A 263,953-nucleotide genomic window follows, 5' to 3' on the forward strand; every position below is an offset into this window, starting at 1 on the left:
TTAAAAGACCATCAGACTGTTGGGGAGAAAAATGTGGGTCACCCTCCATCTCTTTGTTGTTTGGCTGTGGAAGCAGTGTGATAAGCAAAGTAAGTCTTCAGCATTCCGTGAACAAAATGTTTTGAATAATCAGAGCAGTGCTGCAGTAATTGCAAAGGCTGTATTTAGTCACTGAGAACTGCTGGAGTGGCACCTGGTGCCACATGGGTGCAGCACTGGCAGGCACCTGCTAACTCATATATCTGCTTTGAGAAGTCTTATTTTTCAGGCCAGTGTCTGATGCCTTATAAGCAGTTCCGTAGCTCTGAGGTTTTAAGAAAGGACTTCGTTTTTCTGGTTCTGCTCAGCTTTTTGGCTCTTTCCTGTTGGCTGGGTTTGACCAGACAACCTGGGCTACCTTTTCTTAGCTTACCCAGGTGACGTAACTTAGCTGTGCATCCTTTAATTCATTTGCTAATTTCTCTTTTCTTGGAGCTTCAAGCACAACTTCCTAAATTCCGGCACCCACTTGTTCACCAGGACTTCCCCTCCCCAAGAGCATCCCTTCCTGGAGAGCATCCCCTGCCTGAGAGCAATGCCCTCCCCAGCAGCATCCCCTTCCGCTCCGCCTCACTCCCTGCCTGCGGCAGCAGGAATTTCATGCTGATAAGGGTTGTTGAAACTAGATAAGGATGCGAGGAAAGGGAAGTACTTGTAAATAGGCTCCGCATACTTTATCTTTATCTTCGTGTCCTCCTGCACTTCCTGACCTGCCCTGACCCCTGCTCTGTGGCTGGGATGGAGGCAGGAGCTCTGATGGCTGCAGCTGTGGGACCTCATGGGCTGTGTGGGTTTATTCACTCACACACGTGGAAATCACAAATGGGCTATTTCTAGATACTTTTTGAACATTATCTTTTGTAACAAAAACTGTACACTGAGTCTTAATTGGTTCATTCTTTTTTCCTTGCCCAAGCTCTTTAAAGCACAGAAAATCAGAGGAGCCCAGTGCTTGCTCAGTCACCACTTTTGAGGCTTATACTAAGAAATTCATCTGAGGTTTTCATCATTCCCTCTGGCTCACTGCAACAGAACGCAGCATTTAAGGTTGGGCAGTGCTAAGCAGGTGTCCCCTCCAAACTGAGTTCCTTAGAGGCGTTTGCCAAATGTGTTACCTGTGAGGCACCAAAGGAACCTTCTCCTTCTTTCTGAGATAAAGAGTGGAAGAAGAAATAAGAGAAAGTCATTTATCTTCCAGTGACACCACCTATCAGCAGAGGTCACATTGCCTCACAGAGCGCCCTTCTTACGCCTGCAGTCAGAACGAACCTGAGCTGTAAAAGTGGTGTCTATAAACTCTGATGTGGTAATGTTAAAAACAAATAGGAGAGATAGGCAGAGGTTCAGCTCAATGAGTTCATTCCTTCTCCGTCAGTTGCAAATGTATATTTTTCTCCACCATTCTCCAAAATATTGAATAAGACAGGAATTATTACAGAAATGTCCCTGTCATTCTGAATAATACATGAACGAAGTGAATGAAGTGCCTCTTCATTCAGATTGATGCATTTGTTTCATGTCTCCTTGCACGAGGCCATGTGTAACCCATTGCTGAGTGCTGCCGACTGAGCCTTGCAGGATGGGGAAGTAACAGCTGGAACCGATTGGAGCTATGGCTGCCTCGCTTCACAGTTTATTTATTTGTTGCTGTGTGTGCAGGGAGGGAAGCTAATTAAAATTTAGCATGCAAAATATTTACAGGGAAAAGGTCCCTGTGAATGCATTGTGTGCTGCTCCCTGTATGCTGTGACGGCTCCATTAACCCTTTGGGTTGCTCAGCTCCCCATCAGTGTTGGCTGGTCTCTGTATGGTGCCGCCTGCCCTGCTCATCCCAGTGCACGGCACTGCCCAACCAAAGCCCCTTCTTCTCCTATAAACCACCAGCCATGCAGGGCAGCTCTGCACACTGCTCCCTGTGCAGTCAGGGGCAGTTGGGTTCTGAGCTGGAACGCCTCTCCGCCCTGTTGGGGGCTGATCCTCGTGTCCGGGAAAGAACCTCTGTGCTTTGAAAGAAAGGAAGAGATACTTGGCTGCATTAGGGGGTATTCAGGGAAGTAACGCTCACAGAACATCTCTGAACTGCTGTAGGCTGCTTGTTATGTGTGAGTGCTGTAAGTATTAGTGATAAAGCCAGCTCTGAGCTGTGCACACACTCATTTCAGGATGCAGCGGGTTGGTGCGGGGGGTTTCTACCCTACTTTGGTATGTTTTGTTATGTGGCACGGTGCTGCTGGGAACCTGCAGCTCAGATCACTGGAGAGAGATCTGCAAGTTGCAATGAGTAAATGCAGAGCAGGCGGTATAAAATATTGGTGCTTTTTAATATTTATTCACGTATTAAAAAGTCAGCACAGTGACTGAGATGAATGCTAAAAACTTCAATTAAAAGCAAAACAACAGTGCTGTCTTTCAGTTGCCTTAGCAGCAGAGAAAGTGCAGGTAAACATCCTTCTTTCTGAAAAATGGCCTTGTTCCTTGGAAGTCCCACAGCCTCCGTGTCCTGATATGTGTGTATCATTCTGCTGGAGCAAACCACAGAATGACAGTGGTGCAAAGCCCACCGTGGTCTGTTTGAGGCTTTTTGCTGATCTTGATGGACCCCAGACCAGGAGGGGAAGGGGATCTCATTTCACTGGAAGAAAATCCATCATCTCCTGATGGGCAGTGAGTCCCACTTTGCCCTCTAAGTCCCCAGCAGGTGCCTGCTGCCATGGGGAGCTGTGGCTGCCCACACATGAGCCCTAACACCCCTCCTGCAAAGCACAGCCCTGGGAACCATCCTTTGCCTGCAAAGCCAAGGATTTAAAACCCCGCTGTGTTGCAATGGGCCAATGGAATCCAAGTACAGTTAATCCTCCTTACACAAAACACATTTCATCCAATTGTGACTCTATTAATATTAATAACATACTTCCACATGAGGAGCACCATGAAACATCGGGTGCTGCTTTGATCCACGCTGCTGGGGGCTGCTTCCAGCCTGCCAGCTGCTGGTCCCCACATCCTGCTGGGGTGAGGATGTTGGCAGTGAGGACGTGTGGGCCGTGGGCAGCTGTCAGGGGGCAGGGGTGGCACTCACTGCATGTGCTCAATGCCAGGGACACCGGATGCCTCTGGGCGTGAACATCCCCCACTGCTGTGCCCTGGTGCCCATTGTGGAGCAAAATCAGGAGCAGAGGACACAGTCTGTGGGGAAGATGGATGCTACTGCTACTGTGCCCACAGCACAGGCTCAAGGGTGCTTCGTTGGGTGCTCAGCAGACATGAACCTTACGCTGAGTCTCGCTGTTAGAAAGCGTTACTGAGAGTTTTTATGAAAACCTACTCAAGCTTGACTGTTCATAAATAAGCGTGACACTTCCTTCTCTGCCTGCACATGGCATGCATGCTTTTAAGTAGTCCAACTTTATATAAAGACTCACTGTTGCAAAAAATAACTTTCATTGGCTCCTTTCCCAAATACATTAATTGCAACCTCAATAAGAGCGTACGGTGTTTGCATTTCCACTTACAGCTGTGTGTTGCTGAGACTGAGCACTGGATTGGCCACAGCGCTCTGTGTGCTGCATGGACCCCAGTACTGTAATCCTAATTGCACCCAGCAACTGTAATAATGAGGCTTTGAGGTTGGATTAAATATTAGTGGGTAAAATACCAATTTGCTCCTTTTCCCTTCGAGCCACGGAGAAGCGCACGCTCCGTTTGCTTTCTTCCCTTACTTGTCTGCTCTATTCACTAGAGTTTAGGAATGGATTGTGTGGGCAAAAGTTTGCATCCCTTTTATAATAAGCATGACAGCAGCCCTGTTCAGCTCTCTAGCTGTGTGCACAGCAGGTGACCCCACATCAGCCCTCCCAGCCCTATAGGGGTTGCTCTGCAGCCCCACGAAGTCCTGCCTGCTCAGCACAGTGGTTCACAAGTAAGGAAAAGCAGATGGAACAAAAGGCCCCTGCAGTTATCTAAGTGACTGATTGAGGAGTGTGGTAAAGGGTTATTTTGTTGTTGTTATTTGACTATACTGAACAGCTATATTTGCAGAATCTCACATCTCTTGGGGCTTTTCTAACACTGCGGTTTGGATGTGCTGCACTCACGCCTAACTAGCTGTCTGTGCGCCAGGGACATTTTTTTTCCCCTTTATAAATGACAATATTTTGATTTCACACCACAGTTGTATCAATATTCCATTCTCCTGAGGTACCCTTAATGTGATGACAATTGTGATATTAGTTCAGGCTGCTAATCCCAGGGCTCCTATATTTTAGCATCCCTAATCTTATCAGAAACATAGTCTTCCAAGAATATATTGTTGCATTTATCTTCATATGCATCCTGCAAATCAAGCTGATGAGCATCCGAGCCATAGTCAGACTCTCAAACTGCCTTGAAACGTTCTGGGTGTGTCCTGCATCTCTTCCCTCACAGAGGTGCACATGGAGGTGAGAAGCATGTGCCATGGATGTCCTGCTGTGCCAAGGCTGTTAGAGTGCCAACACTGCCTCCTCTCCTCCATTTTTGTGGTTTTAATGGACGTTAAAGGTAAATTCTTGTCATAAATACATGTATTTCCTATAGGAAAATACTGACCCCTGTGACAGTATATGCAGAAGCTCCTCCTCCACAGCAGGCACTAATTCCACTCTGTGAGCAATGCAAGCCCTTGTGAGGGAAACACACCTGTAAGGTGCAGGTGAAAGAAGTCAAGGAGAGATTGTAGTTCTGGAAGATCAGCTGATGGCAACTGAATAACAGACTTGAATAAAAAGGGAAAAGGTGTGGGCAGGGAGAGGGTCCTGAGAAGAGGTTGGGGGCAGGAGTTTGCAAGTGGGGGTGGGTCTGAGGAGCTGCTGAGGGTAGAACTAGAAGGTAAGTTATTTGTGTGCCCAACAGTAGGGAGCTGGGCCCCTAATGTAAGCTGATTCTGTTTGTAGAATGGTGTTAATAAAGTGATTCCTGGTTCTGTATGGTGGGTGAACAGTGGGGTTGTTCTGCTTTGGACTAGGCTGGTTTGGGAACTTCATTTCCAGAGCCTCAGAGCTCTGCAAGCGCGGGTCTCAGCCCCATGCTTGGTGCAGGGCACAGGGCTGAGGGCACTGGGAATGATGGAGCTGAGTGGGCAGTGCATCTCTGCTGTTCCCTTCCTGCTGCACCACTTGGCAAGGCCCCTGCTATGGGAGAGGAGATCTGCAGGAGGGTTCTTGTCGCTGAGTGCTTTCGTTAAAGGTCTCCCACTCCCAGCAGAGCTGTCACATGCTGCCCAGCCCCAACTTCTCTGGCCATGAACTTCAGTTTCTAGGGAATGTGAAAGCTTTCTTCAAAGAGTTTCTCTCATGAAAGAATAGTTTTCAAATCAGTTTCGTTTATTGGCCAACTTATTACTCATCCAGCCATCCCAAGCCCTAACCATGTTATCAAAGTACTGTATTCCCTCAGACTGAGCCGGGCTGGCTGGAAGACAAGAATGTCATTTTCTGGAGAACTTCATGACTTTGAAATTTGCTTTCAGTGTGCATTGGACACAACAGAGTGCTTCAGGGATAGGAGAAAAATAAATGAGAACTGCAACTCATGGATGTGCATGCACATTGTCTAACAGCAGTGGAATCGTGCCTGCAGCATGGGAGTCCAGCACCCTATTGGGTGTGTGGAGGTGCTTTTCCTCTAGGAGGGATGGGTTCCTAGGCTGGGGGCTGCCTCTAGTGCTCTGCTTGTGTGGAGCACTGGTGCTGGAGAAGTTCCATTAGCTGGGGGCTGCATTAGAAGCCATGTTGTGTCTGCAGTGTACACCTTCATGGGACTTGTGGGTACAACACACACCTCAGCATGGCTGTGGTCAGGGTTGGGATTTTCTTGGTGGCTTGCTTTCTCTTTGAAGGACCAGTTCAGCCCATAGAAAATCAGTGACAGTCAGTCCTCCATGTGGGGGCGATTACAGCCCTACCTGTGGGTGCAGTGATTTTGCCTTGGCCCTGGAGCAGCAGCTGCTGCTCTTCCCTCTGTGTGTCACATGGATGCTTTCTCTTTTAAAATCTGATAACATTGGTCACAACAACACAGGGCAAGTTTTTATAATAGACATATATGTGTGTGCATATATATGTGTTTTTGAAAAATCCTGGAAGAGAAAGCAGCTGTTTTACTGTTGGGGGGGGTAGAAATCCTCTTGGAAGGGAGGAGTTCCCTCAGCTGTGCTAAGTCCATTCCTGCTGCTCAGATCATGTTGTTTCCCTGTTCTCGTAAGCAGATGAAGCAGCCAGTGAAACTGCAGGAGCAGCTTTGGTGATGGGGCAGCTGTGATAAGCCATCACTCTGAGCAGTCTCTGGAGCTCTTGATGAGCCTGGGCCAGATGTGTGTGCAATGCTGGTGCCCATAAGCCCAGCACCCTGCCTGGAGTTGCCACCCCATCCCAGCAGCTTGGCATTGCTGCTCAGCTCCGCTGCCCCAGCTTGCTTCTGCTGCTGTTGCTCAATGCCTTTTGCTTCACTGCATTGCAAGAACCAATTGCACAAGTTTGCGACCCGCTGGATTAACTCATTCACTTGCTGCTGGTGCGCTCGAGCTGCTGAAGTGTTCACTTCTGCTGCTTTATTCAGTCCTCAGCTGAGAGCAATAGGAAATGACATGCTGTATGTGAAGAATTTTGGACAATAAACTGTGTTTATTCCCTGATGGCTGGTTATAACTGTTAGAAATGATAGAAAGTTGTTGGCTGGCCTCAGTTTTCTAATGTGGAAAAAAATACACAGCGCTTGTTTTCCTTATTGAGAAAATACAGTTTGTGAGTGGGATCTTCCAAACCTACTCATCAAAAAGTGGATTCTGAGCCTTGTTCTGACAGCAGCTCTCATGTTTGCTGGTTGGGTAGAACTTTTTCCAAATTCTGGAAGAATCTCTTGATTTATTTGCATTTTTTGTCCTCTCCATGAGTTCTGAGCTGAGATTCCATATGGAGACACTGTGGTGCCCTTGGTGCTGGTGGCAGTGCTCTCAGACTCCCAGTCCCTGCCTCACAAAGCGCTCTGTCCTTATTCTGCCCAGCTTTGGCTTATGGGTGTTTTCTCACTGCAAGGCAGCAGTTTAATGTATGACCAAGTAAAATCCATGTGATAAGAACAGCTTGGAGTCCCCTTTGGGCTGTGAGGTTGCTGAGCCCTGGGGCTGCTTGAGGACATCACTGTGTTCCCCTGTCTGAGAGAAACACCCAGTGGAATATTTCTGGATGTTCTTTAAATTAAGAATGGGCTTCCAGAAGAACACAAACATTTCTTTAGGCCCTTCCAACAATAGTGGGTATGGAATTCTGTACCCGCTATTGTTATGCAGCCTCATCCCTCTCAGCTAATTAGTGCGGGCTTTTCTAAATGATGCATTTAGTGCTGAATTATGTATTTTTAAAAGTTCTTATGGTTGTCATAACTGGAACGATGTGCTGCCCTGACTCGTAATTCCCTCCGTAGCCTCCCTGGAGTCAGGCGGTGCATGCAGAAGGATGAAGTCAATAAAACTGTACTGCATGTCACTGGAGAGCTGAAGGATTTTTTGTTGTTTTTTTCTTCTTTTTTTTTTTGTTTTTTTTTTAATGAGTACCAATCCTGGGCAGCCAGAAATAACTCCACCAAATTCAAAGGCCTAATTAGGAAAATCATTTAAGCCCATCCTGAGATTTAAGGAGCCACGGGGCTCTCCCTGCTCTCCCTGTCTGGAGCTGGAAGAGCGGGCAGTGATGTGACAGCCCTCACTGCAGGGTTTGGGTTAAAGCAAAGCTGTGCTGTGTGGAGTTGTGTGAAGGTGAGAGGTGCTGTGCTCTGTGTGTGTGCTGATTCCCAGTGCTGGAGCTGTGTGCAGCGCTGCTCTGCTGGCACTGACACTGTGCCAGTTTGGCAGACTTTTCCACCAGTATGGGAAAATGACCAAAATGGAAATAGCAAATCATTGGAGCCAGGATGAATTAGAGAAATCCATGGGTCAGTTTGCAGTTGTTTCCCATTGTGATGACAGCTTCCTGTTCAAACATTCTAGTGCTCTTGATCATCTCATAGCTACCAGCAACTTTTGCAATGGTTCTGAAGGCTCTTGGGCTGCTGCAAGCCAGCAGCTGGGCTACGGCATTTGGGGCTGAGAGCAGAGGATACTGCAAGAGGAGGTATTGTGGCAAGCTGTTAGTATGCAGGGCTCAGCATCATAGGCAGCCCGTGGTTGCTCTGATAAAGTGATACCCATGTAAATGGGCATGCAGATTATTTTATATATATATAATATACATATAATATATATATAATAATTCTAATCTCTTCCTGGGGGAGGGAGCTGTCTGCAGAGGGCCTTCCTCCCCTCTGTGCCCCCCCATCCCCACTCATTCACTCCATGCTGAATGAGTAAAAGTGTTTTGGACCCTTTACCTCTTGAGGGCTCTCACATCTGAGACTTCATGGAGACAGCCCTGTGGGAGGGATGTTTGGGCTCAAATCCCAGGGTGGTTATTTATGAAGCCAAAAAGCAAACACATCTCTAGAGCAGTGTACATAGCTCAGTTTGCTCTGAGTTTGCCTGCAGCATGGCTGAAGGGCACAGTAGAGCTGGAAATGGGCTTCCATGGAAAGCTGAGGTGGGATATCTTGGGCAGCGTGGTGTGTGAAGTTCTCCCTTAGAGTCCTGCTGGCTTCTTTGTGAGGAGTGTGAGGTATTGCTCAGTATGTCAGCATTAGGACAGCATTGCTGTCTTATACCTCACCTAAAACTAGTCATTTCTGGGTTAATTTGAAGTTATGCATTTTGGTTTCTGTCTAATTGAAACAGTAATGGTGTTATATGAATCCATGATGAATGGTTTATCCCAGCATTGCTCTTGTTTCTTTGGTGATGATCATGTTGATAGAACTGAAGCTTGTTCAATCTCATAAAGCAAATGAATGATTCACGGTCTGCCTGTACACAGCAACTCTATTTATATAGAGAATATTATAAAAATACCATGTCTGGTTAATCATACATCTGTATTCATTTGGATAGGAGGCAATTATTTCTCTCTACTCAGTTCCGTTTGGTGACTTCCTAAAGTGCCAGAGATGAATTATTCCAGAGAAAAGGTTGAAATGCAATTATGGTGTTCAGCAGCTCCATGCTGCCCCTCCAGCACAGCAGGGCTGCCCTCATCTGCACAGCTCCACTCCAGTGTGGGGCACCTCCACCTCCTGGTGCTGCAGTGCCCTGGGGATGTGGCATCCAACCATTTCTTTTGCAATAGAAAGGCTTATGCTTCATTAAAGTATATATATCTTTTTCAGTGTCCTCAAATTAACCGTGATCTAAGGGCAGCCAGGAGCAGTGTCCTCAGCCTAGCCCTCAGGGTTGTGCTTATGATTTCTCTTCGTGGTGTATGGCCATTCCAAATGGAAGTCTGTGATGGAGCCCTGCAGCCCTTGGTGAGCCATGGTGCTGTTGCTGTTACCCCACTGCTCGCTGGGCAAGTCCCTCCTGATTCAGTCCACACCTGGTTAAGTTACCTTTGTTTTGGGCAAGCTGTCATGCAAAATTCCAAATGCAGTTCTCATGCCCAGCTTAACGTGCAGGAGAGATCTCTGAAGTTTATTGGACAGAGTTTGGTCTGGAGAAGCAATGCAGCTCAAGCTGCAGAACGCTTCTCAGCGACGGCACTGCTTTAGTGATGCTCTCAGGTGTTGACACTTTCACCTCTGAAACAACTTCTTAGACGCTGAGAGCTGTCACAACTATGTTTACTCTGCATCACCCAGCAGTTTTACTCCCAGCCGGCAGCATCCCACAGTGCACCCCATGTGCTGCAGGGCTCCTGCCTGTCCTGTTCAGAGCTGCCTCTCAGCACCCGCGCTGGCGTGCGTCTTCCTTCTGTGAAGATGAAAAGAGCAGTTTCTTCAGAAGTTTCTTATGAAATGCAGAGTCTTGTTGAGCAGAAGCATCATTCCTTTACCTGCTTTTGCCTTTCATCTCAGATCTGAACGTGCTTGTTCTACAAATTGCTTTAACTTTTGTAGAACTTCATGAACGCTGCTTTCTCTTGGGTTTTGGCTTTGGGAAGGTGCACTGTGATTTTTCTGCATGAAGCAAACACAAAACCAGGCTTTCAGCCTCCAGCTTGTCTTGTGCTGGCTGTCAGCTAAGGGAAGCAGGCTGTCAGAGCAGAGTGGCACATGAGGGAACACCAGACTGGGCAGGCAGCATCCCAGCTGTGCCTGCAAGCACTGCCCAGTGGCAAAGCTGCACGCAGGAGCTTTCAGCAGGGCAGTAAGCTCTGCTCACCAGCTCACAGTTTGGGGTTATGTTATATATCCATATGGGAATACATCACCGAGGTGAGCAGTAAATCAGAGTGCAGACTGCTGTCAGTTATGGGCTCTGTTCAGTGGAAGTTTGTTCTGTTGTTGTTCCTCCAGCTGTCTGTATTCTAAAACTTTTTAATTGTATCACAATTAAGTATGTGCCATGGAAAGGTGTTTCAGTGGCAGAGCTGTCACCTCTCTTTTATCTCATTGGGTTATTGCTGTGTTCATTTCTCGGGGAAGGGCTTTGCAGGGCAGGAGCACTGTATCTCTCTAAACCCTTAGAACCCATACCAAGTTGTATCAGATATATAAGTACAAGTACATGTGCATACATGCATGTAGTTTCTCTTTGGTTTTGTTCAATCTTTTAGCCATGCAAAAGCCTTGACAAACATCCTGGAACCCCTACATGTTTGGGAGGGGGAAGAAGAGAACTTCTACCCAAGGAAAAATATCTGTTTCTGCAAAAGTATTGTGCTGTGTTGGCTTTATAGCATCACAAAGCACCTTTCTCCAGGAGTTCTGTATGTTCTGTCCCTGAAAGATTTTAGTGCAACAGTGACCTTAGAGGGCTCTTGAAGAGAGCCCTTTCTGCTTGAATTGTATCCTGACGTGTAATGAAGAGGTTGCCATGGCAAGTGTATATTTTTGATGGAATCAGAAAACAAGTGAATAAACCACGTGTGTCCCCCATCCATGAGTTACTACAGCTCAAGGCAGCAGCAGCCACTCTTTATCAGTATGTGATCAATTTTTTTTCATTCCTTTTTTTAAACATCTTAGACGATGAAGTTTAAGGGGTGTCTGAACACCGCTTTGCTTCCTTCATGCCATAGATTGAGAAAAGTTTAATTGCCATGCAGAAAACCCAACCACTGCCACTGAAAGCTCTCCCTGTAACCTCCCCGGGTGCACATGAGCATTAGCACCAGCAGACCCTTCCTATTACAGTGCTTCTATTCATGGGTGGCGTGGGGAAATCTACATTGTATATGGAAACTGCTTGAGAGCACCTTATATTTGGCACTATTATCTGATTATATACACATAAATCTGCTTATACAATTCTACTGGAACAGTGCTGAATTGTTTACCAGTGCTTTACGCTCTCCTGAGACCTTGCAGACCTACTTTAAAGCTGGGTTAACTCTCTGTGCTCAAAGCTGTGTTTAGTTGGGAATGTCTTTGTTTTCGAACAAATAAAGCTTTAGTAGATAAAACTAGACAAGAAAATATACTTTTAGTGCAAATTCTGAAATCTTCCAAAACAGTGAGAGCTCAGCTGGAGGGCAGCCTGCTGTGCTGCCTGTGTGGCACTGACTGCAGAGAGGGGTCTGCTGCCTGCAGGGGAGCAGTGCCCTGCCCTTCTGTGCTGCTGTGTAACCCCAGGTTCTGTAGTTCCATACCAATGGCTGTTGCTCTATCTAACCCCAGTGTCTAACCCCACTGCACCCTTGGCTCTCCTTCCCAAGGTTCGCTGCCCCTGGTTGGAGCTGCAGCTCTGGGGACTGTGGTGGACCCCTGCACCCCTCCCCACAGCCACCTGTGAGCTGCAGGGCCTGCACTGCTGCTCTCCCCATGATTAGTTTACACATTTTCCCAAAGGTCATGGAGGCAATTAGCTTAGTAGTTCCTGGTGTCATTCAGCAACTATTTAAACTCTCCTAAATGAAATGACTGTAGTCCAAGCGTTCCTTCCCCATGACCTCAGCATGCTTCTCTGGGCTAACTCCCCTTGCTGCTCAGTGTGTGTTCCACAAGCAATGCAATGCTGTGCTGCCTGCACCTTGCTGTTTCTTGCTGCCTGGCCCCTGTGTGGGTTCTGGGTGCCTTCTGCAGGGGACCTGCGGGGCTGAGCAGGGAGCTCTTGCCCTCAGCTGCTCTTCCACAGCCTGAGCTGTGCCATCTCTGATCCATTGCTGGGCTGGGAGAAGAGGATTTTCAGTTCTGTTTCCTTTGCTTGATCTCATCTGTGCTGTAAAGGGCCTGGTCCTGCACGGCCACATGCTCAGGCATTCAGGATACCTATAGACAGAGAAAAAGTTCTGGACAGCATAAAGCCAGACCCTACCTTGCTGTTGGCCCTGTGGCTTCTCCATGCTCTGGGTGTCACTGTGCCGTCAGCCCCTGTGTGAGCAGCAGTGTTGCAGGGAGCTGCACCACTGGCAGTGCTGGGCAGCTGGGCTGAGCCTCAGCAATTAGCTGTGTTTGGGATGCTCTGTGCAGTGCAAAGCAGAATAAATAGCAAATGGAAGGAGGACTGGGAAGGAAGGCCATGTGCTGTCATCTGCTCTTGTAAGGCAAGGAGGTTTAATCTAGAAAAGTCGCATCGTATTTGACTTAATATAAAATGTAGTGCTTTAGTTGCTGGAGAAATTTTCAAATAATCTATGATTTTGCTTTGAAAACATTGAGTGCTTGGAGTCTGACAGCAGGGCAGCACCTTGCCTGACAGTGGAAATTGTATTACAGAGACCAGGCTGGGCTGTAGGTGACAAATCCGTGGCTGAGGTTTGCTATGCTGGTTGGTGAGCCAGCACTACTTCCAAAAACCTCTGCTCCAAGAACAGCAGTAACAAATCTGGTATTTACACCTTGAACACGTTGCATGTGTGTAAGGATGGGTTATTATTGCTGTGTCCATGATCTTATTGCAGAAGGAAGCATTGCCTTTACCCTCATACCGCTTAGGGGGAGTGAACCCTTCATGCAGGGCTCGATCCATTGGTGTTTGTTTCCTTACATGAGCAGCTCTGTGAGGCTTCTGATACCCATGGGAGCCATGGAGCGAAGGGTCAGGCATGGGGGTGGAAGGGCAAAGGGAAGCTGCCCCGAGGTCAGCAGAAGGTTGTGAGCCTCATTAAGGAGTTCATTAGGAAGGGAAGGGCGAGTGGTGCAGCTGCTGCACAGATTTACCGTTAGAAGGTGAAGGTGACACAGGCAGCAGAATTATTAAAAGGACTCTTATCTGGTTAGCTAAGATTGTTTCTGGAAACTGAGAACTTACTGTGTAATGAGTTGTGGATTTTCCTGGAATTCTGGATGTTGTACAAAAACAGTTCCTTTCAGACCCAGCAGACAAGCGAAGTAAAATAGGTTTTTCAAGTGGAAAAGTGCCAATTATTCCAGATTGTTGTGATAGTTTGGTGATTCACACAAGGCTTCAGCAGACAGGTAGTGAGAGCCTCTCTTTTCAGTGCACTCTGGGTTACAGAGCACGTTGTGAATTGGAGCTCAGACTGGGAAGGGGCGTCCCACAGCCTCAGGGGCACAGCCTGCCTGGAGAGCCCCAGCCCAGCATGGAGGTGAGCTCTGTTTGACATCCCCGGTGTTTCATGGGGCAGAAGGCAGACGGGCATTGAAGTTTCTGTTCTTTTTTTGCTGCTGAAAGCCCATTGATTTGCAAAGCAGGGCAGGCTGTGGAAGCACTGCACATCCCAGCAATGCATCTGGCCCTCACGGACACCAGCAATGAAAGAAAGCTTCCCCACAGGTGTGTGAGATCAGGAAGGAATCATTTTGGTATAATGGAGGAATTAGGTGGGGCTAAGTCAGTGTGCATCATCATTTGATTGTTTGGTAAGGGGTTGTGCTGACTCCATGAGTCTTTTTGGAGAGCTTAAGGCTGTGGGGTCACCAAGCGATGCTCCTTGCAATGGGACTTCTCTTTGGAGAGCTGCTCTGCCCATTGAGCACTGCTCACCTACCTGAAACACAGCACTGTGCCCTGAAGTGCCTTTCATGAGGTATCTGAAGCAGGACTGTGACGGGAATACAGAAATCTGACGACACAAGGGGATAAAGATGTCCATTGACCTGAGAGTTCAGGCAGTTAGGCGTGATTTATGAATGCAAAACATAAAAGAGCATATTTAATTAGTCTGTGATTACATATTAATTACCTTTCTGTGGCATGTACGCCCAGGAGAAATAAAAGGTCTCAAAGCAGAATGAGTCTATTTCCTTTAAGGAAATGAAACTGCAGAAAGGCAGATGCGTGCCGGGGAAGCTGAGACAGGACTTGCTCTAGTTAGAGCACTCAACTTTTTTCTCTGTCCTTGTGAGCTGAGACTAAAACCAGAGTAGAAAGTTAATCTTGTGATATAACAGCAAGAGAAAGAATGAGAAATATATTCACCTTCCAAGAATTGTCACTAAAGCCAGCTGGTTTTTCAACACTACACTGAAAACTGCTCAGGTTTTTTACCTCAATGCTTATTATTCATGCTCTTTTTTTTTTTCTTCCCAGTCAGGCTTCTTGATATGTAGGTAGTGTCTAACTCGTACCTGGCTGTCTGGGCTTCCTGACAAACAGCAACAAACAAGGCAGGCTTCCGTTAACTGTACATGGCACTGCTGTATGGATGTGCTACCTCTCCAGGTCCCCACGTTCTCACCTCACTGGTGGTCACTGCTGGCTCTGTTGTTGGTTGGTTTTGTAGTGCTTCATGTTCACTCTGTATACATTGCAAATTATCCCTTGAGCATGTGTGCTATTCTGTGGGCTATTTTTGGTGCTTTTATAAACACTCACTCCCATGGACAGCCAGCCCTGCGTTGGGGTGGCAGAGCAGGATCTGCTCTCCCATCTGGCTGCTGGCTGGGGCTGAGCTGGGTTAAGGCCTCCTGCTCAGCGCCTTGTGTGCTGATTGCTTCACCCTTCTGTGTGTGCAGGAGGAAGACAGTGCTAAGAGAACTGTCATCTTGGGGGAATGCTGGAAATCAGGAGGAATGGGTTTATCCCTGCATAAGGTGAGAAACTCAGGGAAATGGGAACTTTGTCCAGTTCTCATTGGCTGAAAGTTCTGTTTAGAAATCACAGTCTAAATTAACTGAAACTCAAAGACAGGAAGTTTAGTGTTTAACAGGATGACCTTTTCTGCATGCTCCCCAGCATCCCTTCTAGATTGGCCTCTCCCTGCAGCACACAGCTGTGAAAGTGGCCAGGGTTAAAAATGACCACCTTCCAGCAGCAGTGCATGGTGTGAGGGGCCATTCCTGCATGGCTGTCCCACAGCTTCCACTTGTAGCAGCAGGCAGCCCCAGAAGGACAGGGCACACTGCAGCCAGGGCTGTATTGGGCACATCAGTTCTGCAACTCATATCTGCTGGGACCAGAGTGAGCAGAAGGACTGCAACAAAACCCCGATGTGCTGGAGAGAGGAGCTCCTGAGCTTAAAACAGAGGTGGTCACGGGGAAAACAAAATGACTATATTCACTTATTTTAACTGTACTTGAACTTCTCACCAAGATAACACTGTCAGATGCAAGTGATAGAACGGACATGTGACATCAATTTTGTCATAAACGCCACAAAAAATCGGTGCAGTGTATAGAAGTCATGACAGATCTTTAAAACAAATGCATTCTTCCCATCTTTTTTTTTTCCCCTGACTTTTCAATGTTGGCAGTGTAAAGAATTTGAAAATTGAATCCATCCATCTGGCATTGGGAAAACAAACAACATATTTGTCTCTGTATTCCCTCTTCACTCCAGTGCTTAAAGAAGCTGAGCGCAACCAAGTACATCCCAAACTGCAGGGAAAGGGAGGGTTAAGTCATTTATATTTCAATTTATTGGCTTGGCCATGTTATATAATCTGCATTATTTAGCAGAATGCAGAAGTTCTCTTGTAGTTTGGAGCATTGGGAAAATCACAGAGTATGGGAAAACACACAGTTGGTGAAATGATGTGCGGTGGTTTGAAAATGCAGGGGGCGATGTCATGTAAGGCTGCATTTCAGGATGTGGGGTCATCATGGCCATGCAGGGCTTACAGACCTTCATGTGTGCGTGTATCTGTGGGCATCATGAGAGGCTTCTTCAGGAGGGGATAAGTAGCAGTCCTGTTCTGGGTTGTTTAACCCACAGTGGGTTCCTGATGTTTGCCATGGACTTCGTAGATGTTCTGTGATTAATGCTTCCGCTCTCTGAACTTCAGCACAGCCCATCGTGGTTCCTCCAGCACCTCATGGGCTCACAAAGATGTCTCCCAAGCACTTCTTCCCTGTTTTGGCCAGCAGACGTGTGATGGTGACCCAGCGCTGTGCCCAGCTTGTCTCTCTGCCAGTTGTGCCTATAGGAAAATGCAACAATCAACAAATTCCTCTTCTTTTACTTGCAGATTGAAATGGTTTCAGAAATTCAATTATCTCTGGGCCCCCATTTTGAAAGCAGGCGCCAGCTGTCAGTTCCCACATTCCCCCAAGGCTTTGTGTGCTCTGCCCTACATGTTTTTGTTGTTTGCATTTGGTTTTTTTCATTTTGATTTTCTGAAGTTACAACATAGTTGCAGCAGGAAAGCTGAGGCTGTGAGCAGGACCTGGTGCCATGCGGGGCTCCATGTTCAGCTCCATGCCAGCAAAATACAGAGATGAACCCTGCCTGTGTCCCTGGCGCGAGTCTTCTTCCCTTCCTTTTGCCTTTCCCATGGCAGTGGGCTGCTTGTCAGGCCAGCTATGCAAGGCACAGCTCCCCGTGTGCCTATTAGAAGCTTTAGCATCCTCTCATCTGATGCTGAAGGACAGCCGTGGCGTTGCTTCCCTCTAGAGAAGGCACTTCATCCTTCCAGAGAAGCAAGACGCATAATTCAATTACTGATTAAATTTTGAAGGAAGTGGTGGGAAATGGAGGCTGTCGATTTTTTTATCTGTGTTTAGAACAACTGGGAATTGATCACTCTTCACCCTGGTAAATGAGGGAAAGCTGTAAGGTGTTAATCTTCACCAGAAAATCCACAAGCACGCTAGCCAAATTATTTTCATTGAACACCCTCCCCGCTGTCTATAACCTTGGTCACATAATCAAGAATGAAAATCGTTATCTGTTTCATTCACATCTGTTACTAATTTTCGAAGCCTCCTTTAAATCTGATTAGAACTCCTCATCCAAACCCAACCGATGTTGAACTCAAGGTTAAAATGTATCAGGTTAGCTTAGTGATTCAGATCATATTTTTATTTTCTCTCCCTAATTGAATTTGTACATTGATGTGTGTTACCGTTCTCCAGACCGGTTATTATTAACTGTTTATAAAATGCCAAGGGGAAACAGTGCACTGCGAAGGCAGCAAACACAGATTGCTTCTCTGGTTACCATAACCCATCAGTGCTGTCCCTGCCCAGGCAGTTTGACCTGAGGACACTCCTTCTCTTCCTTGCCATTCACTTCCATCAAGCTACTTCTTTATGACTAATTGGGAATGTTATCTATAACATGAGCCCTTCCAGGCCATGCTATACAAGTGTCATGAATTTTGAGGGGTCAACCCCTTAACCAGTAGCAGCACACATCAATGATACAGTGCTCTTATACATTTCCTCCATCTTCTCAACAGCATTCCTTTGAGTTTCCATCCCCTAATGGTGGCCAGAGCGGCAACAGCAGATGCATGAGAGCACGTCGGGCTCCAGTCCACGGCACTGCGGTTTCCTGTTTTCTTTTTCAGTTATTTAGAAAGGTCTCAGCAGAAATAGCCACTGGCCCTTATGGGGGAGATGCCTTCTGCAGCCCAGCACCCCACGAGCAGCCCACTCCCTCCATCTGGAGGCTCAGCAGGTCCTCATGCCGTGCAGCCAGGCTTATTGAGGACAGAAATAGCGCTGGGTTTCACTTTCATTCTGAGTGGCTGCAGGAATGCGTGCGCCCAAATAGAGCATCACTGCTCGAATGCCAGGGGAAGCAGGGCAGCAGGAGCAAGCAGTGGGGCAGGACTGTCTGAGGTGTCCATGCTGCAGGGATGGCACTGTGTTGTCAGGCTCTGGTGGCTGTGCCGTGCTCTGCGGAGCAGGTTGTAACGCTGTGCCATTCTCTTCCTGTGCAATATTTTCAAGCCCCGTGCCTCGTTACTGCAGGAATGGAAGAAGTCAAACGTTGACGTCTTGTGCAAGGACAAAAGAACCTTTTGGGGCAATATACTAATCTTTGACAAGTCCTGTAGCTTACAGTCCATAAGCTGCTCCATCTTTTCTCTTTGAAGGTGACTGAAAGTTATTCTAATATTAGTTTTCATTGTTTTATTAATATATTTCTCCATTCCCTACCTTCTGTGGATCATGAAGTGCTTTACAGCCATGACTCCAGTGTGACAGCAGCCCTATGAGGCGGTGCAGAGCTGAGTGCCCAACCTCCCTGCAGCAGCCTGAGCCAACCGATACATTCCTCCAACTCTCCACTCTGTAACAAAGCTGTGAGCTCACCAGGGCCCTTCCTGAGCTGCACACACTGGAAGGGAGAATGGAGGGGCACATTTCTCCCTCTTTCCCCATGCATTTGGGGCCAGCAGCCCAGCCCTTTGGTGCAGGTCATACTGCAGCCTGCAGGGCCTGTCCTGCTGTGTGCATGATGCAGGGCCGCACAGCTGCAGGAAGAGCCGCTGCTCCTCCTACACACACACATGCACCATCTGTAGGCAATAACAGCGTGCTGCGAGGGCCTGCTATGTTTAAGTTGAAGGAAATGGTTCGATAGTTACGCTATACTTTGATCCTTCTGTCCTGCAATTTTCTGGAGGCTCTCATGTGATAAGCGTGTTTGATTGCATCCGTTCTGATTTTGGTTTGGTTTTGTCCTCTCTGCTGTTGCTCACTCTCTGGCTTGTATTCACTTTGCACTCCCACAAGTTGCCCCATCCCAGCCCTGAGCAGAGCTGTTGGCCTTTCCCCTTTCAGACCAGTGTTTGGAGTGCTCTGTGCCTCCAGTGCAGGTGGGGGCTGCCCTCCAAGAACCCACAGAGCACAGAGCACACTGGGCCTATCATTTGAATTTCCTTCTTTTAATCAAAGGTCAGCTTTATTCCTCTGCTTTCATGTCAGAGGAAATGAGCTATCAAGGGGAAATGTGGAGATCCTCTGAAGGGACAAAAAGTGGTTAAAATATAGAAGGGAAAGGCAGGCAGAAATAGCGCATCTTAAAGCCGAAGGAGATGATTCCTGGAGTCCACAGGGGTGTGTGCAGGAGCTGTGCCATTTAAGATATCCACCAAGTGGGAAAATGGAGGAGAGGGCAGGAGATGACATGATAAATTAGCCAAAGCTGCAACAACAAACTCTAACGAAAAAGAGCTGCAGGAGTGTCTCACTGGAACGAGTGACCAGATGGTAAGAATACTAGCCAGTCAAATATAAGAAATAAACAAAAAGAAATGCCAAATGCAGGAAGAAAAGTGTGGATCTGTTCAAGGAGAGACTATGGATTAGGTACTGAGAAAAAAAAAAAGAGATACATAACTGTGGAAGCAGTCTCCCTGCTGGAAACTGGCATGTTAGGAAATGGGGTGGAGGGTATACCTGAGAGCATCCCTGAGCTCCTGCATCTTGTGTGTTGTGTGGGGTTGTGGTTGCCCATCTCAGCAGGGATATGTTAGAACAGAGAGAGGTATAGAAAAGATCAAGAATTATAATTAAAGCAAGAGAACCCTGTTCTGTGGGCTTTGCATTACCGCAGTGTTTGGGTATTCCTTCGGCTTACTGTACTCCTAAACATGGGGCAGTATGATTTTGGAAGCGTGTATTTCTGGTGCTGCAGTTTTGGCACTGATCCCTGTGATGTCAGAGTATGGTCTCACCAAGCAAATAGCTTTGGTAGTTTTGCTGATCTCCCCATTGATATCACAGAAGAAGCCCATTTAAACCTCAGGTCCTTTGAAAGTTACACTTGACCATAACAATAAAACAGGAAATAATGAGTATAAAGACAATCATCTTTTTATGTGAACATCAAGGCCACATATCACAGTCATTCATACTAAATGTTTGTTTCAAGGAATAAAATCATACTTTCCATGTGCATCTCTTACTTTAATTTCCCAGGTTCCCCACACAGTCGTGTGATATTTAAGGAAAGCCATCAGCACCATCTCCATATTCAGCACACACAAACCTTCCCGCTGCCTCCCAGGCTCAGGTCAGGTCCTGCAGTGCTGTCAATGGCAGAAATGGGATTTGTGTTTTCAGTTTAAGGAGGGGTTTTACCTCTTGTGATAAAGGCAGATGTTTGAAAAGGTACCTGATATTCCATAGAACTGTTTTAGCTGTAGCGCTTCACATTTGCTTATACCTTTCCTTACATATTTTAGCCATGAGTCTGAGCTTAAAACTTGTACAGTCTCGAATCCTGAACTCCTTTTCATTTGTAAACCCACTTATCTGTAATTCTGTTTTACTGCTGACAAGCCCTAAGTTTATAGAATTATTTGTAGTTACTTACATGGGAAGGCATGACTGGCTTTAAAACAAGTATAACCCCCTGCGTTCTGTACTTCCTGCAGTGCATCTGCTGTGCCAGAATTACATGGCAGTGCACTGATATTCACTCAGCATTTGGAGTTGTGTGTTAACATACCCCTTCATTGCACCAGCACTACTAAAGTGTTCCAGTCTTTAATAGGAGCAAATAAAAGGAAAATCAAATCCTATTATTTTATCACTTGCACCAGACTAAGTCTGCAATTCATGGACCTTTCACAGCACTGCAGAGCAAGGTCAAGCCTTCCTCCCACTCCCACATCGGCCTCTCTGGGCCATTTCTACCTGCACAAACTGCTATTGAGCCGGGCTGACCCCCCAGTATCCTCTGAGCTCCTACACTGCTTTCTGTGCTGCCCCAGGTGCTGCATGCATTCTGAGCTGCACAGTGTGATCCTGCCCGCCTCACTCTCCCAGGCAGTACCAGGTAACAGTCCTGTCCCTGTGCTCCCTGACCTTGTGCCAGTGGATTTGCTGTGTGGGACTGTGAGCATGCAGGGAGATGTAAACTGGGGTACCCAGACTGCCCCATGCCATGCAGACCTGCAGTCACACCCATTGCACAAAGCAGCTGTGCACCCAGGCCGGGAATCTCAGTCACTCACTGCTGATTTTTACTGGGCATTGTGCTGCAGGAAAAAATATTAGTGGAAATCAAATGTACTTCTTCTCTTGCAGGCATCCTGTAATTAGCTAAAGTTCTCTTTTCCTCATAGAGAGGTCTTGATGCATAAAACAAAAGTTTCCTCTTCCTTGCATGTTGTTGCCAGATGTTTCGGCAAAACTTAAAAACAACAAAGTTATTTGTGTGCACTTACACATGACTTCACCCCTAGTGCCTGTCAGAAAGTGCTCCTCCTCCTCAATTAACCCAATTACTTCTCCCCCCGTTTCCGAGCAGTGTGTTTCCGTTGTCTGCTGGCTGCAGCATTTTAGCAATGCAGCCGTTTGCTGCAGATCCATGGCCCAGCATTCAGAAAGGCACAGCGGGGCCATAACCTTCTCAGATTAATTTCCACTTGCAGTTGAGGTTTCATTTCTACACAAAACAGCTGAAGGAGACCCAGGGATGGGGGGATCCAGAACATGGGTTGTCCTTACAGCTCCCATAACCCCCAAGGCCCAAGCCCTGCTGTCTGGACCAGCATGAGCTGATACCAGCCTGTGCCAGGAATGGATTTATCCCTGCATGGGGCTTTATCAGCTGGATGCAGGCTGCGTAATGCTGAGAGCTCGGAGGTGTGCTTCATTAGGGCTTTTGCCACTAATTTCACTTTGTTGCAGCTACACATGAAGGTTTACTCTGCGCTCTTGTCTCTTTCCAATGGATTTTGCTGTGCTCAGGCTGAGCCTGAGAAAAGCCAACAGGCTTCACTTAGCCTGGCACTTCCCAAACCAAGTGCTGATAACAACTTTGCACTCAGCAGTTCACGTGCAGCCTTTTACTGTTCACTCCTGAATAGCAGGTAACATGCTTCCAGCCTGACCCTCATTGCAGCTCACGTCTGCATGCCCCAGGAAGTGGCCCCAGACCCGTGCCACAGCACAGCCCTTGTGGGAGCTGCAGGTGCTCGGGGCAGAGCACAGATAGGGCCCAGCTAACCTGCTCTGCTGCCCTGGGGAGAAGGCAGGGAGGGTGTCAGGGACCTGGGGAGGCAGAGCTGTATGGCAGAAGGCCTAAAATAGTGGTTTGTAACAGCAGTGAAAGACCCAGTGGGAAATCAAAGTATAAAATATTGCAGTGCACCAAACCAGAATACAGGACAAGCATGGGTAATAAAGAAAGGAAAAAAACATGTTGAAAGTAGAAAAAATACAATGAGTTATTAACTGCAAAGGATGAAGGATGGCACAGCACAGACCCTCTGTGCCTCAGCTTGTGACCTACCTAAATTAATAGCAAATGCATGCTTTGATTGAGTTTGGGCCCAGGAGTCCATTCAGACAAATAAATCTGCAGTCACACAGGTTCTGCTCTCTGCCTCCTCGTCAGGGATTGTGATCCTTTGCATGGGGAAACCGCAGCTGGGAGATGTGGTACCTCCATTCTGCCCCAGGGGGAACTGCTGGCACGCTGAGGCCACCAGCTCAGTGACTTCGATGTACATTCAAGAATTAAAACAAATGACTTGCAAGATGAGAGGACACAAAACCGATCTGCTTATGAGACAACTGAGATCTCAAAGGACTTGCATTTGTGCAGAGCATGGGGAACTGGGCACATCACCGTCCTTCTGCAGAGACAACAGATTGCAAAGGGAGGAAAAGGTCTTCCATCAGAGCTGTGGTTTCTGTGAGTTGTCTGTGACCCACAGATACAGAATGAGCAGTTCATGGGAAGAGGCAATGCCAGCTGTCTTTTTGGTACTTCCGAGCAAGCTGAAGCATTTATTATTTGCTATTTGTGGACTTCACGCAGTATTTATTACAGAAGCACAAGTTCTTTATTTTGAATACTCATCTTCCAATTCCTGCCACCTCTGTGGGTATTTATTCAGTAAGATTTTATGCTGTTAATATGCCTTCCGGTCACTGGTGCTATCAGGCCCCTGGTATCACCAAGTTCTTTCCATTCCCAAGTGCCTGAGGTGCACAGCTCCTCAACAGCTGGTCTTATAAAAAATCAAACCTCTGGCTTATCTTTTTATTGATTGCTTCAGAGATCAAAGACATCATCTGTATCCACTTTGGTACTTTAACTGAAATACTGGCAAATCAGTCACTTTGCATTCAGACTCCTCTGTGCTGCCAATGCAAAACAGATCCAACCAATTGAACCTGATCCATTAATTGCCAGTGCCATTTCAGACACTGCTTTCTTGAAGGTTGCAGAGAAAGTTGCTGCTATTGTATTTCACGAGCACATCACTTCATCTGGAAACACTTCAATCATTTATTTTCTAGCCTGCTTCTGGCACTAAAAAATGATGTAGTGCAGATCCTCAGTGACCTATATGCACTTGCCAGCCAGGACCCACGTGTTAGCTCTGTTCTTATTGGGCTTGTCAGCAGTTTGTAACCAAAGACATTTCCCCGTGTTTTGAACTTGCTCGTGTGTTTTTACGTTGTTTCCTTGGGTTTAGAGTGGGTCAGCCTTTATCCCGTGACTCCAGCCCACATTTTCTCCTACATGCTTTGTGTGGTTCACATTACACGAGCTCACTTTGGTCACACATGACACCATCTGCTTGTCTTGGGGTTCCCTGCCCACCCCAGCTCTCACACAGACGGGCAATGCCTGCAGCTTGCAGCCAACACAGCGCTCTGCAGCACCTCAGGATTTTCTCCCTGGCACTTGGCTTGTGATGCTGCACGCAGACCTGAAGCTCGTTCTCAGTTCCAGTGCATTGCTCCATCTCCTCCACAAGGGTCGTAGCCACACTTTTAGTGATTTAACAGTGTTCCTCAGTTAGATAAGTATTTTAATGTCTATGTTTAATGTTTGTTGAGGTTGAGAGTCCTTACCTTTGCAACATTGCTCTGACAGTTCTACCACCGCTCTCCTCCTGCAGCTCTCCACCAAGCTGGGCATTCCCCAGCCAGAGCCCTTCTTGCTCAAAGTCTCTTTCAACACGATGCACGGATTGACAGCCAACATTTTTACTGTCAACACAACATTCTTCCCCAAATTCAGATTTCTTCCCTCTGTTCTCCATGTATCTTTCTTCTTTACGTAGAATATTATTACTTACAAGCTTAGTAGATGCAGACAAAAAATATATATCTCCTGTATTTGAACTCATGGTTGCTGTATGGCAGATTTTGTATATTTAGAAGCAGAGGAGCAGTGGAACCAACAAGGATGGATTCCATCTACCTCCATCATCACGGAATACATTCTCCAGTTGTTATTTACAGGCTCTCACGTTTCTACTGGAAAATGTTTCTACATTACATTTATTTTTGTAGTGTGGGAGTAGCACAGGGAACTGCTGTGTTTGGAGGAAGGCAGGACGAGGTCGGCCCGGCTGCACACAGGCAGCAGGCTGTAGCTGAGCTGCTCCATCAGTGCTGCTCACAGCTCCACAGGCTGTGCATTAGTTCTCCTCCAGCAGCACTTGTGGCCAGCAGAAGTGAGTTGGTAATGCTCCCTTCCTGACGTGATGGACTAGAGGCAGAAAACATCTGAGGGTTTTCATCTGCTCAGTTCAGTGAATGACGTTTAACAGGGAACAGATCTAAAAGTCAGACCTCTTGAGTGTAGCAGCAACTTGAAGACGATGAGCAAACCCAACTCTGCCTTCAAACATGAGTGCAGCTGTACAGTTTACCACGAGCCTTACCAACCACGGCCTTGTAACCAATGCTGCTGTGCTTAGCAACAAGCCAAAAACGTCCTTTGTGAGAGTCAGAATGTAAATCATTCTACCCTGACCACGTCTCATTTCTGTAACCACAACCCTGTGGTGTCCCTTGCTCCACGCCGTGGGATGCTCTTTGCTCACTGTTTGGTACTGCTGTACGTCACTGCGTGATGCTGGGAGATAAACACAGGAGAGCAACGCAAAATCATGCCCTCTTGGATCAAAGATGATATCAAGATATTAATTAGAGAAGGACTGTCTTTGCAAAACCAGCTTCAACCAAGCATGCGAGTGTGTTTATAAACAGAGGTCTCATCTGAAGATCTTAGAAATAACCAGCTATGGTAAACATGTTCCTGAGACAGCATGGAGTTCAGGCTGGCGCTGGCACAGTGCAGAGCTCCAGCTCTCCTGCATGGGCTGATGTCCTGACACACTCCCCAGGGCTGAGCTGAGCAGGTTGCCATTTGCTTGATCCCAAATGGAAGAGGGTTTCAATGGTGGAATATTCACAGAGCAGTAAATTGGAGTCAGTTTTCTAGGTATAGCCTCAGACACGTGTCAGGATTTCCTGCTATGGGAGACATTCAGGCTTTTGCTTCGTACCAATGTCCCCTGCAGCATTCCTGTACCTGACAGCAAAGATCTTGCAGTGACTGTAGCCTGACTGCTCACCATATGGGAAGCAGTGTTTCCTGCTATCTGTAATTCATGGCACGAGACGACAGTTTTAAATGCCATTTTAAATATCCCTTTCAAATGTCCATGAGATTAAGGCGAGTTGCAGAGGACTATCTCAGTGTTTAGAACCATTTCCCATATGTGCAGCATAGATGAATACAAGGACTAACGCAGTGTGCCTTTATTTTGCATATGTAATCATAAAGCAGCACATTCCAGAAGTCAACACTATGTTAAAACAATAATAACAAACTAATAAGGGTGGGTTTGTTATGCTTTCAAAATGGTGCCTTTCTCGGGCTTTTCTTTCCCTTCCCACTGGAAGAATATCCCAGTCTGAATTTAAACTGCTGGAAAGAAAGAAAACCCATTTAAGTGATGTGATCAGTACCGTGTGATCTATAGGGTACCACAACAGATACTGACTGCTCATCGACAGCTTTAGCGCAGGCACTTCCTGCTCATCATCTCCAACGTCATTAATTGCCCCAAATCAGAACAACTGATCCCTTTGTCGTCTGACAATCACCGCTTCTCTTCCCCCATCACCGACATTTGTCAGCTCCATGGAACGCCCAGGGTCGCTCGCTGTGTCCGGACAGGGCGCCCCGCTCCCTCCACTCCAAGGCAGAGCTTTCTGCTTTGCTGTTCCATTTCATTCTATTTTTCAGTCCTGGACTCCCTCCTGTGATGTCTCCCGTTTTCTCCTTGCCCCGCACTCGGCCGTCGTTACGGGTGATGACCCGCTTCGAGCAGAGCGCACCGCAGCGTCCCATCCCCAGCGGTACCGCGCCCTCCTGAGCCTCTGCAGCTCAACCCGCCCCGGCCCTGCCGAGCTCCCACTGGTCTTCCTTTCGTTCAGAACCACCAAATCACCTCGCAGCTCCGCTAGGCTGGTGCGCACCTCTCAGCGACAACGTGCGCGCTGTCAGTGCTGCAGCCGGACTGTCCCCCCGGCTCCTCTTTCCCCTCTGCTACCCCGAGGGCTTTGCAGTTCCCTCTCACGCCCTTCACCCCACACCCCGCGTTCTGTCACCCACCGCCCGCTGGGACGGACGTGCGCGGAGCGGCAGCGCCCGGAGCCGAGACCCGCGGAGCTCGGCCCGTAACCCCCCCCCCCAGCTCGGCGCTGCCCCCGCCTGAGGAGCGGGACGGGAGCGGAGCGGGGCGGGGCGGCCTCACGGCAGCGGGCCGAGCCCGGGCGGCGGCGGAGGGCCCCTCCGAGTCCGGGCGGAGGCTGCAGTTCGCCGCCGCAGCCAACAGGTCGCACCGTTCCCCCTCGCTTGAGCCCGGCGGGCGCTGCCCCGCGGAGCCGAGCGGAGCCGCGCGGGGCCGGAGCGGAGCGGGCGCTGCAGCCGCCCCTATAAGTGCCGCCGGCTCCACTCCCTCTCCACGTCGGGGAGGCGGGCGGCAGGGAGGGGGCGGGGAGGCGGCCGCCGCCGTCGTCCTCCATTTTGTGGCTGGGGCACGGCACAGCCGAGCGCGGCGCGGCCGAGGGGAGGGTGGCGGGAGGGGGCGGGCGGCGCGGGGCAAAGTCTGCGGAGGCAATTAGCGCTAATTAGCGAGGGGGCGCCGCGGGCAGCGGAGGGAGGGGCGGGGATTCGGTCCGGGGCTCGGGCCGGTGGGAGGAGGAAGGGGGGGGGCGGCGGACGCTCTCCGCTCCAGGAGGGGCGGCTGCTGACTTCCTCCGCCCGCCCCGCTCCGCTCAGCCCGCTGCCCCCTGCCGCTGCCCCCGGCCGCCATGGCGGTGGGCGGCTGAAGGACCCAGCGCCCCCCCCTGGACGAGGTAAGGGCCGCGGGGGGGAGTCCGGGGGGCTGCGGCGCGGGGCCGGGAACTTCCTCGGGAGGGGCGGGGGGGGCCCCGAGGCATGCCCCGAGCGACCCGGGGGGGGGGGGGAGAGTTGCAGGCGACCGAGCGGTCGAGGGGGGCGGCCTCGGGGTTTCGCTGCCTCCCGCAGCACGGGGGGTCTCGGGGAGCAGAGCGCGGGGTAACGCGGCGCCCCGCAGCCGTGGGCCGGTGTTATTTTGCAGAAGTGGGTGTGCCACGAGACGGCTCAACAGGTCCCGACACATTGCGAGGAGCCGCGCCGCGCGGACGGCGATTCGCCGCACGTAACGCTGCTGCTCGCGGCTCTTCGGACCGTCCGACGGTCCGCGCGTGTCGGTCCGTCCGCGTCCGCAGCGCCGGGTGTGTCCGCTGCTGCCGGGGGACGCGCTCGGATGGAGCGGATCGGGCGCCTTCCCCTCGTGTGAGCGCGGCGGAGCCGAAGCGACCGCGGCTGTGCGTGTATCCACGCTCCGATAGCGCAGTTATTGTCGTTCCCTACGGAATCGTCGGGCTGTGTTTTCACGATCCCCGAATTTCGGGCGCCGCGTTTGGGTGCTGGGGCGGCTGTCAGCGTCGCGCGCGAGTTGGAAAACGAGGGCGAGAGATTCTCCGTTTGGCCGCGTTGAGGTTATGTGAGACGATCCCAATTCCGGCCCTGAGCTGAGCTCGTTCCTCGGCCGGGCCACCTCAACGCTGTGCGCTCCGCTGGCTGCGGGCCTCGCTTTGGCACGCGGGGCCGGGAGCTGCGCCGTGCGCTGCGGGGCCGTGGTGAGAGCGGAGCGGTTCGGAGCGCGGAGAGGCGGCGTGGGAAGTTCGGATGAGAATTTGCAGTTTTTCTCCAAATATTTACGCTCTGCGCTGGAAGTAAATGGGGTAAACACAAACAGCTGAAACTGAGATTTATTGTCGGTGCTGGGTGGGTTTGGAGGAGAGCCGCGAGCTTCTGAAGTGTTTGAAGCTAATAAAAATACTACTTTAGTTTTAGTTGAGTTTTATTTGTAAATGCGGGGCTTATTTACAGAATGGCGGTGACTTAATTTTAGGATTCACGCCTTCTGTTTTAGGCTGAACTGATCCGGGCCGTCGAGGTTGTGTGGCTCCCGGGCAGCGACCGCGTTGGGGCTGGCTGGCACCGAGCGGTGCCGGGGAGGTCGCTGTCGGAGGCTGTGAATGAGGCACTTTCACAGCTCGCAGCTCCTCTGCTTGCTGGCGTGGCTATAGCAGAGCTGGGCAGTGCTCACCGAGTGGCTGCCGTTGTGCTGTGGCTCTTTGCTGTGTGCCGGCACACGGAGCGGCTTCAGCAGAGCTTTAAAAAAATGTGTGTATTCTTCTTATCACTAATTTATTAAAATACCTGTATCTGTGGGTTTGGGAAGAACGTGGCGTATGTTGGCTGGTGGCTCGGTTTGCCGTGCTTCCATCCTCAGAGTCACCAAACCAGGCTGATGATTTTGCTTTCGTTTATGCTCTTACTGAGGTGCCCTTGGTGCGCTAACTTTGCTATCTTGTGATCTTTTTTGTAGCTGATGTTAAAATCATGGATTCCAAAGAATTGCTTAAGTCGTCAGATCAAGACGAAAGCAGGAAAAATGCGCTCATGAGTACCAAAGGAGGGATCATGATGGACTTCCATCCGCCTTTCAGGGGTGGAGCCTCTGCTCAAGCCCCTGTATCTGCAGCTCCTCTCCCCGTGTCTTCTCAGTCAGACTCCGCTCAGCAACCCGCTCTGGCTGACTTCTCTAAAGGATTGGTAAACAATGTGCCTCCACCGGACCTGTCCAAGGCAGTGTCGCTCTCCATGGGACTGTATATGGGTGAAACAGATGCGAAAGTGATGGGAAACGACCTTGGATTTTCACAGCAGGGCCAAACTGGCATCTCTTCTGGAGAAACGGACTTCAGGCTCCTGGAGGAAAGCATTGCAAGCTTGAACAAGTCCTCGAGCCTGGCAGAGGACGCGAAGGGAGCAGTGTCATCCGAGGCCCCGCTGGAGCCGGACTTTGCAGGCATGGCTGGTCGCGGGCCCCTGGAGCCAGGGGCTTCGGTCCAAAGCCAGCTCGGCTCCAATGGCGGCAGCCTGAAGCTGTTCTCTGAAGACCAAAGCACCCTGGATATCCTCCAGGATTTAGAATTGCCATCGGTATCGCCTGGCAAAGAGCCGAATGGGAGTCCGTGGCGACTGGACCCGTTGCTTGATGATGGAGGTTTGCTGTCCCCCATCTCTGCTGACGACACGTTCCTCCTGGAGGGAAACCTGGGGGAAGACTGCAAGCCCCCCATTTTGTCTGACACTAAACCTAAAATTAATGATCGTGGTGACCTTTTACCCAGTTCCAAAATGCCAATGCCTCAAGTGAAAACGGAAAAGGAAGACTTCATTGAACTCTGTACTCCTGGCATAAAGCAAGAAAACATGGGCCCAATTTACTGTCAGGCAAACTTCTCCGGGTCTAATCTGCTGGGTACTAAAGTCTCTGCCATTTCTATCCATGGTGTCAGCACCTCTGGGGGACAGATGTATCACTATGATTTAAATACTGCGTCGCTCTCTCAGCAGCAGGATCAGAAACCAATTTTTAATATCATTCCATCTCTTCCTGCCGGTTCAGAAAATTGGAATAGGTGCCAGGGATCAGGGGACGAGGCTTTAGCTCCCTTGGGAACGCTCAACCTTTCTGGCAGACCTGCTTTCTCTAATGGCTATTCAAGGTAATCCCTTTTATATCTCTTTATTAAAATATCACAAGCGTAATCTGTGCAACTGCATGCGTGCCGTGTTTGGTTTCTGCTGCAGGTCAGTTGCTGTTGGTTGGCTGTTGGGCACAGCTGGGTGCTGAGCTGTGCTGCCAAAGGGAAGGAAGGAGCAGGGCTGTAAAGAAAAAAAACAAGTTTAAAATGTATCCCAGAGTGAAATGGAGGCTGTGGCAGAAGGATCCGCGAGCAGGGGGAAGTGTTTGTGTGTCCAAAAGCCACTTCGTTCTCAGGGGTCAGAGGATCAATTACTGCAGCATGAGATTTTGTTGTTTTCCCCGTGGTGTTACTGAAATGTTAGGCACAAAAATAACTTGGTTGCTGGGTAAATTTTGAGAATTGCATTTAAGCTGAAGCGGAGTTGTAGCTTTGCTTGGTGTTGCGCTTGCCTTACATGGACAAGAGGATTCTGAGTAGGAAACACTCAGCAGTTCGTTTAATAGCTGCGTTTGGTGAGATAAGAGTGTTTGCAGAGATTTACCCATACCTGGGTTTAACCCAGAGCACTCTGAGTGTGTGTTCTCAGTGCCTTTGTGAGCAGTCCTGTGGCACAGCGGAAGGCCCTTCCCTCTCTCCCTGCAGCCGGCACAGCAGTGCATTGCTCAGTGGGCGCTGTGTCTGCTGGAGGACAGGTCTGGCTGCAGCGCCGGCTGTGTTTTCCTTGGCTGTGTTGCACAAAGCCCGGCGCAGCCTCACCTGGGAGGAGGTTTTTGGTGCGTGTCAGCAGGGCGTTAGGAAATGGCTCTCTGGGTCCGAATGCGGAGAAGCGGCGACCGTGGGTCAGGTGTGTGTGTGAGCTCTGTTTTATTGCCCCACTGGTGATCGATCCCTCCAGGTGAGCTGTGCGGTGTGAGCTCTGCTTTCCCACAGGTCAGTGGGATGGAGGAGGCTCCGCATCCCTTCAAGGCACAGCTGGAAGCTGCTGCAGCCTCAACTTCAGCGGTAGCTTTCGGTTTTCATAGCGGAGGTGTGTGTTTTTTAGTGACATGTTCAGAGCAAGCTGCAGCGTCAGGAAGCCAGGAAGGGAAATCGGACTGTGAGGAGAAGGTCCTTTTTGACAGATGAATATTGAATCTGCCTTATCGTTTATTTGACAGAGCAGAAATCCTCTGTATGAACCTTTTGCATAATCAGTCCGGCTTCCACGTTGTTCTTCATTTATTTCATAGCTTTTTGTGAGGGGAAAGGTGGTTTTTTTCCCACGTTTTATATATACATATATGACGGTTATAACGAAATCTGTATGCAAGTGAGAACTGTTTCTGGGTCTGGGAGACTGATTTCAGAGCATCTCCCACATAAATAATAACATCACTTTTCAGGCTTTCTGTGAAGTCGATGCATTGTTTTTCTTGTACAGAACTGTTTGGTTGGACCCGAGCGCTCCGGGAGCTGAGTGCTGTACACATCCATCTGTAATGCTTTGGGTGGTCTCATGAACACTATTTCTGTGTGCTTCATTTCTGATAATGTGATGAAAAGCCCTCTCAAGCTCCTCGTGCGTACGGTGCAGATCTGATCCCGCAGGGAAAGGGGCAGCAGAGCCTGGCGCTGCTATCCTGGCTGCAGTGGAGCAGTGCTGGGTTGCTGGTGTGCTGGGCCATGTGCTGCTGATGGGCTGCTGTAGCTCTTCATGTTTTCTTTTGCCTTATTTGAGATAATGGAACTGAACTTAAAATACGTGTTTAAAAAGGAAAATGAGGTAGTGTTTGGTTTTACTTAAAAAAAAAGTTTGATTTCCTGTGCTTACGGAAGCTGTTATTTATTTTTTTAAGTATATTAAAACTACAAGTCCAGCTCTGAGCCCAGCATTGCCTGCTTTGCTTTGGCACTTTTTTTTCCCTTATAGTAGAGACAATGCCATTGTATTTTAAAATGCCTGCGGGGTGCTGATGAATCCCAGGGGCTGCTATAGGAATTAATTCCTCCTCAACTTTGTCAGAGCTGTTTGCAGTGGGCTGCGTCCCTTTCAGAGGATGTTGTGTGGATTTCTTTATGTAGCGCCCAGGAGAGTTAACAAAAATGGCATTCTTAGCATTCGTTCCAGAAACAAAGGAAGGACCATCTCAGGGGGCTCCTATGGGCATTTGGGGCTCTGTTGGTTGCTTTCTTTGAGGTTCCCGTTCTGTGAGATGGAGGCTGGGATTGCCAACCTGCACTTTGCTAAAGGAAATATTTTCTATTGCTGGTGGTCATCTCTCATTATTTGAAGCATGGCTGATGTGCTGAGTGCATGGGAGGAGCAGCCGAGGTTGTGCTCAGGTGTGCATGTGGCGCTGCTTGCATTGTCCAAACAGAGAGCATGCAATGTCTTGTTGACATGCAGCCTTCTTGTGCAATTTTCAACTTCTTTTCTTAAGGATAGCACAGCATGCCATCCCTAATGGGACATGTGATAATCAGGGCTGAGAAAGCTAATCAATTTCCCTCTGAACAGCGGAAGGCGTTCTGAAGTTAATGCAGCTTGCACAGAATGCAAACGTTATGGAATTAGTTACGGTGGGCAAAGCACAGCGGCTGTCTGTGGCTGGGCACACAGCTGGCTGTGCATGGCAGTGGGAGCCCCAGCTGTGGGATGGCCCCATCTGGGTGCTGTGGGGGCTGCGTGCTGACTCTGGGAAGAGTGCAGGGTGTGCTGCAAGGCTTTGCCAAGCGCTGCACTGAGGAATTGGGGCTTTTGGTGGTGTCCGTCCCCAACCTGATACTGCTGGTGATGTTCTGCACCAAGTGAAATGGGTTGAGCTCCACGCCGTAGTGCTGTGTGCTCGCTGTTCTCTGGAGCAGTGGATTTAATGTGTTTTCCACTCAGCTCTCTTGCTGCCCTGACTTCCTGGAGATGTGGCTGGCTGGGGGAGAGGAGGACGGAGGGAAGCGCTGCAGCAGCGCAGAGTTCTCTATTTCTGTTTTTTTTTTTTCTCAGCCTACAGCCAGCATTTACAGAAAGTGGGCCCCCTTGGCAGCCGTACGGCTTCTAGTGTTACATCTGAAATCATTCCTAGCGCTGCAGCTTGCGGGGATAGGGATCAGGAAGGTTTGAGGAAGGGCGAGAGCTGCAAGCGGCGGTGGAGCAGAACCTGAAGGGGAAGTTCTGCTGCGGCCGCAGCCTGAGGCACTGCTCCAGGAACAGCTGCCCTTCACTCAGGTCTGCGTTACTGGGGCTGCCATGGGCTCGGAGGTCGTCCCAGGAGGAAGGGGGAAGTGGTGGGTGGCTGCTGGAGCTGTGCGGGTCAGGGGTCCGCTGGCCGCGCTGCACTGTCCCGGTGTGGCTCTTGGCCAAGGCTGTGGCTTGGCACGGCACAGGGCTGCACCGCCTGACTCAGCAGCGTGTCACGCATGGTGCTCTGTGAGCGTCCAGCGTGGTCGTTTGCTTTTGACTTACAGAGCAGACTTGTGCAGAGCGCTTGCTTGGGGTTTCGGTATTGTTGTGTTGTGACTTGTCTGCTTCCAGTCACCCTGGAGTTCTGGAGACCCACAACGGAAGAGCTGCTCTTTATTTTTGGCAGAAAGGAAAGGATCAGGAATGTCACACAGCATGTACAGAAGGGCGCTGTGAGAGTTAAGGTGGTGAGGAGGGTAGTGGAGCAGTTCAGATGAACTCTACTTATTCCCATTGATGTGTTCCATTCTTCTGGTTGGTAACTGAGCAGGCTTTTTCAAGTCCAACCCAAACTGTGATGACCCTGATACTAAGCCAAGTTCTAGCTTACAAAGAGAAAGCTCAGTTTGTGCTGCTGTTGCATACTTATGTTTTAATCCATCGTAACAGGAGCAAAATCCCACTGTGTGTTTCTGCTGGCAGTAACAGAGGCACAGCAGGGCAGTGGCGGCCGTATCCAACTGCTTTGGATCCCTGGAGATGTTGGGTGCAAACCTTCCAGCCACGCTTCTGTGTGGGCTTCTCCCCATTGCAGCACACAGCTCAGTGAAGGGGTCATCTCTTAATTCCATTAGCCTATTGTGTGCTACTCATAAAAAGAAGCTATTACTTTTTTTTTTTTTTTTAATCTGTGGCTTCTGAGTCTTTTCAGAACGCTTCTTGCAGCTCATCAAAGATCCAGCCGTGGCTCGTCTGCCCAAAATGTGGTTGGCAGCAGTTTCCTCAGGGTTCTTCATTACTCCTCCCTGCAGGGCACCATCTGCCGCCGTGGTTGGTGAGAGCAGGCCAGACCGAGCAAATGAGCCTCCGTTCCCTGGTGGTAACTTTCCTCCCCACAATCCCTCGCTCGTGGAACTTTTGTAGCTAGAGGTATTCATGTGTTGTGCGAAGGGTTCCAGTCTCATCTTTGAGATAAATAATCTATCAATGACATCCTGTCTTCAACCCTGAAGCGCTGTAGAGCGGTAGTTCCAATGACCTCAGAGTTATCCAAGTATCTGTTTGCGTGTCGTCTCTGGCATATAGAAACAAACTCCAAAATGTATTGAAATAATCAGCTTGCATTTGTTTCTGTGTTTCTAAGAACAGTTAGATGTGGAGCAAGGTAGTTGCTAGGAGGAGCACTTAACTCTGCAGTATTTGTGCAGCAGATCCCAAGAGTTTGTTGGCTTAAACTTTCTGATTTCATAGTCTTTGTCTCCCAGTATATGCAAATTTAATCTTACAATTTTCTGAAGTGTTAATGCATTGCATCATTACTTACACAGGCTGCACGTTGTTCCCGTGACGGGTTTTCTGACTGTCTCGCTGCAGTGTGAAATCCATTTAGGACACAGCATTTGTTTGAGTAACCAAGACGATCACAGGAGTTAATGTAGTTCTGAGCTCTGGAACTAAAGGAGGGCAGTGTCAGCTGGGAGCCCCATCCTGCAGGGCAGCAGCAGCATGGCTGCAGACCGGGCACAGTGCCCTGCCTGGGGTGAGGGGCACAGTGTGCAGACAGAGCCCATCAGCCCCAGCTCCTGCAGTTAGCAAGGTGAGTAATTCTTCTTCTGAAGGCAGAATGTTGGGGTGGGAGCACGAGTTAGTGCAGTCACTGTCCCCTGGAGGTTTTCCTTCTTACCTCATCTTTGCCACGAAGAATGAAGGTGTCGTGTTCTAGACATGCTTCCCATGCCCTTAGCTGATGCCGACTCTGCTCTGATGGAGGTCTCCTGCTGGCTGAGCACTGTTAGGTCTGTGCTGTGCTGCCTAACCAACCAGCCAGGCATGGGGCAGCGTCTCAGTCAGGCTGGTTGTGTTTCTTTGCTGCTCTTATGAGAGATAATTGAGTTTGGATTCCAGCACATGGTGTTACTTCTCCAGGATATCATGTAGGGTCTTGTATTAATGGTTCTTAAAATCAATAATCTCTCCAATTGTGTGAGTTTCTGGAGGAAGCGGTGTTCTGCAAATCCATCTTGACATCTTGCAGAGTGTGTTTCTGTACCAGCCAACTGTGTTCTTAATATAGTCTGTATCAATTTGTTATAATTAAAACTCAGAATTCCGCTTGTACCTATAGATCCTCGCTCCATGTTAAGTTCTTCCTAGAAAGTAATAATCCTGAGGCACTTGAAAGATTAATGTCCAACAAGCTGCTGCCATTTTTTGTGCAGATGCAGTGTTGTGTTTGAGTTCTGCTTTTTGCTCAAAGCTGTCAGTTCTCCTGAAATATTAAAGGGAAAACTGCATCTGGAAAAGCGGCTCTGAAGTAGCGTCATCCTCCTTGAATTGAGCTCACTTCTGCTGTAATCCAGTGAAGGAACTGAGTTCTGCAGTGCATTCTTTGTGCAATTGGTGATGATGTGCACCACTGCTGTGTGTGTCAGAAACCAGCTGGGCATGGGGATGGTGTTTGTGCCTCGTGGTCACACAGGGTTTAATATGGAACTTCTTCACAGCAGGGCGCGATTGGCTCTGCTCTGCTATATTCAGATCTCACATTTCTGGTTGCTTTCATTTTCATAACAAGCTTGAATTGAGCACTTCTCAGGACTCTGGGTTTCTGCTAGAAAAGTAAATGGGGTCATAGGGGTCTGCCTGATAAAACACTGCCTGTGAAACCTGGGCAGCCCTGGTGGGAGCTAAGCCATGGCACTGCCACCTGTAGCTTATTCCAGCAAGTAAACAGAGGCGGTGACTGGCCGGCTTCCTGGCCTGCCTTGTTTGTTTGTTCCTGCTTGTTTTTCTCCGGAGGATCTGAGATCTGCTGCTTCACTTATCGTAAGAGAACCGGGAAATTCCTGTGGTTTGCTCTGGTGGCTGCCTCCTGCCCGTGCCAGGGGCTTCACTCTTTTCTTGTAGGAAACTTTGGTTGGGACACTGGGGGTGAAGAGATGTTTTTGTGCTTGTGTCTTCTTCTGGGTATCAGCAGATGTGTTCTTGCTTGCAGGGAGCCTTGCTGGAGGCACTGCTTGCTGACCGTCTGTCTTGCTGAGTGCTGGCTGAGGGTGTGCAGACCAACTGAGGTGCAGCGTGCAGCCATTCCCTGTACCTGCTGTGTTACAGGCTGGCCCAGTGCAGGGGCTGCCTGTTTGCTGCCCCTCCTTGGTGCTTGGGCTGCAGCCCTGCACAGTGCTGGCACACCTTTCAGGTCCCTTAGCTGCTCAGGGCCGTGCCATGGTGTGCCATCACAAGCTGTCTTTGGGAGCACAGGCTTAGCCTGCTGCAGTAGTTCTGCGTGGTCCCACCAGCCTCTGCAGGGGCTCTTCTGCGCAGCTTCTCTTGGCTGTGGGTTTAGTATCTGTGATGGAAAAGAGCAGCTGATGCCATTTATTTTTGTTGTTACTTGAAGAACTCGCCTCACACAGCCCAGTTTGTGTGCGCTAATGCGTGGTGCTATGATAACATGGGCTGGTACTGTTGCGGTACAAATTGCTGCAGCAGAGGAACTGCTGGCAGAATGATGCTGGTGGAGCACGTTAGCAGCACTGATGCCAATTCTTTCATGGTAGAGCATCTCTGTAAAAGTCAGTCCCACTTGTTTGCTGTGGTACGTTCCCTTCCATGCACTGCAGTGCTGCAGCCCTTGGCTCCCATGTTACCAGACCAGCTGTGTGCAGCACTGTTGGGCACCCATAAAATGAATGGGGTGTGGGACATCACTGGTGTAGATGGGTGTTCAGCTTTCTGGTACCTCTCGATGTGTAAATTGTTAACAGTGCTGTATAACATTTCTGCTCCGTGGGTGCATTAAATATCTGCGTACCTGTGTATTTCTTCCCTATTCTTTGTTTTTCATAATAGTTTTCTGAAAAAAATATGTTACTAAAGCCACTGGCTTGATCTGTTTAACAAATCAGAGCTGGGAATCTGTGTGCTGCATGTACCTGTGGATTTGCTGTGGATTTCAGGCTGTACCTCTAATTGCACGCTTCGTGGTTTGCTGCCCTGACTCCAGCTGCACATTGCCTGGCTGTGCACCTTCCTCCTGCAGCATTCCTCAGGTCACAGCTGCATCCAGGTGCTTTCTTTTGCTTTTCCTTCTTGAGTTTCTCCTAATGTTCTGTCAGGTATGAATTGCATCATCCCAGCCTGGAGCTGACTTTTTTTAAGAGATCTCTGCATTTTGGTTCTCTTAAAACATGAAGCAGATGAGAATAAGGGGCAATATAAACTGATTTAAGAAAGCAGTCTTAACTGAGGCATTAAAAATGCTTTTAAACATTGAAGATCCTGAAATTGGTGTCCAGAAGACCTTTTAGATGCTGGAGATAAGTGAAGGAATACGGGATTTCAGGAAGATAAAAAAAAGTTCAGTGAAATAATAGCAAACCACAGATGAAATAATCAATGCTGATTCTTTCTGATTGGTAGAATTCCTTCTAATTTGGTGGTCTTTTTTAAATGCAAGTTGGGGGAACTTTACAATGAAGCCAGCAGGTGAGCATGGAGCTGGGTGGCATCTCTTCTGTTCTGACACATGAATGGAAGGTTGCATAGCAAGGATCTCATAACCTGGGTGCTGCCGCTGGGTCTGCATGCTGTGCTTTGCGGGGGAGGTCTCTATGGCCTTTTCAAGTTGGTGGAATTACATTGCTTACTTCCCTTCGTTTATGAATGCCATCAGTGGGGTTTTGTGGTTTGGTCTTTCTGTCTGGAACAGTGAAGAAATGTGCAGTTACTGGGTGCGCTTGTGCTGGTGAAGGGGGAGGTAAATCTGAAGGGAAAGAACCAAAATCTTCAAGGGAAGATGTGTATAAATGGTACGGTGGGAGAAAAACTTTGGGATCACTGACCCACCCCTCTGAGTTATGCTGTGTTACTGGTAAGTGCAAAGCACAAGAACTTGTCAGGAAGGCTCAGGACTTTGCTACTTGCCTGCTGGAGAATTCTGAAGCTCCACGGTGTTCCTTCCCACAGTGGGAAAACAGATGATCATGCATCTCTGTGGCATTGGTTTCCCCCTTCAGCTGATATTTTCTATCCATCTCATATCCTCCTTCTGGCAGTGAGGTATTCACTGCATTTCAGACTTCCTGCTAAACCAGAAGTGAAGATATTCAGTGATCACACAGTTCTGCAGAAGGAATTATTGTGGTTATAACTGGGAAATCGAACTTGTGATTGCAGAGCGTCACCTGCGCTAACTTTAAATCCGTGTCTTCCTTAGAATTCTTTGCCACAGAGTTGCCTTCTCCTCACCCTCCTGGGCTGTGCTCATGGTGCTGCCCGGTGCCTCCTTTCCTGCTGCCCCCCATCTTTAAGGGCAGTAAAACAATCAGGTTTCTGTTTTTTCTGTTCATGTCTTTTCATGCTCCTGTTGTGGCTCTCAGAGCTGAAGCTTTGGTCAGCAGCAGCAGGAGTTGCTCTGAGCTAATGGCATCTCCACAGCTCTCCAGCCCTTATCCAATCTGTCTGCATCTGTACTGTAGTCGGTGCCAAAACTCTGTAACTGCCTGGAAGAAGAGCAGGATCCTTTACCTCTGTAATGTAACAGGCTTCAGACTCTGCATTTGTCAGTCTTGCTGGAAGTGACTTTCTGAGACCTGTTTGGGTTTTGTTTTTTTTTCTTTTCTTTTTTTTAATATTTTAAAAAATAAATGACATCTTACCTTTCATAATGACCCTTCTGGTTCAGGCAGATGGAGAAGATACTTTCCAAGGGCTCAGGGTTGTGTGCTGCTCTGATCCTGCTGCAGCTGCTCGTTGCCTCCTCCCAGCTCTTGCAGCTCAGTGCAGCAGCGCGGCTGCCTTCCTGCAGCACTGCAGTGGGCAGAGGCCCTCTTAGGGCACTGGGTGGGCTGGACTGAATGTTTCTAATTGGGGTACCACTGTATGATGTAGCAATAAGGCCACTCCAAAGGGACAGGTGGGGACCACCTTTATTGCACTAGTTTCAGTTTTCTGTTTCTTTGATCAGCTCTGGTAGATTTCATACATGAACAGTGATGATGTTGAAGGGTTATACCATTTCTTAGTTATTTGTTTTGATGTCAAAAAGAGCAATCAATCACCTTGTTCTTATTTAGCTCAGATTAGGCCCTGTGTGTGTGTTGAATGACTACATTGAAGGGATACTTGTTATGAAAAGAGCTGTTCTGAGTGGAACGGCACATTAAAGAAGTGGAAGTCTGTATGCTGTACACACATGAAAATAAATGAAGCAATCTTGCTTACCTCCTTGCTCAGGTTTCCAGACGCACGCAGTTTAAAATGCAAATTTGCAAAGCATGGTAATATGCCTTTTTGTTTTTAAAACCAATTTACCTTGTGAATTTTGTAATCCTTTCTTGGGGGTAAGGGAAGACTTACTGCGTTTTGTGTTATTTGCTTTGACTGAGTTGATCAGGAAACTTAAAGCTTGAAAGGAAAGTGAACATGAAGAGCTCCTGTTTCACAGATGCAGGTGGCTGTGGTGCTATTGCAGATGTGAGCAGCTGCACAATGCTGGCACCTCTCACTGTGAGCATCTTCTATCTTAGAGGTCGTTTGGCCCCATGGTCTTTGCTGGGAACTCATTATTTTTTCTTCAGTGTGAGTCCTGCTCTATTGTTAAGTCCTTTGATGTTGATTTCTATCTACTTTAATGAATCCTGTCCTTCCTGAGCATGTATTTCTACAATGTCCTGCACGTCTGCCATTTTCTGAACTGACAAGGAAGCTATTCTGACACTCCAATTTAATAAAACCAATCTAACGAGTTTTGTAATGAATTAGCTTTCCATAGCTCAAGCAGACAAGCCTTCAAACAAAACGGCAGCTTATTTGCACCTTAATTGCATGGTTTAATCAAAAAGAAGTTCAGTGTTACAGCTTTCCTTCTCAGATGCAAACCTCATACAGTCCTTAGTGCCCACGGTTCCTTACTTCCAGTAGCACAGAATGCTTTCCCCCCAAGTGAGCTGTTAATGTTAGGATGCTTGCGAGATTACATTCTTAGTCATGAGAGATATCTAACAACTGCAACGAGAGCAACTGGTTTGTCAAGTGAGCTTGGGCCTATTTTATAAAGATTCTTTTAACATGTTAAAGGCTGGAACATGTGTTATCTTACAAAAGAGCAAGCACAGGGTTGGAATATTGTCGGCAGTGCACTTGTTTGTGTGAGTTATTTTGCTCCAGCTCTCGGAGCAAACTGATATGGTTAAGTTGCACTGTATGCTGCTGGGGAGGGAGGAAGTGACGGATGCTGCTATTTCAGTCTGACCCCCTCTGTAAACTGAGGAAGGGCTATAAAGGAAATGCAGTGCTCAGCTCTTTGAGTCTTTCCAAGGATTCCAAAGTGTTACTGACTGCAACTTCCTGTGTGCACCAGGACCTGGCACTTCTGAAACTGCCATCCAAAGAACAAAATGAAATTCTAAAGCTCCATAGGAATGGATGGCAGGCTGCTCTGCCACCTTCTATCAAAACATTTGTGACAAACATCCTATTTCAACCACCAGAGTGTTGTTTATTTTGCATGCTGTTACCACGATCTGAGGGAGACACATACGCTTTTGTTCTGTTCTTTAAGAACAAACTTGAGTTTCTTTTTTGGATCAGAGTATCTCTTTCTAGGTTCTCTATGAAGGAAGGGAAATAAGTTCAAAGCTTTTGTTCACTTATGTTCTTTGTACTCAAAGCGGGGTGTAATGACTCTGCTTTTAGGAAGGGCACACAGCTCCTTATCTGTGCCTTAGAAGATAAAGTGGCTTTGAAGAACCACCCAAAGCAGTGTTGGTGCTGCCACCGGGATGGGAGCTGTCTCAGTGCTGCCCTGCAGGGTGGGATTAGTGATGTGGGTTCAGTTTTGTTCTGTGTTCAAAAGATCTGTAGAGCTTTAAAACCCCTGAAGGATCCAAATGTGACCGGGCCCATGTGAGTGCTTGTAGCTTTGGCATGTCCCTCCCCTGCTGTGAGCAGTGCAGGATGCTGGAGCGCTGCGGGCATTGGAGCGTAGCAGGAACTGGCTGGATAGATCTCTGGTTGCAGCCATCACAGCAGTGTGATGCTGGGTATAGCTGATGGAGAGTGGACTGAGGCAGGGGTAGAAGAGGGAACTAAGTGTAAACAAGGCAATTGGGTTAAAGAACAACTCCCCTGAAGCCCATAGAAGTGACAGCAGCACACTTCAAACAGCTTGGAGAGCCACCAGCAGCACTGTGTACCAGGATGCACAGCGAGGTGGTACAGTGGTGGCCAAGCAGATCAAAACCACAAAGAAGTCGATGCTTCAGAACAGGCAGAAGCTTGTCCAAATGAAGGTGAGCAAAAGTCCTAGAGAATGCAGAAGGTGAAATATATAGAAAGGAAATGGAGAGGGATTAAGGAGGACAAAAGAGAACTTGAAGAGTGCCTTGCAGGAGGTGCTTAGAGTGGCAGAGACCCACGGTGTGGCTGCAGGCAGAGGAACCAGGGCAGTGAGACAGGCCTGCACCCCATGCTATGGGGGAGGTGATGCTGCTCCTGCAAGGAAAGTGCCTCCTTCTGCAGTGCTGTGGGCTGAGGGTGTCTCAGAGTGTGGGGTGGGGGGAAATCCAGATCTCTCTAATGGGTTTGTGTTTTTTTTTTCTTCCTTTGAAGTATTTAACATGTGTTCTTGCCAAGAGCCATTAAAAGAGAAAGAAAAATGTTGTCATGGAACTGAAAGAGATCAGTCCTTTTATAGGTTTCAGAACTGGTTAAAGAATAGGAAGCAAAAGACCTTTGTGGCTGCTTTAAAGGATGGGAAATGGACTGTCCTGTTCCCTGAGGGTCTGTGAGAGCAGGGATCTGCAGAGGGAGGGGGGTCTGTGCTGAGCTGGTGCTGCGCTGTGCTGGGAAGCTTCCCTACAGCACAGTGAGTGCAGAAAAGCAGGTCGGAGTTTGAGTGAGAAGGAGCAGGGTCAGACATGGAGGGGAAATCACCTGGCTTTGCATGTTGAGAAAAAAGGTCACAATTCAGAGCTGGCAGCTGTGGGTCAGGGATGGGGCTCTGCAGTGTCACCAATGGCTTTGAGCAGTCATCAGCACAGTGTTCAACAGCAGCCAGAGAAGTAAATAAGGTTCTGTGTTATCAGAAAGGATCATGAGAATGCCTTGTGCTGCTCAGTATGGCCTCAGCACAGCACTGCTCTGCCATCCGTCCTCGTGTTGGGGCAAGTTGGGATTTGCTGCTGCAGTACCTCTGTTTGTGACAGATGTTTGCCTTAAAAAGAGCCCCCAAATGTGTACAGCCAAGCAGACAAAATGGAGGAAAAAAATGAAATTCACTCCGTGCCCAGGGGTTTGCTTTGGGAAAACAGTGATTGTTCATGTAATGCCAGTGTAGGGACACAGGTATGAGTTGCACTCACCTTCCCTGTGATATGAGGAACCGTACATCCATCTGGAGTCACCTCAGAGCACACTGAACTCCTTGTCTGAGGAGCTTCCCTCGATCTGATCTGCTGGTGGCAATGCGGTAATGGGATCCAGCTGACAGGAGAGAAACCTGATTTTAAGAGTTACGGTCGTATCTGAATCCTGCAAATGGGGCACGGTGGGGTTGATTCAGTGTCTCACACTGCTGGTCTGTAACTGAGATGATATGAACAAATTAACCGTCACTGATGAGAACATTAATTCTAAAAGGAACAAGCTTTAACAACTAGCACAGCTTAAGAATGAAATTTAAAGATAGCGATAATCATCAGTAGTCATATTTTCAGTCCAAATTAAGTTCACCTGATGTCAAGAGCCCAGCAAGGTGCTGGTCGTACAAGCAGCTGCCATTAGTTCAGCTGCTCTCTGTGTTCTGGATGCAGTGGTGTTCCCAGCATCGTGGAGCAGTCACAACCTGAACCGTTGTTCTGCAGCAGCAGTCCATGCAGAAATACAGAACAGGGTCAAAGGTCTGTGATGTTTAATCTGGGTTGTGATGGCTTGAGCGAGGCCAAGAGCCGGAGATAAGCAGGGCCGCCTTTTCAAGGAGAGAATGATAAGTGTTTCCCTGTATTGTTTATTCTTGCCGTTTTAATCACAAGTCCTGCACCATCTGGCATTCTTCCTTCAGCTCTGCTTAAGGGCTCACAGTTGTGAGAGTCGCTCTTTTATGAGAGAAACCCACTCAGAAGGGAAATGTGCACATTGAGGGGTACAGCTCTGCCTCCACTGCTGTCTGTGCTCATTCTTAGCTCCGTACCTAGATTCCCGCAGCCTCCAATGACATGAAACAAACCCTTCTTGATAATTTGCATTCTTCGGCACCAGTAGATTTTGTCCAGAATAACAGTTTCTGGAGAGTGCTGTAAAGTTGGAAATAATTGAATTCATTCCTTTCTGAAAGACCTTTTGGACTGTTTGGTTTTTGTTGTTGTTTTTTAATAAAGCCAACAGCTGCAAAATGTAATTGTAGGAATATTGTAGGGAATGTCATCTACACAAACAAGGCCTGGAAAAGGCCAGAGGAAGCTTCAGGGAATCTGAACTTGGTCGCTGAGCCAAGACATGGGCTGCATTTGCGTTGGAGTGTCAATGTGGTCCATTGATGAGGGAAAACATTCAAAATATTCCCAAATAATTTCTGCAAAGCCTTCTCTCAGCTTTTACATTTCAGTCCAGAAAAACAGCATTAAAGGAAGGTTTTTACATGTGGGTTTAAAGGAGAGATTCTTCCACACCCTGATGCACACCCTTTCCTTCTCATTTGAGGGAGATGAAGGAGGCTCCTGGAGGCTATCCTCGTGCTTTGGAAAACTGGCTGTTTTCATTTTCCAAACATGCAGAACATTGAATCTCTTCCTTGGACTCAGGGAAGCCTCCCAAGGAGCCGTGCAGGTGTACCCCATCAGATCCTGGAGCAGGCACTGACTGTGAGAGCTCAGCCCCATTCCCCCAGGAAGGAAAACCAAGCACAAGAGTTGCCCTGAGTGCAGCTGCGATTGCAGGACAGCATCACTTGGATGGAGGTGGCCTTTTTAAAACAGATGCACATTATGCAGATCACTAAAGAGATAAAATTAAGTTGGAAACAGAAGTCTATGGAGAAAAAAAACACTAAGTTAACCACAATAACGTCCATGTTGCTGTTTCAACCATATTGCCAAGACTCCGTGTTCTCCTTTTGACCTCAAATTAAAGGCCAAGAATAGAGATTACATCTAAGACCGATGTTTAAAAAACAATTACTGTAAAGTTCCTTGTAAAAGCAGATTTGCTTTAACATCCAAACAGTCTGAATTCCTCAGTGTATGTAAGAAATGAGGTGAAAAGATGCCATCAGAATAACTTGCATGTACGTTTATGCCAGGCTGAAGAATTCAGAAGCTGGATGGATCATGCACACGTTATGTGGTGCCTTTGAGAACTTCTTCCCTGTTCAACGAGCCACAACCGTGGAACTCAGTCCATAAATTGAAGTTTTCCTCGCAGAAGTATTTTGCTTTGGGATATATGAGCATGCTTGGAGTGCAGAGGGAGAGACGTGGGAGAGAAGCAGCAAGTTTCCTGGCAGAGCTCTAGTGTAATTACACAGGGAAAAAGATCAATTATAGCCATTCATTGTTTAATTATTCTTCAACTTACAGTGTAGATGAATTTAACTGATCATTACATAAATACAATCACTTAAATATTGGAAGAAGGCTCACCACACAAAGGTAGACCATCAGGCTGCTCTGACCAGCCCTGTCCCGGCACCTGCAGTGCTTTGTTAAGTCCTTCGAGTGATGTTCCCCTCCTGTGTGCTTTCACACACACTGGTATCACTATTGTGAAGGTGGTTCTTGATGTGGGGCACACTGCCAGCTTCAGAAAGCCCCAAGGCAGCAGCCCCGGTGTGATGCACACCATGTGGTCGAAGTGCTGCAGCACACACTGTGAGCTGCAGGGATGGAACAGAGCTGCAACTGAAACTGCTGCACACTTCCAGAACAGATGAGCTTTGAGATGAGCCTCTGCTCGGCCTCCAGCTGTAGAGCTGTTGCTTGAAGGCTTCTAAGGAGGAGTCAAAAGCTTCCTTCCAAAATACATTAGTCCTAATTTCAGATTAGCTTTGCTGTATTTTCCTAATTTTACTATTTAGGCCAGGAAAGCTATTTAATTGGAGGAAAAGAAGTTGTGTTTTTTATATTTGAAAGGAGAGGAAATGACCATGTCAAAAGGCATTCTTCTGAGTCTGAGTGCAAGTCACAAGTTTCAGGGCAGCAGGAGGCCAGCTGGCGCTGAGCCCACGTACAGTGCGTTGTTTACTTGTTGTCTGAGCAGCCCCAACGCTGAAGAGTTTTGGACATGAAGCCAAAAAAGAACCAGGTTTTCTGCTGGGAGAGGCAGGGCAAAGCAGTCATCCAAATACTCACCAGTAAAAGCTACTGGTGGCATTGCTTCTGTAAATACCAAGTATCCAGTCCTGCCCTCTGCCTGCACTACCACCCAGTCTTATTACATGTGAAGATGTATTCTGAAAGCTCTACGATACTCTTGTTGGTTACAGTAATTGCCTGCTCTAAGCATAGGTGTAACTCAGTATCGAGGGATGGGAACAGGGCTGGATACAGAGCTGGGCTGGGAGGCCAGGTGTGCTTTGAGGCGAGCCTGGGGTCAGTTCATGTGAGCAGGGCACGGCATGGGAAATGCAGCACGCTTCTCCTGCCTTTCTATTTCTGTCTTTCTAACAGAGGATTTTAATTTCATAGATGTCTTTGGAACTATGTCTGCTATTTGAATGAAAGAAGTGGAGGGTAGCTTTCAAGCATGTAAGAACTTCCCTGGGCAGCATGTTGAGTAGCTTGTTCTACTATAATCCCCTTGGTTTATTTGTGATGTCAAGGATAAATTGAAGTGTGACAGTTAACACACGAGGGAGGATATGTAGATGCACACCCACGTGTGCATATGCCAAGGTTAAAGAAGTTGTATGCAGGAAGGCCTCGCTACCACCACCAGGCATCTCCCTAATTCTTCCTGCTGTTATATGTTGTGTTCTCTTTGTTTAGAACCCTATGAATTGTGTACATAGAAGCAAAGAGTTAAGTGCGGAATCAATGTTCAGGCTGTTCCTATTAGCAAACTTTCTTGTTTATCAATTTGACCTTTGTTTAATGTTTCTTGGATGGAACATGCAAGTAAGTGGTACAACAAACGTCCAGCTTGGTCGTTACTTCAAAGGCAATGTAGTCTTAACAGATTTGAGCACAAGCTAGAAATAATGGAAGCCTTTGATGGTACAGTTATTTATTCATCCTTAAGAATAGTTGTGCAGCAGTCACATGTCATCAGGGGCTGCTGAGGATCTGAGTGAAGGAAGAGCAATGTTCAGAGCACTGGGAGGGAGGAGCCAGGCTGGTCCCAGTGCTGGAGCTTTGGGTACGTGCCCATCCCAAAGCAAGCAGAGGTTAACTGCTTTCCTGAATCCCAAAGATGTTTAGACACAGACTTAGTTTGTCTATGAATCCAAGAAACCCTTAGGAAAGGTCAGCAAAGTTTTGTGTGAGAAAAAAGCTTCCGCAGGGTTGAAGTTTATCAGACCATTCGATTGCGGTCTCCTGAAGATGCTGTAGCAACAGGAGCTGCTTTTTTGCCGTATGAGAAATGCTTATGTAAGGTTAGAATTTAGTACTGTAAATGAAAGAAAATGGCTGTTGTGAAATTATTATTTGAAGAAAATAAGGCTTTCTGAATGTCAGTATCTCTGCTTCATTAAACCCCGGGTTGGTGTGTTTAGGTCTCAGTTACAGACTCGGCTTAAACCAAAGCTACACTCAGGCAGCTGATGCTGAGTGGCAGTAAGAGGTGCGGCAGCTGCAGTGGTTCAAGTTTTGAATTGTGATTTTCAGATATAGACACTTTGCTTGAAAGTTGGGTGCTTTCTTTTGGTCTCTTCTCCCATTTGAACTGCAGCTGCAGAGGAGCTTGGTCTTGGCTGTACAGAGTGTGCTCGATCACAGCACAAGGGTCTCAGTTCATCTTCATTAATTGAACGTGGGGAAGGGCACCAGTGTATTCAGCTCTCAGATGAAGGGCTGTGTGTCGGTAGGGCTGTGCATAGTGGGCAGGGTAAGCAGCCCCTAATGAGACTCACAGGTGGAGTTTCAATTGGGAGGAGCTGCAGTGCTGCTCAGGAAGAGAAAATATACAAAGAGGCCGTGATGAACAATGCGGCCAGGAAACGGTGTGAGGTTCACTGGGGAAGGAATATGGCTTCCTTAGGCTGAAGGGGAGGGCTGGAGGAAGAGCAAGTTGGATAAAATAATAGAAGAAAATAATAGAAGAGCATGGATAAGATAATAGGAGAAATCCAGGAGGGAGATTGAAGGCAAGGCATAAAAGTATCCGCAACAAAATAAATTATGAAGAATGCTTATGAAGGAGTGCAAAGGGATGTGGTGAAATGTGGTGAGACGTCTTGATAGCCTGAGTGAGAGATGGGTGCCAAGTGGAAATAGCAGCAGATTACGACCTACTGGGTATGCATCCTATAGCAGAAATTTTATCTGTAATTGCTTAACTGTGTTGACAAAATTAGTTATAGTACTGCCAGATAGTCCAATAAAGTTGACTTAGAAGTGCCATGGAAATGGCACGCTGGAGCTGTGCTCATCTCTCAGGCAGTGCTCACTGCTCTTCCTTCTGAAGTCTTAGGAAACTTTTGGGCACTGACTTTGTCCCAGTAAGCAAATTTAGCACAAACTTTTCTTCCTATTCGTATGCTAAGAAGAGTGCTTTCGGGTATGTTCCATGCATCAAAGGTGTCAGAGGCCCACTGAAATGAAATGGGATTATTTTGTTAAAGTCAGTAAGGCTTTGGAAGATCCCTTTCAGACATGTTTGCTTGCTTTAAAGCTCTTGTATGTGCTCGCAGGTCTGAAGATGATGGGTAAATTAGGCCGAAGCCCAAGCCTGATATATGGAAGAGTACCCAGTATAACATGTATTCATGTAGAGGTTCTCCACCACAGGGTTCAAAACCCGCTGAAAACATACCTGCCACCTGAAACTGGAGTGGAGGAAACCAGTCAGGTGGGGAGACTGATAAGAATTGCGGTACAACTTACAGTATTGAGTGCATTGTGTGGATGTAACACATCTGTTTCTGATCACAACCACATGAAACCCACCAATGTTTTTTCATAGTGGACTCTAATTACTGTTAAAAATACAGTGCTCACTCTGCTTACTGATTTTTGCTTTTAATCCATTTTTCAAAGGAAAATGTTTGCTTCTCCTTCCCATCTGTATATTAATACAAACGGGGCCATATCTCAGTGTATCCACAGTGATTTTGAAGTCAGTGCTGTGCATTACAGATGGCTTTTTATATACCTAAAGGTTTTTGTAATTGTTGGATGAATGGGGGTTTTTAGGCTGTCTCTGCTAAATGCAGAAGTCATTTAAGGACAGCGTGTTTCTTGCTCAAGGATCTTGTTTAAACTGTGCCTTGGCTCCTTTTTTAGTCCTTTTTTTTTTTTTTTTTTCCTTTTTTTTTTTTCTTTCCTTTTTTTCCCCTTGGTTTCACTGGTGGTTTGTGAGCTTCTGGACTCCTGTTCAAAGTTTAAAGAACAATAACTAGTCAAATGTAAAATAATGTCAATTGAACAACCTATGACTCAACAGTCAACCAAGTCATCCTGGCTCCACATCAAATGGACAGAGGCCAAAACCTAAAACTGGCACACATCCCCGTCCCTCTTCTTCATATATTTTCACTGAAGCAGAGCCCAGAATGTAACACATTGGTTAAAACTCCATAATAAAGCAGTCCACATGTAAATGCATTATTTTTGTTGCCAAAAAAGCGTGACAGCCCATGCCAAGAGTACAGACGTGTTGTGCAATGCTTCCTATGGACTGGCAGGGAAATGTATTTTATGCCCTGAAAAATTTACCATCTTGAGGTTCTTTCAGTATTAATTCCACTTCTAAACTGCTTCTTTAAATTCTCTAGAAAGAATTAATGAAGAAAAATTCCTTTCTGCTTCGTTAGCCGTATTTCCTTCTCAGAAAAGTTCAGGGCTTTTTTCTGATCCATTTGTGCCTGTTGTATTTTCTTTCCACAGAGCTGTATGGGATGACTTTCTGATGGGCAGTCTGAATGTAGCTATAGCTTTATGAACCAATTAGATACTATGCAAGTATTGACCTTCACTTTTAAAATATCTGCTCCGTGACTCTTGCATTCAGTCGAGTCTTGTACCGCCTTTCTTGCAGCACAGTAATATTTTTCCATGTACGTTACAGTCAGCTTTCCAGATGTCTTGCCTTTTTTCCTAGCAACATCATTTTGGCAGCTCCTGACCGCAGCCCTGTGATTGACAGAAGAGCTCACATTGGGAGCACTGGAGCAACACATAACAGAGCTCACACTGAGGTCATTAATGGAACCAATCCCACTTCATAATTTCAGTTCAATTCCTCTGCTATGACATTAATAATGATGCTGTACTGAGGAGTGAAATATTTTTTAGCTATATTCTGATTATGTAGGATAAGGTAAGATATGGTATGAGTAAGATATGATGCTCCTTGGCCTGTTCTGTTAACAAAATCTCTCTGTGTGAGAGTTCTGTTTCTGAATTCAGTGTGCAGAGAAGGAAACCATGATGTTGAAGGCTGTCTGTTAAGATAACACTTTTCTGGCAGGTCCATTGGCTTTCAGTTTGCTTGCAAGGCTTGGTGTTTTGATGTTGGAAAACTACCGCTCTGCTTCCATGGGAGCGTGGTGGGAGCTGAGGTCAGAGCGGTGTCTGCTGCGCTCAGAGACCAGTGGGCTGCAGGCAGCGTTGTATTGTGTGTTAAAATAAAACACATCTTTATAAGTAAAATTCTGAGCAGATTTTTGAGCTTTCTTCTATGGAGATTTTAGTCTTGAGATCCTCCCCATGGCAACCCCTCTCTGCCCAGTACTGCACAACTACGTGTAGGTCAAATGCGTGTTTTGGTATGCAATGCAGCGTAAAGGATTGGGATGGCATATTATGAATCAATCCCATAATTTTAGGCAAAGGTTTTCTCAATGTGTACCAAGGTCCTTGCATCTGCCTTCATTCTTTGCTACTTCATTTAAGGCAGTCGTGACAGAGGCAATAAAATAAGAGTTATGAAAACTTCTGAAAACCATATATGAATTGATGGTTGTGAGTCGAGGCCCTCCCTTGGAGGCACGGCTCTTCGGCAGCTCTGCTGGCACACTGTAGTAAATGTAAAAGTTTAGAACATATAATTTAATTATCGTATTCTGGTCATAAATACTTGAAGTCTGTAGTACATTTGAAATCCCGTGAGCTCCAGCTAAGGTTGCAGCTGCAACATCAATTACCATTTATCCATTCCAAGAAAGCTTTGCCTGTGCCCTTGAAACCTTTACATTCTGGAGAGCATCCAAAAAAAAAAAAAAAAAAAAAAAAAAAAAAAAAAAAAAAAAAAATCACGTCACTCCGTTGCGTTAGTGCTTCTTTCTCACTCCTGTGTGAGCTCTAAAATGGTAGCGGACGCCATTTTGGGGCAAGGGGAGGTGATGGTGTTGGGGCTCGTGGCAGCGGGTGGCTGGGCACAGCGCGGTGCTCCCAGGGGACATTGTGCACCTTTGGCTTCGGAGCAGACAGTGCCAGGTGTCAGAGTGGGGATGAGGCAGTGTGGTGCCCATAGGGAGCCTATGTCGTGTTTGTGTTTGCTTTGTTTCCATTGTGCGATATCAGCAGTCCGTGCAAAAGATGGTTCTGTTGGTCCACCAATGGTAATCACCCAGACTTTCTGGGTTGATTTCTATTTACTGGGGAATAATTTATGAGAAATGGAGCTGGGGTGCTTGGAACGCGGCCCCTGCTGCCTCAGTGAGATGCTGTGAAACACAAGCTCCTGAGAAGCCTCCTCTTGGCAATGCACATTTGTCGCTGAGGCTCTACTAAATACAGATAATTAATTTATCTTGTTCCCCAGAGTGATGGATTCCATCAACCGGAGGATGGTGTTGGGGTGTGTGGCACTTCTCAGGTGCTGGCAGGGCAGCGCTGTTGTGTCAGCCCTCAGCCTAAGACAGCAGTTTCTAAAGGAGCACATACATATGCCCATAGAGCAGAAGGGGCCATTGCTGCATTTTCCTTTCTAATAAGTACTTCTTCATGTACTTGCTGCAAACATACCTCAAATTACACCAGGTTCCCTGCAAGGGCTGTGGGGGACAAAGCAGCCGGGGCGGGGTGCTGTAGGGCTGCAGAGTGGTTCTCATTCTCATTGAGCTCCAGTGAAAATGCACTGCTTTGAAAACAAAGTCTTTCCCAGTGGATATACATCAGGTCAGTGTGGGCTGAAGCCATTTTCTTCTTGTTAACCCAATCTGGATACCTCAGTTAATGTCCTTGTTGTGATGTATGAGAGTTGTTGGAAAAGCATGCAAAAACATTGGCAGTATTTGAGGCTATTTTACACACAGCGATGGATCACACAGCCCATTTTAGTTGTATTAAAGGGAACAGTATATATGTAAACATGTTCAGTGCGTGTCCTGTAAATATCTGTCATTCTGTGTATATGGAGTCTGATTATGAGACTTTGCTGCCTTAGGTCTGCCTGTATCTCAGTTTATTTGGGGAGGTTGTACTCTCAGTACTTCCTTGTGAGTCAGCTATGGAATATATCCTAATGTAGGCCCAGTGTGGGGGAGACGTGACGATACCCACCAGTTTGGTTCTGGGAGAGCATCATCCTCTGCAGGGAGCTTGTGCATCCCACCCTGAAGCACAACTGGATGTGGCCTTCCTGCTGACCCAGTCATCTGCTGTCCATGCAGCCGCACTGAGCTGCACCATCACAGCAGAGCCTGGCTTCCTGCTTATCACCTGGCGATAAGGCATTTATCTAAGGGAGCGATAAAGGAAATGGTGTTAATCATCTTGGCTTTCAAAGGGACTATAAAACAGCAATGTTGGATGCTTTTATTCACAGGATTTAGGTAAATACTGTAATCTGTAGCAGACTTTTTCTGTTTATTATGGCACTGTTGGCGATGTGCAGCACTTCTTCCAAAGCAGATGCGTTGCCTTTTTTTGATACAAGACAGGAAAGAAAGCTGAAGGATAGGCAGGTTCTGTGTAAGCGCTTTTGGGAGATTGGCTTTTCGTGTGTACACACTCAGACAGTCCATAGGAATGTTTGAATCAACATCCCAAGATGCCTTTGACTTAGAGGTAAATTGCAATGTACTTAATATCCATGGATGGTATTTGAGCTTTCTGCATACTCAGTGGTTGCCAGATGGAGCAAAGAATGTGTATCTGTGTAGAGTCTGCAGGCAACCGGGAAGGAAATCATTGGTTTCTACCAATTCATACCAATTTTCAGTCTCTAAACTTAAGCGAGGACATTACAGGAGACAGAAGGGACCATTGTGCACCGCACTGCTCTGGAGGGCTGTGATGTGGACTCCGTCTGTGCTTTCCACAGGGACCTTTCCCTGGGCAGGGGAATGGTTGGAGCCAAACCCTTTCATGGGGCTTCTCCAACTAATGATGTAGGGGATGGTAGTGGCAGCTTGTTGTTTTGTGCGGGATCTCTCACTGCTTTCATTGCGATGGGCCAGTAGTGTCAATTGAGTTGTTCAGCATTTTTTATGCCTGCTCTGAAAATGGCTTTCCTGCCTAAGAGAGCATCAAAATTAATTAGCAGTTCTCTGGTTAATAAAGAAATCAGCAACTCAAAAAAATGTGATCTCTTGCTGTACACGGCTGTGTGTTTACACTGTTCTCATTGCTGGAAGATAAGGAGGCCCAGATGGTGGTGACATTGGAAGTGGCTCCTTTCCTGTTACTTTGGTGGTGCTACTTACACGGACGAGTACTTTGCTATTAAGAATGTGTAATTTAAACACTAAGCTGACTTTTTCTGGAGGGCCAAGAGTTATGGTGTGTATCATTTTATGGTCTAGATTTATTGTGCAGTGAATGCAACTCATGTGTGATGTACTGGGCTGGGAGTAAGAGCAAAACGAGCAGTCTCATTTACACTGCTTCAGGCTTAGATACATTTAATCAATCTTGGAGCTGTTTTCTCCCACCCTGACATACATTTCATCCATTCCTTCCCTCCGTTGGTACTTGGACACAAATAAAATGTTTTCAGCACTTCCAGGAGCTGTCTGCAGTGATGTTGCAGTTTGTAATAGTACCAGGGAATAGCTTCGTTGTGTGTATGTCTGAAAATACCTGGGATGAGGTGTTGCCTCTGAAGTTCTCTCCAGGGTTGGGTGTTTGAAAAGGTGCAAACTGCTGAGCTGACAGCTGTCCCACAGCCCTCCCCAGGTGTTCCTCCTGTTGGTACCAGACCCCATTCCCCTTTGGGGCAGTGAGGCTGTTGGCAGTGCTGCTGAGCTCACCCAGTGCAGCCAGAGGTGATGTTATGGCTGATGCACAGTGCAGAAAGGTGATGCATTTTTAAAACAGCAGTATAATGTTAGCATGGTTACCACATGTGGGAGTTTGCATGTTCTGCATTGTTTCAGAAGAAGGCAGAGATGGGAAGAAAGCAAATGTTGTCACTGCTGCCCTCAGCTGCTCTGATGGGATGTGTCCATAGGAGAGCCACAGCTCTGCAACAACTTTATGCCCCGACTTATTGCTAAGGACAGGGCTGCCAGCTTCATGATGGGCTGTATCTGAAAGCCCAGCGCTGACAGCCTGGCTATGGGATGGTTCTTGTTTGCCTTCCTGACTCACACCTCTGCTTTCCCACCTGGTGCTGTGGGCTCTGCTCCTCCAGGCTGGGATAGGGGTGCACAGGGGGACAGATCCCCAGGGAATACAAATGTCAGACACCATAAACTTTACCACACCCATCTTCACTAAAGTTTGAACCTTGAGCTGTGTTTGAAAGTCTCTGGTCAATGATTAACAAAGGAATGGACTTAGATAAACAGCATGGTTTGTACAGGCCTGGTTACGGGAGCTGCATCTTCTTTAAGGCTTCCCATTTCCCTTCCTGTCTCCTCGATGAGAAATTATAAACAAATATCTGTGCAAATAAAACTTGTTTAGGTATGAATAACTTCTGAATGTGTATGGGAGTGGACCTCGGTCCCCTTTCTTCACTAACACATTGCCTCCAAGAATAAAAGATAATTCATCTTATGAACTTGGAACCACTTCATTTCAGAATGCTTTTCCTCTCCCACTTGGACTTGTTTTTGTTTTCTTCCATTTGGGTAAGAGCTATAGTTTGTTAGGGATTTGTTGAGTTCTGAAACACTTCTGCAAATAACCGAAGGATAACAATAATGGTTATGTTATCATGGGGTGTAAATCCTCACTTCTTGAGGAGAGAGACACAACCCCTTGGGAAGCATTTTTGTTGTCTTTTTCTCCTTCTTCCCATGGCTTTGTGTGTAAAAGATTTACACTGAATGCCAGGCGAGGTTGCTGTGGGTACAGGTCTGTCCCATGCACTGGGTGCTCACTTTGGCTGTGGATCAGATCCATGAGGCTCCTGTGGGATCACACTCAGGGACAGGGCAAGCAGGAGGTGAGGAGGGGCTGTCAGCATTCTACCCTTTTCCCCTCCATTAGTAAATATTGGCCTTAACTCATAGAGCCAAGCCTGAAAAGATATGCCAGAAACCCAGATTAGATTATTGGTGACTGCTTTATTAACTGATGTCATCATTTGGTTTTAGTTCTGTTGTTCTATTTAGTTCTATTTAGTATCTCTCTGTTGTCTTTATCGTGTAACAATTTCTGTGATTCTTGTATGGAAGATGAGCCTAATTAAACATTAAAGGTGATTGAAAACTTCCAGTAGAATAGGTTTGGCACTACCACCATTTCAGTGACAGTTTGTGAATGATTCCTTGAAAACGTTTTTGCCGTAAATTCACAAGAGCTCAATTTTTTTGATCTGTATTAGTTGTCTTCAAAACTGCATAGAAAGAGAAGCTTCTCTCTTTTCTCATTTCTGAATGTTTTAATGATCTGCCGCTCTCAAGCAGTGCATGCCTTATTTACATTCCAGGCTCTCCATTCACATTTTAGTGTTTAAACTGAGATTCATAGTGTAGGAAGAGGTGCCACCGGGCCTGAATCTTTAATTACACAACCACAAACTGTTTCGTCCAGCAGTAATCTGCTTTCTAGAGTGTGAGGTGTGAATTGGACCCAACTAATCCGGAGTGAGTATTGTGGTACTGATCACAGTTAATTGTTTGCTGTGAGCCATGCAGGGTCATGCAGCCCCAGGTCGGCTCCCACTCACTGACCTCCCATGAAGGAGCACTCTGGGTTCCAGCTTTGAGTTACGATGCAGGGAGCAGAGCGACCAACAGCTTCTTATGGCCCAGCACTGCTTTGTCCTAATCGTGCGCCATCACATGCAGCTTGGTGATAAGAAGCAGAGATAGAATTGAGTCCTTGACTTCCTTACCCGTGAAGTTGCTTCCCTTGCAAAACTGTCACCACTCATGCAAACCATCTCCTGCAGGGAGATGGGCCCTAGCAAGCAGCAGCCTCTGTTGTTACGTGACACATTCCTGGAACGCTTCAGTGCTGAGGAGGGCAGGCAGGCTTCGTGGAAGTGAGTGTGAGTGTGTAATTAAAGATGTGTGTTTGTAAGGACATCAGATGAACGTAGCCGGGGTGAATTCCATTCTGCCATTACTTGGGTGTTGTGCACTTGATTGTGCAACCTAAATATTTTGTTATGTTTTTCTGCTTCTTGAGAGAAGACAAATTATTTAGAAAACATAGAAAAGCCATCCTGTGGGACATAAACAGGGTTGTAATCTATTGATGAGTGCCGCTTTAGTTGGCAGATTAGCTAGTGATAGTGATGGTAGATGTCATCATCTTTGTAGTGTAATAGAATAGAGAAAGTGTTGCTGCCTTTCAGATATTTTCTGAAAGCAAAGGATGAATGTGATGGAGTTGAGTCCTTTTCTCTCCGCCCCTTGTTCCATTCTTGTTCTTTCTATTTAGATGAATTCCTGCTCACCAGCCTTTGTACCAGATTATTGCTGCTGTCCATCCTTCAGCACTGCTCTGCCCTATGCTCTCACATAGCCCGCCCAGCACTCCCAGGCTGTTTGGCTGTTTCTCAATTCTTCCATGGGGACGCAGTGTGAAGAGCTGACTTGTTCAAAATTTAAGCCCTCAGGGTGCTGAAGTGTTTTCATTTCCTCTGAAATTTATTTCTTTTTGGTGAATGTTTGAGAACTATGATATTTTTTAAGTGTCTGACCAAATCTAGTCAGATTTCCTTGAGGAGAGGAAAAGGAATTTTCTGTCAAAATGTCGGCCCACATTCAAATGTTAAGTCCAGTTTAGGGAATGGCTAATGGAAGTCATTTTTCTGTCCTCAGCTAGAAAGTGGCTGGAGCCCTTCTACGCCAAACTTTAGAATCACTTGAAGTCAGTCATGCAGGATAGAAATCTCATCTAAAAGTTTAAAACTTTTGTGAAAATAAACTTAGCAAAATGTGCTGTGTAAACCACAAGGAGTTCAGGTGTCATGGCAGCCTGAAGCAGACGAGGCAATGGGCTCCGTGCTGAATAATCGGCCTCTGAAGTTTGGCAGAGCTGCTGCTGGTTAAGCCCTTCTGGTTAGGAGCAGCTCAGAGGTGGCTGTGATGGGCTGTGTGCTGTCCCAGCAGTAGTTCTTTGTTTAAGAATTAACCCTTTGTTGGTGGACTGGGTGTTTACACAGGAATACCATGTCCTCAAATTAAGAAATGCTATTACTTTCCTGAAATGCTGGAGTGAAAGCATCATTTATTACTATAAATACCGGTCTTCATTTGCAGTTTCTTCCATAGAAGTGTCCTGGTACAAAGCCTGATGCTGGCAGTAAAAGGGAAGCTCTTGCAGGACTTAATGCAGACTGTGGGGAATGCGACCATAATGAAAGCAGTATGGAATGAGAGCGTGCTGTAGCAGTCGATTTTATAGACTAGGATCACTGCACAGGAAACTTGGCTTCAGAGATGGGTAAGGGAAGTGATCTTGACGCAGTCAAATAGGCAGTAAAGCAGTCCGTATAGCTTTACTTACGTGTTACAGAGATTGTTGTTAACTGTTTCTGAGTCTGGTGAACTGTTTGCACAGAGCTGTGAGTCTCTGAGGATAAAGGCAGCCCATTTCTCACCGTTGTATAATGTTTGTCAATATGCTACAAGTCTTAATTTGTATTTTCATGCCTTTTTTCCCAGCCCTGGACTGAGATCAGATGTAAGCTCTTCTCCATCCACAACCTCAGCGACTGCGGGACCACCTCCCAAGCTCTGCCTTGTGTGCTCTGACGAGGCCTCTGGGTGTCATTATGGTGTTCTTACTTGTGGCAGCTGCAAAGTGTTCTTCAAAAGAGCCGTGGAAGGTAAGACTTGTTTTAAACAATGCATTCATCAAACCTGTAAGATCCAATTCCATACCTGACCAGCCAAAGCCAGGCCACTCTATCCTACTGGAGCCCCAGTTATTGCTCAGATCGTCCTGGGAAACCCCAGCCCTGCTATTGCTGTCCTTTTCGGAGCAAGTAACATTGATAATGGTGTGATTATCTGAAGCATAGATTACCATTACGTTTATAAATGCTCCTGTGCACTCAGGATGAAAGGGTGCATTGTTATCTTTGCTTTTTGTTTCCTTCATTTTCTTTCACTGTTGTTTCTGTTTATTTGTCCTACTTATGTACAGATGCATCTGTGTGCATTGCATTCAAAGTTCGTGATTCTAAGTATTGTTCTCATTGATTTGTGTATGATGATGTATGTGAAGCTGGGTAACTCTTGTGCAAGGTTGGGAGAGTTTTACAGTGTTTCCTGTCAGCAGTGTTGGTTATGTTACATATGTGTAACGTGTTTGGTACATGCGGGGTAATTTACAGACGTGTGGGTTGGGGTTGTTGGGATTTCTCTGTGAGCACAGGAAGAAAACAGTGGTAGAGTATGAAGTGGGAATCCATAGCAGTGCAGCAGAGCGGCCACTCTGTGCTGAGCAGGCTGTGCCTGTGTGCCCAACTCCTCACTGCAATATCAGCATCAGAGACTGAAGGAGCTCAGAGCGCATCACTGTGCACTGAAAGGGCAGCAGCGGTTCTTGTGCTGCTGTTACACAATACAGGAAATCCCTCTCTCAGGGCTTCCCGTCTCGTGCCTGTTTCAGGCCGTGCTTGCTGGGTGTGATGAAGTGAGTCACACTGTCACTTACTGCTAACATTTTTGAAAGCTGCATTTCACTTGAGAAGAGGGAAGGCTGTGTTTCACAAAGATGCATCGTCATTCCATCCCTATATCCGTCCCTAGAAGAAGGACTATACCCATGCTTCCAACTCAACCAAAGCAATAGGAAATGTAGTGACGCAATGGGAAACTGCATGGAAGCGCAGAGCTGCTCTCAGAGGGATCCAAGGATGTTCGCAGGCAGTGGGGAAGGATGTCATGTCATGGCACACTGAATCTGTTTCTGAAGTACCATGAGAACCAGCTCCAGTACAGAGCACTGTCCTTGGCTCTCGCCTTGTCCTGTCTGAGCTGTGCTCCCATCTGCAGCAGGGCTTCTTGTTGGGATGAAGTTTACATGTCCAGCAAACTGCATTTGTCACGGAGCTGTAAGCCTGGAAACGCATCTTCTGCGTTTCATTTGTCTGCAGTTGTATACACTGCAATGGAAATGGTTACAGAAACTGAAAGTGTCAGCATCTAGGAAACCAGTGTGAGGTGTATTTCTTTCAGCAAGCAGTAGAACTAGAGGAAAAGAGGGAGGATGAATGAAGGTGGGTCAGCTGTTCTGTATTTATAGCCATTCTCACGCAAACAAAGGTCCTTTCTTCAGTAATCCAGGATAGCAAAAGCTGTCTCGTTCTAGTTCTTATTTTCACGGTGCCTCAGAGCCCTTCTGGTTGTGTTTCTGCAGCCCCAGCCCCACACCTCCCTCCTGTTACCACCTCTCCTGCCAGCCCACGTCTTCCTCCCTGCTTCCACCTCCTCTTTCATCTTGCTTCAGATCCTCGCACCTCCCCTCTGTGTTAAATCCCTTCCAACACCCCTGCCTCCTGCAGTGCTCCAGATTGTGCTTGTTCTCCAGCCCTTTCCACTCCCAATCTGTTCCAAAGAATCTTTCATTCCTCCAATCATCATAACCCATCAGAGCCCAGGGCCATGCTTGTGCTCAGGTGGTGCAGGGTGGAGCAGCAGCGTTGTCTGGATGCTCTGCAAAGTGCCTCCATCTGCAGTAAATCCTCTTGGAAGCATCTCAGTTCACTCAGTACCAGCTTTCACCAGCATGTTCCTTAAGTACATTTGTTTTTTGAACAGCAGAGGTAACTGAAATGTGTCCATCTGACTGGCATACCTACAGGGCAGCGTTCTGACCATGGGAAGCAGGAGGTGGAAAGAAATAATGTAGTTTCCATCTGGAAATAAATAAATAAAGACAATAATGTCAAAGCAGTAGAACACAAGAAACCCAAATACTTGTATGGAGGTGGAACTCCAGAAGTTTGATGAAGGCCATAGGGGTGGACTCTGCTTACCTGAAGGTTTCACAGTTGATCTCAAACTAATTCCTTGATCATGTCTGCTTCTATAAGAAGACTCCTAGGCTTTTCTGTCAGTAACTGAATATTTGGAAAATACATTTGTTCCTCTCACTGTTATCCATTGGGACACTGAAATACTCAGATACAGCCTGGGCTGCAGCTTTGTCCCACCAACACTTCTGTTTCTTGTTCCCTGTCTGGGAGAAGGACATATCTCTTAGCAATGCCTTTTTCATAAGGAGGCTGTCATTATACAATTGTTCATGTAACTCAAATAATTAGGAACAGATATCATTCTTCTCCACTGTTGCCCTTCTGTTAACAGCAAAGAATTGCACTCATTTTAATAGATGTACTTCAGGTCACCGCATTGCTGGGGCCAAATCTTTGTTGTGAATCTGAGGGTCCATGCAGATGTCAGAGTGCTTGGTTGTCTGCTTCTGCGTGGAACAGAGGCTGCTCAGCTTCTGGAGCAGCGACAGCTATTTCTATATGTTGGGAGAGATGTTGAAATTTATGCTTTCCAAATGTGTTTGTGGACGTTATTTATATCTCATGTGAAATCATTCAGGGGAATTGTAAACATGCCATTGAGGCTTAGAGCTTTCTCCTAGCTTGGAGAACTGGAAGAGAGAAAGAGCTGTAAAAATAGAAGTCGCCTAACCTTAACAAACAGAAAATAGGATTTCTTCTTAAGCGTGTTGGCATCGGTGTGTGTATGCCAGAAGAGTGCTGGATTTGTATTTGCTGGGAATCATCTGGATACTGGTTTTGTTTTGGAATAAAAGGCGTGTGGCAAGTAGGGACAGCCTGCAGTCCCTGCTTCCTTCATGCTACAGAAACAGCGAATGACTTCATGTAATTGTAAGGCTGGTGGTGACTGTGTGTGTTTCTGTGAATGCAGGGCAGCACAACTATCTCTGCGCTGGAAGGAACGATTGCATTATCGACAAGATTCGGCGGAAGAACTGCCCGGCGTGTCGCTATCGGAAATGCCTCCAGGCGGGCATGAACCTCGAAGGTAACCCTGTGTTCCATCCCCCCTTTATTTCTGATGCAGTGAAGGTCCCGCTGTTCAGGAAGCTGAAGCGGGAGCACTTTAATGTGGTGGAAGTGCTGCGATCTGTGGTGCATAGCAGCATTTTAATGAAAGCAAGATTTTTAGTGCTAACATTTCTGCCGTGCTCTCCTATCCCCGCTCAGTTGCTTTATCTCCCTGAATGCACAGCAGAAGTGAGTCATGTGTGTGAAACGAGGTTATTTTTTCTTCCTGTCAGCACATAGATCTTGTTGCTTTTTCGGTGAATCTGAGACAGCAGAACTCCAGCAGAGGTCTTGTAGGGAAGTGCCATGCCTGCCTATTCTTACTTGGGAAAGTGACTTGATGCTGAAAACCACAAATGGGAGGGAATGCCCGGGCGTGTATCTAAAATTGGAGTGGGCCTTGCATCTTCAAGCTGAAGAAAAGGCAATTATTTTTATTCATGCTGCGGATTCTTGTTCTTAAATGTCTGATAGAGTCTCTCTTGAAAAGATAATATACTAAAGAAACATAAATGTGCCGGTGCGTGTTTGTTCTGCGCTCAGTTGTGGGTGGCTAATGAGAAACTGAAGACCCTAGAGATGTAGCAACAGCCCTAAAAAGGCATAAAACTTCTTTACTGCTGTCAGCTACATTTTATCTTCGATATTTTTCCTTGAGCCATGGAGATTAACTCAGTATTTACTGGCATAGTGATCATGGTGATAACTTGTATCATCAAAGCTGACAGATAAAATAAAAATGTCAAAAATGTATATTAATATGAACATTTATTTCGTTTCAGCTAAAATATCCTTCAGTAAAATGTAAGAGGTGGATTGTGTTAGAGATATATATATAGAGATATGTTTATAGTGGGGCCCTCATTGGCACGTCCTTTCCTGCTGTTCTTCTGCCTCTCCCCACCATGAACACCCCGTGTTTCTGCCCTGCTGGTGGCTGCTGCTCATCCTTCCAAGCTAAGGGAGAGGACCTGCAGCTGTGTGCAGGGCAGCAGGGCGTTCAGTGGGCTCTCAGCAGTGTCGGAGGAGTGAAGCTGTGTGGCCAACTGGGCAAGCTGGGAGCCAGCAGAAGTCATGGCACAGCCAAAGGAAGGTTTCCTTCCCTGAGGTTTGGCACAAAGACTTGTGAAGAGGAGTGACTTTCTGGATGATGGTATTGTTATATAGGTTGGGGAAGGCAAAAAGAACGGAGAGAAAATTGCTTTCTTGGCTGAGGGAAGAGAGGCCTGGAAACTGAGCAAAGTGAAAATGTTAGATCCTGAAGTAGTGTGAGAAGGAGAAAAAGAAAGCACTGTGAAAACAGCAGGTTTTTAAATGGGTCAGAACAGACGATGAATTGGTTGTACAAAGGAAGCAGTTGAAGTCTGGGGGGCAGTATGGAGTGTATAACAGCACAGAGGCAAAATGGCTCCTTGTACACCAAACCCGTGCTGCTGAATCATTTTCTGATCTCGTTTGCCTTATCAGTCATACATTTGTCACCTCTTCTCTCCCTTTTCTGGGGTGTTTTTGTGCTACGTGGCTTTTTGAGCTGGGGGTATTGGGAAAATGCACAGCTATCAAGCTTCAGTGATTTCTACAGCAGAATAATGTTATTCTGTCTTACAGGCTTTATTTCATTGAATTGTCATTTCCTACTTCCGTCACTAATTGACCCCAGCCATTACTTGGCACCCTTTTTCTTTCTGATGCATTTGAAAAAGTGATTTGTCGTTAGGTTTTGTGCCCGTAGGAAGTCATCGCAAGATCTTTTTTGGCTTTTCATGCTGCGTTTTATAGTTAAACTCTTGGCAATTTATGGTATTTTCTGTCATCTTCATTTTGAAACAATTTCAAGTTTTTTGAAGGATTTTTTCTAATTTCTAATAATATTAATTGTCCTGCTCTGAAGTGGCTTTTGCCTTTCCAGGTCTTGCTCTCAGCAGCAGGATGCACAGCCCCCTCTGCTTTCACAGCACTTCATCTTCTGTGCAGTAGTAGGAACATTCCATGTAGTGCTGTGAGATGGGGTTTCCATGAAGGTCTCAATATTAACATTCTCTTTATCACTGAACTTTTGCCTCCAGAGCTTTTCTTCTGTTCCCCATGGTGTCACTGGTTCTTGTTGGGGTTGTGCCCTTGGGCTCCTCCTCAGTGTTTGTTAAGGGGCTGTTGAGATGCTGTACAGTTTGATACGTGGCCATCTGCCCAGCCGACATCACACAGCTCAGTTGTGCATCCCTTCCATGGCAGAGCCCTCCTCCTGCATGCAGTGCTGTGTTGTCCCATCCTGGTGCAGAGGTCCCTCCATGAGATGGGGTCCTGTCTGCATGGTGCAGCTGGGACCTTGCAGCCATGTCCAGCTGTCCCAGAGGAGAGGCCCTTCCATTAGGTGGGATGGAGAGGTGGGATGGACCTCATTTGCTGCCTCTGTAACATCCCACGTCAGTCGCCATCTTTTCAGCTGCATTGGAACTTTCAACCCAGTTGTGGGCAGCTTGGGAATCCCTTAACATCGGGCTGCTGAACTGCAGTGTCCAGAGTGGGCACTGCTGGAGAGCAGCACAGGCCCCACAACAGCCACACCATCCTGCACTGCAGCCACTCTGCTTTCTTCCAGCAGAGCTTCTTGGATGCTGGGGCTTATTTCTGTGCCAAGTTTATCTGTAGGGTTTATCTTTTGCATTTTGCCTTAAGGAGCTGGTTTTTAATTTGCGATGTTTTTGTATTTGAAACTATAAACCTTCCTTTTTTGTGAGTTACAATGTCAAGTTTAGTAGTGCAGCTTAATAAAATCCTTGCACAATACTTTATCTTATCAGATATTTCTTTGATGGTAATTTTACCAGACTTTCTGGTCTGGAAGTATTCCATGCTAGGTGTCTGTGTTAACCTGTAGGCATCTGCATGTAAATTTACCTTCATTTAAAAAAGCAGCTCATTTGCTTTTGAGAACAAGGATGATGGAAAGTGTGTGTGTATATAAATACATAGAAGTAATGATAATAGCAACAGAAAGAAGCCCTTTGCTCCAAAGAACTGGTTATTGCCGTTCTGCTGTGGAAATCTCAGCAGATGTGGGCAGTGTTTAAGCCCATAGAGAATTTGTTATCCTTACAGTTAAGATTCTGAAGACTCTCACAGGCAGTGGGAGAAGTGGGGTTGGGAGGGGGATATTGCATTCTGTTCAGCTATAGTTCTGGCCATTAGAGACACTGACTTATCTCAGCAGAAGCTTAATAAACATGAAAGCACTTAATGCAATGTTTTTCTATGCTACTGGTTTATCTCTTCTGGTTTGTCTATCTCTGAAGGTGCAGAACAGAAATACATCAATTAATTGATAGAAAGGGAAAGAATTGAGTTTCATTCTGGTCTCAGCCAAACAGTCCATTGAGTTCAGCCTCCAGGAGGGGCCAGTCAGGAGATCCCTTTATTGACAACTGTTGCTTCAGCTTCTAGTTCAAGGTTAACATCTCTGTGTGACGCTTTATTTATTTGGCATATGGACGTAATGGTTTAATGATACAGCAGTGATTTACATGCAAGGAAACTGGCAAGGGAAAAATCCTGCCCAGCATTTCCAAAAAATGTTTTCCCTGGCTCAAGAGACCGAGTCACTCCTGACCCATTAAGTATATTTCTTCCCTTCCCTCTGTATGGTTTCTGTACTTAATATACCAAGGAAATGACAGCATGCCCACTCCTGCAAGTCTTTTCCAAACGGGTGCTGTTCTGTTGCATGGAGCCATACTGATCTGTGTGTGTGAAAGCCAGGCCTTGTCTGTGTCCTCCTTGCAGACATAAGGAGCTAGGGACATGGGCATTAATGTGACTTTGATTAAAATGTGAAACTTATTTTCCCAGGAAGTTTGGTAAGTATTGAAGTGGAATTATTTACAGTTTTATGGGGGAAAAAAAAAAGAAAAAAATCCTCAAAAAGTTTCAATTATCTGATCTACAGACACAAGAAAAAGAAAGCAGCATTTCCCATGCTGCGGATGTCATGGTGGTGCATGGTTACCTTCCGTCACCTAACAGCCGTGATTCCATCTTTCCTAGCTCGCAAAACGAAGAAGAAGATCAAAGGCATTCAGCAGGCTGCCGCCACAGGCACGAGGGATGGAGCCGAAACTGCTGGAAATAAGAGCGTGGTCCCTGCTTCACTGCCGCAGCTCACACCCACCCTGGTGTCACTGCTGGAGGTGATCGAGCCAGAGGTGCTGTACTCAGGCTATGACAGCACACTGCCCGACTCCAGCTGGCGCATCCTGTCCACTCTCAACATGCTGGGAGGACGGCAAGTGGTAGCTGCGGTCAAGTGGGCAAAGGCAATACCAGGTAGCACACACGTGTTAATTACAACGTGCAGTCATTCTGGGGCCTAAAGGTCTGTCTTCATATTTGATGTCCTTTGTAGCCCTCGCAGATAGGAACTAGCAGTGCTTGAGCTATTCCAGTTCTCGTACGTTTGGAGTGGAGCCTTCACTTTAATAGTCTGATGCTGTCCTGGATCTGCATTCAGGGTGGTTCTGTTTTCTGACCCATCACCACATCTGTAGTTTCTTGTTGACTGGGAATAGGCATTTGAGCGTTCCACTTCCAGACAGGAGCTCAAGATGTTCTTTTTCTCTCAAGCATTGTAGCTACATGATTAAACTGACTGTCACATGGGAAATCTGGAAATATTCTTGCTGTTTTGGCTCCTGCCTGAGCACACTTAGCAGTTGCCTTACAGAAGAAAAGTGGTTCAAAATCACTGCCTCGGCCATAACGTGTAGCATCCCATAGTATGTCTCTGGGAGGGGTCAGGGCCACAGGAGAACTGAAGATGCATTTCTTTCTGACAGAACACAGATGTTTTTCTCCCCTTCTCTTCTAGTCACTGCCATTACCTGCTTTCAAAAACAAATTGGCAACAGCATTTAGTCAGTGCTTTGCATCGTTGTGGGATGGCAGTCTGAAATGAAACTCAGACACCATTGGTGTGGGGCAGTTGTGCATTTGCAGTCTCTTCTGGACGGTTTCCCTAGTGAGATGAATCCTTCATGTTGAAACACACGTTCCTTGTGAACATAACAATCTTCTGCTTAATAATTTTATTAATAGGGACTACTGTTATCATATTTTTACTTTTTTTTTTTTTTTTTTTTAATGACTAAGATGGTTCTTTGTGGGCATATTTGATTTGTATGTACTTCTGGTAAGTGTGCCCCAACACACAGGCTGGCAGTCACCAAGTGCTGCCTGCTGAGACCTTGAGCTGAGGCTGTCAGAGCAGCCTTTTCCTGAGGAGTTTTTGAGCAAAACTTTTGAGATTTGACCCAGTAAGTGACAAATAAATTTGAAATAATTTTCTTGTATTTTAGAAGCAATAAGTAATGGTTACTGCAGTCTCCAAAGCCAGAAGCCTGGCTTTGAAGCTGTTCAGACCTACCGAGTTTTGCTATTTAATAATCTACTGACTGCTATCTATTTAAACGTCTTCAGGAAGCAGCGCTGTAATGAGCTCTTTAGATGCCAAATGCCTAATGAAATTAAATAAAATCAACTTGGATTCAGACTTTAATAATGATTCATGGTGACACAACATTTTCTCGTTAAATGTAGGCTTGATCCAATAGAAACTAGCATTGCAAATGAAAAGCTGCCTACATTTTAAGCCTGTTTAAGGGACCAATTTTCAGATTTTACACATTTCCTCATTATCTTAATTGGCTCTATTCATTCTACATATTCTTACAAGATTAGCTACCATCGTTAACTGTTTCTAATGTGCTGCATATTTTGTAAGTTTAGTGTACAATTCTTGAATAAGAACAAAATTTGAAGTTAAATGATTGTTGGACTGCTCGCAAACATTAAGAAAAACACTGTTAATTACAGAAGACTGCCAAATGGATGGTAGTGGGTATTAGATATTTTTGTCTTGTGATCTGTCTTTGACTGATTACCTTCTCCACATAACCACATGCACGTATTCTGATATTAACTCCCCTTCTGGCATCTGTAGTACCCATCAAAGCGTATCCATCTGGCACTGTCATGGAATCATGGAGTCACCAAGGCTGGAAATGACCTCCAAGGTCATCCAGTCCAACCATCAGCCAGGGCTTCCCTTCTAAACCACATCCCTCGGTACAGCATCTGAATCTTTCTTGTACACTTCCGGGGAAATCTCCATCTGGAAAGCAGCTCACAGCAGTTGCCAGCACTGTCAGTGGGCATGCATTTCTATAGGTGGGGTGCTGAGAACTTGCTCTGTATGTCAGTGTAATTTATAACATAAGGTTTAAGCATTACGTTCTGTTAACCCTTGTGGCCTGTCTCTCCGTTTTACTGTCTGTCAGGCCCTGTGGCCTGTTTCTCCACGTTAAGGCAGTTACCCCACTCTGAGCTGTGCTGGGCGCTCAGTTCAGACCTCTCCCGGTTCAGCTCAGTCCTCCTGCCCAGTAGCTGTAATCTGAGTCCTTCAGCTGATTTCTACATGCGCAAATATTTGAACGTAACCTTGGTAGTTGGAAAATGGTGTTTGCACCCTTTTAAGGTACTTCTATTTCCAACAAGTCTTTCACATTAAAACAAAAAAACCTTCATTTTTGTTCTGTTTTTTTTTTCTCCTACCAATAATGCAGTCTAAAATACAGAAATGCTTGACTGAAATCAACTGACAGCGAGCAGTCTTGTTGTTGCAGGTACTGTCATCACATTTACAGAAATCATTACGAAATTCACTTTAAGAAGTGGTAATCTGCATTGGTGGTACAGAGGTTGTACTGATGAGAAGCACGGTCTTTTTCAGAGTTATTTGTGTTCTGGGTTTGTTTTTGAGGTTTCTTTTGCTACCAATGCAGCCACACCTCACTGCGTTTATTTTTGTGTCGTTAAGGTTTCAGAAACTTACACCTGGATGACCAAATGACCCTTCTGCAGTACTCCTGGATGTTCCTAATGGCTTTTGCTTTAGGATGGAGATCATACAAACAATCAAATGGAAACCTCCTGTGCTTTGCACCAGATCTGATTATTAACGAGTAAGTAAGACTGCATCCTTGTCTAGTTTTTACCATGGAGATGTCAGGCTGCTGCAGCCTATCCGTTTTCTGCACAGGAGAGGGGAGTCACTGGGCAGCAAAGGTGTGAGGATTCCAGGTCCCTTTGTTGTTTGCAGCGTTGTTTTCCTTCCTGCAGATCACTTAGTTTTCACACAGGTTGAGTGAAAGAGAAACCTTTGCAGTACTGAGTGCATTTGTTTCCATGAAGGTTTGTGGGAGGTGCTCATATGAAATGTCCCATTCTGTGACCCTTCCTGCTCCATTCGTTGCAATCATTCATCTCACCAGAGCCAAAGAAGCTGAATCTAGAAGTAACTGTGAGATGGAGGGAGAGGCTTAACAAACTGCACCGTGTGCTGCGTGTTTGGTGTATAAAAGTAATCTTAGCAGTTGTACTGAATTCTGGATCAGTTAAATGTTTATATCTGAGCATGGTTAAAATCTGGCTAAAAAGGCTGCGAGTGGAAAGGCTTATATGCTGTACTTTTGTTTAACTTTGCTATCAGTTTTCAAAAGAAAAATGAATTTGCTTCAGTATCATGACAGCCTTCTTATAATGAGCGTCATCTTCCTTGTGTTTTTTGAAGTGGTGTTGTGTGGTCATCTGTGCCCTGGAGGACTGAAATAGGGAAGTCTGGCAGAGGAGGAGGTGGGCAGTGAGCTTGGCTTGAGCTATGGGGGGTAGAAGTGGTTGGTGCAGATGTGTGCACTGTGCAATGCTTCCCAGCTGCTGCCCTCCGATGTGGCTGCAGGTCGGCCTGGCTGTGCATCTCGTGCTGGGGAGCCCAGGCTGCCTGTAAGGCTCCCCTGCTGGGATGCTCTGTGCTGCCAGCCATGCTCGGCTTCTTTGCCGTGCTTCTCTTGCTTTGAGGCTGCTCAGCTATTACATGCTGCAGCCGCTCCTTGGGCAGGGCTAGCAGAGCTCCAGACTGCTCTGTCACTGCCTCCTCCAGTGTGGTAATGCTAACAGTGCTGCTGTGTGCTGAGATGTGTTGTCTGTGCTTTGGATTAGTTGCTGAGATTGTGTTGTGGGTGTCAATGTTGGAGGTTGCTGGTCAGAGCCATCTGAGATCTAGCTCAGCCACCTGCAGGTTCCAGTCAGCAGGATGTGATCACTGTGGGTTTGCCACTATTATTTTCATCAAATGAAGCAGTCCATGTAGTGCTGTGCAGGGCCGTGGGCACCTACAGACACTGAATTTGTCCAGCTTCGTGATTCCACTAATAAGGATTTGAAGAGCAATGTGAGTAACAGGTTCTGATCCATGGCCCAGTTCCCCCCTACAGGCAGTGCTGTCCCTTGGGCACGTTTTGAGACAGTGCTCACAATGTTTTTGTTCCTATTGCACTTCAGTTCCTGTTCTCCCCAGTCTGTTCTCTGCTTAGAAAACAGTGGTGGTTACATTTGCTATGAGATTGGCCATTTACATTTCATAATACTCTTTTTTGTTCCCATTTGTTTGCTTGAATAGTCTTCCATGTAAATATATATCCAGGCTTTCATAAGCTTTAATGATTTCTTTGTAGTTATTTTATTTTCTTTTGGAGAACAAGGGTAGGGGACAGATGTGTGCCCATCCGTGTACTTCTGCTGATTAAGGTTATTAGAATATGTCTGTGAAATAAAGTAGTTTCCCCATGGTGGAAATTGAAGTAACCGACATCACTAATAAACATGAGAGCATCTCATTTGCTACATGTCAGAGATCTCCTGTGGTTTCATCAGTGGGTCAAAACGGCAGCGCTTTGCAGTGAAGTATGTGCCAGTGCTCTTAAAAAGCAAGAGTAATCCTCTTCTACTCAGTGTGAATTCTCCAACGTGTTCTGGTTCGCAGTTCCAGTGTGTGGACTGTTCATTAAGATGACATTTGTTTTCAATAACTTTTGTTGACTGAGAGAACTGCAGTTCCTTCTGACTCCTCCTCCGGTGTGCTTCAGGTTCCCTATAAATCTCTCTGGTCATAACTTTTTATGTACTACTGAGCAATAAAACACAGCCACCCCTGCGTTAGCCGTGGCGATTCCTGAGTGGTGCATAAAGACACAGTGTGAGCCGCAGAGCACAGTGCTGAAGGGCTGTGCCATTGGGAATGGCTGGAATGGTGGGGAGGGCAGGAGAGTTGTCATGTACATCAAGAGAATGGCATACAGAGCAGGTCAGCTCATGCTCTGCTTGGTACCAGGTTCAAAAGATAGCACTGTGGCACACGATATTCCCCAAAAGGCACTGCTGTTTATTTGGTGCTTTTTCCTGAGATGTTTTGTGTTGATTTTTCACCCAGCCGCTCCTTCACTGCTCCCCAACCTCAGGGTCTTAATTAAGATAACATCTATTACATTATAGTGACTTATCATGTATTTAGTCTGCTTCCTGTGTTATGTACATGTACAGCATACATATATGTAGAACTCTGGTGCAAGCTGTAGAAAAGCTTGGCAGTTCAATGCTGAGGCTTTAAACCATCACCTGGTTGCTGGGGAGCTGTGAGTGCTGCTGGTTCAGTGGTGCTGTGCCACCACAGTGCGGTGCTGAACGCCCTCAGGCCGCTCACAGCCTCTGCTTGTGTCACTTTGGTGATGGAGCTGCAGTGAGGGATGCTCAGTTGTGCTCACTGAGTGCACAGATGGCCTTTGATTGAGGCCTGGCTTTAGAAAGAAGGTTTTGAAAGTTGTGTCTTAGGATTCAGGCTGTGTTTGCATGTACATCATCTGAGCTTTTGCTGTTCTTAGGTTTGAGGTCATCTCCTTTGTCCATACAGAGCTGAGTACCGCAGCTCTGCTTTGGTGCTGCTGGAACTGAAAGCAAGAAACTGTTAGTTACAGCTTTATAAGCAGTGTTTTATCAGTGCTGTTATTCCCAGCGGGTTTTTTTTGACCATGCTCTTGTAACCAGTTCTGTGCAGTCCATATTGTCTGATTTTCAGGAGGCAGCATCTTGTTTACTGGTTTTCCTATGGGCTTGGCAGAGCCCAATGACTCAGCAGTGCTGAACACCATCACATGCTTTTATCAACACAGGTCTCACACGTGTGTGTGCACACTAAGTGTGACTTACACAGGCTGCCATTTGTGTTGCATTTGAGCCTGATGCCTGACTTGCACGTTCCTTTCTGTTTACCAAAGCAAAAGATTAGATATTACAGAACAGAAATGTGTTTTGAATCAGGCTGGTTACACAGTCACTAACGCAGAATTGCTGCCGAGATGATAAACTGCCATTAGTCAGCTGCTTCAATCTCAGCTTCTGTGAAGGGCAGGAGTTGCACAAATGTTGCACTGTTGCACTGTGTGCTGTGTTGCACTGTGTGCTGTGTTGCACTCTGCTTGGCAAGCTGCTCACTCTGCTCCCATCAGCACTTTTCAAGCTCGGGGTACCAGCAGCACTCAGACCTTCCTTTCCCCTGGCTGCACAGGGCTGGTCCCCACTGGGGCTTTGCTTGGAGGCCCTGTAGTTGGTCAGGTTCTGCTCCTCCCTCTGTGCTGGCAGCTGAGCTCGTTTCATTCCCACAGGGCAGTGAGGGCCAGAGCTGGGCCATCTTCCCAGCCCTCCCCCTCACTGCCCCCGGCACAGCACAGCCCTCTATTGACTCAGCCCTGGGCAGACGGGCTGTGCTGCGCGCTCAGCTTTTGGGGACTGCCATTGGTATTAACATAAATGTGCATGGAGGTAGAATGGATTCCCAGACTCGGGGTGATGACTGCATCTGCAGCAGATGGAAACAAATGACGGGCTGACCCATTTCATAACATTTCTTTTAACCTTCTGCCCAGAAATGGTCATACTCTTACATGAGGAAGACTGCTGAGCCCTGTTGTGGAATGTGTTGGAATTACCCAATTGGATGGCTGTTCGATGCCCTTTGACACAACCCAGAGGGCTCAGCAGAAGGTCTTCCAAGTGGCTGAGCAGTGCACACCAACAGCACTGTGTCAGGTGCCCTGAGCAGCAGCCTGCATGCAGCGCCCTGCACAGACCCAGAGCATGCTGGCTGTTTGCACTGTGAGCCCAGCACGGCGCTGGTGTTTGAGTTCGGGGCTGTGCATGCACACATGCAGCTACAGGAGCCCTGACTGCCCAGTGCTGCAGTGAGCAGGCCTGTCGTGCCTCAGAAGGAACGGGTCAGTGTTTGCATTTGGAAATGACTGAGTTTTCTGGATTTGTGCTTTACGTGGTTTTTAGGAGGTCTGAATCACTTGTATTTCTTGCTCTTTCAAAACCATCTGAATTCCTCTTATTCTTAGGGTTTTGCACCTCAAGGAAGGCGAATGTGTTTTGTGTTGGCCAAGGGTTTCCTATGCTGCTTTCCAGCATGCCTCTGAGATTATGTTACATTTCTGTTGCATGCATTGGCTCTTGCAGGATTGAAAATGGAGAACTGAAAAACACCAGCAGCTCCGGAGGAAATGGAGCCATTTCATAACCAAATACTACTCTTACACTGGGATTCAATTTTGTTTCTTTGTTGAGATTTTGATATTGAATAGAAAATGTTTTGGAAAAGGTAACGCTGTGTTTCAATATGCCATATTCTCCTGATGCTGCAGTTCAGGGCCACTGTTTACATGTGGTGACCAAGACACTCACTCTAAGGGAGTTCCCTGGAGAAAAATGAAGGCTCTTTTGCTGTAAGCCAAATCCTGACATCTGCCACCGCACCAGTCCTGAGGGAAGGATGGAGCAACTTAGATTTGGAACCTTAAGACGCCATTTAACTAATTGTTGTCTTTATTTCTCAGGCAGAGAATGAATCTACCCTGTATGTATGAACAATGCAAACATATGCTGATGGTTGCCCGCGAGCTGTCACGACTTCAAGTCTCATATGAAGAGTATCTCTGCATGAAAACATTGCTTCTCCTCTCTACAAGTAGGTGAACACTTTAACACCTGTGTGAACAATGTGAGCTTACCTTGTCAGTGACATGAAATGTGTGCAGTGTGGTACTGTGTGAGGTGCCTGATCACAAATAGCATTTCCTCCCCAGAAACGAGACTAAACTCTCCCAAAAGTTATTGAAAGGTTGTTAAATACAACTGCTGCTTTCTGCATTTGCATCTAGAAAGTACATAGTGGATTTGTGATAGATAAGGTAGATGTATGTACTATGCTGCAGTGGCTTTTCATGACTTTCAATAAGATGAGCTGTGGTTGGAACAAGTCACAACTTAATAGCGTTCTATCCTCTGTATTGCACAGAAGGTCAAAGGATAGCACCAAAATAGTCCTTTTCTGGACTATACAGAATGATGCTGATTTGGAGCACCGTGTAAATGATTCTACAATGTTATTTTCACTCTATATGATTATTCCTTTCTACCTGATGATTTTTTTCCCTCTCTTCACACTCTGTGTTGTTGTAACTCCCTGAAAAACTTTAATTTTAACCCTGGCTCGGTGCAGTGCAGACTGAGAATAGCTGGATAAATATATCTGGGATGTGTGTGTGCACTCGGGGAGGTGTGAGCAGGGGGGCTGTGAGCGATGCCAGCACTTTTGTCGGCCCCTCAGGGATCCCCAGGCTGGCAGCCCTTTGCACAGGGGTGCTACTGAAAAGGAACCATCACCACCACAGCTCCTCACTGCTGCTGTTTGTGAAGGCTGCAAACTTTGCTCAGATGGGAGATTTAAAGTTAAAACCTCTCCTGAAGATTCCTGACGTGTTTTGGATGTAAGGGAGGCCAACTTTCCTACAGGAACTGGAAATTTCCTGATGGGAATTTCCATGTCAGGAGTGGGAAGGAGACCGCCTTAGTAGAATTGAGCCCATTCACAAGCAATGTGTGACAAGCGCTGGCGTGAGCCAGCAGAAGGCTTCTTTGTTGTCCCTGCACTGAAAGACAATACAGCCTCACATTGCTCTTGGAGCCCCGTGTTGTGTAAGTGGTACACTGTGGCACTTCTGAGAATTGAAGTGCTGAAATGTGCATCGTTTTGTTAATCTGTGACTTCACAACTGAAATTTCTGGTTGCTGCATTCCCTGGTGTCTTTTCTAAGAGGAAGAAGAGGGATTCAGTGGAACCCTGGGGGACAGAGCGCACATTGCGTGTGGCTGTCACTCACAGACCCTCCTCCTTACACACATGGACACAGCTGGGGGCAGTGCCATGATGCCATCTCCTGCATGAGCCAGGCAGGCTGTGGCACTGCAGGCCCTCGAAGGGGCTGTGTTTCAGGGGTCTCCTTTCACCCTGTCCTCTTTTCCTCTTTTCCTTTCCATCTGCTCTGTCTGTGCTCCCTCTTCGGTAGCTCTTGTTCTCTTCAGTGCGGGGACCAAAAGCTGCACCTCGTGGGCAGGGCCACATGTGTGTCCATCTGCCCAGTGCACCCATGCTTGGCCTTGGGAAGGGCCTTCCTGCCAGCAGCATGCGGTGCCAGCCCACCTGCCCTCCATCTTCATCCCTCCTTGTTCCTGGGCTGCCTGTGGTTGTGTATGATCTTTGCTTGGCCAGCAGCACCGTGCTGTCTGTTGAACCAGTCAGTTGTCTCAACTTCCTTTCTTCCTTCTTTCTCAGCTCTCATTTCATTTCATTTCATTATTGAAAATTGAGTCCTTTTGGTCGTTTTTGTGTAACTGATGTAAGATTGCTTAACTAATAGCACAGTTCACAGATGTATAACCTAGATGTGTGTCATGTTCCAGTTCCTAAGGAAGGCCTGAAGAGCCAGACTTTGTTTGAAGAAATTCGCATGACATACATAAAGGAGCTGGGAAAGGCCATAGTGAAAAGAGAAGGGAACTCGAGCCAGAACTGGCAGCGGTTCTATCAGCTGACGAAGCTGTTGGACTCTATGCACGATGTAAGTCCTGAAGGGCACGTTCCAGAGGAGTGGCCGGGATGTGGCTGTGCACTGCTCTGCCCTCAACTTTGCTTCAGGGCCCAAATGCTGTGGGCTGGGAGGTGGTACTTGCTGTCTAACAAAGGACCAGGTGAAGGAGATGAACTTTCTGCTCTCAGAGCTCCTTTTCAATGGTCTCTGTGTCAATTAGATCTTCAATTAGCGCCTGTTTCAGTCTCTGGTTTTTAAAAACTATATTTCTGTAAAATTGAGGAACCGTGTTCCCCGAATGCACAGAGCTGCTGTGCTGTGGCTCAGCTGGATAGAGTGAGGCAGATTTCAAGCCCTCAGTTTTTCTCTCCCCATTAGTTTACCTGGAAAGATTTTATTCAGATTATCCACGTTTCTGTTATTTATACGCTAAGATCAGAGCTGATACAGCGTGCCTCCAATGTTTGTAGGGACCTGGCATCATCTCTCAGCTGGATTTGTGTGAGGATGGAATGGATGGGATTGATGGGTGAGGCTGAGCTGAGGGCAGCCGCTGGCAGAGCACGGCTCAGAGGGGAGGGATGGGGAAGCTGTGCTGCTGCGAGCACCGTGTGAAAGTAACGCTCTGCTTTGTCCCCTGTAGGTGGTTGAAAATCTTCTGAGCTTTTGCTTCCAGACGTTTTTGGATAAATCCATGAGTATTGAGTTCCCAGAAATGTTGGCAGAGATCATCAGCAACCAGATACCAAAATACTCAAATGGAAATATAAAGAAGCTCTTATTTCATCAGAAGTGACTGCCTTAATACAAAAGGGTTGCCTTAAGAAAACGTCAAACGATAGCTTTTTTCTTTATTTTTTTTCCTTTTTTTTTTTTTCTTTATTTTTTTGTAAAGACAGAACCTACCAGACTTGTTCATTTTGTCCTTGCAGCGGTGTTTCTTTTGTAATTACGCACTACATGTGGTTTACAGAGGGCCAAGATTTAGGCTATAGAAGCAGCGGATTCCTCACATTTGATACATAACTGGGGAGAGGGGAAAGGAGGACAAACCTTGCTTACCAGAAATCCCACTTTCTCCCCATGCGCAACATCGATGGGTGCATCACAACCACCGGTGCCGAGATGTGCGGCTGTGACGGACGTTCTGCTCATTCATTTCTGCAGTCGGCTGGAGGCAGTTTTTGGGTTTTTTTAGTAACGCATTTTGGGTTTTCTTTTTTCTTTTTTTCTTTTTTTTCTTTTTTTTCTTTTTTTTAAAGTTAAAGTAGCGTTTTGGTTTCTGCATGTAACCTGAAGAAAGTTTACAAGTGTATATCAGAAAAGGGAAGTTGTGCCTTTTATAGCTATTACTGTCTGGTTTTAGCAATTTCCTTTCACTTTATATACCGTGAACGAGGCTTGTTCATTTTTTCTTACATAATTTTTTTGTAATACTTCAAGATGCCTATTGTACAGCTGGGTTTTTAAGGCGGGGCAGCTCGTAGCTTTCCTAAATGACCTCTAGACGTTAATCCTTGAGTATATCCGTGTGAAAACGGGTTGGGTTTTCTAACCTGATAGCTTTCAACTGTCGAGGTGACCGTAAAATTTGGCATTTTTTAAGGGCCAGGGTTGGGTGGGAGAAACGCTCTCAAATCTAATTTCAGTAGATGCGAATGAAACAAATACTTTTGGTATAATGTACAAAAGCGTTGGATATGCAGATTCATAGAAAATTAACACAGTCCTAACGGGATGTAAACAAGCAGGTTATTTTATATACGTATATATATATTTAAAAAAAAAAAAAAAAAAAGCCTGATTTTTGCATATAATGCAACAGCCATAACTACGAGAGTCACGGGCTGCGTTGATGCCAAGAAGATCAGTCCTGACTGCCCATCAGGAAACCTTCAGGAAAATATGCATAGCTTAAGAAAAGTTTACTTCTGTGCGGAGAAACTCGCGTTTTCTGTACACCGAAACCTATCATGGTGCAGGTATCTGTGGGAGGACGTCCATGGTGTGAGAGGCAGACGTGTGTCGTTGCGCCCGGTGCTCCGGTTCCGTTCTATTCGTGCCCTACGGGCTCTAAGCGCTCTCTCCCCGGTGCCATGTTGGCTCTGCACAGCGGAGCGGCCGCCGCCGTCTGCACCTCCGCACGTCCCAACCCCAAACCGCGCCGCACCGCCGCCTCTCGCCGACTGCTTCGCCCTTTTCCTCAGGAGCAGGAGAGCTCCGCTGCCGGCTTCGTGGTCTCAGAGGTGTACGTCCGCCCTTGTCTTTGTACGGCTGCATCCCTTCCTATCGAGTGACTAGCGTGCCATAAATCTGCCATAGGTCTCGTGAATTTCTCCTCGTTGCCATGGTTAGCTGTATTTTAAACCATTTAGAAGCTGTAGTAGCCTTTTCTACCTGCACCTTAACGATTTTCTGTATCTTGAAATTGAAATATTTACCGAGCCACTCTAAAATTCGATTTGTACTGAAAGTGGCCCATATTATTTGTGTACCGGTGGCGAGAAAAATCATCTGGGAAGATACAAAACCTAATATATTTTTGTATTTAGTTATAGTTTCCGATACGTGTAATCGGTATATTCGCTGATCTGAGAAAAGAAGGGAAGGGCTACTGCAGCTTTAAAAGCAATTTATTAATGACTGTAAAATAGCTTGTATAGTGTATAATAAGGATGATTTTTAGATGACAGATTGCTTTATCATGATACATGTAATTATATTTTTTGTAGGGGTCACGGATGTGCTGAATGGTAACCCGTGCCAGCCGTGCTTTGTCTGGAGGTAGTGCTGAAGGCGCTGGCATTCAGCATCCAAAGAAGTACTCTGTCAGAAAGGAAAACAAACAAACAAACAAAATCACCTGTGTTCAGTGGCTGTTTTTAAGGTTGAATTTGCATTTCTCCTATCACTGTGTCAAAGTGCAAGTCGGACCTTGGACGGGACGCTCCCCTCCATGCCTCTGCGTGAGCGGATGGGTTCCCTTCGTAGACAGCCGCGCGTGCCGCAGCAAAAGCAACTGGAAACATTGGGCAATAATATGATACAGGTACCAGCAATATGTAAATACAGAGTGTAGGTTGTTCACAACACACCAGTATCTTGCTGCCATTCAGCAGGAGTTTGTTTCCGAGTGAGATAGGAAACTAAATTTTCATCCTTTCTTAAATCTTTTTGAATGTTATACCTATTAAAGGAAAAGATGCTATATTCAGTACTTTGGAGTAAAATATCATCTTTAATAAAAAAAAATAAATAATAATCGTTCTCTTCTCTTTGAATGATCTGTACAAAGCACGTATGTTTTATGGCAGTTCAGGTGCCCTTCAGTGCTTGGGGACAGCTCTGGGCCCCACTCAGCCCACGGGCTGCACACTGTGGTGCTGCACTCCATTGCTGGAGATCCACCATTGCAGGCAGTGTGTGCAGCCCTGCTGCAGAGCTGGTGTGCACAGACACTTCTGCTCTCTTTCGGTCTCTTTTTTTGCCTTGGCTGTACTTTTTCCTTCTTTTCCTGTTCTCCCCACCCCGCCCCCCAGCACAGAATTAACTACAGTGAATGTGAACAAATTGTCGTTGTCGCGATAGAGGCGGTGACAGGAGAGGAGAGGGAAGGAGAGGCTGCTGCCCCTCTGCTCTGTGTGCCTGTAGGTTCCTTTTGGTTCACGAGTGTAAGGAAGGAAGGCAGCTGTGGTGTTTGGAGATGGCGTTTGTGCTGTACGCGCTGAGTTTGAAGAGTCACGGTTACAAACATGTGCTTTAGTGAGCAGTGAGGAGTACGTGTCGTGTGTGTCGTTAGTCCTTGTAGCACTGGGCAGTGTCTGCGCTCCGGGTAAAGCAGGGAGAACGGCGACTTGTGTCCCTTCAGTGCCTTATCACAGTGCGTGCGTCCGCGCGGGGCATCGCGCTTGGGGCTGCACGGGGCGATAGGAGCGGCCTTACGGAGGGCAGCGGGGATGCGCCAGGGGCTGGTGCCGCTCTGGGCTTCAAAATGACCTCGCCCTTTTTTTGCTATGACAGGTCAGGAATAGGAGGAAGTGCCTGGGTGAGGGTCAGCCCGGTCCTGTTCCGCAGCTGTGGCCGTGGCTTTGGGGTGAGCGCTGTCGGTCGGAGAGCCACAGCCCGGCACCGCGCAGACCCCGCGGCCACCGTCGGTGTCACATAGGAACCAAACGTTGGGGGAAGGAGTGGAGCCGCTCCCGATGGTGGGAGAAGTGGGTGCTGGGGAAGGCTGAGTGTGAAACACACCCCACCTCCACTAACCGCGTAACAGCGTGCGTCGGCCGTGTGTCAGTACTCTATTTTGTATATTAAATGAAAGATATATAACGGGGACAAATCCTATATCGTACCGGTGTATGGCATTATTAAAAAAATAAAAATTAAAAAAAAAATCATTATTTTTATCACAGTAATTTTAAACAGCATAAAAAAGAAAAAGAATTAAACCAGTGACTCCTGTTTAAAACTGAAAGTTGTAGTTTTTTATTCATGCTGAATAATTCTGTAGTAACAAGTCTGTAGTTTTCACCGACTCAGTGAAATGTTGGACTGTAAAAGCTTGTGTGGAATTGTTGAGCATTTATTTTTTCATTTAAATTTGCTGTTCTGGTAATACGAAGCCACACATCTGTACAGAAGTTGCAGTAAATGTGAGAGCCATTTACAGCAATGCCGAGTAATGGACAGAAACCATACAATAAAATTCTGCTTTTTTCATTAAAAGGCTCCAAGATGCTTTTGTGGAGTTATTGCCACGTTCCTGGGTGCCCTCACACTGTCACTGTGCCCTTCCCCCCCCCTTCCAACCCATACACACACACACTGCATTTAGAGTGAAGCCAATTGCTGCTGCAGTTCAGATCCTGAGTGAGGGAATTTCTGCTAATTGTGTTTGGAGGAGCGTTTTAATTTGAAATCATGACCTGCATTTTCCAGCCCTCACCACCGAGGATCTCATGTTGGGAGCCCCAGTCAAAGCAGTCTGTACCCCTGGGGCAGTGCAGGCTGTGGGGCTGTGCCCCGCTGCTGCAGTCCTTAGTGCAGTTCATTGTCCCGCCGTCGCTTGGCCGAGCTGTGGGTGTGCTTCTCTCATTGCTGCCCCTCCATTGCCCCATTGAATAGCAGTGTAAGACCAGACGTGTAATAAAATCAGCTTTAATTGCAGCATAAAATGCCAACTTCCCAGCAGAGAATGGTTGATGGGGATTGTTTGCTGTCAGAACAAAGAGTTACATAAATTTCTCTTTGGTTCTTTCCACGCTCCACATCTGTAGGCCGGGGTTGGATGCCACACGAGAGCGGGACTGACAGCAACGGCATTTATTAGTGTGATGGTGGTGAAAAGACCCTGTAAGGGGTCACACTGGATCCTGAGGTGAAATAACTGCCTTCTGCCCACAGCACCATGGCATGGCCTGCACTGCGCTCAGCAGAGCTCCCCATGTACCACCACCATCCCCTTCGTCACACTGTGCTGCTCCAGAGGTGTCAGGATGGCTCCCATCAGTGTGGGGCCGGGCACCGTGCCGCGCTCATTGGGCATCCATCTCTATCTTCCAGGAAACCCAGATGGAACCCAGCGTGAGCCTGAGATCCGTGGTGCCCTTGCTTTGTTTTGTTCATGCTATCCCAATAAAACGACAGAATTTGAGAATGCTTTGGCAAATATGCCACTAACAGAATTCGGGTGTCCCAGCCCTCGGCCCCTGCGGCATCACCCCCACCCGCTGTGGTGGGCAGGGGCTCCTCCAGAACCTCAGAGTGAGCCCAGGATTCCATGGGGATGTCCAGGAGTGGCTGCAGGAGTGCGAACCCCAGCACAAGGCACGGAGATGCCCAGAGCTCCGGTACCGGGTACAGGAAGGAACTCACAGTCAGCGGAACCTCGGAGGTCCGCTCTCCTTCCACTGCGCCGCCGGCTGTGGCACCGCTCCGCGGAGTAATTAAGGCTATTCCCTGAGGTCACCGCAGGGAGCTTTAAGTTTAAAAAATAACAAGTAAGTGGAATCCTTCTAATTATAGGCTCCGTTGGTTCGAGATTAAACCGCATGAATAGGGTGAGGAGAAACTGCTGATGCGGCATTTAACGCGGCCGCTAATTGCATCGCTAATGTGACGGGATGGGGCGACGCTTCCTGCGGGAGGGGCCCGACTCCGCATAAGTGCCCATTGTGCCCGGAGAGGCGGAGGGGGGGAGGCTGGAGCTGCTATGGCCCCGCGATAGACCCCGATCCCCGGGACACCACGGGGCTGAGCTGAGTGCGCTGCAGTGACACGGCTTTGTCCACACGGGCCCTTACGTGACTGTACAGGCACAGAGGTGTATATGCACTTATACATGCACGGCTTTGTATGTGTATCTATTCAGAGACATATACGTTTGCTTGCTCTGCATGTTTGTATCCAGCACATTACCAGAGGAGCACATGCATGCCCCTAAGCCCCACGCAGTGCTCCTGCAGCCACCCCGCCTCCTTCTCCCCCCTCTCAACACACGGTGGAGGTGAATCTGGAGGAGCAGGGTGTGCCAAGGGGATCGGGAGCTCTGCAAGGACCGTATTTGTCCAATAAGCCATTAAGAAGCATTATCTGCCAAAACAATGCACAGTTTGGGCGTTGTTTTTCCCTTGCCAGAAGTACGATGGTTTTCCCGTTTTTCCTTTTCATGGATTAATTCATGCTGCTCTACAAACTGCTTTTCCTTTCCTGTGGCCATGGGTCGCTCTGTGCAGCTGCGCTGGGATGGAGGAGGTTGGTTCTGTGGGGCAGAATGCAGAACCCGCAGGCAGAGCTGCAGAGCCCTCCCTGAGCAATGTGTGCTCATAGCACTGTGCAGGGCTGAGCCCTCCGGCCACCCCCGCCACCCCACAGCTCATCCCCCTTCCTGAGTGCGTCACAGAGTTTTAGAGCCCAGGTGCTACTTTCTGGGCATCTTTGTCTGAGGTTTAGGAGCAGAACTGCCTTCATTAGCAGAGGGAGCGTTCATAATGGGTGATAGCAGGTGCTGCCTGGTGAGCTGCCAGCAGCTGTGCTGCATTACCACTGCTCTGCAGTGTGGCTGGGGGTCCCAGCTCCTCATACACAGCACAGGGCTGAAACACCTGTTTTTTTAGGGGGAAAAAAAACAAAAAACAAACAAAAAAAAAACCACCACAAATTTCTAACCTTTATTTCCCAAAAGCTAAAAAATCAAATTAGCCCAAATGTACCAACTATAATTGCTTTGAGGTTTCTGGTTCATTAGAATAATTAAAATACTGTTCACTTTCTAAGCAGAATCTGTCCCTTCAGCATAGGTGATGTTCCTGTTAATTTGCCTTAAACCGACCCAGCTCAGGGGTTACAACACCACAGGTGTGTGCACAGCTCTACCATCAGACCCCCACATCCCCACACTGCAGCTGTGGAAGTGCTCAGCTGTGCCATGGGAGAACTGCAGGGATCCATCGCCATCCCAATGGGCACACAGAGCTGTTCCTGTGCGCTGCTATTGCTTTTCTCACTCTGCTGATGTCTGCTGCTCCAACGCAGGCGCAGTGATGAAGCGCTGCTGGGAAAGAAGAATGAATGGTAGGAAAAGCAAATCCCATTTGGTGCAGGAGGTTCCCCTGTGGTGCAGGGGGTGGTGGGACAGAGCGGGCCGACAGTGGAAAGCAGCTCCTGTGCAGCCAGGGAAATCAGGTTCCCAGTCCTGAGCAGGAGCCTGGCGCTGCTCTGTGTGCTTCTGCGTCCTGCAGCAGCCCGGACACATTTGCAGACACACCACATGCACAACCCATTCCAGGCAGCCCTGTCAGGGGATATTTCTGGTCTGTGGATTTTATTACTGAGTGCTATTCCAGGCCTGCTGTCATTTACTGCACCAGAATCACGAGATTTGTGCTATTTCAATCATTTCTTTGGAGCAGCCCAGGCACTGAGGAGAGGAGCTGGGCTGGGGTGAGCTCCCAGAGCCAGGCTGTTCACAGCTCACAGAGGCAGAAAGCTGTGGCTGCCACCTCTGGGATATGGGACACGGAGACCCTCTGCACTGTCTCATGGCAAAGGATAGTGCTGGTGTTCCAGCTCTGGACAGGGGCTGTATAATGTGCTGCTTTCAATGGGCTTTGAGTGGCCAACAGTGAAATGGGGATTGCACGAAGCCCTGTGTGTTACTGCCCCATGTCTGTGAGCACTCAGCTCTTGCAACCTCCCACTGCAGTGCCACACTGCTCCTGCTGTGAGCTGCGGGGCCTGGGGCTGAACTTACAGCCCATGAGGGCAGTGGGGAAACCTGCCCTGTAGGGCTGGAGCTGCCCAAGTCCACCAAACCCACTGCAGCCCCACAGGGATCCCACTCCATCCCACTGCTGCCTGGAGCCGTGGAAGCTGTGCTCTGCCAACAGCAGAGTGAAACAAAGAGCCAATGATGGTGCTGAGAGGTGACCACCACCCCAAAGAGACAAAGGGAATGTCCAGGGAGGGCCAGGACTTGCTCAGATGCTACTTGAGCTGCCTGGGTTTGTGCTGTGAAAGCTCTCAGACAAATCACAGAACTCCTCCGGTGTCAGCAGAGCCATCAGCTGCCTGCAGCTGGAGCCCCTAACGAGCATCTCCATCTCATCCTCACTTACAGCCTCTTCCAGGCTGTCAGCAGAAGCGAAACTAAAGTCAGAGCCATCATTCTTCTAAGGAAGATTCCAGAACTTCAAATACAATTTACAAAATAAAGTGGTGGGCAGCACCTGAAATAAATATAACAAAATGTCTGTGTCAGCATCACTGGGTTACAGCCGTGTGATGCTGTCATGTCCTGTAGCACGGCCACCAGTTGCTCAGCACAGCTGCTCCATGCAGCACCGCGCAGCCCTGCAACACACCAAGGGACCAGCAGAGCTGCCTGCAGCTGGCACTGAGGACACAGCTCCCACCTCCCACTGTGTGCCACAGCACCGAGCAGAGCACTGTGAGCACTGTGAGCACTGTGAGCACTGTGAGCACTGTGAGCACTGTGAGCAGCCGCCGCGCGCGGCTGTAATTAGCTGTAATGGTCTGGGCTGCAATTCAGGCCCCCGAGCTCAGCAGAAGTCATCTCGAGACAATTACCAGGAGGATGTTTTGTCTGACTGCTGAGACAGATGGGAATCTGAAAAATTCATGGCCAGGGCCTGAAATTGTTGCTGTCCCTGAGTAACGGCGGCTCGAAATACCCTCAGCAGGCAGCCCACCCCATGGAGCACAGGGCTGCAGCACAGCGCGGGCAGAGCCGGCTGCTCCCAGAGCAGAGGAGGAGCTGCATTAGTGCTGCACAACCCCACAGGAGCAGTGACAGCCCCCACCCCCAGCCCAGCAGTGCCCGGAGCATCCTCAGCGCCTGCCAGTCCTGCAGCACTACCCCAACCCCCAGGAAATCACATGAATTAGCAAAGGGAGATTTCTCAGTGATGCGCACATGTAAAAATGAAGAGCTGCAGTTGCTGGGTGTGTTTTTTAGATCAGCGGCTTTGCTCCTTCCCAGAGGCTTTGGCCAGCCTGCCTTTTTCCTTTCTCCTATCTGTTCCCTCACTCTGTTCCACAGCCTCGCACCGTTTAAACCCATCTGGGGCCCAGATGTGCTCACTCCATCCTCGCCCACGCTGGGGGTCTGGGGGGGCATCGCTGTCTCTTGGATGGGCAGGGATGGGGATGGGGAAGGGAGAAGCAGCATCAAGGGGAGCACAGAGCCACTGCCCTCGGGTCTGGCAGGGAGAGCAGCACCAGCACAGCCCTGCAGTGTACTTGGAAAAATGACTGACTTTTCCTCTTCTTTCTTTCTTTCTTTTTTTTTTTTTTTTTCTGAAGACAAAAGTCCAGGAAGTTTAATTACTGTGGATGAGCTTTAAAGAGGTCTGAAATTTCAGCTTCCCCTATTTCTAAGTGACACAGGGAAGTGAACGGAGCGGCCGAGGCCCAGGGCTGGCTGTGGATGTCAGGGTGTTTGCAGCGTCTTTTTCCATCGCCGGTTTCAAATGTCCTTCCCTCCTCTCCTTACAGCTCTTCTAAAAATACCAAATAATATAGATCTCTCCCTCATTATATTTTAAGATACTCTATTTATACATTAATTCTTTCAAAAATAAAAAGTGACACATACATACAGCAATCCAGTCACTCAGAGGTTTTAAAATTATTACAAAAGGACAAAAAAGAGCCCATCCCGCCACGCGCACACAGGGCTGGGTTTTCCTTCACCATTTTCTATCACAAAATAGAACCACCCCCAGCTCCCAGCAGGTGCCTGCAGGTCCAGCTCTGCAGGGCCCCCCTCCCACCCTCCTCTTGCAAATGGACCCAAAGGTGAGAGGTGCAACAGGAACACGCGTGTCCTTCCTGATGCAGGCACAGAGCCGCCGTTTGCTGTCCAGAGGCTGCAGGCCCACTCTCCCAGCCAGGAGCATCCCATGGGCACACGTCCTTTACCTCACACAGGTTGGCACAGCAGATGATGGAAGGCAGCGGTGGGAGCAGCACAGGAGCGGGCTGTGCCCTGCAGCGGGGAGCAGAGACACGGAGCAGCCAAAAGGAGCGAGATTTATCAGAGCTGCATCTCGCCCTGCAGGAAGGAAACGCCGGCTGCACACATTGCAGATGTTTACCTTGTGTAAACTTAAACCTAAAAACAAAAGAAAACAGTCAGAGGGGTTGGTCCGGGATGGCCGCCCGCCCTCATCAGCCAGGCGGGGTGCATGGGGGGCTCAGTGCCGCCGCACTGCTGCAAAGCGGAGGGCTGCAGGATGGCTGCTTCCTGCTGCTGGAGGCTTCTACTGCGCCGGGCAGAGCGTAGGTCAGGCTGATGATGCTCCTTGTAGCTCATGAGCAGTGCAGCAGCGGGGACAGCGGTGCTGTTTGGGCCAGTCTGCAGGCACGTCCCCCTGGAGCTGCAGGCCGCTGCTTTGCTGCTGTCCTCGTGGCGGTGGGGGCTCCAGGCTGGGAATGCAGCACCGCACACAGAGCAGCACCCACACTGTGTCTGTGGCCATGGGGAGCCCTTCACCCCGCACCGCACACGGGGCCAAGTGGTGCCATGGATACCATGTAACGCTCAGCAGTCCTGCTCATGCACAGCTATAGGAACTCCACGTAGTTCTCGGGGATGAGCCCGGTCTTCCCGTTGAGCGTCCCTTCCAGCCAGCCGGGTTCCTGCGATGGGTGCACTTGAGGAGAGAAAGAAGAGAAGCACATCACCACGGGGCTCACCACGTCCTCCAGCCCCGGGCCAAACCCTGCTGAAGCTCAGGTGAGCTGCCTCCCATGGCCCAAGACGCCCCAAAACTGGTGGTGATTCCATGGCAGAGCCCACGTCCTGCTTTCTGCCTGTAGAACTCCCAGGTTCCTCCACACCTCTCCTCTCCCTCTTACAGCCCCACTTGGTGCAGAAGCAATTTTCTATTGACAGATCACAACTGACACAGACCAGCAAGAAATATGGAACTGCTCTAAGTCCAAACATCTCTGTGCTTTGGAAAGGCCCAATCTGCACCAGTATGACACAGCCCATTGCTGCTGGAGATGGTGTTGAGGGTGATTACAAATAAATAAACTCCTCCACCTTACATTTGCTGACGTTGGGTTTACAGAACCCCTTCACCACAAGATACTTCTAGGGAGCTCTTTCCAGCTCACTCCCCCCAGCCAGCCTGCAGCCCGGCTGCTCACTGACTGGGACACACTGTAGACTTTTCTCCTTGAATAATCCATTGATTTTTATCTAGCAAACATCTAATTCCAGCTTGCTCCCCTGATAGCTGCTCTGATTCCCACAGGCTCTCAGAGGGGAGACTGCATTTATTTGTAGGACATCTGTGGAGCTGCTTAGGAAAAGCATTTCTTTAATTCACCTGCATTAATTCTCTTCCCCTGTCTGCTACGTTCTCATACAGCAGGACAGGGCTTCACGCGTGGGAGCAGCTTCTCAAATGACAATGCTTACTTAGCACATAAAAGCCAAAAGCCCCTTGGAAAACAGTAAAAAGTCTTTTCTTTACACCGGGATTATATCTAAAACACAACTGCCTAATTCCATTGGGCACAGCCTCCTTCCCCTCATGCAGGAAAGTCTCTGCTCATTAACACGATCTCTAAAAAAAATGTGACTGATCAGGGGCTGCCTCCTTCAGCTCTCAGTGTGCAAAGGGAGAAGGTCCACATTACTCCTCCATCTACTGCATCAAACAGCATGGCAGCTGCAGGGGGTTTTGCTGTGCTTGGTACTTGGAAGCTCACCTCTCCCATCCCCACAGTAATCAAATAACAGTTCTTTGCTGAATGATGGTGACCACCAACTCCCTTCCAGTTTTTGTCTTGGAGTTAAATGATGGGTCTGTGGGGGGATGCAGTGGGGTCACAAAGCCTGCAGACTGCAGTGACAGCCCCAGCTCTGCCCATGGCCCCTGACCCAATGAGCAGCAGGATCCCTCCCACTTGCCCCCACCTCATGTCTCCTCGAGGGTCAGCTAAGTCATGGCCTTGGAAAAGTCATTGCCATGCCACAGCAGGACTGGATGATGGGCTCTTTTCAGCAGATATAAAACGTAAGGCAAGATACATCTGGGATTAAATGGCAGGTTCAAGCACTGCTGCTCTCTCCTTTCATGGGATTTTTAGTGGTGGAAATGGGATAGTCATTAGGCGTAGGACTGAAAGGAAACCCATGAATTTAGAGTCCAACTCTTCCCCAGGTCACAGGAGGAAAACCAGTAATCTGCAAAACATTGCTAAAACAAACAATGGCCAACTGGCATTCTCTGCAGCCGTGTTCATGTTCCCACCAACACCAGCCCTGCAGTTTCTCCCATGCACATGAAACAAGAGATGCTGTCAGAGAACAGGAGCCCCTGGCTGCCAGGTCAGGCTGTGCCACACTGCCCAGGGAGGGTCACGCTGTGGAATGGGGCAGTGAGCACAGCTCCAGCCCCAGGACTCAGCCCATCCGTGCCAGCATTCACTCACCATTATCAAACACAGTGCCTGCTGTGAAGGAGAGCTCCGAGTCGTGTTCTGCTTTGCAGGCGTACAAAGCCCGGGCTCTCCGCAATGGTGAGCTGCAGAAAGAAAACATTGATCGGCATAAAAATTAGCACCTGGGGAAGGGTGTCTCAAACCCGAAATACAGCTCAGTAAATCCATGAGGGATTTGCTGCACTTCTTTTAAAGAGGCTGTACCTGAGGATGAAAAAGATTTAGCAACCGTTAGGTTTTACTGGGAAGAGTCAATGTGCCCATGCTGTCCCCGGCAGTGAGATGGAGCTGAAAGGGATGGAAACAGAGGTGAATTTCTGGGAGCAGATGGAGGAGCCCAGCAGCACGCTGCAGGACACGGAGCCGCCCAGCCCCATCCCTGTGCCTGCCGAGGTAGCAGACACAGCACAGCACCTCCTGGCCCTGCAGCCATGGCACGGCACTCTGAGTGCCCCAGGACGGCCAGCATCACCCCCAGGGCATCACTGTTCCCTTCGGGGGCTGAGGGGCTTTTCCCAAGGACCTGAAGAGGTTCTGAATACAAGCGCTCACCTCACGGCAAAAGCAGTCACACACTCACAGGGCAACCACAAAGCAGGAAAGCTGTGAATGGTTTTGGTTTTGCTGTCAGCACAGCCATGGGGCTGAGATTTTTCCTATACGAATTCCAACTGTATGACACGAGCAGCAGCAAAATGCTTTACAGCACAGCACAGGCAAAGCCCCCTGCTCTACAGAGGATCCCTGCCCACCTGGAGGCCTCTCATCTCGCAGTCAGGCAGAAGACATTTGCTGTCTTACAACCTTGAGTTATTCACATTAGTGTTTCTCTTCCCAAAACGCCCCTCAGCTCTGCAGCCCCGGTGCTGCCCCCACACAGTGCAGGGACTTGGGGCCCGGTGACAGCCACTGTGTGATTATTGCCTCCAAGCATGGCACAACGCCAGCAAAGCACTCATAGGAGCTTCACCCATGTGCCCCGGTGCAGATTAGGGGATGATGAGCCCCGAGGAGGGCTGCTCGGATAGTATTACCCCGCTGTCAGCCTTTGCAGATGTGTACTGGGACACAAATAACCCTCCCAACAGGCAGCATGCACTGCTGTAGGAGGGGGAATGCTCAGGCTGTGCCTGCAATGAGCAGACAGGTCTGCCATGTCACCAGGGCTGTGCTGGACCAGACCAACTTGCTCCAGTGATGCCCACACACCTGAGGCACGGACATGGCAGGCCAACATCCATGCTGCACCATGACCTTCACCCTCCCCACATTCCAGCTAAGAAAAGGGAAAAAGCCAGAAAAATGCAGTATTACTCCTGGAAGCTGCTGGGACAGCACGACGTTGCTTACCTGTTGTAGGGGTGAGTGCAGCATCCTCCAGGGAGAGGAAAAGGCTGAAAACCCAAAGAACTCAGCACCAGTGGGACCTACAGGTGCTGGATACTCCAGCCTGAGCCCCAGGGCTGCACATGGGGGACCAGAGGTGCCCAGGAGGTGCCCATGGCTCTGCTGAGACAGGACGTCTGAAAGCTCCTCTCTTGCTGAATGCAGATAGCTGCACTGGGGGTACTGAGCAGGATGCAAAGGAGGAGGGGAAGTGAAGTGGGGCAAACCAAGTAAATTAAACAAAAAATAGGAAAAGCAACAGAAAGCCAAGCAAATTGTGCAACAGACCTGATGGGGGATGAGTCGCTGGACGTAGAAGAGGTGGGCATAGGACTTGATGGCGCAGAGAACATGGGCCAGGACGGTGAGAGGGGTGACGTTGGGCTTGGATTCTGAGGGCTGCAAGACATAACCAGATACCTTATCAACGTGCAACCACAGAAACAAACAGCAACCAAGAGACAGGCAGACAACATCCGATGATAGCTGGTGCCTTGGGAATAGTCCGAGCATGAGACACAGCCACGAAATGAAGTGCCAAGGCCTTGGGAAACATTTCAAGGCCAGATCTGCATTCTTCCAGACACCAAGAGCTGGATTTTCCAGTTAACCCCTGCTCCATCACCCCGCTCCCGGCACCACACGGGCAGAGCTGTTGGGATGCACGCTGCTGCTCCAGCACCTTACCTGCCATGCCATGGTTCCCCCAGAGAGCCAACTCCACTGCTGTACAGGGACGGTGCCTACGAGCATCTCCTCCTGCTGCCAGGAGACTGTTCCCCGGGCCATGCTGTGCAGTGCCCAAACACCAATGCCCATCTGCACATCCCAGTGGCTCCTTGCTGCAGAAGCCCAGGGGCTGTGACAGTGCACCAAGGGCTGCACAGCCCCAGCCCACCCCAGGCCATGTGGGTCTCAGCCCCATGGGTGCCCTCACCAGCACCAGAACTGAGACGAGCAATGCTGAGGTGCAGGGAATCTCTTTACTCCCACCATGAACAGGAGCGGAAGCAGCAGCAGGGCTCGAGCCCTGCCCACGCTTCAGCACTCCTGCAGTGCTCATTAAATCACAGTGCTATAAAGGTTTAATTGATTTGTTTCATGTTTTACAGTGAGAAACTCTTCCCCTCACCCACACTGCTCTCGACTATCAGCTTGCTTCCTCACTTCTCCTGTAAGTGACTGCTGTCATCTGAAGTCAAACTGAGTCACTGAACTAGGAAACGCATTCAGAAGTGAGAAGTGTTTCCTGCAAAACTGTTACACCGAGGTCGTTCTGGGGTTCTCTGAAAAGCAATTACTGCATTAAAACACCATTTTGCATATTTTGTCTTCTGCCACCTCTAGGATTATCAACTCATGGGTATTCTCTGTCTAATTCAGCCTGTACGCTCCATCCCTGCTAAAACACCAGAAAACCTTTTCAGCACTGAAAATGCCCCATAAAAAGCCCCCAAGTTCTGTAAAAGCATCATGATTTCTGCTTTCTCTCTGTGAGAAGGCAGCCCTCCTCTTATCACAGTGATTTACCCAAGCAGCCCACAGGCATCATCCAGCCTCTGCCAGCAGGTGAAGACTCAGTAAATGGGTGATGTCTTCACCCATAACTCATCCGTCACTGAGAGATCACAGAATCACAGACCACAACAGCAAAGTCAGTGCTCCAGCTCCCGGCTGCTGTCCCTGGAGTCCAGCACTGCATGTTTCATTACGTTAACACAGAGGAGTGCACAACAAATGCTCTGCGCTGTATCAGCCTCTACCATTTAAGAAAAACAACATATCATCCCCAAAACTCAGGAGGGTATCCGGGAAATATTTATGACTCATGTTGAATCGATGATCCCCGTGGGTCCCCTCCAGCTCCAGATATTCTACAATCCTATGAATTTTGCATGTGATTGCAATTCTCTTCCCTTCAGTTCAGCTCAGGACTGACGCAGCTCACCCCGCATGCTGCAGCCCACACCTTGTGCCACCCCACCAGCACCGCGTGGCTCTGCCCTCTGCACCCCAACCCTGGGTCCCCCTCAAGGTCAGACCCCACCAGGGGCTGCAGCCAGCCCCACCGTGCCCCAGCACTCACAACAGAGAGGATAACACCATGGATTTGGGCCAGTTTCAAGGGAGAAAGTGCCTATGCCATAAATATCCCCACCACAGCTGGCACCCAGAGGACACGAAGGAAGGTTAAATTTTTGGCCTGAACTACCTTGAAGTTCATATCTGCCTAAGGCCGAGCTCCTGGCACCTCTCCTCCCACAGAAGCTGTGCCGCTGAGTCCAACAGACACTCATGACTCCCCCATGTAGTTATGGGCAATATCTTTATTTCTGCAGAGCTTTACACATGTGTAGGGCTGACTTACAGCAGTGCAGTACAACTTTCACCGAGCGCTGTAGAACTGGGGCTCGCTCACAGGCAGACTATAAAGAGAAATCCTCCAAACGTTCACCTCCTCATTACTGATATTCAAAAGCAATCCTACATTTTTCTATTGAAACTGAAACCAGTATTTACCTGCATTAGCTAGCCCTTAATAAACCTGAGAGACATTCGTTACTTACCATAGCGCAAATCTATCCCCAACTTCAAACAGGAGGAGGTGCCACACAGAGCACCCAGCATCCCCAGTTGCAGAGGTTAACCCTTGAAGCACCGCTTCTTCCTGTTGCCTTTTCTTCCCAGCAGGTGCAGTTGGCTGGCAAAGTGTGATGGTGTTCTACCCTTCCTTAACACAAGAAGTTATACAGCACATAGGGCACGTACATTTCTTTTGTTTTATCTGTGCACAAGCATGCTTCTGCCCTCTAATGGAGACAGCATGTTAGATTCATTTGAAGACATGGAGAGTGTGTTCCTGTGGCTGTTGGCACCTAGAACCCATTGTGCATGGATGCCTGGTGCTGCACAAGGAGCTGCAGTTGGAAACCAAAGCCTGCTGGATATGATACCTGCATGTAGTGCTTGCTGGCTGCGCATGGCTGAGCTACAGCACATCTGGAGCACAGCTGGCAGCTGTCAGAGTGGGTTTTGCCTGGGGCTGCAGCTGTGCCTCATCTCTCCACAGCCACTCTCCATTTGTGCAGGCTCCTCCATCCTGGTGATCCCACCGAGCTCTTCTCAGAGGTGCCAGCTATCTGCTCCATACAGGGCTTTCCCTTGGCCTCCAGCCCCTGCTCCAGTGAGGTTTCTCCCCACTGAATGCCTGCAGGTGACCCAGTGGCCAAAACACAGCCAGGCTGCTCCCTGACACCAAGCTCAGGGCGTTGTGCCCACCCCATCGCACAGCCAGCACTGACCCCACCAGGACACCCAGCTGTACGAGGCACTGGGATCAGAAAGTCCCCTTCCTGAGATGGGATCATTGTAAAAGAATGCAGTGCTCGCAGCTTGTAGGTCAGCTTCATCACTGCCATGGCATGGGGCTAAGTCTGGTCTCACCGGAGAAGCGGATCACTCCATTTAGGATCACTCAAGTGATCAGAGCAACGAGGCCTCTGTGTTTTGGAACATGGTTTTTCTTTTGCAGGATCCAGTTTCCTAGCAGAGGTGGTGATGGGCTTTTGGAATTGCTGGCTGCTGCCTGTTGTCTGCAGAAAGCAAATGTCATCCGTTTTTTCCCTTCTTCTTACTCTTGAGGGCTTTGAAAGGGGCTCTTCCTGTGAGGTGCAGAGTGGGAAACAAAACAGAAAAATAAAAGCCTAAGAACCAAAAATAGCAGCAGCAGCAAACAAAGATGGGGTGAAACTCAGCGTCCTCAAAGCAGCTTTTCCCAAAGAGTGGCGGCAGAGGGAACTCCATCAGCCTGCAGCCCAGAACACAGAGGGGCTTCACCTTTCCTCCTGGATCACCCACAGCCCTGGGCAGTGTGGGGCAGAGTAGGGCAGCACGTGGGATGGGATGGGGACATCGTAACCATCCAGCCCTGTATCCTGGGAACTGTGCTCCAAGCAGCCCTGCTGCCATCCCCGTCCTTCCAGGCACTGCTCTACCTTCCTGCTGCTGGATCTAAAAGCTCTCCTCATTCCTCCCCTCTCACAACCCTTTTTCCCTGCTGTGTGCCTGCTCAGGCCGCCTCTGGCATCTCCCTGCACAGCTGAGGCCCTCGCAGTATGTGGGGCTGAGCAGTCCATCACAGCAGGGCTCCCACACAGCTTCTGTCACTTTGTTCTTTTGGCTGAGAGGACACGAGTTCCACTTAAAAATGTTTACAACTTGTTTATTTTTGTGGAACCCGGGGCTATTTCTGGCACAGAACATCCAGCATCTATGAATGGGCACCATCTACTTATGAGCTAAAGCCCTTTGATGAAATCACCTTGATGAAAACACACAGTTTCCATCCCAGCATTACCAATAACTGACTGCACTAAAACAAACCAAGAACCACCCACCCTTTTTCCTTCTCTTCTATTTCTCTAAAACAAAGCTGCTAAACATAAGGCTCTTTACTAAGCTGAACAGAAAGGAATGTATATTATAGCATTGCTCAATACTAGGGCTCTTAAACTTGCTAACAGCAGGCCAGGGTTGCAGCACATTGATGGATATGGCTCTGGGAGTCAGTCTTGGGCAGAGAAGCTGATGAAGTTCATGCAATGCTGCACATCCCAGCAATGCCCAGAGTGCAGGGCTGAATGGGCACGAGCAAGCAGTCCCTGGGCTCCAGCTGCGCTGGTGTTAGCGATGGCACTGAGCATGATCCTATACATTACCCAAATCCCACAGGCTTCCAGCTTGGAAACACTCTTCCTCTGCTTGGTACTTTAAATACAAGAAAAATTATGCAAAATCCCACTCCCATATTATTCTCTCAGGAGTTATCTTGCTGCATAAGTCACTCAAGTGGAAAATAATGACACGTTCAGGGAAATAAGCAGCCAAATACCCGGCAGTCAGCACTGCTTAACCAAGCAGGTCCAAAAGAGTTCAGCTTCTTCACACATCTCCAGCTATTAGCTCCTCTTTCTGGGTTAGCACAGCTGACATGAGCTCCGTGCCACAGGTGACCCTCTTTGCAGCCGTTGAGGTACCCAACTCATGGCTTTGTTCTCTCACTTTGCTGCTGGTTTATTTCCCATACAGTGAACTCTAGGTGTGCTTTAGTCACTTCATAAACTGGTCTGAAGCTTTTCCATTTGAGTAAGAGGAGAGCGTGGGGAGAGTCCTGCCCCAGGGAGGAGAGCTGGTGGTTTCTGCTGTCCCACTTCATGGACGTTGCCATTTCCATCTACACCTGGCTTATGTTGGATGCTTCGAAGCGAGGCAATGATGGTTTGGTGCAGCCTTCTGGCACAAAGCTTAGAAACTGGTGTTAATGATGAAGAAATGCTGAGTGATTAAGCAAAGAGTCAGAGATGGGAGCACTGGCAGTGTGAGAAAAGGAATCCAATGGGAAGGAGCCATCGGCACAGGGGGATGCAGGCAATGGGAGCACAGAGCCCCCTCAGCACAGAACACACCATTAGCACAGCCCCTTCACAACACATCTCAGCACACTGCCAGCAAGTTAATGACCTGCCACAGGGAGCAGGGCCCTGTGGCACCCAGCCCGCCCAGCCCCACTGCTTGCTCCCAGGCTGTACATCTGTATGTGTGTATGTACACATGCACATTCTGCTCCACTAACAGCCACCCCCAGCGCTGAGAGCACACATCCTCCCTGTTCAGATGGCTCTCAGCAGACTGAAAACCAACTCAGCAGGCTCGATGTTGAATCAAGTGCATTCCACCCTTATTCGAGCTCTAAATTATTAATAGAAGAGTTGTAATGTGCCAGTAGGCAGTCGAGCAGCAGTCTGGGAGGGAGTGTTGGTAAATCAGGAGCCAGCATCGCAGTCGCATCTTTTCCACCGCGCCACTGCTTCTAATTCATGAGGCAATTCCGCCAGCCTGGATGCATTAGTCACCAACAAATGGGATTCACAATTAAGGAGAACTTGACAGCCCTCCAGAAATCTCTTCTTTTTCTCTGGCATTCAATCTACCACCATCCTACGTTCCCAAGAAAAGAAAACTGTCTGCCCCCCAGCAACCATAAGGGGCTCTTGCAGAATGGACATCAGAGCCACAGGATGCAGTTCTGTGCCCAGGAGCCCTCATCTCCCCTCTGTGCTGAGCAATGGAGGTGCTGGGCAGGAACTGCAGCTCCCTCAGGGTCGAGGAGGAGCCCCAAGGAAGCAGTGCCATCCCACAGGCAGTGCAGCACAGAGGAGGCAGAAGAGCCCCTTCCACCTTTTCAGTAATTTCTGGAAACATTCAGAAAAGCAATATTCCACATTAAAAAAATCACCGCTTGCTAAGTAATCGGCCTTGCACAATCTGACAGAAGGCCTCTCACAGATTCAAACCCTACCACAAAACAAACCACATTTGTTTCAGCGTTCAGCAGCACCAGCTGAAACACTGGGTTTTATTGCCATGCAAACTCTGCTCTGCAGTGCAGAGCACCAACACCTGCCCACTGCAGCAGGCAGGCTGGGAAAAGCAGCGGGGATTATTTTGGCCTATGGAAATGATGGAGAGCAGTGGATGAGCACAACAGTATTCCTCATTTTCTTGATGTGCCTGACTCCTGTTCCTCAGTGCCTCGTGTTTTGCAAGCACTATGCAAACATCTGCCATATAGGACGGCTTAGAATACTTCACCCCAAAACTACAATACTGTAATGACCCAACGTGATCATTTCTATCAAAAGAGTTTTATCTGTTCTTCCCTTTTTTGCTCAAAAAACTCAAACTTTGCATTAACTCTTTTGCCTCCACAGCTCTACCCAGTCAGCACTGCTCTCCAGCTGCAGCACAGCTGGGTGCCATACCCATTAACCAAGCACAGGCAATGTTAACGTGCACAATGTTAATGTGCACAATTCACAGAAGGGCTTAGGCTGCAAGGCCCCTAACTTGCACACCCCTCTGCAGGCAGGGTGTCCCACACCTCAGGCTGTCCCAGGACCCCTCCAGCCTGGCCCAGGGATGAGGAATGCACCCATGCCCAGGGTTGGGGCAGTCACTTCTCAGCTGGCTATTTCTGCACTTCCACCTGTAATGCTCCCTGTGCTCTCCCAGCTTTCACTGTGGGTTGTGCCCAGAAGGACGGAGTCCCTCAAGGATGCAGAGGTTCCTGAGTGACCCACGGTGGAACCACAACGGGCTGAGCCCCCAGGATACTTTCCTCTCCACTGCCACCTTCTTTTGTGTTTTTCCAAGTGCAGCACAGACAGCAGCAAAGCTGAAGCGGTGCTGCTCCCTCCCGGAGGTTCCCTTCCTGTGTCCCCCAGCCTTGGGACACTGAGGGCAGCACCCACAGCTCTGTGACCCAGGGCAGGCGAGGCGGGCAGCGATGCAGTGCACAACTCAGTAATTGGCCACGGTTCTTATGCTGCTGATAATTTCCCAGCTTAGCACAGCCCTGTCAACAGTGTCTGCACACCGGCTTTGTGCGCGGTCAGAATGCAGCTGGACGGAAAGCAGGTGAGAGTGAATTAATCGTGGGCAGGATCCCTTTCCCAGGCAGAAAGGGCTGCAGAGATTAGGTTACCTCCATTTCATGGCAAAGTGGTGGCCTCGCAGCTCCAGCTCATTTATGAAGTTAATTAGGCACCCAGATCTTCTTTCAGAGGAGAAAGGAGGTCTTTATGAGCGGTGGCCCCGCGCTCCCCCAGCCCCTCTGAGGAAATCACTGCTTTCTGCAGGGAAACCAGAGCCTGGCAGCACTGCTGGACGCAACACCCAGCACCCACAGCAGTCAGTGCCCTGCAGGAGCACCCCGAACTCACAAAAGGCTCTGCCAAGCAGAGTCTGGGCTGCATCCTTGGCTCTGAATTAAATCTGCCCGCAGGAAGAGGAACCCAAGAACGCATTCAGCTGGGTTTGTAAAATATTTTGTTTCTAGTGACATTTATAGGTGGCAGTGAGCTAATTTACTATGGGTTTGCTTTCAGCAGTCTCAATAAAAGAGTTGGCTGGGAGCAATTTTGGGAGACTCAGCCCAGAGCTCGCGGGCAGCAGAGCGGGGCAGGGGAGGAGGGTAGTGCTGCAGGAGATGCTCAGTGCTGCCCCGTCCCTGCATTGCTCCTCCAGCCATCCCAGGGAACGCTTTGTTGTAGCATCTTTGATTCCTGCATCCATTTCCCCACAATGGCCTTGATGTGTTTTCAAATGCCGCTTAATTTGAAAGTGAAATTTCCATTAGCCAATATTTGTCTGAGGCAGTTTCTTTAAAGAAAATACAGCCACACAGCCATCTCCACACTAATTATATGAATTAAGAAAGCCATGAAAGTGCAGTGGATGTATTTTCCTCCCCGGGCTTTCAGGAAAGCTGTCTTGTAAGCGTATGTGACACTGAAGTCTGAAATGCTTTTTTAGTCCTCTTGGAGGGAGCCGTACCATTCTAATCTAATTCAGTTTGGGAGAAGCACCCTCAGATGTTCCCAGAGCAAATCACATAAACAGAGCCGTGCAGTTCAAAAGCAGAAACTTCTGAGAAGTCTCCTGGGAGGCAGCGCTGCAGGGAGCTGCAGGGAGCAGGAGCCTGCACGGACTGTCCCACTGTCCCCCTGTCCTGCTGTTCCACTGTTCTGCTGTGACTGCCTGCCAGGGCACTAACATCCCGGGAGGTTGCTGAGGTTAATGGCTGAGCTGCAGGCTGAAAGCATCCACACTCTCTATTCCTGCTGAGGAAAGGAGGGTAGGTTTCTGCACGCATTAGTAAAAAGGACACTGCTGAATTGTCTCTCTTTTAATGGATGAGCACATAGAAAATACGTTGATGAATGGCTGCTAGTTCACGTGGGGCTAGCTACAAAACTGGAGACTTTATGAGAACATTTGGCCTAATTTTCAAGTTGGACTTGTGGAAAATTTCTAGACCAGGAGCCAACTGAGAAGTCAAAGAGATGAAGGTCTGAGAAGCGGTGATGCCAAACTCCTGGGCAAATGGAAAATGCATGGGGCAGAAAAGCAGACCACACCCCCACCCTGCACTGCCCTTCCCCAGAGCACAGAGCCAGCATCCCAAATATTGCAAGGAAAGTTTGTCACTTCCCTCTGCTCTTCCCAAACAAGATTGCTGCTCTTGTGGCCTACAAGCATCTTTTTTTTTGTCCTGACATACTTACCAAAAGCACATAAATGCTTCGAGAATAAATTCAGGATTATGTGAGCACAACACACAAAAGAACTACGGAATTTATACATACCAATAAATACAAATGGTTGTCTGTATGCCTGTGAGTGTGTATGGAGTCTCAAAATGCACCACCTTCAGCAGCTATGCCTGCAGCACATCTATCTGCAGTCTCCTGAGCGTGCTGCTCCTGCCTTTGAAGAAGCAGCTGTAAGGATGCCTGCCAGATCCCTGAGTCCCCAAAGCCCATGGAGCTGTCTGACTGCAGGCAGAACATGGGACTCCCAAGTTAAAGCTGCTTCACTAAAACAAACACAGACACCCAAAAAAGTAAATAAGTCATAAGATACTTGGAATATGATGTCATCTGGAATAAGCCAAGCAACAGACTGGGAATTTCAGGATATGTTCTCAAGTGTGAAATCCAGGAGAAGACGTGTGGTTTCTGCTTTGAGCAGTAAACGATCCCCCTCCTCCTGAGCACAGACCCATAGCTGTGCTGCGCCTCACCTGCACTGGGGTCTGCAGAGCAGGGGGTCCCTGCTCAGGTGGGCTCACAGCTCCAGCAGAAGGCTGCAAGAAGTACTGCCAGGAGTGGGCAAGGGCAGCAGGGGCTCCCGATGCCTGCGCCCACCCTGCTGGGCATGGCCCTCAGCACCATCCTGCTCCTCAATGCCCCGAGCAGAAGTACCAGCTGACACAGATGGCATGTCCCCCTGCCAAATCAGCCAGATACTGCCTGCTGAGAGCACCACTTGCTTATCAACCATCATCACTCACTTTTTGAAGGCATGAAAAATGCGGCGGTGACAAACAAGCATCTCACAGACACTGCGCCCCAATGACCCCTGTGACACCCCCTCAGGAGCTGCATGGACATTTTCCTAGCTGGAAACCCAACACGTGGGACCAGCTGCCATTCCAGCCTTTGCAGCCAGATCCAGGGTGTAAGCACAAGATTTACTACAGGGATGGAGACCCCAGCCCCACGCTGAGGGCTGTACTGCTGGCTGCTGCACCTCGGGTCCCTTTACACCCATCTAGGGCATTATGTTGCCCTACAGGGCACTGCCCTACAGAGGGCTTCTGCAGCAGCCCTGGGCACCACTGGCAGCCACATTCCAGCGGCTCCTATGCTCACAACTTCTCCACTGTGGCTTCGCCAAGCACAGCTTAGAAAACAACAGGGTCCTGGCTCAGAGCTTTCTGCAGTGAATGAAATTAAAGCTGCAAAGAGTTCCCAGGCATTCACAGCCTGCAAGTGACCCCCTTCCCCCCCCCCCCGCCCTGCTCTCAGTGTGCCTTCTGGGGGGTCCTTTCACAAATAAGTTTCTTCTCACAGCACCCAGAAACTCAGCTTCTCTCCTTCAGAACTGCCGACCTTCACACCTGGCTGATATCACCACCAGCCACACAGTGGTACCACTCCTGAAACCAGGGTTTGCCCCCGCGCTGCTTTGACTAACGAAGCCAGGCACAGGAAAAATTCACTTCTCTCCTACTGCTGACAACTCCGCAGCAGTTAAAACAGAGCCAACAAAACACCAAACCAGTTCATTTCTGCTGCAGAAATCTGCCTTCTGAGCAGGAACGGGCACCAGAGCTGCTGAATAAGGCTGTGTCATGTTCACAGGGTTATTTTTCAGAGTGGAAAAAGTGACATCAATTCTGCAAGGAACCAGCGGCATTTAAAGGTCTACTCACTGCTCATGTGTTTCTGCTTATGTGTCTTACAACTGGTAATTGCTGAAGCTATTTGCGTTTTTAAGAGACTATTTATTCCAACAAACATCACCATTTGCCATTCAGTGACGCTACCCTCATTATTTGCTGCTGGACATGGATTTGGGATCCCCAAGGACCCCAGAGCAGAGCATGGCAACGCAGCAGTGCCAGCTTGGGATGGAGAACATGCACTGGGATGTCCAGTGAAAATTTGTTCTGGTCCTGTAAATCAAAAGCACATGGGAATAACTTCTCTTCCTCACACTAACTGGGCTATTTTTTTCATGACCACTAGACCTTAGGTCTGCTCCTCATTTCTTTCCATACCCATGGAGGGAAAGAAATAGCCATACTTGGTCAATAAGTAAATAAAATAAAATGCAAACAGACACATGACGACTAAACCCAAGTTTCCCAAAGCTATGATTCCCTAAAGCTGGAGTCCCCAGGGCAAAGAAGGCACTGGATCACTCAGCCACCCCAATGGGACAGCTATCTCAGGGGCTAGCCACCCCGGGGGGGACAGGCAGCATTTCATGCCCAGCCCAGTACCCATCCCATGCACTAGATGGTCTGACAGAAGCCACAAAGCCCTAAAGGCACCAGGGCTGTAACACAGCTTTAACCCAGTCTGCACATGGCTGAGCTCCCAGCCTGGGGATGCCTTCCCATGTCCTGCTGGGGTACCTCCTTGGGATTTTAGTAAAACAAAGCCAACCCAGAGCTGGTATTTTCAGAGACAGCCACCCACACAACCGACGCTCTGGTCCCACCTCAAAGAAAAATGTGCATTTTTGTGCCTGCTTTGCACAGGTAAATCCTCCTGCCCCACCTCCATGCTTCACCCTGCTCCAACCGTGGAGGTTCCTGCTCGTCAGGCTCTGTGGCTTTCCCTGGGCCCCCGCAGGGCCCCCCTGGCTCTGCCCCCACCCTCACCCCCGGCGGCCGCAGCCGCCACTTCCCACCCCCCCCAGCTCCCAGAGTTTGGGGTGAGCTCGGCAACTCCTGGCCTCCATCCCAACCAAGGGGCTCCTGTGGGGCTCTCACAATTCCCATCACGCAGCATTTATTTCCAAGTGCCCGGCTGTGCCTTGGAGGCCTTGTGCTTGGCTCTGCAGCCAGGCTCACCCCAGCACTGTGCCAGGAGGGATGCCCAGTGTGGAGGAGGCATGTGAGGACTGTGAGCCTGCCCCTACTCGCTGCCCAGCGCCCGCCTGGGATGGCCAGAGCTGTGGTGTCCCCGTGAAAGGACAGCCTCACAACCTGCTCTAAAATTAGCCCTGGGATTGAATTGCCCTGTCACCACTCAGAGCTGCAGAGCCATGTGCTGCCTGCAGTGCTCCAGCCAGGGCACCCAGCACAGCATGGCACAGCACAGCACAACAGGCATGGCATGGCCTGACATGGAACAGCACAACAAGCACAGCATGGCATGGCACAACATGGCCCAACAAAGCAAGGCACAGCTCACTGCTGCCTTCAACCCACACTCTCCAGCTGTCCCCACAGCCCCTCTCTGAGGCTCAGGGCTGAGGGCAGAGCAGCTCTGCACGACCCTCCCATTGCTGCCAGGCCCCATGAGTGCTGGCCGGGTCCCCAGGCATGCTGCCATGCAGGCGGCCCAGAAATGGGAGCTTTTGTCTCTGAGAACACTGCTAAATAATACACGGAGGGTTTTGTAACTTCCGAAACCCACTATCCCTCGGAGTGCATTAGAAAACTCTAAGAAGTAACTGTTTGGAAATTTCCATGTGACTTAGAACCATCCCAGAAATACTATTGGGCTGCGCTTTATTGTATCAGAAGCAGTGGAACATTCTTCACTGGCAGCAAAACATTAAAAAGGGTGGGAGGTGATAAAATGAATGCTCAGAGCTACCATTGGGAAACAGCGCTGCAAAGACACGGCCAAGGACTTCAGGAAGGGAGAAGAGTTCCCCTCCCATAGCACAGGGATGTTTGCTGGTCACACAGAGCCCAGATTGCAGCAGGCAGTGAATTCTGGGTGCTCCTCTCCCTCCCCACAGCCTCCCTGTGCTTGCAATGCAAAGCTCTCCTTCTGAAAGGGGAGGCAGAAGCCCCCTGGGCACTGTTGCACGCTGACAGTCATAAGAGCTCGCGCTGATGACTGTGAAGTAGCAGTGCAAAAATCCCGCCTGTCTGGTTACATGGAGAAAATCAGCGGCCCCACCTCACCTTCAGAACAGTCACGCACAGAATGAAACTGCCAGGAGAGGAGAAACTGAAAGCCTTGCTGCTCCATCCACAGTATCCAGTGAGCCTCGGCTGCTCCTGATTTTACAGACTCCAGTACCCAGCAGCAGGAGCAGCATCACCCAGCAGCAGTGCCACACAGCAGCAGCTGCAGACCCAGTTGCTGAACTCACTACACATGAAAGCAGAAGCCATCAACCCAGCCTGCAGCACCCAGCCCTGCTCAGCTGCACACACCCTGAGCATGGCAAGGATCCTGAAGGCAGCTGGATTCTGTGGGCAGCACGGGGTACAGACAAGGCTGGGAAATAAAGAGAGAAGAAGAAACAGAAGGCAGGCACCAAGCATGGTGCAGGCTGTCAGCGCAGCACACCCAGCTGAAAAGCAGCTCCTGTGGTCATCTGCAGTGACCTACAGCTCCACACCACCAGAGCGAAGTGTTCGTTTGGAGGACTTTAATAACCACGCTCACAATTCACCTTCATCACACAACTGACTTTGAAAACTTCCCCCATGGCAGCTGAAGGATCTCCCTGTGGTAGAAGCACAGGCTTCCCTGGCTTTTGTCTGGCCATGTTTTCTAGGACAGCTTTCTGCAACGTCAAAGGTAAAGAAAACCAGAGATCATTTCGAAAGAGAGTGCCCATGCAGGGGGTGGCAGCAGGCAGCAGCTCCACTCCCTCGTGCCCACAGCTGCAGCGACAGCCCCTGGTGGGGAGCAGCCCTGCTGACTCACAGCACAGCTCCCGCCCCGAGCGCTTCTTCCATAAAAATAAACCCAGCCCTAATAAATCAGCGCATTCCCATAGTAAAACCCTGATTGGTGGCTGGGAAGGAACAGCCTTCATCCCACAGCTGAACTATTTCCCTCTCGGCTGGTGATGGAGGAACAGGACTGAGGAAGGCAAAGCCTCGGCTGCTGTGGCACCATGGCACAGAGAGTGTGGCTGCTCTGCATGAGATGTGAGGAGCAGGAGCATAGAGCGGCCTGAGGGCACGGCACTGCTCACCATTGGGATGCACTCGTGCATCTCCACCACTACAGACAGCGCTCACAGTTATTAAACACCACGTTTTAAGGCCAGCTCAGAATGTATCAGGGCTCGCTGCAGCAAAACCAAACCAAGAAATCCCTCATATGTGTAATTCTTCACCACTAAACCACAGAATCATTCAGGTTAGAAAATACTTCCATTCCCTCAGCTGCTCCCCATAGGATGTGTGCTCCAGGCCCCTCACAGCTCCACTGCACTCCTTGGGACACAACCAACTTTACTCCAACAAGTCTACTGAGATCAGCTGTTACCAGTTGTAACTCGTGTGAGCAAAAACGTACCAGAAGTGGATAAACCAGGGTCACCATGTGTCACACTGCCCACATGATCCAGGGGCCTGAGACCAGGCAATCAATGGCACCAAACCCACCAATCCCAAAAGAAGACGAGCTCCACAATGGGTCTCACAGGACCGGCAGAGGGTTTGGCATGGAGCTGAAGGAGCACCAAGAGCAAGGCACCAACACACCCTGCCTGCTGCCACGACACCCGCACCGCTGCTCCAGTAACTACAGCAGAGCAATGGAAACTCTCACAGCTCTAACAGATAACAGCAACCAACCTCATTGCCCATGGGCATACGGGAATTACTGCACAGCCCCAGCCACTGCGCTGCTTAAAGGAACAGGGCCGGCTTTGTACAGGTGTTATTTGCACAGCAGGGCAGAAAGGACAGCACTGCAGGACACTGGCACCATTCAGGCTGCTCTGACCCCAAGCATCCCACCCACACCTCCTGCTGCTGCCCCCAGTGCAGAGTCGGGCTGAGCACCGTGGGCTGGATGGAGCCAGCTGCAGAGGCAGCAAAACAATCTGAATTCATACAGCTACCACAGCACAGCGGAAGAAATCTGGCAATGACATTTTTATGGGACAAATGAGGTTAAAAGCAGACATTTAAGGACGAACGAATGCATCTCAGCAAACTTTAAAACCCAGCAGTGCTGATGAGCACTGTGCTGTCCTACCTGTGGCTGCAACTCTGCAGTGCAGCATCCCACGGCGGACACCTGCAGCACCAAGACCGGGGAATGCACAGCCTTGGTACGAGGCCTGGCTGCTTGGGGCAGCAGAGGTGGTGGGAAGGAAGTGACACCAATGGGTGATGGCCAGAGCCCTGCTCTGCACACATGCACTTACCTTCACCACACGCTGCTGCTGCCCAAGTGCTGCATCCTACATCAGCAGGACAGCCACAACCATGGGCACCAGCAGCGGCACCAAGCCATTTCTGTGGGGACCCAGGAGAAACCAGCTGAATCCAAGTGTTGACCACGGGCTCCTAAGGGCCTGGTTGCAGGACTGGGTGAGAAAGAGCCGCACTGCAGGCCGCATGGGGACACAGGGCAGGAAGGCTGCCCCACACTGACCTACACGGACACAGGGAATCAGCCTGGGCTCGAGGGACCACGGCTGCAGGGCTCAGAGCACATCATCATGTGTGCAGGAGAGGAGGTTCTGTGGGAAAATGCGCCGGCCCAGCAGGGCCACGGCAGGAAGGAAATTCCCCGTGGCAGCGCCGTCCGTGGTGCAAGGCTGTGTCAAGTCCAGGGGACTACACAAATAACTTGGCCGTCCCCTGGGAGTCATTGCTGAGGTCGCTATTTTTTCCCTTGAACTTTCCAGATGAAGGAAGCAATAGCAGAAGCAATGGCACAGATTTGGCCAGAGATCAACAGTACTGACAACAGTCATAGGATTTAAGTCAGAAGAATAGTCCTTTGTGTTTGCTGCAGTTATCTCCAGATGGGTCAAGCAGTTCAAGCAGCAATGCAGGGCTCAGCCTGGAGCACAGCCCGCAGGCTCAGAGCAGACCCACACTGCTGATCCCACAGCTCAGACCAAGACGTGCAGGACGCACCCTAGGCACCCATTAAAAATTAAAGCATTAAATTGCATTCTCCAACAAACTACTGGGATTCAGAGCGAGAAACAGCCCTGATTAAAGATTAAGGACGGTGAGCCTACAAAACACTAATTACCACCATACTTACAGCGAATTTGGCCTGTTGGGTTTAATTACTTCTAGTTCGAGATCACTTGTGTTCAGGTTGGACTGGGGTGCGCTGTTGGAGTTGAGGAAGCTGTTCATATTGGACGAGATGACGGATTCCAGGCTGGAGTTGATGATGCTGTTTCTGTTTTCCTCTGGAAAGCACCAAAAAACCAAGAGTTGTCAGACAGAGGCAGCCAGGCTGCTGCCCATCACCCCTTCCCTAACGTAAATTCAGCAGCATCCCACCAGACCTCCACATACAGGCACTGAGTTCCCAGCCATTATGCATTAAAGTATGAGAAGGAACAGCTATTCTTTTATCTTTTCAAAGCTGCAACTATATTTTAAACAAATAGCATTTTTAGCATGAAAATGTTAATTTTACTCAATATATTAATATTTTATATTCCCAAAGACTTTCAAAGGGCCACATAACCCGAGAAAGAAAGGGACGAAACTATGTGCAGGAATGAGTTTGTCTGTGGCTGAAATCTGGTACCACAGGACCTCAGAGAGGATGACAGTTTTGGAAGGAGAAAAGGACAGATCACCCAATTAAAGTTTATCCCAGACAAAGAATGTTTCAGTCTAAACGTGACATCAGCCACAATCTACCTTTCCTGCCCAGGTCTACAACCACAATGCAGCACTGCTGATAACACCAGTGAGGAGAAAAGCCTGCTCTCCCGCCCAGCTCACTGCCCCGGCCTGGACACAGATCTCCTTGTTTCCCTTCATCCTTCCGTGCTAAGAGGCATCCCCCTTATTTGTGTAACTTCAGCACTGAGGTGTGAAAATATTATGCATCACAAAGCAACCTCCCCAGCATGGGTTTCCTCCTCATCTCCATGCTGAATTACCTAAAATCACATTAATTCATTTTCATAAGATGCTTTTCCCGTATAAGCAGCAATTGTAATTGTAATTGGGAGAGGCAATTATCATCACTGATGGCACGGAAAGCAGCTCTACTGCAGAGAACTGCTACTTCTGTGATGATGTTTCCTGAAAGAGACAACTGCTGGAAAACACAAGGAGTGGTACTTTAATGACAAATCTTTCAAAGAAATTGTATCCCCTGTGCACACTGACATGATGAAATCGCTACTGAAAAGCACACAGTTACAGAGAACCCCCTATTCTTGACCCCATCCCAACTATATATTTACATTAAGTCAACAATGAATACTCACAGAAGGAGAAAGCTGTGTAAGAGAAACTCCTGAGCTACATGGAGAGCTAATCCTGAGCACACAGCAGAGAGGACCCCCTGCATGCCTAGAAAACAGCTTGGGAGCAGCACTGCCTCAGGGACGGGGCGGTGTGATGTTGGGTGAGCCCTCTGCCACTGTTTCTAAGGAAAACCAAAAGGCCATGGATGCAAAGAGAGGGAGAGCGAACCAACACTCCTCCTCACATCACTCACTGTGCTCCAGATTCTCATGGTGCCTGGACAAAGTCAGAGAGCTTACAAGGCGGGTGAAAGGCTCAAACCCCATTTAGCTCAGGCTATCATCCTGAGATCAGCCAATGCCAAGGATGAGATAATTACATTGACACACGTTACTGGGTTCCTGAAACTACACCATGAATCTTGGCCTCCAACAGGCTATCAAGGGAACTCTCCAAACACTGACTGGAAGACACAGCAGCCAGCAGATGAAATAAGGGAGAAATAAACCTGCCAAAGGGCCTAAAGCCCCAAAGAGGTCGATCCAAAGCACTCCTTGGTCTTGGAATCCAACAGCACAGTTTTCAGAACCATTCCGTGTGCTGCACAGCCCCGGCAGTGCCCTGCAGCCTATTCAGATGCCACATCCAGTTGTTTCCAAACACTTTCTGCCTGAGGCTAAAGTTCGAAAATAAGCTCTGTAAGCCTCACAAATCAGTGTCAATTGTCTGTGTAATCTCAGACACAGCTACCAGCCAACATTGAATTAAAGTCCCTATCAGCCAAGAAACTGGAAGTGTTTCATCTACAGAGGATGAGAGATGAACGGCAGAATTGGAAACCGTCCCTTTATTCTATTTCCTCCTTTTTAAAGGGCTGATACCATGTACAGATTAAGCAAAGGATTCTTTGCTGTGGCATTTTGCTCAGTCACAGCTCCGGGAGCAGAACAGCAAACTGCTGCTGTGTATTTCTGCTCTGTAGCATGTGAGACAGCCGTGTGCAGAGTGAGATGGGAGGGGATGCTGACTCCTTCACCAACATATCTGGAGCACCAAATAGAGACCAAAATGGAGAGATGATCTTCAACATTTTTAAATGACCACATCACCTACTCCACAGAAAAATACAGAACCTCCTGGCCAGGCTCATTGTGTCTGTAAAAGGAAAAGTGCCTGCGGGCATCCAGCAAGAAATGAGGATCAACTCCGGACACCCCATGTGTCCCTCAGCAGATAGGGATGTGGGAAGGGGCAGCAACTCTATTCCTAACTATTGCAGCCTGCACCAAGCCCTGCTGCAGCCTGGGATGCCAGGCAGGCTTTGCACTCTCCATCAGCACAGCAGTGCAGGGAGCAGAGGCCCTATCCCCTTACAGGATGCATCTTTCATCAGCACCAGCACAGCTGTGCTCCATGGCAGGGGAATGGTGGTGTGCAGTGACACGGGATGGGGGTGGGTGATGAGGACACTTACGCTTCTCATTGGGCTGCGCAGTGTGGAATAGGGTGAGCGGCCGCTCACTGCACGACGGAGGCTTCGAGTCCGTGCTCTTCTTACGGGACAGCAGCAGCTGTGAGTTTGACGGCAGTGTCTCCGGCACAGTGTTAAATATCTGTTAAAGCCAACAAAGAGATCTCCTCAGCATCACCTGCTCGAGCAGAGCAGCTCTCTGCCCGCAGCATCCTGCCATCACACCAAGGAACAGCACCAACCGAGGTAACGCATTCAATGAAGTAACATTTGGGGCATGACTTCCTAAACTCCACATTCCCATTCTGTTTGCACTCCTTTTCTCCACTCTTCACCAAATGTGTACAGTGCAAAATGTGACAAACCACAACAACCTGGCAGGCTGCTCCTTGTGAAGGGCCTGCAGTGCCCTCGCAGGTATTGGTATTGGTGGGAGAAGGCCCAGGGCAAGAACCCCAGCAGACACTCAGGTATGCACACATGGCAGTGCACAGCTGGACAGGGTAGGGCACAGCTGGACCACCAGGACGCAGAGGCAGGTTGACACTGAGCCACCTCCCAAACCCCTCAGGGTGGCACACAGCACCCAGGCTAAATAACACCACTCTCAACAAAGGGAAGACAAGAGCTAGCTGCCTTTCCAAAAGCACCAGTTTATTTTGAAGCTCCAAACAGGGAGGAGTCAGAGGACCCAGAGCCAATATAAGAAACAGTTCCTGCTAGGGGTGGTCTTGCAGCATCACACCCCTAGAAGCCCTGCCAGCCTCCGCAGCAGCACAGGGAGCTCTGTTCTCCTTCATTTCAATGCTTCTCCAGTTTGTTTCACTTTTCAGTTTAAGAAAAATAACTGAGACACGTTCCTCACCGTGCAGACCTGCGTTATAACTCTCCCATCCCAGAGTCCAATTAACGGAGAGAGCGAGACAGTTTAATCATCAGAGTGGGAGAGCAGCAGCCAGGCTCCATAAATTGCACGTACAGCCCCCGTGTGCTCACTGTGCAGCTGGAGGCTCCTGGAGCAACCCGCGCCCCTGGTGGAACACAGCCAAACCTATGAGATGCTCTGCAAGGAGCTGCTGCCCTCCAGCCTCAGCTGGAAGCTCCAGCCAGGAGTGGTGCAGAGCTTTACACCACGAGGAATTAAAAGCGCTGCCAAGGGCATCGCTGCTACAAAGCTTTGCTAATTGCAGAAAATAAAGATGGGGTGCAGAGGGCTTTGACCTCAGTGTTAATTCTGACTCTGACTGAGGCACTGCTGGGGTCTGAGTGATGCTCAGACCAGTCCTGCTGGTCATCAGCACTGCACACACTCACAGGTCAGCTGCTCCCTCCTTGGTCTGAAGGGAACACCAGCAGCACCGTGCACTGATCTCATCATTTCCCAACACTTCATACAAATTGCCTTTTCCAGAGCAGTATTAAAGGAGCCGCTTTGGAAAATAAAATGGATGGACACCTGCAATTTTCCAGCACTGCATCCCTGGTTTCTTGCAGAGGATCCACTCTCAGTTTGCTTGTCATGGCAACACCCAGAGCCACAGCAGAAAAACCATTTTATCCCTTTAAAAACACACAATCCACACGTATCCTGAAGCAGGTTATGCTACTGTGCTGCTCTCACAAATATACACTGCACATCTGCCCCAGCTCCGGTGCTTCAGGGCTCCCATCTGCCCCACTGCAGCTCAGGGCACACACACACACAGCAGCACTCTGTGCCCCACTGTTACACAGTGACAACAGCAATTTTAACAGGAGAGGCGTCCCACTTACCTGAGGGAAATATAATGTAATACCAGACAGTCGCTGATTGCCAGGAACCATTCAAATCAATTACATTTTCCCTGAGAATGCACTTAATCATAAACAGTGGCTGTGAGTCACCAGCGTAAAACAATATAAAGCAGCAGCAGCACAGCACAGAGGGCTCACATATTGCTAATCACCTACAGCAGCTCCTGCGGGGAAACTTCAATGAGTTCCAATCAATTCAAATTAAGGAATACACTGAAACTAAACAGTCCTAAAGAGGGAACGAACCCGCACCAGGACTGACTTTAAAGGAGATTTTCCTCCTGGCTGCTGCCTCCTGATACCTCCCTCTTTCTTGGGATCATTCCTGGAGAAATGGGGACATAGGTCCTACTGCCTCCTGCATGCAGCATGGGCAGCGCAAACAGCATCTCTCCATCCTGCACCATCAGTACCCACTGCATGAGAGCCACCCAGCAGCACAGACAGCACGCAGCACATACGCCCACCCGCAGTCGATGTGTGACGGTAGCACACAGCCCAGTCACTGCTTTTCCTTCTGCTGGTGCCATAAATTACTCCTAAGGAAGGGTAGCCATGGAAGCGCTCGGGAGCCCTGCAGCACCAGGTGTCATTTTGCTGGTGAGCAGCACTGCAGCCCACACAGGCGATCACTGCAGAAATCCATCATCAATCCCCCCAGGTGCCACCTGATGGAGGAGGTTCAGCTTTGGATGGAACAAGAACCAGTCTGAGGGCCTGCTTCTGCAAGGACCTGCAAGGAGAAGGCAGCCAAGGAGCTCAGCAAGAAAAGGGTCAGCAAAGTGCACCCACAGCAGAAACACAATGCTTGAATGGTTTCCCGGTGCCACCGCTGGGACACTACAGATGGACAGACGGATGGATGAACAGACAGGCAGATGGCCACCAACAGCCCCACAAGGCTCATGCACGCTGCTCAGCACAGGGCTGAGGCTCAGCCACAGGCTCATGGCTGCTGCTCACAAGCCCCTCTGCAGAAGCCCATGATTAAGCAATCTCTGTAACTGCACCCCACACAGGGAGAGAAAATAGCTCCTCCATGCTAAATATCTGCCTGTGGAGGAAACTTCAACAACAACATACAAACTGCCCCATCCATCCCTGCACTTGCTGCCCCTTGACAGCATCAGGAGGGTGAGCCCCAGGGCTGACACCTGCACCACATGCACGTGGGACTCAGCCTTGCAGCGTACACATGGAAGGAACTGGGGGACTAACAGTCTCTGGAGAGAGCCCCAAGTAGCAGACAGCCCCGAGCAACACATCCTTCATCTCCCTGGCCCTGGCTGCTTTCATAACACAGGCCCCCAGTAGCACTGCATGGGAAGTGCAGCAACACATCATCTCTGGCCAGTAGCCCTGGAGGTTGCTGTGCCTCACCACCACCTCATGCATGCACAAGCACTCTGTGAGCAATGCTCATGTTCAGTGTTCTAGTGTTGCCATGTGCAGAATTACACGGCCTCCCACAGGCACTCATTTGAGAGCTTTCTCCTGTTATCACCCCAAAGGTGACCAGGTCCCCAGGGGTCAGTGAACACCCCATGGGAGGGCCAAGAGCCCCTCAGCTGCAGCAGAGCGATTGCAGTGCTGCACCAGCAGAGTCAGCAACAGGTGGGAGCATCCCTGCAACAGACAGACGCAACTGCATCGTGTCACAGTAGAACAGCTCTGAGGAGAAAGTCGGTGCTTGGATAAACACAGATGTAGTCAGAAAAGCAGGAACCAAGCCGGGCCCTTTGTGGCTTCTGGCCACAGACAGCAAGGAGGGCCCTGGGGAAACGGGCTGCAGCTTGCAAAGTGACAAATCTGGCGTAGGAAATAAACCATACTGATAGAAGCAAGTAAGGTCATTACCTTCTCATGGTTTTCTATTAAAATTTCAATCACAATGTTCTGAAACTTGATGTCCATAATGGCAGCAACTGTTTCCTCCTGGGGTCGAAGCAGTGTTGGCCCAAATACCACACCCAGATTAGCAACAGTCATCAGGTTCTGCTTGTGGTTATCTGCGACTCTGCAAAAGAAAAGCAACAAAAGTAGGTGATGGGAACAATCAGGATGGACCCCCATCCTTGCCTGGCACCAGGCTTACGAGTCTGTTTGCTTTCCTATCACTCCTGGGGAGCCCCCTGAAGCCTCAGCCACGTGGAAAAGTACAGCCCTAAGTGTTGTGTTATGGCAGGCACCGCAGCTCAGGATTTGGCTAATCCCATAAAACCCCAACACTTCCCCGGCCACTGAGGCTCATGTTGCAAACCACTCCCAGGAAAACATCTTGAATCATTAATGCTTGAAACCCTTCTAAAAACAAATTGTTGGACCTCTGACACACGCTGCTCTCCAGCTGAACAAGTGACCTCATATGTTCCAAAATCCAATCCTTTCTCACCCATCTTTTTTTCCTTCACCACAGGTCAGCCCCAACAGGCTGCCTGCAGGGGTCCAGGCAAGTAAACCTCCCAGCCAGGGACACATGGACACTCCAGCCTTGCTCCCAGACAGGCCATGTGGTGACATGTCACACAGTGACACGCAAGTCACAAGGAGGTGACAAGGAGGACGTGCAGCAGGAGCCCACAGCCCTGTTGCCACAAGTCACTGTGGTTTTCTCCTGCCCTCTTCAACCAGGAAGCTCAGTGACTTCAGAACCTGACCCATCGCTTGGAGAGCAGTGCCTTCTCCCTGTGGTCTCTCTCCCACTTCCCCTGGAGAAACACACTAGTCTAGCATATGGGAGCAGAGGACTCAGACACTGCTACAAGTTGTTGCCATGAGCTTTTATTGCTGATCACAGAACTAAGATTGCAATGCTTATTTGTGTGCAGACGCAGCTAATTTCAGCACACTGTAAACTCAAAATAAGCTTTCTATCCTTCTCCATCCAAATCTCATTTGAGTCAGAACTCTTTACTCTTCATCCCACACAGGGCTTGCTGGGTGGCAGCAGCAGCAGACCTTGGGATGACTGGAGCTTCCCAGCTTCTGTCCCATGCAGCCTCAGCCCCAGACTGGTCTGCTGCATGTTCTGGCCCTGCCACGTGCCCCAGCCCCACAGAGCTCACACCAGCCCACTGAGAATGCCCAAGGCTCAGGTTCTGACCTGAAGGTGCACAGAACCTGAAGGTGCAGAAGTCCCTTTCACCCATCACCTCCCCGCTGTCAGGAAGCCCTGGATGTTTCCTGGTGGTGTCTGAGAACCCCCCCTGCCTGCAGAGCATGGCCGCATGGCCAAGCACACAGAGCTCTTTCCTCCTCCCACACCTCCCTAACAGACATTTACAAATGCCGCTGGAACTTTCACCTTGCAGCACCATCTGTACTTCAAACGCACACTCGCACGCTGCCATTTGGGTTTCAAAAGACTGAAAGTGAAATAGCTGTGAATAGTACTAATAAAATAATAATTGTAACGATCTTCTGTGGTTATTAAAACAATGTTCATTTAGTAAAAAAAAACCAAAAAAAAAAACCAAAAAAAAAACCAACCAAATTGATCTGAGTCTTACAAAATTAGGTCCCTTCATTTCTCAATACCATTATCACGCAATACATCACTCTAATAAATTGCCCTGTCATTGACTTATTACCGCCAGGCAGCCCTACTTGGTCCTGTTAATTATTACGGACTGCAGCGTTAATGGGTGTCCAACAGGAACGGCCCCACTGCACACACGGCCCCACTCTGCTGTGCCCTGCTGCTCCAGCTCTGCAAAGGGCCAATATTTTGTAACCGTACAGCCCTTAGTCCCTACTGGAACAAACAGGGTGGCACAGCACCGCTGCACTGCACCGCACTGCGGGTACTTTTCCACCAGCAGCCCTTATAATGGTTACTAAAGCTATGCTACAAAACATGATTCACCTCTCACATCCTTCACATTCCACATCCATTATCCACATGATGATTTGCTATATATTATACCTCTTCATCTGCCTTTGTACCAGCAAATAATGCCCTGGTTTCTAAAGATGGGGTGTTCTCATCCCAAAGTGTCCCTAATGCCAGTGTTTGTCACAGATGCTTTCTGCAGACATCACTCGTTCCATACCAGAGCTGCCCTCCAGAAGGTTTCCAAGTATTTGCTGCATTTTCCTTTTAACCTGCTGTTTCTTCCTGGCCCTCGGTGCACTCTGAAATCAATTGCACTGGCAGTAATTTAGCTAGGTCCATTCTCAGGGCTCTCTCCACCCACACTTTGCAGTCTCCTGCAGCACAGACGGGAGGTGGGGACCCAGCACTGCTCCCTGGGCAGCAGTGGCCGCTCACAGCTGGGCTCTGGGCTGGCTATGGGCTGTCCCTCCCAGCACCCGCTGCTCTGCCAGCACCCACTGCGGCATCACAGGCACTGATGCAAACACTGCCACTGCTGCAGCCCTGCAGCACCACGGCCCTGAGGCCACGCAGCCACTCAGCTTTGCATTCACTCTCAGAGAAACAAATGAGAAGAGGAGCAGAGCAAATCCATGTTGTATGCTAAATTAGATTATGCCTGGGTTGCTTGGATACTGTATAATCACCGGCATGACCAAACATAATTTAATACAGAGTAATTGGTAGTCAGGCTTCAGTGCAGGGGAAGCATACAGGAACGGTAAATATTTCTTTTTTGCACAGGCTTGAAATCAGCATCAGGTAACAAATGCGCTGCACTGAGGCATGGCGAGCTGTGGGAAATGCTGTCCCAGCACTCCTTTATTTTACAGGTGTCAACAAACCCAGTTTGTCCAGCTTGGTTTACAGCTCCTATTCACCTGCATGGAAACCCAATTATGGGACCCAATTCCCTCCCTACTGACTCACTGTAGTGGGAGAAGGCCCAGGAACACCACACAGCAGCTATCCCACACTGCAGCAGTGCCCAGCGTCCAAAAAACAATACAGTCATCCTAACGAGCCCTACAGGATGGAAAACAACACTGCTATACCACACTGCTACAAGGTCAAACCACATTTCATGTCTATCACCACCAGCAAAGCTTCCAGTTAACATGAAAACCCGATCAGGGGGTGAGCAGCCCTACCATGGCTCAGGCAGTTTGCTGCATACTGAACATGAACAGACAATGAGCACAGACAGCTGGGTGGCAGAGGCACTGCTTTACCTAATAGCACTGAGGATGGCTCCGGGGGCAGCCAGGGCCCTCTCACCTCCCCCAGTCCCATCTCTGCCATTTGGGTCACACGCACCCCCGGACAGAGAGTGGGCAGCTGCTTGAGCACACAATTGGAGGTATTTATGGGATAAAACCTAATGAGTTCTGGGAAATGTTCCTGGGTGCATTCAAGTCATCCCTGCACATTATGGAGCTTAATTGGGCTGCAGCTGATGAGCGTGTAGGTGGAAGCAGGGCGAGCGTTCAGCCCAGCACTGCAGGGGGGGTAGGGAGGTGGGGCAGGGAAGGGAAGGGAGTTGGGAAGGGGTAAAGAGAGGCGGTGCTGCTGGGAGAAGGGCATGGAGGGCACCCAGGACTAGGGGCTGCTGTGTAGAGCTGCAGTGGGACGCCCAGCACACAGCCCAACAGCTCTGCCTGCAGAGTCGCAGCAGCTGCTCTGGGGTAGCATGCAGGAGTGCTGTACGCCTGGAGATGAAAGGGGTATTGTCAGTGAGGTCATCAGTGGGAACATCGGTGTGATCCAAAATCTGGAGACCCTTGTGTGGAGTTTTGTCAAAAACAAACGTGTGTCAGGAAAGAAATAGCTCAAGTTTGAAGACCGCACTGAGAACAATGATCATGGACACATCTCCAAGTCACTCCAAGGAGATTTCTTTTGCACTCAGCAGTAGCTCTTGCACAGCACATGCGTGGGGCAGGGCTGGAGCAGGGCATGGCCATGGGCTGCAGTGCAGCTGGGGCAGCTCCAGCTTCTGAGCCAGAGAGCACAAACACAGAAAGGACTCACCTGCAAACTGCACAGCCCTCACTTACCCCATTGAGCTAAGACCTGGATATGGCACCTCTGGGCTGCTCATGGCCAGGAAGGCACAATGGAGCTGCTGGGACAGGATACAACCAGCAGGTCCAAGAGGAGGCACAAAGCCTCCCAGCACAGACAAGGAGAAATGTTCTAACAACAGCAGACAAAGTGCTCAGCTGCAATGCCCAGCCAGCAGCCTCACGGCTCTCAGGTTTCCCCGCTCTGCGCTGCGTGCTGGGAGCCGTCCTGCTGCAACAAGGTTCCCTTCTTCTCGCGGGTGGATCTGGCCACAGCTGGAGGCTTGGGTTCGCTCCCAGGGCAATAAAAGTGCTCGTATCACACTGAACAGATGCACAGGACAAATGCTAACCTCGGTGTCGGTAAGGCTCATCAGTGTGAATACCATGCACGCTGCGACTTGCAAGTAAAGCACACGTGGTGCTGCAGCGCAGGCTTTGCAGAGCAAACCTCCACCTCTACATGCAGCACCTCTGGTTTTGGCAAGCTGAGCTGGATGCCAGATTTTAGGGGGAATGCATTGCAGGAGCACAACAGGATGGTGACAATGGGGGACACTGCAGCCATGCAGTGCCACTGCAGCTCACACTCTAGGGAGGTGGGATGGCACTGAGTGCAGCTCCTGTAGCGCACATCCCGACCCCAACCTTCTGCTCCTTCCCTAATTCCATGTGTGAGCACAGTGCTCATTTGGAACTTCAGCCCATTCCGCTTAATTACATCTTTCTTCTAATTACAATAACAACAGTCACTTCTCCCATTAGGGACAGCCCCGCAGTGTGGCTTTGGCTGTGCAGCAGTGCCGGTGTCCCCATGGCCCCATGCCCTGGCACTGCCACCACCGTCGGTACACAGGCTGGTGTTTGGAGAAGAGCAGAAATCACCAGCACTTTTACACTGCAACAAGAAAATCAGCACAGCCCTCTGATAAAGCACCAAGAGAGAATGAAAAATGTAAATGTAAAATGCACCAAGAGGCTTAAAAAAAATATATACCAAAAAACACTCTGCTCTTGTTTCTATACACAGTTTCAGTTTCACTGTGATAACCGATTACAAAGAATCCAGTTAACTACATGCCACCCCCAATGCCTACCCCACAGAATCCCTCCCAGGGGTGACAGCACGTGGTGTCAAGGTGGCAGCACCCACAGCTGCGTGCTGCTGGCCCCACTGGCACAAGCCCCAGTCCAATGTAAGCAACCCAGCATCAGATCCAGACATAGGACTCCCATGTTCTCTGGGGACACCAGACGCAACCTGCTTAGAGATGCTGCAGCCTCCAATGCGTGCTCCTTGTAGCTCAGAGCAGAGCTTCTTCAGAACGCACAGGGCCTGCTGGGCAAAGCAACATGGAAAGAAAGCCACTAGCAAATGCAAACGGCTGATCTCTTGGCAATCCAGTTTTAGGAGGTGAAGAGTTCATCTGCAGAAGTAGAACAAAACCCTTTGCTCGCTCACATGTTACGGGAAGCCAAGTATGAAAAACACAGAGAACACCTACGGGATTATTAACTTTTTTCATTCTGCAGAATTTCCCATTAACAACGAAACCAGTGAGGAGCCAACAGAGTGGGAGAGGCAGCTCATACCAGGCACCACAGCCACCTCTCCATGTGCAGGAAGGCTCTGGCAGTGGGGACCATCACCCTCAGCCCCAGCATTGGGCAGAGAACACCCCAGCAGGCAGGGGATGCATTCCCAGCACAAGGCAGCTTGGTGCCCACCTGGCACAGCATTCCACCCTGGTGTCAGGAGGGCCTGGCCATCATACTACCACAGAGCCAGGTTGTACAGCAACAGCAGATAAATGGGTTCTGGCCATTTGAAGACAGATGCAAGATCTTAGGAGACAACGCCTGCAATTGCTGGAGGGATTTGCACATCCGTTGACCTTGCTTAAGTGCTTCCTTTTCCTCTGCATGACCCAAGCACACGAATGGTTTCTGCAGGAGGCAGGGAAAGCACAGAGGGACACTCCTCTGTGCTTGCAAAGCCCCGCTATGCTGCACAGCCCGCATCTGCTTGTTTCTGAGAGCGAAGCACCCTTTCCCATCAGCCAGCTTTGCACAGGACAAACCCATTCCCACACCGGCGTGTGGGTGAGTGCCATGCCCTGCTTCCCTCAGCCCCTCACCCCACAGCCTCAAGCCACTCAGGTTCAGCTCGCTCCAGGGCTGACCTTAGTGGGAGTTGAGCAGCAAATGAACGCAGAGCTCAGCCTTTGGCTCTGCAGCCACATTCCATTCGAGATCTGCAGCTCACGCTTGCCGCATTTCCACGGCACATCTGCTGCCTTCGGTGCCCGCGCTACACCTCGGCCAGCACCCAGTGTTTACAGAGTTTCCCCAACAAATCCATCTTGTTTAGAAAACTAAATCCCTAACAAACTGCCTTAAAGCTAATCGTATGTCCAGGAGCCTAACACACAAACAAAGAGAACAAGGGAAACGAAGCCATTACGGTAAAAACATGCAGATTTCATTAATGCTTCAGATGCGTGTGAGCCTGGTGGAGCCCAGAGCCAGCAGAGCCCCGCCAGAGGCGCTGCGAGGGGAGCAGGGCCCTCCGCAGCCTTTGTCTTCCCATGCAGCTACAGGTGGTTCCAGTTAGCTGCTGTAATTAGATTAGCCTTGCAGCACGGTCACACTACGATTTCAGACTAATCTGCTGAGCCATCTCCCCACCACAGCCTGTCCCCAGCACTACAAACCCCAGATCTGCACAGCCCTGCACTGCTGGGGGCACGGCGCTGTGCACAGCCTGTCAGCCCCAATCCAACACAACACAGCAGCACTCAATGCTGGGCTGGGTTGGACTGGGATTTCCCCCCCACTCAGGAACAAAATATAAACAGACAACTGGCTATACTTGCTATAATAATGTCAAGGCACTACAGCAAAAGGGATTCTTATTGATCTTTGTGGGCTTGGCTCCAGTTAGGAAGAGGACAATTTGAAATAGTTGCTTAAAGTTGTGTTTTCAAAGCCAGGGAAGAGGAACACAACCCGTTACCCCAGAGCACAAAGGAAGCAGAGGAGCACAGCTCCGCACACAGGACCCCGCCGGCTCCAGCCCCAGCCCAACCCAGCAGGGACACCTGAGCCCCGCTGGGCCCCACATCCCCCAGCACAGAGGCTCTGCAGCCCCCCTGGCACCCAACGACTGCCCTTCCCCCCCAAATGAAAAGGCTTTTTTCTGACATTCACACAGAACTTCCCACATTTCAGCCTGTGCCCGCTGCTTTGGCTCCAGCACTATTCCATCAGCTCCAGCCACTCTTGCCAATTTTTTTTTTTTTTGCTGCTACTTTTTTTTTTTTTTTTTTAATAATCGTGATCAGTCTAAATTTTCTTCCTTCCTTCCCTCCTCTGTGCGCTTTTCACACCAACAGCACTGGCACAACTGCCCAGGGAGTGGTAGAGTCACCTCCCCTCTGGGCGTCCACGAACCATGGAGATGTGGCACTTGGGGACATGGTCAGTGGGCACGGTGGGTTGGGTTTGGGTCTGGCGATCTGAGAGCTCTTTTCCAAGCTGTGATTCCATTGCAGGGTACACACAGGTAGTGCATGCACCCACACGCAGCTCACCCAAGCACCAAAATGGCAGGAAAACAGAAACAGGGTGGTAGCAAGAAGGCGTGCAAGGTCCATCCCTATTGCACAGGCCAGACACAGACCTTCCACCTTCTCTCCACCAAACGCTGCCCTCTGCCACCCCAGCGAGCACCCAGATCCCATGGATCACCGCAATGCTCCACATGCACAGAGCTCCCCATGCAGAAGCCGAGTGCTGGCGGAGCGCGGGCGCCATTTCCAACATGAGGAAGAGGGAGAGCGGCGAGGGAGGAACACTGCTTAACTCTGCTTACACTTTCCATGCAAGGTCAAGAGATCTCGCTTGCTGTTTTCTTTTGGCAGCCAAATCAGGCCAAGAACATACAAGAGAAGCGTATCTTAAAGGCCTCAGAGGCTAGTGGAAATTTCCAGAATGTCCTGGACAAGAATGACTTACTGGAAGTAATACATAAATCAAGCAAATGAATAGTTACCAGACAGCAACATAAACAGCTGCCACGGGGATGAAATCAGACCTGTCGTGCCAAGAGGCGTCAGCCGCATCGCTGCAGCACCTTTGGGGGAAGACGGGGAAAACAACCGGAGGAAAAGAGCAGGAAGCGGCCGCCCAGCGCTGCACTGTGTGTCCCAGAGCTGCCGGGCACTGAGCACCACGGAGAGGCCATCGTGGCCAGCTCAGCTCTGAGCAGCCATGCCACGCACCAGGCTGCGCTGCTGGGAGCAGATTTTTCCTCCCCCTCCTTTGTGCCAGCAGCACTCGGTTGGGCAGAGCCCCGTCCTGCTGTTACTGCTGGATCTACCACGGGAACCATCAGCGCTGATACGTGGGAAACGCTCTGGGCGGGAGATGGCAATCAGTGCCACGGCGGTGAAACACGTAAATTAGAAAACACCACCACAGCAAAAACACGGGGAGCGAGTCACTGCCGGCCGGGCCACAGCTGTCAATGATTAAAGATAATTAATTTCACTAAACACACGTACACACATTTCTGCTGCAACCCTAATAATTGCTCTGACCTTTTGCAAGGAGAGCTGTGCATGCCCTGGGCAGAGTCAGCTCTGCCCCACAGGCCGGGCACCAGCAGCCATGCAATACAGCAGGCACCAGCACCCAGCCCTGCCCACTGCAGCAAGCACCAGCCCAGGTGTCAAAAAAAGGCAAAACAAAATGTTCTAAAACCTCCTGCTTTGCACCTACAAAGCACATTAAAGGAGAGCAGAACTCTGCTAACACAGCCAGGGACTTCCTCAACCAGCTGCCCCTGAGCTCACAGCACCCTGTGCTGTGCTAACTCAGCTGATATGCCCAGGGAACAACAGGCTTCACCAGAGCTGGTGTATGCTGTCGGTAAAACAGCATTTGGAAGTGAAGCACAGATGTTCTGGGGCATCCTTAGAAGTCTCCTGGGCACAAGGTTGGGTTTTTCAGCACAGATCCTCCTGAGAAAATACCACAACAAACGGGTCCCTATCTTTCAGGAACAATAACCCACAGCTGGGTTTATCATTGAGATCCCAGCAGTGTAAGCATGTCCCAAGATGGAAAATCAAAGGTTTCACCTATTCATGGGTCAAAGATTAACAAAACAATGGCAAGTTTCCCTGGAAGTGCTGTCTGCAGAGCAGAGGAGGACATTCACAGCACAGGGCACTGACAAAGGAGCACTGGCAGCCCCAGCTCATAGCATTCCAGGGGATGCAGCCCGGACACTGCCCAGAGGCAGCACAAAGAGGTGTAAAGGTGAGAAGGGCCCAACTCCGCCACCTCCCCAGCACTTATCCTGGCTCAGATTTCACTTGTATAATAATTGCCATTTGCCTGGGCTGTGTGAGCAGGGCTCTGTTACCACTATGAGCAGTGCCAAACAAGCAGCCCGGTTTCCCTTTTCAGTAAGCAACAGCAAAACACATAAACAAAACACGGAGGAGATGTGACACAACGCAGGGCAGACCACTGCTCCTCTGTGTGACCAGCACTGAGTTCTCTTTTTAGTGTAAGAGATCTCCACAGTAATACTGTGAGAAATATTTGTTAGCTCATCTGATAAAAATGCAAATCTTGATTATTCATATGTTACTTACAAAAAAAAAAAAAAAAAGGAAGGAGATGAGGCAATCCCCTCTGAGAGCTGCAGTCGGGGCAGCAGGGCCCTGCCTGGTCTACTCTGACAGCACTGCTGGCTGCCCCCAGCTCCAGGCCCACCCAGAGCACCCAAACCCCCATGGGTTGCAGGACACCCATCCTTCTGCTCTCTGCCTCCCTGCAACCATCTGCTGCAGATGCAAAGCTTCACCCACGCCTCAGACCGCCTGCAAGCCACTCGGCCTGGCTGTGTGCTCAGCCAGCTCACCTACAGGGACCCCAAACCCAGCGGAATGCCCTGGGGCAGAAAGAGCAGGGGGCAGGACTGGGGCTGGCACCAGCCCTCCCCTCGGCCCTGTACCCCTGGAGCAGCACCTGGCTGCAGGGTCTGGCCCGCAAGACATCCCACACATGGCCCTTCCTCCATCACATACACAGCAGGAGCACCCCAAGCTCAGTGAGGGCAGTCAGCCCCAGCGCTGCTGGAACAGAACAGGCTCTGAACCCCACAGCTTCCTGCCTTTTTCCAAGATCATTTTTTTCCCATTGAACACTATGAGCAGTTTCTCTTCCTAATATAGCAAGCACCACTACCACTCATTGTTTGTGTTTTGTTTTAGTTCCTTCCCCACTAAAACAGCTTGAAGCCCATTGTATTACCTGCCTCCCCGGCTCTGCATCTCACACTCAAATACCACCAGGTTTTCCTTTAAATGAAAAACACTTAAGCAGCTATGCGACTCCCTGCACATATTTGGCCGATGGGAGTACCTGGAACTGCCTTTCCCTTGGCTGCAGCCTGTAAATGCAGAAGGTTTTGAAACCGAGATCTAAACCAGCCCTTTGGTTTTTAACAGCCTTGCTGGGGAGAGTCCATGGAACAGATACAAACACATGTCATCAGAAAGCATCTGGAGTCGTTTTTAAGCACATTTCAAGTACTGTTTATTATTTTTTCTCTGAAATAGGTAACTTTGGGTTTTCCCAGATCTTCTTCCTAAAGGCTCTGCTGAGTAACAGCCTCGGGCCTGTGGGTCATACCCAGTCCCTCTGCTCAACCAGCAACCCAGCAGCATTTGGGCTGGCACAAACACCTTGCGATGCTTTCACTTCCTAAGCACTAATCAAAGGTTTCCATGGCAACCAGCAGGAGCAGGAAGATGGGAAATTACAGGTCAGCTCTATCACTGAAGGCAAAAAAATTATCCAGTTCCTTTGCACTTGAGAAGTTTCAAGGTGACCTAGTGGTATTGAATTGAGTTGCTTTAAGGCAGAAAATACACCCCAGAATAGTCTCCTACTGTCACAAAGAAATATCTGTCAGTCCTTTAAATCCAGGCTTGGTCTGAGCCCCACCAAAGATCTTAACCTGGCTCTGCCTGCAGCCAGCACCGCACACTGCCACACCACTGCAGGATGGCACTGGGCTGCCCACCTCCCGCTCTCCCATCTCACTCACATGCAGGTTTCCACTTGGTTGTCAACCAGATATGACTCAACACCACACACACAAGGAAACTTTTTTTTTATCACTGTTCACTTTCAGAGGAAATGGAAAATGGAGAGAAAAACATATCAGTCATATACGTACTTTGCCAAGTGGTTCATGAGCAAGTGCAGCATTTGTCTGTTTTTCTCTGGGAGACGATGAACGAGGCTGTGGATCTCTGACACCCTGGATTCCTGATTCTCCAGTTCTGCATTGAAAATAAAAGATGATTCATCTCTGCATCAGGGGTTTATTATAGAAAAGGGCATGCAGGCCCAAACAGTAACCCAGACAGACATCACAGGGACCTGAGGCTCCCACTCCCTACCTCCAACCTACACCAGGCACACTGCAGGTATCCTCCACAGCAGTTTTCCTCTTTACCAGGTCCAGTCAGTTGTTTGAAAAAGTAAGAAACCAATGGGTTCAAACAATGGGCTGAGAACAGATGCCAGCCATATGAAAAGTCAGTTGTGACCAGAAAACAGGCTGTCCAGCCCACTTCCAAGTAGTGTGTGCTCAGCACCATGCCTGGAAAGGTGGCAGCCTGAGGTGTCAGGGCTGTGGATGTGCCCCAAAGCCTGAGCAGGAGCCATCTGAGCAGCCCCTGCCTCCACCCTTTCAGGAGGCCACTACTGATGTGACCACCAATGTGAGCCCTCCTCACCCACCATCCTGCAGCTCTGACAGCCGCCTGCTCCCTATAAAGCATGCTCCCAGGGCAGACAAAGGAAAGGAGCTCAGATGCTGGAACCGCAACTGATAAAATCAGAACAGTGTAGGTGTTGTTTGAACAACAGCCTCGCTCATTTTAGAGGTTGATGGTCAGAAGAAATACCTGCACCACCAGCTGCTGCCATCAGACAGCCCTCCTCAAACCCTCACCACGTGTTTTCTGTTTATCCAGAAAGTCCCGTACGACACCCTGCCCCTTGTATCTCAATTCTTATTCTGCTCTCCAGGATTGCAGAACAAGGGATCAGTGGGAGAGCAGCAGGGTAGAGGTTATGCTCAGCTGCTTGCAAGTCCTATTCCTTTCCTGGCCCCATGCCGTAAACATCAACAAACTCACTTGCTGCTTTGATGAAGCTCCTTTGAAATTGGTACATCATGAGCGGCCCCGGAAGCATTCTGGAAGATAAAAAGGTATCATACACAGCACACAGTGAGAAACACCATCCACAAAACTGCAGAAGTAAAGCTTTGCCATCACCATAAATTCAGCTCCGTTTTTTGAGAACAGAACGAAGCAGTAACAACTCTAATTGATTCCTCTCATCAGAAGGTGTGAGATCTATTGAAGTACCTTCAGTTTACTTTTCCTCCTTTTTTTCGTACCATACTAAATTCATTTTTAACTTTGGCATTCCTTCAGCACCAGAGTAAAACAAAACTGCACATCAGTGAGTCTGTGATTTCTGAGTAAGTTTAAAAATAAATTAAAAAGAGAAACAAGCCCAGTCATAAAACTTTAACAGTCACTGTTCCCACTACGCTCCCATTCTCCCTCCTACTTCCACATCCCTTCAGTGGGACATCTTGGTGCTGCTGGCATTCCCTGTTGCCTTGCACACAGTTCAAGCTCTGGAACAAAGGTTGCCAATCATACAAAATTATGCAGTGTCTTGTGATTTTCTAGGCTGACATCCACCAACCTAATTATACTCATCGCTCTAATTGGATTTAGCTTCCCTCTTGCTTGCCATGTCTCAAAAATAAAAAAAAAAACCCAACCCAACCCACAGAAGGGCAACACAAAGCACAGACCTGCCGTCACAACAGGTAGAAGCATGTTGTCAAGAATGACATACTGACTGCAGCCAAGAAACTCACATTTCTGGAAGCTAACGTGCATGATAATGGCATCAGCTTTCATACAGAAATTATTACTTACATAAAGCTCAGCACCCAGTTCTGAGAAGGGACTGTAACAACTGCCACAGCCCTTACAGGAGCACTGCGCTCACCTTCTCCAAACACTCCTCAGGCAGAAGCCTGCAGAGAAAAGCCTACACCAGGGCAGGGCATGCAAGAAGGAGCCCTGTCCTTACATTCATATGATAAATGCATCTGTCAGAGAGCTGAGAATATTCCCCTGTCCTGCTCAAGAATGCCAGAGGTTCAAGAAAAATAATGGATTCTCTAAGGGCAGTTTCTTTGTTTATAAATGCTTTTGTTAAATACCCACAATAATAGGCAGTAATGCCTCTGGTCATCATGGAACTGGTCGTGGAGCTGCGTGACAGACCAGGCTCACCTCCCTTACCTCAGGTATGTTTTCAGGGCACTAGTGATGGTCTTTATCTCCCATTCTGCACAGATCTCAGTTTCTGTTTCAGTGGCAGTTTTTGGATCTAAGGGGAAAAAAAGAAAACAAGTGAAGACAATCCAACTCGTACCACTCAGCACCAGCAGAGCACAGCCAGCTGCGGGGGCACTCAGCACGTCCCATTTTCATAGCTCTTCCAAACCCCAGAGACCACAAGCTGTTCTCCAGCAGGCACTTCTCAGGAAAGCAGACTTCATCACCAGAGATGGGACACACTCACTTGCATGGGACAAAAAAACAGAGCAGAAAAGAAAAACATCAGTCATGAGTAACGAGCCTGGCAGCTGGCTTCAAAGCATGGCACTAAACAGGGTGCAGGGGACCACGGTGGCCAATGACAGCAGTGATGGCAGTGCGCAAACATGACTCAGAAGAAGACAACCACAGATCCCTGCAGGACTCAGCAGAAAAACCACAGCCCCAACAGGGCAGCAAGCACTGCTGCCTGAGCTGAGCAGAGCAGGCAGCATGGCAATGGCCCCGGGGCAACTGAGGGTGCAGGGCAGCCCACAGACCTTGGCCAGGCGCTCCTTCCCACCCCCAGGTGAAGGTTTCACCATCATCTCACCAGCCATCTGCTCCTGCACCTTCACTTGAAGCACCCATCCCTGCAGAGCACTGCAGACCCCTTGTGCTCTCTGGACACAGCTCCACACCACTGCTGTTCTCAGCAGAGCACCATGGGCTGGGCAGCAATATGAGCCCCACAGTGCTATGGGGACAGCCATGGGATGACAGGACGAACTGCCCACCCCTGCAGAGAAGCATGCACCAGCACTGCCCAGCAGCAGGGTGTGCAGGGCCGCCCTCTGTCCACATGGAGCCTGCAGAGCTGCTCTATTGCTGAGGTCAAATACCATGGCATACTTTCCTGCATCTCTTCCGGGGCCTTTCCTTCCTCTCTGCATTTTTCCCCTCCTATCTTTCCTTTTGAAAATTCCTTTAAAGGAATTTCTTTGTAAAGGTGTGAGTGCGAGGCCGACCTGGACCAACCAGTACGGAAACCACTGGCAGGAACCCGCACTTCCCTGCTCCTCCGGGTGTTCTGCAAACCACCAAGCCGAGCAGGAAGCCAGAGTTGTTTGCACGTAGTTCCAACATGAGATCAATAAGGCTCTATTTTTACTGATTTCTGTGAGAATGCTTTAGGACTCTGACAATGAAAGAGCCCTTAGGGAAGCAGTGCCCGCTCCCTGCCACAGTGCTCCGGCCATGTGCAGCACCAGGCGCACACCAGGACCTGCATCAGCCACATTCAGCAACCACAGATCATGACAAAGTGGGTGACACCATTCCCAACTCTTTGCTGACTATTAGAAACAGACAGGTCAGAAACCACCAGCACACCAGCATGAACCAGCCTGGCCATGGGCATCTCACACCAGCACTTAAAGGCTCAGGGTACTGAGAGCAAAGAGAACAACCCCACACGGCGGCAGTGAGGGATGCACTGGGCACTGCTGGGCAGGAGGCAGCAGCAGGACACAAATATGCTCTGACCCCAGCAAAGCCATGGCAATTCTGACAGATTAAAGATAAACCCACCACAAGAAAAAGGCGAAGAGGCAAGCAAAAACCTAAAAACAAACCTAAAAACATCTTTTTAATGCAAAGGCTTTTGCTGGAGCTGAGCCAGCAGCTTCTGACCAGATACCTTTTCAACAGGTCAACCAGGAGTTGTTCAATCTGGTTTATGGAGCAGCAGGTAATGTTGTATGGCTGCTCGTGTGCAAAGACTCTGTGCTGATAAGCAGCTCTCCCTGACCTTCACATTTACCAGCCTGCACACAGCTACAGCAATATGTTAAAGAGGCAGCATCTGTCTGCCAGGTGAATGATGGATGCAGCTGGCAGCACGCAGAACTCCTGGCTCACAAGGACAAACTTCCATATAAACTGGAGTAAATGTGAAATAGTGCCCATGAAAGTGCCCAGAGCAGCTTTAACGCTGAAGTTCCCCACTGCTGTCATGACCGCTCTGATGTCTCAAAGTAGACACAGAAGGAAGCATTTTGCTCACACCATGACACTGTAGCATCAATTCCCACTGCTGTCTGGTGGGAGCTCATTCTGCACTGTTACAAATGCCACACAGGATGTTTGTCCTGCTCCCTGTGGGCTGCAGAGCAAAGGAATTCATCACTTAAAGCCTCATGTGTGGGTACATGAAGAAAGAAAAGGAAATGGCACATCTCCAAAGAGATCTAAGAAAGAAAATAGGATGTTGTCCATTCCTGTCTTCCATTTTCCTATGGTGCCTTTGCACTCCAGGTGACCATACAGGTGCTGGGGACAGGATGTGGGCTGGCAGCAGGAGCCCACACTGGGCAGACAGCCCCAGCCCAACACAGCCACCCCAGCACTGCCCCTGCCCACAGCCCATCCTCACAGCATTTCTCCATCTATTTCCTGGGGACGGAGAGAACTGCTGCCATAAGACAGATGGTTTCAATTCCACACCAATTTCTGCATGATGACAGGAACTGCCTGGAGCACAAGCTCATCACCCAGCCATAATTCTCACCCACCCTTGGGTGGCAGGAGAGACTTCCAGAACAGCCGTAAGACATCAGGTGCCCACAGCTATGACCTGGAGGATGCTGCACCCACCACCTCATGCTGCACATGGGGCAGCAGTGACAAGCTTAGCCCACGCTGGTGAACCCATGCTCAGCTCAGAGCAGCTACAGCAGACCTGCCTGCTGGCAGCAGCGCCCTCAGCAGAAAGCCCTTCCGTCGGTGCTCCAACTGACCAAGCTCTATTGGCTGGGTTTTGTCCTCATTTTGGCACTATGGGGAAGGCTGAAGAAAGGCAGCTGACGCTCCCACAGCTGAGCTGCCCCCACAGGTCCCAGGGGCACACACACCGCCCGCTCCACCCTGAGCTCCTGCAAGGCCCAGAGCTCTGCCCAAACCCGGCTGTGCCACCCCAGAGCTCTGCAGCACAGCACAGCACCAGCCTCTGCAAAGCAGCCAGGGCCCTCCTGGCAGTGTCGCTTACATCAGCCTGAAATTCAATCTTTTTGCCATTTAAACTGAGTGTGAATCACTGACGCTGCCCACATTCATTTCTAAAAATAAGGGGAACCTGGAGTTGCAAGCAAAATCTGGCCTTGCTTTTCATGAGGGCTGGGTGCAAATACAAACTTTTGTGCTGCGCAATGATGCTGCCCTTCAGGACACTAAACAAGAGGGATGGCACAGAACAAAAGAGGCTTTAACAACCAACACGTTTCAGTTCAACGCTTTCCTTTCAGACAGTCCAAACAGCAGCTCCACACAAGGATGGTTTAGCTGCTGGTGACTGAAAGGTGGGGAGAGTTGGGTCTGCAGAGTCCTGGTGTTGGGGGGCCCCAATGGGGGGGGATGCTGGCAACACCCAGCAGGCAGTGCCCAAGCACACACACACCTCTCCTTGGCTCCCAGTGCCAACAGCTAACGAAGACACGCCACGACAAAGAGAAAACACTGACTGTATATCACCACGTTATGAGACATGAGGTCAACAGCTGAGTGGCTTCAGTCACTGAGAAGATAATGGATGCTGGCTGATGTCCAAAACTTTGAATCCCTCCCAGCTCTAAAGAGCTCTTAAAACAAGTAAGTTTTGCCATCTGTCACAGCCTCACAGCTTCTAATCAGAACTGATGCAACTGTGAGGCCGATGGGATGGAGCTTGGCCTAGGTCAGTAGAGCAGGTTCAGTCACCTTGCAGCTCTCAAGGTGAGACACGCTGCTATGGAAGCCACAGGCAGAGGACCCAGCACGGCAGAGCCGCCACGCTACAGTGCACCCTGGCCCTGGCCTATTTTTATCAGTGAGCAGCAATGCTCTTTAACTGATGCTCTAACGCAATGGTGCCAAATGTGTGCACCATGAGACAGAGCTGGCTTATCTGCGTGGCCAGCAGGACATACTCACATGCTCCAGAGCCCATGCCAAACTTCTACTAATAAAAGAAAAACAGGCAGCCACTAGCTTGTGACTGCAGCGAACTTTCCAAATGCCAGAGTATAACTGATGCAGACGTATCCCCTTGCGTCAGGAGAGAGCCGGGGGCTGTGATTTAGAGCCTTACCCTTCTGGTTCCTAACAGTCTCTCTGGATTACCAGTCTTGAGGATGTTAGAGCTGACATCAGCGTCAGCCACCAGAGCTTTGCTCAGAGAGCACTTCAGTGGTAGGAAAAGAAGGAGGAATGGGACGAAAGGAGGAAAGACATTCAGAGTGGAATGCAATGGACTAAGACTTTCTGAAAGGAGAAATGCATAGAGAAAGTATCACTGAGGTCTTGTAAAGGAAAGAAACTACAGAAACTACACTGTAAAGGAAAGACAGTAAGCAAATAAAAAGAGGAAGACGATCACAGACCTCCCTCATTTGTCCAAATAAGTAACAAACACATTCCTAAAGCCTGGAAATGACAAAGAATTAGGTGTTGATTTCTGCATTACTGTGCCTAACTCATACATGGTTTTGCCAAGCCTGAGAACCATCAGACAGGACTGGAGGGGTGCAGCTGTTGCTCCAGCTCAAGCAGGATTTGCACCAAACGGTTCTTAACTGTGTTTCATGCACACCTAAATGGACACAGCACCCCAGGGCTGCAGTTGGGGGTGCAAATGCCCCCAGCTGGTTCTCAGGAGCTGCTCAGTCAGAGTTATAGCCACAGCACCAGCATCAGCATCAGCTGCAGACACGGGCACAGGTGACTCTCCTAGACAGGAGAAAAGACCAGAGACAAGGAGAGGGGAATGACTCACACTTCCTTTAAAGGCAAGTATAACCACTGGGCTGTGGTCAACGCAGAAGTTGAGCTGTGAGTCAGGCTACAAATTCTACAATGCAGACTCAGAGACGTAACCCAACCAATGGCTCAGCTGGTCACGGAGTGATGGAAACCAAGCACTCCACCCAGGAACCACCGCAGAACAGCCAGCACAGCCCCAGAGCCACCCACCAGGGCCACCCAGCAGCTCACTGCAGCCAAGAGACCTGCCTGACCCTACACATTATGGTGCCCAGCAGAAGCCTGTAGTTACATCAGGCCACCACAAAAAGGCACTGGGGGCAGAGCCTGCCACTTCTCACCTGTCATCGCATCAGCTCGGGGTGAGGAGAGGTTTCTGAGGGCTCCTGGGCAGCAGCTCTGTGGCTGCACACTGGGGCCACATTGTCAGCACCAGGCTCTCCCATAGCATGACCTGACAGCTCCTCTGCTCCTGAGCACCCAGAACTGTGGGACCCAATGCCTCAGGCATGAGGAAACACATACTTGAAAGCTGTAAGCAAGGCTATGTTAAAACGGGCACAGGAAGGTCCAAGGAGAAAGTCAGAGCCACAGGCAGCATGCAGCATATGAGAAAATAATTAAAAAGTATTCTGGGAACACCGCAGGAGCCACGAGATTAAAAACCAAAGCTTTCAGCTCTTTCTTTTAAGATTTTAGTTTGCATTTGGAAAGGCTGCCAAAATCTGTAGCACACGTGAGTAGGAATCAGTGACCACAACAGAAAACCTGTTAGAGCAATGCTCTCCACGAGTCCTACCTCCATAACCTGCCAGTGGTGCCCTGGGACCTCCGGGCCTCTAACAGCATGTGGTCCTAAGGGCACAGTCACCACCATTAGGTACCCAGACAGGAGCCTCCATTCTTGGTTTACAAGACTTTGAAGCAGCACAGCCTACTCACCCTTAACAAAACATGAGCTACTTACCCATTAATATACTCAACAGTTTTTGAACTCTAGAGTTTACTCCAACAATTCTGTAGAGTCCTTGTTCATTGATCCCTGGAAAAAATAAAGATTTTATTAGGAGGATGTCAAAAGAGCTGCTAACATTTATTTCATTTCTTTGGGTCCTCCAGCCGCAATAATTAAATACTCCCACCCACTACATACAAAGTTACGGAGGAGGGTAAAAATTGGTTTTGATTTCAGGACTTTCATGTATTGATGAAAAGTAATGACTTTAATTAGCTCAAGAATCAAAGATCCAAGGCCACCGTGCTGCACAGGGCCAGCAGTGAGGGTGTACGGCTGCACCATGCAGGATCTGCACTCAACGTATACCAGGAAGGCAATTTAAGAAAAGATTCTCTGTGCTGAGTTCTTCTGGCTTAGGTCTGAGCCTTTCATGTTCTTCACAGAGAAAGACTGAAATGCACATCTGTTTGTCAGCCATAGGAGGAAATGCTGTGCGTTATTACTGCATGGGGGCACACTCTAATGCAGCCTGCAGCTCCATGTTGCACCTCCTGACTCAGTCCCATCCCTGATCTCGCTGCCAACCCAGGCCACACAGCAGGGCACATCTCAGGTGTGTGTGTGTGTACACAACACAGCAGTTATCTGATGTGGGACTCAGAGGGTTAACGAATCATTTCTGTTCATGAAAAGAGCAGGTAAGCAATCGCTGCACTATGAACAGATGCAGCACCTTCCCCCAAACCAGACCATCTGGTGAAGTGCTCTACCTCTTGTTTCGACAGCATGTATGCATTTCTTGATAATGCTGAAGCCAATATTATCCAACTGGGCAGCTGAAAGGGAAGAGAAGAGAGAAGTGATAAATACCCCACAGAGGGATGGCTTCCCACCGCGCGCCACTCATCCCGCAGCCATCACCGGCATTCACAGCAATGCTGTATCCCTGCTCAGATGGGGAGGAAGGAAAAGAAGATAAATGAGGTGCTCACAGAGGAGAGACATGAGCACAGCATTGTACCAGTTGTAGCGTGGTGAGCACACAACCCTCACTCATCACTGCACTGCTCTGATCCTCTGCCCCCAGCAGCTATGGCTGTGCTGGAGATTTATGGCTACAGCTGGTCAAAACGTGAATCTAGGTGAGATATCCCAATGAGGCCTTTGTCTGCAAAGCTGACACTAGGTTACTTGCAAATAAAAAAGGGGAATTGTGAATTTTTGACATGATAAATCCTTGAAACTACACAGAGCAGCATGCTTGATCTGAGTGCCAGTAATTCCTATAAATCCCTTCCATGACCACCCAGCCAACCAAGCCCCTGACACAGCCGCAGAGGTGGGGCTGCACAGACACCTGGGAGCAACCCAGACAAAGACATTCAGCATCCCCACCACATCCTCCAGCCAGGAGCTGCACAGTGCTCCCAGGGCCACCTTATGCAAGGACTGCTCAATGCTGCTTGACCACTCATCCTGAGAGTGAGGAAAGCCACAGCATTATCTTAAAAGCAGAGGACACCACTGGCTTCTGCACAGGCATGAGGGACTGCCATGTTAGAAGAGACAACACCATGCCCTGTCTACAGGCCAGCAGGAGCAGAGGAGAGCCCAGGGCTGGCATTGCCCTCACAGCAAGGCACATGCAATTTTATTCCTTTCCTTCTCCCTGCTCACATCGTTTATTTAAACACAGATTTGCAGTTGGTTCATGACAAGCTGCCAGTCCACTGGCTGTCTATGCCTTGCATGGGGCCAGCCCCTGCTAATCACTCCTTTTGAGTTCCCTGCCGGTATTGTTACTTGCATGATGAATGGCACAAAAACCTGAAACAGTAAAACAGGTCTATTATATTTTTCTGGGCAAGCATAGTGGAGCGCTGAGCCAATGTAAGCACATAGGCTGGAGGATGCCTGTGCTGCAGGATGTACAAACATCCCAAAGCTCCAGGGCACTCTGCTCAGCCCCAGGGGGTTCTCAGCACAGCTCCCAGCCACCCTGCAGGCACAGACACAACAAAGGCAGCACAGCACTGATCAGAGGGATGCAGCCTGCAGCACCCCTGATCTCCACAAAACACAGCACTGTGGTGCCTGGGGAGCACGAAACCATAGTGTGGAAATCCTTTTGTACAGACAGGCTCAGCTCAGCAGGGCTTCCTAGCGCTAACTTAGTCCTGATCTTTTGGTATCCCTGTACTGTGCTGTCCAGCCAACACAGCTCACTGTTCCAGGCTCGCACACTCCAAGTGCCAACCATTCCCACAGTGCAGCTGTTTCCCTCTGCCCTGGGAATGCTTGAGGTTGAGCACAAGTACCAGCCTCCTTCCCTGCATGCCCCACCACAGGGCCCAGCAAGGGCTGTGCCCACACCTCACTGCACTGCTCGGCCATAGCAGAGGGGGGAAACAGGAGCAGTCTTTCCGGATGGAAACGACTGAGCATAATCCTCCCAAGTAGATGAATAAGCTCTTCAATTCGTTGTTGAGCTCTGGATCAGGAAAGGTCGGGGATTTATTTGCAGTAGTTATATCCAGAAATAATATCTGATTAAATATCCAAAGTGCCTTTATTCATCTTTAAATTTAACTTTTAATGAGCATCATAAAAGCTTGATTTTCCTCTCACAAAGCAGCCTCCCTTTATCTCATTCATTTACCCAATGATTCCAAACTGCACCAGAGTACAGATGAGTCAGATTTGTATCCACTGCAGCCCTGACCCTTATGCTGGCTCCACTCCCTCCAGCAGCAGAATGGTTGGTAGCTTTGGGCTCAGGCTGTCTGATGATGTCTGCAGGCTGGGAGTGTTGAGAAAGGAGGGAGCTGCAGACCAGCCTGCCTTTAGGGGCTGCACAGCAATGCTGTCTGAGCGTGGTGCAGAGCATGAGGTATCAGCAACTTTGGCAGTCCCGGACAGTTCTGCTACGGTCCAATCCACATCCTCACTCACCAGGCCCTGGCAGCAGTGCAAGCGTAAGCCCAAAACCAAACCTAAGCATTCAGCCAGTGGATCTCAACAAGAACCACTGCTGAAGGGGACAGGACCCCGCAGCTCCTGTTCAGCACAATTAAAACCACTGTGGAACTGCCTGCTGCCATCAGCTGCAGTCAGGGAACCTGAGAGGGAAGGCAGCAGTGAAGAGCAAACTCAGACCTGCCGGGAAAAGCACGGCCTGTCTGCACTCCTCACAACAGGCATCCCTAATCCCCATCCCATATATTTAAAACCAGCCTTTCCATCACAACAGGGAGCGGATCTGCAGCCTCCTATTAGCAGGGGCTGGTAGTGTTGTTCTCTGCCCACACACCCAGACATGCTGCAGGAGCAAAGCCTCCACCCTTCCTCCCGTTATTCCCCTGTCCACAGAGGCTCTTGCCCCCCAGGGGACAGACATAAAACACAGCTTCCAGCCCAAGATACACATCACAGGCTCCTCATTCCAGAGCAACACTTCAAAGCACTACTGAGATGCAGTATTCATACTGTAATCTAGCAAAGAAGTATCTAAAATCAGCAAAGGTGATACATGTCATTTGTACTACCAATGTTGCACACACAAATATTTATCCGACCTTCGTGTAACATCATATTCCCAGTGCTACTGAGCTGGTCTCATCCTGTCCTATTTTTGCCTACCAGATTATTTCTGTTTAATCCATTAATTCTTCTACTTCATGCTGATATGGTATTTCAGAGCATCAGTGAAGGGGCACAAAGACAGTCAGTTCTGCACAGACATACATAACTGGCTGCAGATGTGTACGCATCAGCCAAGGCAAGACAAGGCCAAAGCGAGCTCTCCTGCATTCCCCACTGCACAATTCTTATAACAAAGTGCCACCATGATGATGATCATTAGGAACTTTTTTTAAGCAGCACCATGGTATTAAAAGCCACAGAGGGGAAAGAAACCAAGAAGTGGAGACCAGAGAAAAACAAGTTTTTAGTGTGAGCTGCCTCAAAGCACCAGAGGTGCCAAGCTATGGAGAACAAGGACCACTGGAAAAGGCCATGCTTCCACCATGAATAGATGGAGAATCAAGTGGATGTGAAAAAAAGGAGGTGAAAGCAGTGAGGGGGAGAGGAGGACACTTCAACAGGGTCTGCTGGGATAGGAGAAGGGGAAATGACTTCAAACTGAAAGAGACTGAGATTGGACATAAGGAAAACATATTTTATGATAAGGGCAGTGATGCACTGGCACAGATTGTCCAGAGAGATGGTGGATGTCCCTTGGAGACATACAAGGTCAGGATGAGCCAGGCTCTGAGCACCTGATTGAGCTATAATGTCCCTGTTCATTGCAGGGGAGTTGGCCTAGATGACATTTTAAGATCCTTTCCAACTCAAAAGATTCTGTAATTATTTCCACAGAGCAGAGCAAGTCCCCTTCATTTGTGAAGCAGCGCATCTCTATTCACCCAGCTCTAGCAGTACACTGATACCCACTCAGCCCCCAGCACTCTGCATTGCTTCCTTCCAGCTCCCAAAGAAGATTAAGATAAATCACCCTGCAGGCTGATGGCCATCTGGCCACACAGCAGGATGTAAAATCCAAAAGCTCTGTAAAATTAGATAGTGGCCAAAAAGCAGACCTGACTATAGTACTCCAAGTCTCAGTCTCTTTCAGACCAGCATAAGTAAGAGCAGGAAGCAGAATTATATAGGTTTTCAGGGTCAGGAATTACATCCGGACTCCATTCAATCATTACAGCCATTTCATGTCCTTATAGGAAGCTCCTGTAACAAGGGCTCTGTGGCACAGAGCCAGCCTCCGAATCAATCTGAAGTGGGGCTGGTGAGGCCAGTAGCTCATTGCAGACATGGTTCTTATGAGTGCTAAAGCACAGCCAGGTGTCAGAGCGCAGCAGCAGCAGTTTGGTTGTAGGTATGTGTGAAATCATTGCCACCAGGCTGCACAAGAGCAGCCCCAACCCCAGGGTCCCAACTGACTGCAAAGCTGCGCTGTGGTCAGGTCTGCAGAGAACAGACATGGGGTTCTCATTTTTCAGATGGACTGTGACCACAGACAAGATACTGAAAGATGTGCAGCTTTGCCACAGCCTCCTGGGCTGATTAAACCCCAGTATTTGTTTGGTGAAGGCAAGCAGGGACAAACTTGGCATTTGGTCTTTGACGGAGCCTCCCCAGCCCTTGCCAAATGCTGAACAGCCTCAGAGCACAGCACGACAGTGGCGTGGACTGCACTACCACCAGCACTGTACGCACACAACTTCCCAGAGCTGCTGGGGACTGGGAGCCTGCCCAGGGAGGCTGCCTGCAGTCAGGACAAAGGATGAAAATGCTCAAAGCCCACAGCACACCCCGGGTCCCACCATGGGCAGAAGAACCCCAGGCAGTCCTTCCCCAAGGAAACCCCAGGTAAGCATTCAGGAGCCTCTACATGGCACCTGCTGCAAGCCTGGCAGCTGCAATCCTGGATTAGACAACACAAATGACCTTGGGAAAGCCACAAAGACATCTGACTTGTGCTCTCCCCATTGCTAAAAGTGCTGCTCTGCAGGATGACTGCAGTACAACTACCCAGCCCCACAAGGACTGCCGGCTGACAGCACGTAAGATGGGAAGGCCAGGACCTGACAAGCACTTCTTTCAGAAGCAGGGATTGCTTCACTGCTCCTCCTCCCTCCCTGCCCCCACCCCAAACATTTCTCTGCTTTTGCATCAGCCCTCCATAAAGTTTAGAAAATGGTTATTTAACACAGCTCCTCCAGCCAAATCAGCACATACTGTCCTGGCACAGCCAGAGGTTGTGTGTAGGGAACACACAGAGCAGTGACAATTAGCAGCCACATTAGGACAGAATTGAGCAAGTCCTGTTCTCTGTCCCTAGAAACCATATTTTGATTCTCTGTAAAACTGAGAAAACACTGTCAACTGCACTACACAGACTTCACATTCAGTGAGGGCATTCCCTGCACTGCCCCGTGGGTGTGAAGCCCAGTGATTGACCCTCCCAGCATCACCTGGGCTGCACAAAACCAAAAAGACAACAAGGAAGACCAACATGGAAAGGAGAAGCCACATCACAAAGAGCAGAAGTGAGGAAGCGACTGTTCCATGCAAGGGCTGAAAATGGGTGTGAGGAAAATTATCTGCAAATTATACCTATTACTGTGAGAAAAAATGCCCTGATTGAGGCAGCACAAAAACAGATGATTTACTAACCATCAGTGTGGATCAGGCTCTTGCATGACCAGTGACTTCAGAGGAAGGACGGAAGGGATCAGTTCTGAGCGTTACAATTATGGCAATTCAGACCTACTGGGAAGTGGCTCAATGAAGAGTTTTGAAACAAAGGACCTGAGAGCCAGGACCAGGTGCAACTACTCGAGAAACAAGTGCTGTCTTGACTTAGGACTCTGATTGCCTGAAGTACAGTAAAACCAGCCCAGCTTTTTGTTGGATTTGTTTTGTTTGTTGTATCTTACGGGGCTGCTGCTGACAATTTCAACCAGGTAAGAGCTCCACAGTCTTTACATTTGTGTTCCACTTTCCCGTGGATAAAACATCCTCCAGGCTCTGGTTCTGCCTGGCAAGCTGCTTCTGACTGCAGGATGCCACCAGCACCCCTGCTGCAGCAGATGGAGGAGTCTGCTTATTTCTCAGGGGGTCTGCTTAAAGAAATATACACATATACATATAAATACTTACTGCCTTCGCTTTGATTGTCCTTGTTCGAGTTGTAGACCTGGAAAACACAAGAAGAAAGTCTTGTGAAGATACGGCTGGGAAGTGTCCTGGCCTCAGCAGCCCCAGGCCAGCACTGAGCTCCATGCTCAGGACAGCACACTGCAGCAGACAGAGCTGTACCAACAACCAGAACGTTATCCAAAAGGAACTGTGGACAAATGGGGCAGGCCAAGTGGGAATAGAAACTCTGTGGGCTTTGAAACTGAAACACAAGCGGGCATTCTGTTCTTCTGAAGTCTTCTCAAACACATAGAGGACATAACCTGAGAGCAAAGCCAATGATTCCCCTCACATCTTATGGGCACCACCGGAGCGCCTGGGGGGTGCAGGCTGGGCAAGCAGCAGGGAAGCAGAGTCATAGACTCAGGGAGCCATCCCTACTCACGTGTACATACAAGTGAGTAAATGAGTCAGGCACGGAGGAAAGGAAACGCCAGGAATTCACAGAGGAGCTGAACTGCAGCAGGATGAGCCGCCCTCAGCCAGCACTGTGATGGCATCCCACATCTGAACACTGCCCCCCCTCCCATCCTGAGCACAATTACAGTCAGGGTAATTCAGATAAAAGCAGTGCTTTAATGGGCTGAAGAAAATGGGGGAAAATGACAACGGAAGGTTTTAATCACAGTTTGAGCATTGTTTAAAAGCCCAACATAATGAAAACCATGGCTATAAGGAGGTTGGCCTTCAAACAGGTTGTGCTTCTCTACCTCAACAGATGAAGATGATTAAACAAAAAAAACCCAACAGAAGTCCTTCAGCAGCCCAGAGCCCAAACAGAAACACACACACAGCCCTCTGTTAGCATCACAAGGTGGAGCTAAGTGTGGTAGCATCCATTAGAACAGGAAGAAATGCCTGTGTAGGCTGCTAAACAAAGCCATCAGTGTGCACACCCTTCCTCTCACAGGGAACAAAGCTGGGAGCCCCCTTCCAAGGGACTGGTGCTCTGATTTAACCACAAGCTGCGTCCAGAAATAGCAGGTGGGGAAGGAAAGTTTCCAGCAGCTCTGTTGATAGCAACACACGACGCAGCAACAAGCAGTGCATCTGGGGGAGCAGGGAAGCAGTGAGGGCCCAAGTCACCATTGGGCAGCTCACAACATGCCTGACAGGGCTCCCAGTTAATGACTTTAACCCCAAGGATGTGGAGATCCACAAGCAGCCCATGGGTGCTGCAGTCCAGGTTTCTCCTGGGTTCTAAAACTTCCTGCAGCATTCCCAAGGAGCACCTTCCCCAGCTGCCCCCCAGGGGATGGGTCCATGCAGTGCAAGGCAAACTGGGGTTGTTGTTTGCAGAAGAAAGGCCATCATCCCACATCTGGAAACTGGGGGATGATTCAGCAGCAAAAACAGCCAGAGTCAGCAAGTGAGATTTCCTCTAGGAACAGCATTTGTATCAAGAAAATAAAATAAGTGAAAAGAGGGAAGGAAGCACACAGCAGGGCTGTCCACCCGCGGGGCTGCCTTGTAGCCGTGGCCATGAGGTCAGCTCTCCCTTCAGATGTATTCCCTTCCAGCCTCAGTCGCACCACTGGAGACCTGCTGAATGGAGCAGAGACATGAATGGAGAGGAGTCTGACCCACCAGGGGGTTGTAGGGCGTGGGATCCCTCCTCAGGTCACCACTCACACTACAAGCCCCCTGCTGCGGCTCACCCACAGGAGCCCAGGCATACAGCTGAGCACTGCATAGAACAGAAGAGCAGTTCAGGCATACAGCTCCATCAGCAGATTGCCATATCTATCCAAGAGGCACTGGACACCAGCACCCAGCTGTCCCCAGGGCTTTGATCCCAGCCCAGCCACCTCCTGTCCTAGGGATCCCACACAGCTTCAGTGCCTGCTGTCCTACACTCTGCCTGCACTGCCCAGGACGGCTCCTGCAGCTCCAAGTGATGGTGCACAGCACCACAGCTACAGAGGGAAATGTGTCTGCCTGCATATTTGTTCTTCCAGTTTGGTTAAACAAAACCACAAAGAGGTTATTAATCATCAGACTGTTCTTTACAAAAAGGGAAAGGACAGACAAGGAAACACAACACGCACGTGCCATTAATTGCAAAGTATGCACACACTGTAAAGGAAATTTCATCCAGAGGTCAACTACGCAACCATACAACAAGGAGGTGCTGTCATCCTACACCCATCTCACTCAGGACAAACCTTTTGTCCACATTAGTGGTAACACATTAACACCATTCTGCAACATCAAGGTTTTAACCAAGCCCCAGTTCTGTAATAAATATTCTCTCCTTTTCCAAAACAAACATTACATTGTAAAAGAAACCCTTCTATCTCACCTAAAGAAGAGAGAAATTTTGGGGACAACAATTTCCCGGGGGTGGCCGGCAGGTACCAGCTCAGGGCCTCAGCATGACTGTGTTTGTTCAGCCCTGCTTGGTTCCATAGGCATCAACACTCCACGCTTCCACAACAGCCCTGATACTACACAGGGCCTATGGCACAAGAATGCATTTTAAGATCCAGCCTCACACGTCAGCTTCCCAGCAAACGGTGCTGAATTCTAAGGAGGTTCTTGCTATTCAACATGCCCAAGTCCGCACTGATTGCTGGCTCAAACCAAGTTACAAGCTGTTCAGACAGGAGTGCGTGCTCCACCTGCACCATCCCCTACAATTCCACCATACCCCACCTACCTTGCATTGTAAAAAAGGCTAAACTGTAGATTTTCTTAATCAAAAATCCTCTAAGATCCATTATTCATAGCCTAAAATTCTCCTGCAGTCACCATGTGCAGCCCGCTGCCAGCTTCTGCTTGCACACAAGGAAATCAACACAAATCTAATTCACCGGTTTTTACAACCTACTCCTATGTAAATGGCACACACGAGCAAGCACAGCGCCAACAGCTAACAACTGCCTGCCTGTGGGCTGCTTGGGTGATGCTGGATTGCGGGTAAAGAAAAGGAAAAAAGAAGTGAGCAAGTTGGGGTTTGGAAGGGGAACTAAGGAAAGGAGGTGTTGAGTAATTTTATGTTTATTTCCTCATTTTAGGTTTCACACTGGTTTGGCCATGAAGTCTACCAAGCTCCACCAAAAAATAACTGTGCTTTCACATGGCAATTGCATGTTTGCACACAGCCTTGCAGGAAACAACGACATTCCACAAACAGAAAAGGTTTTTACTTAAAAATCAAAATGGCCCCAACAAAACCATAACCCTTGGAGACTGCACAACTCTCAGCACAGCTCCTCACACCTGACAGGCTCAAGTATCAGTACCAGGTTTTGCCCAGATGGATAAAACCAGGGCAAACAACTGCACAGCCCCTCCAAGGCGGGAGGCAGCAGTGATTTACAGAAAGCCTTCAGCAATAGCAGTGCCAGCAGCCCTGCTCTGCCCTCACAGATGGAGGGACCTCCATTTGAGAAGGAAGCCACCATTCCAGCCACCTGGCAGGAAGGTTGCTCCGTGCAGTTCTTTCTGCTGGTGTTGGACCTGCTCCTCCACCCAGTCTCTGCATTCAGACTAAAAGGTACTTCCCCAGCCTCCCCGGAGGAGCAGTGTTTGTAAAGCCATGAGCAATAGAAGGAAGCGCTGCAACATTATGCAATTTCCTTGTGATTCATAGGCAGAAATTCTCAAAACAACCATGAACGAGTTTTTCAACTTTCAGCTCAGAAGACGAAGAAGCCAAAAACTTATAAATAGAAACCCTCACATTCCCACACTGGTTGTCCAACTGGCTTGCCAGCCACCCAAGGGCAGGTTGTGAAGATACAGAAAGGCAAAACGCACACATTTCTTGAACTTCTTAATAAATTAAAGGGGAAAGTAGGGTCAAAAGCAGCCTACCAGCCGGAGCCCACCCCTCAGGTTTACTCAGATCCTGGGTCAAGGCCAGGCACTACGCAGCACAGCAGGGGCTGCACACTGGGACTCCTGCACAGCCCTCTGTCCACCTGCTCCATGACCCTGCATGAGACAGAGGGACAGAGCTGCCTGGAAGAGTCTTCTCTCTTACTGTCTTCATATGAACTTCAACAAAGCCTTTATCACAGTCCAGATCCTAACATTCTTGTCCTCTCTGGAGCATAACAGAAATTGAAGTGCATCAGGATCAACCACAGACACTTCTTCCCAGCCCCACACAAAGAGTAAAATGGCTGAGAAGCAGTGGAAGCCACGGAGGAAAAGGCTTAAGAAAACCCCTGGACAAAAAAAGGCCTTCAGAACAATGCTGCTCAGGAAAAGACCAGAGAAGGCAAACTCCTGCATTCACTCACAGCTGCAGCAGCACGCAAAAAAGCCTCTCATGAACCACAGTGAACACACTGCAAATGACAAACAGGTTTTCAAGATGTTGGGTAGCTCAAAATGATTTCAAGACAGTAAAGCCTCCGTGAATAATTTAGCACGTATTCAGCATCAAAGGCATTACTTTGTTTTTGCTGTTTTTGTTGCCAAATACTCCATTATTTCACAGCGACTCAAGAGAAAAAGAAAGTGATAAAATTACATCTCCAAGCATAATTTTAGTATAATTGGATGGTATATTTTTCCTGATTGCAAACAGCGGGAGTTAGCTTCTCACACCCTCAAAGTGCTGTTGGATGGAAATACTTCCATGGACTCCTGGATATTACCCACCTCTCCTGGCCATGCATGCCAATGCTGACTAATTTCCATGTGGCAGCTACAGTGTTTCTGTTTTGTCTTCTGTGCAGTTGTACAGGGAGACTGACCCAGCTGAAAATGAATGTAGCAAGCCAACTAAGCAGCGGTATCACCACTTGGTGATGCAGCCACCAGGTTCACAGTGTAGCCAGACACAATTGGTCCAACACCAGAAAAATAGATTGAGCAAGTAGAGGTATACAGGGTCCTGCCTCGCCAGCTGCCAGCCTGGGACCACCTGGAGCCAGCTGCAGCCCCTGGGTCAGGGAGCACTGCTCTGAGCCCAGCTGCTGTCCCAAAAGATAGAGCTGAACGTGATTAGGTGCAGCACATCAGCCCCATACTGCTCAGTGCCATCACTGCATCCTCTCCAGAGAGCGCTGCATTGCCCAGAGCTGGGTCTTGGCACCTGTGCTCCCTTGTGAGACTGTAGGGGCATGCCTGGGGAGGGGAAGGTACCTTGTACCCTGACCTCTAGTGCTGCAGGGAAGGGGGGAAATGGAAGGTAAACAGAAGGATCAGCACAGGTCTGTGCCACGCCAGGCAGGATCCTCAGCACCTGACGCCCGAGCAGCCTTGGCACTGCTGCACAGGAGCCGCTCTGTTGGGTCACAGCCCAGCAGGAGGATGCCAGCAGAGCACGGAGCAGGAAGGCTCATGTACAAAGAAGCATATTTCCTTGTTAAAAGCGGGACACCTGGCAACCTTGATGAAATCAGCCCTTGTTTCTGGCTCTGCCTTATCAACCCTGTTCTATTTTTGTCCAAGAGCCAGGTTTTCATACTACAAGCAGGATTTTCAGAGCTAGACTACACTGTGTTGTGGCTAGAAATAACCTTCCTTGCTCTCTGAGCCAGAACGACACAGATAGAAGTAAGATCTCTCCCAGCCCACATCACTGCAGGCCTCCCTGCAGGGGGAAGGGAGGTAAAAACACGCCTCGCCTCCAAAGCGAAAGACTTGGCAGGGCAGCAGAAACCTGCTGTGAAGTGCTGCTTTATGTCATTCAGATGAGGGCTGTTCACTTGGAAGAGGGTGGCCCAGGGTCCCTGGCAGCTCCTTCCTTCCTTCCTTCCTTCCCTCCCAACCTACTGTTCAGCACTGAACTGAAGAGCTGCAGGCACAGCTACTGCCCTGCCTCGCTCCATCTCCCTTCTTCCAACAGAGGTTTCAACTCAGAACTTGCACCAATGCCTGTGTTTGATTAAAAGCAAGAAAAGGTAAATTAAAGAGAGGCATCCTGGGGTCTGAATCCTCTAAATGGGTCTTGCTCTTCCGCATCTCCACACTGAACTAAATGATGGTTCTAATTAAAAACAAGCCCACGTTTTATTACAAGTGCAGGCATTCCCAAGAGCCTCCAAAGCTGAAGCGGGGCAGGCTGCCCGCCAGCCAGCTGCACTGCTTAGCTCAGCTCGCTTATATAAGCACCGCCTTTGTCACCTAAGGAAAAAGTCACCTGGGCAGCCATAGGAAGAACCTCCCGGGGTCTCACTGTCAGCTCACCCCATATAAATGTTAAAAGAAAACTGAGCTGCAGACAGCTTGGAAATTAACAAACAGAAAGACGGTAGGTGGAAGCAATGGGGCACAAAGTGCGTTAGATACCCAGCAGTCTCCAGAACAATGTAACTAAAGGTCAACTGGTTCAGCAAAATACATTTTTGGAATAACTGAGGCACTTACGGCCTCACGCAGCAGCATTTCCAAGGGAGTGCAGCACAGCAGATAGATTTGGGTTGCTCAGATATATTCGGGTTGCTCGGGAGTCTGACTAAAAGTGAAAACTTCTCCCAGCTTAACAGCTGCCCATAAATCTTCTAGGATGCTTGAGCAAGTGTGCACACCTCCAGCAGCCCTGCTGGAGAACAGCCAGCCTCGCTCCCTATCGCACACACACCCTTCCTCCTCCCAACATCCACCACCAGCAAGGTGTGCGCACACAAAACCAGCCTAACTTTAAATGACAGTGTCATCTTCGCTTTTCAAATAACTGTAACACAGCCATGCTTTGCATTCCTGCAGGGTAAAAAGAAGTTCTTCACTGCCCAGTTGTTCTGAACAATGCTGGGTGGGTTGGTGCCAAGGCTGCAACATCTTGGAGGTGAGCACTTCTAACCCCAGGTTACACAGCTGCTCGTGCTGCTGGCTGCCCTGCACGAAGCCAGGAGGAACAGGAGGAGACAGAGGGAGCTGGAGGGAGCAGTGGCTTCACACTGTGGTCTTGCTGGGCAGCACTGGGCTCATTGTGCCCCTGCACTGGGAGGCAGCTGGACAGAGACTGTACATTGCTCCAAAGCTGCAGTAGGACATTCAGCCCTTTCCAGATTTGACCTGAAATTCCACAAAGCTAATAAACTCTGTGGGGAAACCACTCACCCCAATGACACAGCACCATGCACACAAGCACTCACAAACTACACCTGCAGCACATGGCACCCAGCAGGCTCTGCACCCTGAGCCCCACACAGCTGCTGCAAGCCTGACCAGGACAGTGAACCCAAGGCAGCATGGGACAGGGGCCAGCACAGCAGAAATAGGATGATCAAACTGTTTACAGTTTTGAAGGGCATGCTTTCTTCTGAGGCTACAAATAGGAGTAGGAGGAAGCATAGGTCAGAGACTGTGGTGGGACTGTGGCGTGACAGTAGATCGCTATTAAAAAGTGCAAGGACCAATAAAAACAGGCAATAAAGAAAGTGGTAAGTTTTACAGCTGGTTGCACAACAAACAGACTACTTCAGTTTCTCATTTAGACTAGCAAAAATACTCTTAATAATCCATTAAAACCAGCAGAGAATTCTACTAATATGGAGTTATTCCCTCAGTTTCTAGATGGTTCTTGAACCTTCTGCTCAAATACTTCATAATGGAGGTGACAGGAGAGGGAAAGGCCAGCAGACCACACTCTCTTTGGCGTTCTACTCACAGTGCTTTGTGCCTCCCTGCAGAGGCTGCCAGCAGCCAGACAGACACAGCCTAAGGGTGGGCAGCTGGGTTCAAATCGAAGCAGGAACAAAATCACTCAATACAGCCACCCTGCAAGTTTCTTAAGCTGCTTCCACCGCCCGAGCCCAGACTCAGCACAAGTTACTGCACGTCAGTGGATCTGTCCTGCTCACACACAAGCTGCGCGTGCTGCCAGCCAGCAGCAGCCCACGTTGGATCAGCCCTCTTTCCCCAGGGACTCAGCAGACTCCACACAGGGCTCAGCACCACGCTCACCTCCTGGCCTGAACCAAAATGAAAGAAAACCAGGCTGTGCTGCAGCACTCCATGGGTGCATCACAAAAGGTGGATGCTGTACGGCATCCCGTGGCCAGGCCCATGCTCCCATCCCAGCCCTCACTGCTGTCAGCAAGAAAAGGCAACAGCACAGCAGCAGTGGCTGAAGCTTCCCCAGCACAGCCAGCATCTTTCCCTGCTCCTCACAGGAGACTGGAACCTGCTCATATCAGAGGACAGCTCTGCCACTCTCAGAGCAAAACCCAACTTTTGTAGCCACTGAGCACAGCACAGACCGCAAAGCAAACTGCCGTGCCAAAGCTGGCTACCACAAAGAATGCATTAAAGAAACAATGAGCCATTCACCCATCCGACATGAAAAACAGAAACTGAAGCCACTGCAGAGCTCCTGGATTTCCCAACAGCAGTGCAGGAAGAAGTCACAAACTTTCCAGATGTGGGTGAGTGGAATAGTGGATTCAGGTTCACAAGGCAGCCCAGAGGGCTCTTATCTCTTTTCAAGATGATCTAGAATGTTTTTCGCAGTAATTTCTTTTTTCTCTTTACCACCCAATCAGCTTTTTAAGGAAGGGACAAAATCCCCGCCATCTCGAGGCAGCAGTGATCCTCAGTAAGCTATCAAACAGCAAAGCAGCTGGAGCTGTACCTAAAAGCATGAAGTCAAGCCTTAGAACCTCACCGGCTTAAGTGCTTTAGAAACAAAACAAAAGCTTATAATCCCAATGTAAAGTTATCACTCATAGGCTTAAAACAAGTTACAAAAAAGGAAAGGGAGAACAAAGGGGGCTGTGGTAAAAGCACAAGCAATACAGAAACTAAGGCAGAAGCTGACTTCATCACTGAGCTTGAAAGCTCAGGCTGATTTCTGAGGATCCTCTTCTACCATCGAGTCCCCAAAAGGGCAAAGGATGGAAAACAAACAAAGCTTTCCTGCCAAAAATCCCAATCGGCGGGAGGCAGAGCAGCCGGGCAGGCATTGTGCTGGGCCAGGATCTGCCCACCTCACCCAGCTGAGCTGCTGATCTGAGAGGCACTGCAGGAGCTCCCAGGCGATGAGAGCACAGGGGTGAGACAGCAGCCTTGGTTCAGGGAAAGTTCACTAGGTTGTCTGGGTCAGGAGCTGATTAGAGGCAAAGAGAAAAAGCAAACAATAGAAACTTAGAGATTGGGAGGGGACGGAGTGGAGAAGGATGTTCTGTTCAACGCAGAACGGAGAGATGGAGCGACTGCAACAAACCAGGTCATGGAAAGTGGAACAGAAAGAAAGAATCTGCCATAAGCCGACAAACCCAGACAGGATGAAGGCCACAAAAGCCCTCAAGATAAAGCATATACGAATTACCACATTTCTCTGGAAGGCCCACAGGAACACATTTGTGTCAGAGTGGCACAGAAAAGGCTGCAAGGAAAAAAAAAGCTGAACAGACAAACACAGAGCAAATGCTTGGGAGTCCCAAAGGGCAGATGTGGTGATGGCTCCCAATACCCTGCCTGTGTGCAGACAGGAAGCAGCTCAGGACCACTGTCTGCACTCAGAGATGCTCGGGATGAAGATTTTCATCTCCAAAAATGCACTTCCCTCAGTAGCTGTGTGGGGCGCAGGGTAAGGCCATGATGCTCAGAGGAAAGCACTGCTGATGTTTATCAGCCCGAGCCCGGCTGCAGCAGCTGCAAACACTGCATCCTCAGCACAGGGAGAGGGAGGTTTTACAAGCTTTGCTGGAAACACTCAGACACAGAGCTAATGAGCCCAGCACAAAAACCAATACAGAAGAGGCAAGTGACCTCTGAGGGGCTGGAGATGAAACGAATTAAAGCAATAAAGCAGATTTGCAGCTTCCAGTTGGTTACAATGGAACACGAGGGGGGTGGCAATCCGTGCCCTCCGTACCCCATTGTCCCCCCACGCAGCCCCGGGGGCTGCAACAGAACTCCTTCAAGTTAATTTATTTTTGGAATGAGCCAAAACGACAGGAATGCCGAGACTGAAAGTGCTGGATTGAGTTCAAAAGACATCGCTTCCACTGGGAAATTAATCTCTCACCATTTGGTATAATTAGACAAAGAAAATGAAAAACAATTTCAGAAAGAATTCCCAGAGGTAATACGCGAGGCGGAGGCGGGAGGAGAGGTGCTGTGTGTTGGGCAGGATGTGAGGCTGGGCGTCAGGAAAACACCTTGTTACATCTCCAGAGCAGCACTGGCAAACGAGCCCTGCTGCACCAAGCTGCTGCAAGGCATGGAGCACAGCCAAAGGGCTGCAATGGGGCTGCGATGGGGCAGGAGCTTCTGGAGCTCCCAGCCCACCTCCCTCAGCTTATATGGACACCACAAGCCATGGACAACCCCCGTGGGGTGGGATGTGGCTGTGGAGCTGCCTCACCACCCAGTACTGGTTGCTTCACGGCAAGCTGCTTCCACTCAACCAACCCAACCATTGCCATGGGTTGGCCCTGAAGAGGGTCCCAGCCCAACCATGGTAGGGACAGCACAACACCACAGGTCCCTGGCACGGCCTCAGCCTGCAGGCAGCACAGGACCACATCCCTACAGACTGTGAGATGGTGGCCATGGTCACCATGGCAACACCAGGCCTGCAGGCACTGAAGGGCTCTGTAGGGCCAGAGGGGAAGGACCCCATTGCCTGGGGGAGCCAGCAACAAGAGGCTCTGAAGGTCTGCATCCACCCACACCTGGCTTATTGCACTTCAGCACTGCCTGCTCCCAAAATTACTGCTTGTTTCAGAGACATCAGAAGAAGGACAACACAAGAGGGAAGCGGTTTTAGTTTTAGGCTGCACCAAGTTTTAGAGGAAAAACAGGGAAGTGATGTTGTGCCCCCACCCCGTGCAGCCCAAAAGGCCCTGCTCAAATGTTGGGGCAGCAGTAGCTGGCAGCTGGCATCAGGGTCCCCCAGCACCCTCACACCACCAGGACACAAGTGCAACGAGTGGGCTGGTCTCAGCTTGCCATCTAGTGGAGCGCAGCCGCACGGCATCCCCAGCACCTGCCCTGCTCCATTTTGCGCAGTCCCCTCGTCCATGGCACTGAGGGACACAAGGAGTGGGGAAGAGCCTGGTGAGACTGAGCCCCTGACCATGGGGTAAGGTGCATTGCTGCCCAGCCACCAGCCTTGCTGGTGTGCCGCTGCCACCAATAGGGCATGGAGCGCCTGTAGGCTGCTACAGAAAGGGAAATGGGTTCTTCGTGACCACAGCCGTGTATCTGCTCGCCCTGCATGGAGCACAACCACACAGCACCCTGCAATGCCTGGCAGCATCCAGCCCCATGAGACAAGGCTCCGGGTGCTCACGTGGGCACACAGCTCAGACATGCAGGCTTCACGAGCACCTTATTTCATTGGGATAATAAGCTACTGACATGGCATAAACTCCAAGTAATGACCTAAGTGTCTCTATTAAGAGCATTTTGTGGCTCTTGCCATCTAGTCTTTCATTAACACAGAAGTATCCACTTCTGAACATTGCAGGTTCCCAGTGCTGACAAACAAACAGCACTGCAGCTCCATCCAGGCCCAGTTCCTGGTTGGGAACATGAAAACCCAACACCACAGCTGTCACTTGACCTGTCCCCCACAGCTTCACACTGCTTGGTGGCCCTGCAGCCCAGTGTCTTCACACAGAGCTGCTGATGCTGCTGAACTTGGGTGTGGGGGGGAACCAAAGGGAGGCTTCAGGTCCCCAGAGAGGTGATGTTCTGCAATAGCATTCTAGAACAGAAGCAGAAACCTTATTTATTTCTGGGAGATGGAGCCCCACGGCACAAAGGTGAGGCCAGGTGAGGGCCAAGAGGAGCAGGGCCCTTCCAGAGCAATGGGTCCAACTGCTGGGTCACCCCAGAACAAAACCCACCAACCTCAGCAGTGCTGCCTTTCTACTTCAGCCTCCCAGAGCCTGCCAGAGATTTGTACTTGGTTCCCACCTTTGCAAATCTGCAAAGAACTGAAGAGAAGGAATGGGGAACAGAGATGGAAAGGAGAAAGCAGTGCCAGTGTGCCTCCACTGCACTCCACGCCTCCCTCATGAGAGCAGGAGGCCCAAGAGGGAACCAACTGTTCATCCCCAGTGATGCCCTCAGCTTTACAGTGCAAACAAAGCCAGCTCCTTTCTGAAATGCTTGCTGTATTTTTATAGACTTGCACTGCTTCAAAGAACAAAAAAGAAAAGCAAAACAAAACAAATCGAGCAAAGGGCAGCATGATGTGAGTGCCAGAACAGCGCTGCTCAGCTCTCATCCCAATCTTATTCCCTCTGACAGGACCACGGGATGTTGCATTTCCATTTAACACTAACTTCTCCATCACAAACGAAGGCTGCAGACAACGTACCAGCACAGCTCCATCGGGATGCAATTAGACACATTTCATCCCCTTAATCCTCTGCTAAGTTTGTTTGCCCGAAGAAATGTTTTTTTTTGTGACCCAGAAGCTTCCAAAACCACTACCCCCATTCCACCAGTGCTGATGTGAGAATGATTTCTAAGATTACCGACCTGCTTGCAAGGTAACAGCAGGAACCGCTGACACCGTCATCTCTCTTGGCTGGCACGCCCGCTGCACTTGGCAAGCAAAGCCATAACCTTACTAAAATGCTTATCTTGTTCAGTTCTTTGACAGAAAGCAAACAGCCTAATTTGCGTCTCTCTTAATCCTACAGCCCAGCACAGCCACCGCTATGAGCCAGCACAGCTTTATTTCTGACTCAACCCCCAGTCAGCTTTCAGAATCACCCCATCCTCCACCAAAGGCACTCACAGACTGCATCACCAGAGGGAAAACAACACAAAAAACTCACCCTGAGCACCTTATCAAACATGAACACAATTGCTCTGTTACACAGTTAGCATTTTCTCCTACTTCCAGCCTCTGTAACACAGAAGAAAACCCAAAATGAGCACAGGGGTTTTACCCAAATTAATAGCAAGTGCTAAGAGTTAACAGACTGCTGATAGCTATCTGGAGACGGCTTTGACTCTGAGATATATAATAAATCTTCGCAAGTTGCAACAAACATCTTAGCTAACGTAGCCCACATTCTATGTTTAGATCTTCCTACAATGCGATCCAACATTTGGTTTTAGTTTTTTAGTTATAATTAAGAAACAAACTCTGCTGCACTTTAATCTCTCCTTAGCTCAAATTTGCACACAGAATTACCATCCCCACCACGTCCATCTTTCCCACACGCTCAATATTCAAACCAAAGGAAAATCAGTCATTCTTTCCAGGAGGGTATTTTCTTTGTTATAAAATCACAGTCAAAGCAGAGAACAGATACTTCTAAGATTCCACACATTAAACCCTTGTTTCTCCCTCAAGGAAATCTCTGCAGTGGAGGTAACATCTCACACCCTTACAATGTAAGGCAAGAATTCAGAATCCAAACAAAACAGATCAAGAAATCCACTTGACAGATCGAAGAGGATAACTGAGGACAAGGAGCTACCCTGTCAACACACAGAAAAGCGCTTCTTGGACCCATTTCCATCCAGGCTTCGTTCCCATGGCTCCCACACCACACCTGGAAGGCCAGGTTTAAGCACCCGTAGCACTTCAGTACCAGAAAGTATTGCATCAATGAGAAGCAACAATCCTTGACATGCTGGATGAGCAAGCTACACAAAGCTGATGGGCATGATAGGGAAGAACAGAAATCCACAGGTGGCAGCATGAAGACCTGTGGGTTTTTTGAACGAGTTCATGTAATCAGAATCTGGAACAGGCTAATCCAGGCAGTCCTGCATCTGTTACTTCACAGAACCTTTCACATGTGTAGCACTTCACAAACACTAAGAATCTTTGGCTACACCTCTGTAACCCTATCCTACCACACTCGCTGACTACTGTGCCAAATCCTGATAACATCAGCAGGTCAAAACGCAGCTGGATGACTGTATTCCTGCAGCTCCAGTTGCAGGTGACTGGGTTTCACATCCCATCACCTACATCTCTGTGGAGGTGAGGCAGAGGGAAGGAAGCGAGCAGGCTGAAGGAGAACAAGGCTTGATTCAAATCATCAGCAGGAACACACATTTCAGTGGCAAAGAAATAGAAAATATTATCCTGCATCTGGGTGTCACACATTTCCCAACACAGGAGTTCATTTTAGAAGGAACAAGACATGCATGCTGGAGCTGGTGAGGTTGGTGTACCTCACACAGGAGGGCCCTCCAACCACAGCAGCCACTCTGCTCAAGAGCCAAAGGTAGAGGAGCAGACCAAGCAAGGCTGATGATAGAAAAAGACAGCAGGAGTTGTCCTGGGTAGGCAAAGCATGCTCAGTCACAATTCCTCTTCTTGGAAATGGTGTCTCTGCAGATGTAAATGTGCATTTCTGTCCCAGAAGTATAGTGTGACTCAAAGCAGTGGCAGAAAGGTGTGATCACCATCAGCAGTAGGTCCAAGCTACACAGTACACACCCTGTTAGGGAGTGGGCTCCATTTGGCTTGGAGAAGGGGTTTATTCAGCAATGTGGGGACCTGGGAGCAGCCCTCACACCAGCAAGGCATCACAAAGGCAGAGCCAGGCTCAGAGCTGAGCATGGCAGGACGGCATACAAGAGCTACACGCTGAAACTGAAGATGTTCAGACTGGGTATAGGAGAAATTCTCCTCCTGAGGGTGGCCAGGCAGCAGAGCTGAAGCCCCAAAGGGCAGTAAGTCTGTCTCCTCAGGTGGTTTCAGGAGCGGAAGGCTGGACCATAAATCTCCCGAAGTCCCATCACACCTGAATAGCCAAGTCAATCCCCACTTCCAGGCTGCATCCCAGCTGTAATCCTGAAAGAAATGCTTCATCTGAGATACAGCACAGCACCTCAGACACGCAGCTGTCCAGGTTATGAATCACTGCAGGTGTTTCAAAAGCAAGCTGTTTGACTACACCCAGCACGTGCCTTCCAGCACTCACTGCTCAGCCCCTTGCGTATCCACGTGGCCTTAATGAATGCTTCTTTCTGACAAACATGGACCTTTCTGCAGATTGCAGGGACAGGACTCCGCTCAAACCAGCACCAGCCTGAGGCCACAAGGCTGTGCTGGACCAGGACACCCTCATCCTCATGTGGACCCAATACCAGCTGCCGGATCCCAGCTCCAGTCCAGAAGCAGACATCTACTCTAAAAACACACACGGATGGTCCTGCAGGGCTCCAGCTGCCTGCTAAGTTTATTTGCACATCCTGCACACCATGCTAAGGCTCTTATTGTGCTGCACCTGGCACCCACGGGCTGCTCTGCACTGCCACTGCTGGATGGGACCACTGACACACAGAGCCCACGGCAGTGCTCATCTGGGGCAGCCCAGTCAGAACAGTGCAAAGCTCAGAAAACTCAGCATGAAAGTCTACATACATGATCAAAATAAAAAATCATCTTTCTGAAAAGCCTCCACAATCCCTCCCAGCATCAAGGCAGCCTGTGCAGCTTTGGCACAGCAGAAGCAAGCACTACAACAAGGAGAATACCACTGAGTACTGGGAACAGGCTGCACTCCTCCACTCACACAAGATCTGCAGCTCTCCATAAGACCCAGAAACGGTTGCCAGACAAGTTGCAGGACTCAGAATTCTACAGCGTATTTTTTTTCTATTGCTCTTTTTGCCATGTTTTCCTTTCAGCACAGCACAGCAGCATGTTTGTACTGGCCAAGCCTACCCTCCTCCCTTCCACCACTCCTTCGAGCAATTCAAGCACGGGAGATACAGTATTACTCAAATATTTAACCAAAGGATTACACTATTCTCTTGGCAGGGGCGTGCTCTGCCCACGATGCATCTCCCGCCGGCTGGCAGGCGCTGCATGGCTGCCTGCTTCGTGGCCAGCGAGCTGCCCCAGGCTACAAAGAGCTCTCCATGTTCTTCTCCGATGCTTTTGCACCCGTTTTTGCTCACCGGCTCCCGGCCATCCATTGCCTCCATCCAAAGCCTTCTGTCCTCCTCTGAAAGCGCCTGCATGGTGATCACACCGGGCCTGAAGAGAGAAAGGGGATACCATAAATAAACTACAGGTTAGAAAACAAGGAGGACGCAGATTAAGTTCTTGTGAAAGACAGAGAAAGACAGACGACAACCTTCTTCTTCACCAAGCCCCAGCAAGATGTGGCTGATGACAGCCTAACCACCACTCTAGGAAGTCCCTGCAGGTCCCAGCCAGGACCAAAAAGGAGCAGAAGGCATCTCCAATAATCAGCACACATTTGCAGTGGTTTTGCAGTATGACAGGCACTCTGTGATGCTGCACCCCAGACAGTTCACCTGCCTTTGGGCTAAGCACATCCACGTAATGGACAAGGAAGGCAGCTGAGCGGGCAGGATGCCCCTGTGTCCCTGCACCCCATGTCCAACCACCCCAAGCACCACCTCAAGGAGGGACTTTCTGCCGCATCAGGAATTCCAAAACTTTCTTCCCTGAAATGCTCCCATCAATGTGACCATGCCGTGTCCCTGACCCCTGCCCTTACCCACACAACAGCCCCCAAGCTACACGCTAAAACCACCTCCATGATTGCTTATTTATTTTAATGAGAAGGGGAAAGAACAGGCCTAAATGCCAGCATGCAAAACAAGGCTGGGGGGTCTGGGAACAAAACCAGCCTGGTGCTCGCCTCAGGGCCAGCACCACCTCCACCACTTCCAAGCAACCTTGCTCTGCCCTTCCCGCACCAGGAGCTAATGCTCAGTTATCTCACCCTGTCACCAAGGTCGTGACAGACAGCACAGCAGAGCACTGCCCAGCTCCTGGTGCAGCACGCCATGGAGCACAGGCTGCCCCTCAGACTCAGGGACCGGCAGGGGCTCAGTGACACAGCTGAGGTGGCAAACCCAATGAGTTTTCTGTTATGTTCCATCGGCCTGGTCTCTCTGTTTCATTCCAGGCTATTTTCAGATGCATTAGCACAGTGCAGCTGCTATTTCTGCAGGAGGAGAGCGGGCAGAAGCCCTGGCAACAGGGAAGACGCAGGCAAGGATCCAGCATGAGCAGGAGTTGCTGTCAGAACTGTCTGCAGCGATGCCTGGGGGGTTTTAGGGTTCATTCTCAAAAAGTATTGCAGCAGAGAGCACGTAATGCTGCAGCTCCCAACTGCACAAAAGCTGTTCAGTTCTTGGTAGGAGCTGATCCTCTGTCAGAGACAACAGTGTGAACAGGGATGCTCAGTGCAGTGCTTTTGGCCAGTTCCTATTGCTCTGTGGTACTTAAGGGCAGGAAACAAAGCAACAGCCCCCCGCCAGCCAACCCCAGGATTCACTGGTGGCACGCGCAAGGCAGCTCAGCGCAGGTTCACAGCAGCATGTTCAGGCTTGCAACAAACCCAGGTCCAAGTAAATCAGATATAATGTATTTGATCTCCACTAATCCCATTGGTGAGTCAGTCAATACTCACCAGCTTAGTGGTTTGGAAGTTTACTCGTTTCGAAGGGAAGAGGAAACCACTTAACCATCACCCCATTTGTGAGAGAAAACGCTCAACATCCAGCACTGAATGCTGTCAGCGCAGGGAACAAAGCTCAGTGCTGAGCAGAAAACGTGGTCTGGGGGAAAGATGGGCAGCAGGAGAGGGGCAGAGGGGCTGGTGATGGGCTGGGGGCAGCTCCCTCCCACTGGACTGGTGGGGGAGCTTCAGCAGCCCAGGGAGGGCAAAGGAAACACAGAGATCTCTGTCTCCAGTGAGACATTAACACAAACACACTGAAACTGTTCACTTGAGTAAACTTGACACTGGCCATTAAGAGAACTGACAAGGGCCCCAAAAGACAAAGCGGGTATCTCCCGTGCCAGGTTCCCCTACGCACAGGACAGAAGTGATAATGTGAAAATGTTTGTTCTGCCTTTGAGCGATAACAACTCTTTGGGCTTCACTTCAAAGCCAAACTTACCAGCGTACAGGGAGGGGCTGCAAACCAGAATTAAAAATCCATTTACATTGCAAACAGCTCCGCGTTTCCTCCCACAGTGCTCATTTGCCAGAGCATCCATTGCACCACTTTCCCGAGCACAACCATCTTCCTGGCTGTGATGCATTCTAAATGCACCCCACACATTACGCCTCATCCATTATTTATTTGGACCATGCCCAGGGGGTGCCACGCACTCAGGTGGGAATGGCTGGGCCAGAATCCCACCCACCCCAGCAGCACAAAGATGTCCTCAGCCCCACATCTACAGTCAGCCCCACATTCAAGGCTTTCCCCAAAGACCAACCGCTGCCAGAAGTGTGCATGCCAGATTGTGGGTATCTCAGCTATCCAGTGTAGGGCCTGAGGCAGGGAAGGGCCTCCTCTGGCTTCCTCTCCTAGAAGATAAACACAACATACCCATCTCTGTTCCCTCATCTAACACACAAACATCTGTGGCCCTGATGTGCCACACGCAGCAGAGGACTCTCCTGTGCCCAGTGGCACCGCTCACCCCAGCAGCAAGAGAGAAAACATCAACACTGACTTCTGTGGCCCAAAGATAACAAACCTGCCAACCCAGTGCTTGGGGCCGCAGCAGGCATTTGCACCTCAGCACCAAAAGCTTTTTGCTTTGCAGTGGGGAAACGTTGCGATTGGAAGGAAAGTTTCTGGACTGAAAAGATGCAGGAACATGAGACCAGTGTGGAACATGGCAAACACTCTGCAAGAAAGTAAATTTTCAATATGCTACAATCTAAAAACTACTTTTTTCTGTATGAGACCACACAGGAAATTTGAATTTTCTCAATATCTCCGCTTTTGTGAAAAACAGCCTGGCTTTAAAGAGCTATGACTAAGCGTGCAGAGCAAATGAGAAAGTCCCCGAGCTGCTTCTCCCTCCAGAAAAACAAACAAATAATGAAAGCAACAGAAATAGATAAGAACTCTCAACTCCTGTAACAGCTTATCGCATCGAGACAATCTAAACTGATGAATGAGAAAGCCTAAGGATGGATTAATAACAGGGCTGGAGGGCCAGGAAGCTTCCAGCCCCGCTATGAGTGGAGAAGCATGGGTGATATGGAAGGGGATGAGGAAGGCAGAGAATAAGGGGACCCGCGGTTCAGGTCCCATTGCTCATTACAAGGCGAGGTCTCCCCTTCGATGCTGGCTGCAGTCACAGAGGGCAGCTCGCCATGCAGGCTGGGCTGTGCAGCTCCAGGAGCTCCCTACAAACTACTCTGTCTGAAAGGCCACTGGAAATGTGACACCAGCCAGAGAACACATATGGTCGCATGGCACCAAAAGCAGCCAGTGAGTGAAGGGCACACAGCCCACCCTGCGCCAACCAACCCGCAATGCCAGCTGCTGTGGGGCACAGCGGGACCAGCAGAGATCCTGCCCCCATCAGTCACCAAGGGCCCAAAGCCCCACACACTGAATACCTCCTATTCCTATAAGTGCCAATTGATATTAGGGGCACTTAGCTTCCAGCCCAGAGAAACCACCTGGACTGCCCTAAATTTCAAAGCCTTTGTCATCAGCCAAACGAGGTGTCTTATTTGGTAAGACACTGGCTGTCATCCCTGCTTACCTTGTTTATAAAACTGCCTTAATGCACAAAGACTCCAAATTAGTTTAGTTTGAAAAGGACATTACCAGCAAAACACAATATCCCTTGCATGAGGGAATATTTCAGACAGATGCTGGAATCCCATTCTGGGGCCTGTTGTTGTATTATATACATATATATATGTACTATTATATATTATATGTACTATTATTATATACATATATATATGTACTATATATTTAGTGCCTCTGAACTAAGAGCTACACCGCTCCTAACAGCCCCAGCACTACTGGCAAAAGCAGGGTTGGGGAGCTCTTAGTTTCCCCCACAGATGCCTGTATCACACGTTTTCAGCCTTCAATAGTGGAAATGTTGGACTCCCTGTCAGACAGTAGGAAAAGGAAGCAATGCTGTAACAACAGACCAGGCTCAAGTCGTTCAGGTCAGGGGTGTCAGATCAGTTTTGGAGGAGAAAATAACCACATCCTCCCCAACACACAACAGCTTCTCTGGGCATTAATTAAAGCAGCCCGAGCCCCAGCCGTGCTGCATGCCCACCCCCAGCATACCAGGAGCCCAGGTCTGTGCTGCTGTGTTGAAGGAAACGCAGCCAAGGCTGCCACCTCCAGGCTGCAGGGCTCTGCTGAGCCACAGCCTGCTCACCCTCAGAGCCCTAAAGCACCTCCCCAAACCGGGATCAACAGAGTTTGAAAAGCTACTAAAAAGTCATGGCAGTGGGAGATAAAAATACTTCAGTGAAGTGTGAAATGCGCTCGGGTGCTTACAAGAGTGCATGGCTGCGTGTGCTGGATTTGGCACACTGGCCTCAGCCCCAGAGGCAGGTGCAGCACAGCCTCCAGCAGCACACAGCAGTGTCACCCTGACCCACAGCACAGCTCACTCAGCCACAACAAAGCAACTATAAGCTGCTCTGAGCCCAGCTGGCTTAGCATCAATTAAACACATCCTATGGAGAGCCTGGGCAGGGCACAGACTCACATTGTCCCAGTGGTGTGTAAGTTTTAAGTTGCATACAGAACAGAAAGAGGGAGAACTGCTCACAGTCAAAACACAGTGCATATGTGACACTCAGGAGCATCCTGGGGATCTGCTTGCCTTAATCACATCCAGACTTCCTGCGTGGGGCTGAAGTACAAGAGAGCAAGTTTCTAACTTGACAATTTAAAAAAAAAAAAACCACAATACAAAAGGCCCAAATACCAAAACCCAACCAGCCCACGGACAGAGTTCACGGCACAAACCATGCTGCAAAACGGGCACAGATGGTGCTGCAGCAGCCTTAGTGAGAGCCATGCCATCACTGGGCTCTGCAGACCTGTGTGAGGAGCGGAGCTGCAGCCTTGCCCATCTCCAGGTCCTGGTGCCATAGTGACCCCCCTACCAGCACAAACCATGTGCTCAGTGCCCCACAGCACCCATCTGTCCCAAGCAGCACCCATGTCTGACAGCTCGGCAGGGCAGCACCCACATGCTGCCGAGCCCCCGCAGTCCTGGGCTGGCATGAAAACCATTCCTCAACACGCTGCTCCCCCAACAGGGAGTGCCAGCCAGGAGTGGGGGGTCTCCAGCAAAGCCCACAGCCACACATCAGCCCTGGAGGCACAGCTTCAGAGTGGGGCAGAGATAGGGTGGGCACTGCAGCAAAAAGTTCTGCCTCCTCTTCCTCCCAGCTCATCCGTTTCAGGCAGTGCTGTTACTGAGGAGAACTCGTGACAAATTCTGATACCAAAAACACGCAGAGCTGCCTGTCAGCTGGGGAAGAAAGCAGCCCGTCAACTCATGCTTTCTGCTCTCGCAGCCCTCTCAGGCAGGGAATCAGGAACGTGGACGTGAAATGAGCAATTTCTCAGGTTTCCCCGCCTTGCTGCTCCCCTGCCATTATTTACATTTAGCAGGCATATTTCTGGAGCAGCTCTTGATCCCGTGCCCAGCAGGCTGCAAACATCAAGGGGAGGTTCGGCTGGCTCTGAAAGCACTACAGAAGAAAGCTATTGTGGTGGCTGGCTTCTCCTCCTCCCGGGTTTATTTTGATTTTCACATTTAAAAAAAAAAAAAACAAAAAAAAAACCAAACAGAACAGTTCCCTCAGGGCACAGGAGAGAAACGGCAACGTCAGCAGAAATCCTGCAGCTTTCTGGAGGAAAGCAGAGCCATGGAGAGTGAGCAGCAGCCACAGAGCCAACCCAACCCCGTCCCCTCCTCAGTGCCCCCACCACGAAGGGCTGGGCAGGGATGGATAAATCAGTCGGATGCCCTGGGAACACAGCCAGCACCACCAGCACCCAGGGTTTTGCTGAGCTTGAGTTTTATAGAGGGGACCTCCTTGTATTTACAGCACAGGCAGCAAAGGGCTTTTTGTAAAGCACGTAAACATCCTGCAGTGAGGAAGGCACGAGGCAGTGACCAGTAAAGGCTGCTCAGAATAGCAGCTCAGCCTGGTTTCCGAGTTCAACACAGTGACAGGCTCTCACTCCTCGGTGCTACAGACTGAATCCACGCGTATGTCTAGTTCAGCTGCTCAGAGGAAAATCAGGCCAGGAAGCATTTTATAACTTCAGGAAAAAAAGACATGAATTCTGAGTGCCCAGAGTTGCAAGCTGGATTTCCATCATCAGCGCCCACAGCAGAGCAGCACTAGGCTGTCCACAGCACAAGAGTTAAATTATTTCAGCCATGCAGGAAAGAGGCATCCCATCCCTGCCAAAACACATGCAAGTAACTTTGCCATGCTTGTGACCATTTACCTTATATGCCCAGAGTCTGCAAAAACGCTACAACACCATTAAGCTCTGAGAGACTAAAGTAAACTCAGCACCTTGTAAAATGAAGCACTGGCTCAACATCCTGCAAGCACCTGGCTAGGAACAGCAGGGGAAACATGTTCCCATGGACTAACACCTCCCAGCCACAGACGGTGTGACCGGAGCAGAAGACAAACACCAAATCCACCCGAGCAGCAGCCAGGGAAGCTGCCTGCCTCAGAACTCACCGATCCACGGCTTCCACATCAAAGCAGAACCTCTTCTCAATGGAGTCGGTTTTCCGCCGTGTGCAAGATTTCAGGATAACAGCTTCATCTTCTCCCTAAGAAGAGACAAAAATCACAGATAAGGTAGAGAACGATCCATCCACACGTGCCTACCCCCAGGCCCCAACCACTGCATCTGAACAAGAGGGGCTGTTTGACAACATCAGCCACTCGCCACCTGCTAGAAAGCCATTATCAAATATTCAGAGGTCAGGCCAAAATAAGAAACCATCCTTTTTGAATGCAGACAATTACATTCAAGCACTGAGTATCACAGAGCCCACGTTTCAGGCAGGCAGGGAGTGCTGGACCACAATTTTTGAGTAAAGCTTTATTTTCCATTGCTGAACAATGCATCATAACCTTGGCTGTCAGTTTTCACTCTGGCACTGGCTGCGTATTTGGCAGCACTCTCCACACAACAACTCTTAACAGGAGTAAATATGCCCTAAAATGTTTATTATTTGACAAAGCAATGACAAAAGCATTCTCCCATCCAGGCATCTGCATCCAAGCTGTACTGGATTTCCCCATGAGGAGCAGAGGTCGGGCAGGATCCGCGCACACTGCTGTCCTCTGCTGGAGGAAAGCCCTGCCCAGACCGCCAGCACACACAATTCTCCTGCAGTTTTTAACATCCCCCGATGACTCAACAAGAAGACAAATTCTGAGCGAGTTCCTGGAGATGGCCACTTTTCTGTGCGCTCTGTGCTGTTCCAGCTGACACCTTGGCTGACCACCCTGTTCCCTGACATCATCATTTTCCAGGAAACCTATTTAGGGCCACAGCAGGAACCCAGGAAGACAGATCTGAACGGTCTCTGCAGGGCTGCTCCTGGGGGGGCTACCTGCACCCTGTAGCTCACCACTCCCCTCCATATTCAGAGACTGCTCTGCTTTGGAACCACCATCTGATACCAGCCACAGCCCCAGGAGTGCTCAAGAGATCAAGATCAGGCAGAGCCTCTTTATGCTGCACCAACAGTTGGCACTAACAGACTGCAGGGCACCCAGCACACAGACAAGATGCTCAGCATGCAGCACGTCCTGCATGGTCAGGACAACCTGAGCAGTACCAGCGTGCAGCTGCACTGGCTTCAATCTTTAAAGCTTTCTCCTTTCACAAACAGAAATAAATAAAGGACAGATCTAAAACAATAGGGAAAAAGGCCAGTCTTTAACTGCTGCAAACTTGTCCTTACAAGTGCTGCACACAGACACCAGAATAGAGAGCTGGAACACAAACCAGAGCTGTGCCTGAGGGACTCCAGCCATTTGGGAAACCAGCACTGCTGCCAGTGCAGCTGACAGCTTCCAAACATCTGCTGAAGTTGTTTTTTTGAGCAAGGTGCAGAGTTCATTCCCCACGTGGCACTCGCTCAGCCCGGGCTGAAGGTGAGACACCTGCTGGTGTCGGTGTCACACTGCTCAGGTTGGCTGTGCAGCTCTGCTCACAGCCCTCCAGCCCTGCAGACACTCACCCCTTTTCCTCCAGATTTCTGGTCAAATGGCACCATCGTTATCCGCTTGGACTCCCGCTGGTACGTGCAGTAATGCTTCACCCAGGAGGTCCCAAAGTGACCTGCAAAGAGAACGCAGGTTTTATCCCCAGAACCAGTAGAGTTTCAGTGCACACCCATTATTAAGCTTTAAGCGTAACCATCATTTAACATCACACATTTCTCTACCCACGATTCCTGTTGTACTTCACATAAGCACTGATACCCCTTTTCATTCATGGCAAAGAGGCAGCAGACTCCTGCCAAGCCCAGCCACAGGGCCAGTGCCCTCCCACATTCTGCATCCTGACAGGTTTGGCTTCGTGTCCCACATCCCAACAAACAGTGTCCCCCCAGCACCCATTGCCCTGAGCACATACGTTTCTCCTGGACATAGAGATATCCCTCCATGGTATAAGGACTGATGTTTTTGTGCTCATGAGGATTCTCTTTCATCTTCTTCATCAGTGATTCAACCTCTGACCTCGTTCCTTCAAAGCGATTCCTTGTCTGCAAATGGAAACAGGAACACACCCTGCAGCACCCACGGTAAGGCAGAGAGAGACACTGTGCAGAGGAACTGCCACTCAGACTGTGTGTGTGGCACAGTGTTATTTATAACAAGGGATTTGCTTCTATTACACTGCCAAGCCCTTTGCTTGAGGGCACACGGGCAAAAAGAGAGAAACCATCTCAACTGAAACCTGCCAAAGTGTGTGTGAGTTTTCTCTGCTGGACAGGCACAGGGCAATGGCAACACAAACACTTACATTCTGGATGCTGATGGTCAGCTCTGTCTTGAAGTCACTGAAGTCCTTTGCAAGCTCATAGCCATGGTGGTAGAAGGTGAAAAGCCCCTGCAGAAAGGCCAGCAGCTGCATTGGAGCAAAACGAATCAAAACTGTCAGTACAGCTCTCTCTTCCAGCCCAGTTTGTCCTCCTGCTTCAATCAACCCCAATGACCCGCTGATACAGAAACCCTCCCTCGCTGCCCACTGTGCCCCTCTGCACCGCACCACTCTGACGCTGCACTAGGAGCTGAGATGTGCACCAAGGCAGGCAGCCACAACCTGGTCATGCTTCCCTGGACTTGGAGTTATCCTTCACTCGGAAGGAATGACTCCCTGCAAACAGCAGAGAACGTTCTGAATCTACCATGAATTTTTCACAGGGAGACAATAATAGGTCAAGGGAGAATGGTTTTAAACTACAGGGAGATTCAGATCAGATGTCAGGGGGAAGTTCTTTACAGAGAGAGTAGTGAGGTGCTGGCACAAGTGGCCCAGAGAGGCTGTGGATGCCCAGACCCAGGAGGTCAACAAGGCCAGGTAGGATGGAGCCCTGGGCAACCTGATCCAGTACTTATCCATTGGCTGGCAGCCCAGCTTGTGGCAGGAGGATTGGAACTTGACAATCCTTGGGGGTCTCTTCCAACCCAAGACATCCTATGATTCCTAGAGGAGCAGTAGAGGACCAAGCACTGAGCAAAAGGCAGGTCCTAGAAAACCCATTCTTTTCTTTCTTCTGTCAATCCTGCAACTCTTTTCCCCTGTGAAAGTTACAGTCTCTCCAGATTCTATTTTTTTTCCCCACTTGAGCCCAGTCCCCTTGCAGCTACCAGCAGGCCCCACAGCCCAGTCCATCAACATTTGAGATGCTCACAATATGTACAAAGAAATGTTTTCTCACGTGGGGGGCTGAGCTCCATACTAAGGGCGTGCCCAAAGCGCATCTCCTGCCTCTGCCCCAGACCAGCCCTACAGGCAACAGGGACACCCAGCTTGGCTCCCCATCAGCCCTCACACAATAACACATCCCTCAGGAATGCAGTTTTGTGGGATGAAAAGGGTTGGGTGTTCACTTACAGGCTCCACAAACTCAAACATCTTCCTCTCCTGGACCTCTTGCACCTTGAAGACGTACTCCAGGGAGACCTCGTAGAAATGCTGCCGAACCAGGTCTACCTGGCTGTCTGCCTGCAGGCACCAGGAGATGAAAGAGGAAACATGTGGTCAGTGTGGCTGGAAGCAGCCAGCCCTATGGCATAGCAGGGGCTGACGGGAGTGCATCCATGTGGGACACTAACTCAGCTTCAGACACCAGGCTGGGGCTGGACAGATGGCACAGTGATTAAATAGAAACCTGATTCACACGAACGGGCTCCTTCTTCAGCTGAAAAAAAGTGTTTTTGGTGACTCACATTCACACCTCCTTGACAGCTGGGTAGAAGAGCACGAATTAGAAGTGAGAGAAATTAGAAGTTGCCGCATACTTGTCAATGAAAGGCAATTCTGCACTTTATGGAAAGCAGTGCAACGAGAGGCTGCCAGCAGCACCGCAGGCTCCAGGCAGTAACACGTGTCCCACCATGCCACCAATGAGGGCTGCTCCTGTGCTGGGCCAGGGGACAGCACACACCCTCTGCTTGGAAGAGAAAGCACAAGGGAGCAGAAAATGGGATATCTCCCAACAGAAGGGCCTCACTGTGTGTCTGGCACAGAGCCACTGCATTGACAGTAGGGTGAGGAACACAGGCATCCCCTGTCTCCTTCCCCAGCTCACTCCTGATTTTCCATGGGACACAGATGTGGAATGGAACGTTTTCCCCAGGACCTGCCTGCAGCTCTTGTGCCAGCTGTCCGTGGCACAGAGGTATTCAGCAAACCGAGCACTAAATACGATGCAACGAAAGAACTCTGACAGGAATTAAATGGCAAATTAGACTCAGGGTGTTATTTAATTGGTCAGCAGCCAAAGCAGCAGAGAATTCCCATGGTTTCCTTCTCCTCTTGCTTTACTGCAGCTGTCGCACATGTGGCCACCATCACCTTCCAGATGTGGACAGCAGGACAAGATTAGGAAACATAAAACACCAAACTGCCCTGACACAAACCCTCCTCTCTGGCTGCCTGGGGGCCTAACAGGGCTTCGGGCTGCTAAGAAACGGCTGGTGTTGGTTTTCCTGAAGTGTTACCACCCCATCAGCAACCTCCCTGTGCACATCTGCCATGACTGCTCTTTGTAATGTCTCAGGGGAGAAAAATCCCAACTCCTGAACCCAGGAGCAGCAGCAGCTGGTTCCAGCTTTTGTAGCAAAAGTCAAAGTGTGTGGTGGAAGATGCCAGCAGATGGCACCAGCAGCCAGCACTGCTAAACACACCGGCAGCCTGTATTGCACAGCACCACACACAGCATCTGTATGGTACAGCACACCAACACCCCACACTTAGCTGCCCTGGCTCCCATGCCCTGGGCAGGACACGACATCACAGCTCTGTAAAACACTGCTGCAGTGTGGCACTTGTGGCACCTTCTCCAGAAAGAAATCCTTCCACTCCAGTCTCTCACCATAGAATTTTAAACATGAAACAGAACACGGGTTTAAAAGGTTACTGAAGAGCCACAAGAGTGGAGCTCTGCACTTGCTGGGATGTAGGGATGCTTCCACCAGGCAAAGTGCTCACAGACCCAGAATATCCCTGCCAGGACAGCCACGCACATCAGCCCAGATGCAAACCCCTCTCCAGCCCTGAATTGATGTGCCATAGCCATACCAACCTGCTCTCTTGATACAGACAGGCTCCACACACAGCTGACAGGGCCACCAACAGCTGAGCTGCCCCAGTGCAGAGATCACCACTGTGCCCACCGACCCCCCCCCGTGACACACCAGCACTGCCCAGAAGTGCAGGGCCAGCCCCAGCCCTGGGCAGCTCAGGAATTCCAGACATGGAAGAAGTGATTGCAAACGCAGGGTGCTCATCCAGTAAGAGCATTTGGCACAGCAGCAAACTACATCCCAAGTAACAGGCTCTTAAAGCAGTTTAGAAGCACTAAGCCTGATCACTCTTCCCACGAAGCTCAAAGCCAGCGCAGCCACTTCCAGAGAAGGAGAATAAAGACATACATGATTTGTTATGGCACACGGGAAGCCTGCAGCAGAACCAGTTCCCTACCGCTACACTCTTTAATTACAAGCTCTCTATCCTTTTTGATTGCTATCCATTTTGAGATCTCTCTGACTTACTCACCAAAACAGCTCTGTCCCCTTTGATTAAAGGAAGAAGGAAAAACCTGCCAGTCACAGCCAGCATGGGAAAAAAGCAGCTTATAGCCAAGAAAACCCATGCTAGAAGATGCAGAAAATGTTCGAAAAGCTCAACAGTTACTGCTAGACACTGAAAACTCGAGGCTGCTCTCACCTCCTGGAGCTGGGATTCCTTCTTCTTGGAAGACAAGTTTAAGTGCTTCTCTAGGACACCACAGTACTTCTCAGTCTCCTTGTCGTATTTCTTTTTGGCATCCTGCAGAACAGAACAAACAGTGTGAGCCCGGATCCAGCAGCACCACAACAGCCAAGGAGACCCAGTGACATGCTGAGGACATTGCCCATAGGACCCACGTGGGAGCACAGGCAGCAGCCCCCAGCCCAGCATTCAGGCAGCTTCCTGCCCTTACCCCTGTGCTCAGAGATGCCCGCGCAAGGCCACGCAGCTGGCTTTGTTTAAAGTTGGTTCCAAAAAACTGATAGCAGCCCTAAAGCCACACCCAGAGCAGACACGCTTTGAAGAGCCCAAGTTGGACAGTGAAAGGAGGCAGCAGCAGTGAACAGCTCCTTCATCTGCTTCTCATTACCCGGCCGTGCACAGCTCCAAGGCACTGCCACCCTGCACAGCTGCAGGCAGGGATGGGACACCGGCAGCCACGAGGTGCTTCAGAGGGACCGGCAGCAGCTCCCAGCCCACAGCCCAGTGTGGGGCAGGACAGCAGTCCTTTGCAATGTGCAGAGCTCTCAGCTCTCACAGACAGCCATCCAGCACACTGTGACCCAAAACACACCAGCACCAAGGCACAGAGGGAACAGCTGGGCTGACTTCTGAGCTAAAAGCAGCATCACGCAGAGCTGCACTCCCAGGCTGCCCAGCCAAGGGGACATTCAGCCAGAGCCTCAAAGGCAGAGTGTCCCTGCCCTTGTGCACCGACAGAACCCAGCACATCAATAGCTGGCCCTTCTGCAGGATCCCCCTGAAGGTTTTTCTCCTCCAGCTGCACAAGTCAAACCAGAGCAACCTTGGGACAGGGCACACCGCTGCAGTGCAAACAGCCTGGTTCGCTGGCACGTGCTCTTCACTGGCAGCAGCAGGTTGTTATAACAACAGCCGAGCTGCGGGCAGTGCCTCGAATTCCAGAACAAAGGCAGGAAAGAAAGGCGGGCAGGGACAGGCTGTCCCACAGCAGCCTGGGACACATGGGTGTGTTTATGGGTTCACTCCACGAGACAGTGCCCAGATCTCCAATGCACTGGGGCTGGGCAAGCACAGAACTGAAAGGCTTCAGGTGACTGAGAATTCAGAGACTGAGAATTCACCTTGCAAAACAGGTAACTGTTGCCCAACAGCTCATGTTGGTGCACTACTTGCTTTGAGGGTGAACCAGGAAACACCAAGGCACTTTATGTAAGCCGGATGTTCCTTGTCTCCCTTCCACACCTGGGGCCAGCGGAGCTCATTCCTGCTGCACACCAGGTCCCAGACAGCACCATGCAGCTCTGAGCTCTGCCCCGAGCCATGCAGAGGTTCACAGACCCAAACCACCTACCTTAGCAGCACCGATCTGCTCCTTGCGGAACTTCTCCAGCGGTGTGATCAGCACCTCGCTGGCATTCTCAATCTGTTGGACACAGACAGTTATCCTGTGGTCCCCAGCTGGGCAGCACAATGCACACGAGCACTTTGTGTCCCACTCAGGGCTGAGCTGTGCTGCTGACATCTCTCTCTGCTCAGTCCCCACACACACACCAGCACTGGGGCTGCTGTACCAAGGATCCCTCCCTACAAACTGCCACCACTGCTCACCAGAACCCACACACTTCACCCCCCTCCAGCTGCACATCAGACTAGGGGCCAGAAGGGAGCTCAAGTGCTGCTACCAGACCTGCTCTCCATGCCCAGGCTCCCCGCTCCCAGGACCATACCATGCGCATGCGCTCGTCTTCCAGGTTCCGCAGCACCGTGGCAAACTCCTGCAGGGACTTGGCTGTAAGGGACACATGGACAGCATCAGAATTTAACAGCATTTTCTCTTTTAATTCTCAACATCCAGGTAGCCATAGCAACACATTTCTAGCACTCACTGCTGCTCAGGTTGGCTCCTGCTGCCCAGCAGCTCCTATGGCAGGCTGGCTGCTGTGGGCACTGAGGAGCAAGGGGTCTGCTTCAAATGGCCCAGGAAATAACACTGGAACGCAGCAGGCACAGTGTAGGCACTTGAGACAGAGCCTCACTTAGATGAGAAAGCTACTTTGGCCAAAAGACCAGCACAAATCAGCATGAAAATCAGGACTAAAGCTCATTTGCTCTGCTGGCTCCAGACTACATACATGCACAGTGAACTCTGAAAGTCCAGCCCAGGCAGAAACGGGGTAACACTGAGCAAAGCAGGTGAAGCTGCTCCCTGGCACCGGGAGATGCTGGGTGCAGCCCTGCCAGAGCCTCGCAGAGCATTGCCCTGAGTGCTCACCCACAGCCCTGCAGTGGCTGCCTGGATGTCCCACCAGCATGCAGCCAGGCTGTGCTCCCCTCCTGCAGACCACAGCCATTGGCAGTGCCTCTAGCCATGACTACATCTCCACATCCTCGCCCTCACACACAGAAGGGCAAATAATAGTCTAGATGGTTTCAGATATGGGGAGTCTTCTTCCTTTCTTAACTGGCAGAGGTAGACTTCAGGTGAGAAGCTACAACAGCTCTCCTACCAAAGGCTCTGAAGTTGATGAACAAGGAGACACGCACTGCTTCCAGAAAGCAGGGACCAGCCCTGGTGAACCTCTGGGTCCCCCCATGCCCGTGTTTGTCCCTGTGCATGCACTGCTCTGCTTGGGGTTGGCAGCACAATCAGAGCCCCACAAACCCACTGTCAGCTCTCACCTATGCAGATCTCATCGTCTGTTTCAGCATCGCCGATGCAGCGGAACTTAAACTCATTGAGGGAATCTGCAAACTTGCGTTTGGCCGACGACAGATCTGTGAGAGGGGAAACGCAGATGTCAGCACAGAAATGGGCACCAACACAACCCGGCACAGGGTCCCACCAGCCCCCCTGGAGGGTTACACCCAAAGGGCACCCCATGCAGGGCAGGCAGCAGAGTTGAGGGCCTGTTCCCACAGCTGGCAGCACCCAGCCCTGCTGCAGCATGGCTCTGTTTACAGGCACTAATGCAGAGAATGATTGTTTCACAAGTCACAGACTCTCTCCAAGAGCCGAATCCTATTAAGTTATTACTCGCCATGACCTGAGCGGATCCAGGATTGGCTTTTCAAACCGGCCCCATAACCCTGCACACACATCCCCAGGAACCACAAAGCTACAGGCCTGACAGGAACTTTTTCTGGAGCAGCACAGGGACTCCGGCCATGCTAAATCCCCCTTGCATTTAATTCAGCATTCTCAGCATCCAGGGAGCTTTTCCCTTTCCGGGCAGAGGACAAAAATGTGCGTGCACACAAACACTGCTCCCCCCAGGCACCCAACACAGACAAGTGCTGTGGAAGAATTCAAACGTTCTGCTTTTGTGGTGGGATGAAGGAGCTGAAAGCTTTCTCCAAGCACTAAACCTGCTCTCCCAGCACCCGCTTCTATCCCCAGGGCTAATCCTGCCTGCAACTCAGCCCGGGAGCAAAGCTGCACCCAGCACAACGTGCTCCTAAGGATCACAGAGCAATGAGGAATGGACAGCAGGGCTCAGTGGCTGGGGGTACTCCAGGAGTGACTGGGGGTACTAGGTGTCCCCCAGCCCAATGGATCGGATGCTGACACCACAATGTCAGAGGGCAGCACTGGCACAGAACGCCCAGCACAGCACCCAGCTTTGCCCCAGGGCAGCTCAGAGGCTTCAGCCTGGGCAGCGCAGCCTCCTGCTCCTCTGGTATGGTAAGGAGGAGGATGTTAATGAGGAGATGACGCTAATGACTCAAGGAGCCATTTCCTCTCCGTCGGCTCCAGGCTGACCCCGGCCACACTTTGGCTGCAGACACCCTGACAACGGCTGCCGTCCCCTCACTGCAGGCTGGGCAGGGGCAGCCCAAACCCAAGATGTTTTTGCACTGGTGTGCAGCACTTATAAATAGGCATGGGAGAGGCCAAGAGAGGAGATAACCCCCAGTGCTGCAGTGATAAAAGAAAAAAGTCACTCCCAGCTGCACAAGAAGTGACATATCCAAAGCACCACGGTGCAGCTGCTGCTAAAAACAGCAGTGAGCTTGGTCAGAGACAGAGCTGGGCTGCACCCAGGGGTGCAGAGCCCATTGGCACACCTCACATCTCACTGTCCATCATAATTTTGGGGAAAACTCCTGCTATGTAAGGAGGATGAGCACTGCAGCAGTGTGCAGGGAGGGAAGGGTTGACTCAGGCCTGTCATCTCCCCAGGCATGAGAGCAAACAGAATCCTGCAAAAACTGGAGAGAAACTTCTGCCCTCCCTCGTGCGCGAGCAAAATCCCACAGCTCCCCACGCACATGAGTCAAACCTGGGCTGCACAAGTTCTGCTTCCAGCTTCTCTGTCTGGCTTTGTCAGTTGACCAAAGAATGAGGTAAAACAACCACAAAGGCAGGAAAACCCCACAGCCTGAGCAGCACGGCCGGACAGGGGTCTGGGCACTGCTGGGGGGTGGTCCTGCCATGGCCATTCCCCACTGGCTCACAGAGTAACTCCATCTCCTTGCTCTGGGGAAGGACAGCTCCTGCCCCACGCTCCCCTTCATCTGCTGCGAGCTCCTCTCCCTTCTCCATCCCCATCCTGTGTGTTCAGGACAGGCTGTGCTGATGGCAGCAGGGCAATTCCTTTAGCAGAGCCAGCTTGACAGGAAACAGGCACAGGCACTGCGTGTTGGAGGTCCAGCTGCGTATCTATGGCAACAAGCAATCCAAATAAAATGCCCTTTAAAAAGTGATGCATTGGCTTGTTACTGCAATATAGGGTTACCAGCTAAAACATTAACGGGAACAGCCACAGTAGCTCTCCCCTTCCTGAGAACTCTGCCCTTCCTGGACAAGGGTTGTGGCTCAGACAGGGTGCCAGAATGGGAGAAAGCTGCAGGCAGCTGGGGCTGGGTGGCGAGGAAGGAGGTGGTGGTGACCCCACTGATGCAGTGCAGAAGACAGGGCCACGGGCAGGCTAGCAGGGCTGCAGCAGCCCCATTCCAATGGCAGGCTATGACAAGCTCCGAGTGACAGGGAAGATCCTATGTGTATCCAGAAGCTATGTGTGGGGCACAATGGCCCCAGCAGGAATTCCCAGCCACATCCATCACACCCAGCAGCCCTGCGTGCTGCACCAAGCCTTACGTGTAACTCTGGTGGTGCCAGACATCTCCGTGCTGCCTTTGTGCCCAGGTCCTGCCAGCAAGGCTGCCAGCATCCTCAGAGACACAGCTGCCAAGGGCAGGTCATGAACAGCTCAGCTCATCTCTGCCCGCAGAGCTCCTTCCAAAGCCCACAGAGGCCAAAAGCACAGCAGGCAGCAGCACTCCAGCCTGGGGGTTCCCCATGCTGCCCCCCACTCTGCCCTCGCTGCTGTCCCCAGTGCCACCTCCTCACCCCCACCATCCACATCATCCTTCTGGGAAGCAGCTTCTGTTACTGCGTGGGGACTGGACTGTCTGATTCCTAAACACAACCACCCTCCCCCCCAAGCCTTGTAGAAGTACTGCAGAAGAGAGTTTATAGAACATAGAAACCGATTTCACAACTCCACCCCCAGCACAAGGAAAGCCCCATTCCAGCCCCATGGCACACAGTGGCAGCAGACAGAGCGCCTGCAGGGCAGCACAGGCTTCCAAATGGGAAACACGGCCGTGATGCCAAGGGGCAGGAGCACGGGGACAGTTTGGGGCTGGCTGCGTGGAGCACAGCAGGGTCAGTGCTCACCCAGCCCAAAGCACTCTGCTCGCTCACAGCAGCGTTGCTACACTTCCTCTGAAGAAAATTGCTTAATAATCTATATTTAATGCTCACTTAGACAACAGGAACCACGCCGCCTGCCCCTTCCTTCCCTGCCCCAGGGAGCAGACAGCTCAGCCGGATTGGGGCCGGGCAGCCCCAGCACAGCCCCACCGGAGGGTCCTGGCAGCACAGGGGCTGCTTCCACCCCAACTGCCCTCATCCTGCTGCTTCTGCTGCAAGGAACGCCGCTCATCCCAACACAAGCATTTCACATCTAGCTACACCAAGCACAGAACCATGAAGGTTGAAAAGACCTCTTAGATCTCAAAGTCCAACCCCAGCACCGTGCCCACAGACCATGTCCCCCCCCCAGTGCCACATCCCCACGGCTCTGGATCTCCTTGGGACAGTGTCTGCCCACTCCCTGTGCAGCTGTGCCAGTGCTGACTGCTTCTGGAGAATCATTTGTTCCTAATATCCAACCTGAATTTTTTCCTAATAATAACACCCACACCCAACCTGTCGCTTGCTGGTCTCCCAGCACTCACTGACAAGGACTGGAAACCATCAGCTGTTCCCTTGCTGACGTTTCTTCCAGCTTCTCAAAAATAAAAAACAACAGCATCTGTTCCCAATCTATCTGCCAGGTACCATTAACAATCACTGGGGCACAAGTCCTGCACATACAGCCCCTCCAACAGCCACCAGGCTCAGGTGTTTCAGTGCTGCCCTGCAGCTCTGCAGGAGAAAGAGGTCAGGGAGCCATTCCAGCCAACAGCAGTGCTGCCCTGTGGGGCTCCAGGAGCCACTGGAGCATCACGAGGCTGCCCTGCAGCTCCCAGCACCCGCAGCCCTTCTTCCCTCTGCCTGTGGCTGGGCCCAGGACTGCGTGAGCAGAGCAGCATCAGGAGAGCCCACAGGGGACTTTTTGGAACATCTCAGCAGCAATCGTCCTGGCACAGAGACCAAACACACCCATGAAAGATAATCTCACTTCAAAGCTGGACCTGATCCACGCTGCATCCGTGCAGGGCCAGAATCCCAACGCGGGAGCCCTTCCTGGCAGCAGCACATTGAGGGCTGGGGCTCGCAGCTCTGTGCTCACAGCAGGACAGCCACAGCCCTGATCCCATGAGAGCCCACAGCCCTGGGCGCAAGCCAGGCAGGGACCCCACACAGCTGTCATCACAATTAGCCATGACTCATTTAATAAACAACCCATCCTCCGGGCGGCTGCGGTTAATCAGTGATTTAGTGTGGGACTCCAGCTGCTGGCAGGTCCTGCCTTTGGTTCACCGCTCGACTCAAAATAAAAACCACAGAGAGAAGAGGGGTCAGTGTGTTAAGGAAGGGAAGGTGCACACGCCAAAGCCCAACAGGTACAGCTGTGCTGCTCACCCTCAACCCCACACCCTTGGGAATGCAACCAAACCCCTTGCAGCCCAGCCAGGAGAGGCTGCACCGCGTTTAAAGCTCAGAGAGCATCCTCTCAGTGATGGCTTTCTGTACTTTGCTTCCTCTAAAAAAAAGGCAGCACATCCTCCTAAGGAAGACCTGATGCCAGACAATGGGATAAACTGGAATGTCAATGGCTGCACACACAAGCAGTACAGAGTCCGGGCTTTAATTCACACCCACTGCCTCTGCTGGGTCCTCTGCTCCGAGCAGCCGAGCACACTGCACTGCTCTGCAGCCCATGCATCATCGTATGCCTCGCTTCACACACTCAGAGTGGATTCATACGGCAAAATGTTTGCCAGAGGGACAGAGAATCCATTGTGGGATGAATGGGACTATTGACTGGGCTCAAATAGCAGATCAGATTTGAGTAACACACTGAAGACATGAATTATTTTCATGGTATTTTAAGAGATAAAAGTTCTGCGCTTCACAAAAAACACAGTCAGCCTTTGGCAGCCCTGCCCAGCCGCACAGCCAGCACTGCTCCCCAGTCCCCAGCAGCGCAGCACCCTGTCCATGCCATCCCTCACCCCAAATCACCAATGTCACCGCTAGTTTTGGGAGCACTGCCAGCCCAGGATGTTTGTGCCACGCTCTCCAAGATGCTCGATGAAAGGCACTGAGGATCCAAGAGAAATGGAGCTGGGAGGACAGCAAGTCTCCTGGGCAGCCAGGAAGATGGAGGAGCCTGCCTTTGGGGCACTAGATACAGCAGGTTAACATGGCCGCAGCACAGGCAGCCTCTGATTGTGGAGGACAAGGTGAGGCCAAGCACTGGGATGCAGCTGTACAAAACTCATTTAGAACAGATCCAGGGAGAGAACAGCCACACGGGACATTGGAGCCACTGAGTTTCCGACTACGTGCCCTACTTTTTGTGCACATAAATCCAGCAAACATTGGGCCCCAGCCCCCACAGTGGGACAGCAGGGGCTAGAGCTGGGTTTAGCAGCCCCAGGAGATGTCACCTACATCCACCCTCACTGACCTATATTAACAGCAGGGAGAACTGCAAATCACATGGCATGCGGGGACAGCACGGCATTAACACGGCACAGGGCAGCTCTGCACCTCTCGGGGTGCAGCACTGATGAAGCCCAAAGCTGGCACTGAGAGCTTGGCCTCAGGAGGACCCTGAAGCCTGAGAGCAGCTCTGCTCACACACGACATGAGACGCCCTTTCCTTTCACTCGCACTGAACTTGCTGCTCGTCCATTTCCATCCGATCTGAGGAAACCCATCATTAATCACGGCCCCCTTCCTCCTGCCCTGTGCCTTTGCCTTGTTCCTGAATTCCAACCAGCCCCGACCTCTCACTGATCCCCGTGCTGATGAGCTCGCTGACCTCCAAGCACAGCCCTCATGCAGCTCACATCCTTCCTGCTCAGCTTTTCTCACCATTTGCCCATACAATTCCTATTACAGCAACCCCACGGCAGCTCCTCCATGAACAGATCCCACCGCGCAGCAGCTGAGGAGCTGCAGGGTGCACACCCAGCCCCATGGGGACACTGGCACATCAGGGCATGGACTGCGGGCACACAGAGGATTCATCCTCCATTTACCTTCAGCTAGAAATCCTCAACAATCAGCCAGCAGGGCTTCCAAAACCAAACAGCACCGAGCAGCCAAGGCTGCCCTGCAGTACCAGGGGATGAGCACAGCCACCACCTATGCTGCAGGCAGCTCCCCAGGGCAGAGCTTCATGGCAGCATCCCACTGCTCCCACCATGCACACCCAGACAGGGATCCCAACAGCATCTGAAACATCAGGGGTCCGCAGGGCTCCCCCACTCCTTGTGCCTGCCTGGTGAACACAGCAGGGGAAAAAAAACAAACAAATCTCTCCACTTCCCCGCCCAGCTCCCATGTCTGGCACTTCTCCCTGTGTTTATTTTCGTTCACATCCTGGTGTTGTTTTATGGCCGCCCTCCCCCCAGCCCCTTCCTAACCTGTAATCTCACCAGTAAGTAACTGCTGGCGTCTGGCAGCTTGGAGTGCTGCAGGGCTGAGCCCAGGCCCTGAGATGGGCATGGAGGCAGGTGGGAGCAGGTGAGGGATTGGAATGGAAGTAACTGGAAATGTAGGATACGGTCCCTGACCAGGAGGGATACGGCAAGACAGCAAACCTGGCAACAGCTCGAGTGCCTGGAGAATTCAGGGAAGTGGCACTGAATGGAAAACCACTGCCCTGGTGGGTGCTTCCAGGGGCAACAACACACCCAGCACTGCCAGAAACGCCAGAGCACATTGCTAACAGGTCCAGAGCACCGACAGGGCTGGGAAAAGGCATCTGCGAACAGCACTGCTGTACAGAGAGCAACGCGGACAAATAGGGAAACAGCAGCTATCGTGTCATTGTCATTTGCTATTTACAAGCCTGAAGCTATGATAGACATCCCAGGCTCGTGCTGGGCAGCGAGGATTCCCAGAGCTGCATCCCCTGCCCGCAGGACACCGTGCCCCCGAGCCCTCCCCATCCATGTCCCCACACTGCACCATGAGCACCGCAGCAGCTCAGCAGCTGTTCATTCCTCCCCTGAGCCCTTTCTGTTTCTCTCTTCGTAAAACCTGGAAGAATAACTCACAGTAAACAGTGCAGGTTACTTGACCCTCATTGATGGAATAATTCATCGGCTGGAGCCTGGAATCACATTTCATTAAAATAAAATGCTCTGTCTGAGACAGTTAATCAATTTACAGGACACTAATCCAAAAGAAATTTGCTCCTGACCATGTTAATAACCATTAGGAGCACAGACGGGTGAGCAGGGAGCCCAAGCACAGTGCTGGCAGCATCTCCACACTCAGGGACCATCTCTTGTCACAGCCCCTGACCAGACACCATGTGTGGGAGCAGATTACCTCAGGCAGTAGCCATGTATTTGGATTAGTTTGTTATTAAATCTAATTTGTTAATAGCTGGTCTGGCAGGGAACCTGCTTGACTTCTCAAGAGGCAGGTGCCGAAGCATCGAGGTGCTTTTGGGGCAGGGGGTTGGAACAACAGAGCTGCCCCAAATCCCAGCTCAAGAGAGGGGCAAAAGCCAGGCAGCCACCAGCAGGGACCGGGGAGCCCTCATTGCTGGGGCAGGAGCTGCATCCCAGCAGAGCGTGGGGTCAGCAGCCCCACAGCAGCCTCTCCTTCCTCCCAGGGAGCTCACGGAAATCCTTTCGCCTCCAGTGCTTCTTCACCAAAGAGCAGGAAAAAAACCCACCGTGTGCTCACGGAAACAGCCCTGACAAATGAGTCAATTGTTCCTGCTGCTACAGGAGGAAAAAGAACTAAATAATAATACCTCAAGTAACAGCAGAGACTGCAGAGGCCCCGGACAGAGCTCTAGGACATGGCATAAGCCCAGATCCCACAGCACCCCAAAGCCATCATGGCACAGAGGTGAGCAGGACACCCAGTGACATACAGCTCCCAGCCCCCACATCCTGCAACAAACAGACCGATGCCACACAACTGCTCTGTTTTGCATGTGCTATCTTTTATAAAACACCACTAAGCAACCGGTACCCGACGAGGGCTCCATTCTGCACAGACGGCAGCTCAACTGCAGAGAAGCAGCAAAGGAAAAGCATTATTATTTCAAGTCCTACTGAACAGGCACACCCAGGTCACTCCACAGTTACACGCTGTGCACGGACTCCCTTACACTTCCCCATGATGTCCCACAGCCGCCAGCAGGGAACAATTTAAGCACAGCACGGCAGCCCCACACCATCAGCTGCATTACTGTGCTCACCGATGACAGCAGAGCCCACAGCTCCCCCCCAGCAGTGACTATGGGGTGCCGTGCACACAGAGCCAGAGCTCCCACCCCTGGAAAAAGGTTTGTATTTTCCAGCAGTTTTATGAGCTATTTATTGCCTGCCTGTAGATAAACACTGCGTATCTTTACAAAAGAGATTCCTCTCTGCTGCAGCCCGGAACAAAGGCAGCATTTTTGTCTGTAGGACAAACACGGAGCCACCAGGCCGGGCTGGCAGGTCCCCAGCAGGCTGGGACAGCACGGCCACCAAACAACGGCTGGGGCCACCACTGACTCCCTGGGAGCTCCATCTGCAAGAGAACGCTGCCCTTCCAACACGGCCAGGGAAAAGAAACAGCAAGGAGATTAAAATTAGCAAAGAGAGACAACAGCAAAGGGTGCGCATGTGAGCTGACAGAGTCCTGCCAGCCTGCAACAAACACCGTGTGCCCAAATGGCAGCAAGCACAGAGGAAGCAGCATCTGCGGCCCCTTCCTGAGCACCATCGGCCACAGCAAATGCGTGCCACAGGAACCATATGGCTCGGGGGCTTGTGTGCTTTGCATAAACCCCGGCGAGAAATGAGATGGGCATTAACACAGACAGCATCCCCTTCCAGCACTGCTCTGCGGTCACTGCATCCCAGCCCCGCAGAGCCCATGTGTGCAGCACTGTGACCTGCAGCCCTACGAGCAATGGGCATCACCCCGTCTGCAGGGAAACGCGGTGCTCTGCTCCTCCGCACACCCTGGCACCGTTTGGGCTGCACAGACCCGAGGAGCACGTGCCTGCTGCAGGCAGCACACAGAGCCACGGAGCTCCGGCACAGAGCAATTAACGCAAACAGGTGGAAATGCCTTCACAGCACGGAGGGAATGTGCCAGGAAAACGGGGAAAAACAGGCGCAGCGGCTGCTCTGACAGCTCCTCACATGCTTGGAGGAAAGGGGAGATGATGATTCACGCGGAGCAGCCGTGAGGCGAACAAGCTGTGCGGAGCTCAGAACAAACTCCCCCCGCTTTCCCTCCAATCCCCACCCACAATGGGTCACGCTAAATCTATTCATCACGCTGCACATGAAACCAGCTCGTTTGGTTGTGCTTCAAACCAACACATCAAGGGGAAAAAAAACAACATAGAAACGTAAGCAGCGATGAATACCTGGCACGGCACAGCCTCCTGTGGGGCAAGCTGCCGGCAGTGCCAAAGGGAAGCAGGAAGGCTGCCCAGAGGGCTCGGAACCAGAAGCAGCGCAGCTCAGGCCCCATCACACCAGCCCTGCTGCACCTTGAACAGGCAGGCTGCTCCAGGATGAGCAGCAATGGGGTGTGCTATGAAGCAGGTGCGGGGCTGGCAGGGCAGCAGCTCTGCACTGAGCACAGCCTGCGGCTGGGGACGGGCACACCAGGATTGCAGGCTGCCCGTGCAGGAGCAGAGGGGGCACATGCTCACCTCCCCACCTTCACAGTGAGGACCCCAAACAGCACAGCTCTGCTCACCCATGTGCCACAGCCTGGCAGGATGACCCCAGCCAGGGGACAAGTCCCAATAGCACTGGGTGCTGGTCTGCTCCAGGCACTGGCACTGCGCCGGCCTTATCTCACCACACCGGGCAATGTGGCACAGGGAGGAGCCGTGGGGCAGGAGAGCACAGGGCTGCGTGCCAAAGCCCCAGCACCACCATGGAAAGAGCATTTCCTTGCACGCAATTCAGTGTCGGTACCGGCTGACACCCCCAGCCCAGCCCACCTCCCCCAGCACACACAAAGTGCAGTGCAGAGATCACCCACAGCCCTGCAGAACTGCCTCTGGGCACAGGTGCACACCACTCTAGGAGCACAAGCACAACCTGGTACTGCAGGAAGGACACGGCATTGCACCCCATACTCTCCTCTTGGATCCAGCCACACGCAGCTTGCATTTCCCCCCCAAAAAATACAATGAACACTTTCCTAGCAGGAACACCAGCTCAACCCCTCGTGTCACCACACACTGCACTGCAATGCACACCTCCAGGTTCAGAGCCCTACACGAGCAGAAGCTCTGTCAGGGAGCTGCATCCCAGAGCAATTGAAGAAAGGAGTTCACAAATCCAAACTCTGCTGCCTGTCCAGACCCTGATGCTCAGCAGCCTCCTCCTCTGCTGCAAAGCCCCAGCACAGCAGCACTTCTGGGACAACGCAGAGTGCCACCATATGGCAGGATGGGGCACAGGGAGGACCAGGGTCCTTGCAGGGTAGACCCATGAACCCTATGTCAGGAGGGGCCAGTGGTGCCCAAGCAAAGGACACTGCCCTGGGACCATAACATGCAGCTGAGCAAACACAGCACCTGGCAGCAGGAAGGCTGTGTCCAAGCACTCCTCGGCATCAGTCAGCAGCTGCAGCCTTTCTGTCTGCTGCCCCAATGCTTTTTAGAATAAGGCTGTGACACACATGCTGGTGGCCAGCCCTGCTGAGCCAACGGCGGCTGCACAGCAACTCCTCCAAAACTCAGAGACCTGAGCAGCAATGAGCACCTCTGGAACAGGGCACGTTCCTGCTGCTCCCCTCCAACAGGGAGGCAGAGAAGGAGCCTTCAAGTTGTACTGAAAGCAAAGCACGGTATTATTAGTTGTACTACATCTTATTTGAATAAAATTCAAGACAAGCTGCTAAGTATGTGGCCACACAAGCCACACAGGTCATGCAAAAGTGGCAAAGGTGTTCTGGCCCCAAGCTGCCAACCACAGACTGCTGCCACACCGAGCGTTCCCCACAGCCCTCAGAGAGGATGGGGAGGTGGAAAATCCACCCTGACATGGCTGAGCCCTGAGGCTGGGGCCTGCTGCAAAGCTGCACCTTCGCTGCAGGAATGAAGCAGAAAAATCAGAAGCAACTCAACTGGAAAAAAGAACAAAAAGTCCCACATTTCCCAGCTCAGACTGGTGCAGGATGCCCCCATGGCCACAAACTGGGCGCTCCATGCAGTGAGATGGGACAGGGCTCAGCACGGGGCTGCTGAAGGTTGGGGAGCTGGAACGGATGCACTACTCTCAATGTGTGGATGTGACATTAACACAGAGAACGTAACCCCAGGTGCCCACTGGGGATGCCCTGCTGCTCTGAGCAGCATCACTTAGAGCCAACACGTGGGACATCCCATGGGCTGCAGGGAGCACAAACCCCAGCAGAGCAGGAATCCACGGCACTGCCAGAGAAAGATCCAGAGTAGGCAGTCAGACTTCAGAAGCACAAGATACCACCACCTGCTGCAATTACAGCCCTAAAATAGGAACTGGGTGAATAATGGAGCTGGAGCATCAGAAAGACACGGAGGATAAAAGCAGCCACACAGCATGGAGCTCTCATGCTAAGCCCCAGTCCCAGCAAGAACAATGGGCAGGACAGAGCCAGGTCACCCCCCAGCTGAGGGATCAAGCACGGCCCGTGGTACCCTATGTGCCCACACCTGGGCTGCCAGTGCCACATGAAACCCATCAGAGCAGGGGTTTTGGTTTCTTCACCCCACAGTCAGCACAGGCCCTTTTGCTCTGGCAGCACGTGGGGGTGCAAAGCCAGGTGTACACCTCCAGCAGCATGATTTGGAGCTGGGTTCTCATAGTCTGAAACACAGCTCCTTATTCCCAGAATAAGCCCTGTTTATATCAAATGACATTAATTGCTTGGGTTGAACAATGGCAGAAAGTTTCACTTTTGCTTCCAGGCAAACTGCAGCCAAAGGCACAGCCCCGGGCACAGCACAGCAGCCACACAGCACACTGCAGAGCACACACTGAGCACCCGATGGAGGCTGCTGTGGTATGGAACCACAGCCACACACCTCTGCATACACTGCACACAACAGACAGGCAAAGCTCTCCCTGAAGATGAGAGGGGAAATCACAACTGCCCCGTTCTGATTGTTAAGCTGTGGCAGCTGTGGAAGAGCCCCTGTGCACAGCGGTGCCCCTGGTGCACACACACAGGGAAAAGCACAGGGTGCTTTGCACCAAACTCCCATTTGCTAAATGCTACTGGGCAGAAGCAGGGAGCAGCACTAAAACAAGCACCACAGAGCTGCATGCAGCCCCAGCTGGAACCCAGTGCACAGAGTCCTGTGGCAGTGCCAGCCCTGCTTCCCCTGTCACAGCCATCCCTCTGCAAAGACAGAGCTGGCATCTCCATCCCACCACGAGCATCCGGATCTGCACGGCCACCAGAAATCCCAAGGCTCACAGGAACATGCAGACAGCACAGCAGGACCAGTCGGGTGCCTTCAAATTACTGCCTGGAGGGGGAGGAGCAGACAGAACGAGGCAGCCAGGCACAGGGCAGCCACCCTCACCCATGGCCCCAGAGTTCAGGGAGGTGACAGCCCCTGTCACTATGGGGCACTGCCCCTGCAGGGGACACGGGAAGGGGCACAAAGTGTCAGCAGTGCAGGCACCGCAGCTCCTGAGATGGAGAAGAGCAGAACAAGTTTGGTGCGTGAGGATCCAAGTGCATTATTCATGTCTCACTTCAGGTCTCTGCATTTGCAAAACTTTCTGAATAATTGATGGCTGATGCACGAGGGAGGACGAGGGACTCTGAAAACCAGGTCACTCCGTGCTGGGCACACAGAAGGGAGACAATGGGAGCGGAGCAGATTTGCACTGAGAAAAGCAGTGTTTATCTGCACTCACACACACCCAGAGTTGCTCGGACATCACAGGGCATTCTAATTTCAGCCTTCTGGAGTGTCATTTATTGTAGCAAAGCTATAAAACCTGCACATCAGCACCACCTCTACCCACCCACAGGGCACATACATGGCAACCACAGAGCAGCTCCACTAAACCCATGGGAAAGGTTTGACACCACCACACAGCAGCGGAGCCGATGCTGAACCAGCAGCTGGAGCAAGGCTGCACCCTTCAGCGATGTGTCCCTCACACCCAGTGCCCACCTCCACACAAAGAGGATGTGAAATGTTCGGCAGAAAACGCAAGAGGAAGGAAAACACGAGTGTATGTCGCCAGGACTTCAAGCAATTTCAGTTCCGTGCCGCCATCCTGAGCTGGGGGCCCCGGGTACACAGCCTATATCCCACACACGGCAGGGATGGATGGATGGATGGAAGGATGGATGGATGGATGGATGGATGGATGGATGGATGGATGGATGGATGGATGGATGGAGGTGGGAGCAGCATATGGCAGCCAGGCAGTGCTGCTGCAGCAGTGCCACGCACCCCTACCCAGCACACAACGTGCACAGCAGGATCCTCTCCTGACTCAACCACGGAGCAACACAGCTCACCTGAACCACCTGCCCCGCGCTGCAGCTTGAGGCAGATCCCAGATCCACACCTGCAGCACATCAGGCAGCCAGACTGGGAGCCACACATTAATCCCTGAAACGCGTTGCCAGCAAAGAACACCACAGTTTGTTCAGCAACGACGCAAATGCTGCAGGAACGGCCACGAACGCGCCGCAGCCCCACAGAACCAGCGGGGGCCGAGTCCTGTCCCACCCGAACCGGTACCGGAGGGATGTCCCGGTGACCGCACGCGGGATCCCCTCGGGGCGCCCCGCTGCTTCCCAGCGTGGGTTTGCGTTAGAGATGGCAGCGTCACCGGGACGCGGCGCGGGAACGTTGCGGGTGCCCGGGGCTGCCCCGAGCTCGCACCGGGAGCGCCGAGAACGGGGCGGAGCCGAACCAGGTGGGCAGCGGGAACCGGGACCGTGCGGGGGAAGCGGGAGAGGCCCGGCCCGGCCGCCCCCCGCCCCACACTTACTCTTGAGGGCGGCGATGAGCGACTTCCCGTCCTTGATGAGCTCCTTGATGAACTTGTTGGTCTTCTCCAGCTCGGCCTCGTGCGAGCGGAGCCGCTCCCGGAACTGCGGGCTGTCCAGGCAGCACTCACTGAATTCCAGCGCCGGTAGCCCCATGCTGCCCGCACCGCCGAGAATCAACAACTAATACAAACGGATCGAGCTCTTTTTCTCCGTCGCTTTGGGATGAGAAGCCGATCCGGGCCGAGCCGTGCGGGAGCGCCCGAGGCGCCGCTGCCGCCGCTCTGGGGCCGCCGCCCGGGCAGGGCTCGCGCCGGGCGCGGCGCCGCCTCCCCCGCTCGCTGCCGGCCCGCGCCGCCGCGCCGCGCCCCCGCCTGGCCACGCCCCCAACGAGCTCACAGCCAATGGGAGGCCCAGCAGGGCCGCACCACGCCGCCCCCCATTGGCTCGGCGGGCGGAGGGCGCGCCGGCGCGCCCCTCACCGCCTTGGCCCCGCCCCCTCCACACGCCGAGCCAATGGGGGGGCGGAGTGAGCGCGGCGCGGGTGGTCTCGCGGGGTTGCGCGCGCCGCGCGGTCCACGTGTCTCGTTCCGTCCGCGCCCTCACGCTGCCGCTATAGAAGGCGATGATGATCAGCCTGTCATTTTGCGGACAGGACGGAGTTGATGAGTCGCAAAGCTCTGTCGGATGAAATATCGCACACACCACAGGACTCGAACAGGGGCCCCGTGCAGGCAACCATTAGAGATGTTTCCATGAAGCTGAAGCGGGTATTTGGAGCATCAGAACCCAGGTTCCCAGCTTTGCCCTCAAGCAGCAATGTTCAAGGTCTAGTTATTACACGACGTTGTATCACAAGCCATTATTATGTGACTGCTTTCATTTTCATCTTTCATAGCTCTCTGGGTAAGCGCTGAGTGCCTTTGCACCCCTGACCTTACAGCCCTGCTAACCAGGACAGCCTCACACACGACACGAGCAGCCTTGTGCAGGGGGCACTTATTGCAGAGAACTGGGTCAGACATCACCAACGTGTTGTTTAACTTCTCCTCCCCTAATTTCAGTTCAAGTTCAGTCACTTCAGCATCCAGACTCTAGCAGAAGCATTACTCTGAGGATCAGTGCTCAATCTGTGACGCTCAGAGGTCATTACCCAACAGCAGAGTGCTGTGACTCGGGCCATGGTGACCGCTCTGCAGCCCCTCTGTGCGGCACCATTCACACTGCAGGCAGTAGTGGCACTGTGCAGGCACGTAGGGACAAACAAAGCCATGCATTATTATCTGCTGTCTGCAGCTTGATGAGGACCACACTACACGTCACGGGGACGGGGCTGTGTGCTCGAGGCGCCTGGAGATGGCTTTGTTCCGAATCACAGAGATGAGGGTAAGGAGTTACGGGGTCAGGGAGCTGCGTGCCCAGAGGCGCTCAGTGGGAGCACTGCACAGAAAGACATCCCTGCTTACATGCAGAGATCCATGCACACAGCAGCTCCCAGGCCAAGGCAGGGCTGTGTATTCCCTCACTGCTGTTCTAAGCTTTATCCCACCAAGTGCCTCCTAAAGAAAGGGAATAGCATGGGCTGAACATCTTCTCTGCCTTCTCCAGGGAGCTCTGGGAGCCATCAGGTGCATTTGTGACCACAGAAAGGTACCAACCAGGCTGCCCAACCTACAGCTACACGCACAGAGGCGAAATTAGAAATAAGTTCTCAATTAAATGGAAAAGCGCAATTAGTCATGCCCCTGTTCATTACTGCAGCACAGGAAGCAGGAATGGCAAAGCAGTGAGGAAACCAAGGGCTAGGAAATCTTCAAAGATGTTCACAGAAGAAGTATTTAAGTAACAGAGTTAATTATAGATATGACAAAGTTCCATTGTCAGGAAAGGCCAAACAGTCTGTCTATTCTTACTCTCATTTCTTAAGGAAAGAAGAAATCTCATCAAAGGATGGGCCAAGAGGCTGCCACTTGCTTCCTCTGTGAGCACAAAGCACCAGCCTACACCCCCCAGTCTGCACAGTGAGCAGGAAGGTCCCGGCAGACATAGAGTGCTCAGCACAGCCCCAAAGCAGAGGGGCTCAGCTGCAGTCCCATAACTCCCTTTATGGGCCCCAGCCCTGCAACTGTTCCCTGCCACAGGGTGGGACCCTGATGGGCAGCACCTGGTGCCCGCAGCTCCTCCAGCCCTTCCCAACTCACAGGCTCAGCTTCCTCCCCACTGCCCTGTGCTGGCTGGCTCTCATCTTCATGGGGCTGCGTGGAGCAGAGAATGGATCTGGCTGTAACAGAGCTGGGTGCAAACCAGGTGTTTGCAGCAGGCTCATGCCCCAGTCTGAGTGGAACTGTGGGCCCACTTTCTCTGCACATGCAGCAGCAGTGCAGGCACCAAGTGAGCAACCAGCGTGGGGTGGGTCGGGGGGGTCCTGCAGGTGCCTCTTGGGGTGCAGAGCCCCACTGAACCCCAAATGTTGGAGCAGAGTTCTTTTAACACAAGACAGCTCCGAGGAGGGGAACGTCTTCCCAAAATCCGTAGAACCATTAGAAAAAGAAGTCGCAAACGGCTGTGAAATTGATCTGCAGCCATGTTTCCAGGCATTACAAGCAGCAGTTCCCAAACCAGATGCTGGTTTCCTTTCTGGAGCATTGCCAGAGATGTGTGCTGTGTGGGCGCCCACTGTGACCTGCGGGGTGGATGGGAGCACTGCTCTCCGTGTAAATAGGAATTTCCTCCCAGCTCTGCTCGGCTCTCAGCTCAGTGCCGCCTATTCTGCCTCTGCTCCTGGCAGCAGGACCAAGGCTTTTCTTTCCCATGGAACACAGTGAGCGCCCCTCACAACCTGTTCTGGTGCCCCGGTGCCAGTTCTCCATCCATCTCCATCATCTCCATTTCTACCACTGCTGGCCCAGGTGGAAATCATTTTAATTTTCACAATGATAGCAAGGCTGTATCTCCTTTCCTGGATAACAATATCTTCAGAAGCAACAAACAGATCTCCAAAGTGCAGTGGAAATCCCCGGCCAACGGAATGGCTGTGCCCAGAAGCCTGGACAAAGCCACTTACGCCATGGGCTGTTGGGCAATGGGGGCAACATCTGGTTCTGAGCCCTCCCTGCACAGCCCTCCTCTGTGGGGCCCGGGGTGGTGGGACAGGCCGAGAGGAGTCAAAACTGAGAGGAAAAGAGAAGCTGCAGTAAGGGCAGGCTACCAAAAAACAGGAGAGCCAGGAAATGGGTTTGCATTTTGTTTTCTGAAGCTAATGAGCTTAAGTTGGAGCTGCTCTGCAGGGCAGCATGCCAGCCCTGTGCTCCTCCAGAAGGCAGCAAAGCTGTGCCATAAGAGATGTCATGTCCTTCTGGAAGGGGGGCTGCTTCTGGGCCTTGTGAGAGCATTCTGCTAGCAGCCCAGGACAGCTCCACGTGCACCTGGTGAGCGGCGTGGGCTGGGGTTACTGCAGTGAGCACTGAATTGCACCAAAGGGAAAGGGAAAGGGGAAAATCAGCAAAAGCCTCATATCTGCCCTATGTGCTTCTGTATGCTATGGAGCTCTGCATGGAGATATCAGAGCCAATGGTGCAACTGTCCAGATGTACAGGTATAAAGAGATGCAGGGGCAGCAGTACAGATGTGTGGGTGCCCAGATGTGCCCTTCTTGGGGTCATGCAGCTGCCTGCAACGCGGTAGCAGGAGGACCAGCCTCTCCTCATCACCTCTGCTGTTTTTACAGGTACATTTTGCCCATTCAAGGTCACTGCACCGAGGTGCCCTCCCGCTGCACAGCACATCTCAGCACATTCAGCCTCCAGGGGATGGGAGCTGTAAGCAGATCTGCCTCCTCGTGCCAGCCCTGCCGCAGGACAGCCACCACCTCGCGGGGTGTGTTTCCAGGCAGCGTGCAGAGGACGTGCCCTTGGAACCTGCAGATAAGATAACAAGATTGGGAACAATTTGGTTTACTACTGAAACCACGCAGTGAGTGCGGAGCCCTGCAGCCGCCCCTGGAGATGGGCACAGCAGCGCCCAGTCCGCAGGGCAGCAGCAGCTCCCACCCATGGGGCTGCTCCCAGCCATGGCTGCACACTCCTTGCTCCATCCCGCAGTGGCAGGAAGGCACACTGAGTGAGGGGCTGCAGCAGGGAGGGAGGGAGCGCATCATGTGCAGCTCCTGAAGTGGTGCTGTTGGTGGAGAAGCTGGAGAGCTGATCCTGGCAGGTCAGGCCAAGGGGCTGCTTTTTCTGCAGCCCTGAGTGTTGCTGTTCTCTGGACACACATTCCTTAAAAAAATAATTTGATGCAATAAAATCCAGTGTTTGCGTCTTTATTTTTTTAACCACTTCTTCTGGAAGCAAGAGAGTTCCTCATCCACCTTGTATCCATCTTGTATTTCCTGGTGTGATGCTGCACTGCAGCTTCCCTGTGATACCGGGACCCCCACACCCAGCAGGACCCCACTCCCAAATGGGGCAGGGATGGGGCAGGGCTGCAGGAAGGCACTGAGTGCGGGACAGGGGCACGCTGCGGTGCTCGGGGTTAATTGCAGGATGCCATCACAGGGAGAGACAGAGATTCCTTTGTGCTGGGCTCGGGGTGCCCCTGTGCTCCAGGAGAACAGCCCACATCCAGCACTGCTTTGTGCTGCAGCCCAGGCTGACGCTGTGAGCCATTGGCTGAGCTGATGAAGTACAGGATTCCAGCAGTGAGGTGTCTCTGGAGCACACACTGAGCCCTATCTTTTTTCCTCCTGAGATTCAAATCAGAAAACCCCACACTGCAATGAGTACGGCCAACTCCTGGACTCCCCCCAGCCCCTACATCTGTGGGACCGCCAGCACAGCCCCGCTGACACTGCTGCCTGTGTCCTTCCTGAGGCTAAAGGAGGAAGGAGGAATGTCTCTGTACGTAACCGGGACTTTTCCCTGTCCCTTCAGCCACCACTGCTGTAACTGACACCATTCAGGAGAACAAGAAGTACTTTCCCAGAAGGGAAGAAAGTCGTGTTGTCTTCACTTCCAGCTATCAAAACCATGGAAACCACATAACAATCAGAGGAAAGAGGAAAGTGATGATAATGAGCAGATACCAGCTAGAGCCTTACCTTGGGTGCCTTGTGTAAACAATGGCAGCCGTGGAAAACTACAGGAGCAGGAACCACACAGTGCACTACATCCCTGCCCATGGGAGCTCACAGCCAGGTGGGTGAGCCGAGCTGGGGGGTGGGCTGAGCTCCCAGTGCCAACCGGCAATAAGTCTGGGGGACTGGGGACACTGTGGGGCATATGGGAAAGCAAATGGGTCAGGGGGACTCAGCAACGATGGCCCCTCTGCTTGGTGCTGGGCAGTGAACCGGGGATGGAAGGAGGACACAATGCCCAGCAGTGGGAGACTGGGCAGAATGGGTTCTGTCAAACTAAACTGACCCATAATTAAGTCAGTACTTGGTAATAGCTGTACTTCTAAGGTAATAGGGCTTCTGTTGTGTATCTGATCTGTAACAAATGCAACATGGCACATATTAAATGAATCAGAAAATGCCCGATGCCCCAGAAATGCAATTACAGCAGCAGATTCCTCCTATGGTTGCTGTATCTAGGAGAGTCCTCTGGGATTCAGCTCTTCACTCTGTCCTAGTACTGAGAGCAAAGAAACAGCATTCGTTCTAATATATCAGGTCAACCCTTAGGAAACAAAGGCTGGAGTCATTCTTCAGGAGAGAGCACTCCATCCCGGGAAACAGTGACCACGAAGGGCTGCAGTGAGCCTGGAAATGTCAGCACCAAAAGCAGCGTGTAGGAGCACAGAGGAGCCAAACAAATCTGTTCTGCTGCGTGTCTGCTCTGCAGAACGGCTGGATCTGACAGAAATAAGGGAGGATGAGAGTCTTAATGAGAAACAGCCTTCCTGGTTGTCTTCAGTTCCTCCCTAATTATCTCAGCTGTAACCTGAAGGCAAAAAGACCCGACTGCACCTGCAGGTCGGAGTGAGGGTGTGCGCGGAGGGGGATGTGCCCAGCACCAGTTGTAGTGCCAGCTGTAGCTGTGCCAGCGGTGGTGCCCCCCCCCAGAGGGTGCTGCAGCAGCTGCCGCTGGATCCCTCACCTGCAGCCCCGTCCGCAGCAGCACCAGCCGTATCCCCCACACCCCCCGCTCTCCGCCGCTGCAGCCCCGCACCGCCCGCAGCCCACGGCGCCCTCTGGCGGCGCCGCTACTTCCAAGTTCCCCTCCTGGCCCCGGGCTGCGCTCCGGGCTCTGAAATGGGCCACCACCCCCGCCTAGGAGAGGACAGACTGCCCGACGGGTGGATAGACAGAAAGACAGGCGGATGGGCAGATGAATGGATGGTTGGGCAGACAGACTGGTGGACAGACGGGTGGGTATCCAGACAGACAGAAAGATAGAGGGACAGATACAGACGGTGGACAGACAGGCAGGCAGATGGACACACTCCCAGCTGCATCCCAAAGCAGCCCACAGCTGTGGCTTGGTGCTCTTCTGCCTGCAGCAGCAGCACAAAGCCACACCACAAGGACAGGTGCCCTCAGGGATGCACAGCTCACCTAAACATGGCACACAGCTCTGTCTGCATCCCTCTGCCCCTTATTTCTTGCCCCCAGTAGTTCCCTCCTTAGCCAACTTATCCATCCTTCCCTTTTCTAAGCTCTCCATTACCTTTATCAAGTGATTGTTATGCTCTGGAGCCCCCTTCTTGCAATTGTTCCAAAGAAGACAGCCACATTAATAGCAGCTTTGGGTTATACATTGTGATTATAAGGCATTGTGATCAGGCAGCACAAAAGAGAAGCTCTTACTCCGGTACTGTTCAATGCAGTACAATTTCAATGGCTCCCCCAAAAGAGAACAGCACAGTGCAAGAGAGGAACTGCTTACTTTGTACCAAAATGATTAATGGGAAACAGGAAAAAAAAAGAAAGGTAAGAATTTAATGTGCTGGCTAAAGGTTGCGAAACAGCTTGAAAAAACCCAGCTTTTCAGACCTGAAAACTTCAGTTATCTCACATGCACCTGAGCTGACCCCTTTCACTGCAAACCAAGGCACACCTCCAGCTGAAGTTTCCCATCATTGGTCCTGTCCTTCCCCCACCCCTGCTGTCATGCACTGCCTGCCTGCTGCTCAGCAGCTGGGTGCTGGCAGCTGAACCTGCTTCATCTCAGTCGTGCTGGGTGAGTTTCTATGCAAGTTTCTGTGCAGAAGGAAATTCGGGTTCCATTGGGGTAATGGTGTGGCTGTGTGCACATGCCCTCCCAGCTGCAAGAAGCCCGTTCCCTCTTATCCTTGCTCTAGGCTGGCTTTGCACTGAGTGTAAAGGACTGAACTGAGTGAAGTCCCCACTGGAGATCATCCCCATTGCTTGGATATCTCTGGAACTTCAGCATAGGAACTTTTTGTGAGTTTTCATTATGCAAAGACACAGCTTATATGACCCAATACACCACAACAGCATCTGTCCTCCAAGGACTCACTGTGATAATGGCAGGGAAAGGGACATGGCTCCTGGCTGCCACCATTGGACTTCCATCTGGAGGGCTGACAGACACAGCTAGGACAAAGCACAGCAATATCCCTGCCAGTGCCATGGTCCTAGGATGTCCCCAAGGACACATCCCCAGAAGAGGCCCCGTGGCACAGATGAGCCGTGAGTGGGTCTGGCATCTCCCAAGATGTAGGAAACCCCACCTACCTCTGGCCGTGCCCCTCCCAGCCCCCTCCAGGCACAGTGGGATGCCTGCAGCCCACACTAGGGGGATGAGGAGCAGCACGCAGGGTTGGGCCTGGCATCTGTTTATGTCAAGGCTGCTGCAAGCTGCCAGCTTTTTTTTCTTTTTTTTTTTTCTCTTTTTTTCCAACTTATCTCCTGTCAGCATCCTGGCAGGCTGCATCTGCGGGGAAAATGGGCAGAAAAAGGTCTAACAGTGCCAGGGAGACTACAGTTCTGGTGCAGCAATGAGTCCCAACCTGAGCCCACAGGGATGGGCAGGAGGGGCTGTGGGATGGGGCCACTGGGCACCACACATCCACTGCAGCCTGTTTGCCATCAATCCAAGAGGTCTGCGGACAAAAAAGGCTTTGCAGCAAGAGATGTAGAGGGGAGCAAGCACAGGACCCAAACCAGCACCAGCAGCAAGGCTGTGCCCACTGCACAGGGGAGCAGGCAGAGGCCCTGGCTTGCACTGGGCACAGGGTGGGAGTCTGGATTCAGTCCTTGTCTTTCACCTGGGCTGGAGGCCAGCCCCAAAATAGCAGTCCAAAAACAAGATCACATGAGAGGGAAAAAATAGCAAGGCGAAGGATTATCCATACTTCTTTGTCCTATGTGGGTTCAGTGCAGCAGCCCCAGTGACAGCAGCGCCATCGCAGCCCCACACATGCCGGATACAGCTGGATTTATCCTGGAAAGCATCACTGCCCCAATGACGGTGCCTGTCTGAGGACACCTCTTCTCCTTGGAGCCCTTCCTGCGAGCTGCTGTGAGTGTGTGAGTATGGGTGTGCAGGCATGGCTGCAGGCAGAGGGGTGAGGGGCAGGATGACCAGCACAGCACTTGCACACCCCGACCCAGCAGTGCACATGGGGTACGGCCCCTGCGGGCACACAGCCTCACCACAGGCATTGCAGCCTCTCCCACAATGGTCTGCAATGGGCTTTTGTGGTTCCCAGGTTCCCAGAAATCCTGTGGGCTCAGCCAGGGGTGCACGGTCAGGGGAATGGTTGGGGGTTCATTTTCTTCTTTATGGACTCAGGGACTGAGGGACAGGGAGGAGACATTTCAGTGCTCAGCAATGCAGCTGCAAGGTGAGCAATGAGCCCCGGCCCCGGACCTGGGGCATCTCAGGGGGCTCCATTGACAGCAGTCTTGCAGAACGCTTTGCCACTGCTGCTCGCTCCTGGTCTGGGAGAAGAGCAGCACCGACTGCCTGTGTGCTGCGCAGGATCCTCCTGCTTCCTCGCGGCAGAAAGCAGCTCCAGAGTTAATTGTTTACTGTACCTCTAAGCAAGCCCAAGAAACGCGCATAATTTGCGGCACTCGCGCAGCAGAGTCATTGGGGCAGCGAGGTGAGGGCTCCTTCCCCTCGCCACGAGCAGGAGCAGCGCTGCCGTGGCCATGCCCGAGCCGGGGGGCTGAGCGGGGCCCGGGCCGCATCAGGGCACTGCCGGTCCCTCCACCTGCTGCCAACTGCGGCGTCTTTGTGACCAGCCGCCCGGTCTCCGCTCAGACCGCTCCAGATGCGGATCGGCTGCACAAACGCACGGTGTGACACGGCCCTGAGCCCGAGATACCCGCGGCTGAACGACGCTTCAACAGCGCTGGGGGCAGCGGGCCAAGCTCTGCGCTCTCTCCTTTACCCGCAGCAGCCACGCACAAAGCCCGCATCGGGCGCGGCTCCCTCGGGCTCATACCCCACCACCGAAAAGCCTTGAAAGCCCCGATCCGCTTTGGTCTCCTCTCCCTCCACGGGAGGTTCGCAGCAAGAAGCAGCAGCCGGACCGGGGCTGCCTGCCCTCCGTGTGCCCCCCGCGTGCCCACCGGGCTCAGCCCCGGGGCGGGGCGGCAGCAGCAGCACAGCCCGCAGAGCCCGACACGGCCATGTGCTCCGTCCCTCCCACCGCAGTTCCTCTCCAATAGGCTCGGACGAGTTTTTTTTTCTCTGTTTTTTTTTTTTTTTTTTTTTTCCCCCCCCCCCCCCCCCCCCCACTATTTTTTCCCTGTCTCCCCTTCGTTCCGACACCAGTCAAAGGCTCAGCCCGGCGGCGGCAGCTCCACCGCGGGACCCTGCGGGCGGTACGTTCACCCGGGATGCAGCGTGCGGACCCGGGAGGGGATGTGTCTGTGTCGGGCTGCGGGCGGGGTGGCGGGCAGGGAGCATCCCATCCCCATCCCATCTACATCCCGTCTACATCCTCGTCCTCCTCCCTTCACCATCTCACCGGGCAGCACCCAGGAGCATCCCCCCAGGCCACGGGCGCGGTACGGAGGGGCCGGGAGGGGCCCGGGTGCTCACGTGCTGTCTCTATGCTCCTACCTGGGGTTCTCCACCTGATGCTCACTCCCCCGTGGGATGTGGGGACTGGAGCAGGGCCTGAGGGGGCTCCACGAGGGGCACACATGGGCCAGGAGGGGGGGAAGGAGGCAGATTTCTTCTGCAGAGACATTAGGGGCCAAACCCCCCCAAACCTTGCGGGTGTCATTGGGCTGCTGCCACTGGGAGAATGGAGGGGTTCAAAACAACGTGAATCTCATTGCAGTTCTAAAAGCTGTGGCTCGAAATTTGTATCTGAATTTGAATCCAATTTTTTTTACATGTTTTATTTTGCAAAACCTAAATTAGGATAATCCGAAATAGGAAACCTGTTTCAGCAGTGTGCTGCTGGAAGATGATTATTATTAATTATTAATAATTATTAATAATAATTTCCTCAATAGAAATGTCCTGGGCAGAGCCCCAGGTCCCATTGCCCCACATGCTGTTGGTGACACGGTGATGAGTGTCAGTGGGACTCAGGCCCCTCATGACCCAGCAGCAACACCTGAGCTGCAGAGAAGCTCTGCACACACAAACATGAGTCTAGACTTCAGCTGGTTCCCAGTTGTTGCGCTTGGCAGTGATAAGCAGGACAGTGCCTGAGTGTTCTCTGTGTGAAGCAGGGTCAGCACAGCTCCCTCCATCCACTGCTCGGTGTGCAGAACTGACTTGGGTTGGGGCTGACCGCAGTTCGGGTCCAGGGAGGCCTCAGCCAGCCCCAGCCCTTTGGATAACCTCCCCTTCCAGCTCCACCCTACCCAAGGGAGAGCCTCCCCCTCCCAAGTTCTCCGAATGACTCTGGCCTCCCTCCCACTCCCAAGACCTCGATCTTCCCCCCATCCCAGCAGCTCATCACGCAGCTGGCCACAGCGGCACCTTCTATGCTGTTTCCCCAGCAGCAATGCGGCTCTGCTGCTGCCACTGCCTCCCCAGCCCTGGGGCTGCACCCCCCACTACAGCAGTGCTGTTGCTCTTCCTGTGCTTGCTTTGTGTGAATTTTCCTCTGTGCCAACTGGCATGAGCCAGCTAAAATGCTCACAAACATAGCTGGGAGCAGCAAGGCAGGGGGAGCATGAAGGAGCTACACAGCACCCGATGCACCCAGGCAGGGCAATCAGAGCTGGGGGTGTATTTTCTTTGTATTGGGCTTCTTTGGTCTGGTGTGGGCAGCAGTTACAGTTCACAGTGCCAGCTGTAGGGATAGCAGCCCCCGCAGGTTCATCTCAGTCACTCTCCTCTTGTTTCAGTGTACTTCTGAGGATGCATTCATAGAGCAGATCAAATCTGATCCTGCTAAATATTTGCTTTCTCTTCTGATGCCAAGTCAGAACATAAAAATAATACTAATAATAATAAATGAAAGAGCTTAGCCATTAGAAAGACCCTTTTCTTCCCTTAGTAAGAAAGATGGGGATTTTCCTCATGGAAGAGCTGTGACACAGAGCATGGCTCACCTGGAGCAGTCATTTCTCTGTGCAGCCCCAGCAGTGCTGCCAGTGCACATCTCCACTCCCATGCATGGACTGTGTGCACCCATCACAGGGAAAGTTCCAGAGCTCGTGGCAGAAGCAGCGTTCTGGCTTCCTGCAGGAAGCAGTCCCCTTTCAGCTCCATTTCCAGGGCTGTGTGATGCTCTTAGTGCCACGGTTGGGTAATCAAATGGTAAAATGCTTCCATCCATTTCTCAAGAAGTCCATAGCTGCATGACAGGAGGAGGCAGGAAAAAGGATTTTCAAGAGACACTGCAATCCAGAACCACAAACAGGCACATTTCTGCAGGAAATAAGCTTCACTTTAGGGGATTCATTAGAGAAAATTGCAGCTTTTCAATGAGGAGGTCATCACTAACTTTTACTGCCTTGGGGAGATAACTGTTGGTAGGTGCTGACATCAGTCCCAGCTCCTGCTGCCCATGCATCCTGGGCCATGAGCTCCTCAGGCCCTTCCTATGTGCCCGGTGCCACCTCCCACTGCAGTGGCAGCAGATGCCACCAGCACCACTGCAAAGCTGCCATGGTGCATCTCTGCCTCACTCCAGTGCCACCTGCTGCAGGAGCTGCTCCTTCCTCTCTGCAACCCCAGGAGCACCACTGCAATAATGCAAGAAAATTTGCCTCCTGCATTAAACAACCCCATGTTAATAATTTCATGACCCTCAAAATGGCAGGGGTTTAGATGAGATGAACAGACACCTCTCTGAATGAGGGCTCAGAAATAAGAGGTTGCAAAGAACAGTGGAGAAAGATGGTCTTTAGCCAGAGATTAACCCAAAAGACGGTCCTTAGCCATTGGTCAGACCACCACCAGCCTGCAGCCCCAAAGAACTGAGTGCAGAGAGGACGGGCACAGCCGGCACTGCCCTCTGGCACAGCACAAGGGCTGCTAATGCTCATGGCTGGGGCAGCTTTAGATCCCCACATTCATCATTCATTAGAATCCCACATTCATTTTGTGCAACTGGTCGTTGCTGATTATCGCCTGTGCTGGAGGCCTGGCTGGCTCTGCTCTTTAAGCCACTCACAATAGAAATCTGTTTGCAGAAGAATTCGCTGAAAACCAGTTCAGCAAGAGAGAGAGGCACTGCTGCTTTGTCACATTATCTCTGTCCCAGTATGCAGCACGGCCTGAGTGAATGCAATAATCCTCCCTTCCTCTCCACTTGTTAAAAAAGAGAGCAGCCTGACTCAGTAAGAGCAGTCAGTACTATTTACCTTACATCCAACATCAGTGTCCCCTCTGCTAATGCTGTGGGGGCACACAGCAGCAGATCCTGCCACCCTGCACAGCAGTGCCCCGGTGCAGGACAGCGGGATGGCTGCAGGCTGTGGGCACTGCCTGCAGCATGCAGAGAGCTCTGGATGTACAGTTAGCACCAGGCCCTTCTCTTTCCTACAGCTCATATAGCAGAATGATTTGTTTCCACAGCTTCTCAAAAAAGGCAGATAACTGTCTGGATTTTCAGGCCTGGGCATTCAGCACAGCCCCTCTCCATTCCGTTTCTTCTTTCCCAAACTGTTCAGGCCTGAGCCCACCCCAGGATGACACAGAGGCACCTAAAGAGGAATGAAATCACCCTGAGAAACTGCAGCTAGCAGAGCAGTGCCAGCAGGGGCACAGATAAAGTGAGAGAACAGAGGAAAGATGCCTGTTACAGACACACGGTGACACACAGTCATGGAAGAAAGCAGGAAAACTGAGAGGCATGAAAGGAAACCCATCACACAGAGGAAGAGAGCAAGACAGCAGAAAGCCCTTCCCATCCACACAGCTCTGTTGCAGAACACAGGCAGGAGAAGCCACAGAAGCACTTTGAACTGCTCCTCCCAGGATGTTCCTCACCTTCCCATTAGCTCAGCCCTTCCCCAGGGTGGGGAGGTGCTGCTCGCAGGTGGCTGCAGGTTAAACCAACCATAAAATGGCCATTTTCTGGCTGTGGTCCCTGTAACAGGACAGCACTGTGCTTTGCCCTCCAGGCCTGCTGCAGGAGTGGGGTTGCCCACCGGCCTGCAGAGTGACATCCCCAACCCTTTGGTCTCCTCAGACTCATTCTGGTGTGGTGTTGTCCTCAGTAAGGTTTGCTCTTTGCCCACAGCAGTCTAGACACTGGGCTGTGCGTGACTCACAGCGTTCTTGTGCTCAGAACATTTGTTCCTACTTCTTAATTTAGAGTCCTGCTCCGAGAGGAGAAATCTGGGCGTCAGCCTTAACCTTGGGACTTTTCTTCCCACGCCTCTGGCGTTAGCAGGCTGACGGTCCCACTTCTGGGTGAGTCCCTGCAGTGCCCTTCTTCTATTTCCACACCAGGTGTGCGGTGCTCCAGCACTGACCCCATCCCCGCAGCACCCCCAGGCTCAGCCACCTGAGGTTGGGGTGAGCACAGGGCAACAGCCCCGAGCCCAGCATTTCCCTCCTCGCTCCCAGCTCCACGCTCTGGGTGAACAGGAGGGGGAGATCTTCACCACCACAACTCACAGCCTGCACTGCATTGGGTGAGCTCTGCGCTGCTGTTTGTTCATAGCAGTGTGCATTGCAGATAGGAGCACTCAGATGGGTATGTTCTCCATGGGGACGTCCATCTCCCTTTATATTTAAGTTCTGAATGGGGCTTGGGGGGAGTGCAGAGGGGCACTGTGGGGTCAGCGCTGTAGGTGGTGGCTTTCATGCTGGGGAACTACAGCTGTTGGGCTGCATGTGGGCACAGGGCAGGCAGCATTGGGCAGTTTGGGGCTGACATTGCTTGGATGAGCCCTTGCCTGTGCCAAAAGCTTTGTGGATATGGTGATGCTTGTGTCCCAGGCCAGGCAGGTTTCAAAGGGGAAGGCCACAGACAAATGGTTTTTAAAATTCTGGAGGATTAATGTTGCTTTTGGGGTTTGGTTTTTTGGGTGTTTTGGTTTTTTTTTTGGCTCAGTTCAGTGTGTTTAAGGATCTGGGATGTCCCCACCTTCTGTCACCAGTGCAGCTATACTGGGTCATCTCCCCATGGTGCCCCCTCTCACCCCATGCAGGTGTCCCAGGGCCAGGCCACCACCTACAGATGTCTCTGCACCTTCCAGCCATGCCAGGCTGCAAATAGCCCATGTGGGTGGCACCTGGTGGCAGTGCTCCACAAAGCGCTTGGTTCCATCAGATGTTTATAATTACAGCTGTCTCTCCTGTGCTGTGTTGTTGGTGGCTGCTGGTGTTTGCAGGGATCAGACAGGGCAGACGGGCTGTTGAAAACTACCAGCTGTCTCCACTCTGGGCCAGGGAGAGCAGCAGCACTGGGGCAGGGCTGTTTTCCCTGGAGGTGCCGTCATCACCAGCCCTACATACATCTCATGGGGTCAGATTGATGCTCAGCTCTTCCATTCACAGGTGCTTCATGTGCTGCTGTCTGGGGCTTCTGCCAAGGGCTAACGTCCCATGTGTCAGCTGTGCTTCTCTGACTGGAAGTGAGGGTGGCACATGAACACCTGGGGACCCAGTGAGCTGTTCTGAACTGAGAGCCCCCAGAATTTTGCCTAAAGTCTGCATGTCAGAGCAGCCCACCATAGAATCATTCAGGTTGGAAAAGACCTCTGAGACTATGCGAGTCCAACCACTGACCCATCCCCATCATGCCTATGTCTTCCTCTACAACAGCAGGAAATACATAGAGGTGCCTACTCACCAGCTAAATGCAGTGGTTCATTATCCCCCTTTAATTATTCTGTTTGGATTTCTTTCTGTGGAGCCTCTTAGCCACATTTATAAAGCTTTGGCTCTGAGCTTGCCTTGCTCCAACAGAGCAGAAGGATCTTTCCTTTGGATCTCTCCTTGCATGTTCTCATGCACTGTGGTTTCACACAGTACAGCATTTCTCCAGCTCTCAGGTCATGCAGATAAGAAAATTATTATTTATAGTAGGATTTTCCCAGTAATATCAATCATTATCTCAAGCAATTGTTGCACTATTAAGTTACTGAGCAACAGCATTCATGGCAAAACACAGCCCAAGCTGTTTACTTATGCACCCATAGCTACAGTTAAAGATGTTAAGCAGCAGAACTCTTCCCGGCAGTATTTCCTCAGAACTTGACAAGCCATGTTGCCATCAGACAATGAGTTTGAAGTGCAGATAATTAACTCCCCTTGCTTTTTTTTGGTAGTAAATCACTGCTGAGCTTACGGTGAACCCAGAGACCAAGTGATTTTCCTTGGAACAGCACAGACTGAGGCTTGATTTCTAAGTGATGATGTGTCTACTGATGGTTAACCACGGGTATGGATGTGGAGTTTCACTTGGCATGGAGATGAAACCTACAGTTCCAGGCATCCTTCATTTCTCTGGTGAAGGACACAGTGCAAGTCTGAACCCAAACTCAAATCCCCATTTTGAAGCCAGAGCCAACCCTGGGCTGAGCTGGGCTGCTCTTCACAGGGCAGCTGAAGGAAGCATCCCATCTGACAATGTAGGCAAATTCCTGCTGTTCACTCCTCACTTAAGCCCCACGCCTCATTAGCAGCAGCATGCCAATGTTCTGGACTCAGTGTAGATGATGAGAGCTTGGTGTGGCTGGCAGCCAACAACAGGGTGATAGAGGAAGCATCAACAAGACTCTTACCTGGAATTAGGGAGGCATTGCTTGGGGTGGAGCCCACAGCACACAAGAGGAGAACCACATCATCCCTTGGCACAAGGGCATAGTATAGTGCAAGATCTGGGGGTGAGAATCTGTCATTTGGTGTCAGGCAAACAGCTTTCCTGGGTAGAGCTGGGATGCAAGAGCAAGATGGCTAGAGGAAAGCAGCATAAGCAGAGCAGCAGAAGGAAGCCATGAGCAGCCTGCCCAGGGCTGGCACTGCTGTCTGCCCGCCTGTCTGTGGGTGTGTGGGGTGGGAGCCAGCAGCCATGGGGCAGCCACACCTGAGCCCAGACAACCTCAGCACTCCCAGCGCTGCGGTCTGACATTTCATAGGGACAGCAGCAGTGGGTGGCAGGAGGAGCAGTGACATTTGTGAGCTGGGCAGCATCACCCAGCCTCACCTCCAGCACTCCAGGACCACAGCTGTCCTCCATCCTGTACCACCCGTCCTGCTCCGCAGCAGCCCTGCAGACCTCTGCTGCTTTCTCTAGGAAGCAGAGCACACCCAGACCCACAGCAGGAACAGGGGCATGCAACCCAGCTGTCAGCTCCAGGGGCTTCTTAAAAACCACTGCAAGTGAGAGCTGCTTTAGAACATTGAGCACTGTAGCTCAGCTACAGGGACCTGCCAGAAGAGGAGTCCCTTCCCCCCTCAGCACTGCCCCTCCACACAGTAGAGCACTCCGTTATCCTTTATACTTGCCTCCTTCGATGCTCTGTGTGCAAAACTTCTCTCCCATTGCCCTTTGCTGGAGAAACTGAGCCCTCGTGCTTCTCTGTCCAAAGTATTCTTTCCACACAACAGGTCCCACGCATCTGGTGTGCACTGGGATTAACAATCAAATCCCACACATGAAACAATGGGATCTGCATCTCCAGCCAGCACTGCTCACAGCCACGTCCGTGCTCCTGGTCCCAGCCCAGGCAGGCTGCAGGGAGCGAGACCCTCCTGGCACCGCTCCTCCTCCCCGGCTGGGCCAGCTCCAGGAGCTGCAGCTGTAATTAAGTTAATCACCAGATTGCAGGAGGGTGTGGGCGGGGAGGTAGGATCTGCAGGCAGGCAATTAGGAAGCAGATCATCACTTTGTTTTCCTGTCTCTCCACGGATGCCACTGCTTTGCTGAGATGTTGTACTGACTCCCAGCCTGGAGAAGCACAGAAACCTCATGTGGCTCGATCAGAACTCTCAGCTATAGGCACACTTTTGTCCCCAGGACATGCACATGTTACCCAAGGGCTCCTCTTCTCTCTAGGTGATGTAGGAATAGGATTGCAGAATTACAAAGGTTGGAAAAGACCTCAAAGACAACTGAATCCAACTAACACCCCATCCCCATCGTGCTGCAGGTCCCAGGGCCACCCATGCACAAGGAAGCCTCTACTGAGCTCTGAACCCGCCTGCATCCATCACGGCCTCTTATTCCAGGGTGAGGAAATTCATCCCACACAGTCAATCTCCAATACTTACAATGAATAAAAACCCCATTTTATCCAAGCAGTTTTCCCTCTGCATGCTCCAGCTGCTCTGGGAGCCCCACAGCAATTCCCTGAAGCCATACTTGTCAACCCCAGGACTGCAGGAACCCAGCAGGACATTGCACAGAGGAAAGGCAGAGCCAGAGTTCTTCTAGAATGTTGTAACTCTTCTATCCACAGGGCCTCACATGTAACAGCAGAACAGCAACCTACAAAGACCAGATCCATTCAGAGAGGTCAGAAAGGGCCTTAAGGGAAAGGAGCGGTGAGGACATAAAGAGGCAGACAGGAAAGCAGTGTGTACACAGTGCAGTAGCTCCGAAGCCTTGGAGCCCAGCCATTTTACTGGGCTTCTACCCCCCAAAATAAGACCCCTAAGTTAACTTAAGTTCAGGTTCTCTCTTGTACTCTTATTTATATAAAAACCTGATGGTTTCTTGCCAAAAGTATAATAGTAGGGGCCAGGAGCTGTACTGTGTGTGGAATAGCGGCTGCACAGTCATAAAAGGCTGAGAACAGCAGCAGTATTTAGCAAGGAGAGACAATAGGAGTGGAAAATTGTGTTCATTCAGCTTTTCTTGTGGAGTCAAAGGCAGCTGGCAAGCTCTGAGAGCCTCCTAAAAATAGGGGGGAAAAAAAAAAAGAAAAAAAAAACCTAAAGCCTTAAAGGAAATACGTGAAAGTGAAGGCGATGTTTCCAGCAGAGCTGTTCTGTTAAAGCAATCCATAGACACTCTTGGCTGTGCAGACCTGCAAGTTAAGAAGGAACCCACCCCAATCTGCACCTCACCCATGTCAGCTGTGCTGCTGGGACCCTGCACAGAGCCCACGGCTGCAGGGTGGGCTCCTCTGCTCCCTCCATCACCTGCCAGGAGGCATCCAGTGCCTTTCATCCTCTGAGAAGGGTTAAAGGAAAGAGTCACTTCCAGTAAATTGCACAACACTGCTGGCCTTGATTAATGCTCAGCAAAGCACTGCAGCTTGTCTAGCTCATCAGGTGATGAGCAGGCTGCTGCCCAGGGAAAGCCCAGTAGCTGGTGTGGAGTTGAACCACCACAAGCAAAATATGAACCAGTGGAAATGGCTGTGAAAGTTGGGCTGGGTCCCTCAGAGAAAGGTTAATGCTTTGAGACTGAAATGGGTCTGGAGCAGGTTCAGGGCTCCAGGCAGCAAGAGAGAAACTGGCTGTAAGCCAGATCTCAGTGCTAAGCAAGCACCAGCTGGGGAAGCTCATATCTGGTTCAGTGCTGCTCCCTGGGCACTGCTCCAGACAACGTGATGCTGGAAACACAGTAAGCACAATTCTGCAGAGAGGGCAGCAGTGAAAAGTTTAAAGCATCACACAGCCAGGACCTGTCTTCTGAGCACACAGCAGTCAGAGCAATCCCAGCCCCACCTGCAGCACCACTCTGAGCACTGCCCAGGATGGGGGCACTGCCAGGCACAACTCAAACTCAAGGGAAGAGGGGGCTTCTTCACTCCTCCTCAGATATCTCTTGCTGTTTTGATGGAGGCTTGTAACACAATGGAAAACGCAGCAGAGCAGCAAGTACCTGGGCTGCAGCAAATAAGGATTTACCCAAGTGCAACAGTCATGGGCACAGAAACAAAAGAAAATCTGCTTACCTTTAGAAAGCCTCCAGTAGGCAGAAATCTCCAGTGAGATGCCTTTGCCTCCACTGTCAGCCCTTAAATGAGGTCTGGGAAGGGGTGGATCCTGGCTCCAGCCCTTCCATCACGCAGGTACATTGCATGCACCTGAGCTTCCCTGGTCTGGCCCTGCCTTCCCACCAGGTGCTCCATCACTGCTTCAGGCTGTGACTCAGCATTTCTGCTATAAGACCTTAAAGGGGCACATCTGAAAGAAAGGGATGAAGCCTGGGAACTGACTGAAGGGGCTGAGATGGCTGGGCATGTTTTCAACAACAGCAGTGAAGCCTTATTTCCATGGTTTCAGTTCTTAGTGATCAAAACTTAAAAACAAGAATTGGCACTCCCATGTATTTTTGTCTTCTGTGTGCTTTGGGGATCCACTTGGAGGAATAGTTTCTCCTGGCTGCTCTTTGCAGGAGAAGTTGTTTCTAAGAACCAACCTGGCACCAGCTCAACCCTAATGCAGCTGTAACGCAACTCAGTGCTCAACTGATGTTTTCACAATCTTTAAATACCTATAAGTAGTGACTGTGTTGTCCCATAGTATGGCTATGGGAACAAATAACTCTTAAAGTCATTTTCTGACTTACCAGACGTTACTAGATTCACCCAGTGCCCCATCTTTTTTCATAAACCCACTTCTCTATAAGCCCAAAGAATATTGCCTATGAGAGGCAGAATTTTCATGGTGGTTTAAGTGCAGCCTCAGTTCTCTTGGCTTTCTGTTACAGCTGGGAGGTAAGGCTGCACAACTGTGATATGGTCTGGATTCAGAATCCCCTTTTTCCACATACAATTGGTCACTGTGCATAAATCTCCCCCTCAAGGCCTGAGCAGTGGAAGCCTCCTACACTCTTACTTATCTAAGATAAGTTCTGATCTAAGTTAGATAAGTAAGGTAAGTTCTTATCTAAGATGTGTTCTGATCCTCAGCGTGTGTGTGCCTGGGCCAGGTGGACGCCTCACCACAAAGCAATGCTTGTTATGCAGCGTGCTGCCTTGTGTTGCAATTCTAGTCACAGCCACGACAGGAAGGTATAATAGTGGTGAGAACCATTAACCTGGGCTGCTTCCTCCTGTGGGTTCCAATCAGACATTGGGTGGTTTCCAAACATGTATTCCAGTGTATAATTTTAGCTCGTGCGTCAATAGAAAGCAAAAAGAAAACAAAATTCACTGTGATACAATTAGAGGGACTGCATCCCTGCTGCCAGCAGGACGACCCCGATCCTCCCACTGCAGGGAACAGCACCTGCGTGATTCACCTGCCCCGGCCCCATCCCTCCCTGTCCCTATAAGCACAGCACTGCGGGCAGCTCACCATCCCGCTCACACCTCCCATCTCCCACAGCCTGAGCCATGGCCGAGGGGGAGATAACCACCTTCACTGCCCTGACCGAGCGCTTTGGCCTGCCGCTGGGCAACTACAAGAAGCCCAAACTCCTGTACTGCAGCAACGGGGGCCACTTCCTACGGATCCTGCCGGACGGCAAAGTGGACGGAACACGGGACCGGAGTGACCAGCACAGTAAGGACCGGCCGGGCTGCTTGGTTCTCCTGCTTGCTTGCATGTCCTGCATTGCTTGGTCAGCCTTACCAGCAGAAAGCAGCCTGATATGAGTGTGCAAGAAACGGTGCAGCCAGGAAGGGCGGCCAGCAGGGGTGGCAATTGCAGGGATGTAATTGAGGGGTTAATTGCAGCATGCAGGCAAGCTGACAGCTGGAAGATCAGGGAGGAGCTGCAGCCCTGCACACACACGAAGCCATCACACCTGATTTGATGGCATCTTTGCATGTCCCTGGGTCAGGCAGCAGTGGCACTGCACAAGCGATGCCCTCAGGCAGCACAGCTGTGCTTCTTACACATGAATCAGGTGCTGGAGCTTGGTGTGCTGAACGTGTTGTGTCTGTGTGCTTTGTATGCAGCATCCTCTCATCTTCAGTACTTTCCCTTTCCCTTATGTGGTTAATTAAGTTCCTGCAGGATGCAGGAGTCCAAAAGAGGCAAGAACAAGGCTGGCCTGGCCCACCTGCAGCAGCACCTTGCCCCCAGCAGCTCCCCTAGCTGTGCCACCCATATGAGGCACAAAGCAGCTGTGTGACACTGATGACACAGTGGTACAATGGGTTCTGTTAGGGAGCTTTAAGCTCTGGGGACCGCTGCAAGTGCTCAAGAGGATTTGGGAAGTGAGATCCCAAGGCAGTTTGACTGGATTCTGCCCTGCCCAGCTTAGTCTTTCCTCATGCTTCAATGAGCAGCAGCATTCTAGGTACAAACACCATTCCCTGCTCCTTGCAGCATCCCAGCAGCCATGGGGACAGCCCTGAGTCCCCATCCTCAGGCCCTCCAGCCCACTCCTAACCCCACCAGCCTGAGTCCTGCAGCCAGCATCTCCTCCCCAGCCACTCTTGCTCCTCACTGGCTGCCAGCCAGGCCATGTGCTGGGAAGCCCTGCCCGCCAGGAACCCCCTGCAAACAATCCTGTAAATGTGGATATCTGACCAGGCAAATATTTACAGAATGAACCTAGTGCAGGGCAATGTGCCAGTGGGAACTGCCCCTATGGACGTGAAGCACTGCACTCTGGGGTCCTGCCCATGCACTGCCACTGGCACCACTGCTCCAGAGAAGTTCTTATTTTTATCTGACATCGCCTTGTCAAGTGCTAGGCACAGAATGAAGGAGGATATCTAAGGGGAAACAAAAAGTCACTCATTCTAGGCCACTGAACCCAGCACTAATTTCATTCCTGGTCCTTCACTGCATTGCTCAGCTCCCCGTGCCTTCAGCATGAAGTGAAAAATGTTACATGAGCATTTCAGAGCCTTGAGGAGGAAATAAGGCCATGCTCCTTTCCAAAACCAGCCTTATCTTACAGGAAAGAGGTAACAATGCTCTGTGCCCCACTAAGGATTCACTCTTTAGGCATTGAGTGCTAGAGAGACATCCCCAGGGCTGCTCTACTGCACTGTTCTGTGTCATGGGCTACAACCTTACAGAACATGGCTCATGGGCATCTGCAGGATGTCTGCACTGTTATTCAGGATGAGGACCAGTGCCTTCCCTCTGCCTGCTGCCCTTCTGCAGCTTACAGGAGGATCCAGTACCTGGGTGTATGACCCAGCTCCCCAGGGCACAGACCCTGCCACACAGCAAGGCATGGTGCACTGCAGTACCAGTACCTGAGGTCTGTCTGTCCTGAAATACCTCTTCATACGTCACTCCTTAACTATCTTGTCAAAACCACAAAGGAAATTTGAAAATTAGAGTCCGAATTAAAACCCCAATTTCCTGTGTCCCATTCCAGCATCTTAACCAAAAGTCAGCCCTTCCTTTGATGTAAAATAAGGCAAAAATTGGCCTTTGGTTCCCCAGACATGGCTGTGGAGTTTCTCTTAAGGGGAGGGCACAAGGAGATGTTATTATTACACTCTGTACTGTTTCTCTTAAACTCTTTATAGTTCAGAACAAAAACACCCTGCTCACTTTCCCAGCACCTGGGCCATTATCTCTCACCACTTTCCCTTTTTCCATGTCCCTATTTTCCTTTTTACACTATCGTTGTTGTTTTAATTTTACTTCCAGTTCAGCTCCAGCTCAGTGCGGAAGACGTGGGTGAGGTCTATATAAAGAGCACAGTGTCAGGGCAGTACCTGGCAATGGACACCAATGGGCTCCTGTATGGCTCGGTAAGCTGCAGCACAACATACAGGGGCCTGGGAAGTGGGGATTCACCATCCCTGGGGCAGTTCCAGAACATGGGGATGTGGCATGGGGGACATGGTCAGTGGGCATGGTGGGGTGGGCAGGGGTTGGGGATCTGAGAGGCTGTTTCCAGCCTTAATGATTCTGTGATTCTATGATCTGGTGTCCAGGAGCTGCAGGACACAGAGTCACCAAAAATAATCCAGGTCTTTGAGATCCATTTATAGCAAAGTGCACATCCCATATCCCTTTTGGTAGGCTTCTCAGCCTTGCCAAGGAGATGCTTTGCTCCCCATACTCGTGGGCTGTGGGCATGGGACTGCAAAGTGAGTCAGGACCAAGTCAGAAGCCAAGCCAAGACACATACTGTACTGTGTGGTGGGCACAGGGAGAGGGCAGCAGCCCCCACGATGCACCCTGCCCCATGGCACCCCACTCACTAACCTCCCTACAACTCTTTTCCAGCAGCTACCGGGCGAGGAGTGCCTGTTCCTTGAGAGGCTCGAGGAGAACCATTACAACACATACATCTCCAAAAAGCACGCAGACAAGAACTGGTTTGTTGGGCTGAAGAAGAATGGGAACAGCAAGCTGGGGCCGCGGACTCACTATGGGCAGAAGGCGATCCTCTTCCTCCCATTGCCAGTGTCAGCTGACTGAGCCCCATCCCACAGCCCACAGCCACCCCTGCCCTGGCACCGGCTGCCCATCCCCGCTGCCCCTTTCTGGTGTTCCAATGAAGAACCAAACATGCCCCAAGCTGTAGGTAAAGGCTTGAACCAAACCGGACCTGAGCTGCTCAGCCTTGCACGACCCTTTGCAGCAGTGATGAGGAGCCTCAAGGACAGCCATGCATGGGAGTGTGTGGCTTCCAGCCCAGCTGCTGTTGGAACCCAGCACCCCCAGTGCTCTGTGTAACCCCATTTATCCATCCAAGTATGCTGCTTCCAATACTCCTTCAAGCGACTTCCAACCGTGCTGTTGTTTGTGTTACTGAGAGCCCAGTGAATAGCTTGCAGATAACTTCACCATACTAAGCCAAGCTAATGCCAGCCAGGAGCTCCAGTTCCTCAGCATCTTAACCTTCCTTAGAATACTGCTGTACCTCATGCTAATATCTGTCACGTTATTTGTATTTATTTATTAAGTAAATCTGTCTCTTCCACAATCCGTTTGTAAGTGCAGATAGCACCAAATGCCCTGACGCTGTCCTGGAGATGCTGGAGCAGAACTGGAGCAGCAGAAGTGCTGCAGTTCATGTGGCTGAGGGGCACAGTGAGATTCCTCCTGGGTGACAGCTGGGTTGGGGACACAAAGCCGGAGCTGCATGGCTCCTGAATGCTCTTTTCAGTGCTTCCTTCCCTACAGCCCCTCCTGCTAGGCCTGGTTTTCTATACTGGACAGCAAAGGAAAAAAGGCATTGTGGTCCATAGCATAACATAACAGTGTTAAACATTCCTCTGTTCAAATGACAGTTCTAGGTCAGTGGTGAAAAGCGCTCCTCTTCTGGTTAGAAGAAATGGATAATCACATTTATTTAACCTTTATTTTTGTATAATAAATCCTTGGAAACTGCAGAAGTGTGTGTTTGGTGGGAGCACTGCACTGCTCTGCAGCTCTCTGTGCCTCCCGCAGTGGTTGGCTGGGACACTGTATCAGGTGTGTCCTATTGCACTCACTGTGAGCACACATAGAGCTTGAGGAACCACAGGCATCACCTCCCAGTTTTCAGTTACAACCCACAAAAGCCCAAAGGCACACTTTTACTGTATACACTAATTAAAACATTTTAATTAGAAGAAAGAGGGAAGTAATGTTTGCAAATTTTACACAAGCAACTTCCCCTTCTTCCCCTCGAAAGTGAACCCCAGCTGTAGGATACACCCCTGCATTACAAGCAGACCAGGTGCTGCTCCTGCACAGGTACCTGCGCCCATTCTGCAGCACTGCCTGATCTGTGCATCAGAGCACACCCTGTGCAACCCATCTCGAACACAACCCAATTACTAAAGGTCAGAGAGCAATGATCTGTCAGCTGTGACCCATCACAAGCAGTGCACAGGTACAACTACCTGAGTGCCCTTTACACCTCAGTGCGAGCAGCTGCACTGTATGGGGCTGGGGGCAGGGCTCAGCACGCTGCAAGAATGGCATAAGGGGGCCCTGTGCAGGGTGTGGGGCAGGGCTGGGCCCTGCAATCCCCACTCACATTGCTCCTACAAACTTATAACTACTTAATAGCAGAGCATGAGAGTTGTGAAGTCTGACATTTAAACTGGTACTTAGCAGCACTGGGCCTGAGTGTCTGCCAAAAGCCCAGCAATAGGGCAGTGGGAGGGCAGGGACAGGAGGATGACAGGAGGATGAGGAAGGATGACACAGGCACGGCTCTGTACCTAACTCAGAAGTGGGTGACGTTGGTGATGGCACACAGAGCTGTGAGCTGGAACAGGGCAGAGTGATGTGGACAGAAAGCAGCACCAGCAGCTTGCTTAAACATGGTGACAAATCTCCCTGTAAAACCCCTTGCTGTCATTCAAGTGAGAAAGGAATGAGTGCGTGCACAGAAGAGCCGGGCTTCTAATTAAACTGGAAAGTTGGAAAATATAACCATGGGTTGAGCTGTGCTGCCTCCCAACACCTCATTAACCACAGAGCGTTCCTCTCGTTAGACTTCTGCACTCAGAAATGAGCAGCTCTGATACACAACACTGACACCCAACTGGGGGAAAGTGTCAACACTTTGTCTGGAAAATAATTCCCAGGGAGGCCGCAGTGATGGCTGCAGACAGACCAAGGAGGGACGGCGGCACCCGGGGAAACCACACGGTGCTCAGAGAGCTTTGTCCTCAGGGTGAGAGGTGAGCGGAAAAATAACACTTGGAAGGCTCAATGAAAGTATCGCTTAAAGATCTTCCCCAGGAGGTGTGCGGCTGTCAGGGGGCAGCGCTGGTGCCACCGCTCGGCCCCCAGGAGGGCAGCAACAGTGCGGGGCTCCGCGCTCCGCTCAGGGCTCTGCCCCGCGGGGTGTCCGTCCGGCACCGTCCAAAGTCGCAGCCATCGCTGCACGAGGGAGCGCTGCAGCTTTCCCTCCCCCCCCTTTAAATCTCACCCTTTACATTAAATAAACAACTCCCTGACGCGCTGCCAGTTGCTTGGAAGGAATGTAAATCTGCGTCTAACGGCTCCCATCTGCTCTCCGCGGATTACACGGAAATGCCCATGAAAGGTAAAGGCTGGGACGGGTTGCAGGGGCTGGTTGCGGTCCGGCGCTGCCCGCACAACCCCAACCAGAGCCTGGGTCTCTTGCTGGAGAGACAACGCAGATCAGCTCCATCCCTCGGAAGCCCCTCATCCACCGGATTTAATCCAGCGGATTTAAACGAGAGCAGAAATCCCGAACGCAGCGCAGCCTCTCGCGCCCGGAGCCGCCGTCCGCGCTGTCCCCGCCGTGTCCTCCCTCCGGCCGCCAGCAGGTGGCAGCGCCGAGGCGCAGTGCGCGCATCGCACGGGGGGATCGGGGCTGCCCGGGTCCCGTCCGGGTTTCGGCCGCTCGTAAAGGAGGCGAAGCGCCCACAGCTGCGTCCGCGTGGGGACCCCAAACGGAGTGAGGGGGCACGTCAGGGACACACGGCCCCCATGGCGCAGCGCTGAGGGCACCTCCTCGCCCCCTTCCTTCTTGTGTTGGGGTGGGGAGCCCCCCCCAGCAGCGCCCATCCGGAGTAACGGGAGTCATGGGCTGGGGAACCCACGCGGCCAAGGATTCACATCCCCGCGGGGAGCAGGCAGGGAAAGAGAGGCTGGGCTCCTGCGAGCCGGGATGGAGCCTTGGATCACACGCAGAACATTCGTCCCACAAAGCTGCTTCTCCTTTTTCCTTCAACCCAGCGGGCTGCTTTGCCCGTGAGACACTCAGACCAAGCCTGAAAAGCCAAAACAACTGAAGCAAGGAAGCCTGAAATAATCTATTATTAAACTCTGGGAATCCAAGCAAAAGGAAAGCTTGGGTTTCCGCAGCTTTCCTGTGGTTGGCATTTTGGAAAGCCGGCTGGAGGACACACACATCTCAATACTGGGCGGCCAGGGAGAGGGCTGCAGCCACGGAGCCATTGCCATTATCCCCATCACCATCCCCAGAGCAGTCCATTGTCCCAACACACTGCCCCTCTGGCCAGGGATCTGATACTGTGTCCATCCGTTGTTTAAACAAGAGCGGCTTCCATGGTGAATGTCACATTAGGATGAGTGGAGGAACTCACAGGAGCCTGAGAAAGTTCCAGCAAACTCTCCAACTCAAAGCACAGCCGTGGCCTCCCTGCTGTCTTGCACAGGCTGGGCTGTTTGTAACACGCACAGCAAATTGTTCCGGTGGCTCTGGGAGACGACTAACGGCCGCTCCCTGATCAGGTCCCGGCCATAGGGAGCGCTGCTCACCGCCCACCCCCCTCCCGGGGCCCCCGGACAGCTGCAGCTCCACTCGGCGCAGCCCGGAGGCGGTTCCTCGGATCGCAGTTACCTGCTCCTCGGCCCTTCCTGGCTCTCAGGCTTTTCCCTTCTCTGCTAACTTGGTCCTGCAGGAAACTCTGCTTCCCACATTAAGCAGATTGCCTGCACCAGAGCAGACAAATACATTTATCATGCTGAATTCCCGAGCCATTACACTGCAGAGTTTCCGGGATATGAATCCTCTGTCTCTCATATCCTCCCCGGCCCTGTTTCCGGAGTGGGGCTGCTGGGCATTCATCACCCACAGCACACAGCATCCCTCAAGTCCACTCAGAGCCCGACTGCACCAAGGGCACGAGCTGCAGCTGTGGGAATGTTTGGGATGAGCCCAAACCACTCCCCACTACCCCAAAGCCACAGTTTCACTGCAGAATGCCTCCTCTCCCTTTTTCCAAACCCAGTTTTCTCTCTTTGGAAAAATGGAGCTGGGAAGGAGCATGGGCACCTGCATCCAGATGGAAGAACTGACCTCTCCAACGGACCTCCCCAGCACAGGGAGCAGCAGGGCTCACAGCTGAGCAGCAGGGTCAGGGATGATTCTAGGGAAGCTCCGTGCAGCACCACAGGGCAGTGGTCACTCTCAGAGCTGAGCAGCCTCATCCCCACATAATCCCATGTTGCATTTCAGATGTACCCGCAGCCTCTTTGGAGAGCTAGCAGTGGACTTCTCTGGGCTGCCCTGCCTAAAGCATCCGAAGCTCATTTGTCTTGCAGCTGAAGTATGTTTTTTCCTTCTGAGATGCGAACAATTTCTGTGGATCCATCTGGATGTTATTAGGAAAACGTTCCGGGTGCATGGAGGCTGCTGGCAGCTCCTCACTCGCTTCCTCTGTCCCAGGCGTGCGAGGCAGCGAGCGACGCACACGAGGAGTTGGGGGTGTGGGTGAGGGTGCTGGCATGTGAAGGGCAGCAGTCAGGTGGTGTGGATGGGTGCTGAGCCCCCAGGACATGCCCAGCACTGTGAGGCCACACAGGGATCAACCTCAGTAATAAATGTGCAGGTGAGAAGGGGAGCACAGGGCAGGGACGTTACGCTGCCCAGCTCTTGCTGCCCCATTCTGCTCCTCCCCAGGGTCCTCCAGGTGTGCCAACCTTCCCAGTACAGCCAGCACCATCTTCCCCTGCCCTTGTGGGGATACAGAGGGACATGGAACAAACTGCACTTACGCAAGGACTCCTCACTGCTGAGTTCATGCTGCTGCTCCTCAGCATCCCCTTCCCATTTGCTCTCCTCACTCTGCGCTTCTTTAGTTCAGCCCTTTCCCCTTCTGTTGTGCAGTGATTTGCAGCAGTCCCAGTTTGCTTGTACAACAGCACGATTCCCTCAGGCCTCTGCTGACAGCTTCCACAGCTTTGGGTATGTTTTTATTTAGCCATTAGAGCTACATCCTGAATGTGGCTATAAAGAACATTTATCCTTTATGACTTAACTCAGTGCCAAATCCGCCCCGGTGATGGCTTGTGCTGGGGAGCGCCCGTGCTGTGTTTGCTGCAGGCTTTGCTGTGCTGTGCCTGTGCTGACAGCTGGTGCCGAGCTGGGGACAAAGAGGGGCATGGGAGGGACAGAGGGGACCAGGGTGCTTGGAACTGCCATGTCTTTGGCACAGCAGCATCACCTGGTGCCTGGTCCTGATGGCCACATGTATTGAAGTCACATCTTGAACACAGGATCAAGAAAGGAGGAAGGCATAGGCAAGGCACAGCCACATGATATTAACGGTGTGAGACCCTCATTCTGCTGGGTGTTGGGTTTTCAGAGAACACGGCCACAAGCTCAGGCCCAGAACCTCCTCTCCAAGAGCACCCCCAAAGCAAAGCCAGCTGCACCTGAGGTCAAGGCGCTGCTCACCCAGGCAGACTCATCCTCATGTGGCAGTTCAGTTTTCCTCATCCAGGTCCCTACGAGTACCTGGCAGCATGCTGGGAGCAAGTAGGGGAGTACAGAGACAGGTCTCTGTGCTGGGTGCCTTTCACTGAGAACAAAGCTCCCCTGAAGTGCTCTCCAGGGACAGCCCCAATCCAGAAGCACACAGGAGCATTGCTCACATGTCATTAAACCTATTTGGAACCTCCTTCTGTCTTTCCAGTGCCATCTCCCTGTGTCCAGCAGCCCTTGGCAAAGCTGGTGTTTCCCTACAGCTCTGACAAAAGCCATGGGGGGCCTCGTGTAAGGCTGCAATGGGACAAATCTGCCAACAAGTGTCAAAAGAACTAAGAAAAGAAGAGGCAAACCATTGCTTCCTGCCCACAATTCAGTTGTCCCCCATGATCATGCTCTACACGGTTTGTCCTGAAGTACATTGAAACACAACTTTCTAGGCTTTTCCATCCTATTGGGGCAAACCCCACACATGTGGGATGGCACAGAGTCTCATCTCAGCCCCTGCTGCTGTTATTGCAGCTCTGCAGTGGTTTTGTGGGGCCTTGGGGTTGGGGTTTCCTCTTTTGGTTGGTTTGTTGGATCATTTTTTTTAAGCTAAACCAGCCCTCCTAGCGCTCGCAATCTTCAACTTTTATCAGAAACTCAGAAATCAAAACAAAATTCTGCTCTGATGCAGGTGAGAGGATCAGAGCTGACACACCAGGCAGATGCTGGGGCATGCACACAGAGCCACAATGCCTGTCCTGTGCCATGCGGTGCATTGCTCCTCTCACTATCCCCATCGTTTCACACACTTTGAGGCAGAGCACTTACCCAGCCCAGGCAGAGGTGTTTTCTACCCACCGGCTGCTGCACCCATGCTCTGCAGCACAGCAGTGGAACACACAGGAGAAGCAGGCAGCAGCATGTGGGACCCCACGCAGAACTCTGGAGAAAAGCCCTGGACTGGCACAGCTGTAGGATGGACACGGATGCCCAAGTCAAACAGAAGTTCCCCCATTCTGGTCACAAGGAGAAGGAAGGGTAAAACACAGCTCTGAAATACTCCCACCTCTCAGAGGTACCTTGGGACCATGGTACTCCCAGCCATGTTCCTTTTTTTCTCTCCTCCCCACCAGCCCTGAGTTGAACCTTAGCACAGGAGCACTTCCCATAAGCAGCCGACTTCGTGGAAGCTCGGTGACTCTGCAGCGTGGTCATTTCCCAGAAGGACCATATGGCTGCATGTCCCTGTCTGTCACTGTGTGGTCATGGCAGGGCGATGCACAGCCCCCATTACCCTGCCTGCTGCCCCCTAGCAGTGCCAGGATGCTCAGCCTGGGGCTGGAGCACAGCCACCACCATCCCCTGCTGGGGGATCAAGAATGAGGGGGGAAAAAAAACGCTTTGAAATGAGTTTTAAGTAAACAAAAAATTGATCTCGGAGGCTCCAGTAACCACAAGCATAAATTTGGGTTTGGCTGGACTCTGTGTTTTGCTTGGGTTCTTCTGCATCACATATGAAGCCTATTTTTGGACGATTTGCTTGAGCAGCTCTGCAGATCCTGGGGCCAGCGCACACTGCATGGTCACCTGGGAGGCACTGCTGTCCTCAGCCACTGTCTGGAGTGGTGAGAGCCCATGCTGACCTGAATCAGGGTCCCTTATGCCCAGGGCTGCCAGCACTGCAGGCAGATAGTGTTGGGAGCTGGCCTGGTGTGTCCAGGAAACAAAAGGTGCGGAAGGGTAAGAACATGCCATTTCCTGAATGAAAACAAGAAAAGTAATTCTATGCGTACCCTTATGAAATAAATGAAATAATAATATAAAATTCCAGCAAAGAGCAAGAGATTTACTCAGCAGATGGAACACGTCTTGGGTAGCACTGGGAAAAGCGTTATGCTTAACAGGCAGCAGACATGCAATGGGATCCTCTTGGAAGCAGGAGGAAGGGTGAAGGCCAGTCGGGCTCTGGCTTGTGGCCACTCACCTCTACAGACCACAAAACTGAAATAAAACAAAGCCAAGCAAGGCTAACTCAGTTGGTAATTGCCCCCAGAGCACATCTTTAGCAGGCACGGAGCATGAAGGACAGCAGGGGCTGTTGGAGCTGCATGTAGCTCAGGGCAGCCAGAGGAATGAGAAGGTACAGCCTAAATTTCAAAAGAACATGGGAAAAGGGAGAACAGAGGGAAGAAAACTAAAGAAATGTGGTGCCGTGTTGACTCCCTGATGTGCGCCTGTCAACCACACAGCCCAGCAAATGGCTCAGGATAAAAGGAAGGGAAAAGCACCATTAGGCGTCCATCCGCCGGGGCTCGTTAGTCGTCTGTCCGCGCCGCTCTCCGGGGAGGCCGTTCCCAGGAAAGGTAGCAGACGATGGCTTTACAAGGCAAGGGAGTGAGGAAACTGCAGCAGAGGAAAGAGAACAGACGAATTGCTAAATGAAAAGGCAAACGAGCGCTGTGAGCAAACAGTGCTGCTCCGGGGGCAGAGGCACAGACCGGGGCTGTGCTGTGCTAGGGCTGTTTGTGCAGCAACGTCCATTGTCAGCCCCCTGCAATGCTTCCTCAGTGCTCCCGTTTCCATTCATCCAAGAGGAGCTATCGGTTCTAGCACAGTGCTCCTCGTTTCCATGCTGAGCAACTCTGGAGGTGATCTGCAGCCTTCAGACCAATGAGTGCCCAACAGAGCATGGGCAGCGGAGGGGAACAGCAGCTGCTGAGCCATGGCACTTCACACTCCCAGTGCTGTTATCCATGTTTTTCTGCACACCTCACATGAGATAGCAGCATGCCATTATCACTCCCTGTCTCTGTGGAAGCTGAGGCATAGCTCAGAGATGTTACGGTCTTTCTTAACACTCAGTCCTCCGGAGGCCTGCTGGGGATGGAGGTGTGAGGCAGATTGCCCTCACTGCTGTGGGCACAGAGGGGACAAAAGCCAAGTGCCAGAGATTCTGGGATGATGGTAGTGCTGCCTTTGTGCAAACCCCTCCCTCCATAACCCCCTGCCTTATGGGAAGACCAAAAGGGAGGAGAGGACACCGTGAGGTTCAGTTGTTACCACGTTTTGCCAAACTTTGCACTACTTTTACGAAAGCCTCCTTTATATTCTATTGAAAACTCTACACAGCGCCTGATAAAAAAGAAAACAAAGCCCTTAATGATGCCTGTAGTATACAAAGCGGGCAAATACTCACTCCTTTGAGCTCTTAGTCCTAAGCAGTGAAGCCTTTCAGAGCCAACCAAATGAGCCACAATCACTCAGCACAGCAGAGCAGCACATGGTCTTCCATGTGAATGCACTCATCCACACTGGATACCTGCTGGCATCAGTGGTCCTTATGCACTGCAAAGGAGATCATTACACCAGCTTACACCATTCTCTGCGCCTGAAGGCACTGCTGCTTCTTTGTTAGGAATAAAAAGGATGAGAGTAAAACTGACCAGTTGCATTTGGGTTTGGCCTTCATTATCAAACAGGGAATGATGAGTTGCATAGTGACGAGTCATTTGAACATTGAAGAAGATGAGTTATTTGAACAGAGGATACCAATGCCTTGAAAGCACTGCATTAGGGCAGTGACAGCATATGGGGATGTGCCAGACACAGAGCCAGGTGCAGAGGCTGCATCAAAGCTCTGGGCAGCTCTGATATCCACTCCCAGAGCTCTGGGCAGAGCATGGAGATGTTACGACCGTTTGGACAGCTGCAAATTATTTGTTCATTCATTCATTCATTTTCTATGGGCAAAAGTCCCAAATCAACCCGGAAAGAAAACCCACCCTGGGACACCAGCCCAATCTGTGGGTGTCAAGATTCGCTGCTGTGGGAGCAGAAAGGCACTTTGTGCAGCCACACACCTCATAAAGAGAGGACAGGAAATTTCATGGGAGCAAAGACAATGGCCTAATTTTTTCCTGCCAATGTCAAAACAATGCTCTCGAAGAGCCAGAAGCCATCGTCTGTGAGAACTAAATTGGTGGTCCCCATCCGGTTGCTCTGGAATAACAGCCCTGTCACCACATGGCACAGAGCAGCAGTGCCAGCACAGTCCCATGAGCCACCAAAGGCTGTGCAAGGAGAAGTGGGAGTGGGGCTCCTGGCCCTGTATTCCTGGGCAGGGCAGTGATGGGGCAGGGACTAAGCAGGGATGGCTGTCCCACTCCAGGGAAACCACAGCAATGGTCAGAAGCATGAGTTTTTGGAAATGAAGCATTACCTCTAGGAACAACAGAGCTGAGCAAATTCTATCTCACATGGAAAGGAGCTGATTAAAGCAGTAAGTTTGTTGCTGCTTAATGACTGCAGCTCAAACCCTGGCAGTCAGAACTAGGAGCTCTGGCAGAACCTAGGCCCTATGAGGTGACAAATCTGAATACCAATGTGTAGGGTCAGGAAAGAGTAGAGAAGTGAGTGAAAACAAAGGCTTTTAAGGCAAACTTATCTTGTTCCCACCCTGTCTAGCAAAAAAGAAGTTAAAGACAAGGGGCAAGTTTTCCTCAAAATGTCACATATTTAGTGGAATCAATTTAAGGACAGGAAGTTTAGAAATTATAGGAAAACTCCATTCAGCCAACTCTAAGGTGTTCCACTGCTGCTGGGGTGAAGTCTCTCCTGGACTGACCAAAGCAAACTGGGTTTCACTTTATTCTACCCTCTGTGCCCACCAGGGCCATGCAGTGCCACACAGTGCTGCTCACCAGCATGGCAGGGATGGCCATAAATAAATCAGGGTCTGGATTTCATGGCACATGCAAAAAAACCCCAAAGAATTGGATCCCAAGTGACAGTTTTAATGAAGTGGTAGCTCAGAACACTACCAAAATCCCATAAAGTAGTGAGCAATTACACATCTACAAAGCACCATTTAGGCTGATTACTCAGAATATTCACTGATTTGAAATACATTGTCTGAATGCATTTTGGATAATATTAGTATGTGTTTGTGTGTGTAATATTTGTTACTTTTATAAATACATGGAGAAAGCATGGCTATATGTATCCACTTCTAGAAACAAATGGCTGAATGGCAGAGCCACACGTGGGCAAAGTGAAACAAAGGTTTTGCTGCTTTTACTTCATTTTAATCTCATATAAGTAATGATTTAGGAAATGCCCATTATCACCAACACTCTCATCGTGGTCTCAAGTCTGCAATCCCACAAAGGAAGGCTGCGCTGCACAGAACTACCTCTACCGCGTTGTTGAAGCTGAAGTTCCTCAAGTGTTCCTCTCCATCAGGGACATTATGAGTAATAAGAGTAGCTGCAATTGTGGCTTTTTCGAAAGAGCCTTAGCAGTGTGTTCTAGAAAGGCTATTTTAAAGGTCACATTGCTGAGCCCGTGGCGTGCTGCCTTGGCGAGGTGGTATGAAGTGAGTGCGTTTCAGCTGGCATCTGGTTTAGACTATATTTTCATCTGTGGAAATTGAAAAATTCTTGGAAGAACTCCACAGCCTGAAAAAAAAAAAAAAAAAAAAAAAAAAAGTTCTTCTTGAAAACAAGTTATGAGTTAATGATAATTCCACTCGGGGCAGGAAGGAAGGGCTTAGGCTGGACGGCCCCGGGTGGCTGTGGAGGACACTAACCACGGCCCCACTCCCACCCCAGCCCTGTGGAATGGGATGAGTGCCCCATGCCAGGAGATAGATGGATTAACCATACCCCACAGAAGCGAACTGCTTTTATAAGCACTGTGTAATTCTGAATATGTGAAAACTTTCTGACTGGAGTTCAGATCCAGCTTTTCCTCTAATACATCCCTAGAAGGAACTTCAAATATTAAATCTTGAGAAATGTAGACGAAACCACATAAAAGCTGCAGACATCCTAAATATGCACAATGGGATCCCTTATGCTGAAGACACAGTGAAACATTCATAGCCATTACAGTAAAACCCGAATTCTGACTTGTTCCTGCACTTAGCTATGACCGGATTACAATTCTGGTTAGAGCATCCATCTGCCTAAAAATAAACATCTGTAATGACCTTAATGAGCTACGGAGGGATCCTGTGTTGAAATCTCTTCATGGGAAAAAAAAACATGTCACTCTTTGGGAGGACTTGCTGCAACTCCCACGTGAGGAACAGCCTGTGGTGCTGGAAATAACCAACACGGAGCTGTACACGTATGGAGGCAGAGGATAGAATCATAGAATGGCCTGGGTTGGAAGGCATCATCCACATCCAACCCAGGTTGGAAGGGCTCTCGCAGCACCCCCAGCCCCACCCCCACCACAGGCTGGCTGCCCCCCAGCTCAGGCTGACCAAGGCCCATCCATGGCTTTGGGCACCTCCATTGATGGGACAGCACAGCTCTGGGCAGCACTACTGGCGTCTCACTGCTCTCCCTGCACAGACAGAAGGTGGCTCACATTAATTACCACAGGTAGGGACAGGAAGAGCACTTTGTAGCTCTGATGCAGTCCGACCAGGTGCCACAGCTCTGTGCCTGCAAATCAGGCACCTGGCCCAGCCCTCCAGGAGAAGGGTGGGAGCAGTGAGGTGTGTGTATCCCACCGCCCCTTGGCCAGCAGTGCAGGGCAGCGGGCAGCCACAGCTCCGCAGCGGGGCTGGAGGAAGTCCCACACTCATAAATGTTTCATTGCACTTCTGAAAAACAAACGGCCACTTTTTAGCAGTCTATGAAACAATATTGTAAACAGTTCAACTATTCTCCCCTCTGGTGCTGGGATCTGCGAGAACAATGTGCATTCAGGGACAGAGCTCTCAGCCTTGGCTGCTCGCTGATCGCCAGCACAGCCACGGCATGACCCGCTGCTCCACTGCCATCAAGAAGGGACATCGGGGCTGCATGGACAGACACAGCTGTAAGGTGAATGACGGGCAGAGGGGGTTTGGGATGAGCAATGATCTGCAGCTGATGCCGGCAGCAGGGCTGATCCTTGGAGCCGGGGAGCACAGGGCACTGGGTGCGCTGAAAAACAAAACTGCAATAAAATGGGCAGATGATCCTGAAGGAAAGGGGGGAGGGGGCACAGAAAGAAGGAAACGAGATATTAAAAAATGTAAATGAGAGGGAAATTATAAAAAGCATAAAGCTCCTGTCCCTCAGGGAACAGCTGTGTATGCTAATCCCGCCTGGGCTGCTCCTTTTGGATCTCCCTTCCTTCCTTCCTCCGTCCCTCTCTAATAGCTCCCTTGTTCCTGCTGGACAAAACTGGCCCTTTGTGGCTGCTCTCAGAACAACATTAAAAACAGGAATAGGGAAATTGTAAACAGGAGGCTTTTGGCCTACAGGCCAAGGCACACACCGGCCTCTGAGGTCTACTTCATGCTAAGCAAAGAAACAGATCTTTGTTGCTGAAGGGATTAGGGCTGCGGGATTTCTGAGGCACGGCGGAGGCATTCAGCTGGCCTGAAGTAGGGCCTTTGTAAAGAGATACCTCCATTATAGATCCACGAGCGGAAATCGTTCGTGCTCTTTATACAATCTGGGTAATGCGATATTGTTGGGCGGCTGAAGGGCTCTGGTGAAGCAGGGCCCTATCTACTCAATGGCAAATTCTTCAGCAGCTAAATAGATGGTGGTATAATTACCTTTACGGGTGGGGGGGAGGGCAGCAATCCATCTTTAACCCTTAGGTGCTTCATGATAGCAATCACGGCAAGCTAGAAGGAGTCCGCTCAGACAGCACAGTCACTATGGGCTGCCAAATGAGTGTCCACAACCCAAGGCAGTTTGATCTCAGATTCCTCATGAATCAGCTATGCACACCATAGAACATTCATTACCCGCATTCCTTCCCAGACCACCTCTGCTCTGTGCCCCACATGTGGTGCCAACAACTGCTTGGACAACCTGTGGAGCCCTCCACAAACCCCACCAGCCACACTGCACTGCCAGGGGCTGAGCTGGGATGAGCCCATATTCTGGGCTGGGCTCTGGGGTGGATTTTTTTTGTTCTGTTGTAGAAAAAATTTACTCCTTTCTGGTGAACAGTAGCCTACAGTCAGGTCGGCAGTAAGGCAATTAACCCACTATACTTAGCCCACCTCACCTATATCCAAGTATCATGGATCTTTCCATGATTAACTTTAATTAAACTATCCAGACGAGCATAGGAGCCATGGGAATGGCACACACACAGCCCTCTGCAGCACCAGCAGGCTGGAAACCTCTTCTGGAAAGCAGCGGCACCGAGCAGCCAAGCTGTCTCCATTGGTACCAACTTTGCATCTCTATGGCACAGTACCTCCAGAGGTGGATTTTTATACTTTTGTTAGTGATCACTAATAGTAGCTCACTTTTTTACCCCCCCAAAAAACCTAAGAACATTTGCAAACAGGAAAGTAATTTTGCTCCAGAAAAGGAGCAGAAGTTGTGACATTTAGATAGGTTGCAACACTGAGATGGGAAGGCAGAACTGAAATCCTTCCCATTGGGGCAAGCTGACCTGCAACCCTCAGGCCAGGAGCTATTCTCTGTCTTGGCACTGGGAGCAGCCCCAGCTCCATGCTGGGCACCAATGCACTGCAGGATGGCAACAGAGGGATGTCCCCATTCATAGCTGCTCCAGCCTTACAAAGCCACAAGCTGTCTGTGTTTGAACAGAGTTCATGACAACCCATTAACATGAAGCATGAGGGCTGGTAGTGCACACACCAACAGTCATAGTCTTCCAGCAGCACCTACCAGCCTTATCCAGGAAGCTTGGGAATGTGTTGTTCTGTATTCTGAAGAACTACCTGGCCTGATAGTAATAAGAAAAAATTAGCATGCGGTCAATGTTTTATTGCAGGCACTGCCTACCTCTCAGCCTTCCACCCTTTTGGCTCTAATTTCAGACTCTCTTCCCAGGAAAATGTTTGTAAAAATAATTTTCTATAATTAGAAAAACACTTCATTGAGAATTCATTACTGGAAGCCTGTCCTGCAGCTCAACGCCTGGGACATGTTATGGGTCAGCTGAGAACCACTGTGATGCCGAAGTTTGTTTCAGAAGGATTATTTTGGAGTTGTGGCTCCTAGAGTCCAGTGCATGTATAATGTTTGTTACAGAAATAAAAGCATCCTCGGCTGCAGGTCCTGTGCTTGGTGGGGAGCCCAAATCCAAGCAAGAAGGGCAACCACAGCTGTTGACCATGAGAGTTCGGCAGAGTTTCATGCAGTGTTTGCTCAGGTGATGCTGTTGTGGCTGCTCAAAGCACCATATCCTTAACACAGCCTTACCTGGGGACAGAACGACTCCAGATCACACCACTTCTTACTATTTAGAATGGTACTGTTGGCTCTGTTCTTAAAAAGGGAGATGATAACAAAAGCAATCCTGCAGCAAAAGCTTCTGAGCTGGGACTTGGAGCTCCTAACCTCCCTTCGGCTCTGGGACCTCTCAAACACAGCAGAGCAGGCTGGGGGCTGAGAGATGGCGACGCTCTGACCAAATGCAGAATAATTAAAAGACCAGTGTGGGCTCCACAGAGAAAGCGTTGCATATGGACTTTAATTATGATACCACAGTCTTGCCAGAAAAACACAAAAGAGGATCTCAGGCGGCTCGGAGGATGCATATGGCTTGTGTAGGTGGAGAAAGCTAAGAGACTGTTACTTTGGGTAGGAAGTGGATTTTCTCTCTCCTATAATCTTGTTAAATTACCCTGTTTTTAAAGCAATGATTTATATCTCTCTCTTCAAATCCAGAGGGGAAAAAAAACAAACCCTCTCTAAACAGCAAGTATGTGACAAGCAATACATTTTCACTTTCATTCATGCTCGTATTGCAAAGTTCACTCAGCAAACCCGAAGTATTAAAGGAAAATGCTGGGGAGGACTGGTTAGAAAGAAAACCTTGGCTGAAATGAGATGGAAAACAGATTTCCCGGTTTAGGTAAGTATCAGAAAATAATACATAATGTTAGACATCTGAAAAAGGAAGTAGGAAAATATTCAGGAATTTGCATAACCATTTGCAGTCTGAGCAGAGCAGACAAAAACAGCATCAGGAGCACTGAGTGTGTGGAGCAGCCCTGGTGCTGAGCAGGGCAGCACTGCGTCCCCATCCCTGCTCTGCCCCGAGCATCAACCAGAGCATCTCTGTCACTGCAGCCCATGAGCTCCACTGACAAACAGCAATAAACTGCATTTCTATTCTACTTGCACACATAAATCTGAGTGAGGTGTCCCAGATTCTCCTCAGTGCTGCAGAGGTTTGCCTTGCAGGGAGTTCCCCCCTCCCTTCTACACCAGTTTTGCAGCTGGGTAGGTCTAGCAGCTTCTGTGGGGAATCATCTCTTAGCAACGCTCACAAACACAAAATAAAATGAAAAACCACATAAACCTGAGGGGGAGGCAGCCAGCAGCCCACCTGCAGCAGGTGGAGGGCAGGCACTGAGATTTAAACCACCAGCCATCAGCTTTTAGCTTGGGAGAACAAAAGGGCACCTTTATCCTCTTCATGGGGCTGTTGGCATGGCACTGCACTGCTATGAGGGCACAGCACACCTTCAGCTGCAGCATTGCCCCCAGGTAGGAGGCACCCACCCTCACAGGACACACTTGTGCCATTGCTACAGCAGTTGCCCCTTGCTCACAGGTAGGGCTCAAATCACCCCAAAGGCTCCAGCCCTATGCCTGCATCCTCCTCCCTCATTCTGTTGGGCACTACAGAGCACTGTCCAGCTGCAGTAGTTGCTCCACCCAGCATCCCTGCCACCTTTCCAAAGCGCTGCTGTGCTGCCACAGAGCGCTGCATCTTCATTCTGTCTCAGCAGTGAGCACAAATGCCCCTCACAGGGTGTCACCAGATGTGACAACAGACAGGACCCACATCTGATGGTCAGAGGGAAGTGCTGACATCAGCTCTGCTGACTGACTGCTGCTCCCCCCAGGGAACACAAACCCCAGCACCATGAGCATTCCCACAGCAGCCCACGTCACTGTCTGTAGCACAGTGTGGGGGAGAGCAGAAACCCTTTCTATTTCCAGCCCTTGGGTGAGGTGAGTGGAAATCACAGGGCTCCTGGTTCACGTGAAGCCAGCAGTGACCTCCCTGACACCATCACATCCTGTGACATGCACGCCATAAGGGGACAGAGGGAAAGCAGTTGCTGGGGAATCCCACTGTGAGGTAACCTTACCAAGAATGTTTAGGGAAAATCAGGAGGAAGACAAGGCACTGAACGTGTTCCTTGCACCAGTTGTTCTCTAGGACACCACCCACACACTGAAGTTTGGGACCTCCGCAGCAGCACAGCTCATGGTGAAGGTTGTCCCCCAGAGCTACAGTGCTGCTGACTGACTGTGGATGATCACCCACAGCAAGGAGCACAGCAGGGTGCTCCATAAGGTATTGCAGAAAGGCAGAATGAGGACTGCTCTGCAGCAATGTCCGACTTGCTCTGAGCAGCAGCCCCAGAGAGCATCCATGCCAAAAGATGCATCCATGCAGCTGCATTTGGGTGAGTTGCCCTGGCTGGAAGGAGGACTGACTGAGAACCAGTGCGCTCCACAAATTCTCCAGTAGCAATCCAAGGAAGAAACGCCATTGCATCTAAGTGTGAAATGCATTTCCTGGCTCAGACACGGCCCGCAACAGAACCATGGGCTGCTCATGTTCGTGGAGGAGCTTCCCAGGCAGAAACCCTTCAGCCCTGCTCAGACACTTGCTCTCTTTTCACAGAAAATTGATTTGGAATCCCAGGATTTCTGCTTCCATTTGAACACACAAGCCTGAAAACTCCCAAAACGGCAACACAGATCAGCAAAGCCATTGCTCTATTTCTCACAGGGCATATCCCTGTTCTGGGCCCTGCTCCCTGCAGCAGCAAGTTGTTTCTACACCATCTCCATGCCCACCAACATGTGGGCTTTTTAAAACAGACAGAAAGAAGCAGGAAAATAATCCTATGAGCCTTATGAACATTAATGAGCACATAGCTCACTCATCTGTGTTTTCTCCCAGTCTATGTAAGCACAGCAGAGTGGCACATGAGGCATCCACACAGACTGTCCACTTCACCTCTTCTCCAGCCTACATGCAGACCCACCACATTTTCTCCTGAGAAAAAGTCCCTTTCCTTTAACAGAGGTGGAGCTCTCCCAAGCTTGGCCTAGATGGTGAGGTCCTGCAGTAGGAGGCAGGAAGAGAAATGACCAAGATGCTTTTCTGGGAAGAAAAAAAATAAGAAAGCAGTCAACAGAGATGAGCCCAATTGCCTAGAAGGCTTCCAAGGATGGCAAATCATCTCCTGGTCCGGTAGCTGTGGGCTGTCAGAGATGGGCACCTCCAACCCATGGAGTTGACAGTGGATTGGAGTTGTGATTTAGCTCAGAGCCTGGCCCTCCCAAACAATGTAGAGCCAGCCCCCTGGCCTGGAGGCAAGAGAATGGGAAGTGTGGGTCTGGAATGAAGTTCGTATAGGACAGCACAGCTGTGGGTGCCTGCAATCAGGGCAGGAGCTCTGCAGGCACTGCCACCGCTGCCAGGAGCAGCCCTGATTTTGGCACTGAAAGTGTTACATAGAACACGCCATAAAGTTCCTCTGAGGCTTTAATTTCTTTCCCCCCGATCTTCCTTTGATTTTTATTCCCTCCTTCCCTCTTGTCCTTTGAACTTTTAAAAAGGCACTTTGAAGACATGTCATAAAGCGGTTTCTTATTCACCATCTCCTCTTTGATGCTCGCGCTCCTCGGTATGAACTGTAGCCCTGCAGGACGTGGGACCCGAGGAGCCGAAAGCTGACACTGAGGAGACAGGGCAGGAAAGTAAAAGCATGGATGCAGTTTGTCAGTAACACTCCCAAGCCAGGCGTACAGCACACACACAGCAGCCGTACTCCCATCCCTGCAGGCCATGCAGGGCACAGCAGTGCTCAGAGCCAGGCAGCTCCAACAGAAGGCGGTGGAGAAAAGACCCAATCCCAGGGAGCAGGTAAGAGGAAGCTGCCTGCTGAGCAGCTCCCCCCCAGCTCCTGTCCCTGCCTCTGACCTGGGGTCTTTAATTCGGCCTCTCCCCATACCAAAATACAACACAGCCCAATTTGCTTGGATTGGCCAAGGGCAACTGTGCAGCCAAATTTAGTCATGCTGCAAAGGACTGGGCTTCAGCAGAGAGTGCAGTGGTTCTGAAAAGGGCATCCAGATATTTTGAAGTCACTGCCAGATACAAGATGGACTGTGTTAGTAACTCTGTGCATCGGGTTTTCTGTTTCAGTTCTGCACCATCTGCTTTTTAACAAACCCTGGTGCTCTCTTCTATAGCTTTATTTTGAAATATGGGAGAAGGAGATGTCCCAAAAGCAGAGCTAATGTCTGGAATAAAACCTTTATCCAGGTCTTAGCATGGCTTTCATCCTTAATGGATAGGACAAAGCAAATGAAAGTAAGCAACCTCAAATCCAAAAATTAACTGGGGAAAAAGCTAAAGATGAATCAATGTGGGCAAATAAAAAGATGTGACGGGTTTAAATCTTATGCACTCTAACCCTTGAATTCTAACCACCTTTTCAGACACTGAGGTACATCCCAGGTAACTCTGCTTGGGACCGAGGTGCCACATGGGCTGTGCTGGGCAGGATGGGAACAAACCCCAGTGACTCCCTCACCACACACACCAAGAAGGATGGTACAAACATGGTCTCTTTTACACAGTAGACATTACTTGTGCTTTGGGATTGAGATGGAAGGTTGTTGGATCTGTTTGGTAGAGAAACACCAGAGTTTCTCTGAGAGTTACACGCAGCCGTATAATTCTGCATCCATAGTTCCTAATATTGACTTACTGCTGTGGAATTATACAGGTTGGATATTTACTGAACCAAGCAGACAGTGCAGCTCCTCTTGGCCAAAGTTACGATGAGCTGTGCATTGTGTTCACCAAACTGAGCCCCTTGCTGGAAGTCCCACCAGCAGGCAGACAGAACAGCTGCCAGCAGAAGGAAGAGGACACAGAGCACAATGCCCAGCCAGCTCCTACCGCCTGGGAGCACCACTTTGTTCCAATTCCACTTTCCATACTGAAGCATCTTCCTCCCATGCCAAACAGTACAGCACTATAGCCCAGCTTTAGGTGATGTTTTTTCCCCTTCTGAGTTTTTCTCTGAATTAGAACCGGACATTTCTGCAGTGAAACTCTTTTTGCAGAGCTGACCTCCATGGCACGAAGCCACTGACGGGAGCTCTCAACTTTACTTAACCTCTGTGTAGAGAATCACATCAACTCAAAGCAAGGGGACCTCTCAGCACTGGGGGAACAGATGTTTGGGCAGGAGCTACACCATGCTGAATCCACGGTGTTCACGGGGGGGGCTTGGGGTTGGTTTGAGTTTGGTTATTTTTAAAAGCTGCCCAGTAGTAGGAGTTATTCTGAAATAAGCAGAGCTACCCTGAAAACTGCTTGATGGGCTCTGCAAATACTGTTTTCTGGGTATGTTTTTCCTTTTTACCTGCAAGACTGATCTAGCGTGGCTGTGTGTGTGTGTGTTTTTGCTTGTTTTATTACAGCCAAACTTCTGTTCCCGGATCTAAATGCAGATACATCTGGAACAGGAAACTAAATGCACTTCCAAACCTCGAATTTTTCACTTTAAACCTGAGATAAAGAGGAAACTTTGCTTTAAAGACAGATGTATCATAACGAAGGACAAATATATTTCCAGAGGGGCCAAACCACAGCACTCCTGAGAATCCAGTACATCAAAGAACCAGCAAAACGTGAAGAGCTGCGAGGATTCCAGTGTGTGTACTGAGCTACCCCTGCTTAACACCTGGACAGATGCTTCCCATGCACAGCAAAAAATCGCAGCGTTACCAGGAGGTAAAGGCCTCAGATAACATTTGTACAGTGCTCTGACACAGAAAGCCCCAAATTCCCCTCTATGGCTGCAAAGTCTGACAAAGACATAATGGAAATCAGCTTCCGCCCGACAAAAATGTCGCTCTGGCACAAGGACAAGTCCGCAGAAACTTTCCAGCCTGCCCTCCAAGAGCAGCACTGCCATTTCCATTAAGCGGCTGAAAGCGCAGGAGGCATCCGGAACAGAAGTGCACTCCCAGCAAGAGCAGGCACGGCTCGGTGCTTGGAAGGCTCTGAAGTGCCATCCCACATCGTCCCCTAACAGGAGCAGGGATCTGCCCCAGCACATTGACAGCCCCATGACTTCCTATGGAGAGAAGCCCACATGGGGCCATTTGAGAGCACCTGTTTGGAGCTCTCTAGGGAACATCCATCAGAGGTGGGATGGAAGTCCTAGTAGCATCTGGAGCTATGTCGAGCTTGGGAAAGCTCAAATCCGGATCAGACATCTACAACGAGAAAGCAGACCCCAGTGGCACAGCTCCCCAGGCAGGCAGGGGCAGCAGGAACCAGCACTGTGCTCCACGCAGCAGCCCAGGAGCACACTGAGCAGGAGTTCCCAACACTGCCCAGCCCCACACAGCTCCCAGCTGCCACCAACAGCCATACATGAGCCCCAGCACTGAGGATGAAGCACATAACCCTGTGCACACATCACACCGAGCATCTCTCCTCTCCACCCTGATTGCGTGGATGTAGAAGTTGCACTGCTGCTCATGCAGGGAAGTTATAAGAGAAGAGTAATTAATGTATGTTTGTCTGTGTTTTAATGAAGCTTTGCAGCTGAAAGCAGGAGAAGAGCCAATGCCACGTGACCACACAGTGCTCCTTGGACTCCTTTCAGGAATCTTCTCTAAAGGATCCAGCTGTCCTGCATGACATTTCTCCCCCAAGACTCAACTAATCAATGTCTGCTACCAGTTATCATGGTGGGAAGGGGATCAACGCATACTGGGAAGCTGTTGTACATCAACCACTCTGTTATAAATATGCTGGAGATACAGCTATGCACAGTACGTTATTCCACCACTTATCTTCATGCAAGCAGAAAGGCTGCAAGCGATGAGTGCCTGCTGCAGAGAGCTCTCCTAAGTGAGGTTATTGCATTCTTGACTTAAGCCCATTTTTCTGGTTTCCATGCAAACACCAATGAATTTTAAATGGAAGCATTCAGCCAGGGCCTTCCCATTCAGACAAAGGCAGCATCTCTCGACATGGGGATTACACCCATGCATGGCAGAGGGATGAGCCCAATGGGTTTCCTCTGTCTCTCACATGGGGCATCCCCCACTCACTGGAAGCTCACAGCCCAGGCACACATTGTGGCCACTCTCACAGGCACAGGGCAGTTTCTGAATGCAGGACTATGAATGCCTGCACCTCTACACACACATACAGGTGTGCAGCCGCAACCAAAGACAACAGGAATGCAAATATGTTTTACGCCTAATTATGGAAAGTACTTTGGCAGGAGGACTGGAGGCACAAAGAGCCACTATTTGGGTTCCTCAGGCTGCCGCCTCTGTTCGGTACACAATCGACAATATTTAGACAGAACGGGCCAGTTCCTTCCTCGCAAGGTAGCTTCCTGCGCCTGGCAGCCCTCGAGCAGGCTATAAAATGACCTTATGTTTAAGGACAGACTCAGATTAAATAAGCAAAGGGAAAATGCGCCCACTCGCTCTGCCGGCAGCTCTGCTGTTGTTTCATGGCGTGTTGGGGAGAAAAGGGAAGAAAACAGCAGTGTGCAGAATAGAAGTTAGCATTAATCCCACAAGACTTTTCGTTTGGGCAGCTGTGGGCAGTGCCGACTGCTGTTTGGAGGAGAAATTGTTCCTAATATCCAACTTGACCCTTCCCTGGTGCAACGTGAGGCTATTGCCACTCATCCTATCACTAATAAAGAGGACAAGGCTCTGCAGAGTTCCCAATCCCACAGCCCTCCAAGCACAAGCAGAGAGCAGCCCTGCACTCACAGCCACAGGCAGATGGGCAGCGGTGGGCTCTGCTCACAGGGCACTGGGCAAGAAGCCTGGAAAGCTGAGAGGCCATGGAGCCAGAAAGTGTGACATGGCTCAGTGGAAAAAAAATCACTAATACATTTTTCCTAATCCACCCACCTTCCTGCTCCCCTCCAGAGCAGAACAACTGCATTACAGCAGGGGTTTGTCAAGCCAAGGCTGGAACCGTGTGGGGAAGGGAGAGCTCCTAATGCCCATCAGCTCAGAGCTGGCTCCCATCGGGGCTGGTGCTCCACAGCACCACAGTGGGACACAAACAGCACGCTGCTGGGCCTCTGCCTCTTCTCTGCAGGAGTCTTTTGGTACAGATAAATTTGGACAGTGTTGCAAGCTAAACAAAAGCCATGTATGTGAATCTGGTAAGAGCAAGGACCATCAAAATGTGGTTAACCCCACAGCTTATCACCCCCCCCAGTTAAAATGGCAAGTACTTCCATCCTTAGAAGTGGTGGTCATAATCACAGAAGTGATTGCTGCAGTGTCTCAGAGCACGGAAGGCTGCAGGCCCAGAGCACAAAATACTCCATGTGCAGCCAGCAGATCTGCAGCTCTGTCTACAGCGTGACCACGCATCACCCTGTACAAAGTATCAGCAAGTTCAGCATCTTCGTAAAGGATCTGCCAGGCTTAAAATCTTGGTCACACACAGCCCCATATCCAAAGGTATTGGTGTAAGCTTACTTCTTCCCATTCAGCATACCCCAGGCTTGCTGTGCTGCCTTGATCTGTACCACTTTAGCAAAATAAAGCAGGGCTCGGTTCATTCCATTCCCACAAGGCACCTCTGATAAACCACAGACTTCTGGCCGGGGAGGCGGCAGTGTGGGACTCCTTCCTGCACAGCGCAACCCCTCACAGTAATGCAGGGACAGAAGCACTAGGTGGCAAAAAAAGCCAACAGGTCCTCATTAGTCACACTCAGAAAGTGAGCATTAAGGCATCCCCAGATCACTGGGTTGTTCAGCTCCAGCAGTGATGGACATTAGCAGCACTGCGCAGCTCTATGGGGTTCTGCTCCCCCCGAAAGAACTGAACCAAGAGCTCATAAATATCGAAAGCAGAGGGGGCAAAAGGGGTTAAACCCCCTAGTTGTTACAGAAAGATACACATCACATCCTTCCTGGTAATTGCAGTATAATAAAGCATCTGAATAAAAAGTAATCCCCAAAAATGGCTAAAATGGGTCTGTATTCCAGATGAGAAACATCTGCAGCAGCAGATCAGCACATCTTCTCTTTTCCTGGGCAATTACTTGGACAGAACCATGCTCTCATAGGTAAAATTATTCTCCTGGTCTCTTCTATCACTTCATAAATCAGATCAGCATTTTTGGAGGGGAAGTAAGAATCAATGAAGCCCTTTGGATAAATGAGAGCAGAGGATCCCACAGTGCTGCTCAGGTGCTTGGTGCGGCCACTCCCACTCCTGGCTGTGTTCACTCAAATGGATGGGGGAGAAAATCCCTCAAAGCCTTTAAACTTTAAAACAAGAGCATAATTTCTCCCTGTACCCAAAGGAGTAGAAGGGTAGGATTAGAGCAGTGCATTAACTGTCTGACTCGTTACCAGAGAATAAACAAGGACCGTCTCGTTAATTTTGGAACCACTACTGCCAATTACGAAGGCATTGTGTTTGCCATACACATTGATTAGAAAAGCTGTTTATTTGAACTAATAAGCAGAAAATGAGCTGAAATTGTCTTTTCTTTATTTTTAATATGATAAATGGAATCGGCTACAAGTACATCTGTTCTGAGCCTCTTTCCCACAATATGTTCTGCCTGAAAAACATCCCCTGCTATACCAACATCTCAAATGAATAACTGTCCCCAAAGTATCACCTACAAGGCATACAGTGGTGTGTGGTTCGATCCTTCTCCTGCATTTAGTCCATCATCTAAACCAAACCACTCTGCAGAGAGGAGAAAACAGGCTGCCATCTACCAGCCAACAGTGGGACCAGAGCCCAGCCTTGGAGACACCCCTTGGCACACTGGCATTGCCCAGGCAGGTGGGCTCATGCTGTCCAGGCCCTCCAAGCTGGGCTGGCAATGACACACAGACCCCCACCTCCCGAGGGCTGTGTCACTGCATCACAGCAGCTCAGAACTTTCAGGTTCAGCAGCTGGTGTCAGAAACCACCCCAAGCACCAGCAGGGAGGAGCCAGAGGTCCACATTCAGTGCTTTATTTTAACCTCAGAACTATTTTTCCTCTCCTTTTAAGATTTTTCAGAGAATTTTGTTGTTGAGCAGCTTTAACTCTCAGAGCTTCCTCCCAGCAGGAGAAGCCCCAGGACATTCTAAGCAGCAATACACATACAGACTGCTTCTGGTTTAGAAAAGATCTCCAAAAGGTAAAAAACAAAACAAAACACAGCAACAAACAAATGAGAGGCTGTGCACCCACCTGCGCCATGCAGCCCCATCACTCCAGGCTCTCCTGCTGTGCAGGGCAGCTGCAAGCAGAGGGGGAGAAATGCCAGCAGATATCCAGCACCTTACTTCAGGCTGTGGGAAATCATTTGCTTTTCTGGGGAGGGATTCTTGATTGTGTTTGGTGGTGTTTTTAGGGCAGCCGCGGTAAAGTTTCTGCATAAAGGAAAAGCAAACAGCTGAAGGGTCCTCCCCGGGCTTTGATCCTCCCTGCAGAGATCAAACCATGAAGTGTTTGTTAAAACCCTAATCCGATTTAAAACTCCTTTTGACAGTGTTGGGGAAGGAAGTGGCGGCTGACGGTGCCCTGCTAGCCGGGGCTGCTGCAGCCACGCTGCACTGCCTGCTAAAAGCAGTGGCCCCTGCACAGCTCAGGATAAATCCCCATCAGAGACAGCTCGTCCAAATGGGCTGCGAATGGGGGTCTTTCTTCAGAGGCACCCTTTTTCTCCCTGCAGCACAGGTTTCTTTCCCAACAGAGGCAGTGCCCCAGGCTCTGGCCAATTACCAGCTCAGAGCTCTGTGCAGCCCCCGGTACCAAAGCTCCCACATGCAGGTTTCAAGGGAGCAAGGAGGCTGCATGTAAATGCATTTGTTTCTACTTTATTTTTAAAATATTATTTCAAAGGGAATCAGCATCAAGCAATCCACGTAGAAGTGATACAGCTATTATATACTGATATTCTGAGTGAATAGCCTGTTATTTGGGCACAACAAAATCCTCTGACAGCCCCCCATGTCCCTCCCTCACACAGCAGGAAGAGGCAGCACTGACATCACATCTCTGGCTGCAGAGATGTTCCACACCAGTTGATGAAGGAGCAGCCACAGCTGTGCCTGTCCCTTGCTGAACCATAGAATCATTCAGGTTGGAAAAGACCTCTCACATGCCCCCAGGCCTAGCCCCATCCCACCATGCCCCGTGACCACATCCCCACAGTTCCGGAACACCTCCCAGGATGGCAACATCCCCTGGGCAGACCTGTGCCAGTGCTGACCACTCTTTAGAGAATATGTCCAACCTGAACATCCCCTGGTGCAACTTAGGCCCATTATCACTCATACTACTGCTGTTACCTGAGAGAAGAAGCTGACCCCCACCATGCTACAGTAATTTAAATGTACAACAACAAAAAAGCATCAAAACAGGTACCTACTGCCCTGGCAGCCCATGCTGCTCTCATCCATCCAAGGGTCCCACTGGAAGCCCTTGTGGATAGCCAGGAGGGTCACCCATGGTCTCACTCCACAAATTGTTCAGCATCACCCATAGCTTCTTTATGTCAGTACTTCAGCATTCACTGAACTTGTTTTGCTGTAAGTAAAGAGCATCAGTCTTTGCTGGGGGATGAAACAGAAGCACAATAAGCACAGGCCAACCTGCAGCCCAGAGGGCAGCCCCAACTGCAGCACCCACAGCAGGGCAGCCCCGACTGCACAGCATCCCAAGGGGAAAACACAGGAACTCAAGAGATTTAAGCTCTTGACATCTGGATTTTGTCACTGTAACAGAATAAAACAAAGCTGAGATCCAACCTTCTTTGGTCAAGCATGGATCAGAAGATGAACTTGCACATTTCCATTTAGTGGGCCATTATTTTCAATACATACAATCCCCCAAGTGATTCTCAGGAGCAAAGACTGCAGCATGAAAACCAAGGCCAAGCAGATTGGGATGGGGAACATGTTGGTAATAGGGAGGATTTTGGAAGAGCTTCCTTGGCTAGAGCCGATAAGCAGAAGTTTTGCCTTGGAAATGCTCATAAATCCCAGATCCAGAAAAGCTTAAGAGAATCAATGAGGTCATTCACACAGCAAGAGCAGCCTGTGTGCGTTGGGACGCAGGTGTCAGAGCTGGGGAGATCGGATAGCACAGCTCTTCAGGGAAAAAATGCTCCTCTGTGAGCCAGTGTACATTCAGCCATGGCTGCTGCCCTCCTGTTATTGGATCCCAGCATCAAATGTGGTCTGAGGGAAAGTTTCAGCCCAACAATTAATGACTTCATATTTTGCAGAAAATTTCAGGAGGCGGCAGGAAAGACAACACGAGGAACTCCCCAGCTGTTCCAAGAGCAACTTTCAAAGAGCAAAATGACCTTTACTTCAGTAGAATGTGCTTATGTAGCAAGAACGGTACATTTTTTAAAGTGATCCCTTTTCAAACAATTAAAATTCACACCCACACCACATGCAAGTACGCAAGTCAAAAGTCTCTGTTTTACATCATACGCAGCACTTTTAAATGACATCTCCTTTTTCCAGGGTGGAAAATCACAGTCAGCATTTGTATATAAATATTATTACACAGCTTGAATGTACAAGCCAGGAAACAGAGTGCTGCATGACAACGTGCTAAAAATTCCTCACTGCATTTTTTTATGTTAAGAAACCAGCAGTGTTTGTACAGTAATTCCATTGTCACGCACAGCCTTCTGCTCACAGCCACACAACCAGCACCCAGTCCTGAAGGTGAATCCACTTTTATATAAGGGCACATAGGAAATCCTCTCCTCCTGCTGCGGCAGTGATGCACTGCTCCCCCAAAGCATACAGTAAACCCCTGACTATTCACTCTGACTGCCTCCAAACAGGACTGCTTGAAGTTTTGTTGACATGCATTCTCTTTGAAGTAACCCACCTTAATAACAAAAGTGGGTTTTATCAGGCTTTCAACAACCACAACGTTCTCTCATAGCCTATGAGTGACTGATGGGGTTGATGGCCAGGACTTGGTTTTCGTTTGGGCTAAGATGAAGCACGGGATCAGTTGACCATACAATAACTTGTTCCAGTCCACTGGGTTTCCTTTTGGGAGATTTTACCTTCCTATTCAAAGAGACAGAAGTGTAACAGTCCTGGGCCTTTGCATCTCAAGCCAACAAAGGGCATAATCCAAAACTGAAGCTTCCAGCCATCAATTCTCTGAATCCTAATCCTCCCATACCAAGCGTTGAACTCTCTACTACTTTGCTGAACACTGAAAGGCTAAGGACACAGAACAGAAGGCTAAGGAGGGACAGAAGCAAAGGCTGCTGCAGCTGAGATGAATCCATCACATGCATTAGCCAGAGGGAGCTGAATGAGATGCAGCAGTGCAGAGCTGCAGCAGAGGACAGGTTTGACCACAAAGAGTGGTCAGCACAAGCACAGCTGCCCAGGGGGTGGGCAGTTGCCATCCTGGTGTTGCTTCAGACCATGGGGATGTGGCACTGGGGCACAGTGGGGTGGGCTGGGGTTGGACCTGGGGATCTTAGAGGTCTTTTCCAACCTGAATGATTCTGTGGTTCTATGAACAGAAACAAAATTATCGGGGCAGCCACCAGTAGGGAACCAAAGGCTGCCCCAGAAGCACAGCTGCTCATAATGGCTGCAAAAGACAGCAGCACGCAGGGATGTGTGGGGATGCAGCACTCAGCAAACCATGGCTTCGGCATCCGCCTGCTCACCTCATCACACCGACAGCCCCAAGCCTTCTGCTTTCTGCACATCCTCCTCCAAACCTTAATGTCAATATAACATTCAAAGAGTCAGCAGTTTTCTTTGGCAAGGAGGTACAAGGCTGACCGCTTCCTACCTCCAAATGGCCCCAGCTTGTACCACAGCTCCACGCAGCGCGCTCCGTTCGCATTTCTCAGAGCACAAAGGAGCTCCTGAGCCCCATTCCACCACAGATCTACATGGTGCTGCTCAGCCTCCGCTCCTCAAGGTCAGGAAAACAGGGCATGCAAAAAGTGAGCTAATATTCATTTCCAATGCTTATCTGCCTTTGTTTGTGAGCAAGGAGGACTGATTGCTGCACACAGGAAATGCATCACCTGACACCCCAATGCCCAGACTGCCCATCCTGAGGCTCCAGCATCAGCAGCATTAACTGCTCTCAAGGAAAAGAACTCTGAGGAAAGCCAGGAATGGGGAGAAAAAGATCACAAAGGCATCCAAAAAATCTCATAAGCAGCAAAGCAGGAACAAAAAGCTTCTTGAAATCTGTTAAAGGCAAATCACTAAACACATTTCTTCCTATTGCTAAGGTTCCATGTTACTGCATCATCCACCAGGCAGAGGTGCAGCAGCTGGAGGTATCCACAGCATTAGGGCTGCTTGCTTAAAAGGGGAAAAAAATGAATGTAAAAGGTAACAGATTAAGACCATGGAGAAATGTCAGTTTTTTAGCATTAAGCAAATCCTTTGAAGCCATGCACTTTTCCAGTCTGTAAGTTTTTATGGCTATGAGCTGGGTATTTTCAAAGCTGGAAAAGGAAGAAATCAGTCTGGGAAATACTTAAGTGATAGAATATGGTAATTACATACAAGAATGCTACTCCATAGTGCCCAGCAGTACTCCACAGTGGGACAGGTGGGCTCTGTCACTCCCATTGCAGCACCCAGCACAGAATGGGTAGTGATGGAGCAGTGCAGGGGACACAGAGCTGCCCCATAGCACAGCTGCTTTAGGAGCTGCACACCTCAGCTGCTTCCTTCCACAGTGAGGGCAGCTTTGGAAAATCACACCTGGAGTTTAATCAAGGCTGTAAATCATTAACAGCTGCTATGAGCTATCTGCATGCATTGAGTCAGAAAGCAGAAAATGATGACATAGGAATATAAACAGGGGCCATATCAAACTGTGTCCATGTCAGAGGGAGGAAGAAGCTGTGGTTAAGATATGCAGTTAATTATCACTGACCCCATGAATACAGCTAAGAGCTTTTACCCTACAGTAAAAGTACAGTAAAAGCTTTTACTGTACAATGCATTTTAAACCTTAATCTTAGAAACAGCAGGAACTGATTAGCAGAAACACTGTTACTACCACAGCAGTTAAGTTGTAGCTAAAAGGCTATAATATTTATGCCTCTGAATGATCAGCGTCCTGGTCTGTATCAGGTAGGATGCACTAACGTTATTCCTGTCAAAATAAAGGTGAACTTGCTGCCTGCTTTTGATCCATTCATTATATGTGCAAAAACTGGGCAATATTGAAGTGCTTGCTTTGCTGCTCATTAACTGCGTCATTTGTAAACGGAGCCTCGCGGGGAAAGTCATGCATGATTTGAGGAAGGAGGGACAGCTTTCTGCTCCATGTGAGTCCAAGCACAGCGTGGGGCACAGGCAGGAGGCAGCAAGCTGTCAGGGTACCTGCTAACAAGGGGCTCTCCTCAGGGACCAGTGCTGGAGAGCTGCAAACAATCCCAGCACTGGATTTTCCAGGATCACAGTGCCCTGATATAGCACAAAGGACACCACAAGGCTCTGTACCACTGCTCTATAGTCACAGCAGCTTTTAATGCCAGTATTTTTCCACAGCGCTGCTTTGTTTGTCAGGTAACACAATTTCCTCTGTATGAAAATTCATTTTCTTAGTCATGAGTAAACAGACAGGTTTTGGAAAAAAAGATGCCTGCAGGTAACAGGCTGCAGGTGTTCCCTTCCATGCACTTACACAGTCAGATAGCCCAGCTGTCCCAGGGACACTGCCCCACTCAGCTCAGCCCTCAGCACAGTGCCACAGCTCCTGGGAGCACAGGGACGATGGGAACAGCAGTACTTCCACTGCCCTGAACATAGGTTTGCATTTGTTCATTCTGTTGCTAAAAAAGCTCCAGTCACATGGGAATGCCTGGGAATGCAGCCCAGGAATTTTGTTTGTAAGCAGAACTGTATTTCTGGAGATTATTGACCTGAACTGTAAATAAATATTCTGAAAAATATTAGAAAGGTTCGCAATTCACTGTCCTGGAGATAATCTATTCAATCCCAAACAGTTGGCAGGGCTCCCCATGGGCCCTCATCCATCTCCCTGCAGGTAAATAGTCTCAGCCCCCTGAACTGCTATTGAGCAGATCCAGTAATGTGTCCAAAGCCTGTGATGGGAAAAATCCATACCTAAGATTTCCAGAGTCTCTGCCTGATAATGCACTTTGTTGCTCTGCCAGTTGGACAGTGGCAAAGATCACAGCAGCTTCAGCAGAGGATCCTGTTTGTTCATTGCTGCCAGCCCCCACCTTCCTCTCCACCTCTATCCGTGCAAACTACATCTATGCACAGTCACGAATCTAAAAACCTTTATTCCTGTAAGGCACCAACCTCTGCATTTGCATTTACCTCAATGGAATTTCTCAGTGAATTACAAATGCCTTTGCTGCTCCACTGAGGTCAGATCTTGAGACCGAGAGAAAGCATCACCCAGGCTGCCATCCTCCAAGAAAGGAAACGAATCAGCAAACATTTGCAAACTGGCAACCTTTTGAAAAGCAAATGCAAAGACAGCATGCTCAGCTGGAACAGAGGATGCCAAGCAAGTCAGGTACAAGTGCAAAAACTAAAGGACTGTAATACTTGATCCTGCAGAAAACATGCATACGTCAGGATTGCAATCCAATAATCCTGGTGCTGCAACTGGGAAGTGTACTGCAGCACTGGCAGCTCACTGCACATGTCTGCAGATGTAGGAGTCCTGTCGCTTGAATGCTGAGCAGTTACATGTTTTGAACCTTACAGGTCACACGACACTTCTGCTCATCTCCACGGAGACCCCATAGCTCTCATTTTATGTTCTATGAATTTTTATCCTATTTTGCTGAGCTCATGGTTTAGTTAATGGCGCAGCTTCTGTTACTACAATTGTTCATAAACACTAAATTATTCATGTGGAACCAGGTCAATAGATATTAAAAGCTGAAGCAAATTACTAAACAGAAGTCATGGTGAACTACTGCAGAAAGCAAAGGGCTGGTGCAGTGTTTCCATCCCAAAGACAGCCCTCATAGGCTGCCACAAGCCAGCTGCCAGCACTGGGAACCACCTGAAAGCACCAGCAAGAGCACATGCCTTGGAAAACATTTCCATTTAGTGACAGCCCAGAGTGCCTCAGGAGCCCCCCAGTGCCCCCAGACTGGCCTGTGGCTTTCTGTCCCTTTGTCTCAGATGGTGACTGGGTTTGCTTCTTTTTTGTTTGCTTGCAAACTTCTCCTGAGGAAGTGGCACAGAAGTGCACACAACAGACTGTGGCTGCAGCACTGGTTCAGGACTGAAGGGCATTCCCAGACCAGGCTGGGACATCCGCATTGGTTGTGAACTCATGCCACGCAGCAGCAGTTACTTTCATTCCTTGTGCTGGAGCTCAGAAATAAAACCCAGTGCCTCCACAGCCAGGTAAAGCCACAGAGCAAAACTGCCAGGGAAGGAAGGAAGCAGAGCACAGTCAGTGTTAATTATGCAAAATAAGATACGACTTCAAGGATGTGAGTAATGTCTGGGTACAGACAACATGTGCCTGATAGGGCAGCAGGAAGCACGGAGCTTTCATCTGTGCTGCAGCAGCGGACAGCTGAGATAGCAGCTCGTGTCACTGAGATAATGACATTTAGTCACCTCTGGGGTGGACTGCAAAGTCTGTGGAGGAGTTTGGAGCAGAGGGGACACTGCTGCCTCATCAGCAAGCCAGGCTTTGGGCAGCAGCTGTACAAAGCGGTGTTTTAAAGCAAGATAGAGCCCAGCACCACTCCTTCCTATTGTATTATTGTGGGAATGGGTCTGGCACTGCCCCTCACCCACAGCAATACAACGTCTATTCTAACCATTCCTTCCTAGGTTGCACAGGGAAGCTCATAGAAGCAGTAACTCCCAACGGAGCAGCTCCACAGCAGCAGTGCTCAGCCTTCACACCCCTCCATCTCAGCGCACAATTTTCTGTCACCTGCTTTGTGGCACTTGGCTTCAGCATCTCAGCACAGCCCCAGTTCAGGCTGTAGCAAGCAGGGTCACATGCTAATTGTCAACGCAGCAGTCACCATTTTGCCAACATAGTTACCATTTATCTCCAGGTATCACAGACCAGGCCTGTAACTGCTGTCAGCAATGCAATAGAGGTGTGCTCTCATAGTAACCATCACACAAATTATCTGACATAACAAATACTTGACACAACACATCAGCAAACACATCCCAGTATTTTCCTACTCTCCCTATGGTTAGGATCCTCACATGGTCAAACATATGGGCAACATATTGTGCTGCCCTGGATGGAATTTGCAGTAGTGCATTTCTGTGCTTGGGAAATACCATCTCAGTGGATTAAAAGACAAATGGCATCATCTAGGTTCTCCAGACCATTTCTAGGAGCTGGGTGATAAAAAACTGAAATTCCCTTTTCTCATTGTAGCAGGAAATTTTAATCAACAGTTTCCTAGAACAGTTTCCTAGAACAGTTTCTTAGAACGTACACAAAAGTGGTTAAGTAAATAATGAGAAGGGGAAAAAACTCCTCCCTGTGTTACCAACAGGTGGCAAAACCACCCATTAGGACACCCTCTGCTTTCAAGAGGAGGGGCCAGATTTAAAATCTTCTCTTTTGGAATGATTTGAATCCAATTCTGTAAGCAAATTAAATCTTAGAAGTATCAGCCTGGATAAGGAATTAACTCCTTCTGCACACAGGAGCACAGCTGGTGCACTACCAGCCTCTCCAAGGTTAGCATGAAGAGCACAAGCCTTAAAAACAGGGTGGCCAGAGGTGCTGTGTGCACACAGAGGCAGACTGCAGTGTGTAAAGGTATCACAAGACTGCAGTTCTACTGCTGGGGCTTCTGTCAAGAGCATACAGGGCTCTGTCTATAATTACTGTGCAATTACAGCACTGCCTGCTTTGCTGCTATGTAGTGGTTTGCAGTTGGCATCTCTGCAGTTTGGGTCTCACAGGGAAATGATTACTGCAACTGAGATCTTCCCTCACGCTCACTATACTAATCCCTCTGCAACAGAGAAATCAGCATTTGTACAAAAAAGCTTCCAGGGATATTTGGCTCTCACGTTGCTACAGCATTACTGCACATCTGCAGAATTCAGTTCGATACTCACGCAGATACAAGTGCTGAAAGTGAGAAATCAGGGCAGATTGTTGCTGAGGCATTTGGGCCTTTCATCTTTGAGCTGGATTCATTCAGCAAGAGGTTATTTTTGAGGGAATTCTAACTCCCTCCAATTATATTTTGAGGGCTCCCCCCCCCCCAAAAAAAAAAAAAAAAAAAAAAAGTGTATTTCCTTGCTAATTTTCAAAACCAGACAGAATTCCTGTCCTTTAAAAGGCACATTGTAAGGCCAACCAATAACAAAATAACAGCACGAACAACCATATTCTCTCACTCTTAAGAGAAAGCATCAATCGTGTGTGTTTGAAGTCAGTAGTATTTTGAGGATGGCTCAGATAATTCTTTAGAGATTCTCTTTCTTCTGTCCTTTCCTTGTCAAACTGCATCTGCTCACGACCCACAGCTGCTGCTCCCACTCGGAATGATCTCTGCCCTCAGAGACAAACACGTACGCAATCAAACGATTGGTCTTTGAGCGCACACTTCCGTAGGGAGAAACCTTCCCAGGAGGCGTATCTGCAGTGAGGGGCAGAGCTCACACCGGCAGCGGCTGAACGCGGACCTTCCCTCACTGCTGCGTGAGTTATTAAATGTATGCTGTAAAATGACAAAGCGGTTGGTTTGTATGTTGAATTTTACTCTTCTCACATAGTAAAAACACGTCGTTATTCCTCGTGCGTTTTCCCTGTAAAAGCAGTGTGCTCCTGAGGGAGCAAAACCCAGCTCGGGGCCGTTCTGCACCAGCTGAGTATTGAAGGGGGCCTCCATTTGCTAAATAGGATGTGAAGCACGTAAGAGCAGAGCGCGCAGTCAGGGCCAGTTTTGCAGGGGAGCCCCACACCTACCAGCAAGCAGCTATTGTTTGTTGAACACCATTTGAAAACCTGAACCGGGGGCTGCCTTATGCTGCACCCAGCGGGGCTGCCAGCAGCCTCGGCAAGGAAACAGCTGCAGAGCTGAGAGCAGCACCGTACCGCCTGCCTCTCTTCCATCGGGCGGCACCGCATCTCGGCGGCTCGGTGCGAACTGCACGGCTGTACCCTTCACCTTCTCAAAGGGGAAGATCTATGAAATTAATCCACACGCCACATACGTAACGCAAACGTAGCTTCAGCTGTTTCTTGCTTTTGCACATAGGTGTTGCCAGCACAACACGCAAGCTGCTATACGTGAGCAGAAGGAGGTGCGTGTGTAGTACCACCGCAATGGGCCCACAGCCCCGGCTGCTCCAGCCCCTCTCCATGCCCAGAGGTCCGGGGGTGCCGGGGACGCTACCGACCACCCCCCACTTCCCCTCCGTGAACCGCCATTACCTTCAGGCCGGGCGGAGGGCGCGGTACGTGCGCAGCTGTCACCGCCTGCCCTCCATTCACAAAATTAAATAAATAAAGCGGGGGAGGGGGACACGCAAACAGCGAGCGAGAGCCGGATCCGTCCTCCGCGGCTCGCAGCCAGGCTTCCTCCAGCCCCCCATTCATAAAAGAGAGTCGAGCATGCGCCGTGGCGCCTCGGTGCCCACCCATTCATAGAGTAGGGAGGCCGCGCCTGCGCAGTGAGGGCCGCTGCCCTCCCATTCATAAAATAGCCATTTTCCCAGGCAGCGGCTTTGCAGCATCGCGGCGGAGCGGGGGCAGCGGAGCCGCTGTCAGAGCCGCGCTCGCAGCTTCGCACCCTCTAAGCCCGGTCCCGGAGGGCTCCGCTCGCGTTGCAGAGATGCTCCTGGCCGGGATCCCTCGGGTAAGTGCAGGATCTGCGCTCGGGAGAAATGTTACGTGGATTAAACGGGGAAAAAAATCCAGCCTGCTCCCCGAGGGAAAATCTCGCACTCCTTCTAGATGGATTTGTCCGTCCCCTTAGAGATCGCTGATAACCAGCGTATTCTGCACCGTGACTTTTCTAACAGCAATTATCTATAATTACATACAGCAGAGAGCTGCCCGGTGCTCCCCAATCCGGAGGAGACTTTACAGTCTGAAGAAATCTCTCTTTTCCTGCAGAATTTACATTTCTGTGCCCGTATTTCTTATTTATGTCTCTCTTCTACGTTCTCCCAACATCTGCATTCAGGGGATGGCAGTGGCAGGCAGTGCTGGCCCTACTTGCGGCAGGGTGATTCGCAGGGCTTTCCTACCAAAGCAACACTTCTCTCCCTGGTGATGGGGTGTCCTCTTCTCCTTTCTCATCTGCAAAAGGGTCATAAATGTGTGGCCGCTTGGGCTGATAAATAAGAATTGGGTATTTCTTGCTTTGGAATATGAATGTTGGTTTTATATATATCTCCTTTTTTCCCAAGCCCTCTGCCTTGGTGGTGTCATGGAGTTCCGAGCTGTCTCCATGACAGGACACTCCAGAGATCAGGCTTTGGTGTGTCAGGTCTCTCCTGTCTGACCTTTGCTCTTCAGTATTTTATTTCATACCGCTGTCTTTCTGGTTTGTTGGTTTTTTTTCCTGGCCTTAGTGCCTTATTCCATCATCATTTTGTTCCCTGTTTTGCTGTACATTTGGCTACTTCAGTGTTAAATCTGGATGGATTCTATATTTTAAAGGCTAAATAAGCAATAAAAATGTGTGTATAGAAACATTTCATAAAGGTAAATGGAACGTGTTAAAGATGGAGGGGAAATGTGTTTAGGCTGCTCTTCTCTACCAACTGCGTAGCAGAGATAAGCCAGGATTTTATTTTCTGGTACCAGTCCCGGCATCACAGGAGAAAGGCAAAGCCTGGAGACGACATGTTCTGAAAATTCATTATCAGAAGGGGAATGGAAAAAGCAGACGGGGCACATTAAAGGCACGGAGGTCTTGGAGGAAAGCGGGACTGGAAATGCAGACCTTGGAAATGACAGTGCAAATGAATCTCAGCATTAATCAGCAGAAGGAAAAAGCGTCATGTTTTTTCCTCAAGTGACCAAGAGATGGGTCTCGTTTCTGGACTGATGTCTTTTATGGATTCAACTTCTGCTTTAAAGGGTGTAGGAAAGAAAGGCGGAGAAATGGAGACATCACTGGTTAATCCAGAGCACAAAAGGCACGTTCTAGATTCTTTAAAACTTCTCCAGCTGCTGCCTTTCTTCCAAACCACGCAAAGGATGCAGGGTATCAAAAAAGTCAGCTTAGGAATTGTGGTTTAATTAGGTAAAGGGAAATGCAGCTTTCCCAACATCGAGGCTTCCCCCCCTTTGCTCTTTATTTTGTGTTAAAGAATAAAGTTACAATTTGTGCGCTGAATCACAATGATCTTGATGACTGGCTTCCCCCTTCTCCATATAAAAATGACTGATAGCAGGAAGAGGAGTTGTTCTCAGTTATTGGAACCCCACTGGGGATGTCTCATTGATAAATGTGCTGTTTTCCACGGGCTACTGTGTTTCTGTTGCTAGAAAGGACTCTGTGTTGGTATTGTAAAATCAAATGGACTATTTCTGAGCACTGCAGTCCTTTTGAAATTCTGTGTGAGGTTTGTGCATGGGAGAAATTATTTGCTCTCCTCCTGGAACAGCAAAACAAAAGCTGTTTTAATGGAATCGTGACTAATTCCTGGGTCACGCTGGGAAATGCTGCATCTCCAAAAGCAGTGCCCTCCCCCCGCCCCGACCACCTCCCAAACCAAACTGCAGTCTCTCTTCAGTGAAATGAAATCCACCACCTTTGCAACACTACAGCAATAATTAATTCACAGCTCTGATGGTTTTCCAAATACTGGCCATAAAAGCCTAACGTTCATTAATCACATTGCTATGCGATTTTCCAGATTCAGCCCTATCCTTAAACTTGCCTTTTTATAGGCAAGCAGTCACACAAGTGTTGCTTGTTTATTCCTTTTCAATGCAATAGGACATAATTCCATCGGATAATAAAATCCTTATAATACGGCCATCATTTGGTACCATTAGCTTAATAGATCACATCTGAGCTCAGTTTTCTGGCCTTAAAATAAATGTTCTTATCCAATAAAAGGCCTTTACTGAGAAATTTGAGTCCCTGGAGATCTGAATGTTCACGGGCCAAAATGTGCTTCATTCACTCACACCACAGGAACAGACTGGAGCTGGACAGAGACAGCTTCTTGGAAGTCTCCGGCTCTCATTTCCCAGCTCCTGAATCTCCCAGCTCTGGCGTGAGTGCAGTGCAGTGCATTTCCTCCTTTGAAAAATGGCACATTTCCCCAAAAAGCTTTCTAATTTTTTTTTCCTCCTTACTAGTAGAGAAAATTCTAGCTGTCCTCAGGTGGGTAAGGCTGTGAAGTGGGGGGGGAAAAAGAATCAATACCAACATTGTGTTAATGTCAATGCCCACTTCGTGGGAAAGAGCTTGTTTGTTGTTGTTTTTTATCTGATTTTAAAGAATTCACTGCTCAACTCAAAATGTAGGCAGAATAAGTCAGTCCCAATGAACTCCAATATCACGTATTGCTCCAAATCGCATATTTACAGCATGCTTACTGAGGGGTCTCCTCTAGCTTCATGCTTAACCCTCCCCCAATAAAAGCTTCTATTGAACCTTTTCACTTGGGGTGGCAGCAGCACGTCCTTCATCACTGCAGAGGTCTGGGGAAGAGGTGTCCTTAATGCCACCCAAAGGCCAAGGCACAGCTGTCCCCTTGCAGCTCCCTGTGCTGGTGCTTGGGCCATGGGTCTCTCTGCCCTATGCTGCAGGAGGAGGCACACAGCGCGGGTGTTTCTCTGTCACCTTCCAGAACTGGGCTCTGCCTGCACCATGTTGTGCTGCACCCTGTGGGTCTCCCTCCTCTCTCTGCAAGTCCTGCTTTATGGCAAGGACAGCTTTTGGCCTGGGTCCCCTGGCTCTGCCTGCAGCACATCCCATGTGCTCTCTCTCTGCCCACACCCTCAGCCAGGAGCTGCCAATAGAAGAGCTGGCAGATGCAGAAGGCAGCACCTTTGTGCTTGCCCAAAAGCACTGTGGCTGTAGCTGTGATGAACCCTTTCTGGATAAGATTTTCTAGGCTATACAACCAAACCACCCTAGAAAGAGAATGCAGGCATGATCGTTCTAAAAGTAGCAATAAATTAGAGGAAGGACCATTCACACAGGTTGCCATTGATTCTGAATGGTGCCAACTTGCACAGGCCTTGGAATATATATGGCCTCCCTTGACAGCAAGCTGCTCAAGTATATTGTTTTCAATTATGACAGTTTCTTTGTATTCAGATGCATCTATGAAGATATTATTGTTGTGGGGTTTTTTTTTGATTCTCTTCCACTTTGAGACATTTCTGTCTCAAAATATCATCTATTCCATTAGAGTAAAGAAAACAAGCAGATTTCCACTATGCATTTACTGCCACTGTTGCTACAAATATTTTAATCTCCATTAGATGGCTGTCACTTCTCTCTGAGAGAATGGAACTCAGAATGTGTGTGGACAACAGTGGGACTAATGACGGTAGCCAGGAGGAGGTGCAGTCCAGCTGTTGGGCAATAAGATGCCAGGGCTTCTGTGCCATCACTGAGCCGCAGCAATGCTACAGGGCCCTGGAAGGCTCTCCCTGACAGCAGTCAGGATTTGCCCTTTAATTTCTCTGCACTAATTTCCCCATCCCTTCTTCACAAAAGCCTGTGATGCTTCACAGCTTGGAAAAATCTTGGAAAATAGTGATAAAGGTCTTACTGAAAACTCACGTTTGGTTTACTCTGCTGGAAATGCTGCTCCAGCTTATGATACGAAAGAAGAGGACTCTCCTGACCCTGTTAATTTTCTTCCCACCCCATGTCATTATGGCAAGGTGCCTTGGGCCCAGAAGCTCCAGCCCTACAGGACAGGTCTGGGCTCAGCAGAAGTGCACATGCTAAAGAACAGCCCTGTGCCAGCAGTCCCAGTGAAAATCTTGCTTAGGAAGAAGTCACGTAACCCCTGAACCATCTGCCCTTCATAAACTATAAGTGCTGGGACTTTTTGGTGGCTATGCTACTCCTGTGCTCATAACAGACCCCAAGCAGCCCATCTGGGCTCTTCTTTTCTATTGCATTTAAGACTGAGCCCAGATGTGAGCACATCAGCATTTGCATGCTGAAGATCTCTTGTTCTCCAGCAATGGCTGGGGCAGAGCAACATGTCCTGTGTGGCACCAGCCAGCTCACAGAGCACATTTTCCTCTTTCCCTGCAGATGTCAGTGGATGGAGCACTGAGGGGCTGCAGGTTTTCATCAGTGCTTCCCAGAGTCCGACCTGGCAGCATTGCTGCCACACAGGACCTGATTCTGGACACCAGAAGTCCTTTATTGTCATTATTTGTTTGTTACCACACATCTACAAAGTTGTTAAACCTACGAGGCCATATTAGAACCATGAACTAAGATATAATTGAGACAGTTATGAACAGCATGCACATCTGCACTCATTAAATATGTACTTGGGGGTCCTTTTTGTTTTTCAGTAACTGGAAGACAAGTTATCCCACATCACTTTGAAAATAAAAATGCCGGAACCTTATTGCTTTCAGTTGCAGAAATAGCTCTGAATACATTAATGGGAATGAGCTTTCCTGTGGGTTATTATGGCTCTCTCTCAGAATTGCCCACAAGGATGTTGCTTTCCATAACATTATGGAGGCAAGTCCAAAATCCTATTAGAACATAAGAACACTTTTGTTTCAACTTCATTTGACAAAAGAAAGAATCTTACGAAACTTCTGAATCTGAAAACAACCACCAAAAGACTTCAAAACACCCACTGCTTTCCTACAACACGAGGATTTGTAATTATCTTGTATAATGGGCAATTTTAAATGGGCAATACCCAAATGGAGAGACCAAACGAGAACTGCAGCACATGTACGGAGCTGCCTCTCTGAATCCAGCATAGATCCTTTGGAAGGGAATGTATTTTGACTTCAGAATGGTATGTGGTGAGCAGCTCCACGGCTCCTGGATGGCACAGGGGGAGAGATTTTCTCTGCATGGGACTGTGTTGACATTTCTGCTTTGAAAAGAGCTTCATTGTTTTACCTAGCTCTGAAGAATGAACAAATCCCAATGTAAGAACATACACATGAATTGCCCTTCCTGTTGCCTGCTTACAGAAAATTGCCTGTACAATTGCATCCAGTGAATCTGTGCCCACGTTAATGTTATAATATGTTTGCAATTACCGATGATCAAAGGTTAACCAATTTTGTTTACAAGTATTGTGTATGGCATTTTTCCTCAGAATTAAAATGCTATTTCCAGTCAGACTGAATTAGTGCAATGGAATACAAGGACACTGCAGCAAGTTTCAGAGCTTTTATGAAGTTACAGTGCTGAAGTATATTATTTCTTCTATTTTTCTTTTTTTGCTCTCCTAAATCTACACTTTTCTCTAAGTGCAACATCTCTTTACACTGAATAAATCCATTCAACCCAAGCAATTAATTCAGTATCTCTGAACGTTACCAAACTGATGCTGCCAGAAAGAGCCCTGTTCCCAGTGCCAGCAGCAAGAACTGCAAGGCCCAGCAGGCTGCTCTGAGCAGGTGGGCTCAGGTCTTTGGGCCAAGGTACCCATCAGCAATTTGTCAAGGGCTTAAGTTCAGCCTGGTCACCCCAAGCACCATTTGGGTGGGAGATGCAATGCAGCAGGAGCAGCAGGTTTTAATACCACTGTGTGCAGCTGTGCCATCCTCACTGGTGAATGTCCATACACAGAATGATCCTGGTGGGGAGCAAGGAAGGGCACAGCATCCCCCCTCATGGAACAGGAGTAAATAAACATCACATTCCTGCCTCCCCAGGAGCTACCTGGTGTCCCCATACATCCCTGCAGGCTGACTGCTTTTCACAAGCCTGTTTGTCCCAGCCATTCTGGCACAGCTGCAGGCTGGTCACAGCCACAATTTTCCCCCAAGGAACACAATAACCAAAAGAAGTCCAAGTGCTGATGCCTTTGGGGTGTCCCTGGGCAGGATGTGAGTGTACCCAGGCAGGTACACCTCAACCTGCAAGAATTCATGGGTACAGTATGACTCTCAGCTTGCTCCTGCTCCAACACAAGCTCATAATGAGAGCTCCCTGGTAATGAGAGCTCCCTGGGATCCCTCTTCTGCTTGAGGGAAGGGCCCATCTCCTGCAAGTCACTCCAGCAGCCCTGTACCCCTCACAGTGCCACACACTCCCCTGAGTTCAGCCTGCTAACAGCTGGCAATAGGACTGACTGATGCCTGGCACTACATCCAAAATCTCTTTTCCTAGGATGCAGGCATCAGACCGAAAGCAGCTCAAGGAAAGACGTAGCTTTAGGGACGTGCCTGTGGGAGCACGCAGAAACTGAAACGAGCGCACCATAGGCTGTCATCCTTGTTCCCATAGGCAGACCCCATAGGCAGGACCAACACCCAGCTCAGCTCCAGAGATGTGTGACCTGGATCTGTCACCAGCAATCTCAGTGCACTGCTGAGACCTCTGGCAACAAGGCCACAGCAGCAGCATAGTCACCGTCCTTGGAAAATCCCATAAATATCAGTGATGTGCATTGTTGACACATAATTCATGAAGTGAGAGGCTTTATCTGAAAGAATCCCAAGCCCAGATACATGTGGGCTCTGCCCCACAAGCATTTTGTTCTCTTAGAAGAACAATTTGAAGCAGAATTGTAATGAACAAAAAAAAAGAAAGATGACATTTTCAGCATGAACTATACTAAGGTGGGTACTTTGTGCAGGGTTCATCTCCTTCCTGTGATAATTAACTCTGAAATCCTGATTAGCATTATCTGTTGAAGTCTTTCTGCATGTAGCTGTGTCTGAGCACACAGCACTGCTTGTTTGGGGGGTTTGGAAATGACTTTCTTGCTGCCTATGGCCACCAATTAACGTGATGATGTAACTTCATGAGACAACATGGGACACTGCTGGCCACGCAGCTCCAAAGCTGATGGAAACCAACCTGTCTGGCTACCACAGTCAGTAGCACAGAGCACTGTTAGCACTGCAGGCCAGAGCCTCAGTCCGGTGGCAGTCAGCCTCAGGTTTGTCCACACGGCCAGAAGAGTGGGACAAACTGCACTGCTCTGCACAGCACACCTCAAAGTAAATGATCTACGGATCCAGTCTGAACCTACAGCACAAGGACCAAACTCCAGGGACCACAGCAAGCCGGGCTGAACCCAACCAGAGCACAGAGCCACACCTGAGGGGTTACCCGGAGTTATGGAGAGCTGGAAGGCAGCAGGAAGGACAGACAGACAGAGCAGCAGCCACACCTCCGCTCACCACTTCCTTCCATTACCTCCAGTCTCTCAGCAGCTCGGCTGCACGGATTGCCCAGCCAGCACAGCTGCCTCTCTTCAGAGGAAAGAAACAGCTGTGAAACCGCGGCCTTCCTGTGAGCACAGCGCCCAGGGATGGGACGCACCGTTTCGCTGAGCTCAGACTTGCTGCAAGTGTTTGTTATGTGACGTGGGGTTCTGATGCCCAGAAGAATGTTTCATTTTTCCCCCCCTCTGCGTTCCCCACAGTTGTCAGAATCGTCGCTGATCTTTACTTCTGAAATGCAGCAATTAGGAAATAGATGCTTCAAAAGCTCTCGTTGCCAAAGCGTCAGTGAATAATGAGATGAAAAAATCCAGATGAATGACTGAGGCCCAGCAGAGAGCGTTAAGCAGCAAAGAGGAGCAGCACTGGGGCTGTGTGGCAGTAACCACTGCTGGCAGAGGAGCACTCTGTCCCCTTGTGCTGTGCCATGCGCTGCCCACACATCGGAGCTCCTCTTGCAGGAGCCCATCTCCCATTGATCGCAGCTGCACTGATGTGCTTGCGGCCCCTCCAATATCAAAACAACTATTTGCAAAGATAACAGCGGGTTGTAGTAACATTTTTCCCTTTCTCATTCCAAAACTGTGTAGTTGCCCATGCTCCAATTGTTGCAGTTGTTTTACATTTGGAGGGGAGGATGTACTTTTACAGGAACACATTTACTCTCAGTCATGCACTTCTCATATACCAGCTGCTTGCTGTCCCGGCTCCCCCCTGACTTGTTTCAGCTCATACAGACCATCGTAGCGTGGAGGCATTTCAGTGCTGTTGGAAAAGGTTAATTTATTTGCCTGAACGCAAACAACTGGAAATGCCTTTGGCAGTTCCCCATTTCCTTCTTGATACCAAAGCCTTTCCCCTCCTGTAACTCGCTCTGAAGCTTTACTCACCGGTTCTTTAAACCAATCTCCAACACGATATTATTTATGAATAAAGGTCACCCAGCAAGGAAATGGCACATCTACCAGAAAACAATGTGCACTTTCTAAATTTGAACCAAGTAGTTTCCGCTCTTTGATTTAAGTTTAGTTACTTCCTGTGGTTTCTTGTCCTACGCTGCTGTTGAATCTTTGGATCTCCTCCAGGATAAATTGCACTCTTTCAATGAAATTAGAAACTGTAGCAACAGAGGGCTCAGCTAGCAGAGCTGGTAAGCAGCCCTCCAGGCAAATATTAATGTGCTCGGTGGTTTGAAGAAGAGCCCAAGACCTGAAGGAGGTGATGCAGGACAGCCCCACCTGGCTGCATGCTCCCCAGCCCCCCACTCAATCTAGAGCTGTTGCACAACCAGAGAGCTGCTGAGCAAGAGTTGCCTCCTCCCATAGGAGGGATGAAAGCAGCCTTAAACCAACAGCTCCTGGTTGGGGATAGATGCTTCCTGAGGTTGAGCCATCCTCCCACAGCTGATGAAGAGCCTGGGCTGCAGGGGCAAGCGTTACATCCTATGCTCCAGCAAGGTTTTGTGCCTATGAGCCGCTCTCTTGCATCATTTGTTAGCAGTCATTGTCAGCTGAGAGAAGTTCCCAGACACAGATAAGTCATTTCAAGCAGTATGCCAACAAAATACGTGTGAATATACACAGTAACCGAGGTCCCAGCAGAAAAAATGAGAAACAACCATTAGAGAGCATGCAGTGATCATGCCCTGCCAAGACCATTGTCACTTACAGTCAAGGGTATAGAGTGGGGAAGAATAGCCAAGAAAGCAATGCACTTCACACCTGGGTAGGCTCTATGAGTTCTCTATGACTTACAGGCTTTCTAAGAGCTTTTGCATGACAAGTCACTGCACTGAGCCTGTTCAGGCTGGGGTCGGAGGATAACTCAATAACAACATGCTCTTTCTCTCCCCCATCCCTTTTCTCTCTCTTCTCCTCCTCACAGGACACCTAAGAGCATATTCCTCACCAGTGCTCAGGCTGCTTTATCAATGGAGCCCCGGATTCCCCACAACATCACCGTCGTCCCCAACTCTGTGATGGTCCAGCCCCTGCTGGACAGCCGGATCCCCTACGGGAGGCTGCAGCACCCGCTCACCATCCTGCCCATTGACCAGATGAAGACGACCCACATAGAGAACGACTATACTGACAACCCCACCGCTCCCCTGCCGGCAGCCCCCAAGAGGCCCCGGGGTCCCCATGAAGCTGCCCCGAGCCACATGCAGCGCTGCGAGCAGGACGTCACCCACCCCTGGATCTCATTCAACGGGCGCCCCAGCTCCATCAGCAGCAGCAGCAGCACCTCATCTGACCAAAGGCTCTTGGACCACATGGTTCCAGCACCTGTGGCTGAGCAGTCCTCGCCCAGGGCAGTACGCATCCAGCCCAAAGCAATCCACTGCAAACCCCTGGACCTGAAGGAACCCGTGTCTCAGGAACTGGATAAGCACTTTCTGCTGTGCGAAGCCTGTGGGAAATGCAAGTGCAAGGAGTGCGCACTGCCTCGGACTCTGCCATCATGCTGGGTGTGCAACCAGGCATGCCTGTGCTCGGCACAGAGCCTGGTCAACTACTCCACCTGCATGTGTCTGGTCAAGGGAGTCTTCTACCACTGCACCAACGAGGATGACGAAGGCACATGTGCCGACCACCCCTGCTCCTGCTCCCAGTCCAACTGCTGCGCCCGCTGGGCCTTCATGAGTGCTGTGTCGCTGGTGCTGCCCTGCCTGCTCTGCTACCTGCCCGCCACCGGCTGTGTTAAGCTGTCCCAGCGCTGCTACGACCACCTGCGCCGGCCTGGCTGCAGGTGCAAGAACACAAACAGTGTCATGTGCAAGGCATTGCCTGAGAGCAAAGCCAGCAGGGCTGAGAAGCCCTTTTGATAGTTGGGGAAGGCGGATGCTCCCCAAGGGGCTGGAGTTGTGTTTTTTCATAACCTGTGTTCTGAGGATAACACAAGCCTTTCTCCTTCAGAGAAAGCAGAAGCAACTGTTTCTACAAACTGAAGCACTTCGGGTCATTCAGGGTTTTGGAACTGGTCAACATTTAACTTCATAGGGCCAAAGGAGGAATCTCAGTCACTCAGAGCAAAGCCTGCAAACCCACATACAACATGATGCACACGACAACACACAGCTGCTCCCCGTGCCCACAATGAGGACCCACAGCCGCTCACTTACCAGTGCACCAGCACACACAGTTCCCACCACTGATTGCAGAATGCTGCCTTAGGCTGACATCCACTCCGGGGTTCCTGTTTTCTTCCCTCCTAAGCCAAGTTCACTTCCAGCTGCAGGTGGAAGCAGTGCTCCCTCCCCTCCCTGCCCACCTACTCCCTTATCAAGGCCACATGTGTGCAGTAAGCTGTTCCCTCAAGCTTTCTGACTCCTTCAGAGGGTCTGAACCGGAAATAGACACAAAGCACAGTGCTGTGGGGGTCTCAGCATTTAGGCATAGTGCTCTGTTGTGTGCCTACCTGCTCATGTTGCTTTGGAGCCTTCAGCAGAATGGGGCACAGGTCCAAGCCATGTCCCAGCACTGCGCTGTTCTGCTCCAATTTGCAGGCCAGCTTTCATCCCACCTAAAGCTGATTTTACACCAACAGCACACAGGTGGCCCAAAAGGTTCAAATCCCTTTTCGCTGCCATGTGCTCACTCCCAGGCACTGGAGCAAAGACAAAGCTAATGCAGTCTCTGAAGTTCAGATGTTCCATATTTGTTTCTCTGAAACTCTCCACCCACAAAGACTGAAGCGCAGGATACATGTAGGTGCATTCCTATGAGGCCATCACCCAGTATCTCCTCTCCTGGGACAAACTCTTTGCTCTTTAGATACTCTTTTTTTTTTTTTTCATGCAGGAGGAGAACGGTGCTTGTGTGCATCACATCCCATTCCCTCAGTTCTATTGCTGCTGTTCAGCTTTAGCATCCTCTGTACAAAAGCAGAGAATGCTTGTAACATGTATTTTAGCACAAGCAAATGGTAGGGAAAGCCAGGGAGGGACAGGAGCACCTGTAAAGGATTTGCCTGTGGTGCTCAGAGAGAGAAGTGCTCACACTGGGACGCTGTGTTCCCCTGGAGTGGCAGTGACTCCATTGGTCTGACAGTTGTAAGGTGCCAATGCACCTTTGCCCCAGCACACAACACTGTCCTAAATGGGTAGGCACCAATTGCATGCTGCAAAGGGATCCAGTCTATCTTTTCTCTTTATTTTTTTAACTAAAAGATATTTCCTCAGTAAATGCACTGCAGTGACAGTGAAATGTCATTCCTAATTAGCAAAGCAATAGGCAGAGCTCGGGCAGCATTTCCAGGAGTGCCATTTGCTGGGCTGCAATGCAGTTGCTGCATTGGGGTTGGCAGGAGCGAGCTGATGGGAGGTCTGGTGTCTTTTGTTTTGGGAACCCATTTACCTTGGATGACTTGGGGTTTGGTTATGTTTAATTGTGGATATTTAATGAATGGTGAGTTTAAAAAACAAACAAAGTTTTAAATTTATAATGTTTGCTAGCTTGTATGTGATAAATTGGAGGAAAAGGAACACGTCTGTTACCAGATACCAATTCCTATGGTTTATCCTTGTATTCAACATATGGGGACACTAGAAAGAAGGAAGCAGGTGGGGCTGTACCTATTATCTTGCACAACTGAGAGGGGAAGATGTAAGAGGCAAACCAGCCCCTGACCAGCTGAGCTGTTGGTTGAATGTATAAAGTATTTAATAATAGAAATAATTTCCCCAAGATACAACCTGGCCAGAAAATGCAGCAGGAGGGGCAGCTGCAATGGGAGTAGCCATGGCAGTAGCTAAATGGCCTCAACTTATAGGTCTCCCCTTTTTGACCCTCTGTCCTTGGCTGTTCCTGAGGGATTCCGTACTGAAAATCTGCAATAGCAAATCTCATTGATAGCTGCAGGGTTCCTGCCAGGAAATGCAATGTCAGAGTGGTGACCACGGTGCCAACCCCATGCCATCCACGTGCCCGCCCCGTTCCCCAGCGCAACGAGGCTTCTGCTCCTTCTACCTTCATTGTACATAGTTGTAAACTATTTCTCTGTTGGTTTCTTTTAATATATAAATCCCGCTGTGATGTAAACCCACCACTTGCTGGAAGACTGTAATGTGTTTGTGGATGTGTTAGAGCAGTGGTTGATGTAGCAGTGCTCCCCCACCCCAGGACCCTGCCAGCTCTGCAGCTCGGAGCAGCTCAGGCTCAGAGGCAACAAGGTCCTGCTTTCCCCTCCCTCCATATCCCAATGCCTCCGTTCTCCTTTTCCTCTGATGGTACTTGGGTCTTGTGCCACCCCCAGGTCTTGCAGGCACAGGCCACAGACCATTACCCCAAATTAATGCCTGTTGCCATGCAACCCATGGGGAGGGCTGCAGCAGCTGCCCCAGCAATTGGCACTCACAGCCCCCAGTGCCCCCCCCCCCCCCCCAACCTCTCTGCCCCCCACACTGAGTGAGGCCCCCCCACCCCGGTAGCATTCCTTCACATGTGCACCCCGAGGAGTCACCACAGAAGGTTTTTCTTTGTATAGAATATTTATTTCGAAGCTCTATTTTAATAGTATTTATTTTAGAAAGTCTACTATTGTAAGAGTTCTTCTGTTTGTGAAGAAAAAACAAGTACTGATGAATGTACTGATCTAGAAATTATATATATATATATATAAATATATATTGTTAAATATATAAGTGGCTGTTGTGGTTTATCTATTAAAAAACAAAAAAATCCTGAAGAATACTTGTAGCAATTATCCTAAATTAGGAGCGCAGTTGTTGGCTTTCTTTCCCTTACTGGAGCTGGCCCAGTGGTCAAAGCACTGGTCAGTGCATACGCCAGGCGAGAAATGTCATGGCACACAGGAGAGGGCAGCAGTGCAGCCTTCCTATCCCCATCAGCACAGAGATTGGGGAGAGAAATCCCAATTGTCTGCATGAAGCTTCTGCTCCCCATCATCTTCCAGAACACCCCAGGCCTGTCTGCAGGGATCCACAGGCAAATGCTCTCCCACCACCAACTCTGTGACACAGACATTTTCCTTATCTACCCAACAGGGAGCAACGTACCACCAGGAGCTGCAACAGAATGGGTTCCAGCTCTGGGCAGCACAACACCCAGTACCAGCTCAGCAAACCCAGCCCGTGCCCTGTTCCAAGCAGCACTCCAGGCTGCTAAGAATAAGGGCCCACTCAGTTTGTACCCATTCCTGTATTTGTTTGCATGAGCTCCACAGCTCAGCCGTGACTCACAGCCAGAAACGCTGCAGTCCATGTCATCCTCAGCAGCAACACAAGTGCTAAGCCCAGCCCAAAGTGCTGCTGAAAAACAACAGAGAGTCACTGCTGTGCTGCACGGGTCCTGACACTGATGCCAGAAAGTCTGCTATGGGGAAAAGATGCTGAATTTATGTTGTTTTTATTTAAAACAGACTTAGCCAGGATGTATAAATTTCAACTCGAGTTTGGCAGCACTGGCTGATGTCTTGCACATCAAGCTTTGCAAATATCAGCTCAGTGCTCACGTCTCTCTGCTGGAAGCAAATCAGCACAGCCTTGTTGATTGGATAGGAGATGTTAAAGAAATAATTTCTCACTCAAAATCATCCTCTTTTCCTCACATTAATTTTGCTGCTGTGTTTAATAACTGACCACTGAACTGACCATCAGAGGATGGAGCCCGTGCAGCTCCAGCACAGCCCCAGCTTCTGCAGTTCAGGCCAGAAAGGGAATTCCTGGTGAATCAAAACACCCAAACCCCATTCAGCAGAGCTTTGCCTCAGAGGGGATGGGCTGAAGTTCATGAATGGGTGATAAAAACTGACTCTGAAATTTTCTGTGAAAAGAATCCGTTTGAATACATATTTAATCAACACTTGGAGATTTTTCCAAGGGTTAAACAAACCCAGTTTGGAATGGCTCCAAAGTAGGAGGATGGGACAAGGAGAGCATCCAGCATTCCTCCAGCCATGTCCATGTCCAGTCCACGGGGACTTTTCTTTCTTTTCCCTTACACAGGGATTGTGTCACTGTGCACACACGCCAGCAGGTATGGTGCACATCCATGCAAAATCACATAGCAATTGCTGGGAGCATTTCCCCTTAATGAGCATCCCCACTCTGCTTACATGGAATTGAGATGGCAGACAGAAGCTTTGGTTGGTCTGCCATTAAAACAAAAGAAAACCAGCTGTGTTAAGGCAGGATTCAAGGCCTGGTGGGTGTCACACACGTCCCAGTTTCGACCCTCTGCGAGCAGCAGACAAATGGTTGGGATAAAGATAGATTGCTTCTGTGTTTGGTTTTGCTTCCTGGTGCCAACAGCACCCAGAACAGTGGAAGCTGAACTGCAAACAGAGCCTGGGGACACCCTGGGGAATGGAGGGTGGCTGCTCGAGTCACGGCAGAGTGCTATGAGGAGAACCCTGGGGGTCTGCATTTCAGTTGGGTGCCCATAAACAGCCAACCAGCAAACGAAGGAATAGCACACCTATCTGTGGCAGTCTTCTTCTCCAACATCTTCTCTGAAGGGCACAAAGCTGGGGGCAGCACCTCAATGCACAGAGCCCCCTCCGCTCACATCACCTTCCAATGGGAACAGGAAATAAATAAAGAGTTATGCATGAATAAATCTTTATGAATAAATCACAAAATCGAGTCCTGCTGCACTCCAGGTATGTTTGTGATTATTTTATGACATTATGTAAGTGGATTTTCCTAATCAGAAACATTATATTCTTGGAGCATGAAACTGGGACGCTCTGCAGCACATCACCATGCATTGGTTACAGCACTGGTGTGAGCCAGATCCCACTGCTCCTCTCCATGGGGGCAACTGCCAGCTCCTTCTTTCCTTACATGGATGTCTGCCTCTGCTTCCAGGAAGCCCCCAGTTGTGCTTCTGAGTGAAAAACCTGGGGGAGGACTTGTGCCCATCCCAGCAGGCACTGGTAGCTTTTCCATGCAGGTACACAACAATGTGCTTTAACTTCTGGTTAGCCCTGCCACAGACAGGCAGTTGCAGTAGATGGTTTTTGGAAGACCCTTCCAACTCAAGTCTTCCATTCTGTTTCATCCTATTCCATTCCTTCCCACTCCACTGAAAGCCCTGGGCAGGACAGAGCCCGGCTATGGAGAAGTATTCCCTTTGGAGCAGCACCAAGTCAACATGAGCAGGACATTCATGTGCCCGCTTGTCCAAGCCAGGAGAGAAGGCTGGGGCTGTGTGGCTTCTGGGAGCTCAGGTGGGGATGTGAAATATGGACAGAGAGCACTCATCGGGTCCTGAGACAAAAGATGGGTTGGAGAGACCCCATGATGCTGGGAATTGAAGGGATTTTCTTTCGGTATCCAAAAAAGTAAGGGAAAAATGCAATTTAGGACTCCAGAGAGGCAGCAATGTACCTTGGCAGCCCTTTGGCCAGCTCCGTTCAAGGGTTAGCCCAGATTAAATGCTGTAAACTGCAAAGGAAACCCAGAATGACAAACAATTGTAGGAACCTGAAAAACCAAGTTCCTCTGGATTTCATGGGAAGTGTGGTTTTAAATATTCCAACCTGTCTGTCTGAGGGGAAGTGGGCAATAAATAGCAGCCCGGTTGTTATCAAGAGGATGTGAGCTATTTATAAAAAATTCTTGGGCTTTTTGAACTCTGTTTAAAGAGGCAATATCCTTCACTTGGGTAATTGGGGGACTAAAATGCTAAAGCAAACAAGATTACTCAACCACCTTGGGAAAGTTTAGTGCTTGCCTGTGTGTTTCCCAAATTTCCAGCATATTTAAACAGCTGCTCCATTATTGTCCCCACATCCAGAGAAGAGCATGAAAAGCTCTTTCAGACCTCCCCTCGCTCAGAGATGCGACTGTGTGCTGCTCCTCCACGCATCCAACCAGCAGCCCAAAAAGCAACTGAGAGCTGTGCTGCTTCATTAAATTATATCTCACTGAAATGAGGCGAAAAAGGCTCCTCTGGGCCTTACAACGCCCCCAGCTCCAACATAGCATGGGGACTGCTGCAAGAATGAGGAAGAGCAGCCACTGCCCTCCTCCTCCTCCTCCTCCTTCTCCTGCTGCTGCCCCACGTCAGGATGCAGCCCGACCCGCAGCCCTGAATGCACCCCATTGACAGCTCGTTTTATTTTTCTGAGCACGGCCGTAAGGCAGACAGCACTGCTCCTGTGTGGGAACCACACACAAAGTGTCCTGACAAAATGATGGCATCGTCTAAAATACACAAACACGCTCAAAAGAAGGAAAACCATGAAATTAAGGATAACAAACAACAAAGAGAAGCTCATACACAAAATCTGTTGGTGTTTATGAGTCACTAAGGCCTTCCTGTCCCATCTCAGAAGTTGTGGGAATGCACTGCAGCCCATCCTCTCCCTGCAATGCACTGGGGGCTGTTTCCCTCCCAGCACCAGGGCAGCCCCTGCACAAACTTATGATTATTTCTTCCTTCTTCTTTTTTTTTTTTTTTCTCTTGTCCTTCAAAGTAGGAAACCAAATCTGAGGAGCGAATGCTGCATTGTGTGTGAGCAGAGAGTGCAGCTCGGTGATGGGACTGTGCTGTGTTCCTGCACGGCCATCTGACATGGGGAGCTTTACAATGGAATGGATGGGAAATGCCAGGAGAAGGTGAAGTGCTCCAGATATGAGGTCTTTGTAGAAGCTCATTCAGCAAATGAGGATTTTCTTTCTCAGATGTATTATTTTTGACCTCTCCATGCTGGGTCTCTGAGGAGCTGAGCACCACATCCCAGCTCTGCACTTGTCCACACTGCCCCGACCCCTGGCATAGCCACAACCCTCTGTGTTGGTTGGGATGTGTGGGACAGGCACTGCCCCAAGCACTGCCATCACACCATGCAGCCACTTCCCAGCTCTGAGCAGAGGCTGCTCTGCCTGAAAGTTGCTCAGGGCTTGCAGCTTCTGCACAGAAAAAAGATGGAATACATAGATGAGGGGTGGGTGCCCAGCAGGACAGGCAGTGCTGCTGGGTGCCATGCGACAGCTTCACCTGTGCATCCCATGGGAAGGCACCAGGGCTCACCCCACCAGGGCCAGCCTTCAGCTTCTCACCAGGCTGCACATGAAGCACCATCAGAGCACTCCTGCAATGCTAAGGGACTTTCATTGCCAGCACTCTGAGTAGAGCTAATAATAAAAATAAAAAGCATAAGATGTTCTACAATGTCACTAGATACCACAGTGCTCAGGCTGTGTGAGAGCAAAATGCCAGTGCCTGGATGTGACAGCACTGAGCGCTCCCAAGAGCTCCGGGGAAGTTAAATCCTGTGTGTTCATTGCACACATTGGGGGATGCAGTGCCAGGTGCAGGAACCTGGTCAGCTGTGCCTGCACTGACTGCTCTTTGGAGAAGAAATCGTTCCTAAAACCCAACATGAACCTCCCCACGTGCAACACGAGGCCATCACCTCCCATCCTATGGGAGGGCATGGCTAAAACAATGATGGTTTCCTCCTACAGGGCTTAATTCCCCTGGAAGGTAAGGAACAATCCCCGTGTCATGTATTGATGCATTTGGTCCCCAGAATGAACACACAGGCATTATTTTTTCTGTAACATTTTTGCCCGATGACTTGCATGACAAGCCTAATAAAAACTGAGACAAATAACCCAAAACACACAAAAATGTAATACTGTTTTATATTAACTGCCAAAGCGCTTCAGTAACTGCAGGAAGAAACTGCATTGAAATATTAGAATCAAAATCAGCCAAGTATGGAGGAAAAAAAAAAGAAAAGAAAGAAAAAAACATAGTTAAAAATCCTCAGCTGGTGTTGAGCTGCCATGAGCCAATGCAGCGCTGTGGGCAGCACTCTGCTCGCAGGCACCTCTGTGCAGCTGTGCTCCTGCACTGCCCGCCTGGAGGGGAGTAAATGGCCCCCAGGCACCACATCCCAGCCCCATCCCTGCTCCATTTCCTGCTCCCAGCCCTGCTCAGCTCCGGCCCAGCTTGCCAAAAAATAAAAGACAACAGCAGCCCTCTATTACGAAGTGTTTTAAACCAGAATCCCTCTTCTCTCCTTCCTGCAACGTATCAGCAGTCTACCTGAGGGACTTGTTGGCTTTTAGGTACTGGTGAACCCACGGCAATTGAAAACAGGCAGAGAAGGCTCAGAAGTGTGATCTATACCCCAGGGTCACATTAACAATGCTGCATGGAAATGGAAACAGTTCTAGAAGCTGATAGCACACTGAGAACACCCGACTCCAGCTCCGATTGTGCCAAGCAGCTGTGAGAAAGCAATACCAGCAGAAAGGGAAGAATGTTTCCCTGTATTTTCCTAGGCTCTGTGCCACCACGCCAGCCTGGCAGGGCAGGGCAGCCCTCAGCACTGCACTTGGTCAGCAGGCACAGGATGCAGCATTGTGCTGCTGGCAGAGTGGGGTCAGCTCCAACAGCACCCAGCCCAGATAGATCTGATCCTACAGCACCCAGCCCAGCAGCCATGAGGAACCACTTCCTCAGCCCTATAACAATGCACGAAGGAATTTCCTCATATCCCAAGGCTGCCCCAACTTCCACTTCTAAACTTGGAGAAAGAAACACCAGGACATTCCTTTGTTGCTCCAGCTCGTTGGCTGTTTGATCTGTTGGGTTGTTGTTTTTTTTTCTCTCCAGCTGAGTCAATTAAAGAATCCCAATTTTCCTTGGAAAAAAGCATAAAGTTGTCACAAACAATGCATTTGCCTCTATGATTTTTAACTAATTGCTTCCAAGTTGGGCCAAAACCTGTCACCCTGTGCTGGTTGGTGTGGTTTAATGCTTAAGCAGCACTTCAGCCAGAGAGCAGAAAGCGATGGGTGCAGTTACACCACATTCCTTCATTGCAGGAAAGAAGTACAGCAAGGCTGCACCCCCCTGGCAGCGGCAGTGACTGCTTGGTTCAGGGAAGCAGCTGGTGTGTGTTTTGCTCATCAGCAACCCTAAAACAAAAAGTAACGTATGAGCAGCCCCACCACAGTGCAACAGCAAAGCCAGTAGGGTGGTAATCTCCTCCAGGGGGAGAAAACAACCATTCTTCCCATTCCTCTACCAGAAAAAGGAGTGACAGGAACCTTGGACATGGGGAGGAGCAGCTGGGTTCTTGTTGCTCAGGGTAATCCATGTCGTGGCTATTGAGGGGCAAAGGGGAACCATAAGCAACCATGGCCAGGGAGCCCTCCTTCTTTCATCTATCACAGAGCCCTCAGTGTTTGGACGGAAAAGACCTATAGCCTCCTGCAAAGACACAAACCTATTTATTTCATCCTCTAGTTCCAATGGAAGATATAATTCAGTGGAGGAAATATCACCACCCTCCAGGTCCCATCTGTGCCCTCCCAAGCAAAGTTCTGCCATGAGGATTTGGAAGCCCAGGAGCAGACTTGGTGGCTGCTGCCATGGCCTGATGGGAGATGTGAGCCCTGCAGCACTGCTCCGGTGCAGGCAACAAGCAACAGTGTCCTCAGCACCTGAGCACAGCTTGAGGGATATAGTACAGCCTCAAAGTGCTGCCGGGTGTCATCAGCGAAGGCTTCTTCTCAAGGCATGACAAAGCTGAAGCTTAGACCTCTTTTCTCCTTCTTTTATTTTTTGTGTGGTATCTTATCATTCAAGAGCTCATTAGCCAGGAATTCCTCATGGTGTTTATTTTCCATTTGTCCATATGTTCCCCGCAAACTCAGCTCCGTCTCTGTTTTAAGTTTATACTTAGAAGCAGTAATTGGAAGGGATGAACAAAGGCACGAGGGAAGGGAACGCAAATGCAAACAAACTCAGCAGATGTTTCAGATTCCTGCATGTCCCCAAGAAGCAGCATCCATCTGAGGAGCAGCATCCGTCCTGTTTTGATCACACCATGACAGTGCAGAGCCACTGCTGCCCAAGACATAGTTGGCCCCTTGGTGTGGACTGCTGTCAATAGAGGCAGCAATTCCAACCACCATATGCACAAAGCAAAACCTGAAGCTGCATCCATGCAGCACCGCTGCCTGCCCAGGCAGCCCCATGCCACTATGGGTCCTCTCTGTCTTCTCCCATTTCAGTTCAATAGTGTTTGCTTCCTTTCTCTGTGTCAATTCAGAATCAATTTTGGCTTGACTGAAATAAAAGAGTATTAATCTGAAATGGGATTACGCTGGTTAAATCAAAATGGTGCATGTTTACTTATAGATAAGGCCTTATTTTTCAACATGGCTATTGCAAAACACTGGTGATAACATCCGGACACTACAGAATGGAAAGAAGGAAAAAAGATAGGAATAGCAGTGACTGTGCAGAGTGCAAACAGCAGATGGGGGGGAATGGTCAGCAGTTCTCCCCCCCTTCAGTGTGTAGCTGTGAAAATAGGCCATAAGATTAATGAGAGGAGCAATTGTGACTGTAGCAGACAGCAGCCACTCGTGCCTCCTCCACACTCTTCATTTGTAATCCGAAATAGTGATTTTCTGCCAGACCAGATTAAAGTCTCTCTCTTGCTGCCAAGGGCAGAACCCACAGACCCCCAGGAGCACCCAGCACTGGGGGAGCTGCCAAGCCCTGCACGACTCTGTGCAGCCTGGGCAATGCACCACAGCGCATGGGGGATGCGGAGGAGGACAAGGAAACCCCCCCTGTTGAGGCTCCGGGGGCTCAGAGCCATTCAGACCACAGCCCCGCAGGCTCAGCAACTGGCTGGATACATGACATTAATTAAGGGGAGAACACTTAAGGCAGACTAAATACTGAAATTCACAAACCAAAGCGCAGCTCACATCATGATCGGAAGGGGAACTTCCCAGTTTGATTGCAGAAAGCAATTTACTTCAATTAGCAGGGACATAAACAGAGCCCTTGCTTAACTGAAGCTGTGCCTCTCCAAAAAGCCAGCTCCTAACGGCAGCTCTCTGCAGAGCTGTCAGATGGGTTTTGTGAGAGGGGTGGGAGCCATGCCCACCAGGAGGGCACCACATGGTCCCATGGCAGTGCAGGAGCCATTCCCTGGGGCGCTAGGATGGGGAGGGTATGGACAGAGCTGTCCCTGCCCCAAGCTGTCCCCTGCCCTGCTGCTTCACAGAGCATTCCTGGGGCCATTTGCAGCAGCTTCAGGAAACGTGGGCCCATAAAGTACTTCCTCCTCCTCCCGCTTCCAGCTGGAGATGCTCGGACTAATTGATCTGCATAGTCTGCTGAAAGCCCTTCTAGAAAACTGGCACTGAGATGGGGCTGAAGGGAGGCAGATGATGCCCTGCTTGCTGCCTCCCTGTCCCACTCCAGCATCCAGTGGTTTGTCTTGGAAGGTTAAGAGCCACTCAGCATCCATCAAGCTGCAGATTTAGCACTCAAGATGGCGCTGCCTGGGGGCTGAGAGCAAGGCTGGGTGCAGGGGGTGCCTCAGGGGCTGGTGGCACATTGGACACCCCTCCAAGCAGAAGGTAGAGTTCAGTGCAGCATTGCACCATGAGCTGCCTTCAGTGTAATGTATGCAAGGGCTGGCAGAGAGGGAGCAGCTGCAAAGAGCCCTGAACACTACATGCAATCTATAGGCAGAAGTGACTGGAAGCAACCCAGCGAGGCTGGGCAGAGCCACCAGCAGGGAGGGGCGGCCCCATGTGCCACATGTACCAAACCACGCATCCTGGGGCAGGAGGATGCTGAGCTGGCCCCCGGCCGCCCGCACATCTGCAACTCCTTTCCTTTATTCTTTTTTCTTTCCCAACTCTCAGACCACTTTAAAGGCCCCGATGAGGCCCTAATTAGGAGCGCAGTTACAGCGGCGACCTGGCAGGGCAGTGACCTCTGGCCGCTGGCAGGAAGCTCAGCTGTGGGTGGGCTGGGGAGAGTCCTGCATGGCCCCAAAACCCATGCT

The 263,953-nt window shown here is 50.1% G+C and overlaps 4 protein-coding genes and 2 long non-coding RNA genes across 16 annotated transcripts; 3 read left to right on the forward strand and 3 right to left on the reverse strand.

Moving 5' to 3' along the window:
- Positions 1–27,117: 27,117 nt before the first annotated feature.
- NR3C1 (nuclear receptor subfamily 3 group C member 1) lies at positions 27,118–79,531 on the forward strand. Of its 4 annotated transcripts, none has more exons than XM_015875474.2 (10): positions 27,118–27,355; positions 27,601–28,270; positions 28,921–30,106; positions 57,631–57,794; positions 60,862–60,978; positions 65,043–65,321; positions 67,870–68,014; positions 72,773–72,903; positions 74,679–74,836; positions 75,450–79,531. In XM_015875474.2, the coding sequence occupies exons 3-10, from the start codon at positions 28,935–28,937 to the stop codon at positions 75,600–75,602; spliced, it is 2,319 nt and encodes a 772-aa protein (XP_015730960.1). In that variant the 5' UTR covers positions 27,118–27,355; positions 27,601–28,270; positions 28,921–28,934; the 3' UTR covers positions 75,603–79,531. The 4 variants fall into 4 exon arrangements, 2 of the variants coding, with proteins under 2 accessions (XP_015730960.1, XP_015730959.1); XR_001558119.2 differs by lacking the exon at positions 27,601–28,270 and having other exon boundaries at positions 27,119–27,355; positions 75,450–77,855; positions 78,827–79,531; XR_001558120.2 differs by lacking the exon at positions 27,601–28,270 and having other exon boundaries at positions 27,119–27,355; positions 75,450–77,054; positions 77,539–79,531.
- A 5,313-nt stretch (positions 79,532–84,844) lies between these two features.
- ARHGAP26 (Rho GTPase activating protein 26) lies at positions 84,845–182,758 on the reverse strand. 5 transcript variants are annotated; one of them, XM_015875476.2, is made up of 23 exons: positions 182,419–182,758; positions 168,424–168,519; positions 167,472–167,533; positions 167,096–167,167; positions 165,700–165,801; positions 163,363–163,473; positions 162,268–162,372; positions 161,878–162,007; positions 161,480–161,580; positions 159,960–160,054; positions 153,373–153,451; positions 137,539–137,575; positions 131,631–131,696; positions 130,870–130,944; positions 125,091–125,178; positions 123,897–123,955; positions 122,927–123,032; positions 111,589–111,748; positions 107,941–108,079; positions 105,292–105,445; positions 89,459–89,569; positions 87,776–87,867; positions 84,845–85,980 (listed from the first exon to the last, which is right to left on the reverse strand). In XM_015875476.2, exons 1-23 carry the CDS (start codon positions 182,570–182,572, stop codon positions 85,892–85,894), a joined length of 2,283 nt encoding a protein of 760 aa, XP_015730962.1. In that variant the 5' UTR covers positions 182,573–182,758; the 3' UTR covers positions 84,845–85,891. The 5 variants fall into 5 exon arrangements, with proteins under 5 accessions (XP_015730962.1, XP_015730964.1, XP_015730965.1 ...); XM_015875479.1 differs by lacking the exon at positions 84,845–85,980 and adding an exon at positions 87,989–88,072; XM_015875478.2 differs by lacking the exon at positions 89,459–89,569.
- A 7,972-nt stretch (positions 182,759–190,730) lies between these two features.
- On the forward strand, positions 190,731–206,972 carry FGF1 (fibroblast growth factor 1). 4 transcript variants are annotated; one of them, XM_015875515.2, is made up of 4 exons: positions 190,731–190,907; positions 203,041–203,217; positions 205,276–205,379; positions 205,861–206,972. In XM_015875515.2, the coding sequence occupies exons 2-4, from the start codon at positions 203,049–203,051 to the stop codon at positions 206,053–206,055; spliced, it is 468 nt and encodes a 155-aa protein (XP_015731001.1). In that variant the 5' UTR covers positions 190,731–190,907; positions 203,041–203,048; the 3' UTR covers positions 206,056–206,972. The 4 variants fall into 4 exon arrangements, with proteins under 4 accessions (XP_015731001.1, XP_015731005.1, XP_032303287.1 ...); XM_015875519.2 differs by having other exon boundaries at positions 190,731–190,899; XM_032447396.1 differs by lacking the exon at positions 190,731–190,907 and adding an exon at positions 192,095–192,212 and having other exon boundaries at positions 205,864–206,972.
- On the reverse strand, positions 192,114–203,041 carry LOC116654042. The gene is made up of 2 exons (XR_004308883.1): positions 201,663–203,041; positions 192,114–200,245 (listed from the first exon to the last, which is right to left on the reverse strand). It is a non-coding gene; the product is annotated as an uncharacterized LOC116654042 (long non-coding RNA).
- A 9,568-nt stretch (positions 206,973–216,540) lies between the features above and the next one.
- Positions 216,541–241,403, reverse strand: LOC107320056. Its single transcript, XR_004308882.1, has 3 exons — positions 241,217–241,403; positions 231,011–231,246; positions 216,541–217,224 (listed from the first exon to the last, which is right to left on the reverse strand). It is a non-coding gene; the product is annotated as an uncharacterized LOC107320056 (long non-coding RNA).
- An 80-nt stretch (positions 241,404–241,483) lies between these two features.
- Positions 241,484–254,789, forward strand: SPRY4 (sprouty RTK signaling antagonist 4). The gene is made up of 2 exons (XM_015875529.2): positions 241,484–241,640; positions 251,036–254,789. Exon 2 carries the CDS (start codon positions 251,082–251,084, stop codon positions 251,973–251,975), a length of 894 nt encoding a protein of 297 aa, XP_015731015.1. The 5' UTR covers positions 241,484–241,640; positions 251,036–251,081; the 3' UTR covers positions 251,976–254,789.
- The last annotated feature ends 9,164 nt before the right edge of the window (positions 254,790–263,953 follow it).

The sequence above is a fragment of the Coturnix japonica genome, chromosome 13 (genome assembly GCF_001577835.2).
Source record: "Coturnix japonica isolate 7356 chromosome 13, Coturnix japonica 2.1, whole genome shotgun sequence".
Lineage (NCBI taxonomy): Eukaryota > Metazoa > Chordata > Aves > Galliformes > Phasianidae > Coturnix > Coturnix japonica.

Coding starts and splice junctions, on each gene's coding strand:
- NR3C1 (XM_015875474.2), top strand. CDS start 28,935: ATGGATTCCAAAGAATTGCTTAAGTCGTCAGATCAAGACGAAAGCAGG. Junction 57,795..60,861: donor CTTCAAAAGAGCCGTGGAAG/GTAAGACTTGTT, acceptor CTGTGAATGCAG/GGCAGCACAACTATCTCTGC. Junction 65,322..67,869: donor GTGGGCAAAGGCAATACCAG/GTAGCACACACG, acceptor TGTGTCGTTAAG/GTTTCAGAAACTTACACCTG.
- ARHGAP26 (XM_015875476.2), bottom strand. CDS start 182,572: ATGGGGCTACCGGCGCTGGAATTCAGTGAGTGCTGCCTGGACAGCCCG. Junction 163,474..165,699: donor AGGAATCCCAGCTCCAGGAG/GTGAGAGCAGCC, acceptor TGGTGCCTGCAG/GCAGACAGCCAGGTAGACCT. Junction 105,446..107,940: donor TGCGCAGCCCAATGAGAAGC/GTAAGTGTCCTC, acceptor GGTGCTTTCCAG/AGGAAAACAGAAACAGCATC.
- FGF1 (XM_015875515.2), top strand. CDS start 203,049: ATGGCCGAGGGGGAGATAACCACCTTCACTGCCCTGACCGAGCGCTTT. Junction 203,218..205,275: donor GGACCGGAGTGACCAGCACA/GTAAGGACCGGC, acceptor TTTTACTTCCAG/TTCAGCTCCAGCTCAGTGCG. Junction 205,380..205,860: donor ATGGGCTCCTGTATGGCTCG/GTAAGCTGCAGC, acceptor ACTCTTTTCCAG/CAGCTACCGGGCGAGGAGTG.
- SPRY4 (XM_015875529.2), top strand. CDS start 251,082: ATGGAGCCCCGGATTCCCCACAACATCACCGTCGTCCCCAACTCTGTG.